Source organism: Trachurus japonicus, chromosome 21 (genome assembly GCF_045865225.1).
Source record: "Trachurus japonicus isolate A0001 chromosome 21, Traja_1.0".
Lineage (NCBI taxonomy): Eukaryota > Metazoa > Chordata > Actinopteri > Carangiformes > Carangidae > Trachurus > Trachurus japonicus.
In genome coordinates, this window is record NC_140927.1 from 30797139 (window position 1) to 31085496 (window position 288358).

Consider the following 288358-nt stretch of genomic DNA (forward strand, 5'->3'; position numbering starts at 1 on the left):
ACTTAACTTAAACGAGCACAAAGAAACCTGCTTTCACTGGCAGATTTTTCTACTTATTTCAAGTGAAAATGATCTTAAACAAGTTAATTTTTAGGCGATGAGTCTTATTTTAAGTGGAAAGAGATCAGTTTTGACTAGAAATGAGACAAATATTCTTGGAAAGATTTTGAGTTTTTGCAGTGTGCACGTTGCATCGAATTAAAAACACATTTCTGTTCCCATTATTCCCACTAACTCACTGCACATTCACTGACCGCCGCCGCCGCCACAGGAAGTGAGGTCACACCTGACATCATCATCACCATCATCATCATCATCACCACGGTCTGCTTTCACAAGGAAGCGGCAGAATCTCTGGTATGTCCACGATAACAAAACAGGAAGTACTGGTCCATTTCCCTTCTATTTCAACTCTTTCATCTGAGCCTACACTGCAAAAACTCAAAAATATTTGTCTTATTTCTAGTCAAAATGTCATTTCTAGTTAAAACAAATCTCATTATACCTAAAATATGTATATTTACACATATACATACATAGTTATACATTTAAAAAAATTAATTATTACACTTTTTACTTATTTCAAGTCTATTTTCATTTGAAAAAAGTAGAAAAATCTGATAGTGGAGCAAGTTTTTCTTTCTTATTACAAGCACAAAAAACTTCCTTTCACTGGCAGATTTTTCTACTTATTTCAAATGAAAATTAGTTCGAAACAAGTGAATATTATCTAAAAACAAGTTGATGAGGCTTATTTAAAGTGGAAAGAGATTAGTTTTGACTAGAAATGACATTTTGACAAGAAATGAGACAAATATTCTTGAGTTTTTGCAGTGTAGGCTAGACTAAAACCAGGTGTGAATGGTGATCACAGCAGCTCGTCTCTGATTGGCTCCCAAACCAAAACAAACTGCCATCATGCCCCCATAAGAAAGAGAAACAGGTATGTCAGCCATATGGATGCATCTAATCATCATTTACAAGACCCCCCACCCCCCTCTCTTCCTCCTCCTCCTCCTTCTACCTTCCTCTTATGTAATACAAAGTCTATAGCTCTGGCTGATTAGCTGTTACTTAACAGGAGGCGCTGCTGCTGCTGTGGAGATACAGCGGTGGACAGAAGAGGGGGGGGGGTGGAGGGGAGTGGGGGGAGGAGATGAGGGGGGCTGCAGCCTCACGGAAGAGACGTGCAGACGGAGAAAGTGGAGAAGGAGGAAAGGAGGAGAAGGAGAAAAAGGAGAAGGAGAGGAAACACCGCATGACAGTCTGAGCTGAGCTGAATCCACTTCCTCCGCTGCAACACACAACACAACACAACACAACGAGCGGCGGCTGCTGTGTGTACGTGCAGTGCAACCTATAGCTATATATAATAACATGTGTGTAGGCTATATATATGTGTGTGTGTGCAACAGTTGTGTGGTCACCTCACACACACACACACAGACACACACACACGGAGCATCAGCCGCTGCAGACGGACGGAGGATTCAACCACCGACTCACCGGCTCGTCTCTCTCTCTGTCGCTACAAAAACCCAATGAAATGAGAATAAAATAAAGTTTCCCACTGACCTGAGATCCCTCCGCCGATCACTATCACATCGTAGGTGTTGCCCGGTGCAGTCATGGTGCCGTGTGTGTGTGTGTGTGTCCGCCGCTGAACGCAGAGCGCACAGAGGAGCGCATCTGTATTAAAAAGCTCCCCGGCCGCCTTCCTCCTCCTCCTCCTCCTGCAGACTCCTCCCACCGATAGTAGAGCAGCACACACAGAGGAGGAGGAGGATTATTATTAGTAGGTGAAGTGAAGTGAAGTGAACCTTTTTTTGTTTTACCTGGTTTATTCTCACTCACTGCAAAAACTCTGCAAAATCTTACCAAGAATATTTGTCTTATTTCTAGTCAAAACTAATCTCATTCTACTTAAAATAAGACTCATCACATATAAAGTAGCTTGTTTTTAGACACTTTTTCCTTCTTTCAAGCATATTTTCACTTGAAATGAGTAGAAAAATCTGACATTGGAGCAAGTTTTTCTTCCTTATTACAAGCATAAAAAACCTCTCTTTCACTGGCAGATTTTTCTACTTATTTCAAATGAAAATTTGTTTGAAACAAGTGAAAATGATCTAAAAACAAGTTAATTTTTAGGCGATGAGTCTTATTTTAAGTGGAAAGAGTTTAGTTTTGACTAGAAATGAGACATTTTGACAAGAAATAAGACAAATATTCTTGGAAAGATTTTGAGTTTTTTGCAGTGTAACTCCAGATACGTTGGGGACTCCCATCAAGTTTCTGCCATTTTCAGCTCAAAATCTCCTCAAACTTGTTGCAGAAAATCCTCTTCTGCACTCGCCACTTTTGTGTGATATGGGCACAGATTTCTGTAGATGTCAGGCCTTGTTTTGCCATGTCTAAAATGATATCTGAGTTTGGCTCCAAAGACCTTTTTTTGGCCTACAGGTAGGGCTCATTGGCGCTCTTACCTTGAAAATGACAAAATCCTGTGTTTTTGGTCTGTTTTTCAATTTCTGTTGTCTAGAGATTTTATTTAGGTGATGAGTCTTATTTAAAGTGGAAAGAGATTCGTTTTGACTAGAAATGAGACATTTTGACAAGAAATAAGACAAATATTCTTGGAAATATTTTGAGTTTTTGCAGTGCAGAGTCAGACGGAGCTCAGAGTCCAGGACTCAAGGTCTGCATGGTCTTATCTTCTCCACCTGCAGCTGCATTAGAGCAGTTTGAACTCTGATCTGCAGCTGTAAATCTAAATAAATCATGATGAGTGTCCTATCAGATCGATCTCAGCTTTCTTTCTTTCCAGGAAAAGCCCCTCTATGTGTGTGTGTGTGTCCGGGCTCTGGCTCTCAGTCAGTTAACCATGCAGCAGCAGGCCTGCACTATAAAGATGGAGCAGATAAAGACTTGGAGGAGGAGGAGGAGGAAGATCTATAAGTCTGAAGCTAAAACAACTGAAACAAACAGGAGTGAATCATGTTACAGGCTCAGTCTCACACTCAATACAACCACAACAACACACTGTAGTTTAGGAAACAACATTTCTATGATCTGATGGAGGATTTCACATATAAACTCCTGTGATCAGTTCTATTAGATCCATTGATCAATATACAATAATAATACATACACTAACTCTGAGGCTCTGCACTTGACTGACATGTTATATTCTACAGAGTAATTTGCTCATGTATTCTTTAGTTTGTGTCGCCATCTTGTGGTTGCTTGGTTACAAGTTTATTTCATTCATATACTGTACTGTAGCACCTTAGGGGGATAGTTCAACATTTTGGCAAATTGGCCCATTGTCATAATCCCTATAGTCATAGCAGTAGGTTCGTTACCTTTAATTGTCGGTGTAAGGTGTTTTTAGAACGGCGGAGCAGAGCCGTGAGCTGCTCAGAGCTACGCTACGGAGGCTCATTATGGGATTTCTTGGTTTCCCTCATCAAACTCATCAAATACACAATCCAACAACTCCACAACGCTCTGGTGGACAAGTTGTGACCTGCACATTCACCACGCTATGAGATACTAACACAACGTTACCAGACAGAGTTGTTTTAGAGGGAAATTCATGCAAAACCGCTGATGCGCGTTGCCTTCAGGGACAGTTTTTCATCAAGCAGTCTCTGCATTTCCCTCTAAAACAACTCTGTCTGGTAACGTTAGTTATTATAATTTTTTATTATAAAAACAGCTTGCACCAACAATGAAAGGTAACAAACCTACTGCCATGACTATAGGGATTACTATGGCAATGGGCCAATTTGCAAAAACGTTGAGCTATCCCTTTAAAGCTCAACAAAGTTCCACGATAAAAAGTGTTGTATGTTTTCAGTCGACATAAGTGAATTCCTTTATCATACTTGTCCTTCGATTCCTGAGCTGCTTGTGTTAAGTCCCTGAATTCAACTATGTAGGCTATGATCTTATTAACTATCTTGTTGTCTAAAACAAAACGTTGATTTAAATCACCTTACCAACTCCCAGAAAATGTTAGCGAGGCTTTAATGAAATGTCACACAGCCGGGTTAGTTGTAACTTCTTGGTCCAACTGTATAAAAACCCCAAGTGCTAGAAAAAGGCAATGTTCAGTGGTAGCAGGTGTGTTTTGGTTGTGTAAAAACATGATTAATCTAACTCTTTATATATTTTTTAATTATTCATCATCCCAAACCAGATGTGTTAGGTTGTGTCCCGCTCTCCCCTACACTGTTTATACCTTTATCTATAGTATCGTTAGTTTTGTTGTAGCAGGTACAGTATATTCAAATATTGAGCAGATAATATACCTGCATATCACATAGACTAGACCACCAAAGTGCTTGTGGATTTCTGTTTACAGTCCAAACTTTTACTGTTGCCCAAATGCAATCTTTGGCTCAATCGTATAGAATTTCAGGTGGGCTGACCCTTAATTAACCCCCTACCACCACCACCACCACCACGACTCCCCCTCAGAGGGTTAATCCGATTTAATCCTAATCCTCATTTGATCTAATTTGCGGAATAAGATACTGAAGTCCCACACTAGCACATCCTCGTCTTTAGAGGGGCCGTGGGGCCGTGTGGAGTGTGGGGAGGGGGGCGGTGTAAAGTGATTAGATAGCATGAAGTACCAGTTGACACCTGTACAATCTAATGTAATCCAATACAACAGCCCTGGATTAAATGATGGCAGGTTTTTAAGCATTGCTGTTGCTAGGGGAACTTGTTCTACAGTATATGCACATGATGAGTTGCGTGTGTGTTTGTGGCAAATAATATATATATGCAAATATCATTGGTGCAGTATCAAATTAGAGCCGTAATTAAAAAGTTATCCACCCATGAGAACAAACACTGGCTCACTGACTGAACTGTTTGTACTTATCTATCAGGCTGAAGTGTATTAGAATTCACCAGGGAGTTGTTTTTATTTAAATGAGGTTCATCTGTTTTATTAATTTGTAAATTCATTAGGTTTCATTACAGACAGGCAGCCACAGATGTGAGGGCAATAATAACAACAACATTGTACTGTAGCACTGAAATGAGTCCCTGGATGTCGCACTAAACCACCAGCATCTCAGACCAAAACAAACTCTCTGTGGTCCACATCCTCCTCCAATCCTCCTGTTCTAAAAAAAAAAAAAAAAAAAAAGGGGCAATGATAAGACAAACAAATGAATTAAGTTTCCCTGTGAACACGAAAGGCAACAGAAACAACATAATATCATCAGTTAGCCAACATGTATTATCAACAGAGAGTTATGGTGCGTTCCAGGCAACCCGTAACTCGCGTTTTTCCGACCTGTTCCTATGGTTACCCGTTAGAACGTACAGTCAAACTCGTAACTTCCCACCTGTGAACTCGTACTAGATCGATCTACTCCCAGTTCCCAGTTAGTAACTCGTAACTTGCCTGGAACGCTACAAACTCGTAACTGGTGACTTGAAGTCGTGAGAGCCTGCCTGGAACGCACCATTAGCCTATGTTGTCCTGCCAACTCCGACTCTGACATGAGATACAACATTATGATCCATCACGTTAGTTGTAGCATCATTGTTTCGCAGTTGATGTTGCTCCAAAGCAATGCTAACAGTTAGCCAACAAGTCAGCCGTAACGTCATAAACAACCATACACCAACCGTTAGCCGTTGCTACGCAAAGTTAGCCGTTAGCAAACTAGCAACGGCAACATTTTAAAAAAAATATCACACCAAAGACACAAAATACAAAACATAACACAACATAACCAAAACCAAACAACACATTTATACATCTATTTATATAATTGAATTGAAAAATAGGGGTTAGGCTATCGTTCCAAATAATCATACTGACTCAGTATGATTATTTGGAACGATAGAGGTAATGTCTAATCGCTTTTCTGTGTTTGAATCAGGTTTGAATGTAACGTTAGTGGCGGACATTGGTCTTAGCAACGGCAACATTCGAATTCGAACACATTTTTCATTTCAACATGTTACCATACCGACTGTTACCAAGGGAAACCAGCTGTGTAAAGAAAAGTCAGTTCATGTATCAGCCAGTAAAAAAAAAAAAAAAAATGTATCAGCCAGTAGGCTAGATGTCGCAGTGAACCAACAGAAAGTTTCCCTGTAAACACCAAGAAGAGCCAACGCAACGGAAACATCCAATCACAGCCGCTAGCCCGACCGTTTAAGCTAGTGGTTAGGTCGTTAGCGATAGCTACCAAATACATTTATATCATACTCAGGTGTCATAGATATATATCTATGCTCAGGTGTAACCATAGATATATAAACATTTATATATCTATGGGTGTAACAGCTAGTTAGCTACTCGTTAGCATGCTACAGTAGCTGTCACAGTAATCAGGTTACTCGCTGTGTCCGGAGGAGAACAGCCGGTAAATCTCTGTAGGCTGCGTTAAATCAACAACAGTCCCTGTTCACTCAGACCGGGACAGAAACTCAGCATCGGACTTTAATATATCAGACGAAGCCGGAGAAAACTTTAAAACAATTAATGGATGTTTTCACAAAAAAACGACTGGAATTTGTGCTGCTGTATTGTTGTCTCTTCAGTGGAGGAAATTCCTGGAGCCGGGTTTCACCTGAACGCCTCATGTGCGCCATCATGTCACCTGTGGGCGGAGCTGTGTCGCCATTTCTCTCAGGTTTTTATTTTTTTCCCCTCACAATTTTTATTTGTAAACATTAGGTTTTTTTTCTCTCATGATTATGAAATATTTGATTACTGTTTCACTGCTATGATGAAAAAAACTTTTTGACTACAAATGGGTTCCCACTGATTATATTTGTGTTTTTCTGGGCCCAATTGTTTAATGATAAGTGTATGATGTTTTCTATACTATTTAAAAGATTTTCTATATTTAAAAACTGTATATTTAAAACTATATATTTAAAAGTGTATATTTAAATACTGTAAGCTGAAGGATGTGCCCCTTACCTTCAGGCTCGCCCCCCCTCACCTAATTGGACCTCACACCCATACACCTGTGACCCTATATATGGGTGTGAGCATTCCTTTGTTCTGTTGGCACCTGAAGAAGACCACGCATGGTCGAAAACGTTTGTGCAAGTGCTAAATAAATCACAGTGACCTCCTTTAAGAGTGTGCGGGCAACCCTCTCTTTTTCTACGTTATTTTTTATTGCCCTGCACCTCAATAGCCTACAGCATGATGTGCGTATAAAAACCTCCTTTTTCCTAAACATTAGGTTTAACAAACACGTGACAGAAATTCATTTAACACTGAACAGACCAGGGGATACTGCAGTTCATTGTCGGTCCTTTCAAGAGTCAAACGCATAGTTTTCAACATTTCTCCCAGGTTGCCAGCTTGGTCCACTGACCTGACAGGCTGGTTCAACCATAGGGTTCAACCCATAGACTGTATATAAAAGATGTTCAACCCATGGATCTATTATAGGACAGATCATATACAGTCATGGTTCAACCTGGACCAGGAGCAGCTGCACCATCATCCGGTCTGATCCGTCTCTGTCTGTCTGTGGTATAAATTAGAGGACCAGTCTGCAGGACCGATGTTTACCTGTCCACCATCATCACCTGTGCACCTGCAGAGGAAACACCTGCAGACTTCTCTGACCCTGGACTCAACCGGTTACTTAGCCTATCTGTCCTACAGAGCTCTGTGCACTACTTCTCATCTCAAGATTTCTCAATAAGATAACATTTTCTTTTTGCATTTAAAGCCATAAATTGATGGATCCATGTGTCTTTGGATTATAAAACACAAAAAACAATAAAAATCTTTTTTTTTTTTAAATGGGTTGCTAAGGAGTAGATGACGGCCAAATTTGTATGTCCCCGTTGACCAGAAACACACTCATTGAATAAACAAATAAAAATTGCAACTGACCTAGCCACTTTTTTTTGTCAATATAATAATATTCCTGACTACTTTAACCAATACAAAAATCTGAAAAAAATACATCAATTCTTTATGAAATAGCGGTTAGAGGTAAATACAGAGACTGCTTGCCAAAAAACTGCTCGCGCATCAGCGGTTTTGCATGTATTTCCCTCTAAAACAACTCTGTCTGGTAACGTAACGTTGTGTTATTATCTCATAGCGTGGTGAATGTGCAGGTCACAACTTGTCCACCAGAGCGTTGTGGAGTTGTTGGATTGTGTATTTGATGAGTTTTATTAAGGGAAACCAATAAATCCCAGCTCACGGCTCTGCTCTGCCGTTCTAAAAAATAGCTTGCACCGACAATTAAAGGTAACGAACCTACAGTACTGCTATGACTATAGGGATTATGGCAATGGGCCACTCTGACAAAATGTTGAACTATCCCATTAACCTTTGTTCTGCCTTTTTGTTGTTGCTGCTGCATGTACATCCTTCATGTGTATACTAACTTAAATACTGTCTTGAGTGGTGCAATGCAAACACACTGGGCCAATAAAACTGACTCTGACTTCAGGATCAAGTGTTTTCACATGTGAAGGTGGTTTCAGTTTCACTCCTCGCTCCGTGATGATGACGGGAGTGGGAGGAGGTGGAATCTGGAGTTTAGAATAGACACACAGAAACATAAAGGTGTCTGTATTCAGTTTGCTCCAAGACTCAGCAGGACACACACACACACACACACACACAACACACACACACATTATGAGTGTGTACCTGCCCTAGGATTTTGGTGGCCCCCCTAAACAAGATTTTTGTTTGTGGCCCTGCACTCTAAGCGCAAACACCAAATCACTGGTTAAAACTGAATGCAGACGTGTTTATGCCCTCTGAGGTTTGAGGCCATTTTCTCGGCTTTTACATATTTTCTTAAATTGATCTTTTTAAGATACTTGCAGACGTAGCCTAACAATACTCAAGTGTTTCATGTCTAAATATTAGAACCTCCGCTGTAAGCACACTGAGGCCAGTTTGTCCTAGAACACTAAAGAAATAATTTAGGCCAAATGCTGGAAATTTGAGGTCTGCTTTTTGAAAAATTTCAAATCCCTTGTGAAAACACTCCTTCAGTAATGAGAATGAACTGTTTTGGTGCTTGAAATAGGATATGAATACAGTAATAGATAAGTGTAGAAAACAAGTCTAAAATGAAACTTTGTAAGATTGCTTTTTGAGCACAAATGTTGTCATTCTGCCATTCTATTTTCACCAAATGTCTCAAATGTGAGATAAAAGCAGCTGAATATTGACTTCATAAAGCTCATAGCGTGCACGTGCAGACCTCAGGATGTTTAAATGACTTGATGAACCCCGGTACCTTTCTGATCATGTGGCCCCCCACCTAACGGCTGTGGCTCTAAACAACCACATACAGTGTTTATGCCAGCGGCCGGCCCTGGTCGTCAGCAGAGGGCAGCAGCAGCCTGCAGCTCTAATATTCCTCCTGATAAAACCGATTCATCTACAGGTTGAATTGAGACTTATATTGATAGCTTCTTTTTTTTTTTCAAGTCTGAAAGTTTTTAACAGTGGAAAAAGAGAAATCAGGTTAGAAGAAGGGAAACGTTGTTGTGAACGGAGGTAAAAAACGAATGAGTGAATGGTGTAAAATAAATATTTCCCTGTGGTCGCTGAGGTCCATAAAAAACACTTTCCAGCGGATTCTGTTTGCTCCCAAACATTGTCAGCAAAACACACATCATGACCTACATTTTCCTAAAACCTGACACTGGTGCATAAACAACACACACACAGAGAGAAACACACACACACACACATCAACTTCAAACCCAGTCGCTGTCGACTCATATTCCTGCAGTGAAATAACAGTCAGAGGTTTTTCCTGTGAACTGCTTCATATCTGTGTTTGTCATTGTTTTGTTTTTGTATTTCTACACTTCATTTGTTGCTAGTCTTTTATTTTGAAGGTCCCATACAGTATAAAGGTAGATGTTTGTGTTAAAGGTCCTTAAAAATAAAGGTAGATGTTTGTATTAAAGCTCCTTCAAAATAAAGGTAGATGTGTGTATTAAAGCTCCTTCAAAATAAAGGAAGATGTTTGTATTAAAGCAGAAGTAAGTGATATATTTGTGTTAATATAAGTCTTAAATAGTTATATCTTCCGACAGCAATCACTTACATAGAGTGTTTGGACTGAAACACGGGTCTGTCAGTCACTCTGCTCTGCTCTGAGCCCAGGAGAAAACATTTATCGTATCCTACAGTTTTTATCCAATGAGGAGAGAGAACGGCATGCAGGGCTGTGTGTGCAGCCAAGGGACGCCGTGAATGTGGCGATGTAGGGACGAGGACTGTTATGGTGCGTTCAAGGAAACTCGTGTTTTTCCGACTGTGAAGTCGTACCAGTTCGATCTGGTACGAGTTCACCGGTCGGAAGTTACGAGTGGCCGTTATAGTGACTTTCACCGGTAAAACAGGTCGGAGAAACACGAGTGGGTTGTCTGAAACGCTACAAAGTCGTAAGTTGTGACTTGAAGCTGTAATTTACGATTTCAAAAGCCTGCCTGGAACGCAGCATTAGCGAAAACGACCGGACCACTTACTTCTGCTTTAAAGCTCCATACAGTAGAACTTTTATCATCTCATGTATCAACAGTTCAAAATAAAAAAAGAGGAAATAATGGAGCTTTAAAAGTAATTTATCTGTCATAAAAGGTAAATAAATGTCTAATAAATGGTTTTTAAGTGACTATAATGTCGTTGTAGGACAATAAAAGTATAATTCTTCCACGCTGTGATATAAAAAGCTGTAATGAATGATGCTGTGAACAAATGCAAAAAGAGCTGCAGAGAGTTTTAGTTTAATAGAAGAGTCTTTGTTGGAGGATTATTAACTTCAGATCAGCTCCTGCAGATATTTTTCCTCATGCAGACGAGGAGGAGGAAGAGGAGGAAGAGGAAGAGGAGGAGGAAAAAACGTCTCTGATGCTCGTGTGCAGTGGCGTGCACATGGGGGGGGGGGGGATGGGCGCCCCCCCTCATGGCCCAATTGTTGAAAAACGCGTGCTAAAGTGTCCCCTGGGAGCCAAAACGCGCGTTAAAGTGCCCTCTTGGCAGCCAAAACATGTGCTAAAGTGCCCTCATGGGGGCCAAAATGTGTGCTAAAGTGCCCTCTTGGCAGCCAAAACACGTGCTAAAGTGCCCTCATGGGGGCCAAAATGTGTGCTAAAGTGCCCTCTAGGAGCCAAAACACGTGCCTAAGTGCCCTCTTGGGAGGCAAAACACGTGTTAAAGTGCCCCCTTGGAAGCCAAAACGCGTGCTAAAGTGCTCTCTAGGAGTCAAAACGTGTGCTAAAGTGCTCTCTAGGAGCCAAAACGCGTGCTAAAGTACTCTCTAGGAGCCAAAACACGTGCTAAAGTGCCCTCTAGGAGCCAAAACGTGTGCTAAAGTGCCCTCTAGGAGCCAAAACGTGTGCTAAAGTGCCCTCTAGGAGCCAAAACGTGTGCTAAAGTGCCCTCTAGGAAGCCAAAACGTGTGCTAAAGTGCCCTCTTGGGGGCCAAAACACGTGTTAAAACAGGCCAAATTGACGTTTTTTAGTCTAAGGTATCGATATTACAACAGGCCAAATCAACGTTAAAGAAGGCACCATGTCGCTACAGTCTCACTCTTGTCATTTTCTGAAACTTGGCAGCCCTGAAAGTGCCCTCTAGGAGTCAAAACATGTGCTAAAGTGGCCTCTTCAGTGGCGGGGACGCGCTATTATGTGCCCTTTTTTTTTCCTTTTTGTCCCTGCCCTTCAAAAAGTCTGTGCACGCCGCTGCTCGTGTGAACACTTGATTATTGTTGTAAGTCAGATTTGAAAAACAGCGGCGAGGCCATAACTCACGTGTGTCAGAATTCCTGCACAACACTCATCATCATCATCGTCGTCTATATTTCTCTCCCCCCCAACGTGCTGACAGCTCGGTGAACAGTCACATGGCGGCCGTCCATGTTTCACGTCTGGCATTTTAATGGGATTCTGGTTCTGAACACACAGATGTTGAGATGCTGCTTTAGGTTTTTTAATAAGGACCCAGTCAGACACCTCCAATAAAACCCACCCACTCCTGTCTATGAGTTTTATTAAACGCTTGGATGGTTGTGATTAGGATCACAGGCTGGATGGATATATTTATTTATATATTTATATGTATATGTGACAGGTTATAAAACAGAGCACATGTGCTGCTGCCTCACACCTGCAGACATGAGGAGAGCAGAGGAAAACCTGGACGATGTGAGGAGAGTTTCTGCTTCTGCTTCTCTATAATTGGGAGTCGATCTGGATTTGGAGCTCAGAGGACACACACACACACACACTCGTTATCTCCTGCTTCATGTCGCCTGAACGCACCAGTGTGTGTGTGTGTGTGTGTGTGTGAGAGAGAGAGTGTGTGTGTGTGTGTGTGTGTGTGAGAGAGAGAGAGCAGCAGAGAAAAGTCAGATTGATCTCCAGGGTCGAGGGGGAAAACCATTTTTTATTATTCGGCGCCGTGCTGTCAGTCAGTCAGTCAGAGTCCAGGATGAAAGAGCAGCAACACAACAAAGACGTTTGTACAGAGTGTGTGTGTGTTTATGTGTGTGTGTATACTGTAAATATATATACATATATGTGTGTTTGTGTGTGTGTGTGTGTGTGTGTAAGCCATAAAGAGTCTATAGGAGCTCCAGGTTTCCCTCGGTGTCCTGCTGCTGCTTCACTCCACCTCCAACTTGTTTTACATTGATTCATTTTAATGTCATTTACACCGAGCTGTGTTAAAGTGTGCGGAGTGGACACACACACACACACACACACACACACACACACACGTTGGTGAAGACATGAACGACTTCCTGTCAACAAACAGACGTCACATTTACATTAGTGGCAGCAGAAACTCAGCAGAAGCAAAGAAGCACCGACAGAAAGAACTGTTCATCTTATTATCACCTGTTGACTTTCTGTTCTGTTATTACAAGATGTAATGTATTTGAGTTTTATTCACTCTGAGTTAAAGGGATAGTTCAACATTTTGGCAAATTGGCCCATTGCCAGTAGGTTCGTTACCTTTAATTGTCGGTGCAAGCCATTTTTAGAGCGGCGGAGCAGAGCCGTGAGCTGCTCAGAGCTACGCTATGGAGGCTAATGGGATTTCTTTGGTTTCCCTCATCAAACTCATCAAATACACAATCCAACAACTCCACAACGCTCTGGTGGACAAGTTGTGACCTGCACATTCACCACGCTATGAGATAATAACACAACGTTACCAGACAGAGTTGTTTTAGAGGTAAATTCATGCAAAACCGCTGATGCACGTTGCCTTCAGGGACAGTTTTTCATCAAGCAGTCTCTGCATTTCCCTCTAAAACAACTCTGTCTGGTAACGTTGTGTTATTATCTCATAGCGTGGTGAATGTGCAGGTCACAACTTGTCCACCAGAGCGTTGTGGAGTTGTTGGATTGTGTATTTGATGAGTTTGATGATGAGGGAAACCAAGAAATCCCATGAGCCTCCGTAGCGTAGCTCTGAGCAGCTCACGGCTCTGCTCCGCCGTTCTAAAAATAGCTTGCACCGACAATTAAAGGTAACGAACCTACTGCTATGACTATAGGGATTATGGCAATGGGCCAATTTGCCAAAATGTTGAACTATCCCTTTAAAGTTCCTGCTGTTGAAACTTTTCTCTCTGTTGCTGCTGAAAACTCAGAGTCTATTTTAGCATTTTACTTTGAAAACGTATTTTTATATGGTTTGAATTACAATAGTGTGAATGTGAAGTGGTCATGTGACTGACAGGTTGAACAGTAACCTGACAGGACAAAGGTCTGATGGATGTTCGAACCTCTGGGCTCCAGATGTTCAGATGTGAACTTTTCTTTGTCTGGATTTTTAACAGCGGAGTCAAAAACAACCAGATTTTATATTTTATATTTTATATTTGATCTGACTTGATAATTGAACTGAACTCAACCGAACTCACGTATCTTTAAACATTTGAACTACTACGATCTTTTCATCTCAAACACTTTTCTTTTTACCATTTTATTTTGCTGTATATCGTTTTTATTTATTATGTTTCTTAGTGGATCAGCTCTCTTCACACTGATAGGTTCCTAAAAGATACGTAATTTGAAGTTGAATTTGTCCGAATTTATGCCCAACTCCAGTCTGTCCTTTCAAAATAAAAGACTCGACTATAACACTATAAACTCAGTGGGATTCAGGTAATTAGATGTTAATTATCACGGTGTTTCTTTGCTTCCCTGGAGTTCGTATATACGTATAGTTTTAATGAAACCACAGTTTGAACAATGGGTTGATGATGTCACAGGTGTGTAGGTACAGGTGTGTGTGTGTGTGTGTGTGAAGCTGTTGGACTGTGACACGTCGTCGTTAGCAACAAACACACGACAGAAGAGCAGAGAAGCTACAGTTTGAAGAAACACAACCACAAATACAACAGTTTAAACACATTGAGAGAGAGAGTGAACATGATGACGGCCCCCACACAGTCTATGGACAGTCACCTCCTCTTCCTCCTCCTCCTCCTCCTCCTCCTCCTCTTCCTCCATCGTCGTCGGCTGCTTCATGTTTTTTTTTGTTTGTTTTTTTACAGTTCACGTGACGACGATGAGCTTCCTGTCCTGTTACGCAGCCACATCAAAGTCTGCGGGGAGTGTGTGCACTGTAAAAGATTATGGGGGTGAATAATCGCAGCTGCAGGTGCAGAGTCGCCACATGTGTGCTGTTTAGCCCCCCCCCAACCCGCCGTTTGCCCCCTCCCCCCCTTCTGTCTGTGTGGGTGCGGTTGAAGCCGGTCCGTTCCCATGCTGCTCTTTAACGAGGCGTGTTGTTGTTGTTGCGTTGTCAGATACATGTTGTTGGGGGGTTTTTATGGAGCTGTTTGTTGTTATGAGACAGTGTGTGTTATGAGTTACAGCGAGGAGCGAGGGAGGGTATTAGAGGGGGTGGTGGGGGGTCTCTGGGAGCAGCAGCAGTTTGTGGCGCCTGTGGAGTAAATATGCTTCTTATGACTTGTTGTGCACTGCAAAAACTCTACATCTTTCCAAGAATATTTGTCTTATTTCTTGTCAAAATGTCTCATTTCTAGTCAAAACTAATCTCTTTCCACTTAAAATAAGACTCATCACCTAAAAATTAACTTGTTTTTAGATCATTTTCACTTGTTTCAAACTAATTTTCAGTTGAAATAAGTAGAAAAATCTGACAGTGGAGCAAGTTTTTCTTTCTTATTACAAGCACAAAAAACCTGCTTTCACTGGCAGATTTTTCTACTTATTTCAAGTGAAAATCTGCTTGAAAGAAGCAAAAAGTGTCTAAAAACAAGCTGCTTTTTAATGTGATGAGTCTTATTTTAAGTAAAATAAGATTTGTTTTGACTAGAAATGACATTTTGACTAGAAATAAGACAAATATTCTTGGTAAGATTTTGAGTTTTTGCAGTGTGATTAGGGATGTCACGATTATACTGTAGATCTTCTTGGTATGAGAAATAATCGCGCGGTGTTAACGATTATCACAATATTTATGCATCAATACATTTCACAACACTATGAATGTGTAAAATCAAATATGGTCAAAATATAATTACATTACTAATCTCTTAATATAGCAGCTCTGGAAAAAATAAGAGACCACTCCCAAAATGATCAGTTTCTCTGGTTTTACTATTTATAGGTATGTGTTTGAGTTTTTTGTTTTATTCTATCAACTACCGACAACATTTCTCCCAAAATTGAAATAGCAATATTGTCATTTAGAGCTTTTATTGGCTGAAAATGACTAAACTAGTCTAAATAACACAAAATATCAAGTCTTTTCAGACCTTGAATAATAATAATGCAAAGAAAACATGTTCATATTTATTCCTAAACAACACAGCAAGAATATTTTAACTCAGGAAGAGTTTATGAATCAGTTTTTATGGGATAATGTCAATGTTTAATCCCAGCAGTGGTTTTATTTTATAATCTTCCTATAGATACTTATCAGTAGGTGACGTCACGGTGCGTTCCACCTGGCCGCCGCCATGCTGGGTACCGAACACTGAGTTAACCTCTATTCAGATCAGTGCAGCCACGTCCTCTCTGACCAGAAGACTGCTGCCTGATGTAGTTTGGATATGGATATTTCTCATTTTGATGGCCTTGCCTTGAAAGCACACACCATTTCTGCTGAGACGAGCTTTGACAGCGCGGTGCGCCGCTCTCTCTCCCGTTAAAACTTAATCTAGCTCACCCAGCGGACCTCTCTCTCTCTCTCCTCGTCTCTCTCTCTCTCTCTCTCGCTCACTGTCTCTCCCCTGTTACTTATATGTGTTTAACCAAATACACGAAAAGCCAAATCAAATCAAAAATGCGTAGCCCACTTCTTTTTTCTTTTTTAACTCACAGACATTTTCATAAAGTAGCCTAATAAAATATCTGGACATTTTGCCATCGTTAACATTGAGACAAAAGGCTGCAGGAATGGAAGAAGAATTCGGCAAATCATCTTATCACGCAAAAAGGCACAACAAACAGGTTTTGCACAATGGTTTGCACAAATAAGTCTTAATATGCGCAACACCTTCTCATCACAATCCACGCCATCTACACAGCTACGTTATCAGCTCAGCTGTTATTAAAACCCAACTCATCAGGATGCGATGACCACCACTCACATTAAACAAACCGTTAACTATTAATCCACACTCAAACCGAGGCAGCAATAGTGTTGACTGTACTCAACAAGCTGTTATTACAAGGTTTACAACAGATATGACAGACAACCTGGGCCGTGTGTGTGTGTGTGTGCGCGCGTGTGCGTGTATAAGAAAGGGAGGGAGGGAGGGAGGGAGAGAGAGAAAGTAGGTAAAAGCTGCTAGCTGTTAGCTACCGTAGCTCAGGCGTCGGTCTCCCGTCAGGTAAAAGCTGCTGTTTATTCCTCAAATGAAGCTCATGAAGTTGAGCCTCTCCGGTACAGTTATCCATCACTGCTGTTGAATTAGCCGCTAAACTGCTGGACGCTAAAACCGAGGGGGCGTCTGTGTGTTTACAATTCACGAAAGCAACGTGAACGTACGTGCCGCTCACACTCAGTAGAGTGAGGCAGCCTCCCTTGGCGTACATGTCTCCCAAGCTGTTTAATGACGGTAAAAAATGAAACAGAAAGTAAATATCCTGCATAGTTTCTCTTTTCTGTGCTGCGCTGATCAGAGCGGCGTCCCTAGCAACGGTGTATTTTACTTAGCAACGATCTGTTAAACAGGAATAACAGACTGTTAAATGCAAAATCAAGATGTAAATAAATATCAGAAATATCAATAAATTATCGGAATACGAAAGTCGGTACCCAAGATGGCGCTGTGACCGGCTGCGAACGCTGTGTGACGTCACGTGATATCTATCAATAAAACCAGATGTGGTTCAGGTGATCGATGACCTCATCAGTGTCTCATTAAGTAGAATGAGTTGTGTTTGTGTTTGTGTTTAAAAAAGAAAAGAAAAGAAAAGAACAACTGTCATACATGTAGAGATGCTTTTAAGTAACATTTGTGAAAGTGGTCTCTTATTTTTTCCCAGAGCTGTAGGACCAGTTATTAATCACCCGGGGGGAGTGTTTGAAATATTTAAGTCATTAATTGTCATCTAGACCAAATGTTAAAGTTTGTTTTAATATTTTTTTTAAATTACAAATGACACACAAACATTTAAATTCCTACCAATTCAGTGTTACTTTAGTTAAATGGACCAGTATCTGTGCATTTTCCTTCACTTTGGTTCCAACATAATCTTTTTTGGAAAGTGGCGGTATTAAGGGATCTACGATCAATTGATTGTCGTGGGGTTTTTTTTGTATGATGAGGTTGTTGTTGAAATTCTTTGACCGGCGCAAGACAGACTCATGTTTTCATTCATCAAGAATTAAAGTCAGAGGTTCAAAGACGATCACATACCGTCGTAGTTCCGACCATAAACGGCGATTCGGCGGCGTTATTCTCATGACTCGCCATGAAACCGAAAGTAAAGAAACGCTGGTCGGCTCGCCCAGCATTTCCACCACCACTAATAATAACAAAATAACCATAGAGATAAAACGATATATTTATCGAAAATGGGCCCATTAACAAGTGTGGGTAGCGGAGATTCATCCACATTAACGTGAGACTTTTTTACAACCAAATAGAAACTCCTCGTTGTCCCTTTAAATTGCTCTTTGAACTGTAATTTTGTGAAGCACTTTGTGAATTTTATTTCTGTGAAAGGTGCTATACAAATACATTTATTATTATTATTATTATTATTATTATTAATACCGCGATTAATTGTGAAAACAAGTAATCGTGACATCCCTAGTTGTGATTGAATGCACATCAAAGTGTGTGTGTGTTGGAGGAGGACCACAACAACCCTGATGAGCTGCTGCAACGATCTGATCCGATCATCAACCAGGAAGAAAAAAAAAACAAAACAAAACAGCTGGAGAGTCTTGATGGGGTGGGGGTTTTGGGGGTTTTGAGGGTTTTGGGGGGTTTTGGGGGCGAGGTGAGAGCTCAGCTGCACTCCTCACAGTTGCAGGCGAGGATGTATCTGTAGGTGGCGGTGATGCGGGAGCCGCCGGCGCAGCGCAGCCGCACGGCCTTCAGCTTGGAGGTGTGCGGCCGGCAGCAGGAGCAGCTGCTCTTGAACGGCTGCTTCAGCACCGAGCTGAAGGAGATGAGCGGGTCGGAGCGCGTGGTGTGGCTGCAGTGGCCCTCGCAGCGCGCCAGCAGAACCATCTGGAAGACAGAGAGAGAGATACAGGATAAATGTATATACTTTGTTATTTTTATTCTATTTGTATATATTTGATTCTGTGAGTTGTATTTGTTTTGTTTCAGAATCAGAATCCTTTATTGTCACACTACAAAAAATCTAAATCTTTCCAAGAATATTTGTCTTATTTTTTGTCAAAATGTCTCATTTCTAGTCAAAACTAATCTCTTTCCGCTTAAAATAAGACTCATCACCTAAAAATTAACTTGTTTTTAGATCATTTTCACTTGTTTCAAACTAATTTTCACTTGAAATAAGTAGAAAAATCTGCCAGTGAAAGCAAGTTTTTTGTGCTTGTTAGAAGAAAGAAAAACTTGCTCCACTATCAGATTTTTCTACTTCTACTACTTCTAAATATGCTTGAAAGAAGTAAAAAGTGTCTAACAACAAGCTGCTTTTTAATGTGATGAGTCTTATTTTAAGTAGAATGAGATTTGTTTTGACTAGAAATGACATTTTGACTAGAAATAAGACAAATATTCTTGTTAAGATTTTGAGTTTTTGCAGTGCACTGTCAACATTGTCACCAACATTTACTGTGAAAATCTGTTTAGCAGCTCCACATGGCAGTAAAAGACAGTAGAAAAATAAAAACAATATATATAAAAGATACACAGATAACATTGTTTCATTGATTATTGATGCTTTGGCAACATAGTTCTCGTAACATTCATGCCAATAAAGAGAATTTGAATAGAATGGAGAGAGAGAGAGAGGGAGAGGGAGGGGGTGTTTGTGTTAAAGCTCCTTCAAAATAAAGGTAGATGTTTGTGTTAAAGCTCCTTCAAAATAAAGGTAGATGTTTGTGTTAAAGCTCCTTCAAAATAAAGGTAGATGTTTGTGAGAGACAGAGAGAGAGGGAGAGGAGTCATTCACAACGCCAAAGATTTTCACGACCTTCATGATCCGTCAGGGATGAAAAGAGAAACAAACCGCAGGTCTCTGGATACAATGAGACACAGTGTGTGTGTGTGTGTGTGTGTGTGTGTGTGTGTGTTGTCTCCGGGCCTCGGCCTTGCACCTGCAAACTGAGAGATAGCAACCAGAGCGCTCACACATTCCTGCACCTGCTGCAGCTCAGAGCTCAGGGTCACTGCCCCCCCCCCCAACACACACACACACACACACACACACACACACACACACACACACACACACACACCCTTCCTCCTTTTTCCATCTGGAGTGATCTACTGTTTAGTGTCTCTATAAAAACTAGAGCAGATTTCAGAATAAAACACTCAGAGAAACCACAAATCCTGCAAAGTTGTTGTTGGATGGATGGTGGGTCTCGGTGGTGGTGAGGGGGCGGGGCTTAGTTGTGACATCACAAAGTGACAGGAAGTCCTGACGGCTGGTTTTAAGGCTCAGTTTCTGAATACAGGCTGTGTGCTTTTCTCTGTGGACTGAGGCTTTGATACTTTCACAGTATTAATATAGAACCTAGAGCTGCTTTATAATCACACTACACATGGACATCTACCTTTATACTGTATGGAGCTTTAACACAAACATCTACCTTTATACTGTATGGAGCTTTAACACAAACATCTACCTTTATACTGTATGGAGCTTTAACACAAACATCTACCTTTATACCGTATGGAGCTTTAACACAAACATCTACCTTTATACTGTATGGAGCTTTAACACAAACATCTACCTTTATACTGTATATAGTCTCTCCCTCTCTCTCTTTACGTGTAAACTCTGGAGGGATCTACTGTATTGTGTCTGACTAGTCTCACACACACATACGCACACATCTTATTACTGTGTGTGTGTGTGTGTGTGTGTGTGTGTGTGTGTGTGTGTGTGTGCGTCTCCTCTGTGGGTCTCTACATTCCTGTCACCTCCCTAAACAGACTCCTGTGTCATGTCTTTCTGTCAGCTGCTGCGTGTCGCCACCCGTGTACCCACTTTGACAAAAGCCTGTCTGGGGCCGCGAGAGGGTGACACACACACACACACACACTGATACAGATACAGCACACACAGACATCAGGAGTGTTGTCGCCACTTTAAGACCATTTGTCTTTGTCCGAGCCGAGGATCAGTCTGTCAAACGCCAACAACCCCCCCTCCCCCTCTCTTCCCCCCTCCCTCTCTCTTTCCTCCTTTCATTCATGAGCAGCAGCAGCAGCTCATTCATCTCGTCCCTGGTTAGAATAAAGTTAAATAAACAAACAAATAAACAACACAGGGTGGTAAACGACATCCAAACCCTCAGATTGAAGCCGTCGCCTGTGAAACCTCGACCACATGTCTGAGAAAACGCTCCAGAAACCACAGCAATAAAGGTCTTAAAGGGGAATTGCAGTTTTATTTTTATTTTTTTACAATCTGGACCTTATTTCTAGCATAAAATACGATCATTTCCTCACCCAGATAACTTTGGTGTCATTACAAGTCGTTGTGATGAAATGAGCTCCAGCCGAGAGCCGCGTATATCCGTATAATGGAGTCTACAGGGCAGCAGAATGCAGCCTCTAAATAACACATTATCTGTAGAGAAACTCCTTCATTTCACCAATATTTAGTTCTGATAGGCTAGTGCTATTCCCCTCTGAGTCCGGGGTTAGCTGTTATCAACATCCGGGGTCTGTAGGTTGACCTACTGACCTCTGACCTGGATGATGTCATCTCTGAGCGCCGCCCGGCTCATTCTGATAATAATGATTCCTCTTCGGCATTCGGGTCCATTTTTATCTCAACTAGCCGGAGCTTTAGTGAGTCCAGGTTGAGGAGAGGAAGCCTGTGGAAGCTGAACTTCATCCAGCTGCTCATTTTGTTCTGACAGGTCGGAAACACGCAGAAACGAACCGTAGCATTAGCGGTAGCAACAAGCTCAGAGATGACATCATCCAGGTCAGAGGTCAGTAGGTCAACCTACAGACCCCGGATGTTGATAACAGCTAACCCCGGACTCAGAGGGGACTAGCACTAGCCTATCAGAACTAAATATTGGTGAAATGAAGGAGTTTCTCTGCAGATAATGTGTTATTTAGAGGCTGCATTCTGCTGCCCTGTAGACTCCATTACACGGATATACGCGCCTCTCGGCTGGAGCTCATTTCATCACAACCACTTGTAATGACACCAAAGTTATCTGGGGGAGGAAATGATCGTATTTTATGCTAGAAATAAGGTCCAGATTGTAAAAAAAACCCCGGCAATTCCCCTTTAAACTGGGTTTAGACACATCGGTTAATCATTGTTGATATTAGCGACACACACACACACACAATAAATAAATAACTTAATAAATTACACATTTGCAACTAATCAAAATACCAAAAACTGGAGGAACTGGATGAACCAGGTCCAATTAATCATCTGAGTCATTTACTGGTCTCAAATGTCAAATATTGTTGGTTTCCAGATTCTCACATGGGAGTTCAGTTCAGTTCAGAAAACTGGGAGGGATCACACCAAACGTTTAGAGCAACAGGTTCAACTGGACACGAGTCGACCAGTTATTGATCCTTACACTGAAACCGATGGATCAATAATGAGATTAATCATTAGTTGGGTTCTTAATTATTTTGAAATCAGTGTTTTATCGAGCTGTGTGTGTGTGTGTGTGAGTGTGTGTGTGTACGCGCTGAGCCTCCATCTGCTGATGAAGTCAGTCGACCTGATTAAAGAGTTTCTGTCACAAACCCAGATTTGTCAAAACTGAAGCATCAGAGGAGTTCGTGTCTCCTCTTCAAGTCAAACTCTTGGCACCAATATCCCATAATGCAACTCAATGACATCTCTCATTTTGCCCCCCCTCCACCTCCCCCTCCCACCACCCACCCCGTCTCTCCAGGGTGCAATCAGTCCAAACTGAGACAAGTCTGACGACGCAGCGGCGGGTTGATCCTCCCTTCACAACCAGACACAGAAAACATATGAATATATAAATAAATTATAAATATGTATAGTTTTGTTTTGCGAAGGTGAAAAAGTTTGTATATCGAGACAAACCGCTCTCTCTACATTGAAACCCCTTGATGCACTTTATCACTCCGCTCTTCGTTTTATTACTGGAGATCAGATGTCTTCCGAACTCATCACTGTGTTCTTTATAATAAGGTTGGATGGCCATCCTTAAGTGTAAGGAGGGAACAACATTGCATGGTTTTTATTTACAAAGCTTGGACATGTGGACTAAGGGCTGGGAGAAGTTTCAGAGTCCTCCGTGGCTTCTCTGAGTTACAGGGGGTCTCGGCGTAGCAGTGCATGTCCATATAACGGTTGCAAATGGATACCAACTGTCTTCGTAACAAAAAGACACACCAAAAAACATCCAAATACCTCCATGCTGCTCGTATGTAATGTCCGTCTTGTATTGAAGCCCCGAAATGCAAAATTGTCCCGAAAAAAATTAAATAAGTCTATATTTCAAGCTTGTTTTGTAGCGGAAGCTCCCGCTACATAATGAGATAATGAGTGAAATTTCAATTTTGGGTGAACTATCCCTTTACAGTAATATGGCCGACTGTGAGCTACGCCTGCGTGTGGTCCGATCCGCCACCCCTTCACCTCGCTCTCTCTTTCCCATCAGAGGAGGAGGAGTTCACCTCAGCCAAAAACCTGAGTGAGTCCCAGCTGAGGTGCAGAGTGCGTCTGCAGCGTGGCCCATGTCCAGCACCCCCCCCCCCCCCCCACACACACACACACACACACACACACACACAGACACACACACACGCACGTTGCACACGGTCCCTGGGAAACGGAGCGTGACTCGTCTGGATGTCGAGTGATGGAGATAAAGAGGGAGACGGAGACGCTGCAGCGACCAATAGGAGCGAGTGTGTGTGAGATAAATGAGTGTTGATATGGTGTCGGTGTGGGATCTTTTATTACAGTATTATGGTCTGTGACTGAAGGAGGGGGGGGTTGGGGGGGGTATGGGGGGTTGTGGGGGGGTTTCTTCTCTTTACGTTTGGAAGGAGCTGCTTTTTTCCTGATATTTATAATGAATGAGTTCATTTATCAGAAGCGGCTGAGGTCACCGCCAAGCTGCTCCAGACGTGTGTTAATCCTCCCGCTCTTGATTTATTTTTTGTTTTACTTGGTTTTCGCGCTTCAGAAAGAGAGAAAACAAATCAAAACCTGTGGCCGACGTTCGTCTGCTCTCAGTTCTTCACTGAGGGAAGTAGACGGACGGAGGCTTTGAGCCTTGAGCCTCGAGCCTCGAGCCCCATCCACCTCCACCTGTCGACCGCCGTCGTGTTGTTGAGAAAAGAGACGAGACGAGCGGTTTGACATTCAGGTCCTACGGCGGCCTCTCAGTGCCAAAAAGACCAATGTCTTAATAAATACGAATATGAATTAGTAATATTAATGTGATTTATTTTAGCAAGAATTGGATAGACCAGAGCGGCATCTGAGAATGACTGAGGCATCCTGGGTAATTTAGGGGCAGCGCCCGGCATCCCTCCATTGAAAAGTTCAGCCTAACTGGCTTAACAAACTAACTAACAAAAAGTTGGCTATTAACAGGCTATTTACAGACAACACTTAGCCAAAACCTCCCCGGTGATTCGACCAAATACGTGTAGATGTCTGGGTCAGACATTTCTGGCCACTTTGTGGAGTCATTGATCATTGTGGGAGGCTAAATGAGCATACCGGTAGATTAATTGTAGTTTTTCAAGATAGCGTGAACGGTCGGTGTCAAAAATAAATATGAGACATAGTGCTACAAAGGAAACAAAAAATAAAACATTAAAATTGATTGTTAGTTAGTCCACGCTCCATCAAAACACAAAAAGCTACTGAGTGCAATTTAAAAATGCCAGGCGCTGCCCCTAAATTACCCAGAATGCCTCAGTCATTCTCAGATGCCGCTCTGGTCTATGGTATATGTTTACAGTCAAACGTTTTCATGCACTGTAGGCTTAATTTTCGATAAATCAAAAATCTGTGTGGATCGTTTGTGGAGGACAGTCTGATAATGCTCTCCAGCAAGTTTGGTGTCAATCGAGCAAAAATTGTGGGAGGAGAGGAGGTTTTAAACGTTTTACAGATTTTGAAAATAACAGAGTGATAGACTCCATTATAATGAGTTTAAGTGGACAAAAGTTTCCACAGTATTGGGGCGACATTTTGGTGAAGTTTCAAAACTGTAGCATGTAAAATTGCTTTGGTAGAAAGTTTTTAAATTTAAACGCTTCATGTCCTTGGAGTTGAGTAAATCTGGCATCTCGGTGTGTGTGTGTCTCAGACGTTTGATTGACGGACGACGGATCCAATATCAGTGGCTGATAAATCGTGCGCCTGCATTATCCAATGCAGGAAAAAAATACCACACTTTCATCCCGGATTTACTGGAAAATAGAATTTTGCACAAAGTTTGGCCTACATCGTCTGATAGATGAGTTATTACACTAATTTTATGACCCAGAGTGGGCTCAAATTCACTTTTCTTTTCTGTACTGCTTGAAATGTACTGGTTTTAAATGTGGATCCCAGGAAGACTAGTGGTGCTCTAGTGGTTCCCAACCTTTTTCTTAAGGGACCCATATTTTTACCATTGAAAACTTTGGTAAATAGTAAAAACAAAATAAGGAACATCATAACTTCTTTTACATGAAATACTTTATTATATTTCAGTAATTTAATAACAGCATGGAACAAACAATCAGGAGAACCTGTGTATGATTACAACATATTTCTTCAGAACTTGTACTTTTAAAAACATAATTGTGTTTTTAAAAGTACAAGTTCTGAAGAATATGTTAATAATTTTACACAGGTTTTTTCTCATTGTTCCATGCTGTTTTTCAAATTCATTGTGACTGATATTGCCCTGCTGTATATTATGTATTTAATGTTTTAAAACTGTTGATATTCAATCATCTATTGATATACAATAGGCCTATAATTTATTTGTTTATCTATTTAAATATACGAATAAATGTTTAAAGCAGAAGTAAGCAATATTTTTGTGTTAATATGAGTCTTAAATAGTTATATCTTCCGACAGCAATCACTTACATAGAGTGTTTGGTCTGAAACACGGGTCTGTCAGTCACTCTGCTCTGCTCTGAGCCGAGGAGAAAACTTTTCTCGTATCCTACAAGTTTTATCCAATGAGGAGAGAGAACGGCATGAAGGGCTGTGTGTGCAGCCAAGGGATGCGCCTGAATGCGAGGACCAATAGATCCATGGCGAGGGCGGGGGCTGCTAACTCCATCGGCTGACAAGAAGTTATGGTGCGTTCAAGGCAACTCGTAACTCGTGTTTTTCCGACCTGTGAAGTCGTACCAGTTCGATCTGGTACGAGTTCACGGGTCGGAAGTTACGAGTGGCCGTTATAGTGACTTTCACAGGTAAAACAGGTCGGAAAAACACGAGTGGGTTGCCTGGAACGCTACAAAGTCGTAAGTTGTGACTTGAAGCTGTAATTTACGGTTTCAAAAGCCTGCCTGGAACGCAGCATTAGCCAAAACGACCGGATCGCTTACTTCTGCTTTAAATACACGAATAAATGTTTAATGTGGCCCTTGAATTTAGCTGATTTTGTCACATATATGAATTAAATGCTTAGCCTAACTCATTTATTTAACATTTTAATTACATTAAAATTATTAAACCCCTTAAAATCAAGAGGGCTTCGCGACCCCCCCTGGATCTTTGGTGCCCCCCAGGTTGGGAACCACTGCTCTAGAGCGCAGCTATTGGGGATCCGAACAAATAAAACAATAAAACAATAAAACAGTTAGAGGGTGACTGACCATAATAAAGCAGATTTACAGCTGTGTGTGTGTGAAAATGTGTGTGTGTGTGTGTGTGTGTGTGTGTCCATCCTCACCTTGGAGTTACACTTGTATATCGGGTGTGTGATGGTCTCCACAAAGTGGTGCCTCATGCATCGCTCCGGGTCCGAGTCTCCCAGGTGCGGGTGAGCGTTGCTGTCGCCGCCGCCGCCGCCGCCGCCGCCGCCGGCCTTGTTGCTGCCGCTGCTGGCCGACTGGACCAGGCCCAGCAGGGGGCAGCACATCAGCACCAGCAGCAGGCCCGAGGGCGTCGCCACGGAGACGGACAGCGGCTTCATGACGACTCCGACTCCCTCGATCTCCCTCCTCCAAGAGCAACACAACAGGTCACGTCGTCTTAGTCTCTCGTCTGGGTTTCCTTCTGGTTCCCTTTCTCACGCTTCAACTTGATGGGTGTGTGTGTAAGTGTGCGTGTGTAAGTGTGTGTAAGTGTGTGTAAGTGTGTAAATGTGTGTGTGTCTCCGTTTCTCGCTAGCACAGGGGAGGATCAAGGTCGGTGGCGAGCCGTGGGGAGAACGGTAGCAGGAGTGTTGGCTCGTCGGGCCGCTCCATCACCTGCTGTCTGGATAACACCGCAGTCTGGACGACAGAGAAGACAAACAGGAAGTCATCAGTGGAAACATGAAGAGATAAAACTATATTGTGTGTCTCTCTGTGTGTGTGTGTGTCTGTGTGTGTGTATGGACTCTATGTTTTGTCTATTAGTCATTTATGCATCCAAGGTAACGACTCCTGTAGAAAAGATCACACACACACACACACAGACACACACAATCGCTCCGTCTTTAAAAAGGAGGAAACGACCTCCAGAAAACTTCCCATAGATATTTCTGCCAGTTTTACTCCATCGACTGTTTGATGCATGAGTGTATGTGTGTGTCTGTGTGTGTGTGTGTCTCCAGACTTGGCTGCTCACTTTGCCCCTGTTCACCCACACACACACACACACACACACACACACAAAGACACACACACACACACACACACACACACACACACACACAAAGACACACACACATGTAGACACATAAGTCCTGGTGCTTTTATTACAGAGGAGGAGAAACCTAAGCCATGCACAAACAGCCTGCAGCCAGAGTCTCTCCTCCTTTTCATTAAAACAAATCGCTCTCACAACAACAACTCTGCCAGTCCCACAGAATATTTTTACATGTATTTATGTCGTTTTTTTTATTTTTGCTTTTTTTTTTAACGCGTTTCTTTTCTCTTTTTTTTTATATTTCCAGTTCGATAGTTTTATCGTCCTCCTGACGACGCTGCTTCGTGTGAAGAGGCAGCTCGGAGCTGGACGAGCCAATGTGTTGTGAATTAGCGGACATGAGGAGGTCAGGGAGCGAGGTTCATGTTCGTGTTGAATTATTATGATTGTTAACCTGCACTCTCGCCGGCCAGCAGATTTGCACCGGCCACTCGTTACTAAGTGTTTTTTTTTTAAAGGTTGATTCATGAGGAAACATCTGCAGCACTGTCCAATAAAAAGAAATGTAAATGCAAACAGGAGGTCTCTGTAGGATCACAAAGTGTAGAATAACTTATAAAAATTACAGTTTGAAGGGGTTAAAACACCAGAGGTTTCCTGTCGCTGGGGCTGCTTTTCTGCCTGCAGAACAGGGTGTGTGTGTGTGTGTGTGTGTGTGTGTGTGTGTGTGTTAGTGTTCGTGCAGGTTTGATTATTCTAACCGAACAGACGTGTTTCAGTCCGATTTGTCGTCGGTGTAAAGTTTCTTCATGTGAGTGTGTAACTCAGGTGTGTTTAACTTCTGCATCTGTCCCTGCTCTTACTGCTCCGATTAAAAGGTCATTTTTTATTTAACATCTGTTTGAATTTTAGTTTTAATTATACTGTTATGACCGTTTTTTAAAAATTATTATTATTGTTTCATTTTGATCTTTTTGTGCAGCTCTGTGTAACTTTGTAAAGAAAAGTGCAATATAAATAAAGATTATTATCATTATTATTACCTCTGTTACAACAAAGTTAAGTTAGAAAGCAAGTTGTTTATTCTAGTATTATAATTAATCTACTATTGTTATGTGTTAAAGCTGCAGTGTCTTCAATATAAAACAATACAACAGTGTCTTATTCATCTTATTAAATATTGACACACTACAACACAGTTTTAAGAGGTTTGTTCTCAACTAATAACTATCAACTGTTTAATGAAAACTTTTGTTCAGTTTTATAAATAAAACTTTTTAATATACGTACAAAACAAAAGCCTGCTGATAACAAACCTTTGGCAGCACCAGAATAACAAATATATTCAACATTACTCAGAGCGTTTAGAGTAATTTCAGAGTAAAAGGAAAAACTCTGACTGACTCTAACTTTAATACGGCTTCTATTGTTTTGTAAATATTTGGATTGTAACTTTAAGCTCAGAAAAAAACAATATTAAAAAGCTAAATCACAGTAATTCTGCACATAAAATATGATTCCAGTGAAGGCTTATTTGTTTTTATTATTCTATTACAATAATTGTTTCAGGACTCGGAGTGAGACGACGGAGCCAGAACCTTTGTGGATGTGAAGCCAGTGGCAGTTATCCCCCTCTTCCTCCCCCTCTTCCTCCCCCTCTTCCTCACCCCTCCTCCCCCTGTGAGTTAAAGCAGAAGAATTAAACTAAACTTCACATTCCTGCGAAGCCTCCACACCAACATCCATCTCCTTCTCTGTTTGACTCAACGACACTTTTCCCTCATCTGAACCAAAGAAGAGTTCCCGCACACACACACACAGCCAACTTGCAGAATTTACTGTGACGTGACGGTACTAGTCCTTTTTCAAGCAAATGTTGTTTGTGCCAACACAGGAAGCCATCTTTAAAGGGATACGCCAACTTTTTTTTCCCGAGTCCATGACCAGCAGATAGACACCATCCTTTCGACTGTGCGTGCAGTAACAAGGGAGATAGAGCCGTATCGCCCGTAATAAGCTTAGCTCAAACACTGGAAGTGTATGGGTAGTGTTAGCCTGCCTCCTACCCGAGCTGAAATCAGCAGTCAGAAGCCGGTTTCATTTTAGCTCTAAACTCTGTAAATATATCACTTATACCACATTTCAAACATGTTTAGGTGAGAAAGTAGCCGTTTAGATCAGCAGTGTGTCGTTAATTTGTCTAAATACCAGCTGTTTACAGTTTTGTTCGGACGAATTCGGCGCTGCTCAAGCTAGCCGTTGTGACCAACGCACTTCCGGTTACTTTCACAAAATAAAACACCCGTTGCCCTTTACATACAGAAAACCATGACGATAGAATTTGTGCTTTTACTTTGAAACAGGAAGCTAAGCTACCCTCGATGTAGCTAGCTTGAACCAAAATAAACCGTCTTTGCTTGAACCCTCCGTTTTGACCGATCTCGTCCCGTTAGCGGCATTTGACCGCTCAAGATGCCTTACCGGAGAGTTTTGTCAGCTCTGAGACGAAGATCGGCCCGCCGGTTTCCGTTTAGAGTTGCTGAAGAGTTTCTCTGATGACTTTAGGTGGAGGCAGGCTAACACTACCCATACACTTCCAGTGTTTGAGCTAAGCTAATTACAGCGATACGGCTCTATCTCCCTTGTTACTGCACGCACAGTCGAAAGGATGGTGTCTATCTGCTGGTCATGGATTCGGGAGTGAGGCAAGACACGAAAAAAAAAAAAGTTTGTGTATCCCTTTAAATAGGAGTGGCTGTGTGACACAAACCAATCACTTTCCCACACGTCTGAGTGTAAGGAATTCAAATATTAAATATCAACAATATCAAAATACAATCAATAGAAACAGCATCAATATACAAAAGTAAAGTGCAATGAATACATACAATAAACACTAAGCTGTCGTGACTGGATACATTAGGTCCTAATGGAAGGTAATAGCTAATGATCAATCACAGTCAGAAACGATAAATACGACAGATACCTAAATATAGGAAAATAGAAGAAAGAGGAACTTGCAACAAAAACTGTGCAAGGATACAGTAAAGATCTGAAACAGTCTGAAAAAAACCAAAATCACCGAACACATCGAGTTCACATGAAACCTTTACACGCACACACACACATACACCACCTCCACCTCAACCACTTCCCATCACCCCCACCCCCTCAAAAAAATTCCTACCCCTGTATTTTTTCTTCCTAAGGAGAATCATTTAACCTTAACATTCCTCCTGAGAGAAATAGAAGTATCATTTGGCCCGTTAAAATAAATACTCCCCGAGATGTTTCTCTGGCCCGGTCCAACATGTGCTGCAGGGTTTACATAGCACGCCGCCCGCTCTGCCTCCACGCCGCCAGCACCCATCAGCACCTCGGGCCTCGCCAGCCGGCCCGCCAGCCCGCCAGCCAGGCAGACCGCCGTTTACCTGGACCGCCATCACAGTCTCAGCTGCTGGTATCACCATCAGCATCATTAGCTGCTGCTGCTGCTGGAGGCTACGCACTCATTTAACGACCGAGTTTCACTTAAAGCAGAAGTAAGTGGAATATTTGTGTTAATATAAGTCTTAAATAGTTATATCTTCCGACGGGAATCACTTACATAGAGTGTTTGGTCTGAAACACGGGTCTGTCAGTCACTCTGCTCTGCTGTAAGCCGAGGAGAAAACTTTCCTTGTATCCTACAACCTTTATCCAATGAGGAGAGAGAACGGCATAAAGGGGCAGTCCTCTCTGTGTGTGCAGCCAAGGGATGCGCGTGAATGTGGTGACGTAGGGACGAGGGCGGGGACTGCTAACTCCATCTGCTGACAGGAAGTTAAACAAAACCACCGGATCGCTTACTTCTGCTTTAACGGATTAAAAATTAAAGGACAATTCTGGGCAAATTCAACTCAGGGCTGTATTTTCCTAACATTTTAGGTCTAAAAGAAGGAATCTGAAGATTTTCGGTTTAATTGCTTCTGTTTTCACCAGACATGGTGAAGCAGCATTTAGCTGTTATGCTGCACACAACTGGAACAAACTACCAGCAGAACTGAGATCAGCCCCAACTGTAAGCACTTTTAGGTCCAGGTTAAAAACATTTCTCTTTTCACGTGCTTATAGCTGAGCTCTTTTTAAGAACTTAAAACTTTATCTATTTTCTTTTATTTGCTCTTGCTTTTAACTCTGTTTTTTGTGTTTGTTTTTATTCTGTTTTATGCTTCTCTTTTAAAAAAAAAAAAGTTTTGTCTTTATGTAAAGCACATTGAGTTGCCTTGGTATGAAATGCGCTATATAAATAAAGATGCCTTGCCTTGCCTTGCCTTTTGCGGTAGTTGTGTCTGTCCCCGCATCGCCACGGCAGCGATGAATGGGAGCGGATTGAAGTTCCGCTGCTTAGGCTGTTTACATCCCTCAAAGCCGCAATTTTTTCCAGCGTCAGATGGCTACTCAAAGTTTATTTACGCTGTCTGTGGAAAACAATTGTGTCCAAAAAGAAGTAGATATTAATGAGTATATTAGTGAAATGCAAATTTACAATCAAATCTGCAACTAATCAAATCAACAAAACCAGTGTACATGGTGCGTTTAAAGGACAATTCCAGACAAATATAACCTGGGGCTCTAGTTTCCTAATAGTTTAGCTCTAACAGAATGAATCTGAAGATTTTCTTTTTAATGTCTCCAGTTCTGCAGTAGTTCTGTCTGTCTCTACATCGCCACAGCAGCGTAGAATGGGAGCGGACGCCGGACGGATCTGGGAGCCTGGGACGGTGAAAACATGTGAAATCAGTTCAGATCAAATGAAACTGACTGATTTTATGTCCAAAAAACAAACAAACAAAAGCCCCAGTAAACCATACACTGCAAAAACTCTCTAGTCAAAACAAATCTCATTAGTTATACATAAAAAAGTAGCTTGTTTTTAGACACTTTTTACTTATTTCAAGTCTATTTTCATTTGAAATAAGTAGAAAAATCTGATAGTGGAGCAAGTTTTTCTTTCTTATTACAAGCACAAAAAACTTCCTTTTTTCATTTGAAATAAGTAGAAAAATCTGATAGTGGAGCAAGTTTTTCTTTCTTATTACAAGCACAAAAAACTTCCTTTCACTGGCAGATTTTTCTACTTATTTCAAGTGAAAATGAGTTTGAAACAAGTGAAAATGATCTAAAAACAAGTTAATTTTTAGGTGATGAGTCTTATTTAAAGTGGAAAGAGATTAGTTTTGACCAGAAATGAGACATCTTGACAAGAAATAAGACAAATATTCTTGGAAAGATTTTGAGTTTTTGCAGTGTACAGCAGAGAGTGTCAACAATCCACCTTGCAAACACACAGGGACGAGTCAGATGAACTTTTCTCCCCCTCCACCTGTTGCTGCTCTGGTCTGCAGCCAGCTCGCTGCTCTCTGATTAACCATTAGCGGCGCTCGCCAGACACATTCCCTTCTCCACATCCTCCTTTTATGTGCAGCAAAGAGATGATTTTCTATTGATTGTCATCTGCTCGTCTGCTCGTTAAGCGGCCCCGACCCCGCCGAAAGCGTCCCATGCTGTAACTGCATTGCTATGCGACACAGGGACATCCCATCATCACATCCAGGGGAGCACACATCATAATTAGCGTCTCTGTTGGCGACCGGGGCTTAAGCTCCAAGAGCGGCTGATTCACCACGCAGCCACGAATGGCAGCTGCCGCAGATAATGGGGCTTTTAGGATAATATACAGAGATCGTATCAGTGTGAGGGAGTTCATTAGGACACTCTGTGACTGAGTGATGACTTCACCAGTGTTGGGAGGGTTACTTTTAAAGTGTATTCCCCTACAGATTACTGATTACATGTCCTAAAATGTAATATGTAATGTATTTGGATTACTCAAGTAAAGTAATGTATTCTGAATACTTCCTGGACTACTTTTAGATTACTTCAAAATCGCCTTTACAGTAACTGGGACACTGAATTTGCTTTGAATGATCTCACACATGATCAAGGCTACCGTGGCTCTTTTAAACAAAAGCATTAAAGGTATAGTGTGTAGGAATACCCGCCGTCTAGCGGTGCGGTTGCATATCGGAATGTATTCTTTACGTTGCATTCACGTGAAATCGGGCAGATGTCAGACAGACAACAGACGCTGCATGTAACAGGATAAACAAGCGTCTATGTAAACAAGTGGTCCGCCAGCACGAGGCAAAACAATACAGGCGTGACAATATGTTGTCATGGTGATGTGGTATTGTTTTACCGTCTTTCTCTGGTGCAGTAAAATGACATCCGGTGGGTTTGCCGACGGCCGTCTGCCTGACTGCACCTGAATGCAACACCAGTGCCTCCGTCCTTCCTCACACTACACAGTGGTGACAGTTTTAACAGGCCGAGCCCACAGCTCCGCTCAGTTTCTGTGGTTACCTACGGTCACGCTGCCACTCAACGTAAAAAAAATGGCGATGCAACATGGCCGCCTCGGTTCGGTGCGTCGCCCACTTATGTATTTGTAACGACTTGTAACAACTCATTCTAAGGTACCAGAAAGCTTTCATTTGTATGCGGCTGTGATTCACCTTCAGTGAAATACGTATTTATGAAAGACAGATTTGATTTTTGCTAATAAAAAGACAAATAAGTTACACACTGGGGCTTTAAATACGCCGTTACATGTAATCCGTTACTCCCCAACCCTGGCCTTCACTGACTGTCTGCTGCACCGTCGAGGGGCCGCGGCGTGGCCTCCTCTTCCCCCTCTTCACCCACACCTGCCCTGGACTCAGATTTATAGTGCCCTGGGTGTTCACAAACAGCAGCTGGATCCTCCGCCCCCGCCCCCCCATCTCGTCCAAGTATAATGACCGGCGGACAAACCCAAAACCGTTACGCTCCGTATCTTTCCTGGATCTATTGTTTGGACTCGACCCCATCGTCCACTCAAACTGAGCTATAATTACAAAAACAAATCCAACATTGTCCTCCACTTTGAAGAATAATGCCATTATTCTTCTATTGGTTTCCTTTCCTCCTTGGCTTCTACTATTTCCCCTTATCAACTTCCTGAGCGAAAGCCTTCACCTCCGTCCATCCATCCTTCAGTGGAGTTGGATCAAGACGACTCCCTCTGTCATTTTGATGTTTTCATGATTGAAATAAAAAAAGAAAGAAGCCGAGCTCTGTTGGCAGCGCAGCTCCACAACGAGTTACAACGAGTCGTTCGCTCCGAATTACCCATGAAAATTCACCTCAATTAAAGTAAACAGCTCTAAACGCTTGACGGCTGCTGGAGGAGAAACCCCGTTCGAGGCCAGCATCCGTCCGTCCGTCCAGTAAAACCTCCACCGGCAAAAAGTCAAATTTTCCATTCGACTAACAAGTGAGTGGATGTTTCTGGAAGCCAAAGTCGGCCTTATCTTGGTTAAAAACGCCTTCAGATGCATGTGAGTGTGAGGAATAGTATGCAGTCTGGGACCAGACACCGGGTGAGGTCATGTTCAAGGTTTTTTATTTATTTATTTTTTTTTACGTGCATCCAGCTCCATCATCCTGAAGCCATCAGCGAACAGCGACCCGTGTTCGGCGTAGGAGGAGGAGGAGGACGTGGGAGGAGGAGGAGGTGGAAACAGAGGCCACACTGTTCCTGCCTCAAGTGGGTGAAGAGATATTTGGTTCTGACAAGAGAAAGGAGGGGAGAGCGGGTTCGATTCTGCCCAAGAGAGGGGGGGAGAGAGGAGCGAGAGGAGATGTGATGTCCAGAATTAGTTATCGCAACCTTCGCCAAGTTTGAAGAGCGTCCAAAACAAGTAGTCTGGAGCAGAGGCTTCATTATTGGAAGTGGAAATAATGGAGGTGATAGTTCTCCTCAGATTCTTCTGCAAACAGCCCATAAATAACACAGACACAGGGGCCAAGGCAGGAGATTCATGGGCTTCATTCACTTTACATATGTATATTTATATATATACACACACAGTACAGTTTTTCAGAAGGAGTAACAAAACAAAACAAACCAGAACAGAACACAACCGAAGATAAGACTTGTCATTTACTGGGCGATGGCGGTCGACTCCACCCGCCGTCGTGACAACTGACTCTCCAGCTGACGGGTTTTAATGTCTCCAGCCAGCTGACGGGTTTTAAAAACAAGAATCTTGTAAAGGAGCTAAAACTGCAGGTAGCGGGCGAAAAGGTCAACGCTGTTAAGAGGACGTGACGCATCAGAGGCACGAAACATCAAGTTACCGGCGTTAGAAGCAGCCAGTTAGCTCGTTCCAGTTTCACAAACACAATCTTGAACGCGTAATGAAAGCAATATTTGATTTTTGCTAATAAAAAGCCAAATAAGTTACGATTATTCTGTTCAAAAGTCTGTTTTTCATTAATCAGTATTGCCCCCTATCAACAAAGTGAAGAGTTCCTTTCAGCTCTGAATGAGCCGTTCATATCATTCATATCTCCATGGAGCGGGTAAGCTCGGTGCTGCTGCCATGTGGTGTCGCCATGTTTTTACGTTCAGTGGCAGCGTGACGGTAGGAAACCACGGAAACTCAGCGGAGACACCGGAGCTGTCGGCTCAGGTCGAGGTGGCGTCTGTGAAAAGTCACCGCGGTAACGCAGTCAGGAGGAATGGAGCGTTACACTGATGCTGCATTCACCTGCAGTCGGGTGGCCCTGGAGCTCCAGCCTACTTGGCCTACCTAGCCCACCAGCCGTGCCCGTGTACCCACACTTAAGCACCCCTGCCCTGGGCTAAAACCTTCACCAACTTTGGTTCCACTTCTTGAACTGGTGTCAACAGAAAGCCCCGAGGTTCTGACAGAGCACAACATCTGAGGGAAACTGGGTTCAACATGCACCCCCCCTCTCCACCTCCACTGGCTCAGAGACAAGTCATATTCTTAATAATTCAGCCCCCCCACCGCCACAAAAAAATCTGAAGTATTCTCCCCCTCCGTCTTTAACTGCGGCGGTGTGTGGAGAAAGTTAATCAGAGCGGGCCCTCGGGCTGCAGGAATGAAACAGCAGGTATTATATGTAACTACACACTCATTAAAGCGTGCAGACGTATCTCAGCATCTGCATTTACTGCTTTATTAAAAACACAGATCGTGTGTCATAGAGAAAAAAAATCAAATTTTGTACAATTCCACCTCATTTCTGTATAAAGATCGGAGTCGAAGCAGCGTCGACCCCGAGGGAGGCAGATCATTTAAAGTCGGAGTGGTCCGGTATCAGAGTATCAGCAAGAAACACACACATACACACACACACAGAAATAAAATAAAAATCCAGCATCTGTGTGGAGCCAAAACCACAGAACCACAGCGCCGCAATCCCACAATCCCTCCGGTCTGAGGCTTTTTAGGACTCTGGGAGTTATGAGACGGTGATTCCAGCTCGGAGCCAGTGAGTGAGGAGACTGTGATGTCTCAGTTAGAGGCTGCAGGCAGGAAGAAGACGCCTCCCAGGTGGATACGCATTCCCACACACACACACACACACACACACACACACACATGGACTGACCTACCTATGATATTCAGCAGTGAAGCGTAAATAAGATCTGGTCTAGTATCTTGACTTAACCCTCCATGTTCCTCGCCGCGTTGCATCGTTTAAATCCAGTGATCTTCAAACCAGACTCTGATGTTTTGGATCTTTATTATTTGATGTGTTTTATATCTGTTGTTAAAGTTTTATTCAAGTCTTTGATTCTTACGTTTCTTGTATTTTGTTAAGTGCAGAACACACTTTTTAAAAATGTTCTTATAATTTAAAACAATGGCTACTAGACACACTGCAAAAACTCAAAATCTTACCAAGAATATTTGTCTTATTTCTTGTCAAAATGTCATTTCTAGTCAAAACAAATCTCATTATACCTAAAATATGTATATTTATACATATACATACATAGTTATACATAAAAAAGTAGCTTGTTTTTAAACACTTTTGACTTATTTCAAGTCTATTTTCATTTGAAATAAGTAGAAAAATCTGACAGTGGGGCAAGTTTTTCTTTCTTATTACAAATCTCTTTCCACTTTAAGTAAGACTCATCACCTAAAAATTAAATTAATTTTAGATCCTTTTCACTTGTTTCAAACAAATTTTCACTTGAAATAAGCAGAAAAATCTGCCAGTGAAAGGAAGTTTTTTGTGTTAATTTTGACTAGAAATTAGACATTTTGACAAGAAATAAGACAAATATTCTTGGAAAGATTTTGAGTTTTTGCAGTGTAACCAAAGTTGCCAGCACGCTTAAAAGCAGGGCACTTGTTACTCAGTCTCTTAAAAAATGTATCTTAGTTCCTCTTATCGCATTCAATGTATGTAATTATTTTTAAAATCCTGTGAAATAGGAATTTGGGAATTTTAAAATGTTTTATCGAATTTTGTATCTTGTATGACTTAACTTTTCTTTCCATTGACCATACAGGATAGGGTACACCTTTCTCAAATGTATTGCACTTGACCTGGTCTTTTTAGATGTGGAAACTGTTTCTGTATTGTCTATGTGTTGTCTATTGTCTATTTGTGTCATTCTATGTATCACCCTTGTATAGTAGTTTGTGCTCTGTGTTTTCTGTGTATTTTTTATATGTTATATGTTGGGACTGCAGATGGAAATGAGCTGTGAGCTAAATCTGGTGCAACCATCTCTTCATTTTCTGCAAATGATTAATGTCATTGCACAACTGTCCCTTAATAAACTAAACTTGTAGTTCTGTTGTTTGTTGTCGATCATTTTTATTTGCACTTGCTAAAAAAGTTTTGAGTTTCATCTCAATTTAGTATAAAATTATGTTTGACATTGATTACGATTGAATTATGTGTCATTTACTTGAGTAATTCAACTTTAATTTTAATCATATTTTTCTCGGGACGTTGGTCGATTTGATTTACCCTCTGGACCTTCAGGATTCGCTCTGTTAATCAGGTTCTGGACGGTCGTGCTGAGCATTCGTCATCGTTTCCTGGCACAAACAAACTCCCAAAAATCCATCCCATATTAATCAATAATTCATTCAAACGGCTCCACACACGCTGACACCCTGCAGGACCGGAGGTGCCAACTAGACGTCCCACTGAGAGGTAAAAGTGAAACAATGACATTGTCTCAGGGAGCCGCTCCAACTGTTCCCACCATATGTTGCTTTCTGTGTCGGAGCGACCGAAGCTCCGCGTCACCACAGTTGGTTTCTCAGCGGTGGGGAGCGCTGTGATGTATAAATACACACACACAGACACACAGACACACACACACACCTCGCTCATGAGGCTTTGTTCTTCTCACACATGCAAACCAGCACACACACACACAGTACCAGTCAAAAGCTTGGACAGTTGTCTTCTTTACGTTACATTGTAGATTCAAACTGAAGACATCAAAATGATGAAGGAACACATATGGAGTTATGTTGTAAACACAAAAGTATACCTTAAAGGAGACATATTCTGCCCCCTTTCCACAAATTATTATAGTTCCCAGGTGTCTTAAAGTCAAAATCCCCCAAGGATCAAACATCACAGCTCTTTTCATCCTCTCTAAACAGCCCTGTTCAGAACGGCTGGTTTCAGTGCCTGTCCCTTTAAATGCAAATGAACCACTGCTCACCAGGCCACGCCCCCTTTACAGGTACCAGGTAGGGGTGGTATTATGCAAATTCGAAAGATAGTTACATCACTGGAAGGGAACAACAGCTCGCAAAACCACATGAATTTCAACCTCAGGAGCCTGAAAATTACAGATTTTTTTTGTCAATTCTCATATTTTGGGGCCCAGAAGGCAAAACAAACACCCAGATATATGTTAAAGAGCCTTCAGAAAGTGATATTTACATAATATGTCCCCTTTAAAACGAAAGTGTTTTCTGTCACCTGACCTAAACCCAACTGAGTTGCTGAAGGTGAAACAGCAACAAGAGCTCAGCAGCTCCTCTGGGAACTCCTAGAGAAACAAAAACCATCCAGGTGACGGATCGACCTCATGAAGCTGACGACTGAATCAAAAGTGTGAAGAGCTGTCATCAAAGCAGACGGAGGATACTTTGAAAAATTTGAAATCTGAAACATATTCTGCTTTGTTTAACACAGGGGTGTCAAAGGTACGGCTAACAGGATGAATTTGCCAAGTGTGAAAGTTACATAGAAGAAGAGGCATAATATTGTTGAAACTGCAGATTTTTTTTTTGTTCATAACTTTTTGTAAGAAGTTAAGTTCATTAAATCAAAACAACTTAATGATGGACCTTCACTTCTTTGCACTAAATCAAAGGGATATAACATAATTTTAACTCATCTACAAGTTTCCAAACGTCATCTATGGTCAAAACCTGAAAGCCGGTTTTGCATTTCCGGTGGAATTGTACGTTTACGTTTCCATGGTTTTCAGTCGTTGTCATAGTCGCGGTAAACGCATGGATCTATGAACGCTGGCTTTTAACACGCATGTCAATTTGTGTGATATCTATTGTTAAAAGCTGGTGTGATGATCCATGCATTTACCGCGACTACCAAAATCATGGAAACGTAAACATAAAATTCCACCGAAAGAGCAAAACTTAAGGCTTACGTTTTTGACTTTCGGGAAAAATGTGGATAACATGTTATTTTACTGGTTCAGCCAACTTGAGCTTAAAGCAGAAGTAAGTGGTCCGGTCGTTTTCGCTAATGCTGCGTTCCAGGCAGGCTTTTGAAATCGTAAATTACAGCTTCAAGTCACAACTTACGACTTTGTAGCGTTTCAGGCAACCCACTCGTGTTTTTCCGACCTGTTTTACCGGTGAAAGTCACTATAACGGCCACTCGTAACTTCCGACCGGTGAACTCGTACCAGATCGAACTGGTACGACTTCACAGGTCGGAAAAACACGAGTTTCCTTGAACGCACCATAACAGTCCTCGTCGCTACTTCGCCACATTCACGGCGTTCCTTGGCTGCACACACAGCCCTGCATGCCGTTCTCTCTCCTCATTGGATAAAAACTGTAGGATACGATAAATGTTTTCTCTTCGGCTCAGAGCAGAGCAGAGTGACTGACAGACCCGTGTTTCAGTCCAAACACTCTATGTAAGTGATTGCTGTCGGAAGATATAACTATTTAAGACTTATATTAACACAAATATATCACTTACTTCTGCTTTAAACTACGCCATATGTACGTATGTGGCCCCTGAACTAAAATGAGTTTGACGCCCCTGGTTTAACACTTTTTTATGTTTACTACATAAGTCCACATGAGTTCCTTCATAGTTTTAAAACAGAAGTAAGCGGAATATTTGTTAATATAAGTCTTAAATAGTTATATCTTCCGACAGCAATCACTAGTGTTTGGTCCGAAACACGGGTCTGTCAGTCCCTCTGCTCTGCTGTAAGCCGAGGAGAAAACTTTCCTTGTATCCTACAACCTTTATCCAATGAGGAGAGAGAACGGCATAAAGGGGCGGTCCTCTCTGTGTGTGCAGCCAAGGGATGCGCGTGAATGTGGTGACGTAGGGACGAGGGCGGGGACTGCTAACTCCATCGGCTGACAGGAAGTTAGCCAAAACCACCGGATTACCGCTTACTTCTGCTTTAATATTTTCACTTTGAATCTAACAATTAAATAAAGAAAAAACACTGAATGAGAAGTTGTGTCCAAACTTCTGACTGGTAGTGAACATGTATGTGTATGTGTACACAGTTGCTGTCCAGGGATCGGGGGGTGTTGGTGTGTGCTGGCAGCGGGCAGCTTGGTTATAAACCCGCCCCGCCCCCACCACCACCTCCTCCTCCTCGCTGCCATGCATAGAAAACAGGTGCATCAAAGGATGTCGGCTGAGTGTGTGTGTCTGTGTGTCTGTGTCTGTGCGTGTGTGTGGGGGGGGGTTCTGGGAGAAGTGACAGGTAGAGTGGGGGAAGTAATTTTTTAAGCCGTCATGAATAAACCCCCCCCCTCCCTCCGTCTTTCCAACGACATCATCACTCTCCTCTCTGATTCGCTCCCGTTGCACCGAGCCCAGAGTTTACGTATGTCATGATTGTCTATCCACACACACACACACACACACACACACACACACACACAGAGACACACACCTCCACCTCCTCCTCCTCCTCTGCGACCTCACCTCCCTCCATTGTTTCACCAGCTTTTAATAAACTAAAGGGCAGATTCCTGACTGGAGCAAGAAGGGGGGGGGGCAGGGGGGGCAGACCCACAGACCTGTCCTCCAGCCACACACACACACACCCACGAACACACACACACACACACACACGAACAGAAACACACACACACACAGAGTTTGGCATGCAGCGTGCCAAGCTCTTCCACTGTCTACTGACGCCAGCTCCCGAAACACACACACACCAACTTACTCTTCCTCTCTCTCTCTCTCACACACACACACACACACACACACACACACACACACACGCACGCACACCCCCCTCCCCACGCGCCAGCCTCCTAAAAGCTAAGCTCCTCACTAAATATATCCCCCCCAGTAAAGATAAGACAAACACAGCGGATCTGAGCGCCGAACATCTGAGCCGCAGCTCAGCTCGTGTTGGCTTTTACAATTTGGCTTCTCAGAAAAATAACAAAAAAAAAAACGTTGCATAGACACAGAGGATGTGTGATGATGATGATGGTGATGAATATTATGGGATTCCTTCTTGTGTTGTTGTGTGTTGAACCTCTACATCCTCCCTTCTCTCCATCCTCTAACATCAGCGAGGAGCCGCTGCAGGCGACATGAAACCAGATCAATCCTCCGTTCAGCTCCGAGCCCGAGGAGGAAGATGAAACAAGAACCAGAGAAACAGAGAGAGAGAGAGAAGGAAGGAGTCATGGTGGTGGGCGAGTTTGTTTTATCACACCGGAGCAGCAGGTTTCTGTGGGGGGGCAGCAGAGCAGCAGCAGCAGCAGAGATGTGTCACATGTCTGGTTGGTTCAGGTTGGTGTCGACGGCCTGGCCGCGGCTTCGTGCGGAGCATCCATTTGTCAGAAACACATTCCTGCAGCGCTGACTGAGACACTGAGCTGCTGCTGATCAGAGCCTCAACACACTCCACATAAACACAACCACAATGGGCCCCTGTGTGTGTGTGTGTGAGTGTGTGTGTATGAAACCCTGAAAAGCAGAAGAAACTTTTAAAAATTTCTCTCATAATTTAAAACAATGGCTACTGGATAACCAAAGTTGCCAGCACGCTTAAAAGCAGGGCACTTGTTACTCAGTTAGTCTCTTAAAAAATGTATCTTAGTTCCTCTTAACGCATTCAATCTATGGAATTATCTTACAATCTTGTGAAATGGGAATTTGTGAATTTTAAAATGTTTTATCATATTTTGTATCATGTATGACTTAGCTTTTCTTTCCATTGATCATACAGGATAGGGTACACCTTTCTCAAATGTATTGCACTTGACCTAGTCTTTTTAGATGTGGAAACTGTTTCTGTATTGTCTATGTGTTGTCTATTGTCTATATGTGTCATTCTATGTATCACCCTTGTATAGTAGTTTGTGCTTTGTGTTTTCTGTGTATTTTTTATATGTTATATGTTGGGACTGCAGATGGAAATGAGCTGTGAGCTGAATCTGGTGCAACCACCTCTTCATTTTCTGCAAATGATTAATGTCATTCCTCCCTTCTAGCATTGCGGTTGTATATCGCAACAAGCAACTCAGTCGTATTTTTCATGCTGCATTCACGTGAAATTGGGCAGACGGGAGACGGACGACAGCCGCTGCACGTAACGGCATAAACAAGCCTCTATGTAAACAAGTGGTCCGTCAGCACGACGCAAAACAATACATGTGACAATATGTTGTCATGGCGATGTCGTATTGTTTACCTGGCCCACATTTTACCGGCTTTCTCTCGACTTCTGTGACTAAAATGACATCTGGTTTGTTAGCGACGGCCGTCTGCCCGACTGCAGGTGAATGCAGCATCAGTGTAACGCTCCATTCCTCCTCACTGCGTTACCACGGTGACTTTTCACAGACGCCACCTCGACCTCGAGACGCCGACAGCTCCGGTGTCTCCGCTGAGTTTCCGTGGTTTCCTACCGTCACGCTGCCACTGAACGTAAAAACATGGCGACACCACATGGCAGCCAGCACCGAGCTTACCCGCTCCATGGAGATATGAATGATATGAACGGCTCATTCAGAGCTGAAAGGAACACTTCACTTTGTTGATGGGGGGGATTATTGATGAATGAAAAACAGACTTTTGATTTCCGTGAATAGATAACAGGAGTAGTTACACAATGTCCCTTTAATAAACTAATAAACTAATAATAATGGGTGTGTTTGCATGGAGCATACTGTATGTGAGGATATGAAACATGACGCTCAGACACAAAACCAACCGGAGCTGCTGCTGCTGTCTGCATGCACCTGGCTGCATGTGAAACGTTTCAAACACCTCCACCTCCACCTCCTCCTCCTCTTCCTCCTCCTCTTCCTCCTCCTCCTCTTCTTCTTCCTCTTCTGCAGCAGTTCAGAGGTGAGCTTCAGTCTGAGGCGACGGCTCGGAGAGAGGGAGAGAGAGAGAGAGAGATTTTCCTCCTGTGCAAACGTTTTCTCATCTGGTGTCACTGGAGGAGGAGAGAGGACGTCTGGAGGGAAGTCTGCATCACCGCCTCAATCTCTCCTTCTCTCTCTCGCTCTCTCTTTATGTTTTTCCCTCGTTTTGCCTCTCTCTCGCTCACTCTCACCTCCTCCAACTCTCCCTCTCTCTCTCTTTCTCTCTCACACATCTCAGTTTCATTCTGTTTCTCCTATTTATTGTGGCTTCACCGCTCTCAGATGTTTTTCCTCTTCTCTCTCTCTCTCATTATCCTCCGGTCTCACCACTTCATTTTTCATTTAAACACCTTCTCTCTCTCTCGTTCTGGTAGCTCTTCTCCTCCTCCTCCTCCTCTCCTCCTCTTCTCTACCTACCACAGAGTCTATTATATCTGTCATCGTCTCCAGCAGCCTGAGGGTTCAACACACTCGGCCGAGTCAATCACACACTTACAGACGTAAACGCATGCACCTGTAAAACACATATCACACACACATACACACACACACATATCTAAACGTATCCACGCTGCTATTAACCTCCTGCTCCTGCACACACACATTCAGAAACACACACACACACACACATATACACACACACTGTAGCTCCACTATCCCTCCAGCCTCGCTGTCAGTGCCTGATTAGCGTGTCCGCCAGCGCCAACACAAACATGTTTCCTCCGATTACACATCATGTCACGCAGCGACCTAATCACAACCACTTGCGGTTTCTGGGCGCGCGAGGAGCAGAAAATACCTGCAATAAAACAGGAATGTGCACCTGAGCAAAGCTGAGCCGAGCTGAGCCGAGCGGAGTGGAGCGGAGTGGCTCGATCTGGGTCCAGACCAAGTGAGGAGAAGTTGAACTCTCCGACTCGAGAGCGCCAAAGAGAAAGAGAAAGAAAGAGAAAGAGAGAAACGCACGACATGCAGACGCAGAACGAACATGCATCTTCACCGTCCCGTTGTTTGGTTTCGTTGTGTTTCTCAATCCGTCTTAGCACAACTCCATCAAGAAACGCTGCTCTGGTCTTTGCATTGCTGCACCTCCGTCTCATCTATCCATCCCTGACACTTCATCTCACCCAAATTTTATATAACTGCACTATACATCCTGTTTTTTTTTGTTGTGTATTACTGTCTATTTGTTGCTTTACTTTTTAGTAGTATCATATAATTTAGTGTCATTGTCTGCTGGTTTCTGTTTGGATATGTTCTATTCTTGCGCAAATTTTTATGTATTATGATCCTTGTGTTCCTGTTGTATATTATTTTAATGGCTTTTTAACATCTTGCAGTTGAAAACTAGCCTCTGGTTAACACTGGCACTTTTACAGAAATGTTAATTAATGTGCACTGTCCTCTCCAAATAAAAATAAAAAATAAAATCACAACCTCTTTCTCTGGAGCTACGACAGATCTGTACAGAGACAGAGAGTGTGTGTGTGTGTGTGTGTGTGTGTGTGTGTGTGTGTGTGTGTGTGTGTGTGTGTGTGGACTCACCCCGGAGCAGCAGCAGGAGGACAACGACAGCGGGTGGAGGTTGAGTTATCCAGAGATCCTGAACTGAACACAACGCTGGGATCTGTTGTTCAACTGTTGTTTCCCGTCCAGCTCCTCTCTCCTCCTGTTCCTCCTGTTCCTCCCTCTCCTTCTATCTCTCTCTTTCTCTTTCTCTCACACTCACCGATTGTCTGAGCTGCTCTCTCCTCCCTCTGTCTCTCTCTGTCTCTCTGTCTCTCCCACTTTTCCCTCCCTGGAGCCGGGGGGAGCCAGCAGAGTGAGCGGCAGCAGCCTGGATGCTCCGTCTGTGAGGACGCTCGTCACATGTGGATCGTGACACAGCAATCGTATATCATACTCCCTCTCTCTCTCCCTCTCTCCCTCTCTCTCCTTCTCTCTCTCTCACACACACACACCAGCTGACGCACCGACACGCTCCACAGTGGCAAATGGGAATTCCAGCCCCGGACGGCTCCGCTCACCCCATCAGAAAGAGAGGGAGAGAGAGAGAGTGAGCTGACCAAACGCTGCAGCCGGTTTTACGAGGTCAGGGTTATAAAACTGTTAGCAGATTTAGTTTATTTAAAAACAACTGGCCCCCGTGGCCTTTTCCTGCTTCACGCGCTTTCTCTCCTGCCCATCACATGAGGTTAGGGAGTGTGTGTGTGTGTGTGTGTGTGTGTGTGCAGGTGGGGGGGTGTGGAAAAGGAGAGGAGGGGGTTAAACAGGAGGTTAAGTCGCTCGCCTTCACAGCCGTCAGCCTCCTGGTGGGAACGTCTCTGTTACAGCTGCATCACTGAATCAGAAATAAAGAATCAACGCATCAATCAGTCGATCGTTTAGTCGTGAGATCAATCACTCTGACTCCTAATTCACCTTTAAAGGGACATTGTGTATAACTTCTCCTGTTGTCTATTCACGAAAATCGATTATTTGGTTCTTCAGTCTGTTTTTCATTAACCAGTAATCCCCCCATCAACAAACTGAAGTGTTCCTTCCAGCTCTGAATGAGCCGTTCATATCATTCATATCTCCATGGAGCGGGTAAGCTCGGTGCTGCTGCCATGTGGTGTCGCCATGTTTTTACGTTCAGCGGCAGCGTGACGGTAGGAAACCACGGAAACTCAGCGGAGACACCAGACGGAGCTGTCGGCTCAGGTGGAGGTGGTGGCGTCTGTGAAAAGTCACCGCGGTAACGCAGTGAGGAGGAACGGAGCGTTACACTGATGCTGCATTCACCTGCAGTCGGGCAGACGGCCGTCGCTAACAAACCAGATGTCATTTTAGTCACAGAAGTCGAGAGAAAGCCGGTAAAACGTGGGTCAGGTAAACAATACCACAACATATTGTCACATGTATTGTTTTTTCTGCCGTTTCCGTCTGCCGTCTGCCCAATTTCAAGTGAATGCAGCATGAAAAATACGATTGAGTTGCTTGCGATATACAACCGCAAAGCTAGATGGGAGGAATTCCTACACAATGTACCTTTAAATGAGCAAAAACGAGACGGCCTGACAAATAAGTCACACACATACACGTGTATCAGGATGAATTCTTTCAACATGTTTCATACAGACAGAGTGGGAGAGAGGGGGGAGAGTGATAGGGGGGAGAGTGATGTGGGGGAGGGTGGGTGGGTTGGACTGGATTGGTGGGGGTGGGGGTGGGTCGGGGGTGGGGGGTGCAGAGCATGACAAACTAATGGATTTTTCATAGGCTGATTAAATAAGAGCAGGACGGCGGTCAGACAGTGTGGGAATAACAACAAGGACGATGCCAGAATAGGTGAAAAAGAATAACATGAGCTGTGTGTGTGTGTGTGAGGCTGACAGCATATGTTCAGATACTCATTGTACCACGTATACACACACACATTTAAACACACATTTACACACATTTAAACACACACACACACACACACACACACAGACACACACAGAAGTCCTGGTATGCAGAGTGAAAACTCTCGGGGGAAATAAGGGGAGCAGGCTGCGCCACACTAAGTAGGACTTAGTGGGTCAAAAGTTTAAGAAGCACAATTACCTGAAAGACCTCGGCTGACCCCCAAATTTCTCACCTTCTGTTCCCCTCACACACACACACACACACACACACACCTTCGACAGAGGCGATTTACAGCCCGGCAGCAGCAGCAGCAGCAGCAGGAGGAGGAGGAGGAGGAGGAGGAGGGTGAAAACTTATCCACCACCAACAGGCTCCTAGAGAGAGAGAGAGACCCACGTAAGCAGCAGTTTGTGTTTTGATTACACTTTCAGGCCTTGTAAATGATCACCGCTGCGAACAGTGTCAAATTAAACGGCCATAACTCACCTGGACAGAATCTGACCTCGTCTCCTTTGGCTTTACTCAGCTTGCGTCCACATGAGAGGTGGTGACAGGGAGTAAATGGCTTCAGATAATGTATCATAATATCACATTAAGAAAATGTTTCGCCGAAGCCAAATGTGAATCCCATATGTGGAGAAGGAGGAGAAGGAGGAGGAGGAGGAGGAGGAGGAGGAGGAGGAGGGTGAAGAACGAAGAAGAGGAAGAAGAAGGCCAGAGGATGGAAGATATATGGAGCTGCAGGAGGGGAGGAGGAGATGTCAGGATGACACACGGCCACAAAAAAAGAAAAGCAGCTTTCTGACAACTTGTAAAATAAAATAAGAACTAGCTTTTCCCTTCCTATAACAATCGTCGGTAAACGGCCGGCAGTAAAACAGAAAGATAATATTGTTCCAGTGTGACGGCTCCTTAAGGTTACGATAATAAACTCGTCTTTTTTAAATTTTATTTTCCTTCCTTCCTCCCGCCAGCCTGTAGGACACCAGACCTGCTGCTGCTGCTTCGTGCTGCTGGAGGACGGTGATTAAAGGCTGCAGGTCGGGTTGCGCCCCTGGTTACATCAGCGTATAAGCCAATCACTATCAAAGGGGGCGATGTGGCGGCTGTGGTGCCCCCCCCCACACCCCCACCCCGACCCCCCCACCCCCCCTCCCACCCTGGCTGCAGGCTGGACCAGCTCGAGATGTGACCTGATGGACCTGATGCGGGATGAGTCGCCTCCCCGTTCTCCTCCTTATCATCTTTATCAGGACGGGGATTAGCAGGGTCACACCCATGGGCGTAATTTATGGGGGGAGATTCAGGGGGCTATAACCCAACCCACCCACCCACCCACCCCAAAAAAAAAAAAAATCAAATCCTGCCAATATAACCCCCCTGTAGCAACCAAAAACAGAACAACTGCCAAAATGTAACAATTTTGACCATTTTAAATGTAATAAAGCCAATAACGTAACAACTTGCCAATAATGTAATAAAATGCTTGAGTCAATAACGTAATAACTTATTACGCTATTGGCCAAGTATTAAAAAACCCATTAAAACTGGTATGTAATGACTGGTTATTGCAATGTCAAAAGTTTTTGAACTTGGCCAATAATGTAATATCTTATTACATTGTTGGCAAAAAGTTATTCTGTATTGACTGTATTGAATGTTAGTACATTATTGGCAAGTTATTACGTTTTGGGTTGCTACACCTCCTAAATAAACATATAGTTGTTATAGTATGTTTTTATTGATTAAGTTTCCCTTGCAAAAATGTGAAAAAAGTGAAAAAACACTATTAGCAAAAAAGCTAATAGTGCCTCTATTTTTATTATTAGCAGATTTTACAATGAATATTAATAAATGTCTAAAATGGGAGCTCAATGGTGTGTGGATCCCTTTGTTATTTTTTGGTTAATTTCCTTTGCAAGCAACCAAAAGTTGATATTTTTAACTGGTTTCTACTAGTTTGCTGGTAGGAGGTAAAGCTAGGGCTGGTAGGATTTTGCTGATCTGAAAAGAATCTCTAGAACATTCGGTTTGTCCTTTTACCAAAGAGATCTTAAAGGGTAGGGTTGGAGAGGCCACATTTTGAAAATACACACGTCAAAAGTCCAAGCCCCTTTCCTCAGACTTCTCTCTGAAGCCTCCAGAGCTCAGGAAGACGCGTTGGGTTCACATCAAGGTGAAGCCGCGAAGGTGTCCCAATGTGCGACCCAATGTAATCCCAATGTGAGCGACGCAGCTTTCCGCGATACTGTCGTGTTTCACTGCACAGCTTCGCTGACTGTCCACCAGCTTTTTCTCATGGCTCATTCAGGTGAAAGAAAACATCACACCACTGCAACATCCAGCTCAGAGCTACATCGCCACCTACCAGACTTCAGTGTGGTCCAACACACTGGCCGGCGTTGGCTTTTTCACGGTCGTAACTCGTTGAAGACTCTGATCGCGCACATGATTAGTGCAGCTTGATTGACACGTCACAATCCAATTGACTTGAACGTGGCATTCAAGATGATTGGATGCTGTTTTTACAGGATTGTCCGTCCCACAGGTGAATGACTGTTTTCATTTTTGTGAAAAAGCATTTAATTAATTGGTTGCAATCAGAGTGTGAAGAGAATTTCAAGCATTTCAGTAAAAAAAAATGCTCCGGAATAAGATCTCCAACCCTTTAACCTTTAACCCAAAGTCACACCCTTGGTCACACCTATGGGCGTGGCGTCCCCGACTCCCTGACGCTCTGGTCCTCGACCTGAAGAGTTAAATCTCTCTCTCTCTCCCTTTCTGTGTGTCAGCTCTCATCTTAAATCTCTCTGTTCTTTCCTCACGGTGCAGGAAAGCCTGTTTCAAGCCGGTTCGTATTATGTGTGACAGGCACAAAGCTGTGGACTGATGGATGGCGCGCAGACATTTTCAGTCTTCATTTGGGAGATTGATTTCCAGCCTTATTCTAAGCAACGTGAAAAAAGAAAACGGAGGAGGGTGGAGGAGGGTGGAGTTGGGGGGTTATAATTTTGAGAGATTTATGTGGAAACCAGTGTGCAACAGAAAAACAGGCATGTTTGCCTCAAATATAGGCTCTGCTGGGAGCCAGGAGTCTAACAAAAATAGTCCCATAGTTATAATTTACAACCGGTGTAGAATAACTTTCTCTTTTTCTTGACCAGGTAAAACAATGTCGCAGCAGCTGCCAAAGACAACCGACCTGTGATGAGCGAACCAGGTCTGGGTTTTTCAAGGAGGCTTGGGGGCTAGTGTGGTGTTGGGGGGGGTTTGGGGGGTAGCAGCTACAGCTACAAGAGCTCACGACGTCTAATAATACGGCGGTATCAAAGAGACGCCGTGCTTCTCAGATGGCGATCTCTGAGTTTAATGATCTTAACACACGTTTACATTTACACATAAACACACACGGTCGTGAGCGTGATACTGCATGAGGAATGAGAAGAGCAGCCGCTGGATAGAAGAGGAGGAGGAGGAGGAGGAGGGAAGAGGAGGAGGGGGGAGGTTTATGGAGACGGAAAAGGGATGAAAGAGAGAGAAAGTGAAAAACTGAGAGAGATAGAGGCAGATATGGAACAATGAGAGAGCAGAGCGGCTCTAAGTGTTTCCCCATGTGCAACCCGGGGCGGCGGCTGACCCTGTAAAGTGGGGTCTTAAGCCTTCGCCCTCGCTCCCCTCAACCCCGCTCCCCGTGCCAATGCCCATAGGCACCGAGGAATCACTGGAATGAGGGGAGAGCGGCCAACAGCAGTCTGCTAAACTCCCTTCATCTTCATACAAGTGCCGTTGTTACCGATGGGCCTCCGCTGCGGCCCAGACGGAGGTAAGGATGGGGGGGACGACACACTTTTTTCCCGCGAACTCTCCCGAGGCAGCGACAGGCTCCAGTGATCGCCGACTCTTTTCTTTTACTTGTTTTTTTTTTCTTTTTTTGTCTGATGGGGAGCCAGCAGGTAGGAAGACACCGGCTGCTGCACCGCTGCCTGCCAAGGAAGTAATCAGGAAGTTGTTTCTACACTGACGGCATCATTTGAAAAAGTTTGTGTTCTCGGTTGCGATTGCCAAAAGAGGAAAGTCTGTAAAATATCTCAACATCCATCAGACGGATTGACATGTAAATTTGTTCAGACGTTTATTATTCTTAGACGGTGAATCACTCTCTCTCTCTCTTTTTGGTGACGTCTCCTCTGGCAACAGGAACCAGGAGGAGGAGGATATATATTTTAACTTCAAGGTGCAATTTTTGGTTTCAATGCTAATTAGACAATGTTAGCATGCCATTCATTTATTTTATTTATACCTATTGACACCTGCATTTGTATTTATGGCATATTTATATATTTTTCTACAGTTTTTCTTTTTTTTTTAAATCAGGTTAGTTTTATTATGATATTTATTTGTTTATATGGTAGCCTAATGCAAACGTTATTTTGTTCTGCAGTGGTGTAAAGTCTATCTATCCCATCCATCCATCCATCCATCCATGCTAATTATCAATTATTAACTCACTAAACATCATACTAATGGTAATGTTAGCATTTAGCTCAGAGCAAAGCTGGAGCATTCACGTGTTGCCAGAATAATCAGAAAAATTAGTTTCCAACAGGAAAAATTCACATTAAATCAGAGCAACTTGTTGAAGAGTTGGCATTTGTTTGAGAAATTGTGCAAATTTTTTTTTTTAACATTTCATTTATAATACACGTTTGCGCTGAAAGTGCTTGTTGTTGTCCATGCAGATTAGTTAGAGAGGTTGTCCACTCTTCTAACAATGTGTTTTTTAAATAAATGCTACATGTTGTTTCCACATTGGGACGTAATGCAGATGGACACAGTGAACTCAGCAGGCGGACAGTCCCACCTCAGGAAGACGGGACCACCCACACGAGCATGTGAATGAATGCAGCATTACAGTAATATAGACAATTTATCCATAAAGTTTTTTAGATTTTGTATGTGTGTAAATACAGGAAAAACCACTGTGCTCAAAGACGTTGTTTCCAAACGAAGGATTCAGATTCAGATTGTTTTGAAAAATCAGTTTGCAGCGGTGAAATTAAAACCCGAGACTTCTGCGGTGGTATCAGTTACTAGAAGTTTATTCAGAGTGAGCTGTGGGGCCAAAGAAACTGCAGCTCTGGGGGGAAACGCTTCTGAGAAAAACAACATCTGAACGCAGGTGCTCTGTAACGTGTGTGTGTGTGTGTGTTTATGTGTGTGTGTGTGTGTTTTCGTGTGCTTCCAGGTTTAGGATTTGTTGTCATGAGAAAAGAAAAGGCACGCGGCCAGTAAACAGAAATCTTTTTCCCCCCCTTGTTCTCAGATATCTGTTTAGACTTCATAGATTAGCCATGACTCCATCAGACTCGCACTAAGCCCATCATCACGCACAGGAACACGAACACGCACACGCACACGCGGATCCTCCTAACCCAGGAGACTTTTATGACCTTCCCGTATATCAATTTTTTACAGTGCGGCCGGCGATCCCGAGCAGAACAGCAGTAAAGTGGAACGAGGACAAAAACGAGAGGCTTCGTGTTCTTCTTTTGCTGCTGCTGCTGCCGAGCGGAGGCAGAGAGACAACAGAGCCACATCAACACCCAAACCACCATCAACAAAACATGGCGTGCTGAGAGGACACATCATCGTCGTCGTCGGGGGAGAGCGGGTGATTCATGCTCGGCCTTATCCTCCTGTGTTTGGTTGCAAAAAAAAAAAAAAAAAAGTTTGACGCACATGTTCGTGAACGTGGTGGTTTTAAAACGTTTTGACAAAGCGGTTTCTCCAGGAGTCTTCTGGCGCGGTACGACGAGCCAACAGGCCGCTCCTATAACGGTACGTGTACGATAAGCCGACATCACATCTCAGCTCAGCATAGCTCGGCTCAAATCAAATCTGCTTTATTTATACAGCAACGTTTTATACAAACATGTAGCTCAAAATATCAATGCTCGCCAGTAAATCCAATAAAGTCGATAAAACTGTCACGCAAATTTATGAAACCACATAAAATGTTACATATTTTTATGGCACTTTGGCCTTAAAAAAATATTCCCTGGCTAGATTTTAAGTGGGAATGTCACGGTTACTGTATCAGCCACTCTATCCACTATATTCAATACAGAAATTTATATTAAAAGCTCCATATTTTCATCTTCTACTGTGTTTTATTTGAAGTTTTTATCCATTAAAATATATATTTGTGGTTTTAAGAACCCAAAACCATCTCAGTTTAGTTTTCCATCTCCTCTCTCTTTCAGCTTCTCTCTGGAGCTCCAGTAACAACAGGTCGGTGTCAGCCAATCAGAAGAGAGGAGGAGGCTCTGAGTCTCTCCTCTGACTGGCTGACTGTTTTCTTACTGAGCCAATAAAAAAAACAGAGCAGATTTCAGAATAAAAATCCTGCAAATTGTTGTTGGATGAATGGTGGATCCAGGTGGTGAGGGGGCGGGGCTTTGTTGTGACATCACAAAGTGACAGGAAGTCCTGACGGCTGGTTTTAAGGCTCAGTTTCTGAATACAGGCTGTGTGCATTTCTCTGTGGACTGAGGCTTTGATACTTTCACAGTATTAATATAGAACCTAGAGCTACTTTATAATCACACTACACATGGACATCTACCTTTATACTGTATGGAGCTTTAACACAAACATCTACCTTTATACTGTATGGAGCTTTAACACAAACATCTACCTTTATACTGTATGGAGCTTTAACACAAACATCTACCTTTATACTGTATGGAGCTTTAACACAAACATCTACCTTTATACTGTATGGGGCTTTAACACAAACATCTACCTTTATACTCTAAGGAGTTTTAGTATTAACATCTGTGTGTTATCCTCTGTGTCACAGGCCTCCATCGCTGTCCAAAGAGTATTAAAACACACATCCGTGAGTCATCGCTGCACAGGAGACAGGAGAGTACTAGGAGACGTCCTAACGCTCATAATAATCATTGACCGATGAATAATACTTGTAATAATATTCAGTCTCAGCCTTTTCCTTTAATTAACACTACACATAAAAATCGACATCCATTCGTCTCATCTACAGGATGTTCCGTGCTTCGACCCGACGACGATGATGATGGGGATGCGGCTCATTCAGTTTGCTGTTGCTGAGTCACAGAGCATGACAAGGCAGAAAACGAGATGAGCACGGCTGCAAAAAGAGACGGAGTGGTGGACGAGGATTGGAGGCAGGGAGGGAAGGAGGGAGGGAGAGAGGGAGGGAGTTATAGTTTCCTCTGACTGTTTCTGACGTCGCGCTTTCACCGAGGCCAAAAAAAGGCCAAGTTATGCGCTCAGGAAGCTCCCGGCCACCGCTGACCGCACCGACGTCAGCTTTTGTGTTTTGGTGGTCGGGGACAAGGCGGAGGGAGGGAGGGGGGGGGGGTGGGCTAATATTTTAGTATGTGTGAAAGTAGACAGAGAGGACCTGATAATGCCTGGGCTGATGTAATGCACTGTTTCTGTGCTCAGTGTGAAGGGGGTGTGTGTGTGTGTGTGTGTCGGCTACATGCAGGGGGATTGGGTGGTTGATTACCTAATGTTTGACTTATCCCCTTACTAGAATTTGCAACGCGGGCTCTGATTACAGTGGCGCCTCGGCTTCAACAACCTGTGCCTTTTTATAGTCTTAACACTGCCACACACACACATACACACACACTGAGCCAAACTCATAATGAGAGTGTAGTTTGCTGGAAATTAAACTCTCGCAATATTCTCCTGCGTGTGTGTTAAGGGGAGACACTACAGGTGAATAGGGAAAAAAAAATTGAACTAACAGATATCACCATGAAACTTCCCAAGTTTATCATTCACATTAAGACAAATATTTTTTCTATTACATGTTTTGTCAAATTTTATGGTTAAATATGTAAATGAGGCAATATCTAATGAAATATGCACTAATTTGCATACATTTCCAGAACAGAAATTTGAACAATGTATAAAGCCACTTTCAAAAAATTCTTGTTTTATTTTGTTGACATATTAGAGTCAGAAGTTTTTACAGAGGAGGATTTTGGATATCACCAGCCCTAAAAAAAAAAATCTAATTTCTCCATGTTTTTAGTAATAAAATGTTGTATAAATCAGGCTGTGAATGATATATCAACAATCCCCTCTGTAAAAACCTTCAGAATATAGACAGGAATCAAACTGGAAGGTTTGGTGTCTGTAAGTGCTGCTGAAGTGGAGATTTCCAGCTCAGAGTCTGAGTCTGAAAAACTCTTTCTGAGAAAACGGCCTTTAAAGACTTGTACTGTAAAATTCCATAGATTGTTAATGTAAATTGTACTTTTACAATTGGTTGCGGATACGGAGGAAATTATAATTTTTGGAGCCTACAATTGTTCAGGAGAGAGAGAGCTTTACAATGAGACCTGACATGACATGACATGGGTCAGTCAGCAAGCACAGCTCAGTATGTCACAGTAGCTGTTAACTTTTGGTGAATTTAGGAGAAATCTACTGACGAAAGAGACAAAATGAAGTAAAATAAAAAGATTAATGTGAATTTTCTACCATTTATTTGGACTTTTATGAAAGAATACATGTTAAGGAAAAAAATCCCAAAATCTCAAAATTGACCAGTGCATGAAAGAACTGTGTTTTTGTAGTGTTTCTGTAGTGTCTGGCCTAATGTAAGAGAAGAAACCCCATAGCTACGAGCGAGGAGACCTGAGCCAAGGCCGACGTCTCTGAAGCACCACACTCCAGACTTCAGAGGAGAAAAGCGTTTTTAAACTCAGTGTAATTAATGATCCAGATCCAGATCTCTCCCCCCTTAAAGTTAATGGGTTCCTCCCTGGCCCGGGTCCCAGCCTCCTCCGCCAAGTTCAGCGCAAATCAGTTCAGTGCTTTGAGAGCGATATCCCGCTGACAAACAAACAGACGGTAATAACTACCATCAACACCAAGACAATGATGCTGGATGTGAAACAGGTGCCGAGGACGAGTCGTGATGGAAACCAAAGAGGACAGGAAATAAATCCACTCTGTCCTCTTTTTACTTTTCGGCTCTAAATGTGAGAACGAGTCCTGATGATAAACACATGAGACATAAACACACACACACACACACTTGTTTATAGCTCATCTACAGTGGCATGAAAAAGTATTTGCCCCCTTCTTGATTTCATATGTTTTTGCATGTATGTCATGTTCAAGATCATCAAACTAATTTTAATATTAGACAAAGATAACCCAAGTAAATGTAAATAGAATGTAGTTTTTAAATGATACCTACCTGGGTTAGCTGTTAAATCATGAACTAACGGTGATAAATGACTTGTTTTTTTCATTTTTTCTTGAATTTTCTTTAGATGGCAGCATGATGTTTTGGTTTCTGAGATCTTTTTGCCACCTTCACTTCACTCAAACAGGTTCTATTGAAGTGATTTCTTGATCCGATAGGTCTGGCAGTGATCAGGCCTGGGTGTAAAAGTACGATTTACAATAACAATCTATGGATTTTTACAGTACAAGTCCTTAAAGGCCGTTTTCTCAAAATGAGTTTTTCCTCAGACTCAGACTCAGAGCTTCAGCAGCACTTACAGACACCAAACCTTCCAGTTTGATCCCTATTTATATTCTGAAGGCTTTTACAGAGGGGATTGTTGATATATCATTCACATGGAGATTTTTTAGGACTAGTGACAGTATTTTCTCATTTACAGAGTGATAAAAAGAGATATCCAAAATCCCCTCTGTAAAAACTTCTGATTCTAATATGTCAGATGTCAGTCAAAGTAGCTTTATCCATTGTTCAGATTTTGGTTCTGGAAATGTATGCAAATTAGCGCATATTTCTTTACATATTGCCTCATTTACACATTTAAACATAAAATTTGACAAAACTTGTAATGCAAAAAATATTTGTCTTAATGTAAGTGATAAACTTGGGAAGTTTCATGGTGATATCTGTTAGTTAAAAGTTTTACCCTATTCACCTGTAGTGTTCCCCCGTAGCAATGAGGGCAATTACTTCACATAGGGTCAGGTCTTTTTTCCCTTGAAACAAATGAAATAATCATTTAAAAACTACATTTTATGTTTACTTGGGTTATCTTGATCTTATATTAAAATGTGTTTGATGATCTTAAACATTTAAGTGTGACAAATATGCAAAAACGTATGAGGAAGGGGGAAAATACTTTTTCACATCTCTGTATATTGACATTGAACACTGATGGCTTCTGTGTTGTTGGTGGATGCAGTCGATATAAAACCAAGGACGACTCGCATCTCGTTCATCATCGTCCACGGTGCGATGTGCCCTGTGATCCTTACGTGTGAGTGTATGAGTGTGTGAGTGAGTGTGTGAGCTCTCTGAGGCGGGCCGGACCTGAGACAATGTGGTTCTGCTTTGCTGCCTGCTGTCTCCGAAAGGATTTCCCACCAACTCGTGTAAACACACACAAGCAGCTCCACATCCAAAAAGCATCTGTGTTCTCGTGCTTTCGCCGAAACACGGCTGTCGCTGCCAAATTATTCATACGCAAGAAAACAAACTTCCCTAATCATTCACATGCGTTTTAGTTTTCACACGTCACACACATCATGAAAACACACACACACACACACGTGGAGGTTCTGCTGATGGATGTGCCGTGTTCTTTAATTGAAAGGGGAACGAGCAGTGTTTGCAGTGTGGGTTCAACCTCCCACCGTGTGTCTACGTCGAGGCGGCGGCGGCGGCGGTCGCTGGGTCGCCGTGGTCGGAGCGAAAGCTGAAGACTTCCTCCAGCAGAGCAGAGTAGTTGACGTTTTTCACCGCAGCCTCGCCGGCGTCCAGGCGCACGTTGACGACAAACTGGAAAATGACAGAGAAAACACAAAGTCACCGCTGCACAACATCAGTCTTTGTTTTGCTGCTTTACTTTGCTCTTTTTTAATATTCAAACCTCTGTGTTACTCTGCTGTGTTTACTCTGCACCAGTCTACTTCTCTTGATGTGCCGGGTAAACACCACGGGCTTGTTTAAAGTTTCAGAAATGATGGCTTGCCTTTAACCTCCATTAGTCTGATTAAACCTCACACGGAAAACAAAAGAACTTCTTTTCAACACTGGAGGCCAAATGTAATTTAGCTATTTCTTGAAAGCAGGAAGCAGGAACTGGTCCCAAGATTGTTAAATATAATGAAGAGAGAGAGAGAGAGAGAGAGAGAGAGAGACGGAGAGAGAAAATAATGGAGGCAATGAGAAATTTGGCAACTCGACCCAGACTTCTTCTCGGAACGAGTCGGTCCGTCGGGGTCGGTGGACGTGACGCTGCTTGTTGTTCTCTCACCATCAGACACAATACGTGACACCTTCAAAGATGCATAAAGCTCAGAGGAAGAGGAGGAGGAGGAAGAGGAAGAAGAGGAGGGAGAGAGGGAGGGAGGGAGGGAGGGGGGTCACCTTTGAGATTTTTAAGGAGGGGAGGGAGGAGGGAGAAGTAAAGACTGAGCGACTAGTTTGGGCTCAGACGAGAAACAGCTGGAAACTGACAGAGGAAAATGGAGACTGAAGTAAGTAAACACACTCTCACACACACACACACACACACACACACACACACACACACACACACACACACACACACACTCTCACACACACACACGTGTCGGTCTTTCTACAGTTGTGAGGACATTTCACTGACATAATACTCTCCCTTAACCCCGACCAGCTGGTTAATCCCAGGTCTCGGCCCGGGGACTAAAGGTGACTGGACCTTTTGCTGTGAAGCGTCTACATCTCTACTTCTCTACCTCAGACAGGACTCAGCTTTTAAACTATTGTTTATTTTTGATATCTTTAATTAACCCTGTGGGGTCTATGATCCAGGGTATCTGTATGTTTCACCAACTCAAATTTAAGACTTTTTAAGACCATTATGGATGAAATTTAAGACCTGCTGCATCACGACAAACAAAAACGTATGCAGAGTCACAAAATGACTTGCAAAGTAAATTGGCTGCAGTATATAAGTTGCGTGTTGGGCTCGTTTGTAGTTGTAGAGTTGTAGAGCACAGAGAAGTGTCGTGACGGGAGCATTTTATTGAGCATTTGCGGTAGCGTTACATGGGCATAAGAAAATTAAGACTTGAACACAATACTTCAGTGAATTTAAGACTTTTTAGACTGTTTAAGAGCCTGCAGAAACCCTGATGATCACGCCGGCATCATCAGATCATATGACGTCTTCAAAGCACCGTAAAACTAGGTGCTGTCAACTTTAGTCAAAAGTAAAACCGGAGATATTGACAGTACAACAACTGTATGTTTTTTTCCCATTTGGTCGGAAAAAAGTAGCCAAATCAGCTTATGAATAAACCAGAGACGTCTGACATGAACCAGAAATAACTATCAGATCTATAGATGAAGTTGTGCAGAAAAGAAAGATACCAAGCATTGGGCATGTTAAACATTTTTATGTGGTATTTAAAGGCAAAATAAATTAAAAGTGTTTAAAAAAACGGCCAAAATAGGCTCAGACCCCTCAGCGCTAATGTTGTCACGATTCAGACAAGTGCAACTTACTTCTGATCCACCATGAGCTTTTTAATTGGTGCTTTCTGTCTGTAAAGCACATTATGTATACATATATATATATATATACATATATATATATATATATATATATATATATATATATATACATATAAATAGATTATAAAGTGTAATATTATAATTATTACACTAACTAACCATAACAAACTAATGTTGAATCCTGACCTGGATCTAACCTGAACCATGAAACCAAATCAAACACATCAAACGTCCCTTTGAAGTCGCGGGGACCCAAAATGTCGCCACAATAATGAGAATTTGTCAACACAACCACAGAATAATAATAGACATGTACGTACACACACACACACACACACACACACACACACACACACACAGAGGTGGTCAAACAGGAAGGAAGTAGCTCCTTTGTTCTTCCCTCTTGCGTTTGTATCTTTTTCTATGTAATGCTGATTTAACATGCTTCACTGCAGCCAAATCTAAGCAGAACCAGGTGAGCAGCTGAGATACACACCGTGGCACGACAACAGAGGGGGGGTCGGGGGGGGGCTAGTGGACCGAATCGGTGTATGTGTGTGTGTGTGTGTGTGTGTGTGTGTTCCTCCTCTTCTAAGTCATTTCCCGTGCACAATAAATTGTCGTCGTGCCTGTTTGACCATTCCTTCCCACTCACTTCGTTCTGCTTTTGGCTCGTTCCTCCACTGAGTCATCACAGGTGGTGGTGGTGGAGGGGTGAGGGGGGTGAAATGTGGATTGATTTTCAATTACAACTATTTAAAAATCTGTGCACACACACACACACACACACACACACACACACACACACACACACACACACACACACTGCACTGCACTGCGAATGCACTGACTGTACTTTCCTGAGTCAGTCTCCTCTAAAAGAACAAAGTTGGGGAGTTGTATGAAATAATAAATGACTTGTCTCCCACCTTTAAGACGTCCTCGACCAGGGCCGGGGGGGCAGGGTGCTCCACCCAGTCGATGCCAGCCAGGAAGGCGTGGTAGTCAATCTGGTCTCCATCTGCAAACCTGCAGCAGACACACATTTCAATCAGAAACAGGTACGTGCTCCCGTGTGATGGATGTGGATCTGATCTGCTCTACTTCGTCCAAATACTGGTTCAACATATTTTTATAACAATGCCAAAAGAACCTGAGCCAAACTTTACAATCAAGTGAAAACGAATCATTCAAAAAAAAAAAAAAAAAAAGAATTCTGATATACACAGCGGGGCCTAGCCGAGCTGCTCTCGGACCGGACCTATGGACCGAGCAGTGATCAGTGGGTTTCTTACTTGGCGAGCAGACCTCCGAGCAGGTCCTCGGGCAGAGGGAGTCGGAAAGCTCTACAGATGGTCCGCAGCTCTGTGGTGGAGAGACGTCCGACTCTGGAGACACAGGGCCAAGAAGAGACACAGGTAGAAAAACGTTAAAGGGATAGTTCAACATGTTGGCAAATTGGCCCATTGCCATAATTCCTATAGTCATAGCAGTAGGTTCCTTACCTTTAGAGCTACGCTACGGAGACTCATGGGATTTTTCCCTCATCAAACTCATCAAATACACAATCCAACAACTCCACAACGCTCTGGTGGACAAGTTGTGACCTGCACATTCACCACGCTATGAGATAATAACACAACGTTACCAGACAGAGTTGTTTTAGAGGTAAATGCAGAGACTGCTTGATGAAAAACTGTCCCTGAAGACAACGCGCATCAGTGGTTTTGCATGAATTTCCCTCTAAAACAACTCTGTCTGGTAACGTTGTGTTATTATCTCATAGTGTGGTGAATGTGCAGCTCACAACTTGTCCACCAGAGCGTTGTGGAGTTGTTGGATTGTGTATTTGATGAGTTTGATGAGGGAAACCAAGAAATCCCATAATGAGCCTCCGTAGCGTAGCTCTGAGCAGCTCGCGGTTCTGCTCCGCCGTTCTAAAAATAACTTGCACCGACAATTAAAGGTAACGAACCTACTGCTATGACTATAGGGATTATGGCAATGGGCCAATTTGCCAAAATGTTGAACTATCCCTTTAAAGAGTTTTTTAAAAACCCACACAGCCCCAGTCATGGCGCTGTGAGTCTGGACCAACATCAGAAAACTTTAGCGTTTTGAGTTAGAGCCCCTCGGAGGCCAGAATCCAGTCTAAAGTGAAAATAATCCACATCTCAGGATGTTTGTATAAACACTGAGCAGGTTTCTCATCATTAGTCACAACTTGGACACGTCAGATGAAGGAGAATATGCTCTGAGCAGCATGAGCTGTTCTCTGTTTGTGAGTGAAGCAGCTTATTGTTGTTGTGCTTTTCTTTGTTTTCTGTTTTCATGTAACAAAGTCACATATCTGTATTACATGTGTGGCCCGTTTGAAATGATGATATAAATGTACGAGAGACCTCGGAGGCTCAGGCATCAGAGAGTTCTTGGATCTCTTTATACGATCATCAGTCAAACTACGGCTCATTCTCCCTGAAACAGTCAGTTGAGTTGTAGCAGGAGCGTTTAATGTTTTCCAGTACAGAAATAAACAAAGGTGCAGTGTTAGCTCTGATGTTTCCTGACAGGAGACCATTTCCTCTCTAATTCATAGTTTCAGCTCATTCAGGAGTGTATATACAAAAAGGGGCATATACTGTATAAAAAAAATGTATATGCAGGATTGTGACTCAGAGACTAAATCACACAATGAGCAGGTAATGGGTGTAATATTTACATTACAGAGAAATCCCACTGTAACAATTTTTGCTTTGGGTGTTTGTGTCGTTTTATGTTCTGGATCAGATTGATACGCGATCTTAAATAGACGGATTTGAGACACTGCTGTTTCCAATCAGTATTAATTACCGGTTACGTATTTTAATTGTGAACCAAGTCTGTGTCTCTAACCCTCCTCTCCTCCATGTGCATTTGTTTCCAACAACGAAGCCGGTGAGAAATCAATCCATGGAGCGGTGGATAACGTTATTTATCATCTACCATGTTACCATGTGTATATCTGTGTAGTCTTATCTGTCATAAACAAGAGATTACGGGTTACGGGTTAGCGCGTTACGTTTGTGTGGCGGTGTCGCCATGGAGACGAGAGCTGGGACACCGGGTCGGAGGCTCTGATCTTACAAGGTTTAGTTGGTTTTCAGCCAAGAGACGCTCCACTCTCCCTGGAACTAGTTACAAGTCACTGATTTAACCAGAACTAGGACTCTGGAGCTGGAGACAAGGGACACATGGAGCTGAGTTAAGGTTGAAATCCTGCATAGTTCCTCTTTAAAGGGATAGTTCAACATTTTGGCAAACTGGCCCATTGCCGTAATCCCTATAGTCATAGCAGTAGGTTCGTTACCTTTAATTGTCGGTGCAAGCTATTTTTAGAACGGCGGAGCAGAGCCGTGAGTTGCTCAGAGCTACGCTACGGAGGCTCATGGGATTTCTTGGTTTCCCTCATCAAACTCATCAAATACACAATCCAACAACTCCACAACGCTCTGGTGGACAAGTTGTGACCTGCACATTCACCACGCTATGAGATAATAACACAACGTTACCAGACAGAGTTGTTTTAGAGGGAAATACAGAGACTGTTGATGAAAAACTGTCCCTGAAGGCAACGCGCATCAGCGGTTTTGCATGAATTTACCTCGAAAACAACTCTGTCTGGTAACGTTGTGTTATTATCTCATAGCGTGGTGAATGTGCAGGTCACAACTTGTCCACGAAAGCGTTGTGGAGTTGTTGGATTGTGTATTTGATGAGTTTGATGAGGGAAACCAAGAAATCCCATGAGCCTCCGATGAAGCGTAGCTCTGGGCAGTTCACAGCTCTGCTCCACCGTTCTAAAAACAGCTTGCACCAACAATTAAAGGTAACGAAGCTACTCCTAAAACTATATGGCAATGGGCCAATTTGCCAAAATGTTGAACTATCCCTTTAAATTTGCTTTCAAAATGTCAAGAGGAGATACGATCCTCACAGACACCGTGTGTGCTGCCTGATGGCGTGAGAAGCAGCTTCCAGAGTGAACGTTTTTTGTGATGTTACCTCCGTACAGGAAACTCATGTTGCTCTAAATGCGCCTAGAACCAATTTGCTTGGTGGAGCTGTAGTAAAAAAAAAAACCCCCAAGGCCTAAGAAATGCAGCCGTATAACCGCGGTGCTCAAAGTGCAGCATCCAATACTGCAGAAGCATAAAAATGTGGCATCCAGAAGTTCAGCCAAACAGCAGAAAGAAAGAGGGTTTTTTCTTAAGGAGGCCTCGTAAAGAAACCCGAGCTAATACTGCTGGTCTCAGTTCAGTTCAGGACTTTCTTCTGAATCTGTAAATTACGCAAAGCAGCTCCAGAATCAAAAAACAGAGCTTAGAAATTAGCATAGGAGGAAAAAGCTGCCACTCTTAACATTACCGTATTATTTACAGAAAAAAAAAAAAACGCCTCGAATCGAATTTGAGTGAAGACAATGTGTGCGTGTGAAACAGAGGGATGTTTGTCGTCTCAGGCCACAGTTGTTTTCCACAGCGATGCCAGACGGTTCAGAGGCTCATTCCTGTCATGCCACCTTCATTACAGGGATGTTGATGAGCAATCTGACGCTAACTGAGGGTGTCAACACGGCTATAATAAACAGACCAAGTCAGCTTGACCTTGTGGCACTGGCGGCGGTGGGGGCGACGACCCGTTTACCAGAACGTCTTCATCTGACGGGAGGGACCGGCCCCGACATGCAGAGAACAGGCATCCCACATGTGATTTTATGTAACATGGAGAAGAGGAGCAGACAGACAGACAGACAGAAGGGCACACAGATACAGCAGCAGTGTGTGTGTGTTTGTCCTCTGGCTGCACAGCAACACGCCATACATACGGTGGCCTGGAGGTGCAAACCAACATCAACAAAATCCAAAACACTTGTACGAAAAACTAATCTCTTTCCACTTTAAATGAGACTCATCATCTAAAAATTAACTTGTTTTTAGATCATTTTCACTTGTTTCAAACAAATTTTCACTTGAGATAAGTAGAAAAATCTGCCAGTGAAAGCAAGTTTTTTGTGCTTGTAATAAGAAAGAAAAATTTGCTCCACTATCAGATTTTTCTACTTATTTCAAATGAAAATAGACTTGAAATAAGTAAAACGTGTCTAAAACCAAGCTACTTTTTATGTATAACTATGTGTATAAATATATATATTTTAGGTATAATAATATTCTTGGTAAGATTTTGAGTTTTTGCAGTGTTGAGACAAATTTACATTTTAGAAAACATTTTTACATATCATAAAACACTTTTACAAACACAGAGACGGCGGTCCCGTTGCCGGTGCCGGTAATAACAACAACTCCTCCCGTTACCACTTCCGGTTCAACCCCAGGGTTGGTACATTCCCTTTCCGGTTGATGTCATTTGTAAATTTGTTTTGGGACCTGTAATTTTGTCTCTGTGTTTGTAAAAGTGTTTTTTTTTTTCTCGTTAATTTTTTGTTTTCTGAAATGTAAATTTGTTTCGGGACTTGTAAATGTGTTACGATAATGTAATTTTGTTTTACAATATGTAAAAATGTTTTCTAAAATGTAAATTTGTCTCAACACTGCAAAAATTCAAAATCTTGCCAAGAATATTTGTCTTATTTCTAGTCAAAATGTCATTTCTAGTCAAAATAAATCTCATTATACCTAAAATATGTATAGTTATACATATACATATACATATACATACATAGTTATATATATATAAAAAAGTAGCTTGTTTTTAGACACTTTTGACTTATTTCAAGTCTATTTTCATTTGAAATAAGTAGAAAAATCTGATAGTGGAGCAAGTTTTTCTTTCTTATTACAAGCACAAAAAACTTCCTTTCACTGGCAGATTTTTCTACTTATTTCAAGTGAAAATTTGTTTGATATAACTGAAAATGATCTAAAAACAAGTACATTTTTAGGTGATGAGTCTTATTTAAAGTGGAAAGAGATTAGTTTTGACTAGAAATGAGACATTTTGACAAGAAATAAAACAAATATTCTTGGAAAGATTTTGAGTTTTTGCAGTGAAGCTTTGTAAAAAAGTGTTCTGGATTTAGTAATGTTGGTTTGCACCTCCAGGCCACCGTACATCCAGGTCTGTAGGGTTCATCTGGTTCCAATGCTCCACTCTTCACACTGCTGGAACTAATCGCTGCTCTGAGATATGGGGCCACTGGCTGCACGATTGATGTCTTGTTGTGACGCTTTCTGCCTGTGTGTGTGTGTTCTGCAACAACAACACTATTTGCTCTTTGGCTAACATCTGTATGTGTGTGTGTGTGTGTGTTGCCCACTTGTGTTGGTCGTGATAAGCGCAGGCCCTGGCCATGTCAGGGAAGTCTTCAAACTGCTTCTTCTTGAGCAGGTCCTGGGCGGCGGCCAGCATCAGGCCGGCGTCCACCTCGGCGGGCTGCTCCCGCCGCGAGAAGCTGCGGCCCAGAACCAGAACCTCGTGCTCCGACAGACTGCAGTCCAGGCCCGTCAGCAGACCCCTGTGGTGACACACACACACACACAACACAACACACAACACAACACAACACACATCACATGACCACGTCTCACAGAGTCAGAGTGTGGAGGAGATCTCTTTGCCTTTTTTTCTCACTTTCCTTTGAATTGGATTGTAATTACCTGATACTGTTTGTATCTTGTATCTCTATCTATCTACTATTTCACTTGATTTTCCTGGTCGTACATTTGTATGATTGATAAATACCAATAATATGTTCCTTTTTAATCTATTTTTAGATCATTTTTTTTAAATGATGGGCAACGCAGGTGAATAAAAAAATAAGAATACAGCAACAGGGGTCCCACTCATTTCTTAAAATCATTTTCCAGGACATTTTCAGCTGCTACACAAACACCACCAAACACTAATTCATCCCCCGTCCCATTCATGCTTTAGAGAAGTGCTCTTTTCCACAGTTGTATCTTATTTTGTACATTTAACCAGTTTGTTTCTATGTTTATTCCTCTCTCAGGTGTGCAGTCTGTGGCTCTAACTTATCTATGACATAATCTTTTACATTCTTATAATAGAATAACGCAAACATGTTGTCTTTGTTTTTAACCAGGTCCAACACTGGAAACACTCATCAACTCAAAGTCAAAAGTCAAACTTTTTCGGGGTCTGAAAAAGTCAAACAGAGCTCTGGTAGCTGATGTCATGACGTAATAAATAATTTTCCAGGACAACTCAAGCTTTTCCAGGACATTTTACTTTTTTTTTTCTCATTTCCATGCGTTTTTCATGACTGTAAAAATTGGTCCACCATTTTCCAGGTTTTCCAGGATGTATGGGAACCCTGAGCAAATAAAATATCTTAAAAATGAGAAAATAAATAGATATTTTAAGAAAATAAATAGGAAATTTAAAGAGATAATCTCCTAGTTGTCATGGATATTTAGACAGTTATCCTATTATCACATCTGCACTAAGGTTTCTCGTGGAGCTTCAGATCTCTGAAACAAACTCCAGATGATACAACCTTCACCAGGTGAGCTTCACTGTGTGTGCTGCATATTTCTAACCTCATGTCAGATATTCTTCATCTCCTGTGTATGATTTGGAAGAATCACATCCAGAAGCCAGGTCTTATCAGAAGAACTTAAACTCAAGATCTCGCCCTAACAGTGCAGACTGTCGTCAGTGTGTGTTAAAGCAGTGGCGGGGTGTGTGTGTGTGTTACTGTACCTGAAAGACTCATAGGGGATGAAGCCGGTGTGGCTGGGGTCACTGAGAGCCAGAAACTTCCTGATCTCTCTCTGTTTCTCCTCCGGGATGCAGCGTAGTTTACTAAAGATGTTTCCCACGTTGGATTTGGGAAACTTCAGACAATCACACGACAAACACAAACTCTTTACCAGAGGAAAACAAAACATGACATAACATGGCAGTATACGCAGCCAACAGGTGACCGTTTAAAGGTTAAGGACCTTCAGATCCCTTCGTACCTCCTCAGCATGCTTCTCCATGTAGTTGAGGGTGTATTCATCAGCATCCACCAGTTGGAAGTTGGTCTTGTTGAGGCAGAGAGCAGCTCCCACGTACAGGTCCTGGGCTTTAAAGTACTCGGACAGCTCGCTCTTGTACAGCTCCTGGCCCGGCTTCCTCACACGGCCGCGCTCCAGGAACTTACCACTGAGCACACCTGGTGCACAGCGAGGGAGAGGGAGATGAAAGCGTGGCCAGTTATTATCTATTTGGCTCGTTGTGGTGAAACTTTGTTTATTTGTTTGGTAACACTTTACTTGAATAGGTATTCATAAGATTGACATAAAACTGTCATAACCATGACATAACAGCTGTCATAAACATCAATGAATACTTATGACAGCTGTCGTTAAGTGTCATTCGGTAAGTTATGTCACTTTTAATGCAAAGTTGACATTATTTGAGATGTCCTTGTTATGAGAACTTGACATAATTTTTAACGTTTGGCAATTAGGTCTGCTATGACAGTTTAAATTGTCTTTATGTCAAGTTGTCAGAACAAAAACATCTCAAACAATGTCAACTTTGCATCAAAAGTGACATAACTTACCGAATGACACTTAACAACAGCTGTCATAAGTATTCATTGATGTTTATGACAGCTGTTATGTCATGGTTATGACAGTTTTATGTCAATCTTATGAATACCTATTCAAGTAAAGTGTTACCATTTGTTTATTTGCACAGAAAATAATGTAACATTTTTGACAAGATTATTAATCTCACATTTCAATATAAACTGACTTTAAATGTGTTTTACATTGAGTCAGATGTTTGGATATCTCATTTCGGAGCCAACGCTGAGGTTCTTGAACCTACCAGATATTGATTTACATTGATGGGAACGTCTTCATCCGTGAAAAAAGTAGATCTACGCACCTAATGTCATCTCTTTCATCTGATTTCAAAAGATTCTGGACGTGGGAAGTGAATCTGACAAACCTAACGTTTACCATGAGAGTCATAGATCTGTATCTCATGTCCGGGGAGCGGTTCTGGTTGGGCCGGCTTTGATCAAAAGGTTTTTTTATTTTATTTTTTTATTATTTTTTTTACCTGAGTTCTTCTGCGGCCGTTCAAACACACTGATGGAGTCATCGCAGAGGAAGAAGGAGATGATGAACACCCTCCCTCTGTCAACCGGATCCGTGGTCACCATCTTGGCTCGGAAATTCAGCACGTTGCTCTCTAGGCCACATCTAGAGGGACGCACACAGGGACACACAACACACACACACACACACACCAGGGTTGGGGTCTCCCTCACACAGACACAAATACTTCAGTGTGTAACTTGATGAAACTGTGACTACAACTCCTCCAACCTGTCTTTCTCCATGAATTTCAGGAAGTCTTTCTGTGGAGGCTTGAGCAGCAGACGCTTGCAGTTGCTCAGCGAGTCCTCCTCCGAGCCGAAGCCGTTGTAGGGGGGCACGGCCCTGGGGGGTCTGGGGGACGCGGGGGCTTTGTACTGCGCCGGGGTGAAGTCCTCTGAGAGGAAGGAGGAGACAAAACAGTCAGAGGAGGAAAGACAGGGTTCCTACAGGTTTCTTCAAGTAGAAAGAAAGAAAAATAAAGAAAAATAAAATCCTTGAATTTCAGAGCGTTTACTCTAGATTAACTGTATCATCAGACTATTTTTCTGCTCTTTGTGCTCCACTAGGGATGTAACGATACCAAATTCTCACAATATTACAATACCTCAATAACAAGCCCATGATATTTATTGCAGTATCGTAAGAAAGGCATCATGATATCAAAATCTCACTATGATACTGTAATACCACAGTAGCTCCACAGTAGCTACAATGTGTATTCCACTATCCATAAGTCAACAACAAGAACATTTTGGTCAAAAATAAAATCGTATCTGCCTTTCTCAATCACCAGCTTCTCTCCCCTTATTTTACTCAGTGACGTGTTGGGAGTATTTTCCCAGGGGCTGCGCTGCGTTTGCAATTATTAGTTCCACCGCTCTTTATTTATGCTATTTGATAAAAAATAATCATGGTTGACAATGGAAACTTTTGACGAGAAATGCAATACGGAGAAGTTAAGTACAGCACAACTTTTAAGACCCAGATATCAAAACTCAAGACTTTTTCAATTCTTTTTAAGGTATTATTTCCAAATTCATAAATTCAATGCTTTTAAGACTTTTTAAGACGCCGCAGGAACCTTGGAAAGAGCGCCGGCGGGCAGCAGGTAATCCATCTGTGCAGGAGGAAGAGCAGCAGCCGGCCTCCCACTGTAACCCCCCCTTCCCCTCCCCTCTCCGACCCCCACCCCCCCACCCTGAGCTGACCTCTGACTGCCCAGAGCCAGAAAGCCCCCCTTCATTACAGTGGCCCGTCGCTGCTTCACCCACTGTGACTAATGCTGCAGCCCCGAGGCCGGCCCAGGGTGGAGCACACGACACGACCACGAATCGGCTTGAGTTTCCCCTGCTGGGGAGCAGTGTGCCTCCCGTGGCCCCTGCTGTCTTTAACCGGGGGGGGGCTGAACTATGTCTATAGGTCAAATGCCCTTCGACTGAGAGGACCAGGATATCAGACAGAGCTCAGTCCAGTTTTATAAAGAATAAAAACAACTATTGCTGAGGTCATTTCTAGTTTAAAACCCTTCATTCTTATTTTGGTTATGACAGAAACTGAAAACATTGTGTGTTCGAAACACTTAAAGCAGAAGTAAGCGATCCGGTGGTTTTGGCTAACTTCTTGTCAGCCGATGGAGTTAACAGTCCCCGCCCTCGTCCCTACGTCACCACATTCACGCGCATCCCTTGGCTGCACACACAGAGAGGAGTAGGAGCCCCTTTATGCCGTTCTCTCTCCTCATTCAGGGTCTCTGCAGGTTTCACCAGCTCAAATTTAAGACTTTTTAAGACCTTTTTAAGACCATTATGGATGAAATTTAAGACCTGTCATGACAAATAAAAAACGAAATACGAAAAACAAAAGAAATGCGGAGTCACAAAATTAGAAATTGATTGCAATATATAAGTTGCGTGTTAGGCTTGTTTGTAGTTGAAAATACATTCAATAAAGCACAATGAAGTGTCGCAGGAGCATTTTATTGAGCATTTGCGGTAGCGAGGGCTCTACCATAACATTTTTCCCAAGGAGCACGCCTAAAGTAAACTATTTGGGGGCACAAAAAGAAATTGGGGAGTGAAATTAAAAATGTTTATGTAACACATTATTTAATTCACTGGCAACCAACAGGCAGATGGCTTTAAGCCTTGAATAATGTTAATACATTGGAGACATTGGAGAACAGTAAAAACACTTCACCTTTGGCCTGAAATGTGATGACTTCTAATGTGACCCAGAATAGACAAACATGGAAATATTTCAACTTCTTTAATCAACAGACACGAGCCACAACCTGTTCTGTATTATGACCAACACAATATTTGACACATGAAGTAAATAAATTGGCCTTTGGTCACCCCTATATATTATGGTATTAAATAATGCTTGAATAAATGTGAACTACATCTTTTTATTTAACTTATATTTTGTTTTATCTTGTTTTATCTTTCTGATATTACAGTCTCTGTTTCCGTTGTTGTTTCGCTATAAGCACAACGTTGTACTGAAAATTTGAGAAAACAGCAGATAATGTGATGAACCTGATTCTGTATGTATGATTCTGAATGAAAGTTCAAAACAAACACTTGATCCTCCTCCTGGACCACCGGTCTCAGATTAGTCTTGTTAGAGTGTGAGAGCTCTTGCTTGTGTTTGCTCTTACTGCCCCCAAGTGTTCATTTTATTACAATACAGGGGTAAACAACAGATGCCTGAAGATGCAAACGCATACAGAAGTGAGACGAAAGAAAATGTCAAACTGCTGCTGGTATTCTTTAAAAAAAAAATCACTTTGCTGTGAATCAGTTCGTGCTTTTTGATCAGTCATTTCTTTGATAGTAATATTGTATTGGTAACGTTACCTATGCCGTATTTGGTGCGGTAGTAGTCTTTGGTGAAGTCGTCACAGTCTGAGACGAGGACTGTCCTGCCAAACACGTTCAACTCAGCTCCCAGAGTCAGATCACTGTCTTTATAAAACTGGTCCTGGACGGCTCCAGTCTGTGGGAGGAAGAGGAGGAGAAGGAGGAGGAGGAGGAGTGGGCAGAGTGAGAGAACAATCAAAGAGTTTGTGTGTGTTTTGCTGTGTATATAATTATCCATGATGGGGTCAAATGTGTGTGTGACTGATTGATTTCTGTGTGCTGAGGTAGAAGCTCAACTCTGGACACAGGTTCAGCAGCACTGACTGAGCCACAGTTTTATTTAAAGGCTTTTTATAACAACTTCTAAGAGGATATTTTTATCTATTTTTATTCCTCCTATTCTTGTCCTTTCGAGTTTCTCTGCATCGTTGTGACCTTGTACTTTGACATTGCTCTCTCTTGGTCTTGATGTATCCCTTGTGTTTCTGTTTTGTTGTGGTTTACTTACTGTATGGTTTGGGGTCTTTGTGTTTTGACTTTTCAATCTTTATTCCATTTGCCTGCTCTATTTTATCTTTGTGTTTTTAAATCCTTGTTGTGAAGCACTTTCACTTTTCACTGTCACGAATTAAGTTTGTCATCATCGTTATTATAATTATATGTGAGTGTGTATCTAGTTATTTGAAAACTGTGGGTGTTATTATTCTGTTGCTGTATGGTGCTCTGCTCTTCTGGGAAAGGTTTTCCACAGGGTTTTTTTTGGTAACTTGGTTGCAGGGAGTTCATCTGATTCATCCCCAACAGCTGCATTGTTGAGGTCTGGCTCACAGTCAGTTCATGGGGGTGAGGTCAGAGCTCCGTGCAGCCACGTCAACTCCACACCAAACTCAGAAAAAACGCTCGTTTATAGATTCCTGGTTTGGTGCACGGTTTCTCAAACTGCTCTATCACACACACACACACACACACACACTGTTGTCTACTTCAACACATTATGCTGTAGCGCTGAAATTAATATTACCGGTAAGTAAACTGAAACTATAAATAAATATTACCTGGGTGTCCCCAGTGCAGCTTGTCTTAGGTTTCCCATCAGTACAACAACTGTCTCCCTCTCTTTTTGACCCCTGTTGATTTTTTATATTTCACTTGTTGTGGCGGCAGCATGTGTGTGGCTGAGACAGGACGTACTTTGAGGCTGTCCAGTAGGTAGCGTTTGCCTTGAGTCTGGGAGGCGAAGACATTGAGCACCGTGCGGTCTGTGACCTGCCCGGGCTGCTTGACCCGGGCCGACAGATCCTGCAGAGAGACAACACACAATCACAGAGAGAGAGAGAGAAAGAGGGTGTTACCGATTATCAACATTCAAAACACACTGTGGTTACATCTCAAATTCAAGCCCTGAAGACAAACTGAGATTTAAAAACCCAAGAACTGAACCTCCGGAAGATTCTTTTCTGTCAGCCGGTGAATAACAAACCAGCCCAACGCTCCGCCCGCTAATCAGAAACGACCGAATGATTTAATTAAGAAAAGATGCCTATCTGGAACACTGGACAAATCAAAGCAAACTTAATTGGTATCTGGCCCCCAAAATATAAACTGGCAGATGATCTCCTTCCTGTCAGACACAAAGCAGCACAGAGAGGACACTGCAGGGTTAATCTCAAACTCCTCTGAACCCGCTGACAATGACATCCGTGGCATTAAAACATACTGGATTGAGTGGGATTTAATTGAACTGAATTGAGAAAGCAAGAGAGAGAGATGCTGACAGAATAAAGAGGCAGAGCAAAGACGTGATCTGTCATTAAGGACGTGGTTTCTCCCCATTGGACGGTGGATCCCGGTCAACCTTTAGGGCTGACATTTAATAAAAGGCATCAGAACAAACAAAATTACTGGACTGAAAACACACACACACACGGTTGAGGCCTGGCTGTCTTTCAAGATGAATTAGACTTCAGTCAGTAACTGGAGGAGAAAGCCAAAAGGCTTGAGGGAGACTGGATGCTGCAGCGGTCCTGTCAGACTGAATGAGGTCTCGCTGAAGGGAGGGATGGATGGTGGGAGAAAGATTAAAAGAAGTCATCCAACCAGAAAGAGAGAGAGGGACTCGCCAGGTTTGGAAGAACCATCCACAAATGCAAAATTCATGCTCTCCATAAACCTTTCAGGAATTCATCCCATTTTCTGACTTTTCAGAAAAAAATATTCAGGAATTTCCGGAACCTTTCAGACCCGTGTTTTATTCCTTCCTCTCCTTGAAAATGAATATTCCTCGGTTCTCTTTGCCACGGCACCGTGACAAACAGCCCCCTGACCCAGAGGTGGCAGATTTTTCAGGTATCTGTACTTTACTTGAGTATTTATTTTTCTGACGACTTTTTACTTTTACTCCCTACATTTATACGCAAAAATATGTACTTTCTACTCCTTACATTGTAAAAACAGGCTCGTTACTTTTTTTTTTTGACACGACGTAAAAGCACCGGTAAAAGACGCGACGAACTAGAGGGGGGGGGTTTAACACTGTACAATCAGCGCAATATAGCGCATTTACCGTTTACGAGCGGCAAAGCGCAACCTGTCCATGTGCCCGTGTCTGTGTGTACGTGCGCGTGCGTGTGTGCGCGTACGTGTACGTGCGGTGCGAGAGAGCCGGCAGGTGGACTGACTGGCAGAGATGAGAGCTGATAAAACGCTGTTTAAAAATTATTATTCTTATTATTTTGTGAGAGTCTGTGGCGGCCCAGACGTTGGGAAACAATGCCTCTGGCCAGTTCAATCTTGATTATTCTGTCTGAACTTTTTTTGTTTAACAAAATTATCAAATGATGTAGGTTGTAGGTTAGATTAACGGCAAAAATTCATTTTTACTTTTTACTTTTACTTTGAAAGTACATTTCAGAGCCTGTACTTTCTTACTTTTACTTGAGTAAAGGAGTTGAATCAGTACTTATACTTTTACCAGAGTATTTTTTTACACATGTATCTGTACTTCTACTTAAAGGGACAATGAGGAGTTTTGGAAAAGCGAAGCGTTTTCACACTACATTTATGAGCCTCCGCGCACACCGTAAAATTCTTTTGACCGGCGCAAGACGGACTCATGTTTTCATTCATCAATAATTAAAGTCAGAGGTTCAAAGAGGTTCACATACCGTCGTAGTTCCGACCATAAACGGCGATTCAGCTACGTTATTCTCATGACTCGTTGCGAAACTGAAAGTAAAGAAACGCTGGTCGGCTCGACCAGCATCTCCGCCACCACTAATAGTAACAAAATAACGATAGAGACGGAATGATATATTTATCGAAAATGGGCCCATTAACAAGTGTGGGTAGCGGAGATTCATCCACATTAACGTGAGACTTTTTTATAACCGATTAGAAACTCCTCGTTGTCCCTTTAAGTACAGAATATGAGTACTTTTGCCACCTCTGCCCTGACCTCGCCTCACCTTGGGTAGTTTGATGCGGTGCAGGAACTTGGACACGTGGTCTCTCCCGGAGTTCGGGGGGATGTCCTCCAGGATCTCTATGGTGTCGTCGGCCAGGAAGTAGTGCAGCGTGAGCTCCCGCGGGTCGCCGTACGGGTTCTCCGCGTCCTCCCAGAAGCAGTAGAAGCGCAGGACTTTCCTGTCGTAGTCCAGGAACTGCTTCAGCGTGTCGCGCCTCTCGTACGGTCGGAGGGGCTTCATGTTTTTGTCGGCCTGGACAAGAGGAGGCCAAGTGCAAGAAGAACGTGAATCTGTTAATGTTATCAATTCTTTTCTCTTTTTTTAAAGGGATAGTTCACCCAAAATTGAAATTTCACTCATTATCTCTCCTCCCCCTCATGTCGACTAAGGGCTGGGAGAAGTTTCAGAGTCCTCCGTGGCTTCTCTGAGTTACAGGGGGTCTCGGCGTAGCAGTGCATGTCCATATGACGGTTGCAAATGGATACCAACTGTCTTCGTAACAAAAAGACACACCAAAAAACATCCAAATACCTCCATGCTGCTCGTATGTAATGTCCATCTTGTATTGAAGCACCGAAATGCAAAATTGTCCCAAAAAATAAGTCTATTTTTCAAGCTTGTTTGTAGCGGAAGCTCCTCTTCCCGGTTCGTCTAATTTGGACGAACCAGGAGATTCGAGAAGCTTCCGCTACAAACAAGCTTGAAATATAGACTTATTTAATTTTTTTCAGAACAATTCTGCATTTCGGGGCTTCAATACAAGACGGACATTACATACGAGCAGCATGGAGGTTATTTGGATGTTTTTTGGTGTGTCTTTTTGTTACGAAGACAGTTGGTATCCATTTGCAACCGTCATATGGACATGCACTGCTACGCCGAGACCCCCTGTAACTCAGAGAAGGCACGGAGGACTCTGAAACTTCTCCCAGCCCTTAGTCCACATGAGGGTGAGTAGATAATGAGTGAAATTTAAATTTTGGGTGGACTATCCCTTTAATTATAGATAAAATATGAGCAGAAATTAAATAAACAAACTATCTGACAACAACTTCATTTGTTTCAGTTAATGAAATGAAATCAGTTGAAAAGGTTTTTCTCCTCACATTCATTCCTTCCTGTTGTGATTATCATCATTTATAATATTTGCCTTCTTACTGTTGTGTTATATGAAGCCCTTGACTCTGCTGTGACGACGTCTTAAGAGGACAGAGACGTGGGTTTGTGTGTACCTGCTCCCGGAGGCTGCTGTAGGGGTCGTCGGGTACGGTCGTGGGCTCGTTCAGACGCACCCCGAGCTTTGTGAGGAAGTTCCTTGTGAAGGAGTCACAGTCGGTCAGAGTGAACGTGCGCGAGTACAGCACCATCTGTTGGTTGATGTTGAAATGGAGGACGCTGTAGAACTGGCCATCGTTTGGGGCAGGCAGGTGGATGCGCTGTCGACGGATGAATGTTCCTGCCACAAAGAAAAACAGCACAGCAGCGGTGACAGGTATTAGAACAGTTATCATGTCCAGTGGATGTGAAGTGGATTCTCTATTAACTTTGGTCAGCTGGAATCTTGAATGCAGGAAAAAGAGAAAGAACAATACAACATTTTTGCTTTCACGAAACATTTCCTGTTTTCTCACCTTGAGGGATGCCGCTGTTCTTGAACTCCGGCTCTACGACCTGTATGGTGTCGTCCTCTGGGAAGAAGTGGATCTGACACTTTCTGATTCGGTACGTCTCAGCCTGAGCCTGAGGCACGGCTTCCTGGAAGTAGGCATCAAAACACAACGCCTGGAGGGAAGAAGAGGGAGAGGATGAACAAAGTCCCCTGTTCACTCAGCCTTTCTGAAGACCTGAGGGCAGCTGTAGAGGTGGACATTTTTAAGAACAAACTTAGGACACACCTTTTTCGCCTGGCTTTTGGTTAGATTTTACTTAAAGGTTTTACTATTTGTCCTTGCACTTATGCTAACTTTTAGTTCCTTTTATTTATTTGGTTTTTTATCCAGTCTCTGGTGTTTCCTCATGGCAAATTGTTGAGAGTAAGATAGCGCTTCAGTTGCCTTCTTTCAAGCTCTATAAATGAGTTTGTGTGTGTGTGTAGTTGTGTGACTCTGGGTTTTATTTTTGCTTTGTTTTGTCTGCTTTTATGGTGTAAAGCACTTTGAGCTACATTTCATTTGTATGAAAAGTGCTCTATAAATAAAGTCTGATTGATTGATTCATTATAATTAAATTAGGCTAGGGTTATCATCAGCTGTTAGGGTAGGGTTGGTAAAATACAACCTAATTCAATCAGTCGGACATGTCACACAGCACATCGTAAACAAAGTGTTTGCTCAGTCCATTCCAGGTGACAGTGTTTTATAACCACTGATCCATTTCAAGACATGTCACCTGTTTGTCAAAGGCGACCCACAAGGGCACATCATGGCCTTGTCCTTTAGGGTAGATGGAGTATCTGGATTTCATCCTCTGGCCAGGTAAAAGCTCTCCTCCAATGCCTGGCTTCTCAGATCCCACCATCACAGCGACTCCATTGGTATAGTCAAAGTGTTGGGACTTGTGGAATCTCTCCTTCCCCAGCTGTGGAACAGAGGAGAGAAAACATCTGTAAATCTTTACTGTGATGAGAATGATGCTCTATATTTCACCTGAGTGAAGATCATCATAACACACAACAATGTACAGTAAGTAATATAGCATCATTTAAAGTTAGATGGCAGTGCTGTTTTGTGCAGTCTTGCTATTTGTTACTCACCGTCTCAAACAAGCATTGTTAACTACAAAATTTGTGTTGATTTTATATATTTGGAGTTAAAAAAATTATTTTGTTTGTCCTGCCATGAGTTTTTAAGGAAGGTATTTATATGGGTGTTTAGCTTCCTCATCTGACATTATGAGACTGCTGGCTGTATAAAAATAACTGGGCCGTGTTCATGTTAAAAACATGAAGAACCTAGACTAACACTACTGCTGAACCTGAGTAATGTTTTATACACTTTACTCGGGTTCAGCAGGGAACAGGATAATAACATGTAAAAATTGACCCTTTAATAATAATCATTATTATAATTATGATTATTATTATAAATAAATATGGTAACCTAATAGAATCAATAAAAATAGACACATAGTTAAACCAAGCAACAAGTAGTCACAGCAGTGCAGTTAGGCAGCACATGCAGTGGGCCCCTAGCTTAAAACTTTAGGAGCACAAACAGAAAATTTGGGGGTGAAAATCGACTTGCAAAGCAAATATTCACATTTCCTTTTCATTCATAATCCTCATACACCTTGGCCTGCCAACTGTATTGACCGATTCCAGATTCTTTTGAGTGTTAAAAAACAAAACAAAACAAAACAAAAACAGCAACTTTACTGGTTGCACATGTGCAAGTAGATGAAACATTCACACTGCACTGAAATGCCTCCATTTAGGGCCAGTCTGGACACCTGCAAAGTCTAAGCGGAATTACACAATACAATACTATACTAAGTCACATTTACGCTGATTTACTTTCAGTATTATGAAGCTCATAAAAACTTCTAAGAACCTCTCAGAGTTATCTCCACTACAGACAAACCACTGATTGCAGGTTGTTTTATGGTTTAACTACTGTCATGTGGCTGTAACGTTAACACAAGGTGGTTACGAGGTTAACTCTGGTTAACTATTATCTTTATCAAAGGGACAGCTATCTCTCAAATTGTCTGTTGTTGATGTTAATGAGCAAGGCTCCATAGGATGCTACAGTCAGTTAGTTAGCAGTTAGCTCAGCCAGCGACAGCTAACAGCAGGAGCTCTAACTTCAAGATATACATACGGTAAAGTCATGTAAGTAAAGGAAATTTGTGGGAAATAAAATTAAAAAATAGAAAACGTACCTGTTTGTTGGGTGAATTCCCGGGTAGAAACGGTAAGGCCATGACAAGTCGAGTAATTTCTCCGAGTAAAACTTACAACTCTGCTGCCTGAAAACTGTCTAGTTATCGGTTGCCATGGAAGCGTTCCGTTTGAGGTGGTCGTCTCCTAGCAACGCTCCCAACAGAAGGTGAACTACGGTCAGTAAATGTGAATCTGCCTCACAGAAACCTGTCCGTTTAAATACATTACATTTATATAAAAACTGAGCCTTTCTGTATTTCTACCATATCTGTAAATTATAGGTCAGTGACGTTATTCAACCCATGTCAAGTGGTGTATATTTTTTTCCCCATAAAAATCTGACTATATACAGGAAAATAAATCTTGAAGTGCAGTGCAGCACCATGTTTCTTGACAAATTTTACATTATTTGTTACACATTATTTAGAAAAAAACATGTGTTTTTAGTATATGTCCTGCCCAGTGTTGCTGAAATGCATTACAATTTAAATATAGAAATACAACAAAAAATCTATTTCAATTTCATGTCTTCAGAAGAAAGTATACTTTTTTATAAGTACACTTAAATCCACTGTAGGTGTATATAAAATGTAATATTTATCATTATTTTGTGGTTACACAATTTTACATTTTCAAGGAGTTCAGCCTTAAAAGGCAATGTCATTTCAAATGACGTAAAACCAACATGAATACAAAATGTACATCTACACAAATCGGATGCAAGCTTTTGAAACAGTTAAGATATTTCTGAATTTCTTGCCAACCCTTATTTGTCACTGACCCACATATACTTGGATTTAGTTTTTAATTATGGGCACAGAGACACTGAATTAAAGTAGAATAAAATTAAGTTAGTTAACACATAAAATGTGGTAAAGATATGTTTACATCATTTCTGTAATAAAATAAATGTGAATAAATCAATTTATTTTTATATTTTTTTTATTTAGCTCATCAAACATATACATAGTAGACAAACCACAGCCTTCAGAATCTAAAGCTCAACATAATGGCTAAACAAAAATATATATTTAAAAAACAGAGATGCAGGGGAGGCTAACATAACCCATCAAACATGGAGCACCTCTAAAAAGGCATAACAATCTCATCATCAATCCATCAGCACTTCAGAATGAAATTCAAGTTTTAACCCTGAACATGATTGATTATGAAGTCTGGAATTGAAAACTACAACACTCACTGGCATCGATAATTTTCCTTTGCGACACCATCTGCCGTGAGAAGGTGAATTTATATATCTGCTTGCACTTGGCTGCACTGTGTTTGGCTTCGTTTTCATTACATTTCATTTCACCCTTTCCCCCCCCAGTCTAGTGCAATGTTGGTGTGGTAGAAATAAATACAAAGAAATTACAACACTCTGATAAACTTAATTAATTTTGCATCATATGTGTCAGTATTTGGCCTGGAAAATGGAGTGGTTTACAAAGGCCATTCGGGTCAAACCAAGACATCCCATGCTCATATTTGTCACATGGAGGTACAGTATTGACGAAGTAGATGTGCAGCTTATGTCAAGACACATGGCCACAAGCTAATCTGAAATAGGTTTCCTGCTGTCAAAACACTTAAAACCATCCAGCAATGATTTATACTTTTTTTTTTTTTTTTTTACCTACAGCTCATGACATCAAAGAATAAAGAGACGCTTCTTCTGTGACAGGCCCTAAGACGCCAGGCCAAGCAGGAACCCTCCGATGAATCCACTTGTGACAACAATGTTTTTCTTCACAAACTCTGTGGACTGAAAAAGACAGAAAACCAGTTTGAGCTCCATGCCACGTCGATAACTCACGTTCAAATGTATTTTCTATAGACGCCAGGCTTCAAGGTGAATGTGTCACATGGCTTATCGTCTCTCTCACATGTTTTAATAGCTCTTTTGAATATATATTTTAACTACCTGTTGTCATGTTTGTGTTGTCTTGCTTGTTCTTGTATCTCTTGTGACATTGTTTTCGTGGTATGACAGTTTCAACAATGTTATCATCAATTGTTGTCTATGTTTTAACCAGTTTTGACGAGTTGTAGCTTACTGATGAGTTTTTTTTTTGTTTTAGATAGCTGAATATTGTTGTCATCACAATTTTCTGTTATGTTTTGTTTCATTTTAGGGAGCCTTTATGAGACCTGGCCAGGGACAACAGACGGAAACCGGCCTTTTGGATAAATCTGGTATATTTGCAGAAATGTTTGTTTTTAATATGCTTTGTCCATGTGAAAAGAAAAGATACCGAGTACTGAAGTACTGGACCACTGAATTCATCTTTGAAAAACAGTCATTTGTGCAGCAGCCTACACAGAAAATATATTCATACAAGACTGAAAGCTGTTTTTTAAATCACAATCAAAACATTTTTTTGAGGTCTCACCTTCTCAACAAATGTGTTCAGCTCTGGGCCGGCCTGATGGGTGCTCTTCTTTAACTGCTTCTTCGCTTTGTTGACATCCTTCTCTACTCTCTTCCAGTCCACTTGGATGTACCCACTATTGTTAGCTATCTGGGGAAGGAAACACACAAATGAGGAATAGATAAAAATATTTGTATTGTTATTCTGAACATGTGTTTATGCCTCATGATGCACAAAAATACCTGCAGCAGCAGAAGGCCTCCCCCTACAGCTGTAGCAGCAACCTTTCCAACCTTCTGGAAGAGATACCCTGCACACCTACAAATGGAAAGGAGATGGAGTAATATGGAGGCTGATCTGAGATGACTTCACCTGTTCTTATAATGCCAATAGCTGTTGCTATTAGTTTTTATTTTCTTTTTATTTATTTTCATGTATTTTTACCTTTTTTTTGCCCTTGTGATGGGGTTATGGGCTGATGGGGTATGGTGGGATGGGCGGGAGGGATTTGGGAGCTGTTGTGCACACTTTAAGTCTATGTTTTGTGTTGTGTATATGTGATTGTATTGTATTGTATTGATTGTTTTGATGTATAGGACCCCCTGGAAGACGAGATGATGCACCTCAAGGGGTTATCCCTTAATAAAATTTGAAATTTGAAAATATAAAGTTTGCATTGCTGCAACTGTGTACAAAAAGACCATGGGATTTGTTTTCAAAACAGATTGAATAGGGAGTTTTTGTATACATTTCATTACATAACAAGAAGACACATGAGAGACACAAGGAGACAGACACTGTAGACAAATCAAGGTCACAGGAGCCATATTTGATTTACTTAATCAGCACTGGGCTGTTCCTGAGTCATTCCAAAAGCTTCTGTGTTTCTTATATGATATTCCTAGACAGACAATAGAGTAGTGGAGTTAACGAGGGGCACCTGAAGGCAGCATGATGCATTAGAGGGTCAGAATACCTACCATCCACTCGCTCCTCCTATGGCTATCTGTGTGGCCACCGAGTATTTCTCCGCCACCGGGCCGGAGTTGCTGCCGAAGACGCGGTTCCACCATCTCTGGCGTTTGGCATATTCTGTCAGGTCTACCACTTTGTCGTAAATCTCCTCCTCCACTTCTATTTTTTACATGCACAGAAAAACAAAAACCATTCAACATCCAACAGCACCGACCGAAGTGATGGAGACTTGTCTATAAAAGGCAATACGACCATATTAGGTTTATCTGCCATAGTGCGACAACTGTTAACAAACTTAACACAGCATCGTCACTGGACATAAAACTACATATTTATGGCCAATCAGTCCAAATAATGACTGTAGAAAGAGTTTAAACACAGCAGAGGTTTCTAACGATAACTTCGCTGTCGTATGTATGTGATCGGAAGTTGTCAAAGTTGAGAGGCCCGACCGACAGTAAGTTAGCTGCAGACAAGTGAAGCTAAAGGGACAGAGGGAAAAGTTAGCAACAAACGCTGCGTCTAAGTCTGGACACAGCGAGCTGTCTTAACACACACTCACACACACACAACTGTCAGACGACTAAAAGTTACCAAACACGTCCGGTGAATGATTCGTGCGAAGAGAATCAGTCCGTGAACCGGTTTTTAGACAGAGATGCAATTAGTTTTGTAGGCCTGCTTACCCTTTTTGCGGTTCGCCATTTTGGAGCACGTCGCTTCTGTCCTCAGCTGCCTGCGCGTCTGACGTCATTTGCATAATTTCAACGGTCAAAAGTAAAAGAGAAAGCAACAACTTTTACTGTCACATGCTGGACTGAAAATGTCCCGGTACATTGACTCAGATTTCTCTCTATGCTGGAAAGGTGGTTTCCACAAAAATATATATATCTGACTCTCATGACAAAAAAAGCTGCTAGAACTTTTCATTTGTGCTCATTATTTAATATCTTTATTTGAAAACTCCCCCCTGGCTCCTGATTCATTATTTGTATTGTTTGATAACTGCACTTGTGCTTTGATGCTGTTATCAATAAAGATTGGATTACAAAAAGTAAAAAAAAAAAGAAAAAGAAACTAAAAAGTTTTTTTTGTTTTGTTTTTTTTAATAATTTCTCATTTCTGTCCATATGTGCAAATCAAATCACAGTGAAAGAAAAATCACACCTCCTGCATTACATAGGAAATCAAAAATATTTTCTATAAAAATTAATACATGAAATAAATAAAAGAAGTAATCAAAAGGGGGAAAAAAATTAAATAAAATACAAATAAAAGATACAAGGGGTTCATCACAATTGAAGAATTTCCATAAGTGTATACAGTTTCTTAGCTTGGGCATTATCTATTTTTTTCAGACATCTTTGAAACAGAGAGAGCTCATTTTTAAGAGCCGACCATGAGGGGGAGGACTTAGCAAACCGACATTTGTGTAATAAACTAAAAAGGTGAGCAGGTGTGTAGACATAATAATAGTAAAAATAATAAAACCAATAATGATTATTGATATAATAATAATAATAAGAAGAACCAGTGTCAACGAGAACAACAATTGAACAGGTGCAGCAGTTTATAAATATAAATATTGTTTATATAATGTCATGTTAATTTGTATAGCAGACATGCTGCAATACATGTACACTGTACAGCAAATAAAGTTATCACTATTACTGTTAGTATAGAGGTTCTATTCGAATCTTATTTTAGTTGTATATGTCTATACCATAGACTGTAAAAGGTCTATACATAACTGCCCTGTGTGCGTTTAATTGCCCCGATGGACAAATAAACTTTTATTGAATTGAATTAAAAGTGAGCGAATGATATCAAGTGTTAGGTGATCTGCAATAAACTCGTGTGGTGCAAAAATACATAGTTGTTTAGTAAACGTTGACATCACCTCCTGGATTTCCCCCTCTTTCTTTTACATTTGTTGTTCTTCCTTATTATTATTTTTGTATATTTGTGTAAAGGTGGATCAGAGGGTGGGTGGGCATTTGTGTAAATGACTAGTCAACATGTACGCACACACACACATGTTAAATAACTGTATTTTTATATAAATTGTAAAGGCAGCTGAGACAGTGGCGAAGAGTCAGAGAACCAGTGTTTTGTTGTTGTTATTTTCAGCAGACATATTGATGCATATGTCGTATAAGTATAGAAATACCCTCACTTTTACTGACAGCCTATTGTACTATGGTCAATTTTGTAATTGAGGGCAACATTTTATAAAATAAAATCAATGTTCTATCTATCTATCTATCTATCTATCTATCTATCTATCTATCTATCTATCTATCTATCTATCTATGATAAACTACTGTATTTGTGCAACGTTGCAACAAACATCATTGACAGCCGCCCCCCCTCATAGAAAAGTGTGACGGCTATTTTGACCAATGGCGTGCCTTAGAATACAGTTACGTAATCATAATATAGCGCCAGCAACCTATCGCGCGACTTGAGGCGGGACTTGGAAGCCCGTTCGGCGTGTGCGTGCGCGTGTTCGTCCGTGTGTGCGCTGGAGACAGTCACGTGGCCGCGGACCCTGGCCGCTGATTGGTCGGCGGCGGCCAGAGGGCGTGCCCGACGGCGGTGGCGGCGGCGGCGTGCGTTTGCCTCTGTGACACAATTACAACAACTTTGAGCCGATGGTTGGGGAAGTTTGCGATATTATCAAATAACACTCACTCCTAAATCCCAACATTTACATCAACTTCATGCATAAATTTGCACTGGAATACACGCTGTGTTTCGATGTACAATGAGGAGTGTAGAAGGTAATTTGAAGGGATCATTTCCTTGAGGATTTGGCAAGATATTACGCTACGCCCCGTTTTTTAGTCCTGGATAGGTGTGCAACACTTTCGTTGTTATTGCGTTTTTTGCCGGAGTTGCTCGGTCCCGTTGATCTCCTCCGTCTCTTTCCCATGAAATCGTGCGGAGTGTCGCTCACCACCACCGCCGCCGCCGCCGCCGCTGCCCCTGCTGCTGCTGCCGCTGCTGCCCGGACTCTCGGCGTTGCTGGTAATGACGAGGAGAAAATGGCGTCGGGAAAAGCGACTGAAATCGAAGAGGACTTTCCGAAGCTAACGGCGCAAGAGAAAGAGAGCCTGGTCGGAATTGACAGGTTAGACGACGATCTGTTTTGCTTCCCTTTTTTTTTTTTTTTTTCAATTTCAAATTTTCCTCTCGCAGTTTAAAAACATCAAATAACCAATACCCCCCTCCCCACCACCACCACCACCACTATGTTACCACTACCAAGTAATAATACGGAACCACCGCCTGTGTGTGTGTGTGTTTGTCTCTCTCTGTCCTCTACTTTGCAGTTCACTGTTTGGATTTCATAGGCTTCAAGAAGATGGCGCCAGAACGAAGGCCTTGCTGTTAAAGGTATGGAGCAGGAAAAAACACAGTCAAACAGTCGCGTCTCTCTCCCGTTATCTTCCTCCTCTGATGATTACTGCATATCCCACCTGAAATAAGTGGTACAGACCTCCTCCCAACGACACCACCAGCCAGGCTTGCCGTGGCATACACACACACAAGCCTCCCACAAAAAACTTTCAAGCTGAACCACTGACTGACTATTATTGCAAGCAGCCTTTCCAGTTAGGGACGATATTATTATCATCGTTACTGCAAACACCATCATGCATCATGCAATGACTCATAATAAAAAGGCAGAGCAAAAAGCAAAAACAAGCCAGCCTGGTAATGGTACACATTAATGTAACAGGCCCATAGTAACACACTCACACAACGTTGTGTTAAGAGTAAAAATAAATTGCAGGATACAAATCTCCACCCTGCTATCGGTTGGTTGAGAGAGAATAGCATCGGTGCTGATTGTTTGGTATTGTACGTAGGCTACACACACATATATTTACATTATTATGTCACATATGGAGAGGTTTTGCACGACATTATCGTATCCGACGGCTGTTTGTATTCGACACAACACAGTCGTTGGATTTTTTTCAGCAGCCGTTATAAACTACGGGACAGTGGGATTAACTCATCCTAACACCTTGCTACCTTGCTATTGTTTGTGTATCACTTGCTTTAAAGTCGAACAATTGTGTGCCCCCTGAAAGGTTATACATAAATAAATAAATGTTTTTTTATGTTTAATAGAGAAAAGGTTGACATAAACGTTGGTATCCCACTCAACCGTCCCCCCTCATCGTCTCCCGGTAACGGCTAACGGCCAGCGAGAGTTGAGTTTGTGTTGTGCGTCAGCTAGCTAGCTCTGTTAGCATGTAGCGGCTAATGTAGCAGCTAACCAACTGTCCAGCGGTTTTCTACCTCTCTCCGTCGCACACATCGCTGCTCCGACATGACGTAGCTGACAGTATAAGTAAATAAGAGGGGGGAAACAAACACATGGCACTGTGGTAGTGTTTTTTTTTTTTTTTAAAGGTTGCATGCATAAATAATAATGACTGGCTGCTTGATTTGGCCCCAAGATGGCGGGGATTGGAAGAAAATACCCCAGCTAACGTTTTGATAGCTAGCTAGGTAGCTAACAGTGGCTAGGCTAGGCTAATCACCATTTGCAGGAAGGGTGAAAAAAAAAGCGTTCAGTGTTTGTAGCAGGGGTGGTTCATTAAACCACTTGGATAACTGCACGGTGCTTGCTGGACACACAGCAGCCGTCCATGTTAAACTGCCTTCTTTGCCCGGTGTGTGTGTGTGTGTATGTGTGTGTCTTCAACATGTGGCTGCTGCTGCTGCTGGGTTGCTTGTTGTAGGATGAGCTGGGAACACTGGTTTGTTAGGGTGTACTTTCACTTTAGGCCCAACCAGCCAGCCATGCACCCTCTTATTGTTGCCATTGTTTGTTGTTATTGTTGTGGCTGTAGCTGTTTGCTTGATATCTGGCCAGAGAGGGAGGTCCATGATCCTCTTGTGTATGGTTAAAGGGATAGTTCAACATTTAGTCTGATCCTCCTCTCACCATAATCCCTATAGTCACAGCAGTAGGTTCATTACCTTTACTTATCGGTGCATGTTGTTTTGAGATCCATGGGGCAGAGACGTGAGCTGCTCAGTGAACACAATGGAGGTGAACGGTACAGGTCCCCTGTCCCTCATCAAATGCATCAAATACACAGTTCAACAATGCTAAAACGCTCTCGTGGACAAGTTGTGACCTGCACATTCACCACGCTATCAAATGATCATATATAATTATGTAATATTACAACACATGAAGCAAATACCCTGAACTACTTGCACTTTTGAAATCCCTCCGCTCAGCAGCCTCTAAAACAACTCTGTCTCGTAATGTTACATGATTATTTCATAGCGTGGTGAATGTGCAGGTCACAACTTGTCCACCAGAGCATTTTGGAGTTGTTGGATTGTGTATTTGACGAGTTTGATGAGGGACAGGGGATGAACCTACTCCTATAGGGTCCTGTAGGGATTATGGCAATAGGCGAATTTGCCAAAATGTAGAACTATCCCTTTAACATTAGGCTCAACCAGCCGACCGTGCTTCCTCTTATTGTTGCCGTTGTTTGTTGTTGTGGCTTTAGCTGTTTGCCTGATACCTGGCCAGACAGAGAGGGAGGGCCATGATCCACTGTGTATGGTTAATCCTATAAGGTCTGGTCGTAGTGGGGGGTCTCCCTTATGTCCCTTTACATCCTCTAGTCTCCACCATGTGAGACTGTGGGGGGAAGGGCCAGTATTAGTCCAGCATTAGGTACTGTATTAAACCAGTGTAAATCCAGCATACATTATCAGGAGGAAAATACATATTCACTGTGGTACTGTGTCCTAATGTAGGTTTTTTAGAGAATGCATGTGTACGTGCATTGTTTGCTGAATCACAGTCTCAGTCCTTAGCTAACCTCTGTGGCACACACACACATGCATAAGTAGAAGAGCAGCATAGCAGTAGGCTAACACTGCCAAAATGTGTCTGATAATGCATGGTGGTTCTGTGCATGTGTTTAATGTGGATGTGAGGAAACTGTAGCTGAGAAGTGTGAGGTTAAGTTGTTGTGTTATTCACAATCACAACAACACTTATTTCTCCAATATTGCTAAACTATTAATTTGAGCATGTACAAACTGTAGGTTGCACTACTGTCTGATTAGAATAGATGGCCTTTTCCCCCGTTGTATCGAACCATAACGTCATTGTCACTTCAGATTGCTAGCAGAATTAGCTCTTTAGCACATTTACCAAAAAAATACACGGTGGGTTTGTCCAGAGTTCTGCTCAGGAAGAGCTAGAGTCCTGTATCAAAATGTTTGCAACAAAGCTGCAAGTGAACAGTCATTAGTAGGTTTACTATGTTATTTAAATGGTCTTTCTACCAGCTTCATCCACCTGCAAGTTCCTCAAAACAACGATGCAAATACAAGCTGCTCCTTCAAGACAGATTTCCACTTCATGAATGAACGCCGTTGACTCACTATAACCGCACAACTGAACGTGGTGGCAGTGTTTACAGTTTCACATGTGTGGGAAAGACATTTATCTTCCTTTGTAAAAAAAATACTCCAGCTGATTGCATCACCCACCACGTTACTAACACAAACGTGACTGACATCCTTAACGGCACACGCTGACAAAAAGGTCTCGGTAACACCAGAATGAACTCTGCAGGAATGTGAAGTAAAAACAGACAGAATGGCACTAGATGTGTTTGTTACTGGAAGTCACTTCAGACCAGTTTCATTTCACCCAGTCCTTTGTTTTATATCCAGTCATTTTAGACAGTTATAGCTCATTTTATTTTATTTTTTGTGTCTGTAACGGTCAACCAGATTAGTAGTAATTTAAATATTTTTTCTATAATAAAATTGCAGCCAACATAATTGTTTTATTGCACATATACACACATACAGTCATTGTCTCTGTGGCTGCTGTATGAGCTGATCGAGAGTCATTTGTTTAGCCGTTGTTTAAATACTGAATGACAAGTCCATATTTGGGCCTACAGCTGGTACTATGCAAAGCAGCCTTTGAAAAAACACACGGCGTCTGTGGCGCATCAGTCAGCGGTGTCTGATCACCACCTAATAAACCTCAACTACTGGCCTGAGCACTAAGGTCAAGTTATAATTATACTGGCTTTTTTTATACCCTATATACACACACACATTTATATAGAGGTTTTATAACTTGCAGCTGTGCAGCACCACTCCTTCTAACTCTACACCATTGTTGTTGTTCCTTCTTCCAGGCCGTTAGCTGCTACGACGCCCTCATCCTGAAAGCGGAGGGGAAGGTGGACCCTGATGTTTTCTGTCAGCTGGGTCACTACAACCTTCTGCTGGAGGACTATCAGAAAGGTGAGAGGCCCAGTGTTTGAATCTTCCTGCCTGTTATATCGTCTCTCTCTTCCTCCCTCCTCCACCCAAATCTGCATCTCAATCCACTGAGTGTTGTTTTCTCTAAGATAAGTCTTTACCTTTTCTGTCCATACATGACAGTTTCTACCTGGAGGATATTACATATTACAAAAAACAGCTGAATTGAACTTGTTGAGGTTTAAACATTGTCATTAACATTCACTCCTTCTCTGTCTCCCTCTCCTTCTTTGATTCTTGTGTCCGTTTCAACAGCATTATCTGCATACCAGAGGTACTTCAGTTTACAGTCGGACTACTGGAAGGTGAGTGAAACACTACACACATGTAACACAACCAGCACTAATTCCTCTAACGTGGCACCTTTTGATCCATCTCTATTTTCTGACCTTGTAAACGGTTGTACGTGTTGTTTGCTCCGTCAAACACAGAGACTGTTCAGCCGTTGGTTTCCTCTCAGATGATTCTCGCTCTTACTTGACTTCTTACTTTTTATTTCGGGAAGTTTTGATTTTTACGTCTAGTCTTCAGCGAATGAAACAGGATCTGCATTCCGCTGCGTCGCCCACTTTGTCCGACTTACCGAAGACTTTGTGATGCCGTCTTCCGCCAGTATGAATGTCAGACGTCCTCAGACACTCTGAAACTGAAACTCGCCACTGTAACCCTAGAGTTGTTTGATTTCACACACCCATTGTGTTGATCTGTAGAGCCAAACAAAGAAAGCATGGCTCCAGACCTACTGTTTACACTGGTTGCACTTTCTCATTCAGTTGCATGGAAAAGGTTTTCAATTGCACAGTTTTAATGCCTTTAAATGTATCATACTTTACAAATACATCCCTCTATGGTTGTATCAACTTTTACAATTAGGGCAGTGCTTTAGTAGACAAGTTTGAGCTGCAATGCTTAATGTTGACAGTTTGTTGTGTGTGTGTTAGATTTCCATGCAACATGTGGAAGTACTGTACAGGTCAGTGATGCAGATCTAGAGAAATTGTGAAATATGTTAATGCAGAGCAGCAACTTCTGGTTGTAACAGCTTGTCTGACAGTTGATTGTTGATCTTTCAGACTGTGGTCACAGTCTAATGGGGATCCAGCTGGGTTTTCCCCCAGTTTTAGCCGTTTGATTAATCCAGGTTCTCGTTGTGTTGGGAAGTTTTGTAGGAAACGTGAAAGCACAACAAATGGTTTGGTTACATGTCATTTACACAGTGATGTTATTGAACAGACAGGTGAGGACAGACATAGAATAACTAACATGATATGGTGCAAAAGTCATAATGCAACTGGTTAAACAAAATCCCCAGACTCATCTTTGTCTTGTTTGGAGATTTTCTCATAAACAGAACTGTCAGTGCTACATCTACATCTGCAAAACATGAATATTGCTGATGTGTTGATGCCGAAGCTTTTTTTTTTTGCTTTCTGAATTGCTATCAGTCACTTATTGCACATTTTGTCTCGCCTCAAAATATACGTATGTCCTCTGAAAGTCTTGACAGCCTGACTGATTGCCACAAAGATTTTATTAGACCTATCTGCCACAGCGCGTGACATGAAGCGAACACGGAAGACTGATGTTATCTTAGACAACGTTTTTGGGGGGTTTTTTTTGTGCCATTGCCTGGTCTCTGTAATTAGGTAACCTCTTCACACTCCAGCACAAAGTTCAAACACACATTTAAAAAGCAGCAAAGCTCTAAAAGACGTGTTGCAGAAAAAGTGAAGTGATATTTTCTTCGCTGAAGCTGAGACTTTATTGACATGGTCGGCTCTGTAGTTTTAGGGCAACGCTTAGATCCTCCTGCTGGACTCGGTCTCTCTCTGGCACATGGGCGCACACATACACACGTACGTGCACATGGACATGTTGCGCTGGAACGTTAATAAACGCTAAATGCGCTATATCGCACTAAATGTACAGTGTTGAAATTACCCCGCAATCTTTTTTAATTTAAAATAACAAGAAAGAGCCACAAGAAACTTCACGTTGTAGACTTGCGGAATAACTTGTATAACATTTTTATTTACAAATAGCAATAGAAAACTTTGTTTTCACAATTTGAGACCCATAAAAATAGACTGCTAAGTCCAGTCGCCTTTCTGCTGTGTCTCTAACCCTCCTCTCCTCCATGTGCATTTGTTTTCAACGAAGCCGGTGAGAAATCAATCCATGGAGCGGTGGATAAGGTTATTTATCATCTACCATGTTACCATGTGTATATCTGTGTAGTCTTATCTGTCATCAACAAGAGATTACGGGTTACGGGGCGCGTTACGTTTGTGTGGCGGTGTCGCCATGGAGACGAGAGCTGGGACACCGGGTCGGAGGCTCTGATCTTACAAGGTTGGTTTTCAGCCAAGAGACGCTCCATTCTCCCTGGAACTAGTTACTAGTCACTGGTTTAACCATCAAAATGACTCCAAAGCTGTTAAATTAAGGTAAAAATGTAGCATAGTTAAACTAAAAATCCTGCAGAGTTCCTCTTTAAAACCAGCCGTTAGGACTTCCTGTGACTTTGTGATGTCACAACAAAGCTGTCACCCAAACCGTGTCCACCACCACCACCTGGAACCGCCATCCAACAACTTCACAGGATTTGGTTTCTCTGAGTGTTTTATTCTGAAATCTGCTCTGTTTTTTGTTGGATCACTCAGGAAAACAGTCAGCCAATCAGAAGAGAGCCTCCTTCCTTTCCATGTTTCCCACATTCTATGTCATAAACTATAAACTGTTTTCTTGTCTGTAACAACATCTATTGCACGTCTGTCCGTCCTGGGTGAGGGATCCCTCCTCTGTTGCTCACCCTGAGGTTTCTCAGATTTTTCCCTGTTAAAAGGGTTTTCCATGGAGTTTTTCCTCAGTCGATGTGAGGGTCTAAGGACAGAGGATGTTGTTGTGATGCCATGTAAAGCCCTTTGAGACAAACTGTTTGTAAAAACGGGCTATTAAATTGCCTTGCCTTGCCCTCCTCCTCTCTTCTGATTGGCTGACACCGACCTGTTGTTAGAAGAAGAGGAAGAGAGGAAGAGTCCAAACCTTAAACTCCTCTGATGCTGCGTCAGTCGTTCCAACAGTTTTAGTTGCAGACTGTTATTTGTTACGAGGACGAGATCTTCTCCTGTTGAATGAATGAAACAGTATTTTATTCATGGATGCAAACAGCGCGCCGAAAAGCGAAACTCGCTTTTTTCATGACCAATTAGGTGACTTGTGTGAATCGTTCAGATCCGAAGAGTTTTTGTTTTTGGAAGGGGGGGGGGTCTCAGCTGGGGTCAGTAAAATGTTGTACTAACAGGCTGACAGTGACAATCACGTGAAACTGAGGCGAACTCATTCATGGTCTCTGATTTTACTGATAACAGCCGACCTCCAATGTAGACGCGCGACATGCACGCTCATTAAAGCGGCGCGTATCCGCGTGCAGTCGGTGCGACGGCGATGCCGTTTTTTCCCCCCCGTGCGTGGTGGAGCTGTGCGCCGCGGACATGCACGGTTCCCTACGTACGTTGCTGTGTCTGGCAGGTGTTTCCACGGAGATCTGCCCCGTTTCAGAGGTGAAGGAAGCCCTAAGTGGAAAGACGTCGCCTCCGCGATGTAGAACGTGTTCAGTTCAAAAAGTGAAACTAACACATTATATAGGCCTATATGTCCATTACACACTGAATGAAACATCCCATGTCTTTATTTATTCAGTTTATTTTAATAGTAATAATTATGACTAACATTCAGTGAAGACCTAAAAATCAGTATCTCCAAAATGGAAATATTGCAAAGGAATTTTTTTTTTTAAGCATTTTTAATATAGAAATATTGGCCTTCTGAAAACTGTCCATCTATATGCACTCAATACTTGGTTGGGGTTGAACTACTGGAAATTGACTTTTCCGTGATATTGTAATGTAATCATTTGTTAATGGTGAGCTACCCCCCCCCCGGGAAATTCCTCTCTTTTTTGGTCCTGACCCGTTTGCATCCCTGTTTATTATAATTTCCAGACGACGTGTTCTCCTCCTCGGTTTAGCTGCTCGCCCACCGTCCCTAACCCACGGTCTGGTGTTAAATTGTCCAATCAGCTGTGATGTGATGGCGTCCAGCAGCAGCAGCAGCAGCCGCCCGTCCCCCTCCTCCCCACCCCCACTCCCCCGTCCTGTCAGTGTGGATGAATGGGCCTGTTTGGTTTGGTGTTTCACTGTTTGGAAAGCCCATTAGGCAGAGGTGCTGAGAGCCTGAGCGTGATCGGACCTGACAGCTCCAGGCTCCTCGGTGTGACACATCTCCACAGTGGGGTGTGTGTGTGTCTGTGTGTGTGTGTGTGTGTGTGTGTGTGATGATGATGGTGCGAGGAAGGAAGGCAGACGTCTACCTGGTAGCCGTGGTGATGTAAAAACGTCCTCGACTTTTAGAGCAGGAAAGAATATGACACGTTGACACGTCGGTGATGGAAATCCATCGATTTCTGTCCAGAGAGTCGTGTGATGTGACTGACTCGTCGTCGTTGCTCTGCTCTGGACGGAAACTGTGGAGGGAAAGTTTCTCTTCATTCACAAGTTGTTTTTATCCACCCTTTTTGTGAGTGTGTGTGTGTGTGTTGATTGGAAAGGATGCAGCGATTGATCGAGGTGTAGTCTCAGCTCCTTCTCAGTCTTCACTGGAGCGTAATGTGATTCTGATGCATGTCTATTGATCAGCCTCGTGTCTTTGTTTTGTTATGTTAAAGATCAATATACCGTTCGTTGCCTGGCTGCATCGGCCTCACTGTTGTTCTCCCACACTACAGCGAGTTTACAACAGTAACTCATGTATCTGTGGCGTTTTAAGAGTTAATTTCCACATCAGTGTCATTGTTTTTTAACATAATTATATGTAATTATGTCATTTATTTGTATTTTGCACATGTTCGCTGCAGGACGGAGAGAGATAAAGAAGATCCTTTGTATCTGCAGACATCAGGCTTTTTAATATTTCTGCAAAGAGTAGATGAGCTTCCAGACGGATGAATTTCCCTTCAGGGATTAATAAAGTTATTCTTAATCAAAGGGAACTCAGTGTTGTAAATCAATGGAAAGATCAACAAATACAACTTTACAACACGTATTATAAACACGGTGTCATCAGTGTTTCAGCCTTTAGCTTCTGTTGATGATCGTGTTACTGTATGTTTCTGTTTCTAACCAGTTTTAACCCTTTTCTCCCCAGAATGCTGCCTTTTTATACGGCCTCGGCATGGTTTACTTCCATCACAACGCATTTCAGTGGTAAGTGTCTCCTCCAACACATCACATGCACCGTGTCGTCTTCTGGTTTCATGATGATTGTCATTTTTGTGGTCGACGTGGAAACGCCTCGGTTAAACACAGCTCTGAACTACGACTTCTGACATCTTGCTTTTATATTGTGAGAGTGTGTGTTAGCCCATAGCTGGGAGCGTTGGTCGGCCGTCATGGTGCGGTGTCGTTGGTTATTCTGTAGTTTGACTGTTGGTTTAAACACGTTGAGCTTTCTTTATGACCTGTCACTAGCTGGGTTTCCATCACAGGGTTTCACAATAAAAGCGATATTTCTAAAAATTTCCAAAAAGTACAATTGCTATTTGCAGGTGTTTCCATCAAAAGATGTTTTTTGCGAATGAGCCATAATTCTGCCTAATTGTCTCATGACTGTAACAGAAGGAACTATTATTTGGTTGTTCACAGGGACGTGTTACTGTGTGACACCGCCTGAGTTACGGACCTTTATTAGAATAATCCGGTTGAGAATGAAGAACAGACATTTAACAACGACATCCCAAACTTCTTATAAAACCACGACTCCTAAGACTCAATTTTAAGGAAGATGGACAATCAAAACATGTTGCATTTAGTGATTTATCAACTGTGATTGATACTCTGATACCCAGCCCTACCAACGGGATCAGATCTAGAGCGACGTGTAAATGCGAAAGAAATGTTTCCATAACACTTTCGCGATACACTTTGATATCGACACATCTGGAAAAAACGACTTCATAAGAGCGTAAAAATGTTTTGCCGATATTTGAGAGGTTTTTTGTTTCCATGACCTGTTTTTTATCGTGATATTTAGGTTTTGTGCATTTCTAGGGAAACACAACTTGTGTCCATGCAGCGTGAATCTGAGTTTCCTGTGGATCTACTTATTATTTGTGGGATCTATTGCAGTGAGGAGCTTTGACATCACATTGCACAAGAACGGTTGAGTGTGTTTTGAGTGTGGCTTTGCTCCTTGTGTCTGATAAGAGCAGATCTTATAGTAAACACTGCACATGCTGACGTGTCCTCAGCTGAACTCTGCTGATAGAAAACACGACGTTCCTTCATGTGAAGCTGTAGCAGCTGCTGTGTCATTACCCTCCTCTTCCTCCTCCTCCTTTCAGCCTATACAACATGGTTTTAGTCCCTCCAGTGAGCGACCACAACAAAACAGGTCTGAGGTCTGAGCCGAGCGCTTTGAAGATTTTAAAACCACAACGTTTATTTTAACGTTTCTCCAACTGCTGCACGACCTGAGTCTGTTTGTGTCTTAATGCTGCGAAGACCTTTGACTGGTCGTTGAGTCCATTAGTGCTGAGTCTCTGAAACTGGCAGGAGTTTCTCCTCCTCCTCCTCCTCCTCCTCCTCCTCCTTCTTTTTGAATGACTGCCAGTGAATTTACAGCCTCTAATAAAAACATTTTAGTACGTTTTTGGTTTTAGAATAAATCACTTTTGCTTCGTTCATGCCAGCGTCCACACGACTTCAGAGTTTCAGACGCCGGTCTAAAACAGACGGAGAGACTTTAGGAAACACATTCTCCTCCTCTTTCTTCTTTTTCTTTTTCTTCTCCTCCTTTTATCAAAAATAACTCCAAACAGCATCTTATTAAAAAACAATTATTACATTAATACACAGATATGTAATATTATTATAATGATAATAATAATCCCATCGTTTCAATCACATGTGACAGGAGGAAGTACAGTTGGCATTTCAAAATAAAAGTAAATAAAGATTATTTCTAGGGCTGTCTCGATTATCATATTTTGATAATCGAATATTCGCGGACATAAAATCGATCAAAATCGGAGCTTCGACGGCCGGGGGGGTAGGCGATCGTAGCGGAAATAATGAAAGTAATGGCAAACAAACACTGGATATCTCCAAAATCAGGCAGGTTTCCAGAACCAGTGTCAAAAAAGGAAAAAAAGGAAAGGAGAAAAAAAAGTCGATCACGGACTTCATGATCGATTACCATGGCAACGAACGAAGCTTCGAAGCTTCGATCTTTTTGGGTCAGCCCTAATTATTTCATGGGGCCATGAGATCGTCCTCATCAGTAAATGTGTCTGGTTTGTCTTGAAGAGTTGTTGTTGTTGTGGTTTAAACACTTCAACTGTCTGAAGACAGTATCAATGTGGTCGTAGCCGTCGTACGTAACGTGTGTCTGATTGGCTCTGATTGACGTCTCTCTTCTCTGATTGGCTCCTTGTTTTGTCGTGTTGTTGTTGTGTTTGCGGCTGTTTGAGGCGGATCAGAGCTGAAGTTGCTGCATGAGCTCAGTTTCACAGGTTCACAGGTCAGGGTCCAGGTCTCGTTCCTCTGACCGCTGGTTCGATCCCAGGAGACTCAGGTGCATCACGCAGTTCACACCTGAGTCTCTGTACATGATGCACTGCTTCCTCCTCTTCCTCTTCCTCCTCCTCCTCCTCCTCCTCCTCCTCCTCCTCCTCCTCCTCCTCCTCCTCCTCTTCCTCCGCGGCCTTGAGGGATTCCAGGATTTTGTTCCTCTGCCAAGTTTGCATGTCAGCCCACCACCTCCACCTCCATCTCCGAGGCCTGGGAAATGTGACAGAGAGAGGAGAGGAGGAGGATGAGGGGGAGGAGAGGGGGAGGTGTGTGTGTATGTGTGTGTGTGTGTGTGTCATGCTGGGCTCTGGAGGATGGATTACGTCACCCTGAGCCGAGGGCCCAGAGGAATGCTGAGCTGTCAAACTGTGAGCGTTACTTCACAGCGCTGAAGCAGCAGCGGCGGTGGCGCTGACGGTCCAACGATCCAGTTCTGTTCGTGGCCTCACAAAATCCACATAGACCTGAAAAAAAAATTATTTACGCAATATAATCGATCTCACTTCATGCAATAGTGGTGTACATCCTCACTGGCTGCATGATTCAATTCAACTACAATTCACCGACAATTAGGGGTGTGACGAGATCTCACGAGATTAAACTCGACGATATTTCTCTTCGCGTTAAAAATCTGTCTAGCGAGACTACTTAAAAAAAATCCTAGAGGAAACACTGCACATAATATTGTTTGCACTTGATAATAAATATTAGTTTTAGTTTCAGTTTGTGGAAGAAGAAGTTTATTAAAAGCTCATGCTTACATCATGCAGGTAAAGAGTCATAATAAAACATTTCAAAATGCAACTCAGTTAAATAAAAGTCTGTTGGTCCAGTCATATATTTTGTCATTGTAGTTTTCTTAAAATCTCGTCTCGTCTCGTGAGCTGAGTGTATCGTCACACCCCTACCGACAATTCTACGATTCGATTATACGATGCATCTCGATACATTTCGATGCATCACATCCACATCCTCAATTTTCTACAGTATGTTGCCACACAGGGCTTTTTAATTAATTAACATAAATAGTCAGATAAATATCATAACTTTTTTATCTACTTCAAATTTCCACAAGACAGCAGCTTCCTTGGAGCCTGAACACACAAAGAAAAAGAAAACGGCGATCTACGTCCACTTAAAGGTGCACTTGTTAATTTCCCAAAAATACAACATAAATCTTGGCATTGTGCTTTAAAATAGAATAAATCACTGTCTCTGTGTGTGAGCAACAGAATCAAACTTGAATGAACTATTTGAATTTAAAAATCGATGATGTGACATAACTGCATCGATTCAGAATCGTCCCATTAAAAAAATCTCGATGCATCTTTGAAAGGATTATTTTCTGCGCCACTAACGACGTGCAACATCACAGAGCCAAACTGTGTTATTTGACCAATGCAAAAATAAAAGAATAAAAAAATAAAACAGTGCAGGTTCTTGCCGGTGCCTTTTCCCACAGCAGAGACTCGTCGTTCAGCGGTGCAGTTGTCGGCCTTATACGCCGTCTGTCACAACCTGTTCTGCAGAAGAGCTGCAAGTTTTCACTGTGAACGGAGCCGGAGAGGGAGGAGGGGGAGGAGGGGCCGGATAAATGAGGAGGGAGAGGGGGCAATGAGTTCAGTCCGCTGTGTGTGTGTGTGTGTGTGTGTGTGTGTGTGTGTGTGTGTGTGTGTGTGTGGTGTGTGTGTGTGTGTGTGTGTGTGTGTGTGTGTGTGTGTGTGTGTGTGTGTGTGTGTGTGTGTGTGTGTGTGTGTGTGTGTGTGTGTGTGTGTGTGTGTGTGTGTGTGTGTGTGTGTGTGTGTGTGTGTGTGTTGTGTGTGTGTGTGTGTGTGTGTGTGTGTGTGTGTGTGTGTGTGTGTGTGTGTGTGTGTGTGTGTGTGTGTGGCTCCCAGTCAGCAGTGAGCTCAGAGCTGTGCTGGTTCATGCAGCAGAGAGAGAGGGAGAGGCTTCATGCTGACATGCAGTTGCCATTGTTGTCATAGCTACACAGAGAGTGAGTTCAATTGGAAAAGTTGTGTTTGTTTTAGAGTTAATTTTGCTCTGTGTGTGCCTCTTTAATGTTGTGAAGGACGGGAGCACAGTGTTTTAGTCCGGAGGAGGAGGAGGAGGAGGAAGAGGAGGTGTTGTGTTCCTTTCTGCATCCTGGAAAACCTGGAAATCAGTTCATTAGGTTTCCAGTCGTGGAAAAAAAAAACACACAAACACACGGAAGATCAGAGGAAAAAGGGGAAAAACAAAAATACCCAGGAACATAATGTCAGTAGTCTCCAGGTTCAGGTGCGTGTTTGTAGTGGAAATAGTTAAAGTGGTGGCAAACAAACACTGCATATCTCCAAAATCAGGCAGGTTTCCAGGATGCCAAGTAGCCTATTCATTGTAATGTAACAAGTGCCGATGAGAACCGGTGTCAAAAAGGAAAAAAAGGAAGAAAAAAAAAACAATCGATCACGGACTTCATGATCGATTTTCCATGGCAACGAACGAAGCTTCGAAGCTTCGATTTTTTTGGGTCAGCACTATATGTAACGTTACGGCACACGAAGCAAATACTCAGAACTACTTGCGCTTTTGAAATCCCTCCGCCGAGCAGCCGTGTCTGGAATGCATTTACTTCTAAAACAACTCCATCTCATAATGTTACATGATTATCTCATAGTGTGGTGAATGTGCAGGTCACAACTTGTCCACCAGAGCGTTGTGGAGTTGTTGGATTGTGTATTTGATGAGTTTGATGTTCACTGAGCAGCTCACGTCTCTGCCCCGCCAATCTAAAAACAACATGCACCGATAAAGGACAATTCCAGGCGAATTCAACTCGGGCGTGTATGTTCCTATCATTTTAGGTCTAAAAGAAGGAATCTGAAGATTTTCAGTTTAATCGCTCCTGTTTTGCGGTAGTTGTGTCTGTCCCCGCATCGCCACGGCAGCGATGAATGGGAGTGGATGTAAGTTCCGCTGCTTAGGCTGTTTCCAGCCCTCAAAGCCACAGACAGCGTCAGATGGCGACTCAAACATGCACCGAGAAGTTTATTTACTTCAAGCAAGCCGACATGTTTGTAAAAGTCGATCTAATTCAAAGTCTCCCGGAGTCTCGCGCGAGACCCAGTTGCCGTGCGCGGTGTGTTCAGGCGCAGTGGGAGCTACTGCTTGTGTCATAAACACAGGAATATCAACTCTTTACTTGCTTCAAGTGTACATTTTTTTCCACAGATAGCGTCAGGTGGCTACTCAAAGATGCGCCGAGAAGTTGTTTTTTACTTGAAGCAAGTAAAGAGTTGATATTCCTGTGTTTATGACACAAACAGTAGCTTTTCCCACTGCACCTGAACACACCGCGCACGGCAACTGGGTCTCGCGCGAGACTCCGGGAGACTTTGAATTAGATCTAGTTTTACAAACATGTCGGCTTGCTTGAAGTAAATAAACTTCTCGGTGCATGTTTGAGTCGCCATCTGAAGCTGTCTGTGGAAAAAAATTGCGGCTTTGAGGGCTGGAAACAGCCTAAACAGCGGAACTTACATCCACTCCCATTCATTGCTGCCGTGGCGATGCGCGGACAGACGCAACTACCACAAAACAGGAGCGATTAAACTGAAAATCTTCAGATTCCTTCTTTTAGACCTAAAATGATAGGAACATACACGCCCGAGTTGAATTCGCCTGGAATTGTCCTTTAAAGGTAATGAACCTATTGCTATGACTATAGGGATCATGGTGAAAGGAGGATCTGACTAAATGTTGAACTGTCCCTTTACGGTAAAAATCCTGCATAGTTCCTCTTTAAAGTGGTCGCTCAAGTTTGTACTTCCAGTTACAGGTCATAAACTGTGACCTGTAGTTCCTCCACAAAGCAGATTGGTTTTATTAGAGGTCATGGGTTTCAAACGGTCTCTGTGATGTGTCGGGCGCTCGTGGTCGTTTTGTGACATCATCCCTGAACATGTTCTGCAGAACGATCCGAAGACGGCGGCGGCAGCAGATGAAGTGCAGCCACCAGCTCTAAATATCCTCACACACACACTTAAACACACACAGATTGGATCATTAGCTTCAACAAATTGAAGACAAATTTGCTCTTTTGCTGAAACGTCACTGCTCATTTTTCTCCTTCCTCCACGTTTTGCTTCCGAGGCGTCCGGGGTCGCCAGAGCGGGCGCTTTAATTAGGCCGTGACAGACGTTATTAACTGTTTAACGAGCTGTAAGAGGTGAAATCATTTGGTGACTTTATTTTCTCACCCACACACACACACACACACACACGCTCTGAGTCAGCTGTAGTGTAGTCATCCCTCTTGGCTTCTGTGTGTTTATAATGGAGCAGCCGCGGTTTTATTAAAACACAAACACCACTTTGTGTCAGACTGGGTTATAACAGAGAGAGGGAGCTGGTTCGTCTCAGTGTGTGGGTGACGGACAGCTGGTCGTCAAGGGAACGGGATGTCAGATCTTCCAGTTAAACTTCTAAGCTCGTCAGAATTAGTTTTGTTAAAAGCTTATTATCTTCAAAAGCTCTGAATCAAGACCTCAGGGATTTGGAGTCGAAGGAGGAAGCTAATGCTAGCTGCTAACAAATGACACAGAGATCCTGAATCCTGCCTCATTAAAGGGATAGTTCAACGTTTTGGCGAATTGGCCCGTTGCCATAATCCCTATAGTCGGTAGGTAAATTCATGCAAAACCGCTGATGTGCGTTGCCTTCAGGGACAGTTTTTCATCAATCAGTCTCTGTATTTCCCTCTAAAACAACTCTGTCTGGTAACGTTGTGTTATTATCTCATAGCGTGGTGAATGTGCAGGTCACAACTTGTCCACCAGAGCGTTGTGGAGTTGTTGGATTGTGTATTTGATGAGTTTGATGAGGGAAACCAAGAAATCCCATGAGCCTCCGTAGCGTAGCTCTGAGCAGCTCGCGGCTCTGCTCCGCCGTTCTAAAAATAGCTTGCACCGACAATCATAGGTAACAAACCTATTGCTATGACTATAGGGATTATGGGAATGGGGCAATTTGCCAAAATGATGAACTATCCCTTTAAACAGTGAAGTAATGGGGCAGAACTTTGACTTTGGCCTCTATAATGCTCGAAATATCACTACACATGCTTTGCAACATCCACTGGTGTATTTTGAGCATCATAGAGGCCAAAGTCACGGTTTTAAAGTTCTGCCCCCATTACTTCGCTGTTTAAAGGGATAGTTCATCATTTTGGCTCAGCTAGCAGGAGGAGAGCTCGGTCTGGGTCCGGGCTGCACATATTTTTCTCGGGTCTTTTCCTACGGCAGCACTCGGGACCTAGAGCTGCAGAGCGTTATTTAGAAAATTACCAAAATTCTCCTTTTAATTGTCGGGGCAAGGCAAGCTGTTTTTACAATCACACTGTTGTAAAGTGCATGTTTTAATCAGTAAATGCACAAAGTGGATGGTTGCTACCTTGAATTAATGAGCCAAACCGATGATCTGTCTTTAAAAAGTGTCAGTGATGAACCCAATGATACAGTGTTTAAACCCAGTAACCATCTCTGTGTAAACGTGTCATTTTGAGTCCAGTCCCTGAGATGCAGCAGCTTCGTCCTTCGTCCATCGTCCACTCACTCTGCTGCTCTGAGCCTCGTTCTGTTCAATGTGCTCTTGTTGTGTGTGTTTTTTCCCCCTATTGAAGCTGTGTTTGCACCTGTTGCCATAGTAACCACAAACATCATTTGGCTTGAAAGCTTTTCAAGTCTTCAGAAACATCTCTGATCTGATCTGATGCAGGAACAGTCACACCTGTGCTCGTCGCCACCACATCATCACTCTGCTCTGTTTGTAAAAAGTCATTTAAAAACCAGCTGCAGTTGAATGAGATTATTGTAACAGGGTTTGTTTCTATTGATATTTGCATTGAACTTCCTGTTGTTGTGTTTGTGTTTGTGTTTGTTTGTTTTTCTCCCTCCAGGGCAATCAAGGCGTTCCAGGAGGTGCTCTACATCGACCCCGGCTTCTCAAGAGCTAAAGAGATTCATCTGAGGCTGGGACTCATGTTTAAAGTCAACACAGACTACGAGTCGAGCTTAAAGGTACAAACAAAATAATAATCTAAAGCCGTCATGGAGAGATGGAGGGAAACGGTTCTGGGTTCAGTTAGTTATAGCATTGATTAATCGTAAAGTAATAGAAACCACAATACGGCCAAGAGCACCATCCGATGTCCGAGTAACGTGTGTCATCTTGTCGTGCATTGTTATTTGGACCAAACTGACCTTTCAGACTGGAATAACAGTGTCATTATCGACCGATATGGTCATAATATGATGTGTTTTCCATATGCTGCAGCCCTGGTTCTGGGTCACAGTGTTTGCTTTGGTTCAGGTCCAGTAGGACAGAAACACAGCTGGACACACAGCTGAAGACGTCACATTATGATGTAGGAAATAATGAGAGAGAGTTCATCGGTAACAATGACATAATAATAGGAATAAACTTTATTCCTGTAGCAGCTTTTCTTACAGGAAATGCACAAAACCAGGTTGAAAAACAGATAAAATAACAATAACAAGTAGGGATGTCACAATTACTTGTTTTCACAATTAATCGTGGTATTAAAAGCCACAATTAATTAATCGTAAAAATTCCTAAATACCGTCATTTTCCAAAAAAGATAATATGTCAGAACCATGTCGGCAAAGTAAAGGTAAATGCACAGATACTGGTAAATTTACATGTACGTATGTACGTATGTACCTATGTACAGTACATAACACTGAATTGGTAGGAGTTTAAATGTAACCGTGTCATTTATAATTAAAAAAAAGATTAAAGTATAGATTTGAAACATTTCCCATGGGGGATTAATAATTGGTCCTATATTAATACATATATTTTGTTTAAACAATCAGTTATGTAAGTATATTTTGGCTATATTTGATTTTACACATTCATAGTGTTTAAAAGAAATTGATTATTGCATAATAATCATCATAATCGTAATACCGTGATTATTTCTCTGACAATAATCGTACCAAGAAAATCTGTAATCGTGACATCCCTAATAACGAGACATTTTTGAGTCGAGCCATCAACAAAAGGCCGGTGGATCGTCCGTCTGTCTGTCCCGTCCGTCTGAGCTGCAGAACTCAGAGCTGCTCTGTCTCCTGACACCTGTGACTGACTGACTGACTGGCTGGCTGCAGACCTATGGATCTATTGTTCTCAGAGTCTTGGTTCCCTTCAGGGACAGACCGCTATCTGATCCCGGTGCTTTGTCCTGCTCCAGACGTTCTGTCACTCGGGCCGGCATCATGCATTTTAATGCAGGAGTAAATAACGATGGAGGCTGGTTTTAGGTTTAGAGCCCGTCGTCCACACGGATGCAGGTGAAAACTGTATTCTTTGGAGACAGGTCTAGTTTTCTAAACAGCGTTAAAGCCCCAGTGTGCAACTTATTTGGCTTTTTATTAGCAAAAATCAAATCTGTCTTTCATAAATCCGTATTTCACTGAAGTGGAATCACAGCCGCATACAAATGAAAGCTTTCTGGTTCCTTAGAATGAGTCGTTACAAGTCGTTACAAATACATAAGTGGGCGACGCGCCGAACCAAGGCGGCCATGTTGCATCGCCATTTTTTACGTTGAGTGGCAGCGTCTGTTGTCTGCCTGACATATGCCCGATTTCACGTGAATGCAACATCAAGAATACGCTCAGATATGCAACCGCACCGCTAGATGGGGGGGAATTCCTACATACTATACCTTTAAGAGTCGTTTAGAGTGTGTTTACGCAGATATTTCTTGAAACGGCGACAACGTGTTTACGGGAAACTTTTTCAAAAAGAAAAAGACAAACACCGTTTTGGGTGAAGCTGTGTTTCCGTGTGGATGAGGCCTGAGACTTAACACAGAGGTTTTTTTTGTGATTGCGGCGGGTTTTCCTAAAAAAAATGTGATGGAATATTTTGTGGATTTCTCTCTGCACCTTTTATGTGATGAAATTGCGTGAACTTGCAAAATTGGTAGGCGCTGGAAAAAAGTGTGATTCCCTTTAACGCCCTGTTCTCAGTTTTTATCTAAAACGTTTCACGCCGTTACGTTGATGGCTGCTCCCTCCTGTGTGAAGTAAACATGCGACATTTTTCAACTCTTCTGTGACGATTTATGTGGCTTTAATGCAACAGAAATGCTGGAAATCATCCGTGCTTTGCACATTTTGTGCATTTTGTCTGGAAATTGCCATTTACTGTATGCAGCAAAAGTGCAGCATCTTTGAAAAAAAATTTGATTATGCGTTGAATGATGTGATTAGATAATTGCGTTTTTCTGTAGAGACTGACATAAAGGCTTTGTTGCAAGTGGAACTACTCTTGCTTATTTATATACTGTATCTCTTCTTCTTATTATTATTATCATTGACATTACGGCTGCTCTGATGCTCTGAGAACATGACCAGCTCCATAAACAGTGTTTATGACGGGTCCTGCTCTGTCTGTGGTTTAATTAAATGCAGTGTTTGTGTAGGAGATGATGCACATCTGTGTGTGTGTGTGTGTGTGTGTTGATGCTGGAGGTGGAAACACCACCGAGCTGTGCAGAGTCAGACTGCACGTGCTGCACGTCCTCACTCCGTCTTAGATGCTCCCCTCCCTCTGTAGTCCTGGCTCATTTCCAGAGTGAAACACACACACACACACATCTACACACATGCACGCTGCTCCAGTTATCTACAGGGAGGGGTGGGCGCACGTTTAGAGGAGCAGAGATTGAATAAAGGTAGGAGAGCGAGAGAAGAGAAGAGAAGAGGGAGAAGGGAAATAGAAAGAGACAAACAGGAAATTGTTATAAAATGCTTGAGGGAGGAAGAAGAGGAGGAAGAAGAGGAGGCGTCAGGTGATGGAGGGGAGAACATCTTCTCGTTATTATATTAACTTCTCTCCATTAGCAGCTGCTGATTTCAGCCAATCAGAGGGCGAGAGTGTGTGTTCATGCACTGAGAGGTGATGAGCTGGCCGTCTGAGAGGATTTAGAGAGAGAGAGAGCTGAGAAAGGAGGTGAGATAGAGGGAGGGAGGGAGGGAGGGAGGGAGGGAGGGGGTGAGACGACAGGGAGAGGAGGTGTATGTGACTGTGTGTGTGTGTGTCTATGTGTGTGTGCCTGTTCCAGCTTTGAGGTATTGTGTGTCATCTCTCTGCACTCTCCACTGCAGCCGTCTGCTGAATAGTAATCAGTGACACCAGGATAGAAGAGAAGAGGGGGAAGGAAGGAAGGAAGCAAGGAGGGGGGAGAGAGAGAGAGACACACAGAGAGAGAGAAACGGAGAGAGAGAGAGAGAGGAAGGGAGAGGAAGGCGAGACATGGGGAGGGAGGTGGAATGCCAAGCTGACAATCCTGCTGCATTATCTGCCTGCTGCTAGAGCAAGTGTGAAAGAGAAGAGAGTAGAGGAGAAGAGAAAGAAGGGAGAGGAGACGGAGGAAGAGAAGAGAAGAGAAGAGAGCGAGAGGAAGGAAGGAAAGAAAGAAGGAAGATGCAGAGGAGCTGCTGCTGCAGGAGGAGGAGGAGGAGTGAGGTCCGCCGGCCGGCCGTCTAGGTAACGCTGCTGTTTCACTACGTCAGGACATCTGGCCACCATGAGAGAGCGTGTGTGTGTGTGTGTGTGTGTGCGTGTGTGTGTGTGTGTGTGTGTGTCTGTGTGTGTGTGTGGCCTTGGGTGAAGCAGCGTGCAGCAGCAGCAGCCGGTTGCTTCTTGATTGTTATCTGTCTGATATTGACTCTGTGTGTGTTCGTATCTCTGTACCACAGCCCCTTTAAGACATTTGTGCCTTTTTTATATTCATTCATTTATTTATTGATGTTCTTAAAGGATCCAGTCTTTTCTCCGTTTCTCCTCCTCCTTCGCTCCGTTTCCTCCTCGTGTTGCTCGGTACCTGGTTTCAGGAGGATCTCTGGAGCTCCGAGCTGCTTCACTGACCCACATAAGACTGAACTCACTCTCTCAAACCTGCGTGTGTGCGTGTGTGTGCAGGTCAGGGTGCAGCAGCTTCAGTAGTGTTGCACCTGTCACCTTGAAGCAGCTGCAAAACTCACTGCTTTAATAAATGCATGAAGGCAAAGTAGTGGTTGGAGTCAAAGGAGGGCTGTGTAGTCTAATCTCTGCAGTTGGGATGGGAATCTTTTACTATCTCACGATTCGATTCTGGTTTTTGTGGCTACGATTCGATTCAAAATGGATTTTCGATTCAAAAGGATTTGATTCCTAATGATTTCTGCTTCAGTCTGTCGGTGTTAAAGGATCCTCATGATCTACTCCAGTCTGCTTTGCAAGACAGAATGACTAAAGTGTCTTTTTCACATTTATTGAGTTTTAAACATTTATCCATGCTTAGATGGAATTGTTGAAACTGTTGTATAAAAGCAATATCACATATCGCTTAAGTTAAAAAATTAAGTGCCTCTTTATTTATTTATTTTTAAATAGTGCAGTTAAACATGCTGCCTTTTTAAATTCTAAGGAAATGGATTTTCCTTAGAATTTGTTTCATTGTTTTATATTTTAAAATGGATTTTGGGACATTTTATATCGATTCTGAATCGTATTAAATGAGAATTGCGATTTTTTGGCACACCCCTAATGATGATGGGATGGATGTAGGTGTTGGTAGTGAGCCACGCCTCTGCAGGACGGGACAGGAAGCTGCTGGAGATCAGTGTCACTGCTTTTTGTTTCTGGGGTGATTTAGTCGTCTGGTTGGAGGAGGAAGAGGAGGAGGAGGAGGAGGAGGGGTGTGTGTGTGTGTGTGTGTGTGAGATCCAGAGACAAGAATATCCTCAGTTCATTCCCACCCTCCTCCTCCTCCTCCTCCTCCTCCTCCTCTCATGTTACGGTCACTGAGGTTCATTCATGGTTCGCCGTGGATCTGCAGCAGCTCGCTCTGGGTTTTTTTTTTTTTTGTGTGTGGTTTTGTTTTATGAACGCAGATGGGACGGAGCAGATTCACACACACTCAAACACATACACACACACACATTCTGCCCAGTTTTCTTTCAAGAGCAATCAAGACTTAAAACCGATCCAGTTACTTTCTGTCCAGAGTTCGTGATTTCTATTTTTTATTCTATTAAATATTAAATGCATTGTGTGTTTCTCCCTTTATAATAAAATGCTTCTTCTTGTTTTTTCTTGTTTTTTCTCTCTGCAGCATTTTCAGCTGGCTTTGATCGACTCCAATCTCTGCACTTTGTCCAAAGCTGAAAGTAAGTAGTGTTGCTAGCTACTACTATTACAACAGTGATGTGTGTGTGTGTATGTTACTGTGTGTTACTGTGTGTGTTGTGATGCAGTATTAGCCTGGATGCAGCAGCTTGCCAGTGACAGAGAGCGCTTTGCTGCACATATTGAAAGGGCACAGGAGGAATATTTCTACCGAGCAGTGTTTTTTTTTTTTTTCCCTCTCTGCTGCCATTTTCCCTGCTGACTCTGCCCAAGACTGGGGGTTGCCTAGGAGACAGCAGAGAGAGAGAGAGAGAGAGAGAGAGAGATGCTTGCATGCACATTGCACGTACACCCTGTGATTTCAGATTACATGTCCCTCACCCCCTCCCATCTGTGCTCCATACTGTTTGCAATCTGTACACACACACACACACACACATACAGGTCCACAGGGTGACTGAGTGTGTAATATAGATGGTAAACTAATTATTCTTTCTTTCTTTCTTTCTTCCTCTCCCACAGTTCAGTTTCACATCGCTCATTTGTATGAGATCCAGGTAAGAAGTGATTTATTACCACTATAACTCTGCTGCTGCTTCAGTGTTGTAGACCAGACCAGACTCATTCTGCTGTTGTTGTTATTGTAGTAGTAGTAGTAGTAGTAGTAGTAGTAGGGCTGTCCCGATACCACTTTTTCACTGCCGATACGATACCGATATTGCAGCCTTGAATATTTTTTACTCTTAATCTGTCTTATGGATCCCCTTGGGTCTGAAATAAAGAAATGAATGAATGAATGAATGTTAGAAAAAGCTTTGTCAAGTGATATTACTCAGAGAACAATAGTCAGCAACAGTATGAGAAAAACTGACCCATTTATTTAGCGCTGCCCCCAAATAGTCGGCCAACCACTGGTCGACCAAAAAAATCATTAGCTGGCCGTCGATTGGTCGGGGGGTGGGGGGGGGGGGGGGGGGGGGGGGGGGACATTTGGAGCTGTGTCTTGTCAAAATTAAGATAAAATCAATAGGACTGAACTGTATACGAAAGGCTATAGAGCTTTTAATTTGAAGGCCCAGATACAGGAAGTCGTGACACTCACTCGCTGTCAGTTTTCTGTTGTTGTTGTTTTTTTTTTTTTTACAAGGCACGGCAGGTCTCTCTCTCTCTCTCTTTTTTTTTTTTTCAATGTTATTCCATATGTTTCTGGTTTGGAGACTCTGACGTGAAAACACATATCACTGCTGTTTTCAACGATCAGCGTCCCAAAGCGCTCACCGTCGGTCAGTCTCACAGTGTCACGGAGCACCGGTCCAGTCATGAAAAACACAGAGAAAATGAGAAAAACAAGTCCATTGTCCTGGAAAAGCTTAAAAGTTGTCCTGAAAAAATGATTTATCGCATCATGACATCAGCTACCAGAGCTCTACTTGACTTTTTCAGACCCTGCTAAGGATTTCGATACATATTTGTGCTGTTTTATGATACATTTTTCATAATTTCTTAGCATTTAAGAGATTATTTCATAAATTAGAGCCATAGACTGCACATCTTTAAATCAGACTTCTGGGAGAGAGAATGAGAGAGAGGAATAAACATAGAAACAAACTGATTAAATTAGTAGTAGTAGTAGTGTACAGATCTGGAGGTGGAGACTTATGCTGCGTTTCAATTCAAATACCTCCATGAGTACAATGTCATGTAGTACACATTTCGACGGTTAGTGTCGTCTGATATCGAATACTGCTGTTGCACACTTACCGGAAGTAACGATAGCAACGGTTGCCAATGTTTTCTTTTTCTTTTTTGGACCGTTATCGACCGTCAACAACATATCTACCAGCACGTTTTGTTTGTTATTTCAATAGAGAGCCCGAAGCAGAAGCAGAAGCGGAAGAGAAGCTCGCCATGGGACCTCAACTCAGAAAAAATCTGGGAGTCCAAATTTAGTAATTAAGTTAAAACATAGCGTTTCATGCAAAAAAAAACTGCAGTTTGTCGTAAAACGGCAATGGAAGAATTTATTTTGTGTGTGACCTCACCTACGCCACCTGGAGTCTTTCTGGTGATGGATTTTCTGAATTTTATTTTATAATAGTTTTACAACAAACTGCTGATTCCTCAGCATGAAACACAATGTTTTAAACAGGTAGAGGTCAGATATTTTCCTCACGACACAATTCAATCGGATCACGGAATAACATTTTGACTCCCATTCATTACATGGAGATTTTTTCCGAATTGAGTTCCCATGGCGACGTTACTTCCTGCTTCTGCTTAGGCTACCTATTAGTGATAATGAACACCTTACTTGTCTTTTTTTTTTTTTCATTTCTTTCTTTCTTTTTCTTCTTTTTGCTTGTGAATTGAGACGCACTTACATATTCAAATTAGTTTAGTTTAAGTATGGAAGTATTCAAATGGAGACACAGCATTAGACTTCTTATCTGAGTCTGACAAGGCTTCACACTTCACACTTTTTGTTATTTACCAGCGGAGCAGAAAGGGCGTTCCTCTCTTAGTTCTCACGGTGTCTTTCTAGGGCTTGTGGTCAAATGTCGGAGGAAATAAAAGCGGTCAGCAGCACGTAACCAAGAAACATGATGTGTGTTGAATTCACACTGTCATGCATGAGCTGGGACTGTATGTGTGTGTGTTTCTGTAGTAATATATTCCTTAAAACATGTTCAGCTCTGCTTGGGTTTTTAATGAATTTAACACTTCAGAGTACAAAGACTTGACATCATTCATAAAGGCTTAATGTTCTGCACATGTGTGTTTTCTGCTTTGACTCCCCCAGTGCTGATATGTTTTTATTTTCTGGTTGACTAATGGTCAGTCCATGTTTTCAAGCTGTGTTTGGTTTTTTCATGTCACAGACTAATAATAGCTTTGTTAAGAATGAGCGGTACATGAAGCGCTGGTGTGTGATGTTACTACGTCCACCTGTCAGAGAGGGAATTACTGGAGCTGCTTAGATAAATGTTTCTGCATCACATACTTCACTTCTGCTGCTCTGGTGTCGTTTTAACTGCTGATCTGTGACCAAGCAGAAGTTGGTTTCACTTTAAAAGCTCCATACAGTATAAAGGTAGATGTTTGTGTTAAAGCTCCATACGGTATAAAGGTAGATGTTTGTGTTAAAGCTCCATACAGTATAAAGGTAGATGTTTGTATTAAAGCTCCATACAGTATAAAGGTAGATGTTTGTGTTAAAGCTCCATACAGTATAAAGGTAGATGTCCATGTGTAGTGTGATTATAGAGCAGCTTTAGGTTCTATATTAATACTGTGAAAGTATCAAAGCCTCAGTCCACAGAGAAATGCACACAGCCTGTATTCAGAAACTGAGCCTTAAAACCAGCCGTCAGGACTTCCTGTCACTTTGTGATGTCACAACAAAGCAGTCACCCAAAGCCCCGCCCACCATCCAACCAACACTTTGTAGGATTTGGTTTATCTGAGTGTTTTATTCTGAAATCTGCTCTGTTTTTATGGCATCACTCACAGAAACCAGTCAGCCAATCAGAAGAGAGACTCAGAGCCTCCTCCTCCTCCTCCTCTCTTCTGATTGGCTGACACCGACCTGTTGTTACTAGAGCTCCAGAGAGAAGCTGAGAGAGAGAGAGAGGAGATGGAAAACTAGAAGAGGAAGAAAACAAGGAGCTTTGACAGTGAATTGTACCTAACAACAGATCACCATAGCAACAACACTGTGGTTTCTAAGGACACGATACTGCACAGGGCTGTGACATCACCCACCTGACTGACAGCTGACACACCAGTCTACATACACCTTGTGTATTTATATTCATATAACATATATATATTAAACAGCATGTATTAGATGTGATAGTTTCACCTGTTACCAGTGTTTAGGGATGCACCGATCTCATATTAGGATTGGATATATCGGATATCGGCCCCGATATTGACTAATTAACTGGATCGGATATCGGATAAATGAGGACCTATGAACTACTGCTCCCTCATTGTCTTATGTGGGTGCTGAAAATTAAAATGCTTCTTACTTGAGTCACAGATGTAAAAAGGTGTTAGCCTGCCAGGATGCTTTTAGTTTATTTTTATTTTTTATGTGTTTATTGTTGGTGTATAGAAGAACATTAAACTAATTGGGGAACCCTGGTGTGCAGTTTATTAATTAAACAGTGGTATCAGTATCAGAACTGAAAAAACCGGGTCGCTAGTTTTAATTTAAGTTAAAACACTAGGGTTTAATAATCTTAATATAAGTAGCTTATAGTCAATCATGGAGTTAGTTCAGATATGGGTGTTTAATGTTGTCCGGCTCAGGTCCGGTTCAGGTCCGGCTGTATGATAAAGATCAATGTGAGCAGGAAGGAGCCACTCAGAGCTCCTCTCCTTTATGTGACCCAAGTGTCAGAGTTTGACCAGAGGTGTCTTTATTGTGTGCAGACAGGAAGTCCACCACCAGACTGTGTGTGTGTGTGTCTGCACCCAAACACACTTATTGGAGTTTGTAGCTTGAGGGAGTGTGTGTGTGTGTGTGTGTGTGTGTGTAGAGATGGGGGTTGGTTTCTCATGAGAAGACGTTGCTGATAAGGAAACACACACACACACACACGCACCTTCCTATCGTCGTACCGGTTCAGACTCAAGGTCAATAAGGTCGCCAAGTTAAAACAAACATCAGGCTCACCTCAGACCAGCCAGCTCAGGTTTCCCTAAAATCCTGAGCCACACACACACACACACACACACACACACACACACACACACACACACACAGAGTCTTACCTAAAGTGCAGACACACTTAAAGCTTCCAGACGTGTTGAGTCTGGCCCGTCCTCTCCCACATTGACCCTCCCCCGTGTGTGTGTGTGTGTCGGTGTGGTCATTACGAGTGTGAGGAGTTTCTTCAGACTCTTTAGACTCTTTGTGTCTGTTCAGATTGAACCATAAAACACACACTGACCCTCAGTCTGTCTGTCTGACACCACCTCTCTCTGTTTCTCTCTGTGTCTCGTTGCGGCTGCAGAAGAAACACAGAGCGGCTAAAGAAGCGTATGAGACTCTGCTGCAGACGGAGAATCTTCCTGCACAGGTGAAGGCCACCACACTGCAACAACTAGGTGAGTTCTTCCTCTGCTCGTGCTCTCCGCCACCACCGTCATCGTTATCAGTTCGATTTCAATTGTTTTTATTTAGAAAAGAAGGGACAAATGCATATTTATGGACCTTTGAATGTAAATACGCCAGATTGTAGCCTCACACTGTTGTTGTCCTTCAGCAGGCTGATGTTTTTAAAGAAGAGACGTTCAGAAAGTTAAAACATTAACAACAAGACTAGGGCTGCAACTAACGATTATTTTCATTATTGATCTGTTAATTTAAACGATTAATTGTTCAAAAAATGTTGAAAAATATCAATCAGTGTTTCCCAAACCACAAGGCGACCCCCTCAAATGTCTTGTTTTGTCCACAAACCAAAGAGAGACTCAGTTTATTGTCTTAAAAAAATCGAAGAAACCAGAAATATTCACATTTAAGAAGCTGAAATCAGAGAATTTGGACTTTTTATCTTAAAAAACTACTCAAACTGATTATTCGATTATCAAAAATAGTTGACAATTAATTTAATAATAGATTATTGTTGCAGCTCTAATCAAGACAGCAGAGAAGAATCAGACAAGAGATGATATAAAAACTGAACTACTAGTCGTCTACTACTAGTGTACACTATTTAGAAAGTTCCCAGTGATAAAGTGTCAGTGCAGTTGTGGTAAGTTGAAGTATGGACCGACCGGGGTCTACAGAGTTTACAAAGTGCTTGAATAATAAAGTGCCAGTGCTGCATTTGGGAGGAGCAGAGGTGAGGTTATTGCACGTTCATCCGTTAGACATAAATCAAAGTAGATTTTTGCTGAGTAGCACAATGATCTAGGAAGGAAAAGTTAAAACTGAATGTAAAAAATATAATCATCCGTGGTTCAGACACCACATTTATTAATATTTTCCCAAATTGATTCACTATTTCCTTTTGCATTCTCTATAACAGACATAAAAAACTCTGCTTTGGCAAATCCTGAGCGAGCTTGTTTCTCTAGGTTTTTTTTTTTTTTAACAGCTGGTCTGTGCGCACCATGAGTTGTGTCATAGTTGTTGTGAGCAGCGATCTGCATCGTGATCTTCTCTGTACTCGTAGGGATGCTGTAAGCCGCTTCTTTTCTACCTGTTCCTCTAACCGCTGCCTGGGCGGCTCTGGATCAGTTGCGAGCATGTGCAAAAAAAACGATGTTACATGGAGTTGTGTGTGTTTGTGAGCATTAGAGTTAATTGAGAAAACTCATGTGCTAATAAATAAAACCTCACACAACAGAAATGTGATGTAATTGTTGCACTATTTGTTTTTGTTTTTTCCATTACACACAAGCTGAAGAAGTTTTACTGCGAATTGAAAGCATCTCTGAAACGATGTGTTGATGATGGACAGATGTGATGGAGCATGAAAGTGTTTGTCCTTCATGTTTATCTGTAACGAGTTATCCAGTTAATTATGCAGATAAATAAATCTGCAACGGTCCAGAAACACAACAAGAAAGGTTTTGTTTTAGTTTGTTGTGTTGTCACCAGTCGGCTCAGAGCTCAGCTGCTCCACAACGACGACGTCGGTGGTTCACTCATGTAGAAAAGTGTTTCCAGCTGCAGCTGCAACACAAGACGACTGTTAATAACTGGAGTAACAGAGATGAATGGTGACAAGTGCAGAGAAAGCATGAATAAGCAGGAATATTCATCTGTGTTCTAGGTTTCTCTATGAAATATGAAATTGAACTCAAAGGGATAGTTCAACATTTTGGTAAATTGGCCCATTGCCATAATCCCTATAGTCATAGCAGTAGGTTCGTTACCTTTAATTGTCGGTGCAAGCTATTTTTACAGGGTATCCGCGGGGTCTTGAAAAGTATTAAAAGGTGATAAATCAATTTTGGGAAAATTAAGACCCTTAAAAAGTATTAAAAAGTCTTTTCACGACTTTATAAAGTCTTAAATTTTGAAGGTATTTTTTTCTGAATTAGCTGTCCAAGAGTTTGAGTTGTAAAAAACATCATGAAAGTGTGTGAATTTATTCATTTTATTAAAAAACAAAGATGAACCGGTACATAAAAAAGAAAAGAAGATTGTTGTTTTTGTTTTTTGAGAGTGGAGCAATGTTTTTTTTTATTATTATTATTATAAACTTTGCCTTTTATTTATTATCCCAGCCTATTTTGAATTCTGTTGTATCATAGTGGTCTATAGTCTTTATCACTAAAACTAAAACTGTGACGTTAAAAGTGTCACTGGTGTAAATGGTTACAGCTTGAAGTGGAGGTGAGGTGTTGAAAAATATTGAGAAGGTCTTGAAAAAGTCTTAAAAAGGTTTTAGAATTAACTTCAAGATTCCTGTATATACCCTGTTTTAGAACGGTGGAGCAGAGTGGCGAGCTGCTCAGAGCTACGCTACGGAGGCTAATGGGAAACGCTCTGGTGGACAAGTTGTGACCTGCACATTCACCACGCTATGAGATAATAACACAACGTTACCAGACAGAGTTGTTTTAGAGGGAAATACAGAGACTGATGATGAAAAACTGTCCCTGAAGGCAACGTGCATCAGCGGTTTTGCATAAATTTCCCTCTAAAACAACTCTGTCTGGTAACGTTGTGTTATTATCTCATAGCGTGGTGAATGTGCAGGTCACAACTTGTCCACCAGAGCGTTGTGGAGTTGTTGGATTGTGTATTTGATGAGTTTGATGAGGGAAACCAAGAAATCCCATGAGCCTCTGTAGCGTAGCGGGACTAGATAAGCATTTGCTTCTCCCGCTTTCCCTTTCGGTCATGTGTAATTGACATGCCCGAAATGAACCAAATAAATAGCTCTGAGCAGCTCATGGCTCTGCTCCGCCGTTCTAAAAAACAGCTTGCACCGACAATTAAAGGTAATGAACCTACTGCTATGACTATAGGGATTATGGCAATAGGCCAATTTTCCAAAATGTTGAACTATCCCTTTAAAACAAGATCTTAAATATCCCAGAGTTCCTCCAGTTTCAGGCCGTGTTGTGGTTTTTCAGCGATGTAATAACTTCACCGCCTCCTGAGGCGACCGTGACCGCCATGTCTTCCTGGTCATGAAAATAATTCCCATGTCTACGCTTCTTTTTTTTTCTTTTTAACTTTACTGCTTCCTTTTATATAAACTACAATCAGCCGACATCAAAGTGCGATCGTCACGTGACTCCTGCTGCAGAGGCACCGAATCAAAGACACACACAGAAACACACACACACACACACACACATGTGTCTGTCCAGCTGTGTTTGACTCGGTGTCTCTGTGGTTTAAGAAAAAAAAGGAAAGAAAAAGACCAAACTATATTTTTTGGCGCCAAGTCATGACATGAAAAGAGAATTTGAGCAAAACATTTTTTTAAATCTGTTTCCTGAATCAACAAACGTCTTTTTTTGGGGGAGATTTCCATTTAGTAGACGGCCCACCCACCGTCCGTCCGTCCTAACTACCCACCAACCCCCACCAACCCCCCCATCCTCTCTACGCTCAACCCAGTTGTAAAAAAGAAAAAAAAAAAAGCACAACCATTCCCCGTCTCCCCGTCTGCTGCTGGCGTTGTCATGGCGACCTGTGGAGCTTGCCACAGGTGTATAACAGAGAGAGAGAGAGAGAGAGGAGGTCTGTGATCGCCTGCAGCCGTCTGCATCTCCTCTGAGATTGTTTATTTGCTGTAAATGGCCCATTTATAGACGCGGAGAGAGTGCGTTTGTGTTTGTGTGTGTGTGCATGAGTGGAAGTGTGTGTGTGTAGGTGTGTGTGTGTGTGTGTGTGCGCTTGGAGGTGGGAGTGCTTTGTGAAGCAGGGAGGAGTTGTTTGTAAAGGCTGCTTCATCTGAGACGGTCTGAAGTGTCTCTGTGAAGATTACTCTCTCCCTCCCTCCCTCCCTCTCTCCCTCCCTCCCTCCTCTTTGTCTGCCTCCCCCCTCCTCCTCCTCCTCCTCTTCCTCCCTCCCCCCTCCTCTCCTCCTGTCTCTCCCCCCTCTTCCTCCCTCCCCCTTAGAGAGCCATTTGTTTTGTTTATGAGTCTGGTCCATTTGCACATCACACACTGGTCTCACTTTCTGATTGCACTGTGTCCTTTGGACTCACAGGTACTCAACTTGGACTCAGTTTATGTGTCCAGCCCACCCCCCCCCCCCTGACTGCTGCTGTACTCTGTCTCCCCCCTCCTCCCCCCCTCCTCCAGGCTGGATGCATCACACGGTGGAGCAGCTCGGGGATAAAGGCACCAAGGACAGCTATGCCATCCAGTGTCTGCAGAAGTCTCTAGAAGCAGACCCCAACTCGGGCCAGTCCTGGTACTTTCTGGGCAGGTAAGGCAAACAAACAGAGGTGTGAGTGTGTGTGTGTGTGTGTGTGTGTGTGTGTGTGTTTTACAGGGTTGGTTCTTCTGATTAGCATGTTGGTTTGACCCAGAAGCCGCTTTGGATAATAGTTTTTTATTTGGTTTATTTACATTGGCGGTGATTATGGCTCGGTCTGGTCTTTTCTCCTGGAAGTCACTACCTATGAAACAGTAGCTGTGTTCGAAATCATCCACTCATTCACTCCCTCCCTATCCACTACATCATGTACACGATGTAGGGAACGACGGGAGGGGAATTCAGACACTACACGGTCATTTTCTGAACGTGGTTGCGTCAGCAGATGCACCAGGTGTTAGCCTACTGCTGTGACGGAAAAAAACGAGAAAAACCGGACACTTGTGGGAACATTTGAGGATGTGATTCTGTGTGGTTGTGTTTCTCGGACAATAAACTGTTGTAATATCGAAAGTTTGGTTTGGTCAACTACTGTTGTGTGTCCCGACCTGAACTGTAACGGCTCTGTGGCTATTAGCTTAGCTCGTTAGCTCGTATTTACTACATATTCTACTACAGTTTCTTCATTAGATTGATTTAATGCTGCCTGTTATTGTTGGGATGCTGCTGCCCAACTCCTGCTCCTCGGGCAAACGGAGCGAAGGCAAATACGTCTGAGGAGTTTATTGGTAAATAACCTAAAGAAATCCTAGCTAACATGCTAATTAGCTTGCGCTTCTTCTCTGGCAAAACACGACCGCATTGCATTGTGGGATACATACGGGAGTAGAAAGTAGTGTACATCGCTTGCTCACTCAATTTTGCGGTGCATTGTGTTTGTGTTTTGTGGTCCACTACATAGTGGATGAAATTAATTATGGAGAATTCGAACAACACTACAAAATGGCGAACACACTATATAGTTAGAGCACTACATCCGTGATAGGGGGTGATTTACAACACAGCTAGTGTCTGTGTTATGAACCTGTCACTGCAGCCTCAACACACCGATGTGCAGGAATCAGTCGTTTCCACTGAGCTGCATTGACCCTCCACCTTCAGACCAGGATGCTTTAAACAGCTCGGGTCACATTCAGACTAATAAAGACCATCAGAGAAGTGACCACTTGTTGTTGTTATTCCAGCTCAAGCGTTCCCATTATTCCCGTGTGGTTAGCTCTGGCGCTAACCCTGTGGTCCCGACTGATCTACAGCCTAAATTAGCATCAGTTGTTGTGTTGTGATGTTTGTGTGTGTGTGTGTGTGTGTTTGCAGCAGCAGTGGTGTGGTGCACAAGCAGTGTGTAGATTGTATGAGGTTTGTTAAAGGGATATTCAGCATCTCATGAGGCGTCTATGTATATTTATAAAACGGAAAGGTAAATCCGGCGATCTGATTGGTTGTTAACCGTGGTATAATGAGCATATACCACGGCTACTATTCTAAAGCCTTATCACAGCGTAAGCTATCACTCTGCCTCAGGCAACGCATGACTGGTGAATGGAAGTTGTTGTCATGTATCCATGACAACGGACTGTTGCAGTCCGTAGCAAAAGACAGTCTGTGTTTTTACGATGTTAAAAAACGGACTAAAGTAGTTGAATTCACATGTTTAAGGTTGCCTTTCACCTCCGGGGAGGGTTAACAATGGTAGAGGGGACTGAGCAGTGACTTTCACCTGAAAAAAAAGCGGAGGAAAAGACGAGATGCAGAGCTACTTGGAGCTAACGTCTGGAGAGGTGGGACTATTTTTTTCACAGTGAGGCTATTTTATTGGATAATATGTATTTCTGGTTGAATAAAACTACATGAAATTGATTGCGTATCCCTCTTTTATATTGCCATTATTGGTAACCGTTTTATAAAAGCAATATATCACTCCAGTCCGTGGTATATGCTCATTATACCACGGCTAAGGGGCGTTGTTCGGCCCGACGCGAAGCGGTCGTGATATATTGCTTAAATATTATGTCTATGGTTTGAGCAACTCAACTCTGTTTCTAACAATAACATAGCAAGTTGCTGACAGGGAAATGAACAGAGAGGGAAGATGGATAGAAACACTGATGCATACAGTAATCGACTCATCAGGGCTGTCTCACAATTAGCAAGCGTCTCTTTTCAGTAGAAACCAGGCAAAGCTAGCAGGTGTTTGATGCCTCATATTATGGGCTGGGGCACTATTTGTACTGCTGCAGAAATTTGGTGCCGTTCTGAGCATTATCTGTGGCTGTGTGTGGCTTTTTGATGGCGGTTTCCTGGTGGAGGAATCGACAGCAGTGTATTGTTATCGTGCAGTCTTTGCTCTAGTCGCTACAACTAGAGAAGCTAGTGGTCGGCAAACTTGATCTCTTGAGGAGAGGGGTCTTACTCAGTGTCACGGTGTGTTAGACCATGGGTTAAACTTACACTTGAATATCCCTTTAAGGACACAGTTTGAGTCTGAAAGTTTCTAAAATGGATCCAGTGTTTCCAAAAGTTAGTATTTTAAACTCAGGAACAGGAGCGATGAGGCCTGCAGCTCAGGGTTTACTGCAGGATTCAGCCTGGAGCAGCTTGAAGGAGACAGTTTTGGGTGGATTTTACCTGACATGAGGGAGTTTGTTTGATATTTCTCCAGACAGTGAGCTGCTCAGACTCAGAACCAATTGTGTGTCACAGCCTCGTGTGTTGTTGACAGCAGTGTCTGTCGGCCTGACATGAGGCTTTAACAGGCACCAGTGTTGGTGTGAGGACGGTTGTAGGCGAGTGCTGAAGCCACCAGTCATTATATTTACATGACAGTTATAAAAAAAACAACAAATTATGGTCTTAATCCGCCTGTAACTGGACGACTAAAGTGCATGTAAACGTTTCAGTCCAGATCCGACTAAAACACCCAGATGATGCGATTGGAAACAGATTTTCTTCAGCAACTAAACCGATACAACTGTTCACACACAGTAACAGTTCCAAAGTTGTAAACAAATGCCATGTGCTAACAAACTCTTTTCTTATTGGTCAGAAATTAAAAAAATTAAATAAAATCCATGGAGGAGAGGTCTCAACGGGGCTGAAAATTTAAATCCGACTCGGTCTGAACCGCAGTTGAAGCCCAGACCTGATCCAACCTGAGTCTTTTGTGACACCTATATTTTCGGCCCTAATCCGACCCAAACAGGGCAAAAAAAAAATAGAAAAAGAAAAGACCGGAGTGATCTTCAACCCGAACTCGGCCTGAATCTGCGCGTCCGGTCAGGCCAGTACGAACCAGCAGCCTGGTCGTTGAGAACCACTGAAGACCAGCAGCAAGTAGTGTGTTGTGTGTCGATTGTGTTGTCACTGCAAACGAGCCGCTCCTCGACTCGAATGGAAACGAACCGAGACCACTTCTTCAGGCGATCTCTGGCCGCTTGTTTTGTTCTGCATCTGAGCCCGATTGCTGTGTTCACATATGACCAAACGAACCAGTCTAAATCGTAAACCGCTCCCTGTTTTGGGAACGTCTCCAATCGATCCAGGTGTGAAAGCCACCCATAAATTAGCCTTATGATTTTAGAAGCACATGGGTTCTGTAGGTTTTTTTGTTATTGTTTTTTTTAATCGTGGTATCAAGTAAGTATTGTGAATTGTGGAAATTTACTGGTAATGGTATCAACTACTGAAATGCTGGTATTGTTTCAAGCCTAGTCTGAACTCCTTGTCCTCGTCTCTCCACTCAGGTGCTACTCCAGTATTGGGAAGGTGCAGGATGCCTTCATCTCTTACCGCCAGTCCATCGACAAGTCGGAGGCCAGCGCCGACACCTGGTGCTCCATAGGGTAAGAACAGAGGAGCAGAGGGTCACATCTGGAGGGGGGGGGTAAGGAGCTGGTGTGGAGCAGCTGCAGTGCAACAGAGGAGGATCTATAGACCGAATCGCCTTGTTGTTTACAACTACTTCCGGGTAGACAATAGTGACAGATGAGAGTTTCGCTATATATATCTCATTTTTCATGTCACTATATCACAGTTTAGACTAATCTGATGTTTGTAAAGTTTGTAAAACCAATGTTTGGACAAACATTACTATTTACGTGTGCACGTTTTTGTAATTAGTCATGGTTATCATAGATTAGCCGGGCTAACGGTTAGCTACCTGTTTAACTTTAATAACTCAGTGACTCAATAAGCGGTCCATGAAAAAATTATTTTCTCCAGCGGATATCTGAGTTACAACATGACTGAGCTAACTGGAGTAGTTTCATGTCGTGCCCGACAACGGGAGGGTTTTAACAGCTGACGTCCTGATGTTAGCTTAGCTACTGCCGTTAGCTTAGCTACCGTTAGCTGTCCCTGTCAGCTGCAGCCACTGATGCTTTCTAGACACTGTGATTCCCCTGAACTGAATAAATACAACACATAGCAACACAAAACACACACACACAGAAATAGTAATGTTTCTTCAATCATTTCAGATTTGTCTAAACGGTGATAGGGCGTGAAAAATATGATATATAGGCCTAGCTAAACTCTTTTTCGTTACTACTGTTTTCATTCAAATTACTTGCTGGTTTTTTACCTGGAAGTAGACATATGAGGATCGGGTTCTGTTCTGTTGGGATGGACCTACAGTGTAAATCCTGAGGTGTTGGCAGCAGACTCACCCCTTCTCTCCCCCCTCCCCCCTCCCCCCCCCCCCCCCCCCAGGGTGCTCTACCAGCAGCAGAACCAGCCTATGGACGCGCTGCAGGCCTACATCTGCGCCGTGCAGCTGGACCACAGCCACGCGGCCGCCTGGATGGACCTGGGCACGCTCTACGAGTCCTGCGGGCAGCCGCACGACGCCATCAAGTGCTACATCAACGCCACGCGCAGCCGGGCCTGCCTCAACACCGCCGCACTCACACAACGCATCAAACTGCTGCAGGTAGGCCGCTGCTCGGATGACTCCACACACACACACACACACACTCAGCCCGTGGTCGTTGTTGTGCAGTATTGTTGGTGTGTGCTGTGTTTTTTTTTTTAAGCTTTAAAAAAAAAAAAAAAAATGCAGATTGTGCTTTTTTTTGTCATTTTGATTTCTGACCACAGAGATATGAATAATACAGATTCATATTGATGTGTTTAGACACATTTCTCTCACGTGTAACTGTAAAGCATACCTTCATTTGCATTGAACATTCCTGTTGTTGTAGTTGGTGTTGTTGTTATTACTGTGTACAGTTACCTATAGAGCAACTCAAACTGTCAAACCCAACGCTCTCAACGCACTAAAAAGTCTTGTGTCTTACACAATTTCTCCTATAGGCTCAGTTGTGTAACCTACAGCCAGGTAGTCTGCAGAATAAGAGTAAAATGCTTCCTAGTATTGAGGAGGCGTGGAGCCTTCCCATTCCTGCTGAGCTCACGTCCAGGCAGGGGGCCCTGAACACTGCACAGGCACAGCAGCAGGTGAGATCCAGCTTATACCAGAACACTCCGGCCTCTTGGAGAACTCACTGTATAGAGAGCCGAAGCGGGAGCGGGAAGTAACGGTCGCCATGGGACCTCAACTCGGAAAAAGTCTCCATGTAAAGTGAACGGGAGTCAAAGTTTCATTTTGTGATCCGATTGAATTGTGCCATGAGAAAAAAATCTGACCTCCACCTGTTTAAAACATCACGTTTCATGAAGAGAAATCAGCAGTTTATCGTAAAACTATTGTAAAATCAGAGATGGACAGAGTACTCGACCCCAGTACTTGAGTAAGAGTACAAATACTACTGGTCAAAATTTACTCCGTTACAAGTAAAAGTAGCTCAGTCGACATGTTACTCGAGTAAGAGTAAAAAAAGTACTTGCTTTTAAAGGTACTTAAGTATCCAAAAGTACATGCTTTTAAATTTACTTTAAGTAAAAGTAAGAGTAAGAGTAAATTTCTTATTTTTCACATCAATGAATTACTATAATTTTTTCTAAATGAATGTAAGGAGCTTTTAACTCTTGTTTCTGAGAATGAACTCTTTGAATCCACCTGCACTGATGTGCTGCTTTTAGGGGTTAGGGGTTCCTTCTTTGACAAACACAGCTTGTGTCCAGTAGGATTTTAGAAAAAAATCTGACCTGAAAGTAACAAGTACTTTTCAGCCTTCCTAGAAATTAACTTGAGTAAAAGTAAAAATATTTGTCTAGGAAATGTATTCAAGTAAGAGTAATAAGTACCAAAGAAATCTAATACTCAAGTAAAGTACACATCCTCTGGATATGTAGTTAAGTACAGTACTAAAGTAAATTTACTCCGTTTCTGTCCACCACTGTGTAAAATAAAATTCAGAAGAGTCCATAACCAGAAAGACTACAAGTCGCGTAGGTGACGTCACCACATGCCGCCCTTTCCCGTGTCAGTTGGTGATGTATTTTTTGTGTGACACCAGATCTGTAGTCCGTAGAGCGGACGTCACACTAAATACATTCTTCCGTTGCCGTTTTACGATAAACTGCTGATTTCTCTTCATGAAACGTGATGTTTTAAACAGGTAGAGGTCATTTTCTTTTCTCATGGCACAATTCAATCGGATAACGAAATAAAACTTTGACTCCCGTTCACTTACATGGAGACTTTTTCCGAGTTGAGGTCCCATGGCGACGTTACTTCCTGCTTCCGCTTAGGCTCTCTATTCCTACCATGAACTAATTAACGAGGAGTAAAAAATTCACATTAACGCCGAGGCCTCACTCTGATGCTTTCAGATTCACCGAAAATATTATTAATGTTCTTGGAAAAAAAAAGAAAATTCAGCTCCAAAAATAAAGCTGGACCCGATCTGAGGGAATTGGAGCGAGGCCTATATTGCACTAATCTAATTACTAGAGCGTAGTTGACCTTCATAGTGCCGCTCGCTCTGTGTTGAGATGATGAAGCGACGCTGCAGGGACCTCGTTACGTCCCCACCACTCATCTCCTTTAATGCAAAGATGCATAAATCCTGGTGCAGTGGTTTGCAGCAGCAGCGTCGTGCTTCAGCGACTGGATCAACGTGCATGTGTTGATGTATATGAACCCGAACCAGTGCATGTGTTTCTCCTCTCACCTCTCTCACTCACTCACTTATACGTCTGGTTTAAACCTCGGCTGCAGGCTGCGCCCACTCCTCCTCCATCAACACATCGCTTATTTTATTTGTTTAGTTTTTTTAATGTATTTGTTTTATTAATTATAGTTATTAACAGTGACATCATCCTCTGTTTGGCCTCAATTAACATCACGTCCATCATCATCGAACACTAACGAGTGGCTTCACATGTGATTGGTTAAATGTGTCTGAATTGAAGGTTTTCATAGTTTCTTTTTTTGGTAACCCTTTAATTTCAAGTCATAATGTCAAGAAATAGCCTAGAAATAACAATTAATTGTGTAGTAATGTCTAGAGATAGCTCAGAAATAACAATTAATTGTGTAGTAATATCAAGAAATAACAATTAATTGTGTAGTAATGTCAATAAATAACAATTAATTGTGTAGTAATGTCTAGAAATAGCCTAGAAATAACTATTAATTGTGTAGTAATGTCTAGAAGTAGCCTAGAAATATTCAGAGCAATGTCACATAAAGGTTACACATGCTTTTCATGCTTTGAATTTTTTGGGAAAGGCCAGAATTTTCCTCCCACCAAGTCCTCTGCAGTTGTCAGTTACAATCAGTTATTTCTTGGCTATTTCTACACAAACAATAGTTTTTTCTTGGTTATATTTCTAGCCTATGAAATTGACCGTTATTTCTAGACATTATGATGCAATTAATTGTTATTTCTTGGCATTGTCATGTAATTAGTGGTCTGTAAATTAAGAGGTTACCTTTTTTTTTATATTTAATTCATCTAATTTGTAAAAACTAAAACTTCTGCATGTGGATCAAACCTGCGATCATCTCACTTCCTGTCCACAGCATGAAAACTGTCTATGACCTTAATCCGACCTCTGTCAGGTGGATTAATGGGCTCTCACACACACACAGACCAGTGTTAAACTGTTGTGCATGTAAATGTTCTGTTGTGTTGTGTTGAAACATCTCATTAGATCTCTGGTTTAGTTTTAATTGATGAGTGATCAGCTTCTAGTTATTGACACTGTGTGTGTGTGTGTGCTGGGTTCGTTAGGCCTGCAAGGGGGAGGGAGCTCAGTCCAGTAACCATACCGACCCACAGGCCAGTCCGGCCAAGAGGAAACGCACTGCCAGCCCAGCTAAGGTACCAACACACACACACACACACACACACACACACACACACACACAGAGCACCAACATCAACATTAAAGGGATAGTAGCATTTTTTAAAAGTGGGGTTGTATGATCTCCAAATAGCCCCTAAGTACTTTAATTGCAGTAGAAGACTCTCTGCACTCCTCCCGTTAGCAACGCCAGCCCATAATAGCCCTGCCCAGAGATTTACAACATACATTGTTGTGAATGGACCCAAAGAAACGGCCTATTTTTGTGGCCTAAAAGAGGTTTTACCTGAAAAAAAAAAAACACAGTTCCATAGTTCGCTATAATATAATTTTTTCCAGCCCCTCAAAGTGCAGGAAAAACACAGTTTTTATTTGGACCTAACCAACTGCTGATCGGCGGGCGCTAACCCTGGCCGGAGGGATACGTGAGTTGGTTAGGTCCAAACAAAAACTGCGTTTTTCCTGCACTTTGAAGGGCTGGAAAAAATTATATTTTAGCGAACAATGGAGCTGTGTATTTTTTTTTCACGTAAAACCTCTTTTAGGCCGTGAAAATAGGCCGTTTCTTTGGGTCCATTCACAACAATGTATGTTGTAAATCTCTGGGCAGGGCTATTATGGGCTGGCATTGCTAACAGGAGGAGTGCAGAGAGTCTGCTACTGCAATTAAAGTACTTAGGGGCTATTTGGAGATCATACAACCCCACTTTAAAAAAATGATACTATCCCTTTAACATGATGAGGATGATGTCACAGTTTGTCCTCTCTCTCGTCTCCGTCTGGCTCACAGAGCGTCTCAGACTCGTGGGCCAACAGCACCAGTCAGCAGCCGATCCCCAGCTGGTACCTGACGCCACAGAAGCTTCAGGTGGGAAAACGTCTCCGTCTGTAGTTTAATATGTGTGTGTGATGTGTTTAATGGTCGGTGGGGAAATGAATTATACACAAAAACTTTTGCAAATCACATCAGATTCAGGCTTTTTAATTTTCTCTGTGCTTAAAACTTGCAACTCTGAATCTTTAACTCTTACCTTTAACCTCTTATTTAGTGTTTTCATCTGAGTTTATGAGGTTTTTTTGATCACATACTTGGTTTGACCCAGATATCAGTATTCTATAACCCTATAAATAGTCTGGTACCGGTTACATAACAAATCATTAGTACCGTATTAGTAGTAGGGCCACATTGACAAATAAAAAAATCACAAACTTTGAGAATAAAGTCGTACATTTACGACTTAATTCTTGTAAATTTATGACTTTATTCTCGTAATGTTATGACTTTTTTCTCGTAGGAAATGTACGACTTTATTCTCGTAAGTTTACAACTTCATTCTCGTTAATTTACGACTTTTTTTCTCGTCGGAAATGTACGACTTATTCTCATAAATTTACGACTTTTGTCTCATAGGAAATGTACGACTTTATTCTCGTAATGTTACGACTTTTTTTCTCGTCGGAAATGTACGACTTATTCTCGTAAATTTACGACTTTTTTCTCATAGGAAATGTACGACTTATTCTCGTAAATTTACGACTTTTGTCTCATAGGAAATGTAAGACTTATTCTCGTACATTTACGACTTTTGTCTCATAGGAAATGTACGACTTTATTCTCGTAATGTTATGACTTTTGTCTCATAGGAAATGTACGACTTTATTCTCGTAATGTTATGACTTTTGTCTCATAGGAAATGTACGACTTTATTCTCGTAATGTTATGACTTTTTTCTCGTAGGAAATGTATGACTTGATCTCGTAAATGTACGACTTTATTCTCGTAAATGTACGACTTTATTCTCATAAATTTACGACTTTATTCTCGATGTCTGTTTTTTTTTTTGTTTTTTTTCTCAATGTGGCCCTAATACTCCGTCGTAACAAATGGCATTAGCGATCAGGTGGTTTGCGTGGGCGTTGCGTCATCAGGGGTGGAATCAAGTTCCCAGCCTGAATTATTATGGTTTCAGTGCAACTCAAGAGTTTAGATGATCTCATGTTTCTAGACCAGAGTGACGGTAGGAGCCTCGGATGTGATTCGTGTGATGATTTAAGGTCAAACACAGGAGTTTTTTATTCATCTTTGAATGTCAAACATGTTGTTGGAAGTCGATTATAAACATGAGAGATGAAACGTGTGTTGAAAAGTCTTATGGAGAAGTGGATGTGATGTCGTGAGCAGCTATTAAAGCCGATAAAGTTGGGGACTGTTGTGTCCGAGCTTCATTCAGCATCATGACGCGTTGTGATGTCATCGTGTCTGTCCCTGTGCAGCACCTGGAACACCTGCGGACCAACCGAGGAAACCTCAAGCCCCCACAGGTGCAGATGTTGGAGCAGCTGGAGAACCAGTTCTCTCTCATGCAGCAACATCAGCAGCAGGTTCGTTAGTTTCTGTACCGACGGGTTCACAGCAGCTGATCCAGGAACAGCCGAGTGCTCACCGACTCTTCTCTTCTCTTCTCTTCTCTTCTCTTCTCTTCTCTTCTCTCTTCTCCTTCTGCTTCTTCTTCTGTTTTTTCTTCTTCTTCCTTTTCTACTGCCTTTTCATCTTCTTCTTTTTCGTCTCCTCCTGCTTCTTCATCTGCTGCTTCTTCTTGTTCTGCTTCTTCTCCTCCTCCTCCTCCTCCCTAGCCTTATGGTTTATATATTTATCAGTTTTATTTATGTGTATGTAAACTAGCACTGTCTTTGATTGGGCTTTGACATTTGCCCAAAAGATCATATTCGAACTTCGTTTGTTTATTTATATTTGAATATTTATTGATAATATTTTGACCGATCGGACGTATAGGTTATAAGTTTCACTTTCACCGCGCACTGCTGTCATGCATGCGCGCTTCTGTGTGCGTGTGAATGCCAATAAGAAACAGCGCTATGCGGAGATGAATGAACGGAAGACATGCGTCGGTGGTGTATTTGCGACAAGGTATATTATAACTTCTCCCTCCGTGGTTGTCGCACTCGCAGCCTTTTGCTCCGCCATTGTTTTTCAGTGAAGAAGTGTGAACAGGTGTCAGGCGCTAATGACAAAAGCTAATGAGCTCGCGTTTCACAACTTCAACAGGCTGAAAAAAGCCTCGAATCTGGAATGAAAACTACGTTTTCAGGCAAACACATTTACCAAAAATAATGCTTATTACAGGTTTGAATATTTAGAGCTGCCCTAATATTCGTTCGAATATCTTTTTTTTTTTTAAATATTCAAATTATATTTGAAAGGGACAACGAGGAGTTTCTATTTGGTTATAAAAAAGTCTCACGTTAATGTGGATGAATCTCCGCTACCCACACTTGTTAATGGGCCCATTTTCGATAAATATATTATTCCGTCTCTATCGTTATTTTGTTATTATTAGTGGTGGTGGAAATGCTGGGCGAGCCGACCAGCGTTTCTTTACTTTCGGTTTTGCGGCGAGTCATGAGAATAACACCACCAAATCGCTGTTTATGGTCGGAACTACGACGGTATCTGATCGTCTTTGAACCTCTGACTTTAATTCTTGATGAATGAAAACATGAGTCTGTCTTGCGCCGGTCAAAGAATTTCACGGTGCGCGGAGGCTCATAAATGTAGTGTGAAAACGCTTTGCTTTTCCAAAACTCCTCGTTGTCCCTTTGAATAGCGAAGTTCGATGTCAAAGCCCTAGTCTTTGACCACTGCAGCACTTTAGCAAAACTGGAAAACGTATCTGATATGTAAGTAAAGTGTGTTTGAAAAATCAAAACAAATCTCCTCCTTCTTCACCTCCTCCTGTATCAGATGAGGCAGCAGGCAGCAGCCGGGGGTCCGCAGCGTCCCAACGGTCCCGTGGCCGACCACCTCCTCCCCTCCCTCCCCTCCTGCACCTCCTCCTCCTCCCTCAACCACACGGCGGCGTCGACGGCCCCGCCCCCGTGCCCGGCGGCCCCGCCCACGACCAACGGCTCCTCCTGCTCCTCCAGTCCGTCGACGGGGCCGCCGGGACACCTGGACAAGAATCACAGCCTGGGACTGGGAGGAGGAGGCGGCGGCGGCACCGCGAGCAACGGAAACGTGCCTTTTTACCCGCAGCAGAACTCTCTACCTCACACCTGCACAGCCGCCGGCCGCCCCCCCACCAGCAGCACCACCAGCAGTCCCAGCCACAGCGACGACACCTGGAGGAGCCAACCACGCAACACTACCACTCAGGTACCACACGATGAGGATGACGATGATGATGATGATGTGTCGCCATTAGGGTTGCAAAATTCCGGGAATTTTCAATGTTGGAAACTTTCCATGGGAATTAACGGGAATAAATCTGAAATTTACAAAATTGAAGGGAACAGGGAACTTAAATATAGTTGGAGAAAATATACTGTAGCATAATCTTGGCTAAAACAACCAGATTTAATGCAAGTGCACTTGAATATCTATGCTATTCCATGCACAATGCACACAGCACACTGCTTACTGCAGGGCTATAGGCCACGCCCCCTACATGCACTGTGCATTCCTCCATCACATGCACAGATGATTTCTTGAACCCTGAAGGCCACACTGTTGAACCCAAAGCACAAGAGGGGGGCTCCTTTCATTTAAAGGGACAACAAGGAGTTTTTGAAAGGGAAGTGTTTTCACACTACATTTCCCATGAGCCTCCGCGCACAGTGAAATTCTTGGACCGGCGCAAGACGGACGAAAGCAAAACATTTGCCAAGAATATTTTCATTGATCAAGAATGAAAGTCGGAGGTTGGAAGACGATCAGATACCGTCATTCCCATGACCAACAGGGCAGCACCCGCGAAACCAAAACTAGGAAATGCTGGGCGAGCCGACCACTAAATAATAACAACAAAATAACGATATATCTATCGAAAGTGGACCCATTAACAAGTGGGTAATGTAGTTCATCCACATTAATATGAGCCTTTTTTATAACCAAATAAAAACTCCTCCTTGTCCATTTAACATTTTGAATGGGATTTTTTTTTTTTTTTTTTGGGGGGGGGGATTATTTTACTCAACATTCATGTTCTTGTTGTTCAGTAAAATAATTGATTGTTCAAACAAGAATTAAAACTTGATAAAGTTCTACTCACAAATATCTGTTGAAATGTCATGTTTTTTAATTGTATTGTATTATTTTGCATGGATGTCTGCTTATGACAAAACAAAATATTTACATTTATGTTTGGACATGATACAGTTTGTTTAAATTACACCCAATTTCTAGTTAATTCCCATAAATTCCCAATAATTCCCATAAATTCCCAATAATTCCCGTGGAAAGTTTCCAATTTGGAATATTTCCAAAATTCCCCAGCTCATTTTCCCATGGAAAGTTTCCGGAAATTTTTGCAACCCTAGTCGCCATGTTCTGTCCTAATAGTTTTTATCTCTGTGTCAGTGTGACAGTCTTCTGGTTATTTACTAACATCAGCAAAAAATAGATCCATACAATAAGTTGAGCTGCAAAATAATGTGTCACCATATGCGTGTCATTTTAAAAAGAAGAAAAAAAATAAACATATGTCCAATAGATGGCGCAAGCTGAAGGTGATATTGATTGAAAGTTTGGTTTCTCATCTCCCTTATTATCTCCACATGAAGAGCCACTCCATCCACCTTTTTCCGAATGTCAAAAACGTAAGCTGGTTTTGCTCTTCTGGTGGAATTTTATGTCTACGTTTCCGTGGTTTTCGGTAGTCGCGGTAAATGCATGGATTTTTTTTTTTGTTTTCAATGAAAATCTGTAAAGCGCATGGATCATCACAGCAGCTTTTAACAATGGATATCACACAAATTGACATCCGTGTTAAAAGCCAGCGTTAATAGATCCACGCGTTTACCGCAACTATGACAACGACTGAAAACCATGGAAACGTACAAATCCACCGGAAATGACATTCGGAAACTTGTGGATTTATTTCATATATACATAATTAATTTCTTTTTTTTTAATCCCTTTTAACAATTTATAAATTTATAAAATAACACATAAACATTGCGTGTCTTTCATTATAGTAATACAAGGGAATGAATGATTACGGTAGATACAATCTCAAAAAAGAAAGAAAGACAAAAATATACGATTAGTAATGGATCGTGTCCTCCTCTCTCTCTGTCCAGGGGCTTCTCAAAGGTCCAGGTTCCCATTCGGCGGGTCCCAATGGAGAACCTCCTCCTCTCTCCTCCTCCTCCTCGTCCCCTCAGACCTCCTCCTTCTCTTCCTCTCTGAATCAGGTCGGACATTCCTGCACTGCCTCGTCCTCCGCCTCCTCGCTGTCGCCCACCTCGCCCCAGACCACGCCCAACCACCTGTCCTCGCCGCCCCACTGCTCCGCTACTACCTCAGGGGTCCACAACAACACCAAAGACACCACGCCTTCAGGGGGCAACGGCAGCAGCAACGGCCCCGCCGCCGCCATCGCCGCTCTGCCATCAGGTCCAGAGGCCGCCAACGCCGCCGCCGCCCCCGCGCCGGGATTGACTAATCACGTCCAGCCGCGGGTGACGGACGGCTCGGCGGCGGCGAGCCCGTCCCGGCCCGACTCCCCCGCCGGCGTTGTGCTCAGTTCAGACAATCCTCAGCTCTCAGCCTTGCTAAAGGGAAAAGCCAATAATAACGCCACCGGTAACAACGACAACAACAACAACCACAGTAACCACGGCAACCACGGAGGGGGGCCTCCTCCTCCCTCAGAGAAAATCAACAACGTCCACCCGGGTCTCCACAACAACAACAATGCCGCCGCTAACGCCACCGCCACCGCCGCGTCCTCCTCGCCGCACGCCGCCGCCGCCAACAACAACAGCCTCTCCTGCCTTAACAGCCCGTCCAGCAGCAGCAGCAGCAGCAGCAGCGGCGTCGTCATGGCGCCCACGCTCAACGGGAAGGGGCCCGACCACGCACAGAGCCCCGTCAAGGTGGAGCCGCCTGCAGACGTCCACAAACACAACGCCACCGCCGCCACCGGCCTGACCGCGGCCGGCCTGGCGCCCTGGTGCTCGGTCTCCATCTACCCCAGCTCCACTGACGTCCTCAAGGCCTGCAGGTAGGAACCACACACAGGTTCATCTGGTTAATTATTCTGTCTGCACTGTTAAGATTAAGATTAAGATGCTTTTATTGTCATTGTATGTCATACAACGAAATTTCCATTTGAGGCATTCCCAACTAAGTACCCGTAGCAGCATTTAAAATAATGTTAATAATAATAATAATTCATCCTAAAAGTACTGAGCTACAATCTTAATTATCTCAACTTCATTATTTTTATTTTCATTTTAATGTTTATTTAACAGGGACGATACATACAACATTGCCACAAAGAATGAAAAATGTGATGCATACAAGACGTCTAGCTTCAGCTAATTTGCAGTCTTTGTCCCTGGTCAGGCTAAAGAAGGATAAAAGATACTGAATACAATAAGTGCAATAATACAAATACAGTGAATAATACAGTGAATAGTTATCATGAATAAATAAACACAGCTACAAAATTTAGATTAAGAAATTGCACAAATTAAATACATTTCTGGTGACATAATGTCATACACATTCAGAATAATGAAAACAAATGATTTATTTATTTATTTGTTTATTTCGGGCATGTCAATTAAATCATCATCATCACACTTCATCTTAGTTCAAATAATACAATACACATGGCCGAAAGGGAAAGCGGGAGAAGCTAAAGCTTATCTAGTCCCGCCCCCATTACCCACAGAATAAAATCTTTATCATAATCTTTTCTTGTCTTTTACTTATGACATTTGGACATAACATGTTACAGCAGTAGGTAGTATACAGAGCTGAAGTTTAGCTCTAGACAGTACATACAGATTACTTGTGTGTCTGCACATGTGTCCATATTTGTCCGTCATGAGTGAACAACAGTCTCATCTTGTAGCCTGGCATGCCACAAAGTCACAAAGTGGTCCAATCGACAGAGAGCAAAGTCCAGTGTACTTGTTATTTGTTGGGATGGTGTGAGAGCCCTTTTATGCCATTTTTATTTTATTCATCCGTCTCTTCTGATTAATTGCATAATTTATTTACATGATAAACATTAGGGCTGGGACGATATGCTTTTCTCCCGATTTGATTATTCTACGATTTTTTTGGATGCCGATTCGATTTAAATTGCGATTCTACGATATTGCCGATTTTCTCGTTTTTTTTTTTTTGTCTGCGTTTTTAACACCAGTGAAACAGTTGAATGATTATTATGACACTTGTGCTCCAAGTTTGGGAGGCACGATATGGGAAACTGTTTGTCCAGATGAGGAGGAATCAATCACCTCTGGAGTTTTGACCTGGTTTGGTTTAGAGTTGCACGATACCCACGGTAGCCACGGTACCCCGCGGTGCCAAAACGTAACGGTTCCTACTATACTAGAAATTCTACACGACGGTACTACCGTGGATTACTACTACGGTGCCAGTTTCCGCTACATAGCGGCCGCCTCTCCTCTCCTCCCGGCTTCTCACTGCACGCACTCCCTTGTAAACAAAACCCACATGCACCCACTGCAACCTAACTACACAGCTGCTGAATGATTGGCTGTTTGCCTGTTACTAGTGATGTCCGGGGATATGATAGGCTGTTTCCGCACGCCGGGTCCGCCCGTCTGTTATCTGATTGGCCGTTCGTGTGTTCATGCCGGCAAGCACGGACTCCATGAAGACAGCTGAGACAGCGCCGCTTCGATAGAAATTCGCTTCAAAACAAACAACGAGCTAAAGTTCTGTCTCGCCCAGACGCGCGCACGGCTTACAGTCACAAACACGAGACAACACACTGACCACGGCAGAAGCACCGGGCGCGAGCGGCGGGTCTGCCGTGTCGTCGTCGTCAGTGGCACTTAATTAATTTAGCTCTGTTTATTTTCTCATTGGCTAATATCAGGCTATATGCTCCGTGTACAGGCTGAGGAATAAAGAGTTAAAGGATGTCCAAGTATAAAGCACCTAGAAAATGCATAAAAATATAGTTTCACAGGGAATCAGTTCCTGTTCATTGTATCTTGTCCTCTATGATTTATTATGTTGGAGAAGAAGCATTATTGTCAAATAGATTTTTTTTAAAAGACAGTGGATTTCTTTTTATCCTAAGTTGATTATTTATATTTGTTAAACATAAATGAATGTGCAAGAGACTGAATGGTTATTTATTTTCAACCATATAAATTCTAACTTCATTTATTTGTTTTTTATTGCTTATTTAAAAATATTTGTTTCAGTCTAATTCCTACTTCACTAGTATTATGTTTATAATGCATCAAACAACATTATAAGTAGCCTAATTAATAAGTATTTATAACTTGTACAAATACATTGCAGTTCATAAAAATAATTTAAAAAAGGTTGCAGTATCGTGATATTACCCGGAACCGTGATACTTTGTCTGGTATAGTACCGTGGTTACTCATTTTGGTATCGTGACAACTCTAGTTTGGTTTGTTGTTGTGTTTCCTGTCGTGGATCAGGAGCTGGTTCGTAGTTGTGGCTATATGGCTGGATCTAAAGATAATCAATATTAATACTGATAGAATGAGTTCTGCTGCTGTCGACTGGATGGATGAATGAATGAATGGATGAATGAATGAATGAATGAATGAATGAATGAATGAATGAATGAATGAATGAAGCATCATGAGTTGGTTTGTTTGCTGCTGTTTCATCGGTCAGAGACACCGACAGGTTCTTAGAGCAGAGAGCATGTGGTCTCAGTTTTCTTAAATGATAATATATAATAATTATACTTTTTTTTTGTTGATTATTTATGTGGTTTGAACCTGAACTGTCTGAGAAACTTCAGCTGCTCTGAAATGATTTAATCTGAGGAGCTGAAATCTACGAATCTGTTGCTCATGAGTTCATTTTCTGTTGCTGATCCAGGTTCAGGTTCATGTAGTTCAGTATTGATTAATAATAATAATAATAATATGGGGAGGAGTTATCGTTACCCGCTGACAGGAAGTTGTGACAGACGCAGTAAAGAATCCTGCACCTTGTCGCCCTCATTGATTCTGTATCAGATACTTTATTGATCCTCGCCTCAGGTCGAGTTACAGCCTCAGTGAAACAGAGAGGAACAAGTGGGTTCAGACATATGTAATTATATTAAAACAATGTCCTTGCATTATAATGTAGGAGGAAACGGAATAGGGATAGGAATAAGGAAGATCACACAAATTAATCCACATATTCATTGATACCTTTGATTCTTTGATCAGTGGCTGTTTTAGTTTGATCCTGTTTGGTTTTAATCTCTCTGACATGAAGTCATGAAGTTGTTTGGATGTTAATAGTTAGACTTTATATTCTGGGGCTTTGACGGGAATTTATGAATTTGGAAATGATACCTTAAAAAGTCTTGAATTTTGATATCTGGGTCTTAAAAGTTGTGCTGTATTTAACTTCTCCGTATCGCATTTCTCGTCAAAAGTTTCCATTGTCAACCACGATTATTTTTGATCAAATAACGTAAATAAAGAGCGGCGGAACTAATAATTGCGAACGCAGCGCAGCCCCGGGGAAATGCTCCCAACACGTCACTGAGTAAAGTAATGAGAGAGATTGAGAAAGGCAGATTCGATTTTATTTTTGACCAAAATGTTCTTGTTGTTGACTTATGGATAGTGGAATACACATTGTAGCTACTGTGGTATCATATCATATGCCTTACGATACTGCAATAAATATCATGGGCTTGTTATTGAGGTATTGTAATATTGTGAGAATTTGATATCGTTACATCCCTAGTGGAGCACAAAGAGCAGAAAAATAGTGGGATGATACAGTTAATCTAGAGTAAACGCGAAATTCAAGGATTTTATTTTTCTTTGCCGGTAGGGCAGTGAAATAGGCTGAGAAATAGGTATTCATTTTTTATAAAAAATGGTCTTAAAAAGACTTGAATTTAAAGCAGAAGTAAGCGATATTTTTGTTAATGTATGTCTTAAATAGTTATATCTTCCGACAACAATCACTTACATAGAGTGTTTGGTCTGAAACCCGGGTCTGTCAGTCACTCTGCTCTGCTCTGAGCCGAGGAGAAAACATTTATCGTATCCTACAAGTTTTATCCAATGAGGAGAGAGAACGGCATGAAGGGCTGTGTGTGCAGCCAAGGGATGCGCCTGAATGTGGTGATGTAGGGATGAGGACCAATAGATCCATGACGAGGGCGGGGGCTGCTAACTCCGTCGGCTGACAAGAAGTTATGGTGCGTTCAAGGAAACTCGTAACTCGTGTTTTTCCGACCTGTGAAGTCGTACCAGTTCGATCTGGTACGAGTTCACGGGTCAGAAGTTACGAGTGGCCGTTATAGTGACTTTCACAGGTAAAACAGGTCGGAGAAACACGAGTGGGTTGACTGGAACGCTACAAAGTCGTAAGTCGTGACTTGAAGCTGTAATTTACGGTTTCAAAAGCCTGCCTGGAACGCAGCATTAGCCAAAACGACCGGATCGCTTACTTCTGCTTTAATACCGCGGCTAATTGTGAAAATAAGTAGGCTAATCGTGACATCCCTACTGTTAAACAATCAATAACTTTGATTATTGGTAATGTCCTCAGTGCAGCTGTGGAGGAAACTTAGTGTGGATCAGTGGAAATAGGTGAAAGTACTCTGTTTTCCTACAGTGCTGTGTGGGTTGTGAACACAACACGGACATTACTGTATTTCTCTCTAGTCAGTGGATCGACCAATCACAGGACAGCATTCCTGCATGATGTCAGAGACAGGTCGGAGTTAATTCACCTGGACAAAAAACTGAACATCTGAACATCGATCAATACTCGATCAGGTGCTCTGGATGATGATGTCATGTTTCCCCCCCCCCCCCCTAGGAGCCTGGGGAAGAACGGCCTGTCGACCAGCAGCGTCCTCCTGGACAAGTGCCCCCCCCCTCGGCCGCCCCGCACCCCCTCCCCCACGCTGCCCAAGGACAAGCTCAACCCCCCGACGCCCAGTATCTATGTAGGTACAATGTTGTTGTCACGGTGATGATGTCACAGTGATGATGTCACAGCAGCTGGATCTAAAGCTCCTCCTCTTCTTCTTCCTCTCCTCCTCTTCTTCATCCTCTTCTTCCTTTCCCTCCTTCTCTACTTCCTCCTCCTTTTCCTCTTCTTCCTTCTCCTCTTCCTCCTGTTTCTACTTCTTCCTCTCATCTCCTTCTTCTTCTCCCTCCTCCTCTTCTTCATCCTCCTCTCCCTCCTTCTCCTCTTCTTCATCCTCCTCCTCCCCTCTTCTTCCTCCTCCTTCTCCTCCTCTTCTTGCTCCTCTGTTTCTACTTCTTCCTCTCATCTCCTCCTCCTCTTCCCCTCTTCCATCTTCTCCTCTTCCTCTCCTCCTCCCCTCTTCTTCCTCCTCTGTTTCTACTTCTTCCTCTCATCCTCCTCCTCCTCTTCCCCTCTTCCATCTTCTCCTCTTCCTCTCCTCCTCCCCTCTTCTTCCTCCTCTGTTTCTACTTCTTCCTCTCATCCTCCTCCTCCTCTTCCCCACTTCTCCTCTTCCTCTCCTCTTCCTCTTCTTCCTTCTCCTCTTCTTTTCCCTCCTCCTTCCCTCTTCCTCCTCCTCCTCCTCCTCTGTTTCTACTTCTTTCTCTCATCTCCTTCTCCCTCCTCCTCCTCTTCTTCATCCTCCTCTTCCTTTCCCTCATCCTCTCTTCCTCCTCTTCTTCTTCTTCTTCTTCTTCTTCCTCTCCCTCCTCCTCCTCCTCTTCTTCTTTCTCCTCCTCCTCCTTCTCCTCTTCTTCCTCTCCCTCCTCCTCTCTTCCTCCTCTCCTCTCCTCCTCTTCTTCTTCCTCCTCCTCCTCTGTTTCTACTTCTTCCTCTCCTCTCCTTTCCTCCTCTTCCTCTTCTTCATCCTTCTCTTCCTTTCCCTCCTTCTATACCTCCTCCTCTTCTTCTTCCTCCTCCTTCTCTTCTTCCTCCTCTGTTTCTACTTCTTAATCCTCCTCTTCTTTTCCCTCCTCCTCCTCTTCTTCCTCCTCTGTTTCTACTTCTTCCTCTCATCCTCCTCCTCCTCTTCCCCGCTTCTCCTCTTCCTCTCCTCTTTCTCTTCTTCATCCTCCTCTTCCTTTCCCTCCTTCTATACTTCCTCCTCTTCTACTTCCTCCTCCTCCTCTTCTTCCTCCTCTGTTTCTACTTCTTCCTCTCATCTCCTCCTCCTCTTCTCCTCTTCCTCTCCTCCTCCTCGTCTTCTTCATCCTCCTCTTCCTTTCCCTCCTTCTCTACTTCCTCCTCCTCTTCCTTCTCTTCTTCCTCCTCTGTTTCTACTTCTTAATCCTCCTCCTCCTCCTCTCCTCCTCCTCCTCTCCTCCTCCTCCTCTCTGTCTCCACAGCTTGAGAACAAGAGAGACGCCTTCTTCCCTCCTCTCCATCAGTTCTGCACCAACGCGACCAACCCGGTCACCGTCATCAGAGGACTGGCCGGAGCGCTCAAACTAGGTGAGAGGCTGAACCCTGCTTCACTCAATAGATTTAGTTTCTATTAGATTCTATTAGTTTCTATCACTCTCTACTGTTTCTATTGTTTCTATCAGTTTTCTATTGGTTTCTAGTGTGTGAATGAGTTTCATCCAGCTGTTTACTCAGTGTGGGACCAGACGAGCTCGTGCTCGGGAGCAGCTGGATGTTTCTGTCTCTCCAGTCTCACGTGGCTCTGTGGGTGTGTCTGTCATCAGTGTGTGTATTTGTGTGTGTGTGTGTGTGTGTGTGTGTGAGGCTCTGACACGTGTGACAACAGCACCACCTGCCAGTGGCGAGCGTTACTGCAGCCGCTGCTGCTCGTCCTCTGCCAAGAACTCCACAAACATCTGCTCTTGTATTTCGATGACCCTCTGCTGCTCCCGTTATGCAACCGTCTAATCTGAGAGACGGTTCGCAGCTCGTTTCTTAACAACTTTAAATTATTATTATTATTATTATTATTATTATTATTATTATTATTATTACAGCTCTGGAAAAAATAAAGAGACCACTCCAAAATGTTCTTAAAGCAGATATCAGTGGAATGTTTTTGTTAATATAAGTCCTAAATAGTCCTATTTTCCGTCAGCAATCACTTACATGAAGTATTTCAGCCTAAACACGAGTCTCTCCGTCACTCTGCTCTGCTGTAACCCGAGGAGAAAATTTTCCTTGTGGGATACAAGTGTTATCCAATGAGGGGAGAGAACGGCATGAAGGGCTGTGTGTGCAGCCAAGGGATGCGCGTGAATGTGGTGACGTAGCACGAGGACCAATTGATGCCTGACAAGGGCGGGGGCTGCTAACTCATGGTGCGTTCAAGGAAACTCGTACTTTGTGTTTTTCCTTCCTGTGAAGTCATACCAGTTCGATCTGGTACGAGTTCACGGGTCGGAAGTTACGAGTGGCCGTTATAGGGAACTTTCACAGACAACAGGACGGTAAAAACACGAGCTACGGGTTACCTGGAACGCTACCAAGTCGTAGTTGTAACTTGAAGCTGTAACTTACGGTTTCAAAAGCCTGCCTTGAACGCAGCATTAGCCGAAACGGCCGTGCCGCTGTTATCTGCTTTAATGAAGCAGCCTTATCTCTACATGTATGGCAGCCATCGATTCCAGTGTCTATTGAACTCCAACACAAGCACACCTCACTCTACTGAACCAAATCATATTTAATGGGGAAGAAAGATTATAAATACATTTAAAAAACACTGCTGCGATTAAAAATTGGGATTATTCCACCAATGTTGATTTCTAAACTCTTCCTAAGTTTAAAAAGTAGTGTTGTGTTGTTTTAAAATGAATATGAACTTGTTTTCTTTGCATTATACGGTAAGGTCTGAAAACACCAGAATTTTTTTTGTTATTTTGACCTGCAGATAAATAAATAAATGCTCTAAATGACAATATTTTTATTTCCAATTTGGGAGAAGTTTTGTCAGTAGGTTATAGAATGAAACAAAAGTGTTCATTTTACTCAAACACATAGCTATGAATAGTAAAACCAGAGGAACTGATCATTTTGAAGTGGTCTTTTCATTTTTTCCAGAGCTGTAAATGATGTAGAGTTGATGCAGATCATCAACATAAGACATTTATTGTCTGTTTTTCTTTTTTTCTCTCTATCTCTCTCTCTTCTTCTTCTTTTTCTCATTATCTCATTTATTATTATTGTTTTGTATTATTCATTTATGTATGTATTTTTCCTTATTTCCTAATATTTACTGTTTAATCACTTACTTTTCTATTTATTTTTCGTTATTGTTTAATTATTTCCTATGTCTATTGTTTTTCAATTGTTAACAAATTTGGTTTCTGAATATGTGGGTGAGGTTTTCATATAAGCCCTTTTTTTTGTTTTATACCTCGCCTTTGCACATCCCAGTTATAATGATTGTCCATGTTGTTTTAAATGACATTGTTCGTGCTAAATAAAGGGGGAAAAGGCTCGCACACTGATCAAAAATGGCAATGTCCACCAGAGATTAACGGATGCAACAAAGATTTAATGGTCCATCAAACAACAAAAAAGTGCAACTATGGTGATAAGATAAAATAAATAACTTATTTTTGTTTCTTCATTTTATTTTATCACCATGGTTGCACTTTTTTGTTGTTTGATGGACCATTAAATCTTTGTTGAATCCGTTAATCTCTGGTGGACTCTCAAATGTTTGTTGGCCTACGCACCTGAAAAGAGGATTTTTTTGGACAGTGAGCAAGAGCGCAAACACCTTTTCTCCTTCATGCTAAATAAATAAATTAAAAAATTTTAAAAAAAATCCTCCGCCCACTGCTCCGACCTCTGAGGGGAAACACGGAAAAAATCGATTGTGTATCTCGTTTCAGTTAAATGTCATTTTATTTTCCACTCACTGATCTTGTTACTTGGCTCCTCTCCTCCTTCTTTTTTTTTTTCCCACCGCACACACACACACACACACACACACTTGCAGACCTGGGGCTGTTCTCCACGAAGACGCTGGTGGAGGCGAACCCCGACCACCTGGTGGAGGTGCGCACGCAGCTGGCTCAGCCCACCGACGAGAACTGGGACCCGAGCGGCAGCAGGAAGATGTGGCGCTGTGAGAGCAGCCGATCGCACACCACCATCGCCAAGTACGCCCAGTACCAGGCCTCGTCCTTCCAGGAGTCGCTGAGGGTCAGTGGGACACACACACACACTTATACACACACACACACACACACACACACACACACACTCTGACACCAGCTGCTGGGGAAACTGATATGTACAACTTGACAATCTGGAGAATCTGTCGGTCAAACCCGCTGACATCAGACCGGGTCAGACCAGGGCAGGCTGCGTTCACAAGACTGTGTTCACATTTTAAAGGGATAGTTCAACATCCCTATAGTAATCCCTAATCCCTATAGTCATAGCAGTAGGTTCGTTATCTTTAATTGTCGGTGCAAGCTATTTTTAGAGCGGCGGAGCAGAGCCGTGAGCTGCTCAGAGCTACACTACGGAGGCTCATTATGGGATTTCTTGGTTTCCCTCATCAAACTCATCAAATACACAATCCAACAACTCCACAACGCTCTGGTGGACAAGTTGTGACCTGCACATTCACCACGCTATGAGATAATAACACAACGTTACCAGACAGAGTTGTTTTAGAGGGAAATTCATGCTAAACCGCTGATGCGCGTTGCCTTCAGGGACAGTTTTTCATCAAGCAGTCTCTGTATTTCCCTCTAAAACAACTCTGTCTGCTATGACTATAGGGATTATGGCAATGGGCCAATTTGCCAAAATGTTGAACTATCCCTTTAAAATGCTGTTTTCAAACAAAAACCATGACAACACACGCTGGACATGTGTGAGCTGATGTAAACAGGAAGTAGATTTTCTTCTCTGCAGCCGATCAGTTGATCAAATGATCAAGAATGGATTAATTAATGTGAAATACAGATGTGTTTGACGGGTTTGGAAGTTACTATGTGATGATGCAGAAAAATAACAGAGTCACTAGTTGATGCGGTCTAACCCTTTAATTTACAGGCCCATAATAATTAGAATAGAAGTAGCAAAGATATAACGTTAATTTCATAGTGATGTCTAAAAATACAGCCAAGAAATAATGATTGATTGCGTAGAAATAGCCCAGAAATAATTTATTGTAATTGGAAATTGCAGAGGAATCAGTGGAGAAAAACTCAAGCATGAAAAGCATGTGTAACCTTTTGCCTTTATGAAAAACATGACATTACTATGAAACTGACCATTATTTCTTGGCTATTTCTTGACATTATGACATAATTAACGGCCTGTAAATTAAAGGGTTACTGTTGATGCTTCATAATAATAATTATAATATTAAAAAAATACACAAAATGAATAAAATATTATAGAAATATTTGGAACAAAAATGCCTGCAGCCTCTTCCTCCATCTGTGTGTGTGTGTGCTCTGGAGGTGTACCTGATGACATCACTCCCTGCAGTTGTGTGTGTGTGTGTCCTCGAACTGACAGTGGAAAAGGATTCGATTATTTACTTTTATGAGCGGCTTCTAGCTGTGAACTGTGGTATAAAAGAAAAAAAAGTCAATCTGGAGCTCTGACCTTTCACCAATAGAACAAATGAGTCTTTCACGCATCCATCGCAAAACCTGGGAAATGGTCGACCAATGTTCCAGTCATGGAAAACACATAGAAATGAGAAAAAAACAAAAAAACAAGTCAAATGTTCTGGAAAATGATCTAGCGGAGCTTTTATTTGACTTTTTCAATCAGACCCCAAAGGATTTGTTTTCCAAAGAAGTGTGAGAAAACTAGAGTGTTTCCAGTGTTGGACCACGAGCATAAAGGTTTTCTCTCCATGTTTGTGTTATTGTACGATAAATCTGTCATAATTTCATGTAAGAGATTATTTCTGCCCTACAAAGGCAAAGTGCAGTATCTGTAAAACTGCTGAATTGAGAAAAACAGCTTTTTGTGTTTTTCATTGTCAGGTTTAAGCATCAAATTATGAATAACTACCAAGTCTATAATTGATTAGATAAAGGTGGACTGAATTAAATGTATTTTGTAGTTTGTCTTTCTGACCAACTTTGACCGTTGTATGGAATATTTTGTGACCAATTTTGACCGTTTTATGGCAGATATGGCACTTTTGCCTTGGTTTTGGTGCAGATACGGCACTTTGCCTTGGTTTCACAGTGCTTTTTTTTGGATGGACAGCGAAATAAAAAGCCCAATAACTCTGGAAATTTTAGCAGTAACCTACCAATATCAAATTCTACCAGATTGAAGAGAATATGCCACACTTTTGATTGGTCAAAAAAAAAGAAAAAGGAAAAAAAGCAAATACTGCACTTTGGCTCTTTAACTTATCTATGAAATCTGCTCTACAAAGGCACAGACTGCACATCTTTAGATCAGACTTCTGGGGCTGAGAGAGGAATAAACATAGAAACAAACTGGTTCAATGACTGTGAAAACTGTGGGAAAAAAGAAAAGTTCTCCATGTGGCATGAATGGGAAAATGATTTCAAGAAAACAAACATTTAGTTTTTGTGCAACGAGCTGTAGACATGAAGTTGAGTTGTTTGTGATTTCTGTGGCAGGAGGAGAACGAGAAGAAGAAGGAGATGGAGGCGGAGGCGAGTTCCTCAGACAGGTGACGATGACGACTCTTCTTCTTCTTCTCTCTGTATCTTCAAGTTTGTTTCACCTCTGTTTTTTTTTCTTTCTGTCATTAACGACTTCCTCCTTGTTTCCTCGTTAGCGCGATGCGGCGGCGGAAAGGACCTTTCAAACACCTCAAGTTCGGCACCAACATCGACCTCTCTGATGAAAAGAAGTGAGTGAATAGATCTTAGGGGTGGGAATCTTTCACTATCTCACGATTAGATTAGATTCTGGTTTTTGGGGCTACGATTCGATTCAAAATCGATTTTGGATTCAAAAGGATTTGATTCCTAATGATTTCTGCTTCAGTCTGTCGGTGTGTAAAGGATCCTCATGATCTACTCCAGTCTGCTTTGCAAGACAGAATGACTGAAGTGTCTTTTTCAGAGTTTTAAACATTTATCCATGCTTAGATGGATTTGTTGAAACTGTCGCATAAAAGCAATATCACATATTGCTTAAGTAACACAATTTAAAGTGCCTCTTTATTTAAAAAAAAAAAAACAGTGCCGTTAAAGGACAATTCCGGGCAAATTCAACTCGTGGCTGTATGTTCCTAACATTTTAGGTCTAAAAGAAGGAATCTGAAGATTTTCAGTTTAATTGCTCCTGTTTTGCGGTAGTTGTGTCTGTCTGTTGTGGCAAGTTCCGCTGTTTAGGCTGTTTACATCCCTCAAAGCCGTAATTTTTTTTTTTTTCGTCAGATGGCGACTCAAACATGCACCGAGAAGTTTATTTACTTCAAGCAAGCCAACATGTTTGTAAAACTAGATCTAATTCAAAGTCTCCCGGAGTCTCGCGTGAGACCCAGTTGACGCTCGGTGTGTTCAGGAGCAGTGGGAAAGCTACCGTTTGTGTCATAAACACAGGAATATCAACTCTTGACTTGCTTCAAGTAAAAAAAACTTCTGGGTGCATGTTTGAGTAGCCATCTGACGCTGTCTGTGGAAAAAAATTGCGGCTTTGAGGGATGTAAACAGCCTAAGCAGCGGAACTTGCATCCGCTCCCATTCATCGCTGCCGTGGCGATGCGGGGACAGACACAACCACCGCAAAACAGGAGCAATTACACTGAAAATCTTCAGATTCCTTCTTTTAGACCTAAAATGTTAGGAAAATACAGCCCCGAGTTGAATTTGCGGAATTGTCCTTTAAACATGCTGCCTTTTAAATTCTAAGGAAACAGAGGCCGACAGCCAGCAGATTTGTTCTTTTTTTCTATATATATATCGATTCTGAATCGTATTAAATGAGAATTGCGATTCTTATGTGAATCGATGTTTTGGCACAGCCCTAATAGATCTGTCTCCTCCTCCTCCTCCTCCCCCTCCCTCTCCTTTGTTTCCTCTCTGACCTTGTGTCTTTCTGCCTCAGGTGGAAGCAGCAGCTGCAGGAACTGGCCAAGCTGCCGGCGTTCGCCCGCGTGGTGTCGGCCGGGAACCTGCTGAGCCACGTGGGTCACACCATCCTGGGCATGAACACGGTGCAGCTCTACATGAAGGTGCCAGGCAGCAGGACGCCAGGTGAACACACACACACACACACACACACACACACACACACACCTGGGTTCACACCACTGGCGTCATGTTGTCTCATTCTCGTGGATGCAACATCTCAGTATCAGTCAATCATGTACAATTAAACCCCTCCCTATCATTATGTCACTAAAAATACATAGTTAAAATATTTTTATTTCATAAAATTATGATGGAAAAATAACATAACAGAGTGGACAAAACACAGTCAATACATACAGTATGTCCACTCTGTTAAAGGGATAGTTCAACATTTTGGCAAATTGGTCCATTGCCATAATCCCTATAGTCATAGCAGTAGGTTCGTTGCCTTTAATTGTCGGTGCAAGCTATTTTTAGGACGGTGGAGCAGAGCCATGAGCTGCTCAGAGTTGTTTTAGAGGTAAATACAGCAACTGCTTGATGAAAAACTGTCCCTGAAGGCAACGTGCATCAGCGGTTTTGCATGAATTTCCCTCTAAAACAACTCTGTCTGCTCCGCCGTTCTAAAAATAGCCTGCACTGACAATTAAAGGTAACGAACCTACTGCTATGACTATAGGGATTAGAGATGCGCGGTTTGCGGACACAACCGCGGAGTCCGCGGATAAACCGCGGGTCGGGCGGGTGACATGACGAAAAAATATATTTTAATTAGATTCGGGCGGGTGGCAGTTGAACCAATTAGGAAAAATATATACATAGTTAAATATTGTTACCCACATACGAAAAACGAGCAGCACTCTTTGAAACAGTCAAATTTTCATCAGGCACTGCAGTGCATGAGAGATGGCAACACCTTATTCATTTTGTGAGGAACGCACTCCTGATCTGAGGGCATTGGCAACAACAGTCAACACTTTCTTCATGGAAATGACAATACAGTGGAAACCGCTAGTGATCACGGATATAGTAGCCTAATCAACCGCTTATATAGATCAAAAGGCTTGGGACGGAATCATTTCTATACAAATGCTGTTTAAATAATTCGTTATAGTGATCAAGATCCATATTAGATATTGGCCTACAACAACGGGCGGATGGCGGGCGGGTGTGGTTTTGAAAAAACGTTGGTTCGGGTGGATGGCGGGTGGATGACGACTTTTGTGATGCGGTTGCGGATGAAATAATTGCCTATCCGCGCATCTCTAATAGGGATTATGGCAATGGGCCAATTTGCCAAAATGTTGAACTATCCCTTTTAAATGCAGGATGCAGTTAATTGGATAAAATAAATAAAAAGGGGGGGTATAGATGATACAAATAGATAAGATGAGATACAATAAGAGATGGGACAAAAGAGTTAAAACAGAGGAAGGTGTAAAGTAAAACTAAGAGCATCAGAGTAAAACTGAGATTAAATAGATTATAGGATGATGAAAGAAGATGATGACATCAGATAAAGTCTCCTCAGCACAAAACACACACAGCTTTTACCTTATGAATGTGAAGTCTCTTGAAACCAGCAGTTTTACCTGTTGAAGCAGCTCTAGTTCTCTCTCTCTCTCTCTGTTAGTAACCACATGTTGTTTTTGTTTGTTTCTCCCGCAGGTCATCAGGAGAACAACAACTTCTGCTCCGTCAACATCAACATCGGCCCCGGCGACTGTGAGTGGTTCGCCGTGCCGGAGCCGTACTGGGGCGTCATCAACGACTTCTGTGAAAGGTGAAAGGTCGCCACAAAACGAATCCTGAGTGACGTTCAGTCAGCTCATCTGATCTGATCTTCAGCGCCGACACTGACGCAACTTCCTTTCATTTATTTATTTATTTGGGACATGTTAATTGAATCAGACTTCATCACACACAATTTCAATTACCGTACTAATACAAGCACATGACTGAAAGAGAAAACGGGAGAAGCATAAAGCGTATCAGCTTCCGCCCCGATTTCCATTCAGAATACATTCATTTCACACTGTTTCTTTCTTAGCAGATGTGATACAAGAGAGGCAGTCCAGAATAACCTTAAACCCCTTTCTCTGAGTTTATTCAATTTATAATTGTCTAGAATAGAGTTTCCTATTTCTTTTTTAAAATCCCACAAGTTTCTTGATTTTTTGCCTTTATTTGATAGCACATAGACAGGAAAGGGGGAGGCAGAGAGAGGGGGAATGACACGCAGGAAAGGTCATAATCTGCAGAGTTTTGTAGTTGATTAAAGGTGCGTTCACACCGGACCTTTTGTTTTTGTCGCTGTCGCTCGTATCGCTCCGAAAAAAACACTCCGTCGCTCAGGTGCAGACGCTCGTCAATTTGGCACAGAGCCACAGACTCGCATTTTCGCTTTGATGACGTCATGCCTACTGCCATGTGTCTCTGTTTACACCGGCACCACCGGGATTACGGCAGCCAATCAGAGCTGAGCGACGAGCGACTGACGGCCGGAGAGTTGGGATTTCTCATCTCAAGCGGCGGGAGCGACTTGAGCGAAAAAACGCTCCGACGCTGTCGCTCCGAGCCCCAGCGTTTTTTCGCCTGGGCGATAAAACGCTCCATCGCTTGTTTGCATTCACTTAACATGTAAACTCGTCGCTCGTTCTAAAAACAAAAGGTCCGGTGTGAACGCAGCTTAAGTGAGGATTTTTGCATTGATGAACAGCTGGTTTGTGTGTTGTGTTGTGCTCTGTACTGGGCATTACATAGTGGAGGATTCTTACGGCTCCTTCTCCGTCTCGTTTCTCCACAGGAACAACATCAACTTCCTGATGGGCTCGTGGTGGCCCAACCTGGAGGACCTGTACGAGACCAACGTGCCCGTCTACCGCTTCATCCAGCGGCCCGGAGACCTGGTGTGGCTCAACACCGGCACCATCCACTGGGTCCAGGCCATCGGCTGGTGCAACAACATCGCCTGGAACGTCGGGCCGCTCACAGGTGAGACGACGGGTCCAGCTCTGCTGCAGGAACTAGACTGTTATGTTGTCTTTCATTTTGACAGACCGGGTCATAAAAATCCCGTCATAATCTATTGTTATTACTTAAATAATACCGTAATTTTCGGACTAGCACCTGAATATAAGATGCATCAGCTAGATTTTAGGCAAGGCAAGGCATCTTTATTTATATAGCGCGTTTCATACCAAGGCAACTCAATGTGCTTTACATAAAGAACAGCATAAAACAGCATAAAAACAAAAAACACAGTTAAAAACAGGAGCAAAGAAGAATAAAAAAGTAAAAGAAAAGAAAATAGATAAAAAGTTATTAAAGTTATTAAAAAGAGCTCAGCTATAAGCACATGAAAAGAGAAATGTTTTTAACCTGGATTTAAAGGTGCTGACAGTTGGGGCTGATCTCAGTTCTGCTGGTAGTTTCCCTCATCAAACTCATCAAATACACAATCCAACAACTCCAAAACGCTCTGGTGGACAAGTTGTGACCTGCACATTCACCACGCTATGAGATAATAACACAACGTTACCACACAGAGTTGTTTTAGAGGGAAATACAGAGACTGCTTGATGAAAAACTGTCCCTGAAGGCAACACGCATCAGTGGTTTTGCATGAATTTCCCTCTAAAACAACTCTGTGTGGTAACGTTGTGTTATTATCTCATAGCGTGGTGAATGTGCAGGTCACAACTTGTCCACCAGAGCGTTGTGGAGTTGTTGGATTGTGTATTTGATGAGTTTGATGAGGGAAACCAAGAAATCCCATGAGCCTCCGTAGCGTAGCTCTGAGCAGCTCACGGCTCTGCTCCACCGTTCTAAAAACAGCTTGCACCGACAATTAAAGGTAGCAAACCTACTGCTATGACTATAGGGATTATGGCAATGGGCCAAAAAGTTGAACTATCTCTTTAATGTGCCTTCTGCTGTGGTGATACAGATACATTCAGCTGTGTGTCTGTGTGTGTGTGTGTGTTTGCGTCTCTAGCTCATCAGTACAAACTGGCCGTGGAGCGCTACGAGTGGAACAAGCTGCAGAGCGTCAAGTCCATCGTTCCCATGATCCATCTCTCCTGGAACATGGCCCGCAACATCAAGGTGTCGGACCACCGGCTCTTTGAGATGATCAAGTGAGAACTCGTAGATCCTCAGAGAGACAGAGAGCAGCGACGTGGATGTTGTGTGTTACTCTGGACTCATTGTGTATCTGTGTGTGTGTATCTGTGTGTCAGGTATTGCTTGTTACGCACTCTGAAGCAGTGTCAGATGCAGAGGGAGCTGCTGCAGGCTGCGGGGAAGGAGCTGGTTTGGCACGGGAGGACGCAGAACGAGCCGGCGCACTACTGCAGCATCTGTGAGGTGAGGACGCCCGGGACGTCTGTCTGTCTGTCTTTTCACTGCAAGGTTCAAGTGGCACAGATCGGATCTGCAACATGAACGTGTAAACGGGGGTGGGGGTGGGGAGGGACGCATTCAATCGGATATATTATATCAGATTCAGACCGTCATGTGTGGAAATAAATCAGATAAATATCGGATATCCACCAATGTGTCTGCAGTCTGTCTAGATAGATAGATAGATGGATGGATGGATGGATGGATGGAAATGTAGAGGTCCAGCGGCAAAAAAACTTAACTAACAATGTGTAAATAACAAATAAACTGATATTCAGATTATATAGATCGGATATTCCCTGGTAATGCGAGTTCGAGTCCGTTATCAATAATGTGATCCTGCAGCTGTTTCCACCGTTACAACACCGTAACCGTTACTGGCAATAAAACGCATCGTTACTTGACTCGAGAAGTCCCGTCAGAAAATAATAATACACCTGTTGAAGTGGAGGACGTTTAGTTATATACACATTGTTTTCAGTTCATCAACTGGTCGGAAAAAGATGTTTATCTGGAACAAACAAACCAACTCTACAGAGTGAGTTGGTTTGTTCCACATAAATGGGGGTTAGGGAGGGAAGTTTGAGGAACGCAATAGTTACTTACCGTACCTTGGTAAATAATTACTTTTGTCATGTAGTTTTTGAGGAACTTAACTACTAAATCATTACTTTTTATAAGTAACGACGTGCCCAACACTGGATAATGGGTCACTTTATTAGAACATAAAAACAGATGGATGAAAAAATCGGATGTAGGTAATAAATCAGAACTGAGCATCAAGACCTGTAGTGTAAAGACAGACTGTGTGTGTGTGTCTGTGTGTGTGTGTGTGTGTTTGACCTCTGTGTGACATCATCATGACATCATCATCAGGTGGAGGTGTTCGACCTGCTGTTTGTGACGAGCGAGAGCAACAGCAGGAAGACGTACGTGGTGCACTGCCAGGACTGCGCCCGCCGGGGGAGCAGCGCCAACCTGGACAACTTCGTGGTGCTGGAGCAGTACAAGGTGGACGACCTCACGCAGGTCTACGACCAGTTCACACTCGTGAGTAACACACACACACACACACACACACACACACACATAGGCGGCCTTACCTATGTTTCAACCGTTTCAATTGAAACGGGCCCCAGCCACCAGGGGGGCCCCCAGCTGCCAGCCACCAAGTCAAAGACAGTACAATAATTCATAGGTTTCACCTTATCATACACACACACACACAGGCCTACATCCACCACACAACAAACAGCTCTGTCCACCGTGTGGTCACCCACTCGACCCCTGATCCGCTCTACAACCACTGATGCGCGTGTCATGCCACACCGCGACGGTAGCCTACTAATCGCTCCTAATTAATAATACGGCAGGAAATATCAATAACAACGTAGGCTATTACCTTTGAAAACGGCCCGCAAACTATCAATAGACCCTCGTTTTCCTTCTCCCAGTATTATTCCTTTTCTAATGTCCTTTTGTTTTTCATGTTTTCCTCCTGACGTGTGCCCAGTTGCGTAACCTGATGATCGACGTCTGTCAATCACTTTCCTCCTCTTTTCTTTTTTTCCTCGGGTTAAAATACTTCCAAACAGGCGATCTATGAGTACGTCCTAACCTAACAGAGAAATAAAACACAGCGAGAGCACAACTAAAATGTGATATTATTGGCAGCTTATTTACAGATTGTAATAATGGAGGAGACAGCTGTCTGTCTGCTGCTCCAGCACCGCAGCACCGACAGGATCAGCACCTGTAGACGTCTGTCTGTCCGCATGTCTCGTCCTTTACTTGTTGGTGCTGAAATAACGCGGAGCACTTTGCTCTCATTACTTTTGTTGCCAATTTAACCCTCAGATGACCCCTGGACATTTTTGTCCACCTGGCATTCTATCCTACCCCCCCACGGTCAAAGGTCACTGGGGGCTGATTTTTGGCAAGGAGGTGTATTTTTGGGTCACCTCTGAATGTCCCAAAATTCAGAATGATAGTCCAATTTTTGGGCTCGTAATGAAAAATAAACACGTTAATGATCCTTCGTCGGACGGAAATGTCCACCTCCGCCTATGGGATTTTCAATGTATTTTTGAAAAAAAAATTTAACTAACAGGTATCACCATGTAACGTTCCAATTTTATTACTCACATTTAGACAAACATTTTTTGTATTACAAGTTTTCTGAAATTTTATGTTTAAATAAATTAAATGAGGCAATATCTAATGAAATATGCACTGATTTATTTACATTTACATTTACATTTACAGAACTGAAATGGATAAAGCTATTTTCAAAATTCTTTTTTTATTTTGTTGACATATTTGTGTCTAAAGTTTTCCCCGAAGGAATTTTGGATATCTCTTTTTATCACTCTGTAAATGAGAAAATACTGTCAATACCGTACAAAAAATCATATTTCGCCATATGCGTATGAATTAAATGTTGTATGAATGATATATCAACAATCCACTTAGAAAAAAAACCTTCAGAATATAATGCAGACTGGAATAGAGAATAAAATTTTTTTTTTTTTTTAACTCTTTGACTGCCAGCCATTCTCACAGCAGCTTCCTCCAGCTTGCCAGGCATTTTCCAGCTTTTTGACTGATTTCCGTAGACCCACCATAATATTATGTACTGTTACTACATACACATTCAACCCATCACAGGAAAGATGAGGGTCTCTAGTTTCCAGCAAAAAAACCTGTTTGTTTCTATCTTGTTCCAGTCTTGTGAAATTGACGGTTGAATATAGGTTAGTTTAGCCCAAAATGCCATTTTGGCACCAAAATCTTGAGAAAAAGAGGTTTTTGTGTCGGCTGTCATTTTCAGGTGAACCAGTACAATTGGCTCCTTTATATTTTGCTTTAGTGACGCCTCAACATCTGTACAGTTGTTCTCTTGTAAACAACAACTAAATCAACACTGACAAATGACTTTTGATGACAAAAGACAAAATATTTAGCTACTGACACACACTTCTGCAGCCTTTTTTCTTTCTTTTCTTTGAGTTACAACTTTTTCTTTCCTTTTTTTTAGTGTGTGTGCGTACGTGACGTGTGTGTGTGTGTGTGTGTGTGTGTGTGTGTGTGTGTGTGTGTGTGTGTGTGTGTGTGTGTGTGTGTGTGTGTGTGTGTGTGTGTGTGTGTTGTGTGTGTGTGTGTGTGTGTGTGTGTGTGTGTGTGTGTGTGTGTGTGTGTGTGTGTGTGTGTGTGTGTGTGTGTGTGTGTGTGTGTGTGCGCGCGCGCGCGCGCGGATCAGTTCGACAGGTTTTTGTAGCCGAAACACGGCGCTTTAGATCAGATCCAGCTTCCTCTGGTCAGCAGGCAGCGGTCTCACTCACTCTCTGTCTCTCACACATCTACACACACACAGCCGACAGCTCTGGCTGACGCCCCCTGAACTCACAGCCACAGACATGTGCGCTCACAACAGAGTACAGACACTCCCACCACGTTTACCTCTCGTCACGTTCGCCGGCGCCGTCCGTTCCTCATCCACACTACTGTAGATCGCGGGGTTTTCAAGCTGCTATCTGAGTGATTTCTCGCAAAATCTGGCGACTTTCCAAACGCTCTTGACGACTAACGACGAGCGATCGACGGGGTTGTTGTTACTAACGTTTGTGCTTTGTATCACGGAGCTGCACGGAGCTTCGACGAGCTGCCGAGCCGCCATGAGCCCCGCCGCCGCCCCCTAAGCTCTCACCGGCGGCCAGAGTGTCACGGAGCGGCGCCGCTGCAGTCAGACACCCGCACCGCTCCGTGAGGGGGGGGGAATACGCTATATTTTTTACATCTCTCAATCCAAATGTGTTTTTCTGCACTTTATTTTGATGATACAAGTCTGATCTTCACAGAGGAGTAGGGCAAGACATTCAGCATGGCGTTGCCATTAAAAAAACGCTAAGACGAGTTATCTCGTCTTTGGCAGTGAAAGAGTTAAATGAAAATAGAGAACTCATGTGTTGTTGCTGCAACAACAACAGGCCGGGAAGGGGTTAAAAAATTTTGTAACCCATGTCAAAAGTGATTTTTATGATAGGTCAAGATCCAGCCTTATATGTATCACAAAAATTTTTGGAGTAACTGATGTCTAAATGTCTCTTACTACAAGTTGAAAATTGTGTCAAGGGGTAAAAATTGAAAAAGGCTGAAGGGGCACCTGAGGGTTAAATTCTGAATATTGTTAAAGCCTGTAGTTTGTCTGAAAATGTACATAATGATTTTGCTTTTTGATGAAAACCAACTTTAGTCCTCGTTTTTTCTGCGAAGTCCTGGTTTCTTGCCCAGATAGTGATTTTAACACTTAATGTGTTGTGCGTACCTGGGATGCATGGATAGTGCGTTTACTGCGTCCTTTCAGGGTTTAAAGCATCAGCGACACATGGGCACATAGCTGGAAAATAATGTTATGTTTAACAGGGTAGGGCCTCATATGAAATATTGAAACGGGCCCCCAGATGTCTAAGGCCGCCACTGCACACACACACACAGAAAACACCAGAACCACCAGAGCAAACAGAACCACTGATCGATAAGACCTTTTATAATTCAGGGTTAGGGGTTATGAAAAGTATTAAAAGGTGATAAATCAATTTTGGGAAAATTAAGACCCTTAAAAAGTATTAAAGGGATAGTTCACCCAAAATTGAAATTTCACTCATTATCTACTCCCCCTCATGTGGACTAAGGGCTGGGAGAAGTTTCAGAGTCCTCCGTGGCTTCTCTGAGTTACAGGGGGTCTCGGCGTAGCAACAGCGATTGCAAATGGATACCAACTGTCTTCGTAACAAAAAGACACACCAAAAAACATCCAAATACCTCCATGCTGCTCGTATGTAATGTCCGTCTTGTATTGAAGCCCCGACATGAGAAATTGTCCCGAAAAAAATTAAATAAGTCTATATTTCAAGCTTGTTTTGTAGCGGAAGCTTCTCGAAGCTTCTCGAGCTTACTTTATAAAGTCTTGAATTTTCTGAATTAGCTGTCCAAGAGTTTGAGTCCTAAAAAACATTGTGAAAGTGTGTGAATTTATTCATTTTATTGAAAACAAAGATGAACCGGTACATTAAAAAAGAAAAGAAGATTGTTGTTTTGATTTTTTGAGAGTGGAGCAATGTGTTTTTTGCAGGGGGGGGTTATAAACTTTGCCTTTGATTTATTATCCCAGCCTAGGGGGTCGGTATCCTGTCACCTTTTTTACCCCTGATGAGTTTGCACCCCTGCTGATCCAATCTGTTCCCTTCCTCCATCTTTCTTTCTTTCTTTCCTCCCTCCCTTCTTTCCCTCCATCCATCCTTCTTCCTTCCTTGACCCAATCTGTTCCATTTCTTTCTTTCTTTCTTTCTTTCTTTCTTTCTTTCTTTCTTTCTTTCTTTCTTTCCCTCCATCCATCCTTCCTTCTTCTTCCTTCCTTGACCCAATCTGTTCCCTTTCTTTCTTTCTTTCTTTCTTTCTTTCTTTCTTTCTTTCTTTCTTTCTTTCTTTCTTTCTTTCTTTCTTTCTTTCTTTCTTTCTTTCCTCCCTCCCTTCTTTACCTCCATCCTTCCTTCTTCTCCCTCCCTTGACCCAATCTGTTCCCTGTCTTTCTTTCTTTCTTTCTTTCTTTCCCTCCATCCTTCCTTCTTCTTCCTTCCTTGACCCAATCTGTTCTCTTTGCCCATCCTTCTTCTTTCCTTCCTTTCTCCCTTCCTTCTTCCCACCATCCTTTTCACTTCCTTTCTCCCTTCTTTCTCTTCGTTCTTCTTCTTCCTTCCCTGATCCAGTCTGTTCCCTTCCTCCATCTTTCTTTCTTTCTTTCTTTCTTTCTTTCTTTCTTTCTTTCTTTCTTTCTTTCTTTCTTTCTTTCTTTCTTTCTTTCTTTCCTCTCTCCCTTCTTTCCCTCCATCCATCCTTCTTCTCCCTTCCTTGACCCAATCTGTCCCCTTTCTTTCTTTCTTTCCTCCCTCCCTTCTTTACCTCCATCCTTCCTTCCTTCTTCCTTCTTTGACCCAATCTGTTCCCTTTCTTTCTTTCCCTCCATCCTTCCTTCTTCTTCGTTCCTTGACCCAATCTGTTCCCTTTTCCCACCATCCTTTTCACTTCCTTCCTCCCTTCTTCTCCTCCGTTCTTCTTCCTTCCCTGATCCAATCTGTTCCCTTCCTCAATCTTTCTTTCTTTCTTTCTTTCCTCTCTCCCTTCTTTCCCTCCATCCATCCTTCTTCCTTCCTTGACCCAATCTGTTCCATTTCTTTCTTTCTTTCTTTCTTTCTTTCTTTCTTTCTTTCTTTCCCTCCATCCATCCTTCCTTCTTCTTCCTTCCTTGACCCAATCTGTTCCCTTTCTTTCTTTCTTTCTTTCTTTCTTTCTTTCTTTCTTTCTTTCTTTCTTTCTTTCTTTCTTTCTTTCCTCCCTCCCTTCTTTACCTCCATCCTTCCTTCTTCTCCCTCCCTTGACCCAATCTGTTCCCTGTCTTTCTTTCTTTCTTTCTTTCCCTCCATCCTTCCTTCTTCTTCCTTCCTTGACCCAATCTGTTCCCTTTGCCCATCCTTCTTCTTTCCTTCCTTTCTCCCTTCCTTCTTCCCACCATCCTTTTCACTTCCTTTCTCCCTTCTTTCTCTTCGTTCTTCTTCTTCCTTCCCTGATCCAGTCTGTTCCCTTCCTCCATCTTTCTTTCTTTCTTTCTTTCTTTCTTTCTTTCTTTCTTTCTTTCTTTCTTTCTTTCTTTCTTTCTTTCTTTCTTTCCTCTCTCCCTTCTTTCCCTCCATCCATCCTTCTTCTCCCTTCCTTGACCCAATCTGTCCCCTTTCTTTCTTTCTTTCCTCCCTCCCTTCTTTACCTCCATCCTTCCTTCTTTGACCCAATCTGTTCCCTTTCTTTCTTTCTTTCTTTCTTTCTTTCTTTCTTTCTTTCTTTCTTTCTTTCCTTCCTCCCTCCCTCCCTCCCTCCTTTCCCTCCATCCTTCCTTCTTCTTCCTTCCTTTACCCAATCTGTTCCCTTTGCCCATCCTTCTTCTTTCCTTCCTTTCTCCCTTCCTTCTTCCCACCATCCTTTTCACTTCCTTTCTCCCTTCTTTCTCTTCGTTCTTCTTCTTCCTTCCCTGATCCAATCTGTTCCCTTCCTCAATCTTTCTTTCTTTCTTTCCTTCCTCCCTCCCTCCCTCCCTCCTTTCCCTCCATCCTTCCTTCTTCTTCCTTCCTTTACCCAATCTGTTCCCTTTGCCCATCCTTCTTCTTTCCTTCCTTTCTCCCTTCCTTCTTCCCACCATCCTTTTCACTTTCTTCCTCCCTTCTTTCCCTTCGTTCTTCTTTCTTCCCTGATCCAATCTGTTCCCTTCCTCCATCTTTCTTTCTTTCCTCCCTCTCTTCTTTCCCTCATCCTTCTTTCTTTATCCTTCCTTGACCCAATCTGTTCATTTTCTTAATTTCTTTCTTTCTTTCTTTCTTTCTTTCCTCCTTCCCTTCTTCCCTCCATCCTTCCTTGACCTAATCTGTTCCCTTCCTCCATCTTTCTTTCTTTCCTTCCTTTCTTCCTTGCCCCAGGAGGACGACAACAGAAGAGTTTTAATCATTTATCAGTAAAAGACTCTTATTGTGAAATCTCTCTCTCTCTCTCCTCCTCTTCCTCTTCAGGCGAGTCCTCTCCCCTCCTCCTCCTCCTCCTCCTGATGCCGATCGACGCTCCGTTCGTTCTGAGGACGGTCCGGACCTGGAACCACGACGACGGGACTCGAACTTGAACTCAAACACAAACATGGACGGACTCGAACACAAACAGAACCAGACCCGTTGTCGTCGTCGTTGTGTCTTTAGTTTCTGATATTCAGGAAGTGAAGCTGTAGCTCTCCACAAGGCAGCTGCCTCCAAGCTGTGTGTGTCTATGCAACCTGCCCACACTGGTTTGTTACCCCCCAACCCCTCCTCACCCCTCACCCCTCCCTCCCTCCTCCCTTCCTCCCCCAGGCGGGGCGACTCCTCCTGTCTTCATCATCTTCATCTTCATCTTCATCTTCATCATTATGACCAGACTGTTCTACTGCTGGCCCAGCTGGACTTCACTAGAAAACACAATCACACTGCAAAAACTCAAAATCTTACCAAGAATATTTGTCTTATTTCTAGTCAAAATGTCAAAACAAATCTCATTCTACTTAAAATAAGACTCATCGCATTAAAAAGTAGCTTGTTTTTAGACACTTTTGACTTAATTTCAAGCATATTTTCATTTGAAATAAGTAGAAAAATCTGATAGTGGAGCAAGTTTTTCTTTCTTATTACAAGCACAAAAAAAACTTGCTTTCACTGGCAGATTTTTCTACTTATTTCAAGTGAAAATTAGTTTGAAACAAGTGAAAATAAGTTATGAATTAACTAATAAATGATCTAAAATCAAGTTGATTTTTAGGTGATAAGTCTTATTTAAAGTGGAAAGAGATTAGTTTTGACTAGAAATGAGACATTTTGACTATAAGACAAATATTCTTGGAAAGATTTTGAGTTTTTGCAGTGCACACAGACCCCCCCCCCCCCACCCTCTCTCTCCTCCCTCCCTCCCACACATTGAAATGGTGAAATAAAGTTTTGTACATATTAAGTTTTAACAGACATCGTCACACAGAGAGAAAGAGAGAGAGAGAGAGAGACTACTGATTTGATAGTTTTCTTTTCCTTTATTTTTTTTATTTTTATTGTTTGTGGGTTGACACCTTCACCTCCCTCCCTCCTCTTCCTCCTCCCTCCTCCTCTTCCTCACCCCTCCCTCCTCCATGAGATGCGATGAGTCATTAGCCTAGCCGGTCTTTTTGTACGTTAGCCTCCTCTTCCTCCTCCTCAGTCAGGAAAAACCACAGAAAACCTGTTTCGTTTTTGGTTTTTTTGTAATGTGAAAAAGTTGAGTGACACTTTTTTTTTTTTGAAAGACCTCCCCCACTCTCTCCCCCTTTTTTTTTTCCCCTCTAAATCAATTTAATGTTTAACAACGAGTCTTTTTGGTTCGTTTCGAGGGAGGAAGTAATGTAGTAGACAAACAGCCAAGTCACAGAGAAAAAGGGTTGCACATAGACGAAAAGAGTGAACTTTAATTTGTGTTTTTTTTTTCTTTCTTTTTTATTATTTTGATGTAAATTTACACTATTTATAAAAACGCATATTTATTGCTTGAAAATATTTGTTGATGGAATGCTGTAATTTTTTTTTCCAGAGTACCTGCCATTAAATTTGAAGGAGCCGTGTGATTTTAAACTCGGCCCCTCATACGTTTTCTATATAAATAAAAACTGCTTAGTAAGCGTTGTACAGAGACCTTGAGATGGGTTTATTGTTTGAAGGATGTTTTATGCGTCAATAAACAAAAACTGTCTTTATTTACATCTGCAGCCTCGGCACTGCTTTTATTTATTTATTTATCTATCATTTGTTATTTGTGCACGAAGACCCGGGCAGCCGGTACGGTACGGTGGCCCTGAGGGCTCAACTCACTGCAGCGGAATAACACACATGCAAATGAAGCAAAAACACACAAGATATGTAGGAAAACATCTTCATCGGCTTAACAACAGGAGCTGCAAATACTCAACAACAACAACAAGGTCTCATTCTTTACTGTCCTTCAAAATAAAAGTCAGCAGCTCCTGAGGGGTATTGCACAAAAGTAGAATAAAGTTATCCAGGATAAGTGGAAAAGCCAGGTTGGACAGTCTCCTAAGTCCATCCTGGTTTAGTTGGTTGTTGAAACGCTGAGTCAGGCTGAGGAGCAGCGGCTTGGTCAAACCATGTGGAACTTATTCTCTGGTCAGTAGACCACAGAGATTGATCACAGATTCACCGATGAGAGGACAGGTGTGGCTACTTTCCTCCAATCAACAGCGGATCTTAATGCTGATGTCAGGTGACTCACCTCTTAAAAAAAAGAAGGAAAAAAAAGCACCGCTGCTGTCGTAAAGCTCAGAGAGAGCGCAGCGGACAACTGCGGACTGATTGAATAATCCAAAACTATAATCACAACTCAAGTTCCTTTCACAAACCAACAGTTGTGCACTTTGCCTAAATGATGAGCACAAGTAATACAAGTTCATACAGCAAAAGTGGCCAAAAGTGCAACAGGTGAAAATGAATTACCGGTAAATATAAAAACATTATGCAGTCTGCTGCTTCAATAAATTGCTGATAACAATGTTCACATGAGGTGTATAAATTATTTGGAAGGTGGTTGCTCACAGTCACTCAATTTTATTCTCATTTTCTTACCTCAACCAATATTTAGCCCAATATATTTACATTTTATTAAAAATAAATCTATATGCCATTTTTGCTCCATTGCTTTTTATGAGAAGCCAGTGATGTATAGCTACTAGTGGTCATAGAAAATATCATAGATGGACACAGATTTGTAAATGTTTTTAGTTTGTTTAGAAATCAGGCCAATATGTACATAAGAACATGGAATAACTGTATGAAACACATTGATTTCTGATCAGAGTGACTGCTGACTTCACAGATAAAGACAACAGAATCAACTAAGCCTGGCTGTTAGCCTGGTCTGGAGCAGGCTAGCTGCAGAGAATAAATCACCATAGTAACTTGACTCCTAACTACTGCATGACTCCTTATAAAATTATACTTTTAAAGGAAGTGTATGTCCCTCACTTAAGTCAGACAGTTTATTTTACAATTAAGTTAGCTTTTATTTAGAAAAACAGTGCGTATTATGATCATGGGATATATTCCTCCAGTTAATTTCCAAAGAAAAGTGAATTATGATGCAAATTTACAATCAATCATGTACAATCAAACGCCTCCCTATCATTATGTCACTACAAATACATAGTTAAAATATTTTTATTTCATGAAATTATGATGGAAAAATATCATAACAGAGTGGACGAAACACAGTCAATACATTACATACAGTATGTCCACTCTGTTAAAGGGATAGTTCAACATTTTGGCAAATTGGCCCATTGCCATAATCCCTAGAGCCGCGAGCTGCTCAGAGCTACGCTACTGAGGCTCATTATGGGATTTCTTGGTTTCCTTCATCAAACTCATCAAATACACAATCCAACAACTCCACAACGCTCTGGTGGACAAGTTGTGACCTGCACATTCACCACGCTATGAGATAATAACACAACGTTACCACACAGAGTTGTTTTAGAGGGAAATGCAGAGACTGCTTGATGAAAAACTGTCCCTGAAGGCAACGCGCATCAGCGGTTTTGCATGAATTTCCCTCTAAAACAACTCTGTCTGGTAACGTTGTGTTATTATCTCGTAGCGTGGTGAATGTGCAGGTTACAACTTGTCCACCAGAGCGTTGTGGAGTTGTTGGATTGTGTAGGCTAGTTGATGAGTTTGATGAGGGAAACCAAGAAATCCCATTAGCCTCCGTAGCGTAGCTCTGAGCAGCTCACGGCTCTGCTCCGCCGTTCTAAAAACAGTTTACACCAACAATTAAAGGTAACGAACCTACTGCTATGACTATAGGGATTATGGCAATGGGCCAATTTGCCAAAATGTTGAACTATCCCTTTAAGTTTGTGTCCAAATCTGATTACCTTTTGGACTTACTGGGCCTTCAGATCTTCTTCCCTGATGGCGTTTCAGACAGGAAGTGACTTTTCCAGCTTCATCTTAGACAGAAGTGTCGTCTCGACCTTGTCCCAGGTGGGTCGGTGCAGCTGCTCTGCTCTGCCTCTTCATGCTGTTGCTTAGTAACACAGATGCTGTGACGCTGGGACCAGACACAATCATCATCATCATCATCATCATCATCTCACTGCTTTTCATCCTGCTCCTAAGTGGAAATGTGTTTTAATTTTCTATAATCACATCTATTAGCACGACAGGCTAAAGTAAGTAAGAGCTGCAGACAGTTCCCAGTCCAGTGGATTAACCCTTTACCTTCCTTCCTTTCATTTTCCAACCTCTCACGCCTCAGATCTTCATGTGCACTGCAAAAACTCAAAATCTTTCCAAGAATATTTGTCTTATTTGTTGTCAAAATGTCTAATTTCTAGTCAAAACAATCCCTTTCCACTTAAAATAAGACTCATCACCTAAACATTTACTTGTTTTTAGATCATTTTCACTTGTTTCAAACACATTTTCACTTGAAATAAGAAGAAAAATCTGCCAGTGAAAGCAAGTTTTTTGTGCTTGTAACAAGGAAGAAAAACTGGCTCCACTATCAGATTATTCTAAGTGAAAATCTGCTTGAAAGAATGATGAGTCTTATTTTAAGTATAATGAGATTTGTTTTGACTAGAAATGAGACATTTTGACTAAAAATAAGACAAATATTCTTGGTAAGATATTTGATTTTTTGCAGTGTGGATCCAGTGTCAGAGTCGGAACAAACTTAACGATGAACATTAAAGGAATAGTTCACCAAAAAAAATGAAATTCAGTCATTAGTGACTCACCCTCATGCTGATGAATACTCCCAAGTAGTTTTTTATTCCTCAAAGTGCATCTGGAGACCCGGAGGCCGGTTCCTAGTCCAACCAAAACTTTATATGAGAGTCAATAGCGCCCGACACAAAAACGTCCATAAAACTACACAAAAACCATTTAATATTCCTCCACACTGCTCGTCCACTGCAATCCAAGTGTCCTGAAGAGAGATAGTCCAGAGTTTACTGGAAACAACGTCATTTAGGACATTTTTACAGCCTAAACAAACCAAGCAAAGACGGTTTATTTTGGTTCAAGCTAGCTACATCGAGGGTAGGTTAGCTTCCTATTTCAAAGTAAAAGCACAAATTCTATCGTCATGGTTTTCTGTTTGTAAAGGGCAACGGGTGTTTTATTTTGTGAAAGTAACCGGAAGTGCGTTGGTCACAACGGCTAGCTTGAGTAGCGCCGAATTTGTCCGAACAAAATTGTAAACAGCTGGTGTTTAGACAAATTAACGACACACTGCTGATCTAAACAGCTACTTTCTCACCTAAACATGTTTGAAATGTGGATAAAGTGATATATTTACAGAGTTTAGAGCTAAAATTAAATGATTTTGGCTCGGGTAGGAGGCAGGCTAACACTACCCATACACTTCCAGTGTTTGAGCTAAGCTAATTACAGGCGATACGGCTCTATCTCCCTTGTTACTGCACGCACAGTGGAAAGGATGGTGTCTATCTGCTGGTCATGGACTTGGGAGTGAGGCAAGGCACGAAAAAAAAAATGTTGGCGTCTCCCTTTAAGAACTTCCTGATATGTATTGTTCCAGGTCGTCTCCACACAAAAAAGACATGTGAAACAGCCAATGAGAGCGAGAGCGAATGAAATACATTTTTCTTTTCGCTGGCTCTTTAAGATGCCAAAAAACAAACAAAAAAAAAACACAGGATGTATTGTGATGAAATTTTGTTCCAGAGGAAACAAACAAACTTGTTTTTTTCATTTTTATTTCTTGTTTCGTGTATTTACAACAGTAGATTCAGAGCTAGAGACGCTGGCGAGTCGACAGCTGCCATTTGTTCTGCCAGGAGAAGAGTCCAACTGTGCCAAGTGGATCACCAGGAGAACCATTAACACTTAAACCACAGTGATGAACGCCTTGGCCAACGTATATAGCCTATCTAAAGTGTAAAGTAGAAGCTTAAACATACGACACGACAGGTCCAGAACGAGGCAGGCGAGTTTGTTTGATTGAAGCCAAAGAAGAAAAAGAAAGAAGGAGAGGAGAGGAGAGGAAAAAAAGAAGAAGTGTAAAATGAAAGCTGCTCTGCTTTGGAGCCGAACCAGCAGCTGATGGAAGAACAGAACAGTTCTGGGCGACGGAGCGAAGTGAGAACGATGCAGATGGTCGATACGAGGTCCAAAGCAGAGAGAGACGTGGTCGCTGGAGACCGGTTTGGAGTTAATAATAAACAGCAGAAACACAGCGTTGTCATGGATGTGCATCAGTGTTAGTTAGGAATATTAAAGGGATGGTTCACCCAAAATTCAAATTTCATTAGCTTTCTTAATTGTCTAGTGCTGTGTTATGGCTTGTCTTGTCTTTATGTTTGCTTTATGTTTATCACTTGTATTGCACAAATAAAAAAGAATCAAATTTCACTCATTATCTACTCACCCTCATGTCGACTAAGGGCTGTGAGAATTTTCAGAGTCCTCCGTGCCTTCTCTGAGTTACGGGGGGATCTGTGCAGCAGTATTTGTCCATATAATGGTTGTTAATGGATACCGACTTTCTTCGTAACAAAAAGACACACCAAAAAACATCCAAATACCTCCATGCTGCTCGTCTGTAATGTCCCTCTTGTATTGAAGCCCCAACATGAGAAATTGTTCCGAAAAAAAAAATTAAATAAGTCTATATTTTAAGCTTGTTTTGTAGTGGAAGCTCCCAGTGTCTCGGTTCACTGCTTTTCCTGTGTCAGTGCAAATCTCGTGTGATTTGCACTGACCGGCGGAACAATTTCTCATGTCAGGGCTTTAATACAAGAGGGACAGTACAGATGAGGTATTTGGATGTTTTTTGGTGTGTCTCTTTGGACGAAGAAAGTTGGTATCCATTGACAACCATTATATGGACAAATACTGCTGCGCGGACCCTCGGAAAGCAGAAAACCACACGATTCAGATACAGTTTACAGCTCATCTCTATCATAAACGGTTCAGAAGTTGTTTAATGTTTTGTAAAACATTCGTCTTTCAACGTTCTAGTTGAGGCCATTTTTCTGCACTTTTCAGTTTTTTGGTCATAATAGATTTAGATCTGAAAGGGCTATCTCAGTTATTCAAACAGTTATGAATGGCTGAAAACTTCTAGTTTATGGAAATATCAAAAAAATGAAAATGTCAAAATCCCACCATGTGAAGGGGTTTTCCCGGGCCACCACACACAATAATGAGTGAAATTTGAATTTTGGGTGAACTATCCCTTTAAGGAGTAGTTTTGAATTCAAAGGACGCTGAGACACTTGGTGGTGTCTCCTTCTTCCTCTGGTGTCCATCCTGAGCCACAGGGCCGTGCAGCCTCATTAAATGTCCCCGCGGCGTCCAGTCGGCCGGCGGGGAACTGGTTTTTTTATCTGAGGGAGAAAATAATGAAAGTGAAACAAAGCAGCAGCAGAGAGAAATCAAAAGGTCCTCTGATGTTTCTGTCTGTCTCCCCCCGTCTCCCCCGGCCCCAGTAGCTATGGTTGTAGGTAATTAAACCGTTTGCCTCCTAAAGAAGAAGCTGGTTCACAGGAGGCGAGAGGAGGAAGTCGGACAGTGACAGTCGTTGGTTTGTAAAAGAGGAAGTGAAGCTGTTTTCTTCCTCCATTGAATTTTGAAAAGGCGAGACAATACATGCAGGCAAAAAGATACAGTTCTTTCATGCACTGATCAATTTTTGAGATTTTGGGCTATTTTTCTTCCTTTAACATGTATTCTTTAAGAAAAGTTGAAAGAAATGGTAGAAAAAAATCCACATTAAGTTTTTTATTTTTACTTCATTTTGTCTCTTTCGGCCATAGATTTATCCTAAATTCACCAAAATTTGGTGTGACCCATGTCATGTCAGGTGTCATTGCAAAGCTCTCTCTCTCCTGAACAATGATGGAGGATCTAAAAATGATCAATTTCTCCGTATCCGCAACCAATCGTAAAAGTGCGATTTACATTAACAATCTATGGAATTTAAAGTACAAGTCTTTAAAGGCTCAAAAATTGTTTTTCAGACTCAGACTCTGAGCTAGAAACCTCCACTTCAGCAGCACTTACAGACACCAAACCTTCCAGTTTGATCCCTGTCTATATTCTGAAGGTTTTTACAGAGGGGATTGTTGATATATCATTCACAGCCTGATTTATACAACATTTTATTCCTAAAAACATGGAGAAATAAGATTTTTTTTTAGGGCTGGTGACAGTATTTTCTCATTTACAGAGTGATAAAAAGAGATATCCAAAATCCTCCTCTGTAAAAACTTCTGACTCTAATATGTCAACAAAATAAAACAAGAATTTTGAAAGTGGCTTTCACCATTGTTCAGATTTCTGTTCTGGAAATGTATGCAGATTAACGCATATTTAATTAGATATAATCTAATTTACATGTTTAAACAAAATTGGGCAAAAATACAAAAATATTTGTCTTAATGTAAGTGATAAATTTGGGAGGTTTCGTGGTGATATCTTTTAGTTAATTATTTATTTTTTTAACCTATTCACCTGTAGTGTCCCCCCTTAACTAATCAGAACAGTAATGTGATTACTTTTGAAAGGAGTAATCAGTAATTTAATTTGACCAACGCTGCCAGTTTCTACCATAAATGTTAAAAACACCAGATATTAAATAATAAATCCAATTCTATATAGATCATTATTATTCTCTGCACCATATTCAGATTTTATTACCACCAATGTTTTTACAGTTTCACTTAATTGATAAACTCCTCTTCAGACCAACAACTACTTACATGTGATGTGTCCAAAAAAATATTAAACGATTCCTTTAAAGGTCCCATGTTGCATTTAAAATTAGATTTTTGTACAATACATTTACATCTCTAACGGAAAGATTAGTCATTTATTTTCCCCATATAAACACATTTATAATAACTGGTCTGTACTGATCCTGATGATGAAGAGCCAAACATCTTTTTGGATCATTTTCTGGTCAATGTGCAGATGTTTTTTTTATAAATATAAATATACTTTTTGTTATTATATTCTTGATGCTTCATCTGTTTCATGCGTCACATAAATCATGTTTCTCAGAGACGACGGCGGGACCGGAGCTCGTTTCTCTTAATGCAAATTGAAACAGGTTTATTTTAACAGCTCTATCAGCGCCCTGCAGTTCTTTTACCTCCCACCCGTCATGATGTGCTAATGCACTGATATAACGACGGTGACTCAGTGTGCGCTCTGCTGATTGGTCTCTAATCACTGCTAATACTCCTCAGCGCTGCCCCGATGTAACCTGCACTTTACATAACGGCACAACTCGCCTCACAGCAGGAGCAGCCGGGAAATGTGTGAATGAAACCAGAAGAAAGGAAATAAAATATATCACACAGTTCAAACAGAAACATACTCAGTAAAAGTCTTTTTACCCTTTCTTTCATGCATGAATTATGAACTAACAAAGTCATATTTTTCTTTTTAAATGTTTGTTCTTATTTTAAAACAAGTAAAACATCATGGCAATTTCTTTTTCTTTTCCAATACATGTCGTTTTGAAGGAGTTGTGTATCTGTCATGCACTTACGGCATAAAAGTTATTTTAATGAAACTCAATAGTACAACAAAAAGATATACTTTGATATGTATGAACACACATAACATTTCCATCGCTGCCCCCTCCCTCTGGAACTCACTCCCCAATACAAACCCATCCATGCTCCAAACTCACCTTTTTAAATTAGCTTTTAATATATCATTTGTGTGTTATATACAGTTTTATTGCTGTTTTTAATTTTATTTCATTCTGACTTTGTTTTATTTTATGATTTTTAAAGTGTAAAGTGTCTTTGAGCATTTGTAAAAGCGCTTATAAATAAAAAAATTGTAACAACAATAGAGAGGACATTTAAAAAAAACAACCTACTAAGATACTACAACCTAAATAGTTGAAAATATCTTCCAAATGTCTGTGCACTGTAGTGGACGGACACCAATCAGCGTTCACCACGCCACCAATCACAGTTTAGCGTTTACTAATTACCAAAGCTGCACAATAAATCACAAGGTAAAAGCTCGTTCAGCCTTCTGCTTCGTTGTTGAGCCTGTTGAGACTTTTATTTTGGTGAGATTTACACAGGAAGTTGCGTCCACAGTGTCTGGTACCTGTGGAGGTTTTGGTTCAGTGTGTCGACATGTTCTCCACCTGTTCAACATTAAAACACTGAGCTCAGAGAAAAGTATTTAAATGACTCATATTTATCTCCACATGTGTAAAGTCTGTTTTTTTTTCCATTAGAGCCATTAACGTGTCTCACCTGTCAATCAACCAGCACCTGACAGCAGGAAGTCGCTGTTTTCTACCTCAGACTGTTCATTTGTATTCACATGTTGATTCTCACTCGTCTGTCAACTTGATTTATTTGTTTTTTCATCCACAGTTTTTTTTTTTTTGCTACAGATGAAGTTTCACTTTTTTCTTTTTTTTCAAAGTTTTTTTATTCAGCTCCATTTGAGCTAAAACAATTAACTGATCCAAGTAACAAGAGGTGATTTTATTTAATCACATCGCAACTTTTATTTCCATATTTCCTTCTCCTCCTTTGTTTTATTTTGAAGGGCTGATCCATGAGAAGTTCTAAACCCCATCTCAGTGTAGTTTTCCATCTCCTCTCTCTTTCAGCTTCTCTCTGGAGCGACAGTGACAACAGGTCGGTGTCAGCCAATCAGAAGAGAGGAGGAAGCTCTGAGCCTCTCTTCTGATTGGCTGACTGTTTTCTAAAGTGATCCAATAAAAAAACAGAGCAGATTTCAGAATAAAACACTCAGAGAAACCAAATCCTGCAAAGTTTTTGGATGGATGGATGGTGTGTCCAGGTGGTGAGGGGGCGGGGCTTAGTTGTGACATCACAAAGTGACAGGAAGTCCTGACGGCTGGTTTTAAGGCTCAGTTTCTGAATACAGGCTGTGTGCATTTCTCTGTGGACTGAGGCTTTGATACTTTCACAGTATTAATATAGAACCTAGAGCTGCTTTATAATCACACTACACATGGACATCTACCTTTATACTGTATGGAGCTTTAATACAAACATCTACCTTTATACTGTATGGAGCTTTAACACAAACATCTACCTTTATACCGTATGGAGCTTTAACACAAACATCTACCTTTATACCGTATGGAGCTTTAACACAAACATCTACCTTTATACTGTATATATGTCTGTAATATATGTCTACCACTGAATATATTATATGTAAATGTTGAGGTGGATCATGTGACTTTGTCCACCTGTAATTTACTGTACAGAAATCACTGTCTAGTGTCAAAAAGGAGGGAAAAACAATAAAGAAAGTGAAAGCTTTATAGTTTCAGCTTTGATCATTTCTAAATGTCAACCACCACCTCCCTGTTCTCACTTTTGAAGCTAAGTGGAAAACGAAAGGGGAAAAAAAGCAGCCTGTCAGTAAAAATATATAATAAGGAAAAAGAAAAACATACAAAATTGAGGCCGGATCATGAATAAATTAAAGGTGCAGTGATTGAAGTGGTGTCAGTCCATTGGTCCAACGCAGCCACCTGTGGTTGTGATAATGAATGAACTGTCAGGCTCAGAGCCCACAGGCCTCGCTGCAGACGAATGATCCCACAGTTTATTTTTTACAGTCGCACAATGAATGTCATCCAGAGAGAACAATGAACGTCGGCCGTCGCACCTGCACTTCAGCTTCAGGTGAGAGACCCATTGTTAGAGCCGCTCGGTTTTCACATATTCACACTTTGTTCGCTATAAAGTGCTCCTGATGAAGGTTGTCGTGTCCATCGTCCTGGATAGAAAACATCTGTCCTCCTGTATCCAGAGGTTGAAACACTTGGACACAGGTGAGGTGCAACACAGCAAACTGAGATGTCTTTCTTTATATATTATATGCTTTTCTACGGTGGCCCTAAAGGGTCAAAGCACCGCAGCTAAAGACACAAACATGCTACAGATTCAGATCAGTTTAACAAAAAAGGAGCTGCAAACAACAACAACAAAAAAACTCTCAACACAACAGGAAGTGTTTCTGGGGGACACAATGAAGAGAGGGACCAGGCTAAAGGCTAATGCTAAGCTAACATGATCAATATGATCAATACCATGTGAATCATGTGATATTGACGTTCTAATAAATCATCTAATCTAATAAATCCCCAGACTGGTCCCTCACTTTATTGTGTCTGGTCCCTCACTTTATTGTGTCCCTTGACTGGTCCCTCGCTTTATTGTGACCGGTCCCTCGCTTTATTGTGACCCCTGACTGGTCCCTCGCTTTATACACCGCACGCAGCATTTTAAACCTTTGTCTAAGGCTTGTCCGCTGTCGTGTCTTAGTTTGAATCACTTGTATCTGCTGACAAAGAGCTACATATTAAAAAACTCATCAAAAAAAAGGTCGATTGTTGTCCGTACATTTTAAAATATTGGGTCTTTCACAGTCAGTCACATCCGTCTGTCTATGGAGGAACTGTTTGTCTTCCCCCACGGCTCTGACGTTTAGCTGGGCGTTGCCTTGGTCACCGCCGGCGGCTCTAGACCGAGACAATGCCTAAGAGTTGTTGTGTACCATTTTGCACCGCAAATAAATTGAAAAACCGCAACCTGAACTTTACCAGATTACTATAGCACTTTATTCTACCTCTTGGTGTCTGTGCTCTGTCTTGTAAGTCAGGTTTTTGTTCTTGTTGCCTGTCTCTTTGTACCTCTGATTCCTGTGTTTTGCTCTGTCGAGTTCTTATTGAACTGTCTTATTTCACCTGTCAATATTGTGTCTATATATTATGTATAATATTTATGTCTGTCCTGTTATACATGTGTCTGTCTAATTGTTATGAAGTTTTCCTTATGTAAACTGCCAGAGGACTGCGGGTGAAAATTAGCTACTTGCTAATCCCGGTGCATTTACGTTGGGCTTCCTCTTTTCTCTTCCTTAAAAAGAGAAAAGAACTGATGTTATTAAAGTACATTGTCCTTTTTAAATAAATAAATTACATTAAATTAAACCGTGTAACAGCTCTGATCGGAAGTGATGTTTCCTTGGTTGCCGACTCGGTGCAGGCTATACTGTATGTGACTAACTGTGAAAATAGCCTATTTTAAAATGTACAGACAACAATCGACCCGGATCGTGATGAGTTTTTTTAATATATAGCTCTTTGTCAGCAGATACAAGTGATTCAAACTAAGACATGAGAGTGGACAAGCGTTAGACAAAGGTTTAAAATGCCGCGTTTTCACACGTACAGTATGTCTATGGGGGAATCGGTTTGTTTTCCCCCACGGCTCTGACCAGAAGTGACGTTTCCTTGGTCGCCGACCGCTGCCGACTCGGTGTATTGTGACCGGTCCCTCGCTTTATTGTGTCCCTGGAAACACTTCCTGTTGTGTTGAGAGTTTTTGCAGCTCATGTTTTTTCTTTAGCTGCAGTGGTTTGAGCCTTCAGGGCCACCGTAGCAGGGCCGGCTCTACGCAGGGGCAAGAGGGGGCAGTGCCCCCTCAAATAAATGTCTTTAGTTTAGTTTAGTTTATTAATACAGGACAGTGTACAATACCATTAATCACTTTTAGAACAGAGAAGAGATGGTTGTACCAGATTTAGCCACTAGGGCTAATTTCCATCTGAGTTTTGCCCCCTCAAATCCAAATTTTAGAAGTTGAGAAAGCACATTTTAATGTACTCAAAAAATGTGTATATTACAAGTTGTCAAAATTGTCTGCAGTAGCACAAAAATCCACCTACTGACTACCTTTCAGTTTTGTAAATCTTGACCATAGTAGACCCCCCTACAGGGATTTAGCTAATCACCTTTTTCACCCCCTCTGGGTTTGCAATGCATCTTCAGGTATATGTACCCCTAACCCCCCATTTAATGTGGCTCTTTGCATTACGACAGTAACAAATCTGGCCTCTAAGACCCTGGTTGGCCCCCCGGCCCCTAGTTGGACAGGTCTGAAGGTAGAGGCCTGACAAAGTGCAATCCACTTCTCCAGGTTGGGGTTGGACACATAGTCAACAACCCTCTCTCTGCAGAAGCTTTGACCTGCAGCTCCGTGTAAAGACACATTGGCGAGTGTCTGTGCACTTTGTTTTTTATCATTAAAGCTGAATATTAAACATGAAGCAGCGATAAGAGTTCGTGTCCTTGTGACCTCTGACCTACACTGACTCTATGAGTGTGTGTGTGTTGTTGTGTGAGTGTGTGTGCGAGGCTCGATAACAACAACACGAAACCTCGGTCTGAGAAGGAAGACGAGGAGTCTGAGAAGTTTCCGTTCACAGACACTGAAACTAAAACCAGTGAAACCTGGAGCCAGCAGATGTCACTGTAGTTATGAAAGAGATGGATGCAAACGTATATCTGTAACACACACACACACACACACACACACACACACACACACACACACACACACACACACAGACTGACACACACACTATTAAATGGGATCAAAGCTGCTCCTAAATCCTGAAGGTGTATTCCAGATGTCTTAGTCACTGGTGACTCAGCTTGTATTTGTTCCGCTCCTATTTGTTTTTACTCTTAACCCCAGTGAGTCACCGCTCAGCCTGACACACAAAACATATGCAAGTGTTTTAGAGCAGGAAGTCGACGTACAGAAGAGAAGAGGTAACTTAGGAACTATATTTCTTGGACCGTGCGCCGAGGCTCGAGTGCTTTCAGCGGCCAAGAGGAAATCATAGTCATTTGTGTAAAGTGCTGGGTTTGAGAGGAATGTGTGTCTGTGAGAGTTAATGCACCGAGCCGAGTGCATGACGGACCTACATATTTTATTTCTTTATTTCTATTTGTAGATTTATTTATTTCAAAGAAAAATGCAAATTTCCAGTTTGCATCTCAAAATCTCCACATGTTCAGAATATTATCTCCTATAAACTCCTAAATAGAAACTTGGTTATTTATATTTATCAAACAGTCAATGAATCAAAATCACAACACAGATTTAATTAACTAAAACAAGGAATATAGAATAGAATAGAACAGAATAGAACAGAATAGAATAGAATAGAATAGAGCTTTATTTATCCCAGAGGGGAATTCAGTTTGCAGCTACCGAGTCATTGATTCAGTTCATGAACCCCCGATCATACCAGCATGTACAGTACAGTATGCACTAGTTGTGCATTCAGTTAAAAGTTATTTAGTTAAATTAACAGAACAGTCAATGAAATCATGCTGGCATTTTTTTTTTTAAGAAAGGGAAAAGAAGAAATAAAAAAGATACGAAACTGTTGAGATCAGGAGAAGAGAATAAAGTTGTGAATAAAAATGTAAATATAATGAAAAGGTATCAAGTGTATTGTAAGTTTCATGGCTTTATTCATTTCAATGTTTCATTTGGAGGTATTTTATTTATTTTTTATTGAAGTTTTTGTTTTTATAATGCTACAGTTTGTGCTGTTTTCTTAAATTCTTACATTGAATTTCTTATCTTTTGTAGATTTTATTCCCCTTATTCTTTTACAAATTTCTGCTTATTTCTCTGCCTTTAAGAGATTTGTAGCATTTGTTTTTTATTTCCCTTTAATTCTCTAATAAAGTTTTTTTTAATCATAACCAGTTCACATATCATCATATTATTATTTTCTCACATTAAATCATTGAACAATCTGAATAAATGTTTTTAATTATTTTATTTATTTATTTTAATGCTCCATCTCGTGCTGCAGCTCCAGCAGCACCATCGCTCCTCCGACTTTCTTGCTTCTGTTCCGCTGCTTTTATACACAGCCCATAATAGTCCGAGCAGCAGCAGCAGCAGCAGCAGCAGCAGCAGGTGACTCAGACGCGACTCAGCAGCGGGTCGCGTGCGTATCGCGAGGGGCGCGCGGGGAACAGAACAGGCTGCAGCAGTTTATTGTCGGTGGATGAATGAATCAAAAAACCGCAAAAACGTTCAGACTCGGTGAGAAGCGGAAACTGAACCGTAAACACGGAGCGCTGATGTAAACAGAGGGATGACTGTGTGTGTGTGTGTGTGTGTGTGTGTGTGTGTTCACGTCCATTCATAAAATTATTAAAGTGAGGAAGAAGAAAAAGTCCCCACATTACCAGCAAACCAAAATAATGAGTAACGTCCTGTGGAGGATGGGGAAAAAAACAGAGAGAAGAAACAGGAAGTGAAGTGAAGTGAAGTGACGTGAAGGGTTAAAGGGATAGTTCACCCAAAATTGAAATTTCATTATCATTATCTACTCACCCCCTCATGTGGACTAAGGGCTGGGAGAAGTTTCAGAGTCCTCCGTGGCTTCTCTGAGTTACAGGGGGTCTCGGCGTAGCAGTGCATGTCCATATGACGGTGGCAAATGGATACCAACTGTCTTCGTAACAAAAAGACACACCAAAAATCATCCAAATACCTCCATGCTGCTCGTATGTAATGTCCGTCTTGTATTGAAGCCCCGAAATGCGAAATTGTCCCGAAAAAAATTAAATAAGTCTATATTTCAAGCTTGTTTTATAGTGGAAGCTTCTCGAAGCTCCTCTTCCCAGTTCGTCCAAATTTGACGAACCAGGAAGTCTCTAAGACTCATCACATTAAAAGCAGCTTGTTTTTAGACACTTTTTTACTTCTTTCAAGCAGATTTTCACTTGAAATAAGTAGAAAAATCTGATAGTGGATCGAGTTTTTCTTTCACTGGCAGATTTTTCTACTTATTTCAAGTGAAAATACGTTTGAAACAAATGAAAATGATCTAAAATCAAGTTAATTTTTTAAAGTTTTAAAGTGAAAAGAGATTAGTTTTGACTAGAAATGAGACATTTTGACAAGAAAGAAGACAAATATTCTTGGAAAGATTTTGAGTTTTTGCAGTGTGTGACACATACATAGTTGGCCACATTGTTTGGTTGTTAATGTGCAGAAGCTGCAGGGTGTACGTGTGGAACTGCAGCAACACACACACACACACATGTGGAGACCAACAGGTGAACAACTGATCCACATCGTGTGTGTGTGTGTGTGTGTGAGCAGCTCTCCTCTCAGGTCTCCGTGTGCAGAAGTCCCCTGCATTCCTCCGGGATGAGTGTCTGGGTTCTGGAGCCGTGAGTCACAGGAAGCATCGGGTTAAATTCAAGTGTTCATTATGAAGCATCATATGCTCCACATACCCTGAGGTGCTGCTTCATCACACTAGATGCTCTGTACTGATATAAAACTGTGTGTTTGCTCCTCTGCATCACGGACGTGGAACATTTTATTCATAAAAATCAACTTCAATCATCACAGAAAAGTTCCTTTTAAATCCCAACTTTTTTTTTTTAGTTCTGGTGCACTGCAAAAAATCTAATATCTTACCAAGAATATTTGTCTTGTTTTTAGTCAAAATGTCATTTCTAGTCAAAACAAATCTCATTATGCTTAAAATAAGACTTATCAAATTAAAAAGTAGCTTGTTTTTAGACACTTTTTTACTTTTTTCAAGCAGATTTTCACTTGAAATAAGTAGAAAAATCTGACAGTGGAGCAAGTTTTTCTTTCTTATTACAAGCACAAAAAACTTTCTTTTTTCACTGGCAGATTTTTCTACTTATTTCAAGTGAAAATTAGTTTGAAACAAGTAAAAAATATCTAAAAACAAGTTAATTTTTAGGTGATGAGTCTTATTTTAAATGGAAAGAGGTTAGTTTTGACTAAAATTGAGACATTTTGACAAGAAATAAGACAAATATTCTTGGAAAGACTTTGAGTTTTTGCAGTGTAGATGCTCTGTACTGATATAAAACTGTGTGTTTGCTCCTCTGCATCACAGACGTGGAACATTTTATTCATAAAAAATCAACTTCATCATCACAGAAAAGTTCCTTTAAATCTTTAAATCTTAATTTTTTTTAGTTCTGGTGTCGATGTGAACTGTGTTTTTATCAGCGGAGCTTCTCTCTGACCCGACAGGAAAAGGTCCATGTTATAAAAATGATATTACAAGGGAGATGACACGTTTCCTCACTTCCACTGAAAACACAAGATGGATAAATCTTTTCCAAGGTGAATGAATCATTAGAAAAAAAACAAGAACCTGTTTATTCACCGCTCAGAAAAACTGTGAATGTGTTCTTTAAAAAAATGCGTGTGAGATTAATCACCTGCATCCAGACATTACTCCATGCAAAGGTGCAAACAAACTGTCATTTCTTTGCTGTTTTTAAAGGAGCGTCTCATGTTTTAGGTCATTACATCATCATTACGTTTAAATCCAGGTGTTTTTGTCTTTGATTCGTTCGTTTCTGCAGAAAATGAAACAGAGACAACACAGTTTTATAGAATCTCTTTATATTTCAATTCATAAATACAAACATAAAGTTCAATAAGCTATTAAGCAATAAGCTACCTAGCTATTTGAAAAGATTAGAAAGCCTTCAAAAAGAGATCATTCGAGCTGTGTCATGGTCCGAGTTCAATGCCCCCACAAGACCTCTATTTCATCGCTTCAGTCTCCTCTGGTTAACTGAGATTAATGTATTTCACAATGCCTGTGTGATGCATCAAATTATCCATAAAACCAACCACAGATTGTGTGAGCTTGTTCCGGTCTGCGGTCCTCCCTCGGCATGCGTATGATACCAGGAAAAAACACCTAATTACTGGGAAAAAAAGAAGATTAAAAAGAACGAGACTGTCTCTTGCATGCAGGGGGCCGCAGATCTGGAACGAGCTAGATGAGAGCTTGAAGGTGGAGACGTCCATCTCCATTTTCAGGAAAAAGCTAAAAATTAAATTACTTAGTTTATATATATAAGATGCAACCATTGAACATCTGAACCATAGTAAATTGAATGTAAATGTAATTATCATCTGCTTTTTTATCTACTACATGTTATGAAAAGCTTCTGTTACGCTTGGGGTCCACGTTGTCTAATGTCTGTTAATGTTTCATGTATTGTATTGTTAGTTTTGTACGTGCTTTATTGTTGTGTGTGTGTGTGTGTGTGTGTGTGTGTGTGTGTGTATTCATACTGTTAATGTTTCATGTGTATTGTAGTCTTGTATATGCTGTATTGTTTTGTGTTATAGCTACGTATCCAGGCTCCCGCAATAAGCTTTTGGTAGCTTCAATGGGAGACCTGATTCACACAAAATGTGTTGTATATAAACTGCCCCCTTGGGACTAATGATCTATAAATGTAAAATAAGGTGCAGCTCCATGTCGTACTGTAAAGAAGTTGAGTTTGTGTTGTTTAATAGTTAATAAAGACCGATATGATGATCTGAGCTTCCTCTAATCTGCAGACAGGGAAACACCTACTTCAAAAATCCAAACAATTTCCAGTTGAAACATGAATTCATGTTTTACTGTGAGACGGCTGCTGGAGTCGTGCTGGCGTGAAGACAAACTCGCATTATTAACCCCGTCCTGTCCATGTCAGCTTCACCTCCGACTTGTTTCACATCACACAGACTAATTATTCATGTGTTTTTATAAGAGGAAGAGGAAGTGAAGAGGATTTGTCATCCTGCTGGGTGGCAGACATGACGGTGCCACTCCGCCTCATCATGTTACTGCATGGTGCTTTTTTTTTTTTTTTTTTTTTAATGTTTTTTCCTGTTATAAATTAATAACCATTAGAACAGGAGGTTGAATCAGTGGGTGTGGAGCTCAGCGCTGAATCATAGCTACAAAATGTACAGAGGGAAATTATGAAACAGCTCCTTCACACAGATGTGGTTTGTGTTACCATAGAGAGCAGCATGGCATAGCATAGCATGGCACGGTATATTATGGTATATAATAGTATAGTGAAGTGTAGTAAAGTGTAATGTAGTACAGTAGGCTACAGCATAGTATAACGTAGCATAGTAGAATAAAGTATAGTATAGTGTGGTACACTGCAAAAACTCAAAATCTAACCATGAATATTTGTCTTATTTCTAATCAAAATGTCATTTCTAGTCAAAACAAATTTCATTATACGTAAAATATATACATATACTGTACATACATAGTTATACATAAAAAAGTAGTTTTTCTTTCTTATTACAAGCACAAAAAACTTCCTTTCACTGGCAGATTTTTCTACTTATTTCAAGTGAAAATTATCTAAAAACAAGTTAATTTCTAGGTGATAGTCTTATTTAAAGTGTAAAGAGATTAGTTTTGACTAGAAATGAGACATTTTGACAAGAAATAAGACAAATATTCTTGGAAAGATTTTGAGTTTTTGCAGTGTAGCTATAGCATAGCATAACGTAGTACAGTATAGTAAAGTAGCCTATAGTAAAACACAGGGGCAATTGCAAGACATGCTTAAAACGATAAAATATCATTTTACTGACTGACCTTTACAGACATTTTATCATTTTACTAAAACAGTGACGGGAGCCATCATTGCCTCAGAAGATAAACTAAACACAGGCGTTTTCCCCCCAATCCCATATGTTTTAATGGGTCATATTGCTCATATGTCAAAGGAAAGCCACATTTTCATGGTTTTGAGTCACTCTCATTTGTCTTTTTTTAAATTTACTGCATTATGCTGACGCCGTACTTCCTGTGTTCTTCTTAAATCAGAAGACACCTCCAGCCCAACTCTAGCATTTCAGTGGACGGACGATGGTCTCCATCAATGACTTAATTGTGCTTTTATTGTGAAATATAGCACAGGAAGATTGTGTAAAACTCACAAAAAAAGTGCAATGTTCAGTGAGCAGCGGCTTTTGAAATCGCATATTTGCCTTCAGAACCGTTGATGAATACGCAATGATGCAATTAAAAAGGCTGCTTCTATTCCTGCCAAAGTAGGTTTGGGACTTGTTGTTTTTTTTCTCAGGGTTGCTAAAAAAATATATGCAGGGGGTCCAATGCTCCGAAAAGGTTGAGAACAGCTGGAATAGTATCGTAACATAGTAGAGTATAGCCTAACCTAAATACCAATAGCATAGGATAACATAAAACAGAATTAACTGTTGCATATCATACTATAAGATAGAATACCATTCTTCACCATAACATGTCCTATAATATCACATAGCATTGCATAACACACTACAATATATATGTAATAGTATTAATACTGTAGAGTAGCATAATATACCATAGTAGAGCCACATAGGAAACCATATCATGTTTTTGGCCATAACATCATTTATCCACCATGTGTTTCCTGTCACAGCTCTGACTCTCATCTATATATGCAGTTTTATATTTGATTGATTTAAAACCTTAATCTCAGTTCATCATTTGTGATTTATTTTATTTTATTTAAATTCCACCTGATACAGTTTAATCTAATTGATTTTTATTGATTAGGTGATGGTGAGAAGGAGCTGGAGGCTGGAGTGGAGCCACATGGTGGCAGTGTCCACAAATCCTGTCAGAGCTTCTCCTCCACATCCACATGACAAGACGCTGCTGCCACATCCAAGGTAACTCACCCCTCCTCCCCTCCCTCCCCTCCCTCTCTCTATCCTCCCCTCCCCTCCCCCCTCCTCCCCAACTAACAGGACTGTGTGTGTGTGTGTGTGAGTGCTGTGAATTTGTTCTCATGTCGCCAGAAGTCTCTGCAAAATGCAGATGGTCGCCCAACTGGCACTCTGGGCGACTGTCCAAAAAATCTTTAAATTCTTCCTGGTGTTGTGTTTGAGTCACTGTCGACCATCAATCAGCTCAGAGGTCCAACCCACCGACGGCCGGCCACCGACAGGCTTCCTCTGGTTTCTGTCACATTTTGTTGCCATGATGAATATGTGACGGAAACTGAACACATAAGAAAGTGATGCATGATGAGTCACGACCACTTCAGAAAAAAAAAAATATATAAAAAAAACTGACATATAGTGTAGGAGAGAACGAACGGGGATGGTCGTAACATTTTTGACATTTCTGTCTGTATTTTGGAGATCTTTTAAGTTAGTGCGTTCAAAATGTGAGACAAACTAGTTCCATGTGTCTTCTGTTAAACGCCGTAGCTGTTATTTCTGCAGCATGACCAGAAAATGCATGGTTTTAGTCTCAAACACAAGGAGTGAAATGTTACAATACACCCCATAGTCTGGGTTAGTTGTAAAATGTAACATTATGAAATAAGTATTATGACAAAAACTTGATTATTCAACACTTAAATTACCTTTTAACATGAATGATGATCTTAGTTACTGTCAGCTGTAGTCTGATCCTAACTTTAACCTTAACCCTTTCGTCTTCGTCTTTCAAGACCAAGACAAACTCAAATTCAAAGAATGCAATTAAAATAGTAGATTAACATGCTAAATTAGCTACTGCTGTTACAATAACCCAGACTCTTGTAGCCATGAACCTGCTTACCTTGCAGCTAAAACTAAAACATTAACACTAACAAATTGTATAAAAGATATCGACATGGACACACAATAATGTGATGTAAGTTTGATGAGGTTAAAGGGATAGTTCAACATTTTGGCAAATTGGCCCATTGCCATAATCCCTATAGTCATAGCAGTAGGTTCGTTACCTTTAATTGTCGGTGCAAGCTATTTTTAGAACGGCGGAGCAGAGCCGTGAGCTGCTCAGAGCTACGCTACGGAGGCTCATGGGATTTCTTGGTTTCCCTCATCAAACTCATCAAATACACAATCCAACAACTCCACAACGCTCTGGTGGACAAGTTGTGACCTGCACATTCACCACGCTATGAGATAATAACACAACGTTACCACACAGAGTTGTTTTAGAGGGAAATGCAGAGACTGCTTGATGAAAAACTGTCCCTGAAGGCAACGTGCATCAGAGGTTTTGCATGAATTTCCCTCTAAAACAACTCTGTGTGGTAACGTTGTGTTATTATCTCATAGTGTGGTGAATGTGCAGGTCATAACTTGTCCACCAGAGCGTTGTGGAGTTGTTGGATTGTGTATTTAATGAGTTTGATGAGGGAAACCAAGAAGTTCCACTAGCCTTTGTAGCGTAGCTCTGAGCAGCTCACGGCTCTGCTCCGCCGTTCTAAAAAATATCTTGCACCGACAATTAAAGGTAACGAACCTACTGCTATGACTATAGCAATGGGCCAATTTGCCAAAATGTTGAACTATCCCTACAAAGCAGATGATGCTATAGGGGAAAAAATACTTTCATGCCTCAAAATTATTTTTTTCCTTGTAAAACTGTCTGTGTCTGCTACAGGATGTTACTTCTACATATGGAAGAAGGACTAAACTGAGCATAATCAGATGATTCATTCCTGATTGGAGAAATTGGAACTGTTGCAACTGAACCCGGGTCTCCCCTACTGTATATTTAGTGAACAGGTGAAGTTGTGTTTGTTGAAGTTGTAAAGCGACGTACGTTCTTCCTGACAGGTGCTGCTGCGAACACGGGGGGGAACTCCAAGGTGACACGACCTCCTCATCGTGGTGTCACCTGTCCCGTCTGACACCCTGAGGTCGGTCGGTCGGTCCGCTCCCCGTCTCCACCTCGTCCTCCTGACGGTGACTCACTCACGAGACACCGAACTGTTTCCACTCCAACTGGACCGGACAGAACTGACTGAGCATTGTCTCCGTCTAAGTACTGTAGGATGAGTGTGAGTGTGTGAGTGTGTTAGTGTGACAAGCAGATACAGGAAAGCCAGCTGAATTTGGGGTTGTGTTACTTCCCTCTACAAACATACCACAATATTTGGTCATCTGAAGTGGCTCTACTATAACAGTCATCAGATTATCTGGCTCTGCTGGATAGTCCGGTGCTTTCCACCTACAGTAACTGATGCAGCGAGCGTCACCCACTGGCCCTTGACTTGACTTGACTAAACCAGCAGCACACTGCAAAAACTCAAAATCTTACCAATAATATTTGTCTTATTTCTAGTCAAAATGTCATTTCTAGTCAAAACAAATCTCATTATACTTTAAAATAAGATTCATCACATTAAAAAGCAGCTTGTTTTTAGACACATTTTACTTTTTTCAAGCATATTTTCACTTGAAATACGTAGAAAAATCTGACAATTTAGGTGATGAGTCTTATTTTAAGTGGAAAGAGATTAGTTTCGATTAGAAATGAGACATTTTGACAAGAAATAAGACAAATATTCTTGGTAAGATTTTGAGTTTTTGCAGTGCAGCAGCTCGTCTCTTACCTCCACATGACAGATGTTGTTTAGAGGTTGAGCGGCTTCGACCTGCTGTTGTCCCGGCTGCAGGATGACGCAGGTATTGCGCAACATTTTCCTTGGTTATGACTGAGTGACATCACCGGCTCCTCTTTAGCGCGCATTCCCCCTGATGCGTGATGCACACACTCTTAACGATTGCACTGTGTTATGTGTAAACACTGCAAACAACTCAACGAGCGCATGCACACACACACACACACACTCATATGCGCTTACACTTACACTTACACACACCTTTGCTGCCTCAGGTCTCTGCTGTGTCCACGGAGGCACCTGTCACATGTGACGTCACCACGTATGAGTCAGGTGTAAATGCATGCATGCATGTGTGTGTGTGTGTGTGTGTACGGGCTGCGGGATGTTTGCATAATCAGCACCGCAGCAGCACACCTCGGTCACAAGGTAAACTTTCCACTGTGCTCAGAGAAAAGACGTCCGCTTCACAGTCGAGTAGCCCGGGAATGGCCTACTTTCACTGATAGGGCTGATGGCCGCGGGAGCTGAGAGGCCGCGCAGTCACGGTTCTTCCTGCACACACACACACATACATGCAAACACACGCACACACACACCGGGTCAAGGTTCTTCTCTCACAGCTCTGTGGCTTTAACTTCTTCTTTCACCTCCTCCTTCTGTCTATAAAACCAATAGGCTAATTATTCTAACTGTAAATTCAGAAACTTTTCCTTTTCCTTTTCTCACACCTCAGCATTATAGGAGATATTTAGTCCAAATTTCCTTTTCTATTTGCAGTTTTATGCTGATGAAACCTCTCTCTTATAGCTTATTAGCATCAAGATGGAAACAGGAGGAAGCGGCTTGTTACAGATTTCAGAATCTCAAAAGACCTTTTCTGTCCCTTCAACAACCAAACAACTTTAGGCTAACTCAGGATAACAAGACAAACCGCAACATACTTTTCAGAAGTATCTGGTGATGCCTCTCTCCTGCTGTCTTATTTAGGTTATTTATCAACTTTATTGTCTTTAGCCCATCTTTTTAAGACTGTCTTCTGCCTCTCCTTTTAACTGTTGCTGTTTTGGATATCTGAATCTCCCTGCTGCGGGGATAAATAAATGATTCAGTCAATCAATAGCTAAAACCACAGCCTGTTGTGAAATAAACAGGAAAACAACAGGTTAGAAGTTCTGTTGTCTGTGAACGGAGCTAAGCTAGCTGTTTCCAGTGTTAGATAACTTTATTAGGTGAAGCGTTGTTTTACAGTAGCCTGTGTACGATTTGCTTTAACGCTAACATTAGCTGTTACCTAAAAGTCTTAAAGAACCTAACATAGGCCAAGTTGTCCAGGTGGAAAACAACGTCACTTGTCTTCTGCTGTAGTTAGCATGCTAATTAGCTTGTCATTAGCGAGTCACTAGTTCAATTCTGTCCTAAAGATGTAAAAGTTTTTGGTCTATGTAATCTTAACTAAGTTAACTTTATACGGGCTGGTGTTAATTTTCCCATAATTTTCTACAATGTTTATCTGTGTAGGCCAAAGTGCCGTTTTACTGAGCAGAGAAGCTAGTTAGCATTAGCTTATCCACTGGTCTTGTAGCCTACAATTTTATCAGATAGCATTTACAACTGGCATTTATAAGCATCTCCAGTGTCCAAATTGAGATCTGAGACATATAAATTGAAAAAGAAAAAAGAAAAAAGAAAAAATAGCCTATAGTTGTTGCGTAGGCTTGTTGTTATACAGGATTACACCGTTTACACTTGTGTTCAAAGTGGTCACAGTGCGTCCCTCTACTTTCATGTGGTCAAGCTCTATCCGATTGCAACCCTATCACTGAAAACACATGTTAATGCCAGGTAAAACTTTATTTATTACAGCTTCTTTTGTAGTTAGCATGCTAATCATTTTCCGATAGTGACTCACTGCCTACAAACTACCGCTGTCGAGACAAAGATAGGCTACAAAGACAAATTAAGATGTTGAAAGTGTCTTTTCTGTTTTCTGTTCACTTATTAAGTGTGTGAGGGGGCATTTCTGTTTCTCTTCCTGTTCACACCTAATAATAACAGCTAAAATTTATAATTTACTGTATAGCCTAACGGTATCAGCCTGACGGTGCTAATTTCACTATGACACTCTGAGGTTAGAAACGTGTTTTATTCTGTCGTTTGCAGTCGTTTCACTTTGTTCTCGAGGAACAAAATGTCGATGTGAGGAATAATCAGACCTTCAATAAAACACGTCTGGTGTGAATGTTAAAAACAACAGGTAGCCTATTAGAAATTGAAATTCAATAATCAAAACATGAACATGGTGAAACTGCAAATCAGCAGAATGAAGTTTCAGAGTTGTGTGATTTTTTTGTGAATGAGGAACATAGCCTAATATTTTTCTCTTGTGTTCCCCTGTGTGCTGCTCTTTGGAGCTTGTTTTGCTAAAAAAAAAAAAAAAATTGTTAATCAGTGACTCTGACCTGAATGTGTTAACATGAAAATCCTCCAAACACCATTAATTTCTGACATCTCAAAGTTTCAAGGGCAAAAACACACACACAGACAGAGAACTTAATGAGAGCTGCACTGCTACACTGCCACGACTCCACGCCTTTTATTAAAACTAAAGGGTCAGTTCACAGGAGGAATGAAAATAAAAAGTGGCGTTTCTGTTTATGGAGATGAGTTTTGGTTTAACTGAGTGAATGGAGGTTTGTATGTGGTGGTTGAAAGTGTGAAATATTAGATTTCATAAATTATTTGTCTGCTGTTTTTTTCTTCTTCAGGAAAACAGCAAAAAATAAGGTCAAGGTCAAAGTTTATTTATAAAGCCGCATTAGCTTAAAATTCAACATTAAACAATATAAAACAACAAATATGAAATAAAACACTTCAACACAATAAGTGCTGAAATATACACTGTCATAAATAATAGCCTAATAATAATATAAAAAGTGAAAATCAAGCTCAACTTAGCAACAATAAAAATGAAATGTTATGATAGCATCCTACATTTCACACATATGAAATAGCCTATCATAAAAAAACAATCTATATCTGACTTAATACAGGTCTTGATTTTTCATAATCGTTGACATACATAATATTTGATTAATCACAGATTTGTCATCAATTTGCATCATGGAATTACAGCATCAGCTGTGACGAGTCCTCCGTCTGTGTCATAATCTGCTTTTAAGACTCTTATTGTTCCTTTTTCTTTTCTGAAATGTCAAACATGTAACACACAGGAAACCTGGACTTGTGATTAATTATTGAATCATAAAACTACACTATCTTTTTTTTTGGAGAAATGTTTAAAGGGATAGTTCACCCAAAATTCAAATTTCACTCATTATCTACTCACCCTCATATCAACTAACTCAAGGGCTGGGAGAAGTTTCAGAGTCCTCCGTGGCTTCTCTGAGTTACAGGGGGTCTCGGCGTAGCAGTGCATGTCCATATAACGGTTGCAAATGGATACCAACTGTCTTCGTAACAAAAAGACACACCAAAAAACAGCCAAATACCTCCATGCTGCTTGTATGCAATGTCCCTCTTGTATTGAAGCCCCGACATGAGAAATTGTTAAATAAGTCTATATTTCAAGCTTGTTCTGTAGCGGAATTTCCTCTTCCTGGTTCGTCCAAATTTGACAAACCGGGGAGAGAAGCTTCCGCTACAAAACAAGCTTAAAATATAAACTTATTTAATTTTTTTCGGAACAATTTTGCATTTCGGGGCTTCAATACAAAAGGGGCATTACAGAGCAGTATGGAAGTATTTGGATGTTTTTTGGTGTGTCTTTTTGGACGAAGAAAAGGGAGCACCATTCACAACCATTATATGGACAAATACTGCTACGCCGAGACCCCCCGTAACTCAGAGAAGGCACGGAGGACTCTGAAAATTCTCACAGCTCTTAGTCGACATGAGGGTGAGTAGATAATGAGTGCAATTTGAATTTTGGGTGAACTATCCCTTTAACAACTATTTTCTCTGTTTGTCTCTGTTTTCTCTCTTCTTGTGTTTCCAGTTGTTATTCCCTGTCAGGTTGAACTGACCCATTACTCACTTTCACACTCACCTACTGTGTAATAAAGTTTCAATTAATACTCTCTCTCCTTTATAATCAGATTGATTTATAGGTCGACTCGTGTGTGTTAACTGCTGCTGAGAGGAGCTGAACTCCACTTCACCTGCCCATGCACCAGCTGATGTAAAGGCTGAACGATGCAACAGGGACCCTTCTGTCCTGCTGCCACCACCACCGCCGCTGCTGTGAATGATCATAAGGCCGGACCGAGGCGTCTAAATATAGAGCGGACAAATTAAATTCAAGTGACTCAGATGCTCGATGACTGAGACGACGAGTGAGTGAGTGAGCGATCCTCCTCGGCTTCGTTTCGGACTCACTCACTTCTTCCACTGTTCTGGATCAGACCCTCAACTGTCAAGAGGAAGGAGGAGGAGGAGGAGGAGGAGGAGGTGGTGGTTGTGAGGGGGTGGAGGGGGCTGAGAGGAAGATGGGTGGAGGGAGAGAGAGGGAGGGAGAGGAGAGGGAGAGAGAAAGAAGGCTAAATCAGTTGGCGGAGGAGAGGAAGCTCTGTCATATCCAGGAGGAAGTGTGAGTCAGTCACTCGTACATTCTTGGAGGCTGATTCAGCGCCGCACAGGAAGTGGGAAACGCTTACTGCTGAGCTTTAACACCGGGAGGGGAAAGAACCTCCTCGTCTGGGGCGGTGTAACTGTAAAAAGAGTCCCCCACCCCCCCACCTCACCACCACAACCCCCCACCACCACCACAACCCCCCACCACCACCACAGATGGACAGTACAAATACTGGTCAAAATTTACTCCGTTACAAGTAAAAGTAGCTCAGTCGACATGTTACTTAAGTATCCAAAAGTACATGCTTTTAAATTTACTTTAGGTAAAAGTAAGAGTAAGAGTAAATCTCTTATTTTTCACATCAATGAATTACTATATTTTTTTCTAAATGAATTTAAGGAGCTTTTAACTCTTGTTTCTGAGAATGAACTCTTTGAAACCACCTGCACTGATGTGCTGCTTTTAGAACCACAATGTTATACTATAAAGCTGCAGAAACACCTAGAAAAACAAAGAAAATGAATGGGATCATAACTAACACTAACTATCACTGTGATAGGTTTCCTTCTTTGACAAACACAGCTTGTATTTATTATTGTATTGTATTGTATTATACTATTGTATAATAGTAGGCTATTTTAGGGGGGAAAAAAAGAGCAGACCTGAAAGTAACCAGTACTTTTCAGCCTTCCTATAAATTAACTCGAGTAAAAGTAAAAAATATTTGTCGTGGAAATGTATTCAAGTAAGAGTAATAAGTACCAAAGAAATCTAATACTCAAGTAAAGTACAAATCCTCTGGATATGTACTTAAGTACAGTACTCAAAGTAAATTTACTCCATTACTGTCCACCACTGCCCCCCACCCCACCCAGAAAAACACAAAACAAAACCAGAAAAAACCTCTAGCCTACATTCACACAGGTGTTGGTTGGAGAGACGAGGCTGCAGCTCAGAGAGTGACGAGACGGAGAAAACAGGAAGAAGAAAAAAAGAAGAAAGACGGTGCCACCGGAGAGAGGGAGAGCTGTCAGAGAGGAGGAGGAGGAGGGCAAAGGGTATAGCGCTCTGTGTCTTCCTCTTTCTTTTTCTCTCTTGGTCCCCAGAAATCTCCCCTTCCTTCTCCCTCTCTCTCTCTCCCGTCACTTCTCAGATTTCACAGTCGAGGCTATCGCTGCTTTAACCCCTTCCTCCCCCATGCAGCAAAGACACAGCTAGAGAGACAGAGAGAGGAGGAAGTGATCTCACTGCACTGGAGAGATGGTACTGTACTGTATGTTCAACATCACACTGCAAAAACTTTCCAAGAACATTTGTCTTATTTCTTGTCAAAATGTCTCATTTCTAGTCAAAACTAATCTCTTTCCACTTTAAATAAGACTCATCACCTAAAAATTAACGTGTTTTCAGATCATTTTCACTTGTTTCAAACTAATTTTCACTTAAAATAAGTAGAAAAATCTGACAGTGAAAGGAAGTTTTTTGTGCTTGTAAAGGTGCGTTCACACCGGACCTTTTATTTTTGTCGCTGTCGCGCATGTCGCTCCAAAAAAATCGCTCTGTCACTCGGCTGCATCACTCGTCAGTTTGGAGTCAGTTTTACTCAAAATAAGACTCATCACATTAAAAAGCAGCTTGTTTTTAGACACTTTTTACTTCTTTCAAGCATATTTTCACTTGAAATAAGTAGAAAAATCTGACAGTGGAGCAATTTTTTTCTTCCTTATTACAAAGCACAAAAAAACCTGCTTTCACTGGCAGATTTTTCTACTTATTTCAAGTGAAAATTTGATTGAAACAAGTGAAAATTATCAAGAAACAAGTTAATTTTTAGGTGATGAGTAAGTGGAAAGAGATTAGTTTTGACTAAAATTGAGACATTTTGACAAGAAAGAAGACAAATATTTTGAGGTTTTGCAGTGTGTCTCTCGGAGCCCCAGCGATTTTTCGCCTAAGTGATTAAACGCTCAATCGCTCGTTTGCATTGACTTAACATGTAAACTCGTCGCCAGCGAGAAAAACAAAAGGTCCGGTTTGAACGCAGCTTAATAAGAAAGAAAAACTTGCTCCACTATCAGATTTTTCTACTTATTTCAAATGACAATAGACCTGAAATAAGTCAAAAAGTGTCTAAAAACAAACTAACTATGTATGTATATGTATAAATATGACATATTTTAGGTAGAATGAGATTTGTTTTGACTAGAAATGACATTTTGACTAGAAATAAGACAAATATTCTTGGTGAGATTTTGAGTTTTTGCAGTGCAGCCCACCACATCTGGCCCTGGCACGGCTGCAGCTCGGTGTCACAGCAGGAGGAGGAAGAGGAGGAGGAGGAGGAGGAAGAGGAGGGTTTCCAGGTGTATGTTGGTTAAACAGAAGGAGGAGGGAGGGAAAATGGGGAGAAGAAGATGTTGTCCCCCATTTCTAAACCCACGTCCGTCCGTCCGTCCAGTCCGTCCCACCCAGCAGACGCTCATGGTCGCTGCCTCTGTCCTCGTGATGAAACACCAGCTTATCACCAGTTTCCATTCAGCTTCTCTTAGCGCTTATGTAACGTCAACCCGGGGAGGAAGTAGTGCTGTCCGCTGTGAATGAAGAATGTATCTGTGTGTGTGTGTGTGTGTTCATGTGTGTGTGTGTGTGTGTGTGTGTGTGAGAGACGACGCCACTGCTGCGTTGAGTGAAACAGGTTTCCACATGAGAGTAAAAAACCCACCAAACATGTAGGACAGTGGAAAAAGTGTGCTCAGCTGATTAGTGCATGGGCACACACACACACACACACACACACACACACACTAGGCTACACTACACACAGATCAACCCGTTCTCACACTTCTTACACACACATACACACACACACACACACACACACACACACACACACACACACACACACACACACACACACACACACATCACTCTCACACTGTGTCTCTGTCTCACACAAAACCATGTTGTATTGTACGGGCTGTTGCTAGGAGACAAACTAATTCCAAACCTCTTGAAACAGAGAGACTTTACTCCTCATTTCTAAGCTGGTAGCTACGTCGCAGAGAGAGAGAGAGAGAGAGAGAGAAAGGGAGAGTGAAGAGGAGAGAGGAGGGATGGAGGGAAGGGGGAGGGGGGAGAGGAGGAGGAAATGGAGGAGGGGGGGGAGACAAGAAAGCAACTCTCCCACACAGAAAAAAAAAAAAAAAAGCTTTTGGTAGAAAACCAGCACGAGATCAATAGTAACGAACGAGAGTTTAGCTATATCATATTTTTCACGCCCTATCACCGTTTAGACAAATCTGAAATGACTGAAGAAACATTACTATTTCTCTGTGTGTGTTTCGTGTTGCTATGTGTTGTATTTATTCAGTTTTGGGGAATCATGGTGTCTAGAAAGCATCAGTGGCTGCAGCTGACAGGGACAGCTAACGGCGGTAGCTAAGCTAACGGTGGTAGCTAAGCTAACACCAGGACGTCAGCTGTTAAAACCCTCCCGTTGTGGGACACGACATGAAACTACTCCAGTTAGCTCAGTCATGTTGTAACTCAGATATCCGCTGGAGAAAATATTTTTTCATGGACCGTTTGAGTCACTGAGTTATTAGTTAAACAGGTAGCTAGCCGTTAGCCCGGCTAATCTATGATAACCATGACTAATTACAAAAATGTGCAGACATAAATAGTAATGTTTGTCCAATCATTGGTTTTATAGACTTTACAAACATCAGATTAGTCTAAACGGCGATATAGTAGGCCTAACATGAAAAGTTAGATATAGCGAAACTCTCGTCCGTCACTATTGTTCGAATGCTGGTTTTCTACCCGGAAGTAGTTGTAAACAACAAGGCGATTCGTCCTATGGATGTCACGATTAGCCTACTTGTTTTCACAATTAATCGCAGTAGGTTATTAGACGCCACGATTGATGAATCGTAAAGATTCATAAATACTCTCACTTTCCAAAAAAGATTATGTTGGAATCGTTTCGGCAGATCAGCACTAAAGTAGGCTAAAGGTAAATGCACAGATACCGGTCCATTTACTGTAACATAACATTGAATTGGTAGGAATTTATCTAGGCTATTTAAAGGGACATTGTGTAACTTCTCCTGTTCTCTATTCACGGAAATCGATTATTTGGTTCAAAAGTCTGTTTTTCATTAACCAGTAATCCCTCCATCAACAAACTGAAGTGTTCCTTTCAGCTCTGAATGAGCCGTTCATATCATTCATATCTCCATGGAGCGGGTAAGCTCGGTGCTGCTGCCATCTGGTGTCGCCATGTTTTTATACGTTCAGTGGCAGCGTGATGGTAGGAAACCACGGAAACTCAGCGGAGACACCAGACGGAGCTGTCGGCTCAGGTCGAGGTGGCGTCTGTGAAAAGTCACCGCGGTAACGCAGTGAGGAGGAATGGAGCGTTACACTGATGCTGCATTCACCTGCAGTCGGGCAGACAGCCGTCGCTAACAAACCAGATGTCATTTTAGTCACAGAAGTCCAGAGAAAGCCGGTAAAACAATACGACATCGCCATGACAACATATTGTCACGTGTATTGTTTTGCCTCGTGCTGACGGACCACTTGTTTACATAGAGGCTTGTTTATGCCGTTACGTGCAGCGGCTGTCGTCCGTCTGCCGTCTGCCCAATTTCATGTGAATGCAGCATGAAAAATACGACTGAGTTGCTTGTGATATACAACCACAACACTAGATGGGAGGAATTTCTACACAATGTACCTTTAACTATTAAAATAAAGTTAAACATTTGGTATATACAGTAGCCTAGATGACAATTAATGACTTGAATGCTTCAAACACCTCCTCTTGAGGATTAATAATCAGTCCTACATTAATAGATACTTAAGTATTTTGTGTAAATATTTTTGACTATTTGATTTTACATACAGTATTACAGTAAGAGTGTTGTGAAATTAATTAATGCATACTGTAATAATCATAATACCGTGATTATTTCTCTGACAATAGTTGTACAGAGAAAATCTGTAATCGTGACATCCCTGTAGTCTCAGCAGCAGGAGCAGCGTCCACAGACTCGTCCGTCTCTGAGCTCGACGTCCATGCAGCATCACATGGACGGCTGCTCTTCAACTCAGGGAGGAGGAGGAGGAGGAGGAGGAGGAGGGAGGAACATGAGAGTGACAGCTGCGGCCAAAAAGACTTTTAGGGGATCCATGTGTAGGGAAAATGTAATTGTGATGTATTAAAGTGTTTGGAAGCGACGCCTCGGGGGCAGCGCTGTCTGTCTGTCTGTCTGTCTGTCTGTCTAACCGAGTCTGAACCTTTACAGAACGGGGGGGAGGGGGAAGACCATGCTGTTTGGCTGAAAGGCTCTCACTGGGTTTGACACAGTGAAGGAGGAGAAGGAGGAGGAGGAAGAGGAAGAGGAGCTGTCAATCACATGACACAGGTTGTAATTTAAAGAGAGAAGAGTTTAGTAGACAGGAAGCTCATGTAGCGACCGACCGTCTCTACAGGTCTTTGAGCGCAATGAATGAATAAATAGATTGAATTTATGTTTGATTTTCTTTCTTTTCTTTATTATTGTATCCCTCCGCTACGCAAACTAGTTACATTTATCCAGAGTCACACACTGCAAAAACTCAAAATCTTAGAATATTTGTCTTATTTCTCGTCAAAACAAATCTCATTCTACTTAAAATAAGACTCATCAAATTAAAAAGTAGCTTGTTTTTAGACACTTTTAACTTCCTTGAAGCATATTTTCACTTGAAATAAGTAGAAAAATCTGACAGTGGAGGAAGTTTTTCTTCCTTATTACAAGCACAAAAAACTGCTTTCACTGTCAGATTTTTCTACTTATTTCAAGTGAAAATTAGTTTGAAACAAAATTTATCTAAAAACAAGTTAATTTTTAGGTGATGAGTCTTATTTTAAGTGAAAAGAGATTAGTTTTGACTAGAAATGAGACATTTTGACAAGAAATAAGACAAATATTCTTGGAAAGATTTTGAGTTTTTGCAGTGCAGAAAAGAAAAAACGAAAAATCTGATCAGTTTCCACTTGATTTTGAAGGGATGATCCACGAGAAGATCTCTTCTCTCTGGAGCTCTATAGTAACAACAACATTTCGGTGTCAGCCAATCAGAAGAGAGGAGGAGGTTCCGAGCCTCTCTTCTGATTGGCTGACTGTTTGCTGACTGATCCAATGAAAAACAAGAGCAAAAAACAGAATAAAATAGAGCAGATTTCATAAATAAAACACTCAGAGAAACCAAATCCTGCAAATTGTTGGATGGTGGGTCCAGGTGGTTAGGGGGTGGGGCTTAGTTGTGACATCACAAAGTGACAGGAAGTCCTGACGGCTGGTTTTAAGGCTCAGTTTCTGAATACAGGCTGTGTGCATTTCTCTGTGGACTGAGGCTTTGATACTTTCACAGTATTAATATAGAACCTAGAGCTGCTTTATAATCACACTACACATGGACATCTACCTTTATACTGTATGGAGCTTTAACACAAACATCTACCTTTATACTGTATGGAGCTTTAATACAAACATCTACCTTTATACTGTATGGAGCTTTAATACAAACATCTACCTTTATACTGTATGGAGCTTTAACACAAACATCTACCTTTATACTGTATGGAGCTTTAACACAAACATCTACCTTTATACTGTATGGAGCTTTAATACAAACATCTACCTTTATACTATATGGAGCTTTAACACAAACATCTACCTTTATACACAAACATCTACCTTTATATTGTATGGAGCTTTAATACAAACATCTACCTTTATACTATATGGAGCTTTAACACAAACATCTACCTTTATATTGTATGGAGCTTTAGTATTAACATCTACCTTTATACTGTATGGAGCTTTAACACAAACATCTACCTTTATACTGTATGGAGCTTTAATACAAACATCTACCTTTATACTGTATGGAGCTTTAACACAAACATCTACCTTTATACTGTATGGAGCTTTAGTATTAACATCTACCTTTATACTGTATGGAGCTTTAACGCAAACATCTACCTTTATACTGTATGGAGCTTTAACACAAACATCTACCTTTATACTGTATGGAGCTTTAACACAAACATCTACCTTTATACTGTATGGAGCTTTAACACAAACATCTACCTTTATACCGTATGGAGCTTTAACACAGACATCTACCTTTATACCGTATGGAGCTTTAATACAAACATCTACCTTTATACCATATGGAGCTTTAACACAAACATCTACCTTTATACTATATGGAGCTTTAACACAAACATCTACCTTTATACTATATGGAGCTTTAACACAAACATCTACCTTTATACTATATGGAGCTTTAACACAAACATCTACCTTTACACTGTATGGAGCTTTAACACAAACATCTACCTTTACACTGTATGGAGCTTTAACACAAACATCTACCTTTATACTGTATGGAGCTGTATTGTGTCACATAATCTCACCCTGTATTTGTATTAGTAAGGAAAAGTAAATGCAGTGTGTGCGGTTGTGTGTTTAAATGTGTCACAGGTCAAATGATGTTGGAGGATCACAACACACACACACATACACACACACACATACACACACTCCTCTCTGGCGTGAAGTCGGCCACTACGTGTCAATCACCGTGGCAGTCAGGTGCTTGTAATGTCATTACCAAGGTAAATGGAGGCCTCAGCATTCTTCAGCACGGAGGCATGCAGACACACACACACACACATGCACGCACACACAGAACAAATGGAGCAGAGAGACATTTCCAACCTCCTGTCATGTGCTCCTCATTTCCATCATGCCATCTCTGCTATTCTCTGCCGGTCTCTCTCTCTCTCCTTCAGCCCATTTGCATCCTCTCTGTGAAGTAGCCTGCTCGGCCTTATGAGAGGATCTCACCCTTTATTTTTTACAATGCAGTCCCCTCGACGCGGGGCCATCCCTGACATCGGCCACCGTGTCACATGCGGGGCGGTGGCGTGAGGTCAGCCGCCTGTCTGTCCATCTGTCGGCCATGACACTTTTTTTTCTGCCTGCTCAGGGTTTCCTGCTGAGAGAGATCCGAGCAGAATACCAACTCTCGTTGTTTCTCTCCTCGCGCCGAGGAGCTAAACTTAGGGAGTGGTGGTGATGGTGGTGGTGGTGATGTGAGAGCAGATACAGTGGTGGACAGTAACGGAGTAAATTTACTTGAGTACTGTACTCCAGAGGATTTGTACTTTATTTGAGTAGATCCGATTTCTTTGGTAGCCTACTTACTACTCTTACTTGAATACATTTCCAAGACAAATATTTTTACTTTTACTCGAGTTAATTTCTAGGAAGGCTGAAAAGTACTCGTTTCAGGTCTGCTCTTTTTTTTTTTTCTTTTTTTGTCTAAAATCCTATTGGACACAAGCTGTGTTTGTCAAAGAAGGAAACCCTAACCCCTAAAAGCAGCACATCAGTGCAGCTGGTTTCAAAGAGTTAATTCTCAGAAACAAGAGTTAAAAGGTCCTTAAATTCATTTAGAAAAAAAATATAATTCATTGATGTGAAAAATAAGAAATGTACTCTTACTCTTACTTTTACTTAAAGTAAATTTAAAAGCATGTACTTTTGGATACTTAAGTACCTTTAAAAGCAAGTACTTTTTTTACTCTTACTCAAGTAACATGTCGACTGAGATACTTTTACTTCAAAATTTTGACCAGTAGTATTTGTACTCTTACTCAAGTACTGGGGTCGAGTACTCTGTCCATCTCTGGCTAGATACAGTAAAGACTTGAAGACTTTGACCTTTGACCCTGAACAGAAATACACCACAGGTCATCTGGCTGTACAGTACAGTACGTATGTACGTATGTCTTCCCCCTGTGTGTCACCTGCGGCGGGATGAAGAGGTGACTATATTTAGGACGGTATCAGTGAACCAAGGTTGATGCGGTCATCAGCAGCGCACATGACTGACTTATTCCATTCAGGCTGCAGAGGTAGCAGTGTGCGTGTGCGTGTGCGTGTGTGTGTAGAGAGAGAGAGAGAGAGAGAGCAGTGTGGGGCTGTCCCATACAGCTTCCCACGAAAAACTTACATGATATTCAATGTGAAATGATTCTGAAAAACAAAAGGTAGACGTTTGTGTTAAAGAGACGGTTGTGTTAAAGCTCCATACAGTATAAAGGTAGATGTTTGTATTAAAGCTCCATACAGTATAAAGGTAGATGTTTGTGTTAAAGCTCCATACAGTATAAAGGTAGATGTTTGTGTTAAAGCTCCATACAGTATAAAGGTAGATGTTTGTGTTAAAGCTCCATACAGTATAAAGGTAGATGTTAATACTAAAGCTCCATACAGTATAAAGGTAGATGTTTGTATTAAAGCTCCATACAGTATAAAGGTAGATGTTAATACTAAAGCTCCATACAGTATAAAGGTAGATGTTTGTATTAAAGCTCCATACAGTATAAAGGTAGATGTCCATGTGTAGTGTGATTATAAAGCAGCTCTAGGTTCTATATTAATACTGTGAAAGTATCAAAGCCTCAGTCCACAGAGAAATGCACACAGCCTGTATTCACAAATTGAGTCTTAAAACCAGCCGTCAGGACTTCCTGTCACTTTGTGATGTCACAGCTAAGCCCCGCCCCCTCACCACCACTTGGACCCACCGACCTACACTTTGCAGGATTTGTTTTCTCTGAGTGTTTTAACAGTTTAGTTAGTGTATCTGTATCAGTCAGTTTCCTCTCACTCTGTGCTCAGACACTCATTCTCTGTTCTGCTACAATCTGGGGAAAAAAAAAAAAATCAATAATCAGATTGGATTCGGTTTTCAGATAATCACTTAAAGTCTGACTGGGATCAGGGGCAAAACGAAAACACAATTAGGACATCTCTATTTTTAACTGAGCCCTGAGGCTTTACTACTAGAGGAAGACGCTCTGCTTGGAGCCAGTTCAGTAAAACCAGGCTGTGTTTAAAACTACGGCCACTGCATGAAAATAAATCAGTGTTTTCTACCTTCAGAATAAAAGCATCAGATCATATTAGTGGATTGCAGCCGTACGTGATAATATCACCACCACCACCAAACACCACGAGTCCCAAGATACAAAATATTTTTTGGCTCCAACTTATTATTTGTACATCAGGAAATCTCATATTACATTGTGTGTTATTTCTTTCTTTTTATTAAAGCGCAGTGGAGCCTGTCGTACAGGTAAAATAAAGACAGAAACTCACCTGTTTCTCCAGTTATTCCTTCACCTAACTCATTTTGAAAGACGGTGAATCTGATGATCAGAGGCGTCGTTACAGGAGGAGGTTTGTTCAGACAGAACACACAGGACTTAATGTTCAAACACTTTCACTTAATTTAACGTTTAAACACATGGTCTCATGTTTTTAGAGCATGAAAACAGAGCGCTGTGGAAATGAAAAACGCTGTTGTCTGGTCAGGCCAATGCTGAGACGTAGACGGCAACGGCTGCTCTCTGATTGGCTCATCATCAGCCTCGAATACATGCAGCGACAAGAGTCATTGATTTAACCAGCACTACTAGACTAGACTCTGAAGCTGTTAGAGTTAAGGTAGAAATGGAGCAGAGTTAAGGTGGAAATCCTGCAGAGTTCCTCTTTAAATACTGTGTTTTTGTAACATTTTCTGAACGGAAACCGGCGGGCCGATCTTCGTCTCAGAGCTGACAAAACTCTCCGGTAAGGCATCTTGAGCGGTCAAATGCCGCTAACGGGACGAGATCGGTCAAAACGGAGGGTTCAAGCAAAGACGGTTTATTTTGGTTCAAGCTAGCTACATCGAGGGTAGGTTAGCTTCCTATTTCAAAGTAAAAGCACAAATTCTATCGTCATGGTTTTCTGTATGTAAAGGGCAACGGGTGTTTTATTTTGTGAAAGTAACCGAAGTGCGTTGGTCACAACGGCTAGCTTGAGTAGCGCCGAATTCTTCCTAACAAAATTGTAAACAGCTGGTATTTAGACAAATTAACGACACACTGCTGATCTAAACGGCTACTTTCTCGCCTAAACATGTTTGAAATGTGGATAAAGTGATATATTTACAGAGTTTAGAGCTAAAATGAAATCAGCTTCTGGAGGCAGGCTAACACTAACGTCAAGCGTTTGAGCTAAGCTAATTACGGGCGATACGGCTCTATCTCCCTTGTTACTGCACGCACAGTCGAAAGAATGGTGTCTATCTGCTGGTCATGGACTCGGGAGTGAGGCAAGACACGTAAAAAAAAAAAAAAAAAAAAAAATGTTAGCGTATCCCTTTAAACATGCTCCTAATAACAGCCAGGACCGTCTGAGAAGCACCTGAACAAACGCAGCACAGCTCAGTGTGGTCGTGTAACTAGACCTTTCATGATGAGCCTCGGTTGTCTTAATTGTCTCTGAAGCCGAGACCCACTCAGACCCACTCAGATCTGGGTCTGAATCCGGTTAGATCTGGTTCCTGCTGGTTCTGGTCTGGTCTGGGCTGCTGAGACGCCTTCACACCAGCCTGCAGACTCTGTGGTAGGTTGGTTGGTTGGTTCCTCCTCTGCCCGCTGACTCACCAGGTTTGGTATGAGATAATGGAGCGGGCTGCGATCCGCCTCGCCTCGCCAACCGCTTGACAACAGTGTGGTCAAGGAGACCGAGCCTCCTCCTCCTCTTCCTCCTCCTCTTCCTCCTTCTTCTCCTCCGTACATCTGAGGTTTCATCTTCCACCTCATGTTTAGTCACCGGCTCGGATTTTAAAGGTTTCTACCAAACTGTTGATGGTGATTCAGCGTGCGTCATCGCTCGGCATCAAACACCCGTTCACGCTCGGCCCCGTGTGTTATTCAGACGCGGATGTGGTCGGCCATGTTTGTTTACCTCCAAACCTTTTTTTTTTTCTTCTTTTTTTTTGCTGCATCATCAACTTTGGTTCTTTGAGTTTGCGAAACAGAGACAGAAAGGAAGAAGATGATAAGTTATGTTTCCTTCTCCCTTTTATCATTTTATTTGCTTTTTTTTTTATTATTGATTGACTGACACAATTGTTTTTATTCATGTTTTTGTTTTTACAGCCCACATTTTATTTTATTTTTTACACTTTGTAGGCTACTATCAATTTATTTGGTGGATTGGAGAGAATAAGTTGGCATCCATCATTTCCTGTTTATTGATTATTATTATCATTCATAAATAGATATTATTCTTGAATTTTAAATTCTAAGAATATTTCTCTGTCATTGTACCGTGTTTAGTTTTTTCTTCTTTTTCTTTTTTAGTTATCTCAATTTCATGGGTCTTGTGGCTATTCTTCTTGTCAAATTTATTTTTGCTTTGATCCATGTTTCACTTTTATCCTGTCACTAAAACATCTGAAGAAGCTTCATGATCAACACTGTGTGTGTGTGTGCGTGTGTGTGTGTGCCTGTACTGTATTTATATTCAATAAAAACAAGGAATATCTAAAGTATTACAAACATGCGCCTTATGACAAGCTTAGTTAACTTGTACATTTTCTATAACTGTCACTTTTTTTGCTTTGTTTTGTTGTTTATTGCAAATTCTCTTGTAACTTTTGATTCTATGGATCCAAACTTTCAGCACATTTGTCCTCAATATATGAGAAACAGTTAATTAATTGACAATTTAACCTAAAATAAAATATGAAATTTGTTTGCACGGATTAAATTCGACATTTTATCGTCTCAAGCAAACATTGTTTTCTCTGTAATTACAAATTAGAAAAGATTCAGCAGACTTTCAAAATAAAGTTCCTTCCTGGTAACACAATATTTTTTGATGCACAAGGTAATAAAATAGGCTATATCAACATATAAATGTGTGCACATAAAGGAATGAACCTATGAATCTCTATTTAAAACTACAATAGGGTTCACACCTTCACCTTTGCTCCACAGGCCACGCCCCCTTTAGGTGTGTCTCCACCTGCACTGTGGGAACAGAGCAGAGGATCCAGACTTGAGCTTTTAACACAGACTGTGAGAAGTGAGAGTTTGTTCTTTAATCTTTTCTTTCTTTATTAAAACTGGATAAAGAGAGAGAGAGAAGTCTGAATGAGACTCTGTGGAACATTTAAAAGGAAACTGAGCTGTAAAGTGTGAGTCATTGGACCTTGAAGGATGTGACACAGACTCAGAGACTTTTTTTTTACTGGGACTTTACTGAGAATCAGACCTCCACTTGACAAAACGCTGCTGTCTGTGCTCTCAGAAATATGAAATTATAACAAAATAAAATAAAACAAAACAAAACAAGACAGAAAGACATATTTTTGAAGGTTTATTAATATATAATGTTACATCTGCAGCATGTTTACATCCTGGTACAGAAACAGCTTCGGTCTCTACAGATTATTTCCTGTTTATAGGACTTTTTCTCTTTTATTAAAGGGATAGTTCAACATTTTGGCAAATTGACCCATTGCCATAATCCCTATAGTCATAGCAGTAGGTTCGTTACCTTTAATTGTCAGTGCAAACTGTTTTTAGAACGGCGGAGCAGAATGGCGAGCTGCTCAGAGCTACGCTACAGAGGCTCATGGGATTTCTTGGTTTCCCTCATCAAACTCATCAAATACACAATCCAACAACTCCACAACGCTCTGGTGGACAAGTTGTGACCTGCACATTCACCACACTATGAGATAATAACACAACGTTGAACCAGACAGAGTTGTTTGTTGTAATCTCTTTATTTATGACAGATAAGACTACACAGATATCACCATGGTAACATGGTAGATGATAAATAACGTTACCGCTCCATGGATTGATTTCTCACCAGCTTCGTTGTTGAAAACAGATGCACATGGAGGAGAGGAGGGTTAGAGACACAGAGGAGGAGAGAACAAACCTGGAGAGTTCAGATTTAACTACTTGAATAACCGTGCATGTGTGAAACGAAGTAAGACACCTGCAGAACTTGAGACGCCGTGTGAGACTGACAATATTTTGGGGAATCTAGATGATCACCGTGAGAGAAATCACAACTATTATTGCTCAATATCTGTGTCTGCTGCAGTTTTCTTTTCCTCGATGCCAGACTCCCTGTCGTCTCTTCAAGTTTGTTTTTCCATTAACACAAGATATTAAAACATGATTATGACATTTATTTTGCTGTGGAATATATCTGGTTTCAAGATATAAGACACCTCTGAGTTTTGGTGTTTTGTTTGCACAGCTCTATGTACCTTTTAATATTTAGTTTTGTCTTTTATAATATGTTTGTTTGCTGTTGTATTTTTGATTGGAGAATTTAACCCATCTGTTCCCTTCCTCCATCCTTCCTTCTTTCCTTCCTTTCTCCCTTTCTTCTTTCCACAATCATTTTTCCTTTCCTTCTTCTTCCTTCCTCCTTTGATCCAATTGACCTGATCTGTTCCTTCCCTCCATCTTTCTTTCCTTCCTTTTCCCCTTCCTTCTGCCCTCCCTTCTTTCCCTTCCTCCTTCCTTCCTTGAATGAATCTGTTCCCTCCCTGCATCTTTCCTTCCTTCTTTCCACAATCCTTTTTGACCCAATTGACCCAATCCCTCCCTCCTTCTATCTTTCCTTCCTTTTCCCCTTCCTTCTTTCCCTTTGTCCTTCCTTCCTTGAATGAATCTGTTCCCTCCCTCCATCTTTCCTTCCTTTTTCCCTTCCTTCTTTCCACAATCCTTTCCCCTCCCTTCCTTCTTTCCCTTCTTCCTTCTTCCTTGAATGAATCTATTCCCTCTTTCTATCTTTCCTTCCCTTTTCCCTTCCTTCTGTCCTCCCTTCTTTCTCTTCTTCCTTCCTTCTTCTTCCTTCCTTGAATGAATCTGTTCCCTCCCTGCATCTTTCCTTCCTTCTGTCCACAATCCTTTCCCCCTCCCTTCCTTTTTGACCCAACTGACCCAATCCCTCCCTCCTTCTATCTTTCCTTCCCTTTCCCCTTCCTCCTTTCCCTTTGTCCTTCCTTCCTTCTTTCCCTTCTTCCTTCCTTCCTTGAATGAATCTGTTCCCTCCCTGCATTTTTCCTTCCTATTTCCCTTCCTTCTTTCCACAATCTTTTTCCCTCCCTTCCTTCTTTCCACAATCCTTTTCCCTCCCTTCCTTCTTTCCCTTCTTCCTTCCTTCTTCTTTCTTTCTTGAATGAATCTGTTCCCTCCCTGCATCTTTCCTTCCTATTTCCCTTCCTTCTTTCCACAATCCTTTTCCCCTCCCTTCCTTTTTGACCTAATCCCTCCCTCCTTCTATCTTTCCTTCCTTTTCCCCTTCCTTCCTTCCTTCCTTCCTTCCTTCCTTCCTTCCTTCCTTCCTTCCTTCCTTCCTTCCTTCCTTCCTTCCTTCCTTCCTTCCTTGACCCAGGAGGACAACAGGAGGATTAAATGTGAACAGGACGGGAGTGAGAATCCAAGATTCAAGATTCAAGATTCAAGATTCAAGATTCAAGACAACTTTATTGATCCCTTAAAGGGCAATTCCATTTGGTGGCTCGCACACCATGCTCATAGCACAAACACATAACAGCACAAACACACACATAACATAACATAACATAACATAACATAACATAACATAACATAACATAACATAACATAACATAACATAACATAACATAACATAACATAACATAACATAACATAACAGAGAAACCAGGAAAGAAAGAGAGTTGGCAGCTGTGTGCAAAGTCTGCTAGTTGCATGTAAGAAAATGAATAAATACATCATTAAAAATGGGAATTCTAAGAAATATCACCATTAAAAAGTACATCAACAAACCCCGTCCACCTGTTTGTGGTTGAGGAAACAAACTTGTCACCGCAGGTTGTTGGATGTTGGATGCTGCTGCAGCAGGACGACAGAACAAACACTCACACGTTCGTATCTAAATATTTAATAATAACAGGTCCTCATTAAGTTCACCACTCCACAGGTCTCAGATCAGTTTTCTGAACCTGGTTGAACTCTGGTTTCCCTCCATGTTTGCTGACGGAGGCGACGCTCGGCTGCAGAGAGAGAGAGAGGTCACTCTAATGACTTATTACAGCGGTGACGCAGGTGAGACAGGGAGTGTGTGTGTCTATGTGTGTGTCTGTGTGTGTGTGTGTGTGTGTGTGTGTGTGTGTGTTTGTAGCTGCGGGGCGATGACGTCACTCCTGCACGGCAGCACCTTCACCTCCTGACCCGTCCTCCTTGACAGCGTTTACATACGTGTGACAGAGGAGGACGCTCTGCTCGTCTCACTCTCTCTTTTCTTTTCCACTCTAATCATCATCTTCATCATCATCATCATCTCTCTCTCTCTCTCTCTCTCTCTCTCTGGCGTTGTGCGACTGGCTGCGTCATCCTCGGCTTATCACAGCAACAATAAACCGCCCACACGCCCATTACAGCCCATTAGCAGCCACTCGCATTGTTGGGATTCTCACAGAGGAGGAACTCGCTGTCCGACCGACCGACCGGAGCAGGAGCAGCTTTTTATTCTCTATGTGTGTGTGTGTGTGTGTGTGTGTGTGTGTGTGTGTGTGTGTGTGTGTGATTCAGGACGAGACCTGAGTTCATGTTCAGTGCAGTAAATTCATAATAAATGTGAATCCATCAGTTTCTAAAGCCACTGCACTAAAATGAATTCATGCAACATGGGTTATTTGTGTATTTACTTTTATATACACAATAACTATACACTATAACTAATATGAAGCATTAGTAAAACATGATTAAATACTTTATTCATTAATTAAAAACAAAATTTAGTCTGTAATATATAAACACAATTCTGAATGTTTAATATGAACTCACTGTGTGTATCTGAGCAGCATCTAAACAGTTTGTTCATCATTCACTGACGCTTTATAAATGATTATTACACACTTAAACACATTAAAAATCAGATTATTGATCCAGATTTAAACATGTAGACCAGACTGACACAGACAGACAGAATAAATTAAGGAAGAATGATTTATAGATGATTAATAATGCTCTATAGTGTTATACTGTAGTTTTCATAAGGTTTTTTTTTTTTTATACTGTTTACTGTTTGTTTCCACAGTGAAATGTCACTGATCTTTACTAGATTAATATAATGATGTGTTTCTATCATTTCAGTTCTTCCATTTCTCCACAAGAAATGTGAAAAATAAATCTTGACCTCATTGATTTAAGTTTTTTTCTGTTATTTTATAATTTTTATTCAATCTTATTTTTGTATTTAATGTTTTTAGCATTTTTTCATGTTCATTTCATGGGCCCTAGTTTGCTGGCGCAGCGCAGGTGGCGCAAGGTAGCGCAGCCGGTCTAATGCAAGTTTCGACCAGCGCAGCCTAGCGCAAAGTCAGATTGGAAGATTGGCAGATCGCGCTGCGCTGAGATAGGCGTGGCCGCGCAGCAGGGGGAGGCGTCACAGATTCAGCTTGGTGCAGTGGAAGTTTTGTCCGAAAATGTCCCGCCGAGGTTGCGCTGAAAGCTCGCCACCTCCAACCAGGTCTAGTCTCAGCGCAGCGCGAAGCGCAGCAGGTGCAGTGGAAGTTTGGCTGACTGACCTGCAGTGCACACACGTCACCAAGACCTCACAGGCAGATCTCCACAGTTCCAGGCACATTTCAATGCAATAAATATCCACAATAACCACTATTTAATGCAACTAACGGAATCAACACGTGAATTTATATCTATATAGATTGTCCCGTCACATCTGACGTCAGATCAAAGCAGAGATCAAAGGCTGTGGCACGCGCAATGGAAACTCCACCTGAATTAACACAGCAGGGACGAACTGGCACTGAAAAGCAGCTGTGGATGTCCCAAGCAGGACTGAGGGTGGATGACTGCATGTCGCTGCCGTGTTGAGATACCACACGTTGTGATGATCCCCTTTATTTATTTATTTACTTATTAATTCATTAGCGGAGAGCGACCGCATCACGCAGCCGTAATGAAAAACAAACACAAATCTTCATCTCTCTTAGTCCACCACAACAGCCTCGGTATCAGATAGTCAGTATATAGCCTACTACAGTATACTCAGCATCTCTATCACAGAAAAAAAAAAGAGAAAAAAAGAGACGGACAGAGAGAGAGAGAGAGAGAGAGAGAGAGAGAGAGGAGGACAGAGAGAGAGAGAGAGAGAGAGGGAGAGAGAGAGAGCGCGAGTCCTTTACGCTGATTTAATCCACATGGTCTGTGTTTATGTTGTGATTAGTGTACACCTGTCATCTTGCTTACATAGGGTTTGAATAAATGTGAGTTTCTTTATTAGTGTATTAGTTGATTCTTAGATTGGGTAGGGGTTCTCAGTGTATCAGATCAAACCTGGTTAAGTATATTAGTAAACTCATTATTCGGTCACTCTGAGCTCGGACCTCCGGACCAAAACAGCTGTTTCCTCCTGGGAGAGGTTCGGCCTCTGGCGTCGCTGTTTCCTCCGTCCATGTCCAAGTATAAAATGACAAACTTGCAGCGCGCATCACCCGCCGCGCAGTTAAAGGTGAGGAGAGGAGCTCCTTTGATTGGTGAAGATCTGACTCGGCTGTGTCAAACCCACTCCACGCCTTTCTCTCCTCCTCCTGTCTCCCTCCCGCCCTCTCTCCTCCCTCTTCACCGTTTGCGCCGGTGGGAGGGACGAGGGGAGGGGCTGCGCTAGTCTAAGTCTGACTGCGCGGCCCAGCAAACTTGCGAAATGGACCTGGGCCACACCCCGTTGGCGTGGCGAAGCTGCGCTGATGCTAGACTTCACCTGGTCGACGAAACTAGGGCCCATGTCTTTTCGTAATGCAGCTGTAATTTCTCTGTAGTGAAGTGAGGGTGTGGATCCAGTTAATTGTCTTGTCTCGTTTTTCCTAACTACCATTTATTCCTTCACTGTGTCCCTATGAAAGCTTCTGTAGTTTATTGCTATCATGATAACTGCTGGAAAAGAGATCCTGTGACACTATTTGATCATTTTGAGCATGTTTTTCTTTCTTTTTTTTCCTTTTTAAAATTTGATTTCTGTAAATTCCAGTTGATAAGTTGTAGCAGGAGCCGTGTTTTCATTTTATATCACATGACACTGTATTTAAAAGGTCTGATGATCACTGATCGCTGGCTCTTTGTTCACATCCACCTTTTTTTTTTCTGAGCATCAGTGTGAACGTTCTCCCTCTGAACATTTCATCATATTTATTGAACATCTTCCAGTTTTCTGACAACAACATGTTCCTCTCACCATCTCTTGTTCTTGTCTTCGTCTGTCATCTCATATCGTCTTAAACGTTACCAGACAGAGTTGTTTTAGAGGGAAATGCAGAGACTGATGATGAAAAACTGTCCCTGAAGGCAACGCGCATCAGCAGTTTTGCATGAATTTCCCTCTAAAACAACTCTGTCTGGTAACGTTGTGTTATTATCTCATAGTGTGGTGAATGTGCAGGTCACAACTTGTCCACCAGAGCGTTTTGGAGTTGTTGGATTGTGTATTTGATGAGTTTGATGAGGGAAACCAAGAAATCCCATGAGCCTCCGTAGCGTAGCTCTGAGCAGCTCACGGCTCTGCTCCGCCGTTCTAAAAATAGCTTGCACCGACAATTAAAGGTAACTAACCTACTGCTATGACTATAGGGATTATGGCAATGGGCCAATTTGCCAAAATGTTGAACTATCCCTTTAAAAACTGTCAGCGTGGAGGATAAAAACCAAGAGAAGCTTCATTCGTACAGTTAAAACTGAAATCAAAGATTATTTCTGGATTTTCAGTTCAGCTCAAACCTCTGATCGATCAATCGCTCCGGCTTCATTCATAAGAATGAGGTCAGCGGTGGATTAAAGGCTTCCCACAGAGGAGCCGATACACTCACCGATAACCTATCAATAATTTACTATATGTATTTGATTTTCTGATAGAAGAGTAAAGGAGAGAGAGCTGCAGCTTCTCTTCTCTCCCTCTGCTGCAGCTCAGACACTCATTATAGTTTCACCTGCAGTCGCTTCACCTGTTTCTGCTGCTGCTGCTTCATTTGTGCGTTCTCTGTGTGTGTGTCTGTGTGTGTATACAGTATGTATGTGTGTGTGTGTGTGGCAAGGAATTGCAGATCAAGGCACCAAATTACAGTTTAATTGTGTGTATCTCTGTAAACATCTGGTTCAGCTTCCTTCAGAGGAGGAAAAAAACAAACTCCTGACGTACAAGTTGTTGTTGTTTTTCATTTGTGTGTGTGTGTGGGGGGGATCTATACAGTAAGGTGTCAGAAAGTGTGTGTGACTGTCACAAAGCTGCACACACACACACATACGGGTACACTGCAAAAACTGGCTGGATCTGGAGCTCTACATTGCAAAAACTCAATATCTTTCCAAGAATATTTGTCTTATTTCTTGTCAAAATGTCTCATCTCTAGTCAAAACTAATCTCTTTCCACTTTAAATAAGACTCATCACCTAAAAATTAACTTGTTTTTAGATCAATTTCACTTGAAATAAGTAGAAAAATCTGCCAGTGAAAGCAAGTTTTTTGTGCTTTTGTGCTTTGTGCGTAATAAGGAAGAAAAACTTGCTCCACTATCAGATTTTTCTACTTATTTCAATTGAAAATAGACTTGAAATAAGTCAAAAGTGTCTAAAAACAAGCTTTTTATGTATTACTATGTATGTATATGCATAAATATACATATTTTAGGTATAATGAGATTTGTTTTGACTAGAAATAAGACAAATATTCTTGGTAAGATTTTGAGTTTTTGCAGTGTAGAGATGCCAAATGTCCTCGGAGAAGGTGTTGTTAGTTTGTTTGAGGCTCTGGTACAGTGTGATCCTACAGTAGGTGTGTGTGTCTCTCTCTGTGTGTGTGTCTGTGTGTGTGTGTGTGTGTGTGTGTTGGCTGCAGGGGGAAGTCGGTGCGGCTGTCCCACTAACAAGGAGCTGGTCTGACAGCAGCAGCCTGACAACCTCCTGACAGACAACGACCTGGTTTTGTGCTGAGTTACCAGAATAATTCCCGGCATCTGCAGCTCCGACACAGCAGCAGCAGAGTTTTATTATTATTTTTCATTTTTATTTTTATTTGCAGATTCTTTCTTTCGTTTTCTTTCTTTCTCTTTTCAAATGTGATTTTCTTTTGCGACAAACAACAGCCACTCAGTCGTCTCAGCGTGAATGTTTTCTCTTTATTGAATGTTCAGGGTCATAGACACTTTCTTACCTTCTGCACCTTCTCTTCTTACACACACACATATAAATAAATATATATATATTTATTTATTTACACAAAGAGCTGCTGCTTCAGTCTCCGGCCTGAAACCCAGCAGACAATGTAGCTGTAGAATTGAACCACACAGAAATCTACATTGTATGCCAGGTTCAGGACAAAGCAACAGGTACCGACGCCGCATTCATCATCACCTCACAAACCCACGCACACATAAATGAAGTGCTTTTTCCTTTGTCTTTTTCTTCTTTTTTTCTTCTTTTTTCTCCATAAGATTTAGAGGTTTGAGCCGCAGATGCATTGACAGTTTCACTTCAGCGGCTCAAACCAAGGACACTTCACACAAAGAGGAGCTCACACAGAGAGAGAGAAGAGAGAGAGAGAGAATTAAAAAGAAGAATGGCGGAAGAGGAAGGAGTGAGAAAAAAAAAAAAACCTTGACAAGGGCCCCTTGTGGAGTTGTGACACAGAGAACATCCTGTCTGTATAGGGGAGGGAGGGGGTCACAGGATGACATCGCAGCCAATCGGTGGTGGGGTGGGGGGGGTGGGGGAGACAATGTGGCAGCAGCCAATGGGAGAAGGGGGAAAAGCCGCCGGTCGGTCGGCCGCCGGTTGGAAACCAGGAAGTACTGTAGGCCGAGCCGTGGGAGACCCAGTAGCCAGATGTAGCTGCTGATTGCTACACAGGATCTACACTGCCTACTGAGCAACACACAGCGGCCAGAGAGACGACCGAAACGACCGACACGACCGACACCGACACGACCGACGGGCCCTGAACGCCTCATCCTCCTCCTCCTCCTCCTCGTGCCACCAGGCGACAGGAAGGAAGTGGCTTCTGTAGACACAGCTGAGTCCACCTGAGGAGAGAGAGAGGGGGAAGAATTAGTGATGTCACGATTAAAGATTTTCTTTGTACGATTATTGTCAGAGAAATAATCCCAGTATTTTACGATTATCATGATAATTATGCATTAATTAATTTAGACTAGACTTAGACTTTAGACCTTTATTGTCCCTCTAGGGAAATTCTTTTCCACAAGACCATTTCTTCACATTTTGTTTCACCAGACACATACAAACACACACAAATTACAACACATTGCCACACATTTTTACACTCTGGTCAGGTTATCTTGGCATCTTGTTAAGGGTCGCTATGACGGCCGGTATTACAGTTTTTCTCAATTGCTAAAACACTAAACCCTGTTGTCTGAACCAAATTCTCAGTTGCTCGAACCCACTGATTGAATCAGTCACTCTTTTGGCAAAACCATCAGCACTTTTCACCTGTTTAGACACATCTTACCAACACATTTTCATTGTGATGCACCTGTGTTGCAAAATGCTGAGCACAGGTGGCAAAAGTCAAACACAAGTAAAGCACAAGTTTCACCGGTTGAACACAACAACTCAAAATTGATAACACTTGTGTCCAATGATGTGAGGGCACATATACTGTAAGCCAGTTCAGGATGAAGTCCTGTGGCCTGACCCAGTACAGAGAAATTACGCTGTGGCTGAGTTGTGCACTTCTCATTTCTATATTTTTGTACTTTATTTTTACGTAGGCTTACTGTATACAAGTGCTAAATGCACAAGATTTCTGTTTTTCTTTGTACTGTAAGTGCTACGTGTAAATGCACAAGATTTCTGTTTTTTGTACTCCTTTTTTTTTTACTATGTACAAGTGCTAAATGCACAAGTTTTTTGTTTTGCAAGAGGAGAAGATGAGAGGCGACAGGGTGAAGAAAGAAAGGATGAGGGAGGGAGGGAGGGATGAACTGGGCAGAAAAAAAGAAGGAAGGAAAAGGGGATGAAATGGATGTGGAGAGGTAAGGAGGAGGGTGAAAGAAAGGGAAGGAGAGAAGTGCTACAGTGTAAATGCACAGGTTTTTTGTTTTGCAACATGCATTTAGCTACAGTGAACAATAAACATTTATTTCTACAGCTTCATGTGCTGAGCATTGTGTTTTCTATTTTTCTATGTAGTGTTTAGTGACTGCTCAGTAGTGTTTTTAATTTTGATTGACTCGGGGCACGATTTGGCAACAAAGTTCAGTTTTGGGCACAGATTGAACTGTTTTGAGGTGAAAGTTTGGTTTTGCAAGAAGAGTCTGAGGTTTTGTGAATGTAGCTTGAAAATTGGGGTTTGTGTTCACAGTTTAGAGAAAATGAGAGAAGCTTTCGAGAAATGTGTCTTAGCAATCGAGAAAAACTGTAAGCTTCTGCCGAAGCGAGTCCTTCTTACATCATATGAATGTGTAAAATCAAATATAGTATAAACATTTTAAGTCTCTACTATTAATATATAACCATTAACCAATTATTAATCCCACAGGGGAAGTGTTCAGAAGGTGTTCAGAAATGACCATTTGTCCTGTTTGTCGCGCCGAGTTTCCACGAGTTGCCGCACGAGTTTATCGGAGAAAGGAAAACGGATTTGATTGGTCGTTATCGAGCGGGCGGGATATTCAATGTTTGTGTGTCTCAGACGTTTGATTGACGGATGACGGATCCAATATCAGTGGCTGATGAATCGTGTACAGGCTGACGTATAATCCGTGCGCCTGCGTTATCCAATGCGGAAAAAAAACTACCACACTTCCATCCCGGATTTACTCAAAAATAAATAATAAGTCCATGTGCAGAGAGGAGGAGGAAACGAGCAGAGCAAATAAAGAGGAAAGGAAAAAACTGTGAAGAAAGTGAAGGTGTCAGTGGCGGAGATGGGGTGATGCAAGGATAGAGGAGAGGAGGAGGGAGAGGAGGGATGGGAAGGGAAGGAGAGGAGAGGAGGGCAGAGGAGGGAAGGGAAGGAGAGGAGAAGAGAGGAGGGAAGGGAAGGGAAGGAGAGGAGAGGAGAGGAGGGAAGGGAAGGGAAGGGGAGGAGAGGAGGGAAGAGGAGGGAAGGAGAGGAGGGAAAGGGAGTAGAGGAAGAGGAGGAGGAGGAAGAGCAGGAAGAGGAGGGAAAGGAAGGAGAAGAGGGAAGGTAAGGGAAGGGAGGAGAGGAGGGAAGGAGAGGAGTGGAGGGAAGGGAAGGGAAGGTAAGGGAAGGAGAGGAGAGGAGAGGAGGGAAGAGGAGGGAAGGGAAGGAGAGGAGAAGAGAGGAGGGAAGGTAAGGGAAGGAGAGGAGGGAAGGGAAGGAGAGGAGAAGAGAGGAGGGAAGGGAAGGGAAGGAGAGGAGAGGAGGGAAGGTAAGGGAAGGAGAGGAGAGGAGGGAAGGGAAGGTAAGGTAAGGGAAAGAGAGGAGAGGAGGGTAGGGAAGGGAAGGGAAGGGAGGAGAGGAGGAGAGGAGGGAAGGTAAGGGAAGGAGAGGAGAGGAGGGAAGGGAAGGTAAGGGAAGGTAAGGGAAAGAGAGGAGGGAAGAGGAGGGAAGGGAAGAAGAGGAGGGAAGGTAAGGAGAGGAGAAGAGAGGAGGGAAGGTAAGGGAAGGAGAGGAGAGGAGGGAAGAGGAGGGAAGGGAAGGAGAGGAGAGGAGGGTAGGGAAGGGAAGGGAAGGTAAGGGAAAGAGAGGAGGGAAGAGGAGGGAAGGGAAGAAGAGGAGGGAAGGTAAGGAGAGGAGAAGAGAGGAGGGAAGGTAAGGGAAGGAGAGGAGAGGAGGGAAGAGGAGGGAAGGGAAGGAGAGGAGAAGAGAGGAGGGAAGGTAAGGGAAGGAGAGGAGAGGAGGGAAGAGGAGGGAAGGGAAGGAGAGGAGAAGAGAGGAGGGAAGGTAAGGGAAGGAGAGGAGAGGAGGGAAGAGGAGGGAAGGGAAGGGAAGGAGAGGAGAAGAGAGTAGGGAAGGGAAGGGAAGGGAAGGGAAGGGAAGGAGAGGAGGGTAGGGAAGGGAAGGGAAGGTGAGGAGAGGAGGGAAGGGAAGGGAAGGGAAGGAGGGAAGGTAAGGGAGGAGAGGAGGAGAGGAGGGAAGGGAAGGGAAGGGAAGGGAGGAGAGGAGGGAAGGGAAGGGAAGGAGAGGAGAGGAGGGAAGGGAAGGTAAGGGGAGGAGAGGAGAGGAGAGGAGGGAAGGTAAGGGAAGGAGAGGAGAGGAGGGAAGAGGAGCGAAGGTAAGGGGAGGAGAGGAGAGGAGGGAAGAGGAGGGAAGGGAAGGAGAGGAGAGGAGGGAAGGTAAGGAGAGGAGAAGAGAGGAGGGAAGGAGAGGAGAAGAGAGGAGGGAAGGTAAGGGAAGGAGAGGAGAGGAGGGAAGGTAAGGGAAGGAGAGGAGAGGAGGGAAGGTAAGGGAAGGAGAGGAGAGGAGGGAAGGGAAGGAGAGGAGAAGAGAGGAGGGAAGGTAAGGGAAGGAGAGGAGAGGAGGGAAGGTAAGGGAAGGAGAGGAGAGGAGGGAAGGGAAGGAGAGGAGAAGAGAGGAGGGAAGGTAAGGGAAGGAGAGGAGAGGAGGGAAGAGGAGGGAAGGTAAGGGAAGGAGAGGAGAGAAGGGAAGGGAAGGGAAGGAGAGGAGGGAAGAGGAGGTAAGGAAAGGAGAGGAGAAGAGAGGAGGGAAGGTAAGGGAAGGAGAGGAGGGAAGAGGAGGGAAGGGAAGGGAAGGGAGGAGAGGAGGGAAGGGAAGGGAAGGAGAGGAGGGAAGGTAAGGGAAGGTAAGGGAAGGAGAGGAGAGGAGGGAAGGGAAGGGAAGGTAAGGGAAGGAGAGGAGAGGAGGGAAGGTAAGGGGAGGAGAGGAGAGGACGGAAGGTAAGGGAAGGAGAGGAGAGGAGAGGAGAGGAGGGAAGGGAAGGAGAGGAGAGGAGAGGAGAGGAGGGAAGGGAAGGGAGGAGAGGAGGAGAGGAGGGAAGGGAAGGGAAGGAGAGGAGAGGAGAGGAGAGGAGAGGAGGGAAGGGAAGGTAATGGAAGGAGAGGAGAGGAGGGAAGGTAAGGGAAGGTAATGGAAGGAGAGGAGAGGAGGGTAGGGAAGGTAAGGGAAGGTAAGGGAAGGAGAGGAGAGGAGGGAAGAGGAGGGAAGGGAAGGGAAGGAGAGGAGAGAAGAGGAGGGTAGGGAAGGGAAGGGAGGAAGGGAGGAGGAGAGGAGGGTGGTGTCGGACGGAGATCAAGCGAAAGAGAAGAAGCCTGAGGGAGGGAGGGAGGGAGGGGAAGGATATGGGAGATTATCTGCTGACGAACATCTCCAAGCGTGGCATTATCAGTTGCAGATTCCTGTCATTCTTTCCCATTAGCCCCGAGGCGACAGACAGGCAGCGGCCACCGCCATGCCGGCTCTAACGCTCCGCCTGCTCCAACGCTCGGCACAATGGGAGCGCTGACCCCGTCCCAACGCATTACCACCTAGATACAGGTGATGGGAGGAGGAGGAGGAGGAGGAGGAGAGGAGGAGGAGAAGAGGAGGAGATCTCTCTCTCTTTCTCTCTCCTCCTCCTCTCCTCTTCGTCGTCCCTCGCTCCACATACCTGAGGCCTCATGACCGTATTGATCAAACACACTCGGACCAGCTGATGGTCACTTGACTCCAATTTCTCTTTATTAAGGGAAATGTGCTGGCTACTCTCTCTCTCTCTCTCCCTCCCTCTTCTCCTCCCCCCTTCACATTCCTTCTCCCTCTTTCTCTTTCTCTCTCTTCGTCTTCTTCTATCGCTCTCTGTCTCTGTTTCGACACTCGTGCACTTGTGTAACACGTCGATGACAAAGGTTTATATATAAATAAATACAGCTCTGGAAAAAAAATCAAGCGACCACTCCCATAATGATCAGTTTCTCTGGTTTTTACTATTTATAGGTTTGTGTTTGAGTTTTTTGTTTTATTCTACACTGCAAAAAATCAAATATCTTACCAAGAATATTTTCTAGTCAAAATGTCTCGTTTCTAGTCAAAACTTATCTCATTCTACTTAAAATAAGACTCATCACATAAAAAGTAGCTTGTTTTTAGACAGGTTTTATTTATTTCAAGTCTATTTTCATTTGAAATAAGTAGAAAAATCTGACAGTGGATCAAGTTTTTCTTCCTTATTACAAGCACAAAAAACTTGCTTTCACTGGCAGATTTTTCTACTTATTTCAAGTGAAAATTTGTTTGAAACAAATGAAAATGATCTAAAAACAAGTTGATTTTTAGGTGATGAGCCTTATTTAAAGTGGAAAGAGATTAGTTTTGACTAGAAATGAGACATTTTGACAAGAAAGAAGACAAATATTCTTGGAAAGATTTTGAGTTTTTCTAGTGTATCAACTACTGACACCATTTCTCCCAAAATTGAAATAGAAATATTGTCATTTAGAGCTTTTATTGGCTGAAAATGACTAAACTAGTCTAAATAACACAAAATATCAAGTCTTTTCAGACCTTGAATAATAAGAATGCAAAGAAAACATGCTCATATTTATTCCTAAACAACACAGCAAGAATATTTTAACTCAGGAAGAGTTTATAAATCAAGTTTTTGTGGGATAATGTCAATGTTTAATCCCAGCAGTGTTTTTTATTTATAATCTTCCTATAAAACCAGATGTGGTTCAGGTGATATTTTGTTTTGTTTTCTTGTCATTACTATGTTTCATCATTCTTAATATTTTGAAACAGAGAATCAATATTGGTGTTGAAGTAAGCCAATGTAACTGTAACAACAGAAAGGGGCAGGTACTATAAGTTTTCTTCATCCTGCTCCTTTTCATTCATGGTGAAAATGTGTACATTATGTAAATATGTGCAACCATGTGAGAATGTATACCATGAATGAAATAAATCGAAATGAAATGGCCTCATCAGTGTCTCATTAAGGAGAATGAGTTGTGTTTGTGTTGGTGTTTAAAAAAGAAAAGAAAAGAAAGACTGTCATACATGTAGAGATGCTTTTAAGAAACATTTGTGAAAGTGGTCTCTTATTTTTATTTCTAGAGCTGTAAATATATATATATATGTATGTATATATGAGTTGCATCATGCATTTGTCTCTTTTCTCTTTTCTCGTCTCTCCCTGCACCAGCAGCAGCAGCCATCGCCATGACAACTCAATGACTGGTTTGTTTCCACCTGTAAAAAGAGAGATTTCTCCAGTTTTACACTACACCGAGGGGACGAGGGGGATGGGATGGGAATGGGGAGAGGGGATGGAGGTGTAGAGGGGGATGTGGCCTCGGGGCTCTGCTGAGGATGAGGATGAGGAGGAGTGGGTGAGGAGGGAGGAGGAAGATGAAGATGAAGATGCATAGATGTAGAGATGTAGAGATGTGTTGTTACCTCCTGTGGGATCGGCAGCTCGCTGACGTATGATCGAGTCTCTGCAGGATTCACCCACCTGTGAACACAGAGGAGGAGAAAGAGAGGTCAGGAGGAGGAGGAGGAGTGTGTGTCTGTGTGTGTGTGTGTGTGTGTGTGTGTGTGTTAACACTGTGAGTACAAGTGTGAGATTAACAGGTCCAGAGCTCAGTGCTGCAGATAAGCTGATAAACTCTTCTATGTCTTATCTCTGTCTCTTGCTTGTTCGCTCTCTTTCTTCTTTTTTTTTTCCATGCTTTGGTGATGCTGCTGCTACAAGAGGTCAAACATACACACACACACACACACACACACACACACACACACACACACACACACACACACACACACACAGAGACACTTTTTCCACTTCGGTTTACGTGAGATAAAACGCCGGACGAGGTCAGAGGGCTAGAGAGGAACCGAAACTCTCTCACAGCTGAGCCCCCCCTCCACCTCCACCCCCCCTATTAATTTCAATGAAGTGATACCAACCAACTTGTGTATTTTTAAACACACACGTCTCACGGCAACAGAAGGCGGAGCAGCGGAGGAGGAAGAGGTGGAGGAGGTGGAGGAGGAAAAAAAGAGAAATCAAATAAAACAGGACTGAGTGGAGGAGATAAGTCGTCGAGGTTAAATTATAGGTGGTGGGAAGCCAGTGAGGGATCATCATCGGGACAACTGAGGGTTTTTTTTGGTCGTCGTGGACACATGGAGGAGGAGGAGGAGGAGGAGGAGGATGAAGGGATGGAGGGAGGAGGAGGAGGGGGAGGGTGTGAGTTGTGCATGTGATGCCCTCCCTGTAAACTCAACAACACGTGCTGCACAGGAAGTACAGTTCTGTCTGTGGCCTTCCTCAATGTCAGCACCCGCAAGAAGCAGAGAGCATCATGGGAAAGAAAAAAAAGAGGAAGTTACAGCAACACTTAACAAAAAAAGCATGAATGAACCACGGAGTGAATGAACGAAAGAATGAATGAATGAATGAATGGGTTGAAGAGTCGGGGTGGGAATCTTTTACTATCTCACGATTTGCTTCGATTCTGGTTTTTGGGGCTACGATTCGATTCAAAATCGATTTTCGATTCAAAACGATTTGATTCCTAATGATTTCTGCTTCAGTCTGTCGGTGTGTAAAGGATCCTCATGATCTACTCCAGTCTGCTTTACAAGACAGAATGACTGAAGTGTCTTTTTCACATTTATTGAGTTTTAAACATTTATCCATGCTTAGATGGAATTGTTGAAACTGTTGCATAAAAGCAATAACACATATCGCTTAAGAAAATTAAAAGTGCCTCTTTATTTAAAAAAATAGTGCAGTTAAAAATGCTGCCTTTTAAATTCTAAGGAGATGGAGGCCGACATTTTATATTGATTCTGAATTGTATTAAATGAGAATTGCGATTCTTATGCACTGCAAAAACTCAAATATCTTACCAAGAATATTTGTCTTATTTCTAGTCAAAATGTCATTTCTAGTCAAAACTAATCTCATTCTACTTAAAATAAGACTCATCACATTAAAAAGTAGCTTGTTTTTAGACACTTTTTACTTCTTTTCACTTGAAATAAGTAGAAAAATCTGATAGTGGAGCAAGTTTTTCTTTTTTATTACAAGCACAAAAAACGTATGTGCTTCTCTTTTAATGATTTTTCTACTTATTTCAAGTGAAAATTATCTAAAAACAAGTTAATTTTTAGGTGATGAGTCTTATTTTAAGTGGAAAGAGATTAGTTTTGACTAGAAATGAGACATTTTGACAAGAAATAAGACAAATATTCTTGGAAAGATTTTGAGTTTTCAGACAATGTGTGAATCGATTTTTTTTTGGCACACCCCTATAGTGAAGAGGGTGAGCGCTTGAGGATGGACGGAGGGAGGGGTGAAGGGGTGAGGGTGGAGGGGTGAGGCCAGGCGTGCCATTCCATTCCTGCCTGCAGCCGGCCGGTCTATTCCTAGAGTCGTGGTGAATGGCAGTTGATGTGGCTTTCCTCTGAGCTGCCTGGAAGATGACTGGGCCTGACCACATCCACATTCACACACACACACACACACACACTGAAACACACACTAACATACACACAAAGTGACAACTGTGCACACATATAGAACAAATATACACACAGTAACACACACACATACACACACATTCTGAGGGAAGCAAAGAGGAACTGAATCATTACCCTGCCTTCGCCTCAAAGTAGGGGGTGACCACTCTACAAGTATGTGTGTGTCTGTGTGTGTGTGTGTGTGTGTGTGTGTGTGTTGCACTTCTGCAGTATTGGTTCACTGGTTTATGTGCATGTGCTGTTTGTTGCTCAAGTATGTGTGGGCATGTGTGTGTGTGTGTGTGGGTGGGTGTGTAGGATGTGTGAGCTGGGTGTGGATGCATTCCCTCTGCCTCCATGTCTCCTCCATCTTTAAAGTTCAGCTCTGAGCTCGTTATCTACTGGTTTTTTGTTTTTTTCTTTACAAAAAAAAAAAACAATACAAAAAAAACCCCAAAACACCATCATCAGTGTTTATTTTATTTTGGAGAAGAATCGGATAAAAACACTGAGACGCATTTTCTGCTCCGACGCTCCGGCTGCAAAAACCAGCTCTGCAAAACGAAACCAGCTCAGTTGCATCAGATAGAAATGTGCATTAATTTTGTTTAAATTCAGCACGCAAACACCTCAACGCGATTTCATTAAAGGGACATTGTGTATAACTTCTCCTGCTATCTATTCACGAAAATCGATTATTTCATTCAGAAGTCTGTTTTTCATTAATCAGTAATCCCCCCCATCAACAAACTGAAGTGTTCCTTTCAGCTCTGAATGAGCCGTTCATATCATTCATATCTCCATGGAGCGGGTAAGCTCGGTGCTGCTGCCATGTGGTGTCGCCATGTTTTTACGTTCAGTGGCAGCGTGACGGTAGGAAACCACGGAAACTCAGCGGAGACACCGGAGCTGTCGGCTCAGGTGTGAAAAGTCACCGCGGTAACGCAGTGAGGAGGAACGGAGCGTTACACTGATGCTGCATTCACCTGCAGTCGGGCAGACGGCCGTCGCTAACAAACCAGATGTCATTTTAGTCACAGAAGTCCAGAGAAAGCCGGTAAAACAATACGACATCGCCATGACAACATATTGTCACGTGTATTGTTTTGCCTCGTGCTGACGGACCACTTGTTTACATAGAGGCTTGTTTATGCCGTTACCTGCAGCGGCTGTCGTCCGTCTGCCGTCTGCCCAATTTCACGTGAATGCAGCATGAAAAATACGACTGAGTTGCTTGTGATCTACAACCACAACGCCAGATGGGAGGAATTCCTACACAATGTACCTTAAAATTCAGCATGTGAACACAACGCAATTTCATTAAATTACAGTTTTTAAAAAAAATGGACAATCAAGAGTTTGGACCAATCAGTGACGAGACGAGACGAGCCCAGTGAGAAGCAGCAGCAGCAGCAGCCGCTCTCATTGCCACCAAATTTTAAAGCAGCAGCGGTCGTTCCATGAGGGGGCCGACAGCCAATCAGCTATCAGTTCTGGTTCTCAGCCCCCCCCCCGAGCCGGAGAGTCTGATTGGTTGTGATGGGAGCGGGTGGAAGCGTCCAACCAGAGCGAGAAAGAGGACGAGAGAGAGAGAAGCCAAACGCTCAGATTCCGCAGAGACAGAGGTTATGGAAGCTCGGTCTTCCCTGCCACCACCTCTGTTCGCCATCCAACACCACTCCCCCCCCTTCATCTCTCACTTTCTATCCTCATTATAACCCCAAGGAGATGGAACAGGCTGTAATAAGGCACAGAGAAAAATCCCAAATGCTGCTGCTGCGTTCGGAGCGTTAAGACTGAATCCAGGCCGGTGGAGGCTGAGGAGGGACACACTGCAAAAACTCAAAATCTTACCAAGAATATTTGTCTTATTTCTAGTCAAAATGTCATTTCTAGTCAAAACTAATCTCATTATACCTAAAATATGTATATTTATACATATATACATAGTTATACATAAAAAAGCAGCTTGTTTTAGACACTTTTTTTTTTACTTATTTCAAGTCTATTTTCATTTGAAATAAGTAGAAAAATCTGATAGTGGAGCAAGTTTTTCTTTCTTATTAAGCTGTGTTCACACCAGAACTTTTGTTTGTCTCGCTGGCGATGAGTTTACATGTTAAGTCAATGCAAAGGAGCGATTGAGCGTTTAATCGCTCTGGCTCCGAGAGACAGTGATGGAGCGACGGAGCGATTTTTCGCCCTGTCGCTCGAGATGAGAAATCCCAACTCTCCAGCCGTCAGTCGCTCGTCGCTCAGCGCTGTTTTTCTTTCTTATTACAAGCACAAAAAACTTCCTTTCACTAACTTGCAGATTTTTCTACTTATTTCAAGTTTGAAACAAGTGAAAATGATCTAAAAACAAGTTAATTTTTAGGTGATGAGTCTTATTTAAAGTGGAAAGAGATTAGTTTTGACTAGAAATGAGACATTTTGACGAGAAATAAGACAAATATTCTTGGTTTTTGCAGTGCAGGAGCTCCAGATCCAGCTCCAGCTCCAGCCGCAGAGCCCCCGTACCCCAGCCCCCGGCTCAGGCTCTCAGCCCCCGGCCTAGAAAGAGAGAGGGATATAGAGAGAGAGGGAGAGAAGGAGAGAGAGAGAGGGGTGTCTGCAGGCTCTTCCAGGGGGCTGGACTGATGGGAAAGAGCTGGCAAGATGACCAAGGAAAGCTAACTCCCTCCTCGAGCTGCTGCTGCTGCTGCTGCTGCTTTATGAAGGCCTGGCAGACGGCACGGAGCGGAGAGAGGCAGCGGGAGAGGGAGGAAGAAGACGAAGAAGACGAAGAAGAAATAGAAATATAAAGTAAGAGGAGGGTTTGGAGAGATCCTCCTCCTCCTCCCTTCTCTCTCTTTTCTCTCTCTGTGTCTTTGTGGGGGTCACAGGGTTTGAGCAGAACTAGCGCTGCACCCTCCACCACCGGCAAACAGCCATAAATCAGCTTCATTAGTCCCAAACACAAGGCGACGTGGAGGCCGCGGTGTTATAATGTCAGCTCTGTCTGATACCTGAACGACGACTATGGCCTCCACCCTGAAGGCTAACACACTCATTGATAAATAGAAGGAAGGAGGGAAGGAAGGAGGGAAGGAAGGAGGGAGAGGAAGGTTTCGGCACCAGATGTGAAAATGGCTGAATATATATTGTTTCTGGTTTGGAGCATCACAGCCTTTAATCAAGAGCTCGATCCTTGATTTAATAATCCGGCTGATCCGCAAAGGAATCACAGGGATTTCGACGAGCGGGACTTGTGTAACAGCTCAGTTCCTTATTGACGTCTTCCTCCTCCTCCTTCCTCCTCCTCTTCTTTGCTGCTTCAGCCACTTTGAATAATCAGCCAGAGCCCTGAGTCATTGTGTTAACTGATTACCTTTGGAAAACAAAAGGAACACCTTAAAACACGCTGCTGCTGCTGCTGCTGCTGCTGCTGCTCCGCTGGCCGTGCCCATTGATCCTGGTTTTCCATGACGTGCATCCGTCTCTACAGCCTCTTCCTTCTCTCTCTCTCTCTACACACACACACACACACACATAGTACATACACACACACACACACACACACACACACACACACACATAGTACACACACACACACACACATACACACACTGCCACTTATTGGAATTCAGAGTGGGGCCCAGGTAGGGGAAGTTCTGCCCATATATGAGCAGGGGAGGAAACAGGCCAGGTGTGTGTGGTTAGTACACCGTTGGAACGAGCGCTCTTGAGTACACAGACAAAAAAAAAAAGACTCTAACGGGTTCTCCTCCTCCTCCTCCTCCTCCTCCTCCTCTGTGACGCCGCCGAACTCTTAACTACGACACGATCGACCTGCGTGAGTGAGTGAGTGACAACTTGTTGCTGTATAAACAAAGACGAGTCATGTGAGAAAGAAAGTGCAGAGGAGAAAGAAACGGAGAATGAATGAGTCCAGAGATAGTTGAGATAGTTGAGATTGTTCTCGACGCTGCAGCTTTAACACCAGTTTAAAAAAGTTGCACAACTCTGACGATGTCGGAACGACGACGACGACGTGTCACAACGTCTTACCTACTGACACCAAACTGTGTTAGTGCAAAAAACTCTGCTGACTCTCTTCACTGAATCATCTGCATCTGTCACTCACCTCCCATCATGCAACATCTCAACCTGACGACTCAGTTAAGACACTAAACACATCACTAAGTTCACAAGTTTATGTTTGTGTTAAAGCTCCATACAGTATAAAGGTAGATGTTTGTGTTAAAGCTCCATACAGTATAAAGGTAGATGTTTGTATTAAAGCTCCATACAGTATAAAGGTAGATGTTTGTGTTAAAGCTCCATACAGTATAAAGGTAGATGTTTGTGTTAAAGCTCCATACAGTATAAAGGTAGATGTTTGTGTTAAAGCTCCATACAGTATAAAGGTAGATGTTTGTATTAAAGCTCCATACAGTATAAAGGTAGATGTTTGTATTAAAGCTCCATACAATATAAAGGTAGATGTTTGTGTTAAAGCTCCATACGGTATAAAGGTAGATGTTTGTGTTAAAGCTCCATACAGTATAAAGGTAGATGTCCATGTGTAGTGTGATTATAAAGCAGCTCTAGGTTCTATATTAATACTGTGAAAGTATCAAAGCCTCAGTCCACAGAGAAATACACACAGCCTGTATTCAGAAACTGAGCCTTAAAACCAGCCGTCAGGACTTCCTGTCACTTTGTGATGTCACAACAAAGCCCCGCCCCCTCACCACCTGCACCCACCACCCATCCAACGAACAATTTGCAAGATTTGTGGTTTCTCTGAGTGTTTTATTCTGAAATCTGCTATATTCCTTAATTGGATCACTTTAGACAACAGCCAATCAGAAGAGAGGCTCTGAGCCTCCTCCTCTCTTCTGATTGGCTGACACCGACCTGTTGTTACTATAGAGCTCCAGAGAGAAGCTGAAAGAGAGAGGAGATATATGTCAACAATGAGATGGTTTTGTTAGATCTGACATCTACTTTTTTTTATATGAAAATAAAACCTAACATTTCTCTAACGGGTGGCGTTTGGCGGCAGCAGCAGCATTGCAAAAACCCAAAATCTTTCCAAGAATATTTGTCTTATTTCTTGTCAAAATGTCTCATTTCTACTCAATACTAATCTCTTTCCACTTTAAATAAGACTCATCACCTAAAAATTATCTTGTTTTGGATCATTTTCACTTAAAATAAGTAGAAAAATCTGCCAGTGAAAGCAAGTTTTTTGTGCTTAATGCGTAATAAGAAAAAAAAACTTGCTCCACTATCAGACTTTTCTACTTATTCCAAGTGAAAATATGCTTGAAAGAAGTAAAAAGTGTCTAAAAACAAGCTACTTCTAATGTGATGAGTCTTATTTTAAGTATAATGAGATTAGTTTTGACTAGAAATAAGACAAATGTTCTTGGTAAGAGTTTGAGTTTTTGCAGCAGCGTGGTTGGTCGGTCGGCCGGGGGGGCAGGGTTCACTCTGTCGACAGGCTGATAAGACAGAGGCCAGATTCCACGCTAATCTCCCACCCAGGAATGTAACGCAATCTCCACTCTCATCAAGATACCTGGGACGCATCTCGCCGACAATCGTCCCGCTATCACGCTCTCCGGCCGGAAACGTCGGCGAAGCTCACAGATCCACCGCCGCCAAACGGGACGGTTTACGGCTTCCTTATCACCACCACTCCTCACTCTCTCTCTCTCTCTCTGTCGTTGTGTTGCAGTAAAACAAAGAGATAGAGCAGGGTGTGTGTGTGTGTGTGTCTGTGACCACACACACACACACATGGCAAAAACTCCAAATCTTTCCAAGAATATTTGTCTTATTTCTGGTCAAAATGTCAGTTCTAGTCAAAACTAATCTCATTATACCTGAAATATGTATATTTATACATATACATACATAGTTATACATAAAAAGTAGCTTGTTTTTAGACACTTTTGACTCTATTTTAATTTGAAATAAGTAGGAAAATCTGATAGTGGAGCAAGTTTTTCTCCGATTCCTCCATGTATGTGGGCAAACACCACATAAGAAATTAAGGAATTAAAGGTCCAGTGTGTAAAATGCATAAACTCAAATATCTTACCAAGAATATTTGTCTTATTTCTAGTCATAATGTAATTTCTAGTCAAAACAAACCTCATTATACCTAAAAAATGAGAAAAAGCAGCTTGTTTTTAGACACTTTTTACTTATTTCAAGCATATTTTCGATAGAAAAATCTGATAGTGGGGCAAGTTTATTTTCTTCCTTATTAGTACAAGTACAAAAAACTTCCTTTCACTGGCAGATTTTTCTACTTATTTCAAGTGAAAATTAGTTTGAAACAAGTAAAAATGATCTAAAAACAAGATACTTTTTAAGGTGATGAGTCTTATTTAAAGTGGAAAGAGATTAGTTTTGACTAGAAATGAGACATTTTGACAAGAAATAAAAGAAATATTCTTGGAAAGATTTGGAGTTTTTGCAGTGCACACACACACACACACACAGACACACACATACACACACACACACACACACACACACACACACACACACACACACACACACACACACACACACACACACACACACACACACAGACTGCTGAGCCACTTCACCTGTTGTTAAAACATCTCACACAGTCACTTCCTGTTGCATGAGATTTAAATGGTTTAGGAGGAAAAGTGAGTGTGAGGAGTGATTCAGCTGTTAGTGAGAGAGACGTCTTAGTCAGAGAGAGTGGGAGATAATTTGAAGAGCAACAGCTGGGCCACAACTTTTAAAAGTCCACACAAACACACACACACACACAAACACACAAACACACAAACACACACACACACAGTTCAGCTGGTGACTAACACATGTAACCCCGAAGAACCGCACACACTGACTCACACAAATACACACCGACACACACACACCCACGGATACACACACACACAGCGGCGGCAGATCTAAACCTCCCGCCGCTCATCATCATCATCATCATCATCATCATCAGTCGTCACTCCGCTCTCGGCCAATCGCATCGGCCGCCTGCCATGTCCATTCATAAAGAAGAAGTAGAAGGAAGAAGTCACACTGCTGCTGCTGTTGTATGATACACACACCCTACACACACACACACACACACAGACACACACACACATACACACCCATACGCCGAGTTCATTCATGTCTTCTGCAGACGCACTGCAAAAACTCAAACTCTCACCAACAACATTTGTCTTATTTCTAGTCGAAACAACCTCATTATACCTAAAATAAGACTCATCGCATTAAAAGTAGCTTGTTTTTAGACGATTTTTAATTCTTTCAAGCAGATTTTCGCTTGAAATAAATAGAAAAATCTTTCACTGGCAGATTTTTCTACTTATTTTAAGTGAAAACTAGTTTGAAACAAGTGGAAATGGTCTAAAAACAAGATCATTTTTAGTAGAAATGAGACATTTTGACAAGAAATAAGACAAATGTTCTCTCGATGTTGGTGGACGCTGTGACATGTGTGTGTCACAATGAAAGGAGGAGGAGGAGAGGAAGTGAAGACGTAGAACTACAAAGATCTATTTTAATCACATGACACCACAGCTCAGGTAGCTACAACTACACAGCTACGACCGACACACACTACGTTTCCTCGACATCATCTTCTTCCTCACACTCACACATTTACATTCACATTCAGGCATTTCCTCTGAAAACCTCCACTCTCTCTCTCTCTCTCTCTCTCTATCAGAGACCGGTCTTCCTCCTCCTCCTCCTCCTCCTCCTCCTCCTCCTCCTCCTCCTCCTCCTCCTCCTCCTCCTCTCTGCTCGGCCTATTAAGGATCTGGGAGCAGTTTCTCAACCTTAACTTGTAACATATGATATCCATCAACAGCAGCAGCATCAGCGGCGGCTCTACTTTCTCTCTCTTCCTCCTCCTCCTCCTCTTTCTTTTTTCACTTACCCGTCTGAGGGGGTGAGAGTAGTGTTTCCTCCCGGCACCGACTCTGGAATGAGGGAACCCCCCTACACCTTCCTCCTCCTCCTCTTCTTCCTCTTCCTCTTCCTCCTCTTCTTAAAAAGTTTCTCCTCCTCCATGTCGGCTGCTTTTGGTTTCATGGTTTTGTCCTTTAAAGCCGCGTGTGTGTGTGTGTCCTTCGGTTCGGTCGTTTCTCCTCCAACTTTTTCTTCTTTTTTCAGTTTTTTTTTTTAGCTCTGTTCGAGAGAAGGAGACAGAGAGAGAGAAGCTATTGGGTAACAACCCCGTCACTGTCCTCCACCTCCTTCACCTCCAAACCGTGAGGCCGAGTCCCACAGAAACTAGTCGAAGAGCTGAGCTGAACTCCAAACTGAAGCGGTTTCATCCTTACATGTCTGTCTGTCTCCTCCTCATCTCCTCTCCTCTCCTCTCCTCTCCTCTCCTCTCCTCTCCTCTCTTCTCTTCTCTTCTCTTCTCTTCTCTTCTCTTCTCTTCTCTTCTCTTCTCTTCTCTTCTCTTCTCTTCTCTTCCTCCTCCCGTCCCGTTCAGCATTCTTCTGAGTGTAATCAGTAACAGGCTTAAAGTGACAGCAGCAGCACTGCACTCTTACGCTCTCTTACTCTTACTCTCTCTCCGTTACACACACTTTCACACACACACACACACACACACACACACACCCAGACAGTGTGTATGTGTGTGTGTGTGTGTGTGTATGAGGCTCCCTCTGGGCTAAAGGTGCTTTCCCAGCGCCGTGGAGAGACACTAAACTCCCTATAAGCCTCACGAACGACCGAACCAACGAACGAACGAACCAACGCAGCGCTGTCACATGTTTCCACAGCGAGTCTCTCCCTCCTCCTCCTCCTCCTCTTTCTCTCTCTTCTCTCTCTCTCTCCTCTCACACACACACACACCACCACCACCACTACTCGGCACCCGACCGACGCGGCGGCGGCAGCGACTCTCTTATACTGTGGCAGTTGGAGGAAGAAGGGGGCCGAGCCGGGAGGGGAGGGGAGGGAAGGGCAGTGTCCTGTTACACCGCTCTCAATCGAGGTTAGGGAGAGGACATCCATTCAGAAAAAAGAGAGGAGGGGAAGAGGGAGGGGGGAGAGGGAGGAGGGAGGAGAGAGGAGGAGGAGGGGCAGCCTCTCTCTCTCTCTCTCTCTCTCTCTCTGAATGTGTGTGTGTGTGTGTGTGTGTGTGTGTGTGTGTGTGTGTGTGTGGCCGGGTCTTCAAAAGCAGGAAACTCCCCGGCCCGAGAGTCTGAAGCATACAGTAGAAAAGGAAAAAGGGGCCGACTCTAAATAAGGGGAAAGGAGGCAAGGACGTACACCGGCCACAGTAGAGTGGTCTTTATGACTTCCACACACACACACACACACACACACACACACACACACACGCACAAACACATACACATATAAACACACAGACGCTGTACGAGCATCATCAGCTGCTTCTTCGATTTCACCTCCACCACCACACTGCAAAAACTCAAAATTTGTCTTATTTCTTGTCAAAATGTCTCATTTCTAGTCAAAACTAATCTCTTTCCACTTTAAATAAGACTCATCACCTAAAAATTCACTTGTTTTTAGATCATTTTCACTTGTTTCAAACTAAAATTCACTTGAAATAAGTAGAAAAATCTGCCAGTGAAAGCAAAGTTTTTTGCACTTGTAATAAGGAAGAAAAACTTGCTCCACTGTCAGATTTTTCTACTTATTTCAAATGAAAATAGACTTGAAATAAGTCAAAAGTGTCTAAAAACAAGCTACTTTTTATGTATAACTATGTATGTATATGTATAAATATACATATTTTAGGTAGAATGGGATTAGTTTTGACTAGAAATGACATTTTGACCAGAAATAAGACAAATATTCTTGGAAAGATTTTGAGTTTTTGCAGTGGCACTGATTATCTCATGTTCAAAAACAAAACAAAAACAACAAGGAATCATTGTTGTGTGTGTGTGTTAGTGTGTGTGTGTGTGTTTACAGGACGTGCGTGATGACAAACACAGATCTGACCACGAAGAGAAAGTACCAGAGTTTTTACGGCGGCGACGACAAAACGACGACGCGGTGACCACAGCTCCCTAAAACAGAAAGTACCTGAGTTCACAGCTAATAACACACACACACACACACACACACACACACACACACACACACTCTCTAGGGATGTCTCGATTACTTGTTTTCACAATTAATTGCGGTATTAAACGCCACAATTAATTAATCGTAAAGATTTCCAAATACCGTCACAATGTAAGAAATACTGCTCCATTTACCTCACGTAACATACGATTGGTAGGAATTTAGCTTACGAGCGCCTTATTAGTAATTATTAAGCACGTATTAACACCTTATTCTACAGTACATAGCCTTATTCTATACTCTATTAGCCTACAGCATGAATTAAGATTTTTCCTGATATTAACTCCTAATTATGGCTTATTCATTGTTCATTAATACATTGTTGTTTCCGAATAATGATGTGAATAACCAGTGGGTTATTTATTGGGGCAGTATAGCACAAGAACAGTAACTCTTCCTTTATCACTCTGAATTAGTATACTGTAGCATTAATGCATTAATTTACAACGAATAAGCGATAATTAGGAATTAATACCAGGAAACATCCTAATTCATGGCGTAACAGAGGTAGAATAAGGGGTTAATACAGTATGTGCTTAATAATTACTAATAAGGAGCTAGTAAGCTACTTATATGCACCTAGTTGAAGGTGAATATGTGTTCCCTAATCTAAAGTGTTACATCACTAATACACACACACCTCCATCAGTCTGTGTGTGTGCACTGCAAAAAATCAAATATCTTACCAAGAATATTTGTCTTATTTCTAGTCAAAACAAATCTCATTCTACTTAAAATAAGACTCATCACATTAAAAAGCAGCTTGTTTTTAGACACTTTTTTCCTTCTTTCAAGCAGATTTTCATTTAAAATAATCTGATAGTGGAGCAAGTTTTTCTTCCTTATTACAAGCACAAAAAAACTTCCTTTCACTGGCAGATTTTTCTACTCATTTCAAACGAAAATTAGTTCGTTTTTTAGGTGATGAGTCTTATTTTAAGTGGAAAGAGATTAGAAATGAGACATTTTGACAAGAAAGAAGACACATATCTAAAGATTTTGAGTTTTTGCAGTGTGTGTGTGTGTATAAATGTGTGTGTGCCCCCCCCTCACCTCCCCCCTCCCATCCTGACCTGACGCTGCCCCCCTCCTCGCCCTCACCTACATCCTGCTATTTTACCCCACGTTGTCGTCGTCGTCGTCTCCTCCTCGCCTCTACCGCCACCGCCGCCACCGCCCGCCATCGTCACTAGCAACCACACCTATCAACGGCCACACCCCTCCTCCTCCCAGCCCCCCCCCCCTTCCCTCACCCCAAACACCAGCAGGGAGGAGGAGGAGGAGGAGGAGGAGAGTCAGGAGTCACATAGTTGGTCTGTTACTCACTCAGGAAGGTCATGTGACTCATCATCAGAGCGCCATGCTGCACCCATGATACGCCACCAACACCACACACACACATGTATGACGTGCACATACAGTACACACACACACGCACACACACACACGGCCCCGCCCTCCCCAGCCTCCCTCCTTTCATTCATTCATTCATTTATTCATTCATGACTATTTAAATAACAACAGTGACTCATGTCGTTGAGGAGCTGCCGGGTTAAGTAATAACTGACCTATATACACACTTACACACACACATATACACACTGTACTCTGCATTGTTACCTCTGGTCCACACCTTTCAGACCCCCCCTCACCCCCTCACCCATCCATCACCCCCTCCCTCCCTCCCTCCCTGCTGTGAAGCAACAGCCAGGTTTTCCATGTGGACGGACGGAGCGTCTCCTGGTCTCGCTCCAGTATTTCTTAGTGAGTCATGTCATGTGGAGGTGAAACTGTCTTGAGTTTCACAAGGAGCAGAAGAAACAAGCCAACTAGTTGCTTTTTCTTTTTTTTTTCCTTGTTCACAACCTCAGGAATGAGCTCACTCACTCACTCACGTCCAGTCGGTCCAGTTACGACCAATAAGGTGCTCCCCACTACTACCGCTGCTGCTGCTGCTGCTGCTGCTCCACCTACACCGCTACGATTCCCTCCAATTAATTGCTATAACACCACATAAGTGAATTAATTAAAGGTCCAGTGTGTAAAATGGGGGGTAAAACCATGCAAAAACTCAAATATCTTACCAAGAATATTTGTCTTATTTCTAGTCAAAATGTCATTTCTAGTCAAAACTAATCTCATTATACTTAAAATAAGCACACATCACATTATAAAGTAGCTTGTTTTTAGACACTTTTTACTTATTTCAAGCACATTTTCACTTGAAATAAGTAGAAAAATCTGATAGTGGAGCAAGTTGCACAAAAAACCTGCTTTCACTGGCAGATTTTTCTACTTATAGCAAGTGAATATTTGTTTGAAACAAGTGAAAATGATCTAAAAACAAGTACATTTTTAGGTGATGAGTCTTATTTAAAGTGGAAAGAGGTTAGTTTTGACTAGAAATGAGACATTTTGACAAGAAATATGACAAATATTCTTGGAAAGAGTTTTTGCAGTGCAGTGTTCAGATTCTGGTCTATTCTAGTCTCGCTCGCCAGAAACGTGAAACTCATGAAACGTGCTCCAAGATGGCGACACTCTCTAAAGCAAGACCCTTGCTATATGTTCATACTGTAAAAAAGAATAATTATAAGGCTACGAAAACCAAACCGCGCTCACACCCCCTGTCGGCAAAATGACGGTGGCCTGTGAGGACAAAAAACCTGTGAAGATCTAAAGATGGTTTATTTATGAACGTGAAACTCTTGAAACACGCTCTCTGACTGGCTGGATTTTCCATTCAGGCTGCCTATATGTACTGTATATAAAAGAATAATTATAAGGCTTCGGAAACCAAACAAAGCGATTATACACTTACACAAATATATATTCATGGGTAGTAGATTCAGATTTTGCCAATAAACCTTGTCAGTTATTATTACAGACTGGACCTTTAATCAACAGACGCAGCTCCTCACGTCTCCAAAATGAACTCTCCGGAGCTGCTCCTGAACGCCTCTTGTCTGGTCTGGTGTCACAACAACAACAACAACCACCACGTTTTCCATCCACTACCACCGACTCAGCGCTTCAACCACAAAGCCCTGGTCCTGCATGTGTGTGTGTGTGTGTGTCTGTCTGTGTGTGTGTGTGTGTGTGTGTGTGTGTGTGTGTGTGTGTGTGTGTGGGTGAATCACAGCCTTTGTCGTGTGTCGTGTGTTTCTCGTTGTGTTGAATCGACAGCGAGCCACGAGAGGATGACTCAAGGAGCGAGGGCGGATAACTGACTCCAGACCTGCCCGACCGACCGAGCAACCGACCGACCGACACACGGCGGCCGCACAACATCATCATCATCATCATCATCATCACACTGCAAAAACTCAAAATCTTACCAAGAATATTTGTCTTATTTCTAGTCAAAATGTCATTTCTAGTCAAAACAAATCTCATTATACTTAAAATAAGACTCATCACATTAAAAAGCTTGTTTTTAGACACTTTTTACTTATTTCAAGTCTATTTTCAATTGAAATAAGTAGAAAAATCTGATAGTGGAGCAAGTTGCACAAAAAACTTGGTTTCACTGGCAGATTTTTCTACTTATTTCAAGTGAAAATGTGTTTGAAACAAGTGAAAATGATCTAAAAACAAGTTAATTTTTAGGTGATGAGTCTTATTTAAAGTGGAAAGAGATTAGTTTTGACTAGAAATGAGACATTTTGACAAGAAATAAGACATATTCTTGGAAAGAATTTGAGTTTTTGCAGTGCATCATCATCATCATCATCATTAACCTGCAGGAGCCTCAGAGAGGATGAGCGGTGCATTCAAGCCTCTACTCCAACAACAACACAATCCTGCGTCTCATTTTCTTTCAGGTCGTTCCGACTGAAAACAAAACAACTAAAACCTTCTTTCTTTCCCGCGTGGAGCTACTATTCCGGTCGGAGCGTTTCATTCGACGCTGCCAAAAGCAAAAGCAGCAATCTGACAGATTATTCCTGATCTGGTTATTCAGACAGAGACGATGAGTCACTGGGACAGACAGGATGTAGATTTTTATTCATTTTTTAAAAAATTTCTTTCTTCTTAAAGGTGTTCAGAAATGGCCATTTGTCCTGTTTGTTGCGCCGAGTTTGAGGAAAACGGATTTGATTGGTCGTTATCGAGCGGGCGGGATATTCAATGCTTGGGGTGAAAAAAAATACCACACTTTCATCCCGGATTTACCCGAAAATAGAATTTTGCACAAAGTTTGGGCTACATCGTCTGATAGATGAGTTATTACACTGATGTTAAGACCCACAGTGGAATCAAATTCAATTTTCTTTTCTGTACAGCTTTAACAAGGAGGTAATTTCATGTTGGAGTGAAGCTGCAGCTGAGTGTTTGATCGACTAGTTCTCCTCCAGGAAAAAAAAAACTATTTCAAATATGAAAATCAGGAGTATAATAGAAAAACAACAAACTGGTTGTGAAGCTACAGGACTGAAGAACGATGATGCCTTCACTGTCATAGCCTACAGATAAAACCAGATTTCACTTACTTACATGGTTTTATCTGATGCTTCAGATGTAAACCAGTGATAAAAAAAAAGAAAAAAAGAAAAATGCATTGTGACTCAGTTTTGACATTAAAGTCTCACTTTTTTTTTTTGCCTTTTTAGACTGTGACTCAGTCCATTGTGGCACAAACCGAGCTCCGCCTGCTGCCTGCTCACTTTCTCTGGGTGGATGCAAAGGGCGGAGATGTGTTTCAACACACACAAGCACAGGCGGGGGCCCTTTTCCTTCACGCACACACACATACACACACACACACACACACAAAACTACGCACACACACACACACAATAGAGATTGCGGTGGAAAGGAAGCTGGGGATTCCTGAGATTCCTGTGGAAAAAAAAAAAGGTGTGAACTCAGGCAGCAGCAGAGCAGCCTGGGAAATCTGCTGGGTCGGCGTGAGAGAGAGGCGGTTTAATGGCTGACCAGATCTACCGGTGACACACACACACACACACACACACACACACACTAATACACACACATATAAAGATGCTGCTGATTGAATGTTTAAAGTTTTTAAATGTAAAGATTTCAGTGTGTGTTTGTGTTTTAATGGTGTGTGCTGATGCTGCTGCTTTAACCGCATTAACAACTGCATTAGTTCTGCCCAAGTAAACACGGTCAGAGAGATAGTGAAGGAGGGAGGGGGGGAGGAGAGGGTAGAAGGGGGGAGGAGGAGGGGTGAGGAAGGGGGGAGGGAGAGTTAAGTTAGTTGCAGTAAAATGCAGATGCAGCAGATTTTATTTTCTCTGCGCTGAAGAGAACGAGTCGTTTCCCTGAAGGTGAAATGAAATATATAAAGATATATATTTAATACACTGTGAGAGAGAAGGTGTTAAAGGGATAGTTCAACATTTTAGCAAATTGGCCCATTGCCATAATCCCTATAGTCATAGCAGTAGGTTCGTTACCTTTTAATTGTCGGTGCAAGCTATTTTTAGAACGGCGGAGCAGAGCCGTGAGCTGCTCAGAGCTACGCTACGGAGGCTCATGGGATTTCTTGGTTTCCCTTCAATCAAACTCATCAAATACACAATCCAACAACTCCACAACGCTCTGGTGGACAAGTTGTGACCTGCACATTCACCACGCTATGAGATAATAACACAACGTTACCAGACAGAGTTGTTTTAGAGGGAAATACAGAGACTGATGATGAAAAACTGTCCCTGAAGGCGACAACGCGCATCAGAGGCTTTGCATGAATTTACCTCTAAAGGTAACAAACCTACTGCTATGTAGGATGTTGAACTATCCCTTTAATGAGATCAGCTGTGGACAGATGTTTCTATAATTTCTTTTTATAAATACCGGTAATGAGGAAGTTCTTCAAATGTTGGGACTTACACATGCACACACACACAGATGCACCTGTCTCAGTCAGTGATGGACAAGAACAGACGTAACACTGACGTCATTTCATTCACTAAAATGGCACACACACACACACACACACACACACACACAAAGACACACACACACACACACACACAAAGACACACACCCATATACGCACACACACAGACACACACACACCTCTAAAGAAACACATGCTTATAACCAACCAAGGACAGAGGATGGAAATATGGCCGACAGACAGACAGACACTCCTCCTCCTCCTCCTCCTCCTCCTCCTGCTGCCCCGCGAGGAAGTGTATGTACTTAGTGTGTGTGCGTATGTGTGCGTCTGTGTGTGTGCGTATGTGTGTGTGTGTGTGCATATGTGTGTGTGTGTCTGTGTGTGTGTGTGCCTATATTAGGGCAGCAGCCTGTTTGGAGCACGGGGACAGTGAGCACACAGATACAACTGTGATGTCACAGTCACGCTGCAGCGGCATGACTCCACGTCTTATCTGCTGCTCCGGCCACTGTACCGCTGTGTGTGTGTGTGTGTGTGTGTGTGTGTGTGTTTCTGTGTGTGTGTGTGTGCGTCTATTACCCTGTGATAACCCTAGACACACACACACACACACACAGGGATGCCTCAGCAGCTCTGCTGACAGACACACACTCCTCTGAGCTCAGTTACATTTCTGTGACGATGCTCCAATTCTCTCTTCCTTATGCAAGCGTCTAATTACATCACACACACTCACACACACACATACACAGCGCACACACACACACACACACACACACACACACACACACATACACCGCGCGCACATGCCTCCATTGTGACGCAACTCTGAACCAGCAGGTCAAGCTATATAAAGCAGCAGTCGTCATTCCAGTAGTTTTTAGTTGCAGCAGAAAAAGGATTAAAGCTGAATTCCTGTTGATCACAACCTCAACTTCATTTTTATGTTTTTCTCTTTTGTTTTTAAATAAAAATTATAAATATAAGTTTTTTTTTTTTTACCTGAATACCTTTAATTTTCTCTCACAAATTAGTTTCTCTGCTCATTTTAACAATAAATACAAATATAACAAGATAAAACATCATTTAAAGAAGATGCACTAATGTAGAAATAATATAACGACTCATTCACAATAAATTAATTCATAAATTACAGGAGTTTAATTAAGAGTAAAATGTATTTTTTTGTAAGTTTATATTATTTAAATTATTATTATTTGAGTCCTCCACTGAACTTTATTTATATTCAGTTAAAACAGATGTGATTATTTTAATTAATGTAGGTATAATTATTATTTTTATAATAATAATAATAATATTTCCATTATTATTATTATTTGTATGTGTGTGTTTGTTTGTCTTTTTTAAATGGACCTGGAGTCTAATAATAAAAGTTTATCTATCTATTAAGATTGTTGTTGTCAAATCAATCAAATATAATTAAACAAAATCCAAATGAGATTTTAAAGTGTTAAAACTCTTATTAAAGAAGATTCAGGATGTTTAACAGACTCATCAAAAACCACATATTTATAATTTCATAGTTTTTAAATGAACAGCAGCAGTTTAATACACAGTCGCCCGTAAAGTCTGAATAATTTAGTTTTCAGACACGTTCCTCTTTTTATTCCGATTAAGGTTTAATGTGGTTTCATTTCCACAGTGATGTGTTTGTAAGAGACTGAGATCAATAAAGTTTTGAGAAGATTTATACTTTATCTATAACGAATGAATCACAATCATTTCATGAGTACAGAGGTAAAATAAATGTAATTACAACAGTGTGTTTAATTATTAAACTACTTTTAAAAAGAAATGTTGAAATATAACATGTAACTTTTCTATCAGATATTTCACTTTTATATCATTTAATATTTATATTTCAATATCTCATCTATATAATATTCTACAGTTGATTTTATTTCGTTTTTTAAAAATTATTATTACAGTTGATTTTCAGTTTTATTCTAATGTTTCTCTTTTTGTCTCATGTGCTGTATAAATAAATATAATAGTTACTTTCCACAGCTGATTATTAACAATAAAAATGATATATTAATAATATTAAAGGGACAACGAGGAGTTTCTATTTGGTTATAAAAAAGTCTCATATTAATGTCTCTATGGTTATTTTGTTATTATTAGTGGTGGTGGAAATGCTGGGCGAGCCGACCAGCGTTTCTTTACTTTCGGTTTTGCGGCGAGTCATGAGAATAACGCCGCCGAATCGCCGTTTATGGTCTGGACTACGACGGTAGCTATGTGATCGTCTTCCAACCTCTGACTTTAATTCTTGATGAATGAAAACATGAGTCTGTCTTGCGCCGGTCAAAGAATTTCACGGTGCGGAGGCTCATAAATGTAGTGTGGAAACACTTCGCTTTTCCAAAACTCCTCGTTGTCCCTTTAATAACACTAATATAATATCACGGCTAATAATAATAATTATTATTATAATGATGATGCATTGCGTATACGTGTCTGCGCTCTAACACTTTGCATGACAGCACAGTGACTCCTTTAAAGGAACCCACCGGTGTTCAGCTCCATCCTGTCATCCCTCCTTTCCTCTCCTCCTCCCCCAACCCCTCCCTCCCTCCCTCCCTCCCTCTCCTCCCCCCTTTCCTCTTCCTCTTCCCTTCAGAGGTGTCAGAGGAAAAACAGCCACACTGCCTCTCTCTCTCTCTCTCTCTGTCTGTCTCTCTGTCTCTCTGTGTGTGAGTCGTGCCAAGCCGGTGAGGGGTCACACACTCTGGAGAATGTGTGTGTGTGTGTGTAATAAGAAGACGCAGCATCTGTGTGTGTGTCTGTGTGTGTCTGTGTGTGTGTCATCACGCCGCCACACCACCGCCGTCGCCACCAGCAGACGCCCTGGTCGTCCTGAGTGACGCTACATGGGCGGAGTGGGAGTGGGCAATACAGCGTCTTGTGAAACATTCCTCCTCCTCCTCCTCCTCCTCCTCCGCCACTTCCTGTTCTCACTTCCGTCCCACCTCCACCTCGCCTCCGCACGCCAACGCTGCTATAATACCCCTCCAGCGTTTCCCCCCCACCCCCACCCACTCCCCCACCCCCCCACCAAAACAACGCCCCCCACGCCCCAGACTGGTGGACTCCCTCTGGGCTTCCTGGAGAAAACACCTTCCATTATCAGAGCGAACGAGCGAACAAACCAACCAACCCAGCCCAGAAGCACCGGGTCAGGGTGTCCTCTGAGGACAGAGTCACGCTGACCTGACTGCAGCACAACAACAATCAGGCTGATATTGATCCCATATTGATTGACTGATCAGTATCTGTGACTGACACCTGCTGCTCAACAACAGCAACAACAACAACTTCACTTCCTTCTCTTTTCATGCAGTTTTTCCGTCACATCACACTGCAAAAACTCAAATTCTTACCAAGAACATTTGTCTTATTTCTAGTCAAAACAAATCTCATTCATTAAAATAAGACTCATCACATCAAAAGCCGCTTATTTTTTAGACACTTTTTGTCTATTTTCACTTGAAATAAGTAGAAAAATCTGACAGTGGAGCAAGTTTTTCTTTCTTACTACAAGCACAAAAAAATAGCTTTCACTGGCAGATTTTTCTACTTATTTCAAGTGAAAATGAGTTTGAAACAAGTGAAAATGATCTAAAAATAAGATTATTTTTAGGTGATGAGTGGAAAGAGGTTAGTATTGAGTAGAAATGAGACATTTTGACAAGAAATAAGACAAATATTCTTGGAAAGATTTGGGGTTTTTGCTGCTGCTGCTGCTGCTGCTGCTGTCGCTTCTACCTGATATAAACTGAATATTTTCTGTTACAAAACAGAAAGGTGAAATCTGGCGATCTGATTGGTTGTTAAAGGGATATGCCAACATTTTTTTCCCTTCATGTCTTGCCTCACTCCCGAGTCCATGACCAGCAGATAGACACCATCCTTTCGACTGTGCGTGCAGTAACAAGGGAGATAGAGCCGTATCGCCCGTAATTAGCTTAGCTCAAACACTGGAAGTGTATGGGTAGTGTTAGCCTGCCTCCACCTAAAGTCCCTAATTAGCTTAGCTCAAACACTGGAAGTGTATGGGTAGTGTTAGCCTGCCTCCACCTAAAGTCATCAGAGAAACTCTTCAGCAACTCTAAACGGAAACCGGCGGGCCGATCTTGGTCTCAGAGCTGACAAAACTGTCCGGTAAGGCATCTTGAGCGGTCAAATGCCGGTAACGGGATGAGATCGGTCAAAACGGAGGGTTCAAGCAAAGACGGTTTATTTTGGTTCAAGCTAGCTACATCGAGGGTAGGTTAGCTTCCTATTTCAAAGTAAAAGCACAAATTCTATCATCATGGTTTTCTGTATGTAAAGGGCTACGGGTGTTTTATTTTGTGAAGGTAACCAGAAGTGCGTTGGTCACAACGGCTAGCTTGAGTAGCGCCGAATTCGTCCGAACAAAATTGTAAACAGCTGGTATTTAGACAAATTAACGACACACTGCTGATCTAAACGGCTACTTTCTCACCTAAACATGTTTGAAATGTGGATAAAGTGATATATTTACAGAGTTTAGAGCTAAAATGAAATCAGCTTCTGACTGCTGATTTCGGCTCGGGTAGGAGGCATTATTGATCATTCAAGATCAGACGAGAGCTGATGTTCAGACCCGTTTGTTGAGTCTTCAAACGCCTTCAAACTGTGTGGTTTCCTGTAGAGATGACGCCCTCTCATTGGTCGATCCACCCACCAGAGAAACACAATGTGTGAGTGTTGTGGTTTGATCTCATTTCTACAGGTTTGATCCACACAAACATATCGATCAGAGCGTTTTCACCTGTTGCTACTGATTAACACCGTGTTTATTCAGAGTTTACTGCAACAATCAAAGTTATTGATTGTTGAAGCTCAAGTGCAGGTTTGTGTGTTAATGTAAACAAGAGGAGGAACAGCTGATCATTGGTTATTGGATTTTTTTTTGGACAGGCTTCAGGACAGACGACACTATTCAAACTTTTTTATCAGTGGAGACAGAGCAGCTGGGAATCGAACCTGCAGCTCAGGGCTCATTAACCGCTGTGCTGCCTTCAAGACGTCCTCTAGGCCTACAGGAGGTACTGTCCTGTACAGAAGAGACAACTGAGACGGAGACAGAGCGTCCACATCAGGTCTCAGAGCGACACAGTGAAGAGGAGCAGAGCGTCTCACCTCCGACATTCATCATCATCATTAATATTATTATTATTAACGACGTTCATCACTGGCGATGACTGACAGGGCGGCTGCGTACGCATGTGTCGCATCATGCACAAGAGAGGAATGTGAGTGTGAGCGTATCATTCACAGGGACGTGGACGTGTGTCCTTCAGAGACAAACAGTACGTTTACATGCAGAGCTTAATCAGGCTTTGCTCAAAATTCAATTTCGGTCCTTGTCCCAGTTTACATGCAACAGAGAAAATCAAATAACTGAGGGAAACGTGTTCCTCCTCCTCAACGCCAGGTGGCGATACGCGTCGTTTCAGCGGGTTCATACGGCCCCTTCTCCGGTTGACCTATTAGCCAGGCAGCAGACTGGCATCTTCGAATCGTACAGCTTTGTTCATCTGGTACGTAATGTGTGTAACGTTACTTATTGTGCAGATAAGGTGCACGCCATCCCCCGTGGTCATGGTGCTTTCTAGAGGCAGACAAGAACGCTGTAACGCTACAACAACAGCTTCTGCAACCGGCTTTCTTGGATGTTTCTGTGTGTGGAGCAGCACACATATGTAGTCCAGTTAAACTCAGATTAAGGCGAATACATGACGGAGAAAGTCCAATTCCAATTGCATCATCTGGGTGTCTTAATCGGAGTTGGAGAACTTTGATATTAGTCGGACTAACCCTTTACATGAACTCAGTTGTCCAGTTAGAGTCAGATTAAGGCGATAATTCAGTTTTCTCAAGCGTCATGTAAACGTACGGACTGACTCTCCAGCAGATGAAGTCTGAGTCTGATCTGAGTCTCAGCTCTGGACCCTCAGGAGCGTCTGAACAAGTGATGATGAACCGTCAGTGTCCTCCTCTTCCTCCTCCACCACCACCACCATCATCATCATCACTGTCTCTACAGCATCGTGACACTTCCTGCGTCTCGTCTCCTGTCTGCACCTTCAGCAGCCACTTCCTCCTCCTCATCTCTCTCTTTCTCAAGCTCGAACTCCTGCACTGCAAAAACTCAAAATCTTTCCAAGAATATTTGTCTTATTTCTTGTCAAAATGTCTCATTTCTAGTCAAAACTAATCTCTTTCCACTTTAAATAAGACTCGTCACCTAAAAATTAACTTGTTTTTAGATCATTTTCACTTGTTTCAAACTATTTTTCACTTGAAATAAGTAGAAAAATCTGCCAGTGAAAGGAAGTTTTTTGCGCTTGTAATAAGAAAGAAAAACTTGCTCCACTATCAGATTTTTCTACTTATTTCAAATGAAAATAGACTTGAAATAAGTCAAAAGTGTCTAAAAAAAAAGCTACTTTATAATGTATAACTATGTATGTATATGCATAAATATACATATTTTAGGTATAATGACATTAGTTTTGACTAGAAATAAGACAAATATTCTTGGTAAGATGTTGAGTTTTTGCAGTGTGTTAACAGACTTTCCTCTTGTCTGGGGGGTTAGCTCCTCCACAGCAGCAGCAGCAGCAGCAGCAGCAGCAGCAGCAGACTGACTCACTCACAGCCCCGGCCCACTCCTCCCTCCCACTCAGCCCCAGCCGTACCCCAGCGTGGGAGGCAGCGCAGCCCAGGACCAGAGCCTCCGGCTGGGCACACACACACACACACACACACATGTACACACACACACACAGCCAGCACGGGCCCACGGCTCTGGAGCTTTTTGGCTTTCATTCCCTCCCTCACCCACACAGAAACAAAAACACACACTCTCTCTGCCCACATGCGGTGCCCACACTGATTTTCAGAGCACCTCTTTAATGATGTCATGTGCCTCACATCTGAGGAGGAGCAGAGGCCGGGGAAACACGTGGGAGTGTGTGGGATGTTCATGCTGTTTGTGTACATGTGTATGTGAGGGAAATATGCTGCCAGTTTACATGAAGTACAAATGTAAAATGTTTCATGCACACATGAGCTGCTGGCTACTGTACGTTCAGTTAAAGCCCCAGTGTGTAACTTATTTGTCTTTTTATTAGCAGAAATCAAATCTGTCTTTCATAAATCTGTATTTCACTGAAGTGGAATCACAGCCGCATACAAATGAAAGCTTTCTGGTTCCTTAGAATGAGTTGTTACAAGTTGTTACAAGTGTGAGGAAGGACGGAGGCACTGGTGTTGCATTCAGGTGCAGTCAGGCAAACGGCCGTCGGCAAACCAACCGGATGTCATTTTACTCCACCAGAGAAAGACGGTAAAACAATACCACATCACCATGACAACATATTGTCACATTGCCTGTATTGTTTTGCCTCGTGCTGGCGGACCACTTGTTTACATAGAGGCTTGTTTATCCTGTTACATGCAGCGTCTGTTGTCTGTCTGACGTCTGCCCCATTTCACGTGAATGCAACGTCAAGAATACGTTCAGATATGCAACCGCACCGCTAGATGGGGGAATTCCTACGCATTATACCTTTAGGTTAAGAGCTTTTAACACTGGTGGGGCTGCAGGTAAAGTATTACTACAGGGAAGGAGAGGTTTGGACCAATGAGAGGACAGAGGAGGAGGAGGACGATGATGATGAAGAGCTGCACCAGCGACTGTTGGGTTGTTTTATTCTAAGCATCCTGGTGAAGTTTCTCCAGATGTTCATAAACGTTTGTCGCGCCTCCTTCCACGAGTTTACCCGAGTGAGGAAAACGAATTTGATTGGTCGTTATCGAGCGGGCGGGATATTCAATGTTTGGGGCGAGGCCGAGCTTGGTGTGTGTGTGTGTGTGTGTGTGTCTCAGACGTTTGATTGACGGATGACAGATCCAACATCAATGGCTGATGAATCGTGAGCAGCGTGACGTATAATCCGTGCGCCTGCATTATCCAATGCGGAAAAAAAACACACACTTTCACCCTGGATTTACTCGAAAATAGATTTTTGCACAAAGTTTGGGCTCCATCGCCTGATAGATGAGTTATTACACTAATGCTAGGACTCACAGTGGGCTCAAATTCTATTTTCTTTTCTGAACACCTTTAACTTTCACTAACTCACGTCATGAAAAGCAAAAAAACCAGCGTCTGAGAAGAAACATCTGAGAAACAAGCAAACGAGTGTGCGTGCGTGGATTGTGTGCAGCAGATCAAATCAATGATGATAATGTGTAGTTCTTCTTACCAGCAGGACTGGAGTCTGCCACCGCCTCTGCTGCCATCATCACCATCACCGTCACCATCATCATCGCCGCTCTGAGCCGCTGCTGAAGCCTTTTCACTGCTGAGCATCGCGAGGAGTCGAGGCTGTGAAGACACACACAGGAGGAAGAGGGGATGTTACTCACAGGGGACAACCTGCACCCAGAGACACCCAGAGAGTCTCTCCTTCTCCTTCTCCTCCTGCAGCAGAGACTGATAGACGTGGGATGGCGGTGGCGGCGGCTGCTGCTGCTGCGGCACCGACAGGGACGATGATATTCAGAGAGAGAGCGGCCAGATTGCTCATTAGAATATCTCACATTTTGTTTGTGTGTGTGGGCGAGTTTTTTCAGCAGTGCCCAGAAACACTGAGCTGCGTCCAACCAACCAACCAACCAACCGCCACCGCCACCCGGGATCCCGACGACCTCAGTCTGTCCCAGACACACGGGGAAAAGAAAAAACAGAAAAAAGAAAAAGTAAAATCCAAACGCCAACTTCTGTCCAAGTTTCAGACACACACTCAGCTACACACACACACCAGCTGCTCCAAAAACCTGCAAGAGGCTCAGACTGTCCCTCTCTGATCATGATATTGATCATTAATATAATATGAAACCACGTATTCATGCATCCACAACCTGAACCACTCTGAGGTCACAGGTCAACCATTACTGTGACAATCAATAATCATTTCTCATCAAAGCCAAATGAAAAAAACCAATAGAAGTTCAGTCAGTCGGTAAATTCAAACTCCATTCAAACTGTGTGGACTTGATTTATTCATAATACTGTAATGATAAAGAGCAAGTTCTGATAAATGTACATTAATGTACTGTATATAAGAGTTCATGATCGGTTACTTAGGAATGACATTATTATAATAAAATAAATGTAAAAAAGAAATATTAAATTGACATTAATGGTGCGAGTCAGCAGTTGAATCCATGTGTCACAGCTGCCCCCTGTTGGAAACAGCCTCACTGCCTCAGACTGAGGAGCAGCATGGCTGACAGCAGGGAAACAAGCAGCATCATTATCATAATATTCATAATAATAATAATAAATCAATAATAATAATAATAATAGTAACTAATTAATAACTCTTTCTAATGATGTTATTGCCACTTGAGTTGAAAATAACTCCCATCATCCTTTGCAATTAGCAGCCGATAAGTTGCATTACCCAGCGCCACATCACTGGTTTCTTAGAAAGTCAATGCAATCACAATAGTTCAGTCACTCACAGCTCTCTCTCCTTCTCTCCCCCCTCCCTCCCTCTCTCCCCCTCTATCTCCCCCTCCCTCTCTCCTCTCCTCCTCTCTCTCTCTCTGCTCCCCTTGTCTCTCCCGGAGTCACGGGGTCTCCCCCCGGGGTAAACGCATTCCAAAACACAAGAATTTCCTCCAGCCCAACTCACATACCACCTCTCTGCTCTCTCTCTCTCCCCCCTTTCTCTCCCTCTCCCTCTCCCCCTCTCTCTCTCTCACACACACGCACGCACGTGCACTGGCTAACATGCACACACACACTATACGCACACACACATGCAGGCTACACGAAGTGCACAATGGTCTTGCCAGAGCCAGAGAGAGAGAGAGAAAGAGACCACACACTGTTGCAATGCCATGTTCAACAGTCTCACCACATTTCTGCACGACCACACAAACATACGCAGGCGCACGCACACACACACACACACACACACACACACACACACACACACACACACACACACACACATGAACTCACACATTATTACCTAATAATAAAGTTTGCATATTGATCATAATAAAAAACTTAACAAGTCCTCTTCTCCTCATTAGTTTGGATCAACAGTATTGTACTAAGCTCCGGTGCAGAAGCTGCAGCAGATGAAACAACATTGATCGTTAGTTAGTAGCTTCTACCTGCTGCTGCTGCTGTGTTGTTGTTGTTAATGTTGTTGCTGCTGCAGCGGTGCAACTGTTTAGTTGCAGCGGGACACACCGACACCCTCCTCGACAGCAGCAGCAAGGATCGACGGCTTCGACACCACCGACAGGACCGACAGGACCGACAGACAGACCGACAGCTCCGCGGAGAAGAGTCCGCGGAAGACGCCTGATAAAGGCGGTGGAGCGGAGGAGGAGGAGGAGGAGGAGAAGGAGGAGGAGGAGGAGGTTCATCACGTCTCTCGCAATTTGCTGCTGTGAGATTCTGCTCTATTATTACTCATCTGAGAGTCTGAAGTCTCTCCTTCCTCCTCCTCTCCTTCTCTCTTTCTCTCGGGTCTTTTCAGCGGATCGCTCTGCACCGTTTCCCCGGCTGACTGACTTCACTCCGCGGTGGAGTGGAGGAGGACAAACACCTCGGTGGTTAGTTACCCAGCAAACTCCCATCAGCCCCGCGGCCGCAGCTCTCCCTCTCTCCCCTCCTCTCCTCTCCTCCTCCCCTCCTCTCATCTCCTCTGAAAGTCGACCTCAGCCCGCAGAAATCCCCCTCCGCCGCCGCCGCCGCCCTCTCGGTGCACCGGGGACCGTCCCTACCAGAGCCCCGGAGCCCCGGTGCAGCCGCAGCCGCTGGAGGTGAAGATGATGATGATGATGATGATGATGAGACAGTGAGAGACAGAGAGAACGGTCTGCACCAGAACCAGAACCAGGACCAGGACCAGAACCACCCCCAACACCAACACCAACACCAACACCAGAACCAATAACATCATCAACACCAGCGCCAGAACCAGAACAAACACCATTAACATCACCAATACCAGAACCAACACCAATACCCACACCAGAACCAATAAAATCACTAAAACCAACACCAGAACCAACGCCAACAACATAACCAGAACCAGAACCAACACCAACGCCAAAACTAACACCAACACCATTAACAACACCACCAACACCAGAACCAATAAAATCACCAAAACCAACACCAGAACCAACAGCAACAGCAGAACTAACACCAGAACCAACACCAACACCAGAACCAACACCAGAACCAACACCAGAACCAATAAATTCACCAGAACCAACACCAACACCAGAACCAACACCAGAACCAATAAATTCACCAGAACCAACACCAGAACCAATAAATTCACCAGAACCAACACCAACACCACATAACCAGAACCAACACCAGAACCAGAACCAACACCAGAACCAATAAAATCACCAAAACCAACACCAGAACCAATAAATTCACCAGAACCAACAGCAACACCACATAACCAGAACCAACACCAGAACTAACGCCAACACCATTAACATAACCAACACCAATAAATTCACCAGAACCAACACCAACATCAGAACCAATAAAATCACCAAAACCAAAACCATTAACATCACCAGAACCAACGCCAACACCAATGCAATTAACAGAACCAACACCAACACCAGAACCATTTGCATCACCAGAACCAACACAATTAATATCACCAACACCAGAACCAATAAAATCACCAGAACCAACACCAGAACCAGAACCAACACCATTAACACCAGAACCAACACCAATGAAATCACCAAAACCAACACCATTAACACCAGAACCAACACCAATATAACCAAAACCAACACCAGAACCAACACCATTAACACCAGAACCAACCAGAACCAACACCAATGAAATCACCAGAACCAACACCATTAACACCAGAACCAACACCAATGAAATCATCAGAACCAACACCATTAGCATCACCAGAACCAACCCTTTCAAAGGAGTTTTAAATGGAGAGCAACTGGACTTGGTGGTTATTTGTCTATAGGAAGACGTTTCACCTCTCGTCTCATCCAAGAGGCTTCATCAGTTCATGTAGCATCTGACCAGGCGGGGACCGGCCCCAACACCAACACCAACACCAGAACCAGAACCAATACAATCACCAGAACCAGAACCAGAACCAGAACCACTAAAATCACCAGAACCACCACCATTAACATCAACCAACACCAGAACCAAAACCAAACCACATTTACCTTCACACCTGGAGGAACCAGTTGTATCTCAGTCCATCAGCTCTTTACACATTTACACATCAGAGCAGCTTTATAAAACACAACTCTTCCTCCTCCTCCTCCTCCTCCTCCTCTTCCTCCTGACCACCACAGCTTCACCTCCACTCGCTCTACTCTGCACACACACACACGCACACTTCTGAAAGCTTTTAACAAAAAAGGCAGAAATGTCACAATCTGACATTATCACAAAAGCTTCTGTTCTTTTCTCTCCTCCTCCTTCAATCATGATTACTCACTCACTCACTCACTCACACAAACTCACTGCACAATTACACTCAACAAAGCTCCAACAACACACTAATTATGTTAAAACACGACGATGATGATGAAGACACAAACCTTGTTGTTGTGTTTTTCAGTCGATTTAACAAAAAGAAAAAAGACAGAAAAGAAAAAGAAAAGAAAAAAGAAAAGAAAAGAAAAACAGTAAATGTGAAACGCCGACTTCTCTCCGTCCCTGTGGGGAAATACACCTGCAGTGGGAGTGTACCTGCTCTGCGTCTGCATTTGTATAAATTTCCAGTGAAATGTGCAAAAAAAAAGATGATGTTATTGCTCACCTGCTCCTTCCCCCTCCCCCTCCTCCTCCTCCTCCTCCCTCCATCTCTCTCTCCATCTCTCTCTGTCTCTCTCGCTCATCTGCTCTGCCACTGTGAGAGTGAGAGTTGATTTGCTACAGCGATCTGGGAAATTAACAAATGTTTTCACTGCCTCCACTGGCGCAGCAGGTTGAAGTGAGGAGGGATGAAGTCTCTAAACCACACTGACAATATCACCAACACACACACACACACGCTACCATGACGATGATGATGATGATGATGATGATGGTGATGACTGGGCTTCATATTGTGAAATTCCCTGAATAAATTACTGTGCCCACTCTTTCTCTTATCTGGTTATGAGTGCAGTTATGACCTCAGTTTCTGGTATTCAGGATGGGTTTTTTTTTTCTTCAGCAATGTAAACTTTCCCAGTATTTGTATTTCTGTAAATAACCCCGAAAATTAATTTAACCCTTTGCTGGGCAGCGTGTGGCGTGCATGGTCTGCTGCTGTGATTTCACCCTCACTGCCGTCTGACAGGAAGGAACACGGTTAGTTAGTTAGTAAGTTCAAACTCACACTAATTGCAGTAAATCACCTGAACTCTGTGCTGCTTGAATTTCATAATATGACCTTTAAATTTTAATGTCAATACAGATGCACAGCTTTACCTCCAATGTGTGTTTTCTATAATGAAATCTTTACAGTAAATCAATGGAAAGTTATAGGCTAAAAAATCTAAGATAAACCGCTAATAAATTGATCTTTTATGGTAAATTATAGGCAAAAATGAGATAAACTGCTAATAAATTGATATTTTATAGCAAATTATAGGCAAAAAAATGAGACAAACTGCTAATAAATCTAACTTTTATATCAAATTATAGGCAAAAAAATTAGATAAACTGCTTATAAATTGATATTTTATGGTGATATATTGGCAACAATTAGATAAACTGCTAATAAATCTATATTTTATAGGAAATAATAGGCAAAAAATTTGATAAACTGCTAATAAATGTAACTTTTATATCAAATTATAGGCAAAAATGAGATGCACTGTTAATAAATTGAACTTTTATATCAAATTATAGGCAAAAAATGATATAAACTGCTTATAAATTTACCTTTTATGGTAAATTATTGGCAAAAATTATATAAACTGCTAATAAATTTATATTTTATGGTAAATTATTGTGAAAAAATTAAGATAATTGGTATTTTTAGTGCAATAAAAGATAGTAATGAAGTCATCAGAGTGAAAGACAATGTGCCACAGCAGCGATTGTGTTTGTGTTTGGGGATAATCCCACAGTTTCCCCTCGGTGCTTCTCAGCACAGCGGCTGCGTTGTCGTCTCTGCGGCCGTATTGATCTGACTGGTGACTGAGCAATATCGATTCCGGGTCAACACAAGACGAGCAGCGAGCGGTGGCGTGCGGCGTTCGGCGGGACATCAGAGGGGGAAGAGAAAAAAAAAAACCAAAGAGAGGTCGACCCCTGAGCAACGTCCGTCCAGTAAGTCAGTGAACTGAACTCCAACCGGCAGCAGCAGCAGCAGCAGCAGCAGCAGCAGCAGCAGCAGCAGCAGCAGCAGCAGCAGCAGCAGCAGCAGCAGCAGCAGCAGCTTTGACAATGACGACAACGACGACAAACACCAGATGAAACCTCCAGGGCCGCGGCGGGTTAAGGGAGATAGCAGCTACGGCGCCGGCTTTGAAGTCACAGAGATACAGACAGACGTTGGTCACGTGCTTTTTCTTTTTTTTTTTTGCGTCACAGTGTTTGATAATGTGTTTTGTGTCTCGTGAAGGTCAAACCACAGAGCCGGTTTACTACAGTCAGGTCAGCTTTTTTTGGTAAACGGCTGAAACGCGTTGTTTCAGCTCTTTGGCCGGTTTATCTTTTTACGACTTCTTTTCTTTTCTTGACAGCTCAGCTCTGGTCGATGTTTCGCACATGAAGCAACGCCGCTCTGTCATGTCATTCTCAGACAATGTGTCACCCCCATGTAACTCCCCCCCAACCCTCCAACCTCGTCTCTCCAACATGAAGCCAGTGGCGGTTCGACGACTCACTGGTTTACCAATCGGAGTCACTGGTGAACCGCAGTGGTAATAGGTACGGCACAGACGTTCGTTCACCTCCAAACCTCCACCAGACTCAGCTACGGTGCTGCTGACTGCTGGGCTGGTATGTGTATATGTGTGTGTACGGCTCCCAGGCCCAGTGTGTATGTGTGTGTATGTGTGTGTGTATGCTATATGAAGGTGTAGTGTAGTGTGTGTTTTCACTGTCTCCTCCCTGGGAATTCCCCCTCTGTTCCAGCCTCTAACAGCCGCAGCTGTATGCATGCACATATGTATACACACTTACTTTTAGAGAGTTCGGTTATTCGCATTTCAGTTTCAGTGCGCGTGCGTGCATGAAGGAGGCATGCATTAATGTAAGCGTGTGCATGTGTGTGTGTGTTTCCTCCCTGATTCCCAGGGTTGTGCGGAGTTAAACCCTCTTAAATGTCCCTCTGGCTTTTGTCCTCACGTTTCAGCTGAATTTCCCCGCATTCATCCCCCCATTCAGACTCTGTGTGTTCCAGCGCTCAGGAATGCACTGGGTTTGACAGGCGCCTGAACCGTGTGTGTGTGTGTGTGTGTGTGTGCATGTACATGCGTGTAAATGAGCATACAAAGACAGAAAGCTTTAGGAGGAGGAGGAGGAAGAGGAGGGGGTGGATTTTTTTTTTTTCCAGTTTTTCTTTTTTCCCCCCCTCCACCTCCTTTTGATGCCAAGGTGCTCGGACTCGGAAACACACAATCACCTCACCTTTGCACACACATACTTTTCACCTTTCTATACACACACACACACAGACACACAGACACACACACATACACTCAACACCCACACACACTCGGAGTCACATGTGCTCTCACTCAAAGAGCTCTGCACCCACTCACCCTGACACCCACACAACCACCCACACACTCACGTGCACTGCCAAATAACTCTCACTCTTTACCCTCCCACCCCCTCTCCACCCACCAGCACCGAGCGCACACATGTACACACACACACACACACACACACACACAGACACACACTCACACTAAGTGCCGGGCATGCGCGCGGTCTGGTTTCCTCTCTGCTTTGCGACCCGCAGTGATAAAATGAACACAAATACGTGATAATCACATTCCAGACATTTCTCTGCTGCAGGTGGGAAGTTTCAACTGGTTTTCTGCACAAGTTTGGTTTGACTTGCATGTGTGTGTGTGTGTGTGTGCGCGCATGTGTGTGTGTGTGTGCATGTGTGCATGTGTGTGTGTGTGCGAAAAACCCCGGAGAGAAAAAAAAAAGGAGAAAGAAAATGAGAGAGAGAGAGAGAGAAAGAGGGAACAAAGAGATCTGGGGCGAAGTCTCACACATTCCTCAGTCCTGCCAATATCCTACCAGTATACTAGACCGTCACAACTCAACACACACACACACACACACACACACATAGACACACATGCACATACACACGCATACACAGCTAGATCTGAATAAATTCTCCTCCTCATTTGCACTACCAGCTACATCTGTGGCATCAATCTGCTCAACGTCAACAATTCTCCACTTTAAAAAAAAATAAAAAAAAATAAAAATAAAAATTGTGCACAAAATCAATAAATCACATCATGGAACATTTAGACACAAAAAAAAGCAGCAGAAACTTCCACTGACAAGTAACAGCAACGACATCATTATCATCATTAAAAAGGAAAAACAACACGACTGCTGTTTGCACGACTGGAAAAAAGGTGAGAAGAGAAGAGAAAAGGAAGCAACACACATGTACGTATGTTGTTGAAGCATATGCAGCGGTGGTCCTACCTCGTCTCATAGCTGACGGACTTTGTGGTGGACGTGGACGAGGACGGAGAAGGAGACGAAGACGCGGTGAGTGGAGCTGCATGGGACCTACCTGAGCACATGGCCCGCATGGCATGCACACTTCCTCAGTCAACACGCTTTGTTTCTCCTCCTCCTCCTCCTCTACCTCTTCCTCCTCCTCCTCCTCCTCTCTGCTGCTCGCTGCATGCCTCTCCTCCATCTGTCTGTCTCTCTGCGTCTCTCTTCTTGTCTTTCTCACCCCCCTCCCCTCCTCTTTCTCTCTCTCCTCCCCTCTCTCCTCCTCTATCTCTCTCTCTCTCTCGATCTGCTGCTCTCTTCAAACTTATCCACTTTTTTTTCTCTTTCTGTAAAACAAAACAAAACACAACACGACACTACATTACACCTCGTCCCCTCTTCTTCTTTTTCCTCTTCCTCTTCACTCCGTAAACTTGTCCCCTCTGTGTGCGAGTGAGAGTGATCCAACTGCAACCTCTCTCCTCCCCCCACACCGCATGGCATGTGTGAGTGTGTGTGTGTGTTTCTACAACATACATGTGTGTTGCTTCCTCGCCAGTCATTCACCTCCACACACACACACACACACACACACACACACACACACACGTCTTTAAACAGCTTTCTCACTTTCTTTCCTCCAACTTTCTCCTCAAACGTCGCCTATATATGTCAATGTTGTTGTCATTGTCGTTGATTTATAATGAAGTCCAACCTTCTCTTGTGTGTGTCTGTCAAAGGATATAATAAATAAATGAATAAATAGACAAATAAATAAATAAATAAAAAAACCTGCACTGAGCCGAGAGGAGAGGCTGAAGAGAGCGAGGGATGGGATGTGGAGAGCGGATAAACGGAGGATGAAGGACGACGGCGACAAAGAGAATCGGTGGTGGAAGCTGAGCGGCCTGGAGAAAAAATATAATTATTAATATTAATATAATAATACTGTAATAATAATAGAAAAATACCAAGTGTGGAAATTGTAAATTATTCAGTCCAGCCGTCCATGTGTTTGTTACTGTAGAGCTGAAGCTGAAAACACATTGAGACTCTACAAACTGGTTCTGAGAACATTAGTTAAAAGATGAAGAGGTAAATAAAAACCTGACATATCGACTCACCTGATGAACTCTGTCCACTCACCTGAAGAAAAACCAGGAGGATGACGTTCAGAAAACAAATGAAACACGTCAGAGAAGACGTCCATCATCATCATCATCACCAGTCTGTCACATACAGAGACAGATTCACACCTGTGGTCACTGACGAGTTGTTAATTAACCTAATGTTCATTTGTCTTGATCCGTGGGAGGAGGAAGCTGATAGGCTACGTTCATTCACGAAAAGTCGACTGTAAGATCTTTGATTTAGCTCTGAGATCTTACAAAACAAGTAAAGACACAAATGTGCTATACAGTAAATTCAGAAAACAAAAACTCACACAACACAAGCTGGCTAAAGGCTAATGCTAAGCTAACAACAGATGACAGCAGTACAGTAATATGAGAATCATGTGAAATTGATGTTATACAGTAATAAATGAAACAAACTCACCTTATTTTCTGCACAACTTCCTTCTACAGCCTGGTCAACGCCGACATCAATGTTACGCAAAAAATCTCTGGGACAAGAACGCATTTCGCGTTTCGCATCAGCTCATAGGAAAAAAAAAAACCCCAACAGTTTCCACCTGAACCACAAAAGATCTGATAGGATAAATAAACCTGTTCATCTTTGTGTAAAAAAAAAAAGCTTTTAAGACGTTACGATTCATATATTATCAATGTGTTCAGCCAATGTGGATGTGAAATAGTGCATTCTTTCCCTAAAGTGTACAATTATACGGTAATACGGTAACTTCTACCGAAGAGCAGATTTAGATCATCATATTTTTTATGTAGAAATTGTGAATGTGTCTGATTTAACAAGAGTTGAGCATGAAGTCGTTGTTTGACTTAGATCACATTTTGACTCGATCTCCTGCTCTACATTTTGATTTACTGAAACAAAAACAAAAAAACCGTTGTGCCACTTTTTCAGTGGTGTGAGACACCTCTGATATTCTTTCCGATCAGTACCAAGGAAAAAAAAAAATCAAAGGTGGTGTTACTGATACTGTTATGGTGGAAAAGCAAAAGGTTAATGGAAATAAAAATGTTTCCTGTTCGCATTCCAGCGCCACACAACCTCATCACGTTCTTCTGCTCTGTGATCAGATCTCCAATGTTCGCAAAACTCTGCAATGTCGCCTCAAGAAGTTCTACGACAGATTTCGCATCTGGCTTTATTGCTGATTTCTTGAATAAAAGAAAAAAAAATCCATCCAAAATTTTGCATCTTATAGTGGAACTATGGTGCATTTACACAGCCGCAGTTCGCATTAGTAGTTTGTTGCGAAACTGCGCGGAATAGCTAAACATTGTTATTCCGTAAAAAATAAAGAACTTTATAGTGCTATGAAAAATAAAAAAAAACATGCAAGTATTGATCCTTTTAAGAATCAATCATGAAACAGACACGTTTGGAATTGGAATTATCGATTATCGATTGGGAATCAATCCGCAAACTACTGGTCTGTTGAAATAGGCTATTCAGTATTCAGAGTACGATGATCACGTTTCCTATCAGAGCTCCTTCACTGCACATAAATATAATTCTATACATTCAGGGTTGAAGCATCTTCATGTTCACACTACGGACTAAAAATAAACCCCGTCATCATCAGCCGACTGACACACCTGAAGCTTCACCTGCACAGAAAGAAACCGCACATTAACAATCAAGCTGGACGTCGTTTAAAATAACATAATTACAAGCTGCTGTGATTGGCTGATTGTCGCTCTGTTATCTTTCATCTTCCCCTTTATTCTGAAGGTCACGACGAAGGTCAGGATATTACCCAGAATTCACCCTTCCAGTTGTGTGTCAGTGTAGTAAACCGGTGTGGATCTCTCATTAAAGGGATAGTTCAACATTTGGGCAAATTGGCCCATTGCCATAATCCCTATAGTCATAGCAGTAGGTTCATTACCTTTAATTGTCGGTGCAAGCTATTTTTAGAACGGCGGAGCAGAGCCGTGAGCTGCTCAGAGCTACGCTATGGAGACTCATGGGATTTCTTGGTTTCCCTCATCAAACTCATCAAATACACAATCCAACAACTCCACAACGCTCTGGTAGACAAGTTGTGACCTGCACATTCACCACGCTATGAGATAATAACACAACGTTACCAGACAGAGTTGTTTTAGAGGGAAATTCATGCAAAACCGCTGATGCACGTTGCCTTCAGGGACAGTTTTTCATCAAGCAGTCTCTGAATTTCCCTCTAAAACAACTCTGTCTGGTAACGTTGTGTTATTATCTCATAGCGTGGTGAATGTGCAGGTCACAACTTGTCCACCAGAGCGTTGTGGAGTTGTTGGATTGTGTATTTGATGAGTTTGATGAAGGGAAACTAAGAAATCCCATGAGCCTCCGTAGCGTAGCTCTGAGCAGCTCACGGCTCTGCTCCGCTGTTCTAAAAATAGCTTGCACCGACAATTAAAGGTAACGAACCTACTGCTATGACTATAGGGATTATGGCAATGGGCCAATTTGCCAAAATGTTGAACTATCCCCATAAATAAGCGACAACTTTTACTCAGATTTTCCCTGTGACTTGAACGCCTTGTGTGTGTTTCCCCCCTGGAGAAAAAAATAACTCGTGTATATCGTTGTGTTGACGTTGCAATCAGAAATTCCTCTCGTGGTTTTTAGCAGCTCGGGGGGGTGAATGTCGTCCATGATCTGATCTGCCGTTGTCTTTTCCATTCCCATTCCTCCAAATATTATCCCATGTTTCCACCCGGCTGCATAATATTTTGGAAGGGAAGTGGAGGATTGGTGCCTGTGAAAGGGGGGCAATTGATGTTGTGATGTTGTTTTTTACCCTCAACACAAATTACGTAGAGGGAACTTCCTCCCTAATGTCAGATAATGACACTGGGAGAGGAAGGAAGAGGAGAGAGACAGAAAGAAAAGAGGAAGGAGTGTGAGGCTTGGGCAGGTTGTGAGTCGTTGTTGTTGCGAATGTTTTTAATTTACCCACGAGGCAACGCTGCGGCCCACGCCCACCTTTTTACCCGACCATCGAGCCTCCACAAGTGATTTCATCTCTCTGCTTTCTGCTTTTGTGCGGCCGAACAGAATAGAAACACTTCGGGAACAGCCTTTTTTATATATATATATATATTTTTTTTTATTTGCTGCTGAATGACCATCCTGCGTGCCCACCTCCTCCTCTTCTTCCTATCCGCCCCTTCTTCTCCTTCTTCTTCACCCAGCCAGCTGTGTATATGTGTATATCTGTGTGTGTGTGTGTGTGTGTGTGTGTATAAGTGTAAAGTGTGTGTATATGTGCGTGGGAGTGTGAGGGTGAAGGAGGACCACTCTGCGTGGGCTGAACAGTGCTCGGGCTTTCTCTGCTGTGGTGTTAATAGGCCTTTTTCTCCCCTCAGCGGGACACAGAGAGCTGTCATTTACATGGAGGTAATGGAGTGATGGAGAAGTGGATGGAATATGTGTGGGCGAATAATGATGAGGGCCTTGCACCTCTCTCTCTCTCTCTTTCTCTTTCTCTCATTTTTTCCCCTACTCTTGCTTTTTCTTTAGTCTCTCTCTTTCTCTTCTTTTCTGCCTCCATCCTTCTCTCTCTCTCTCACATTACTCATCACCAGGACTCAGGAGCTCGTTGTGATCGCTGCCAAAGTAAACACAGAAAAATAAAAAGTTAATAATATATTAATGAATTTGAGACTTAAATGTTATTTTTTTCCACACTAAGCTTCAAAAAATCAAGCAATTTTCCAAACATTTCATTCAAAATCAACAACCTTCTTCTTTTCTCACCTATTTCAGACCAAGCTCACCAAGGCTGAAGTCTATTTGAGTATAGTTCAGCCTTTCAATTTCTTCATACTAATCTTCAACAATTCAACTAATGGCCAATCATTTCATACAGCCTCCTTCTTACATGTTTTACTTTTACTCTTCAGATATTGTTTCATCTTTTCAAGATTGCTTCAGCAGTTTCTTCACAATGTTTCAACAATTTATTCAGCTCATTCAGCTTCCAGCTTTCAGCATTCACCCGTATTTCCTTCAGTGAATGCATTCTCTAGTCTTTTCCCTACTCTTGCTTTTTCTTTAGTCTCTCTCTTTCTCTTCTTTTCTGCCTCCATCCTTCTCTCTCTCTCTCTCTCTCTCTCTCTCTCTCTCTCTCTCTCTCTCACACATTACTCATCATCAGGACTCAGGAGCTCGTTGTGATCGCTGCCAAAGTAAACACAGAAAAAGAAACAGGTAATAATATATTAATTCATTTGAGACTTAAATGTTAATTTCACACTAATCTTCAAAAATTCAAGCAATTTTCCAAACATTTCATACAAAATCAACAACCTTCTTATAATCTTTTCTCACCTATTTCAGATTTCAACCCTTCAATTGCCCACAGACCAAGCTCACCAAGGCTGAAGTCTATTTGAGTCTAGTTCAGCCTTTCAATTTCTTCAATTCAACTAATGTCCAATAATTTTTCCTTCTTACATAGGGTTACTTTTACTCTTCAGATATTGTTTCATCTTTTCAAGATTGCTTCAGCAGTTTCTTCACTCAATTCAGCAATGTTTCAACAATTTATTCAGCTCATTCAGCTTCCAGCTTTCAGCATCAACCGTATTTCCTTCAGGAAATGCATTCTCTAGTTTTTTCCCTACTCTTGCTTTTTCTTTAGTCTCTCTCTTTCTCTTCTTTTCTGCCTCCATCCTTCTCTCTCTCTCTCACATTACTCATCATCAGGACTCAGAAACTCGTTGTGATTGCTGCCAAAGTAAACACAGAAAAATAAAAAGTCCTGCCGACAATGTTCAGATGATCGGAACATTTTGGAGTTAATAGAATTAAAAACCCTTGCATACTAAAGTGGATATTCTTTCATAACATATTAACAATCATTGTTGTGTGTGTGTAATTGTGTGTGTGTGTGTTGCTTGGCGGCGGCATCCTGTCAGCCTCTGAGCTTGAGCTCCATCCAAACACATTGGAGAATGAATTCACTCTGTGGGAGAGTAAAATAGTCTTTGTGGAAGAGAAGGCAATCATCCAGCCAAGCTGCTACCACCAGTTTAGCTGCTAAATGACACCAAATTTCACTGAAAGGGTCTAATCGCCTTTTCTTTTTCTTTCTTTTCTTCTTCTTTTTCGTTTTTTCTTCTTGCAGTGGTGTCAGCACTTACACTGAAATTGAATAATCAATTGAAAAGTTGAATCCTCTCCCTGTTTCTGCTGCATCTGAAAACACAGAGGCAGAAGAAAAAAACCATCATGATGTGTCTCAGTGGAAAAACAGAAAATATGTAAAACCGATTCTTCTTGTTCTTCTTCCTCCATGTCATCGGTTTATGTAACAGCTGCTCTGGAGCTTTCAGTCACATCACATGGTCTTGATACTGATTCTTACACCTAAAGACTGCGGTTACCATGGCAACGTGGTAACGACACTCATCGTTAGCATCCAACAAACAAAAAAAAACCCCACAAAGAAAACATCATGGCTCATCATGATGTTGTGGTTTTACTGACAAAGAGAAAAAAGAGACTGAAGCTGTTTTTTTTATTATTATTTCCAAATCAGATTTAATTGATAAATGTTTGGTTTTGTTATTGATTTAGTATCATCAAATTGTAGAAGTTGAACTCTTAAAAAGAAAAAGTCGAGCTATTGCTTTTTTCTGGATCTAGTTCGACCATTTTGTTTTAATATTCTTTATGTTTTAAAAAATGTATTAGGCTACTTTACCCAGAATTCATTTCACCTCAGACAGTCAAGAACTATAAACAGCTTGATTTTAATTACTTTTAAAGATAAAGTTAAAAGTATCCGGTATTAATTTCTATCTATTGTATTTTATTGTTCCACAGTTATTTAAACTTCCTGTTGACTGTGGAATATTTTGTAAGAATATGAAACAATGTGAAACAGGTAAAAGAAAAAGAAAAAACTGTGGAAGGACAGAAAAATGATACTGAAAATTAACTTAATATTAAACAAATCTTTATTTCTAAACATCATTTTTTCTCCTGTGATGATCGATCATGTCACATTTTCAAAATAAAAGAGATTAAAGAGTCCTTTATGAAAAAAATGCAGTGAAGTAATTTGTCCTTAAATTGTTTGTGAGTAAAAAGTCAGAAGAAATTAAACTCAAATAAAATATAAATAAAAGAAAAATGTACTGAAGTGAATGTACTTCACTGCTGTCTGGCCTTGTTTCAGTGTTTGCATTTTATTTATTTTTTTATTTGGCACCAGAACAGTTTGTGTTTGTCTGAAAGTCTATTTACTCTGAATATTCTTCATAAACTAAACTATTGAACTAGACAAAAACCAAACAGGGACATGAATTCATGTCGTTGACAGAAATCTGCATCATTGTGGGAGATGATTATCTTCAACTCTGTCAGCTCAAACAATAAAACAAAAACAAAAAAAAACTGACCTCGAGCAAAACAGCTGAGAGGAAACAAAGCAATCTTCATCTTTTTTCTTTTTTGTTCTTGCAGAGAAATCAGATATTTAGTTTTAGACGCTCGAGAGACGACGTGTTGTGAAAGTCGGGGTTTCTCTGCCAAGTGAAGGTACTTTTAACGCCGAGGCGTCGAGCAGCTGAGAGCTTTGAAGAAGGGATTGTCCATGGGAAAGTTTGGGATGACAGTAAATGACACAAGAACAGTTTGTGCGTACGTGTGTGTGTGTGTGTGTGCGCCTCCTCAGGTTTTATTGTCATCATTTAGACTCTGATTAAACTGAGGAAATAAAATAATAAAGCTGAGAATTCCCCACAAATGAAACATAAACAAGAGATAAGAAGCTAATTAAACTTATATACAGTATTTTATTTCTGCAGCTCCTCATTTGAAGCTTTTAAAGCAGAAGTAAGCGGAATATTTGTGTTAATATAAGTCTTAAATAGTTATATCTTCAGACAGCAATCACTTATATAGAGTGTTTGGTCCGAAACACGGGTCTGTCAGTCACTCTGCTCTGCTGTAAGCCGAGGAGAAAACTTTCCTTGTATCCTACAACCTTTATCCAATGAGGAGAGAGAACGGCATAAAGGGGCGGTCCTCTCTGTGTGTGCAGCCAAGGGATGCGCGTGAATGTGGTGACGTAGGGACGAGGGCAGGGACTGCTAACTCCATCGGCTGACAGGAAGTTAGCCAAAACCACCGGATCGCTTACTTCTGCATTAAACTGAGAAAATAAAATAATAAAGCTAAGAATTCCCCACAAATGAAACCTAAACAAGAGATAGGAAGCTCATTAACCTTATATTATATTTGATTTCTGCAGCTCGTTTGCTCATTTGAAGCTTTAAACTTAAAGCTTATTTAACGTTGCTTTTGCAGCTTTGCACTATTGATTCGGACACAAATATGGCGGCGCAGAAACACAGTGACGTCATATGAATCTAATGAATAGATTAAATATTTGTATGTTGTGTTGTGCATCATTATTGAAAAAAAAAAGTGAAAGAAAAGTTTCCATATTTGATGTTTGGAAACTTTGAGTCCGTCCAAAATAAGAAAGAAAATTAAAATAAGTTTGTGTGGGTTTGAACAAAGTTTGGCTGCACGACAGAGACACAGAATCTGTGTTAATGACAATAATCAAATACTTTTGGAGGTAAAGATGCCACATGGACATGGTGGGGGTGATGGGGGGGTTGAGTTGAGTATCAGGAGACACACATGGAGGATCAGGGTGGTGCTGGTGGCGGTGGGGGGAGGGGAGGGGAAGGGAGGGGGGGACGAGGGGGTTCTCCCCTCCTCTTCCGAGAGAAGGGTGGTCCCATCAACTCACTGCCAGTGACAGGAAACAGTCAACCACAAACCAACGTCTTCTCCCACCCAGAGCACGCACACACACACACACACACACACACACACACACACACACAAATACACACACAAATACACCACACACACACACACACAATACACCATACACATGCATAGACAAATACACACATGCATACACACATACACACCTTAAATACACTATATCTGCCTGAGTGGCTTTGACAGTGACGGGGAAAAAACAAAATAACATTTGGGTGTGCACATGTATGCACGTATGCGTATGTGTGTGTAAATGTGTGTGCGTGTGTGTGTGTAAATGTGTGTGTGTGTGATTTCCCTTCACCTTGCACAGGGACTCCCCCCCCCCTCCCCCCCTCTGCTCAGGGACTCTGTGCTCGTGTCCCGGCACCGTGAACTCCTCTCACTCTGAGCCGCCGCCGCCGCCGCTGGAAACTTTTTTTTTTTTTTTCGGAGCTTCTGTTCTCTCAAACAAACCTCCGACTCATCATCATCATCATCATCATCCTTCAGCTTTGATGTCTCATCGTCATGACGATAGCTCCGGCTCCCCTCCCCTCCCCCATCACTAAAACTCTGCCTTTCATCTCAGGCGCTCAATGACATAATCACCTGACTGACAGTGACAGTCAGTCAGTCAGGGTGCGACGGTTATCATTAGGGCTGCAACTAACGATTATTTTCATTATCAATTAATCTGTTGGTTATTTAAATGATTAATCGATTAGTTGTTTGGTTGATAAAATGCTAAAAAATGTTGAAATGTGTCAGTCAGCGTTTCCCAAATCACAATATGACGTTGTCGAATGTCTTGTTTTGTCCCCAAACCAAAGAGAGACTCAGTTTATTGTCATAAAGGAACAAAGAAACCAGAAATATTCACATTTAAGAAGCTGAAATCAGAGAATCTGGACTTTTTTTCTTTAAAAAAAACTACTCAAACCGATTATTAGATTATCAAAATAGTTGACGATTCATTCAATAATCGATTATTGTGCGATTAATCGGTTAATTGTTGCAGCTCTAGTTATCATCACCCTGTGCAGATTATTTACATGATGTGGAGTTACCGAAGAACATCTCACTGTCAGAAAAACCAACACACACACACATGGGCTTGAAGGGAAAAGTGAAAACTGAGACCACATGAAATGGAAAATATCCAGAAATATAATGAAGTAAAATGAAAATAGTAAAGATGCAGCTTTGTTCCTCCAAACTCAACAGGATGCTGAGCAGCTGATTCAGACTAATTAGACTTTCAACTGTTCTCCTGCTCTACTCCGGGTCTTTGTGTCCTTTATCGATGATTTTATAAATTGTGGTATATTGATGTGTTGATGAAAAGAAGTGATCACCGCCGACACGTCTTCACTTGCATTCAAAAAGGACTTTATTACAAGAAAAAGAACAGTGTCAAAAGAATGCCGAATCTTGGAGCATCTCTGGTGCCAATGTGAGATCGCTCTCTCTCGGGCTCGGTCCAAAGCTCTAACCTTTATATACGTTTTCTAATTCTAAAACTCCACCTTCTCCAACAGAAGGATGTACTGTAGTCTTGACCAAGATGGTCAGACAAAGACAGGATCTAAAAACAGAATCTACACACTAAAAACAGTTGGGTTAAAAAATAACCCAATTTTAACCCAACTGCTGGTTCAAATAAGGACGAACCGATTTTTTAACGGGTTGGGTTAATCTTTTTGATCCAACTTTTGGGTTGAATATTCAACCCAAGAGTTGGGTTATGCTAACTACAACGTTTGGGTTATTTTTAACCCAACTATTGGGTCATGTATAAAGCACTTGCTCGACCCAATAGTTGGGTTAAAAATAACCCAATGTTGTAGTGCGCGGACAGCATTTTTCAAATGAACCGGCCGGTTAAGTCACAGAATTACCCAACCCTTAACCCAAAAAATGGGTTACTCACTGAAAAATAACCCAATTACTTACACAACCCAGGAATTGGGTTAAATTCATAGCCCTATAACACTGAAAATGGGTTACACTCTGGAAAAATAACCCAAAAATTTAACTCAACACCAATAACTCAGAAATTGGGTTACAGAGATAACCCAACATTTTTTAGTGTGTAACCTATACCTTCTGACATTTAACCTCTTGACCAAGCTAACTTAAATGTAGATAAGAAGGTGTCCAGCATCCACAGAAACAATGACCCACAAGAAGGTGAATGACAAGGAACACATTTCTAAGGATACATTCCACAAGAATCACTTATTACCTCATCTATTAGACTACTATAGACACCTAATCCAAACATCTTTATATATGCTGTAAATGTACGTATGTGCCTTTCTCTCTTGTATGATCTATACATTAAATTATATTTATTCTATTTGAATATAAACTGTTACTTATCACAAATGAAGTTCCTATCCAAATGGTGAATGACCTCTGACATATCCCTTAACCTTTAGGCTAAGAAAACACCTTGAAGAACATAAGATAATTCAAGATATTAAAGCAAAAAAGTTCAGGTGGATAGTACACTACAAGATCTTCATGTCACAGATTCTCTCATTTTAAATCCTCTACAGCAGCTCATGTTAGAAACAAAACCAAGGAAGTCGCCTTTACCCATCATGCACCTCAAATATGGAAGCTCAGTAGTAACCAAGAAGTTGGCGCTCCAACTCTGAAATGTCTTGATGTCTGACCTCACAGCTTCACGCTACAGGTTTGTCACACTGTCACACACAATGTTCAAGTTTAAACAAATTCAGAAACCCCTGACATTATAAAAGACACAAGTTTCAAATCTTTTATTAAATACCATTCATTCAGAATCTACCAACTTTATTCATTTGACCTGCAGATTTTTATTCTCATAAAGTTGTGAGTTTTAGAGTCAGAGTTTTATTTCTTTCCTCTTAGCATTTTTTAATTTTTTTTAATTTTTTTTTTTACAAATTCTTTATCCTTTTGTATCTGTCGACACACTTTGAGCAGTTTTTATAGTATTTTTTTATTGCCACTTTACTGGACCTGAGACCATGTACCATGCAACAGAATGACAAATAAAGTCCTTGAATTATTATTATTATTATTAATAGTTAGAGGCAACATCTGCACCCATTATGAAGTTGAGGTCTGTTCACAGCTGAGTCCTGATTGGATCGTTACGGTGTGAGAAGTCTCTCCTGTTAACAAGAACCTCGACACGTCTTCACAGCTTTATGACATATTTCCTTGCGGGTTAATAAACACATTATTATTATTTTTATTATTATTATTAGGCCACTGCGTTTAGCCAGGAACTCTCCTCGTTAACAACGTGTCACTTTGCCGAATAGCTGTTAATGCTGTTAATTAACAAACTCATTAAAAGGAGAAACTTGGCTCGTTAACACACGGTTGCTGTCAAAACCAGTGTTGGAACAAATAAAAGCTCCGGTTAGGGGAGAGTGGGGTAAGATGAGCCAGTGGGTAAGTTGACCCACCCCTTGTTTTTAGGAAACTACAGGAAAAAGTTAGCATGTGACCAAATATTTGGGAGGCAGGCATCATTTCATGGAGTCTGTGAAGGTTAGAACCACGTGAGTGAAGTGGTTTAACATTTATGACCAAAAAATCATTTTTCACTCTCGAGAGTGAATTTAGTCGATCATAAGTTTCATGAGAAATGTGTTTAGACCAAAAGAGATGATTGCAAATTTGTTTTATACATGGGTTGTGGTATCTATGAGCTACAACATGAGGTAGTAAACCTAGCATGAAACTGCACCATTTTAGCTGTGCGAGTAATAAACCCAAGCTAAGGTAGCTGTGGGGTAAGTTGAGCCACCTATCCTATACACTTAGTGGATGTATTTTGGCTGTATATGTCCAAATGATTAAATCAAGATTCTGTATGTTTGTGATTACAGTAAGTATGTTCCTATAAACAGGAAAAGTTGTTTATAGTGTGTCAAACTTTACTTTCAAAGAAAAATATCTGGGATTCTTCCCAAGATGCGATGTAATTGAAAAACTCCCCAAATCTCAGTGAGTTGGTGGCTCAGCAGGAAGTCCCTGCAGTTTGTGTTCACCTGTAGCCTGGACAGATGAAATATTAAGTAAAGGGGGAGGTACAGTAGGAGATGGATGGAAGGAAAGAAGGGGGGGTTGATCAATTTACCCCACTCCTATGCTCAATTTACCCCATTCATGGAGTAAGTTGAGTCACAAGACCACTTTTTTTGAACATGCTATATTTTAAAAACAGTTATATTTACACTCATTCTGTTAATTTGTAGGGATGCAAAACATCCTGAAATATATGCAGATGTGTTAGTTAGCAACAAAACTATAATTGTCTTGATGTAGTGATCCTGAATACAAAAAGTGGCTCAACTTACCCCACTCTCCCCTAACAGTTAAAGAGACGACGTCACATCCTGCACAGTGTTGAGATCCTCATCTAAGCAGCTGGTATCGATCAAACAGGAGATAATTCACTATTTCAATCAGTCAATAACAACTTGTAACCTTTTATATTTGCTGTTTTCAGAGTTTCACTCCAGTTGTGACAGATTTTGTTTTTCCATTTTTGTGTGTATGTGTGTGTGCACTTTGTCACAGAGTCTGGAGAGTCCTTGTCTCTGCTGCTGCTGCTGCTGATGATGCAGCTAGTTGAACCGTCACCGCTCTGATGGAGGAGGACGGGGTGGACGGAGGGGCACTAGAGAAAAGTCAATGAGATGTTCTCCCATTTTAGGGCAGGACACGGGGGCATTAGAGGAGCTGAGTGACGTTTTGATGGAGCTGAGTGGCGGTGGAGGAGGAGCAGACCTGGGACTCTTCACTGACTCTGTAAAGATTTATTTTTATAGACCGAATAATCTCCTTGTTGTTTACAAATACTTCTGGGTAGAAAACCAGCACGTAATTTGAATGAGATCAATAGAAACGAACAAGAGTTTAGCTAGCCTATATATCATATTTTTCACGCCCCAATCACTGTTTAGACAAATCTGAAATGATTGAAGAAACATTACTATTTCTGTGTGTGTGTTTTGTGTTGCTACTGTATGTGTGGTATTTATGGTGCGTTCATTACAACTCGGAGGTCGGGATTCCCAACTCGGAAATTTCCGACTTCCGACATCATTGCGTTCACGCTGCAGGAACTCGGAAGAAAAAAAAAACATGGATACCTGAAGGAAGTTTGGCATATTGTGGCTCATCGCTGAATATGAAAAATCAATGCAGCAGTAAATTATGTTTATTTTAGAGGAGAAAAGACGCCGCAGATGAGTGCACATAATGTTACAGCCTTGATAACAGTTAAACGTTATTGCCGTCATTTCACACCATACAACAATCACAGCTTATTTCATATAGGCTACTGCAATAATACACAAAAATATGCATTCAAACCTCAACAAATAAATTAAAATGTCTAAATTCTAACCGTTTAAGACGAGGGCTGCCATGTTTTGATGTTGTCGTGACGGAAAGTTGGAGCTCTGATATGATACCCGAGTTTCCGACCTGTAATTTCCGAGTTCGATGCCGTTCAATTCATTTTTTACAACTCGGAGCTCGTTTTTTTTCGACTTCCGAGTTGTCTTGAACGCAGCATTATTCAGTTTGGGGGAATCACAGTGTCTAGAAAGCATCAGTGGCTCAGCTGACAGGGACAGCTAACGGTAGCTAAGCTAACGGTGGTAGCTAAGCTAACTGCAGTAGCTAGGCTAACGACGGCAGCTAAGCTAACATCAGGACGTCAGCTGTTAAAACCGTCCCTCCCTACCCATTCATTTGCACCGTAAGAGGAGACCAGAGATGGAATATGGAGTCAGAAATATAATTTTGTTTCTTTAATTATCAATATAATATATTTTTCATAAACAAGGGCATTGAGTTGCACAAATGATAGAAGAAGAAATGAAGGAATAACACTTAACCTCATCTGGTAGAAAGAGCACTGGCTGGTTTCAGTAGCCTAAAATTCTGGGATAGCTATAGAGAAGACTTTTGGCCACAGCAAGTGCAGCGTTTGAGATAGAAAGGCTATCTTGGACTCAAATGGAAGCTTATGAATTAAGGAAGTTTTCTATATACATGTTAGGCATAGATATTCTCCATAAAGTGCTGAAAAACTGTAATTTTCATGAGAATTTGTCAGACGAACAGTACTTTTTTTGGGTCTTTTTTGGGATGTTGAGGGTGATATCTTAAAATAGAGTTGCACCAAGCCCCAGAATCTTTTTCTCCTGCCTTCCCCTATGTGTCAAGATACTCTCTGCCAAATTTTATAGTTGTATGACTATTCAAGCCATTGTAGTACCTAAATATTTGCATTTACATAATTTCGCCAGATAATTTGTCCCCAAAAGGGTTTTTTTGCCCCCCTGTAGCTTTCCAGCAGCTAGTTGACCGGGTTGTCCACCCAGGTTTTAATCCTTGAAGGTCCTAGATATCATTTCTGGTGTCAAACCTTTTACAACGCTTTTCCAAAAAAAAAAACTGGGGTTTTGCCCCATGGGTAATTTGTCAAACATTATTTGTTCCCCCATTTCAATCATTTCTTTTTAGATGTGAATCTAAAATGTGAAGAATGTGAAGTCTGAAAATACATTTGATTTATTAGAATAATTTGGGGTATTTTTATTGGGGGGGGGGGTCATGTTTTCAGAAATTGGGGGGGGACATGTCTCTGCACCCATGAGTCGCTGCAGCAACCAGTGTTTTCTATTTTTCCTGCAGCTCCACCAGGTCTTTCCTTCCACCAGCCTCATTAAAGGGGGGGCCCACCTGTCCCATTACGTTACCCATCACAGCCCCTCTGTGTGTGTGTGTCTGTGTGTGACCATCAGTGTGCGTCAAACAAATAAATAAATGCATGTGCGTGTGTGTGTGTGCAGGTGGACAGGTGTGTGTGTGTTACCGTTGTTGGAATTCCCCGACCTGAGTCCTGACAGCTGCCCATGTGTCAACTGTTCTCGCCTCAAGCCAGCACGTGTGTGTGTGTGTCTGTGTGTGTGTGTGTCTGTGTGTGTGTGTGTGTGTGTGTGTGTGAGGTGTTTACCTGCAGCAGAATCAGGTCGATACACACTCAGTTTACAGCAGCAGCAGCAGCAGAGTGAGGAGCTGCAGAAGGAAAAAAAAACACGAGTTAGCCACCACAGAAAATCAAACCTTAATATAAAACTATAGAAATGATGATTTTTTGTGTTTTGTGTAATTATATTTGTGACTTTGGTTGGATGTGATGTGTTTTTTGTGTATCTGATTAAGCCAAAATACAGTATTTCCAATTTCTAAATTCATACTAGGAAATATATTTCATCTGGTTGTACTGTTAGACGACTGAGAGGATGAGATATCAGAGATTATCAGGTATTGATTGATATTGATTTGACTTCAGCGGTCTCGATCACGACTCCGCCCCCTCCGCTGAGATCACAGACTGTTTCACTGAAGCTCAGAAGTGTAGATGTGAAAACATGAATTTAACCCTCTATGGTACGCATTACGATGCCCTTGGGGGAGGAAATGTGTTTTTATGTCTCAAAATAGACTAAATAAACATAATCTAAAGAAAATTTTTAGAAATTATTATTTTTTGGAGATTTTGGGGATTTGTTGCCATTTGTTACCATAACAGTACATAAGTGAAAGTGTACCAATGTGAAACAACCCATTGAAATGAATGACTCAAAGAGTCTAAGCGTATTTCTTTGAAGAATAATTATTTATAATTGCATTTTACAGTAAATTCTATCTTATACTGTTCTAGAAATACCAGTCTCTGTAAACTTTCACCTCCACCGGCCTCATCTTCATCTCACTTGTCACTGTAATCTCCCTCATCATCATAATAATAACCTGAAGTTTAAATTACTGCAACCAAAATCAAATTTATTCTAAGGATCAAAACAAAATTATGATGAATTATTATATTTACACCTAAACACACACTGCCATAATCTCATGCTTTAAACTGAGATAAAAGTGTTTAAGAAAACTGTCACTGCTATAATCACTGATCTGATTTTGGAGGGAAAACGTAAAGTGTTATTAGACTGATATGAAGATCTTACTGTAACATGAACAAACGCCCACGACCAGACTGATCTGTGATCTGTGCTCGGACTCAGGATGAGCTGATAACACGTTGGTTGGTAAAGGTCAAAGGTGAAGGTCACAGTGACCTCACAGAACTTGATGTTGGTCACATCGTGTCTGGAGAAGTTGTTCAGGGGAATCCCTTCAGATACTCAACCCACAAAATTTTTTTGTGGTTAAAACTCAAAGGTCGAGGTCTGGTCTATTTTTATCTGCTGCTCTGAGGCTTCATGCAGCAGTGATGAAATAACAACCGGTGAATATTTAATGACTCTGTGTAAACAGGGCCGTTGCTGGGAATTCTGCATGCGCCCCCTGACTCTTCATCACCACCGTGCATTATCATTTTTTTTGTTTATTTTTCTGTTACTCTTTGTTCTTCATAGTGCCTAATGCAACATACTGTACCCAATTATTACGTTTAGTTTACAGCGGGCCACTGTTGCTCCACTGAATACAGGTGGGATGATGCTGCATTCAAGACAACTTGGAAATACGGGACAAAGCACTATTTAATTTTTTAAATACAAGACGATCCTGTATTTTAACAAGAGCAATGGGGTTTTTCTTTTGAACATGCTGAAAAAAGTGGGCAGACAGCTGGTGTATTCCCCCCTGCATCCCCCTCACTGTACCGGTAACACTTTACAATAAGGTACACAGAAATAGAGTAGTTACTGAGAAACTAATTAGAATGGGGTACTAATAAGGAACAAATGAGTAGTTACTGAGGAACAAAGTTGCACAAAAATTAGAGAAGTTACTGAGGAACTAATAGGAAGTAATGAGTAGTTACTGTGGAACTAATGAGAAACAAATGAGTAGTTACTGAGGAACTAATAGGAAGTAATGAGTAGTTACTGAGGAACTAATGAGAAACAAATGAGTAGTTACTGAGGAACTAACAAGGAACGAATGAGTAGTTACTGAGGAACTAATGAGGAACAAATGAGTAGTTACTAAGGAACTAATGACAAACAAATGAGTAGTTACTAAGGAACTAATGACAAACAAATGAGTAGTTACTAAGGAACTAGTGAGGAACAAATGAGTAGTTACTGAGGAACTAATAGGAAGTAATGAGTAGTTACTAAGGAACTAATGAGAAACAAATGAGTAGTTACTAAGGAACTAATAGGAAGTAATGAGTAGTTACTAAGGAACTATTCATTCATTCATTTTCTATACCGCTTATCCTGTAATGGGTCACGGGTGAGCTGGTGCCTATCTCAGCTGACTTCGGGCGAGAGGCTAAGGAACTAATGAGAAACAAATGAGTAGTTACTGAGGAACTAATAAGGAACTAATGAGAATGAGTAGTTACTGAGGAACTAATAAGGAACTAATGAGTAGTTACTGAGGAACTAATAAGGAACTAATGAGAATGAGTAGTTACTGAGGAACTAATAAGGAACTAATGAGTAGTTACTGAGGAACTAATAAGGAACTAATGAGTAGTTACTGAGGAACTAATAAGGAACTAATGAGTAGTTACTAAAGAACTAATAAGGAACTAATGAGTAGTTACTAAAGAACTAATAAGGAACTAATGAGTAGTTACTGAGGAACTAATAAGGAACTAATGAGAATGAGTAGTTACTGAGGAACTAATAAGGAACTAATGAGTAGTTACTGAGGAACTAATAAGGAACTAATGAGTAGTTACTGAGGAACTAATAAGGAACTAATGAGTAGTTACTGAGGAACTAATAAGGAACTAATGAGTAGTTACTAAAGAACTAATAAGGAACTAATGAGTAGTTACTAAAGAACTAATAAGGAACTAATGAGTAGTTACTGAGGAACTAATAAGGAACTAATGAGAAACAAATGAGTAGTTACTGAGGAACTAATAAGGAACTAATGAGAAACAAATGAGTAGTTACTGAGGAACCAAGTTACACAAAATTAGAGAAGTTACTGGGGAACTAATGAGGAAAAAATGAGGAACTAATGAGGAACAAATGAGTAGTTACTGAGGAACTAATAAAGAACTAATGAGGAACAAATGAGTAGTTACTGAGGAACTAAGTTTCACAAAAATTAGAGAAGTTACTGAGGAACTAATGAGGAAAAAATCTGGAATTAATGAAGGACAGATTACTAGTTACTGAGGAACTAATGAGGAACAAATGAGTAATTAATGAGGAACTAAGGTACACAAAATTAGAGTAGTTAGTCATTTTGATGTCTCACTTTACTTTAGGGTACACAAAAAGGGTAACTAATGATAAAGTAATAGTTATAGTTCCTCATTAGTTCCTCAATAATTTGATTAGGAGTTACAGAAGAACTGACCATTAACTAATAGTTAGTTCCTCAGTAACTACTCTAACTGTGTGTACCTTATTGTAAAGTGTTACCTTGTATGAATATTAGTCATGGTTATTATACAGAATAGTTTAGTCAGTGGGGCTACTGGGGGGGTTTGTGGCCCCTACTTTCTCCCCCCCTCCCTCCCTCCCTCCCTCCCTGACTGGAACTATAAAATAAAGCAGCAGATAAAAACAATCATCTGTTGATTCAGACACAAACTGAGGTGCAGTCATGTGACCTGCTGCGCGGTGGCGACGCTGTGACGCCGGTCGGTTTGACTGACCGTAATCAACAGTTTTAAAGTTTACAAAAATTGTAGGCTGTAACCAGAAACCCAGCCGCTCGGCTCCTGGTGGTTAGTTATAGTAATCATGACTAATGTGACAAAGCTAATTAGGCTCATGAGTAATTCCTGAATAACTGTGAATAAAGAAAGACACTGATAATAATGTAGATAATCAGGATTTGTCAGATGACAGCAGGCGGGTGGCTAAGTATCATGTTTAATGAATCAGTCTCAAATTATTGTTCCTGGATCAAAGAAAAAATAAGAAATTAAAAAAAAAAAAAAAAAAGATGTTGGAAATTACAATAATTTACATAAATGAGCCAATCACGAGTCATTGTGTTCTTATCACAGGAAACAGTTTCAGTTTTTGTGGACCCTGCAGTGAAGTGGCACGTCACAACCTCATCTCCACTTCTAGTAGAAAGTCCCTCAACAGCCTCAACACACCGAGCTTTAATTGGGAAATCACCATCAAATCATCACTGACTCAAGCCAGAGAGAAAAGAATACAACAACACATACTGTACAGTACGACTCACTGTTTATATTGTTTTCATGTATAGCCTATTATAGTCCTGTACTGTATGTCAGAAAGACAATTAGCAGAAGCTCACAACACGTTTAGCCTGCTAGATAATAATAGATCTGTGAAATGACTCCACTGACAGTGTTATTTCAGCTTTGAAGATAAAACTATATGAATATAAATGTTCTTTAATTAAAAAAAAAAGAAAAAAAGAACTTAAAGACGCCGTGAAATGTACAATAATCCTGTACTGTAGTTCCCAATGCCGATACAATAGGATATGATACGATTTCAGGCCATTAGACTCCTGAACCACTTCCCCCCACCCCTGGAACTTACACATTAGATTATATTTAATTACATTATCATATTCGTTTTATTTTATTCATATTTATCTCATTTATTCTATTTAACTGTAAGCACTTTTAAATCCAGGTTAAAAACATTTCTCTGTTCATGTGCTTATGGCTGAGCTCTTAAGAACTTTAAACTTTATCTATTTTCTTTTCTTCTACTTTTTTAAAATTCTTCTTTGCTCTTGGTTTTAACTGTTTAATGTTTACAATTTTTTTTTAAATTGTTTGTTTGTCCACCACATGCTCTATTATTAGATCATTGGTGGCACCTCCTGATAGATATTCTACAACTAGAGCTTTCTGTTGCACGGTCTCATGGGGCAAAAGATAAAACACTAAAATCTTGATCTTTTGAACATACAGTCAATAGTATATTGTTTGCCAACAGGGAATACACTTGAATTGTCTGTATGTTCTTATTAAAAAGAAAAATTCTATTAAAATGTTTTGTCTTCAAGTGAAGCACATTGAGCTGCCTTGGTATGAAATGCGCTCTATAAATAAAGACGCCTTGCCTCGCCTATAAGGCCAGTTTAGACATTTCACTACTTGTTACTCTGTGATTTATGTACTCTATGTAACAAATAAAGTAATCTTGTAACTTGTATCTTGATAGACTACCTGGTCTAGAAGACAGTGAAGGCATCAGGGCTTGACTTTACTTTTTACTTTCCTATAACTTTGTAAAACGTTGCTGCTGACGCATCACAAACTTCCAGTTGAAGTGAATAGATTGTCGTCATGGATCAGCTCCATTATCCGATAGCTTCCCGATCCAGCTATTTAGTCAATATCTGGACCGATATCCGATCTTAATATGGGATTGGTGCAGAATGTAGCCTATAGTTTGAAGAGAAACGTAAACATTTGCCAAACTGAATTTAATTGGATGCCACATTAGGACGAGTGCAGGATGAGTCATCAAACGTCTGAATTTGATTACAGGAAGAGAAAATACATCGACTCAGATTTTAAAACATCTAATTTTGGTTTCAACCAAGAAAGAAATGATACAGGATATTATAAACTGGGAAACGCTTTTTTCATTTCATGGGGTCTTTAAGATTTTCAGGATTCATTCATCAGCTTGTGCCTGTTAGAGCTAAAAGAGTTAATTTGCTGTTTAAGTTGTTTTATGAATTCATTAAAAGACTCAATGCATATGAGAAAGCAGGAGCCTTTTGTGCCGATGCAGTGGAGAATAAAAATTCAGTTTTAGTCTGTTTTACCAGAACCGGAACCAAAATGCTGAACAGCCTGAGCAGTGAGTGAGTGCATTACAGTACATCTACAACAAGCCTCAAGGGGAAAACTAGATTTTACCTTCCACTGCTTTAAGCTGAACGCTGCCACTCAGCACTCAGACGTGTTTGTGAGACCATTTAGAGTTGTAATGCCTCATTTATGTGTCTGCCAGTTGCTTTGGTAAAAGCTGAGTGGGCGGGAGGAGGCGATGGCTTTTGTCATGCTGGACTTAAGAGAGCAGCATATATGGCTGCTTTCTGGATACAGTGTGTAACGCTGCAGACTCACACTGAACACACAAAAAAGAAAAAGAAAAAAAAAAGCACTAGGACAGTTCATTTCTGTCCTGTACGGCTGCAAAATGAAGTGTTGGTTATTTACCTCCATTATGGATCTACACTAAACTACAGCACGGTGAGGTTGGCTCCAACAAGTACATAGATAAAACTAATTTAAACTGAACTAGTCCCATTTTGATCATGCTGATCCAAATCTCATTTAAAGGGATAGTTCAACATTTTGGCAAATTGGCCCATTGCCATAATCCCTATAGTCACAGCAGTAGGTTTGTTACCTTTAATTGTCGGTGCAAGCTATTTTTAGAACGGCGGAGCAGAGCCGTGAGCTGCTCAGAGCTACGCTACCGAGGTTAATGGGATTTCTTGGTTTCCCTCATCAAACTCATCAAATACACAATCCAACAACTCCAAAACGCTCTGGTGGACAAGTTGTGACCTGCACATTCACCACGCTATGAGATAATAACACAACGTTACCAGACAGAGTTGTTTTAGAGGGAAATGCAGAGACTGCTTGATGAAAAACTGTTCTCGACAGGAACGCGCATCAGTGGTTTTGCATGTATTTCCCTCTAAAACAACTCTGTCTGGTAACGTTGTGTTATTATCTCATAGCGTGGTGAATGTGCAAGTCACCAGAGCGTTGTGGAGTTGTTGGATTGTGTATTTGATGAGTTTGATGAGGGAAATCAAGAAATCCCATGAGCCTCCGTAGCGTAGCTCTGAGCAGCTCACGGCTCTGCTCCGCCGTTCTAAAAATAGCTTGCACCGACAATTAAAAATGTTGAACTATCCCTTTAGCATTGATTTCTATCTGACCCAAATCTCATTTAACTATTTACTACAGAGGAAAATTTTCATTCTCAGATACACAGGAGGCAGTGAGAAGGATTTTAGAGACACAGCTGAGACTGTTACTCTGAGGAAGTCCTCTGACCGAACGCTTGGTGAATTAAAGATTCTTGCATTGATCCAAGTCTGTTTCCAGACACAGCTGAGATGAAACATTTAACAGTGGTTCAGTTTCTAGATCCTGTTTTCGTAATAATGTGATTGGACTTCTTGACTGCACGATTACTGCCATTCACTAACGACGCAGAGCTCAGACCTGAGACAAGTGGATGTAGGTAGAATAAGGAGAAGAAGGTGTATTGCGAGTACCTTTCTTCTTGAATGATGCAACTGATCTCTGCTCCTGTGTAAAGACGTCAATGTGCTTCAAACAAAGTACTTGTCAGATCGTCAAACATTTTCCAACCCCACACACAGACACATATGCAACGTTGGGTTGAGTGAGAGGGAGGGGGTGGTTGTTGCTGCGCCCCACAATTTTTGTCACTTTCCGAAAGTGACAATCAGACAATCGCAGCCTCTTCAAGCAGCGACTGTCCAGGTGAGACGGCCCCCGTTTTCCTTTGACGTGTCACAGCAGTGATGGAGTCGTCAACGACGGCTTCGTTTAATGTCGATGTTCCAGTCGGAGGGTTCCTGCCTGGTTTCCCCGGGACAGAGCCGTCAGTCATCGTCTCCGTGACGACTCGGCTCAAATCTAAAATGTCTGTGTGCTGTGACAGAACAGCTGTGGAAAAATCACGACTGTCAGACTTCACCACTTTATTCTTGCAGCTGCAGTCGTCACTCGTCGCTCATGCAAAGACCATTAAGGTTCAGTCCGACTATCAGCGGTCCAGGTTTGATCCCCTCAATTAAAGTAAGTAGAAATATATCACTTTATCCACATTTCAAACATGTTTAGGCGAGAAAGTAGCCGTTTAGATCAGCAGTGTGTCGTTAATTTGTCTAAATACCAGCTGTTTACAATTTTGTTCGGACGAATTCGGCGCTACTCAAGCTAGCCGCTGTGACCAACGCACTTCCGGTTACTTTAACAAAATAAAACACCCGTTGCCCTTTACATACAGAAAACCATGAGGATAGAATTAGTGCTTTTACTTTGAAATAGGAAGCTAACCTACCCTCGATGTAGCTAGCTTGAACCAAAATAAAGCGTCTTTGCTTGAACCCTCCGTTTTGACCGATCTCGTCCCGTTAGCGGCATTTGACCGCTCAAGATGCCTTACCGGAGAGTTTTGTCAGCTCTGAGACCAAGATCGGCCCGCCGGTTTCCGTTTAGAGTTGCTGAAGAGTTTCTCTGATGACTTTAGGTGGAGGCAGGCTAACACTACCCATACACTTCCAGTGTTTGAGCTAAGCTAATTACGGGCGATACGGCTCTATCTCCCTTGTTACTGCACGCACAGTCGAAAGGATGGTGTCTATCTGCTGGTCATGGACTCGGGAGTGAGGCAAGACACAAAGAAAAAATGTTGCGTAACCCTTTAAAAGTGTTTTGATTGATTTCCTAACATCAATCTTGCAAGAAAACATCCCACACTAATGCTGCGTTCGAGACAAGTCAGAACTCGGATCTTTCCGAACTCCTACTACTGCAATCGAACGCCACCTCAAGTCTGAGCTCCTACTCCGCGAAGTCGGAGAAAGAAATCTACCCCGACTTCTCAGAGAATCAGTTGTCGGACATCACACAACAATCAACACCCGTGCAATACCACACCATCAACATAAAAATATCAACTGAAATGTATTTATACCAAAATACATTAAAATGTTCTTTTTTTAAATAGTTTTTGGTGAAGTACTGTAAGTGCAACCTTTGTCCCGGTCCACCATGTTTTTGGTTTTTCATACGTGGTTGGGTTTTGACCGTTTTGAAGTCCAAACTCAGAGTTTTCAATTGGGAGATTTAGAGTTACAAGTTGTCTCAAACGCAGCATAATCCACCCATTAGCTGCCAGTAGCCTCTGTGCTACAAAGAGAGCTAAATAATCAGTTACAGCAAAGATAAAACGACAGAGAACATCCTGTCATTCATCATCACTCTTCTGACAGTTTTTTTTTTCCGTCATGAATTAATGCAGAAACACAACAAGGTCAATCTGCTCCACCTGGACAAGCTCCTGCTGCCGGAAATAACCAGTTTAGCCATGTTTTAGCCTAGCCCCCGCTATGTTTGTGTAACCTGTAACATCTTTGCAGCCTCGCCTGTTATCTTCAGTAGGCTACATTCATAACCTAGATTAGATTAGATGATTAGATTAGATCTAGCCTCTTTGTTGAGCAGGAATGCAAACGGGTAAGTACCAAAAACTGGGAGTGTATCAGAATGCAGTAATTAGCTACTGCATACATCTTGACAGCTTCAGCTCCCACATGCTTGAGCTTTACACTGCTGACTTGTATAATCACAACAGACATGTCCTTTGATTTTCAGCCTTCTGAGATTATGTTCTTCTGGTCTGATGATGAGTGTTGATACAAGTCAGCGGTCCTGAAATGCATGTTTCAACAGCTCCATGGACGTGCACGAAAAAACAAGCGTGTCGCACTGAATACGCACAGCTACTGCGCCGCTTTGGGATGCGTGTCTACATTGGAAGCTAATAGGTATTATCAGTACAATCAGACTGAACCACAAGTAAGTTTGCTTCAGTTTCACATGATTCAGCCTGCTGGAGAAACATTTTAACCCCGCCAAAAATAAATAAAATGAAATAAAATTCTCATCGGATCTACACTAATCTTGTAAATGACCCATTTTAAAATTAAAACGGCACGTTTCGCTACTTGTTTTCTAGCCTGTCCCTTTAGCGGGCGCATGACGTCTGTCTGACTACCCATTTCTTTATTTTTGCGTCCATTAGTCCGACCTCCCACTTCTCCGACTTTAACCTTACCCTAAACCTAACCTTAACACTGTAGAATGGGTAGTCGGAGAAATGAGCCGTCGGACTTTTGGGCAGTCGGACTGATGTATGCTCCCCCCCTTTAGCCACATTTTATTTCATAGCCTGGCCTGTTAGCTTAGCTTAGCTCGGCCTCTGCCTGCACTCTACATTTCCAACGTGGCTTCAAGTGCGCAACAGAAGTTATGCAAACAAACCAATTTGAAACACAAATGACAAATTGTTATTCATTAACCAATGCTACATGCTGCTATGCTAATTACAACCTGCTGCATCTCTGGTATTCTGCACCGCACCACCACAACCCAACTGATGTTTGGAGCGAGTGCTGTGTCATATTCTTGGCGCGATCATTGTTGTGATCATCATTGTTGACGCATCAAATACTTGTTACAGAATAAAGAGTGGTTACACAACCTTCAAAAACACATTACCTAACTCTAACTCTAACTCCATAACCATATAACCACAATCTGATTTTAACTCTGACACCGGGTCGACCTCCACTACTCGCTCACCTGTTGTTGTACATGTGATGTTGTGGAGCTACAACACCAACACGAAGCATCTGAGTCGGCGTTTAGTTCTTTTTTTCTCTTTCTCTCAATCTCTCCTCCACCTTCTCTTGGTGTAACTACATGATTGTGTAATGAGATGTAAGCGCGGCGCTGTCAGAAAAAGCTTCTGTGGTGCTTTCGGCTAAACAACAGCAGACTCTTTCCACACCGTGTTGAATAGCCCTCATTTTTCTAACACACTGATGATGGTGATGATGATGATGGTTTGGGGGACGTGAATGCAGCAGAACGGCCTCATGTTGCTCACATCTCTTTTATTATTATTTTTGCACCTTTTCATCTCTCGAAATATAATAAAAGACACAAAATCTCTCTCTCGTACACTGCAAAAACTCAAAACTTACCAAGAATATTTGTCTTATTTGTCTTAGAAGTTTTTCTTTCTTATTACAAGCACAAAAAAACTTGCTACACTGGCAGATTTTTCTACTTATTTTGAGTGAAAATTTGTTTGAAATGAGTGAAAATGATCTAAAAACAAGTTAATTTTTGTGTGGAAGTGGAAAGAGATTAGTTTTGACTAGAAATTAAACATTTTGACAAGAAATAAGACAAATATTCTTGGAAAGATTTTGAGTTTTTGCAGTGTACATGTCGAAAATTGATGCGAAATTTGATTTTTTTTTAGGGCTGGTGACAGTATTTTCTCATTTACAGAGTGATAAAAAGAGATATCCAAAATCCTCCTCTGTAAAAACTTCTGATTATAATATGTCAACAAAATAAAACAAGAATTTTTGAAAGGGGCTTTATCCATTGTTCAGATTTCAGTTCTGGAAATGTATGCAAAAGAGCGCATATTTCTTTACATATTGCTTCATTTACATATTTAAACATATAATCTGACAAAACTTGTAATACAAAAAATATTTGTCTTAATGTAAGTGATAAACTTGGGAAGTTTCATGGTGATATCCGTTAGTTAAAATCTTTACCCTATTCACCTACAGTGAAATAATATGTGAAATGGTTGAAAAACAGTATAATACTGTATGGAACCTTTAAGCTAACATGAACAGCGATTCATCAACAGTTAATGTCAACCTGACCTCACTATGGTTCATCCTGCGGGACCATGAACATTCACGTGGTTCAACAGTTTGACAAGAAATAAGACAAATATTCTTGGAAAGATTTTGAGTTTTTGCAGTGTAGGCTACATGTCCTGTTGGTCCCTCCAGGTGAACACACCTCTGATGTTTGGAGTTGAGTTGTTGGGATTCGGTACCACACTCCTCCTCCTCCTCCTCCTCCTCCTCCTCCACCATAACCACCAAGCTACTTCCCTAGGGTTATATATTACTCAGTATATGATGCTGCATGGATTCTTCTCCTCCTCCTCCCCATGTACTTAACCCTGTGTCTCACCTGTGTTGTTTTTTAGTGAGTCAACAACTAAGAAAGCAGCCGGAGAAATCCCAGATGCTGCAGGGTTCATCATCATCATCCGCTCCGTGGATGTGGATGTGGATGCGTATACGAAGGAGGAGGAGGAGGAGGAGGCGGACGGAGGACACATGGGACGACTTCTCCCTGGAAATGAAGCATCGTCCACCTTTGTGTGTCAGCTCTGCCTCTTTCCTCTCTCCCCCCCAGCTGCTTTCACACCTACGTCGTCCTCCACCCTCGTCCTTCCCCTTGTCCCATTGCTCTTCTCCTCCTCCTCCTCCTCCTGCTTCTCCACCACTTCACATCAAAGAGAGTGGATGTGTGTGTCTTTTTTAGATGTTGTGCAAATTTGTGCAAACAGAGCGAGTTGGAGGGTCGTAGTTTTTTCAAAATCCCCTTTCGATTTTTCGATTACGTAACGTTGCGTAATTCCATCTGTAACTGTGAGGGAGAATATTCGGGAGGCGGTGACCTTACAAGCTCGCTGTGTAATATTCCTCGACAAAACTTTCGATTTCAGTTCAGCTCCCCTGACGTTCCACCAATAAAAACGGCATTAAGCATCACAACATCACCGCGTCCGGGGATTCAAACACTGAGATTGACACAAAATTGAATCCTTTTTTTTCGTTTGTTTTTTTGTTCGGTGCAGGTAAAACACGGCGTGACATGCATGAGGATGTTTGGACAAGGTTTCGAGACGACGACAGATTGAATGTGTAGTTTTGTGAGAAAAAGAATGGTGGGATGAATATTTCTGGGATTTCTATTGTGTTTTTTAGAGATGGGGAGGAATCCCCCAGCTTTCACATCTATTTATCTATCCCCCTACTTCTCCGTTTTTTGTCCTTATCTTTATGTATTTATCTCTTTTCTGCTGCTCACACACTCACACTCACACTCACACATGCACACACTCATAACACTGTCGTCTGCCAACCACACCCAGTGTTTTAGCCCAGTAATCCTCCACAAAGTGTTCCACAATCAGAACATGATTGTTGGGAGTGCACGACGCTGCCGTGGATACCTGAATATCATCGGTATATAAAAAAAATTAAAAAAAACCCACACCTCCAGAGTTCAACAGCGCTCTTCTCTTAACAGCAAATCATAATGAAAATTGTAGGTTTTAGGAGCAGGAAAGGAGAGAAAGAAAGAAAGAAAGAAAGGAGAGGAAGAAAGACAAGAGAGGAAAAGAGTAGAGGAGCGCTGTTTGGTTTCCAAGCAACAGTTAACGCCGGGCGCAGTGAGAGCTGCAGGGTGGGTTCCTGAGTTCCCATGTTTCTGCCTTCGTCTCCACATTCTCTTCCTGAGGAATTTGACCCGCCTGACCTCTCTGAATACGTCTGGATTTACCCTCCCCTCCGACACACAATCACAGCGCACTGTAATCGAAAGCCTTTATGAGAGCAAATCTCACTCACTCCCTCCTTTTTTTTTTTTTTTGCCTCTTCATCGCTGGCTGAGGTATAGCCTTGGCCACAGAGCCGTGTGTGTGTGTGTATATTGTGTCTGACTGTGTTGAGTTGACTTAAATGTTGGGATGAAATTTCATGTCCAGTGTTTCCTGCTGTGCGCTGGCCTGATTAGCTGCTACATGTAAGGAAAATAAAAAATAAAAAGTGTAATAAGTCGTGCAGGTGCAGTTTCTGCTGCAAGAAAAAAAAAAACTCAACCCACTTAAAAACAGCTAGAAGCCGTCACCGCGCTCCGGCGGCGGCGGCGGAGAGATGGTAATTGAGACGAGAGACATTCAGAGAACTATAATTAAATAACAAAAAACATTCAAAGGGAAAAAAAAGTGCCAATTTTAAGACTTGTTTTCACACCATAAATGCAAATGACCAGTCAACTGATTGAATTCAGCAGGAAAAAGAATTAACACACATTATTATTATCGTCGTCATCGAAACACGACTCTTTGTGAAGCCGCCGCCGTGCATCAACCTGCAAAAGATTCAGCAGAGACTGATGGAAGAATAAGACTCAAGTGTTTTGCTGTTAGAAAGAGAGAGATGGTGTGTGTCGTTTTGTGTGTGTGTGTTTGCTCGCGCATGCCTGCAGTGGGGTGAAACATGGAGGTGTATGGGGGATGATCAGACAGAAGGCCATCTGAGAGCACGGTACACACTCCATCTGGACACACATTCACTGTGAAAAAGAGTGTGAAAGAAGAAGAAGAAGAAAGAGAGAGAGAAGGAGAGGGAGATAGAGAAGGTGAGATTATAATCTTTGAATTTTAAAAAGCAACCTGTACATTTTCTACACCACATTTTATCCAGCGCTTAAAGAAAAGTGACACCGACACTTAGAGATAAACAGGCTCCAAATCAAAACAGAATCAAATGTTAAAGAGAAACGACAATGGTCTTCTTGGCTCTGTAGGAATAATAATAATAATAATAATAAAAAACCTGAGGAATAACTCATAAAACACTAAATAAAGGAAGAAACATTGGAGCAGATTGATGAAAAATATTCCACACAAGTAAACAGACAGGATTTTTGGGAGTGAACTCTATGTTCCAACACAGTTTGTGAGTTAAATAAATAAAACTGTAATTGAGATTTTTCATCCTGTTGCTATGGAGCCGATCTCGTTGTCATTTTTTTTTCTGTGTCTGCGAGTGTGTGTGTGTGTGTGTGTGTTTCTTTCTGCTATTTCTATTTCTTTAAATCAATTTTCAGTTTTATTAATGTCAGACAGAAATGCAACAGAAAATCTGATGCAAATGTAAAAGTAGATTTCAGGGCAGAGCTGCTGGATGTTACTAATAAGTAAAATAATGAAATTCTTGAATCAGCCCAATGAAAGCATCATCAAAATCCACCTTAAAGGGATAGTTCAACATTTTGGCAAATTCGCCTATCTCTAGGTTCATTGCCTTTAATTGCTGGTGCAAGCTGTTTTTAGATCGGCGGGGGAGAGACGTGAGCTGCACGGTATTTCCATGTTCCCCAGACTAAATACACAATCCAACAACTCCACAACACTCTGGTGGACCTGCACATTCACCACTATGAGATAATAACGTTTAATTTTGTAACATTTCGACACATGAAATACTCTCAACGACTTGCACCTTACCGTAGATTGATTTGGGGCAATGCACTCCCAATGCAATGTGGTTGGACCACTTAGACCAGGCATGTCCAAACTACTCCACAAAGGGCCAAGTTTTAGTTCCAACCAATCAAAAGCGCACAGTCTGACCAATCAACTGAAGACTGAGATCAGTTGATTTAATGAGTCAAGTCTGGTGCTGCTGCTGCTTGGTTGGAAAGAAACCCTGCAGCCACATGGACCTAGTTTGGACATGGCTGACTTTAGGCAAGACACTACAGGCAAAAACACAGTTCTTTCATGCACTGATCAATTTTGAGATTTTGGGCTATTTTTCCTTAACATGTACTGTATTCTTTCGTCAGTAGATTTCTCCTAAATTCACCAAAAATTAGTCTGACACATGTCATGTCAGGTATTATTGTAAAGCTCTCTCTCTCCTGAACAATGATGTAGGCTCCAAAAACTGTCATCTCATCCGTATCAGCAACCAATTGTAAAAGTATGATTTACATTAACAATCTATGGAATTTTACAGTACAAGTCTTTAAAGGTTGTTTTCTCAAAATGAGTTTTTCCTCAGACTCTGAGCTTCAGCAGCACTTACAGTCACCAAACCTTCCAGTTTGATCCCTGTCTATATTCTGAAGGTTTTTACAGAGGGGATTGTTGATATATCATTAACAGCCTGATTTATACAACATTTTATTCCTAAAAACATGGAGAAATTTGATTTTTTTCTAGGGCTGGTGACAGTATTTTCTCATTTACAGAGTGATAAAAAGAGATACAGTATCCAAAATCCCCTCTGTAAAAACTTCTGACTCTAATGTGTCAACAAATTTTTGAAAGGGGCTTTATCCATTGTTCAAATTTCAGTTCTGGAAATGTATGCAAATTAGCGCATATTTCTTTACATATTGCCTCATTTACATATTTAAACACATAATTTGACAAAACTTGTAATACAAAAAATATTTGTCTTAATGTAAGTGATAAACTTGGGAAGTTTCATGGTGGTATGTGTTAGTTAAAATCTTTACCCTATTCACCTACAGTGTCCCCCAGTATAATATGGAGCCTTTAAGCCAACATGAACAGCGATTCATCAACAGTTCACGTCAACCTGACCTCACTATGGTTCATCCTGTGGGACCATGAACATCCACGTGGTTCAACAGACCAACCAACCAACCAACCAACACTATACCGTCCTTATCTGCAGCTCTGAGCGCCAAAGAGCTCAACAACACTGATCAAGAGCGAGGAACATCTGGAGGATCAACTCTGTCTTCACCCCGACCTTCATCCTGGTCTTGAGCTCCTCCAGAGCTTCCTAAAGCCTGAGGTGAAGGATTCAGTCTCTGTTCCCAGGGAGACTTATTGAGCCTCTCCACTGGGCAAAATAAAGTTTCAAAAAAATTGAACTCGAACACACCGTTAGAAAGCAGAAGCTGATGATGCATTCAGTGTCTCTGCTGCATCCTGTTCCAGTTCACAATGTCACAAACTGTATATGATCAATATCATCATCACAAAACGCCTCGCTGAGAGATTATATTTACATTTATTCATTGTTTCTGTGGAGGACGGACGCTGCAGACACACACATAACAAACCACTTTGTGCATGAGCATCCAACAAGTTTGGGTGATGAATGAGCAAAAAAAAACACAAAAAAAACTGAAAACTTAAGAAAAATTAGGTAAACATATTTTTAATCATCTTAATTTCAGCTGTACATACGTATAAACACAGTCCACATATTTCACAGCTGTTTGTTTAAAAACTAACTACGCCCACGCTAAAATCGTATAACCTAAAATCTTGCAAACTCACACACACACACACATGCACATGCACATTGCACACACACACATCATTGCAGAGGTGTTGAGAGAGTTGACCTGTGGCCTTATAATCAGCGCTCAGTGTGCTCCACGGTGTTATATAAGGGAGCAGCGAGCGCTAGTCAGATCCTCCTACAGATGCCTGAGCAGTCACGACTAACGCGGATGTTCTCCATCCATCCACTCAGCCTGGCGAACACAGACTTCACCTTAGCCTCTTGCTCCTCAGTCCCACACACACACACACACACACACACACTCACACACACACACAACAGTAAGCACTTACGCATAGAAATCCATATAGTTTACATACAAATGTGTAGAATTGCGTCAAAGCCTTCAAGGTTGAGAGGTGGAAACATGTTAGAGGAAGTGATTGTACTGTAGCTTCACTGTGTGTTCAAATATGTTAAAGGGATAGTTCAACATTTTGGCAAATTGCCATAATCCCTATAGTCATAGCAGTAGGTTCGTTACCTTTAATTGTCGGTGCAAGCTAGTTTTAGAACGGCGGAGCAGAGCCGTGAGCTGCTCAGAGCTACGCTTTCCCTCATCATCAAACTCATCAAATACACAATCCAACAACCCCAAAATGCTCTGGTGGACAAGTTGTGACCTGCACATTCACCACGCTATGAGATAATAACACAACGTTACCAGACAGAGTTGTTTTAGAGGTAAATGCAGAGACTGCTTGATGAAAAACTGTCCCTGAAGGCAACGCGCATCAGCGGTTTTGCATGAATTTCCTTCTAAAACAACTCTGTCTGGTAACGTTGTGTTATTATCTCATAGCGTGGTGAATGTGCAGGTCACAACTTGTCCACCAGAGCGTTGTGGAGTTGTTGGATTGTGTGTTTGATGAGTTTGATGAGGGAAACCAAGAAATCCCACTGGCCTCCGTAGCGTAGCTCTGAGCAGCTCGCCGCTTGGCTCGGCGATTCTTTAACCAACAATTAAAGGTAACTAACCTACTGCTAAAACTATAGGGATTATGGCAATGGACCAATTTGCCAAAATGTTGAACTATCCCTTTAAAGACAAATCTCACTAATAATGTGAAGTATTTATACAGTAATGTGAGATTTTTGGAGCTCAAAAAATCCAATCGCTGGTCCACATCGACGCTACAGCGGACGGAGACCTTACGGTGCTAAATGTTTCTGCTTTGTGATATACGCGATGCGATCGACTCCGGCTCATTCTACAAATCCCCACAGGTCCCACTTCCTTTCAGATGTGTTTTTCCGGTCTCAAGGAAAAAGGGTTATTTCACCGTGGATCTGAAGCGGCCTCTGGGACCTCGGTATACCTCGGGCTCCGAGAAAAAGCCTGTAGCTGAGAATAGCAGGCAGATCCTGCCCACCATCTGATGTTCTCATGCAGTGCAGTCTGCAGGGACAGAGATGAACCTTGATGAATAAATATGAAGATAACCTGCACCTCTGCTGCACTTTTTCTCTTCCCATTCCCCATATGGTTCTACTGAAGTAAAGGATAGGAGAGGAGGGAAAAAAAACCTCTGATTTTCAAAAGAAGCCTCTGGGCCATTGTGTTTGTCGATGTGCTCGTGCATGTGCTGGCTGTGTGTGTGTGTGTATCTCGCTATCTTTCTTTGTGTGCCACCATCTGAATGTGTGCATGCACATTATTGTGTAGTAGCTGTGTATATGTGTGTGTGTGTGTGCATGTGTGGGCGGCTCTGTGTAGGAGTGTGCAGTAGCTTTTTGACAGAGCCTCCAGTAGCATGTATTTGTGAATCTTTTGTTTTATTCTCCAGCCCCTGTTCAGCTCTGCAGCAATCACACCTAGCAGCGCCGCTCAAGTGCTGCTGCCCTTGAATGAGAAAGAGAAATAAAAGAGAAGCCCTTTAAAGACTCATTTTCACGGGTCGTCAAAGCCCAACACCGACAGCACGGCTCAGCAGAGGACATTGATAATTAAAAAAATATACATATAAGGACAAACAGCACAAACAGTCTGGGGAATCAGTGCAACAGTTTGGAGGATGAAACCAGACCCTGTTGCACATGAATTTTTTTTAAAAATCTGTCCGAATATAAAAATACTTTGATAACAGCAGTGGCTTCCTGGGCAGGGACTCACACTCCGGCTGATAGGAAAGAGGAGTGGGTGGGGGAACCGAGCGTTCAGGGCCAAGTTGGACCTATGAGCAGGTTCAGAGTGACGGAGGGGGCTGGGGGCTGGGGGCTGAGGGGGGGGGGGGGTCGAGGCAGAACACAGCACCACAGAGAGTTTCACAGGAAGACAGAGAAAGAGACGAGCTAGTGCAACATGATCAACTCACAACTCAAATACTGTCCTCTGGAAATATTCATTTTGTTTTAGAAACAAACTAACACAACTCATTTTGTGTTATTTCTTCTAATAAACACAATTAATGCAACATATTTTTTATAGTAGACAAACTATACCCTTTAAAATATGTAAAATATAAATTTCACTTAATAAATAAAAATGTTAAATATACTGTATAAAAAGATGGTTTACATTTTGGAAACCTTACATTGTTACTGTGAATGGGTTTGTGCAATTTGCAATAGATATATGTATACATGTAATTATATTTGCACTGTACTTTTACCTTTTACTACATCCATGTTATTATTATCATTGAACCATGTGACTGAATGAGAAATAAAGTCCTTGAATCCATGAATATATTTAAGTTGAAATGAATGTGCTCTAACACTGTTAAATTAAAACATAGATCATTTACATTCAGGGGAAATATTTCATCTTTATTACATTATATTAGCCTATATATTTCTATATTTTTTTTCTTTATCAACTATTTCTGACTGTTTCTTTGTAAATGAAACTCGAGTCTGTCTCGTGTTCTGAAGTCACAGCTTGATTCCCGTCCATCGGCGCGCCGGGTCATGCATCATTTCCTGTTGATACATAAAAAAAAAATGCTTTTGCTTTTTGTGTTTCACTCACATTCACTGATGAAGTCTGTGCAGTTATTTTAGGAGATGAAACCCCACATATCATGAGCCGCTAGCAGCAGAGCTCGAGTGCTGCCATGCATGTCTCCATCGTCTCTAACTGGATGGATTTCTCTTCCTGATGGATTTTATTTTCCTCCTCAAATGCGTCTCCACGCTGAGACCCTCGAACGCTTGATGAATAGACGACAACATGAGAGCACAGACACAGAACTGTGTTTTTGAGAAACAGTGTAAAAAATAATGTCAAAGCTAAATTAGCAAAAAAGGAAACACATTTGCATGAGATCTGTGCAGGATGGTTGGGTTTATTTTTTTTTGCATCAGTGGATCATCATGGTTCAGTCCAGGTCAGAGGTTTGATAGTGTGAATACAAGAACCAACCAGGTGGTGTTGAATCTGACACCTGAGTCTCATTTAGTTTTAGTCATGTGTTAAAAAAAAATGTGTTCGTTTTAGTCAAAATTTGATGTTGGTTTAGTTTAGTTTTGGTCGACAACCACTTAAGATATTTTAGTCTTTGGTTTTGTCTCAGTCTTAAAGAATAGTTCACCCAAAATTCAAATTGCTCATTATCTCCTCCCCCTCATGTGGACTAAGGGCTGGGAGAAGTTTCAGAGTCCTCCGTGGCTTCTCTGAGTTACAGGGGGTCTCGGCGTAGCAGTGCATGTCCATATAACGGTTGCAAATGGATACCAACTGTCTTTGTAACAAAAAGACACACCACAAAACATCCAAATACCTCCATGCTGCTCGTATGTAATGTCCCTCTTGTATTGAACCCCCGAAATGCGAAATTGTCCCGAAAAAAATTAAATAAGTCTATATTTCAAGCTTGTTTGTAGCGGAAACTCCCCTTCCTGGTCCGTCCAAATCGCGCAAGATTTAGACAATTTTGCATTTCGGGGCTTCAATACAAGACGGACATTACATACGAGCAGCATGGAGGTATTTGGATGTTTTTTGGTGTGTCTTTTTGTTACGAAGACAGTTGGTATCCATTTGCAACCGTTATATGGACATGCACTGCTACGCCGAGACCCCCTGTAACTCAGAGAAGCCACGGAGGACTCTGAAACTCCTCCCAGCCCTTAGTCCACATGAGGGGGAGTAGATAATGAGTTAAATTTCAATTTTGAGTGAACTATCCCTTTAGTCTTAGAGCCCGTCCACATGGATACGGGTTTCAGTGAATCTGCATACATTTTTATTATCGTTTCGCCGTTTTGTCCAGACGGAAAGACCGTTTTGGGGTGAGGGGTGAAACCAGTATTTTTTGGAAGCAGGTCCCAGAGTGGGAAAATCTCAAAACACCGCCCGAGTGTTTTCATGTAGACACCTACAGTAAAACAAATCTCCTGTGAAACAATGATGTCATAACCCCCACTACTGTCGGTCCCTCGGACACTGCGGCTGAATCTCACCCGTTAAATCGTCATCATCATCGTCATATTTGCTCTGACACGATTTCCAGTCGACATTTAATCCACTTCTAATGTTTGGAGTTTGAATCCATCGGGGGAACTTTCCGTCTTCTTCTCTGTTTGTGGTGTTGATGTGTGGCAGCGTTACAGCGCCACACACAGGCCTGGTGGATGTAGGGTACTACAGCGTTTAGAGTCGTTTTAAGTGGATCTGTGTGTATGCAGGTATTTCTTGAAACTATATGCCGTGTTTAGTGTTTTTCAAAACAAACAAGAAAAAGATTGTTTTGGGAGAAGCTCCGTTTCCGTGTGGACAAGGCTTTAAAGACGTCCTACACACTTCCAGGTGATGGATATGTACTTTCGGTAAAAACACAAAGCTTGATTGGTAGCCACGATGAATTCCCGACCTTTGACGAGAAAACTCATCAAAATCTCTTTCTTAGAGATTATGATGACAGACACTCTCAGGTACCCTGTGTGTGAATATGGTAGTTTTTATAAAATGTGTGATCTTGGTTTTCTCTGAGTAAGGATATAGCTTTGGTCGACTTGCATGATGACCATGGCTGCTAGGAGGACAGATATGACCAGTGTAGCGTGCCGCACACGCGCAGCTTCGCCTAACTATACATCTCAAAGCCCCATCAATATCCGACCTCAGATCAGAGAATAGATTTATGCTTCGTTCACATGAAGACCAGCAGACGGCAAAAACAAACAAATGGGATTAAGGGATACGGGATTGGATGAAAGGGTTAGGTTACATCTGACCCATAGCTCCCCTCACTGGATTTAGATAAATCTATACAAATACTTCTTTACGTCCACAGTGTTCATTGAAAATGCCGCTCTGGACGCTTTTGGTGTGAACACACAGTCAGGGCTGCAGTGACTCGGTATCGGAAAATGATGAGACTGACCAATTGGGCCGCAGCTAGCTGGTTAGCATTGCTAGCTGGTTAGCATTGCTAGCTTCAGCAGAAGAAACAATGTGTGTTGTGTCTTAATTGGAATACTTTCATGAGTACACTGTAATGTAGT

General features: G+C 41.9%; 5 protein-coding genes across 6 annotated transcripts in view; 1 reads left to right on the forward strand and 4 right to left on the reverse strand.

The window, feature by feature from the left end:
• Positions 1–1700, reverse strand: part of maoa (monoamine oxidase a) — a 60417-nt gene extending 58717 nt beyond the window's left edge. The window contains exon 1 of the mRNA XM_085766090.1: positions 1576–1700. Coding sequence (XP_085622216.1) covers positions 1576–1630 — 55 coding nt within the window. The 5' untranslated portion in view covers positions 1631–1700. The remainder of the gene's footprint in view (positions 1–1575) is intronic.
• A 16793-nt stretch (positions 1701–18493) lies between these two features.
• Positions 18494–27133, reverse strand: ndp (norrin cystine knot growth factor NDP). The gene is made up of 2 exons (XM_085765034.1): positions 26577–27133; positions 18494–18729 (listed from the first exon to the last, which is right to left on the reverse strand). The coding sequence occupies exons 1-2, from the start codon at positions 26817–26819 to the stop codon at positions 18505–18507; spliced, it is 468 nt and encodes a 155-aa protein (XP_085621160.1). The 5' UTR covers positions 26820–27133; the 3' UTR covers positions 18494–18504.
• A 30858-nt stretch (positions 27134–57991) lies between these two features.
• Positions 57992–86154, reverse strand: efhc2 (EF-hand domain (C-terminal) containing 2). 2 transcript variants are annotated; one of them, XM_085766088.1, is made up of 15 exons: positions 86080–86154; positions 77759–77947; positions 77002–77152; positions 76603–76826; positions 75371–75622; positions 73098–73205; positions 71904–72042; positions 69274–69439; positions 69005–69147; positions 67909–68105; positions 67649–67782; positions 66243–66440; positions 61225–61317; positions 60859–60958; positions 57992–58207 (listed from the first exon to the last, which is right to left on the reverse strand). In XM_085766088.1, the coding sequence occupies exons 1-15, from the start codon at positions 86137–86139 to the stop codon at positions 58070–58072; spliced, it is 2292 nt and encodes a 763-aa protein (XP_085622214.1). In that variant the 5' UTR covers positions 86140–86154; the 3' UTR covers positions 57992–58069. The 2 variants fall into 2 exon arrangements, with proteins under 2 accessions (XP_085622214.1, XP_085622215.1); XM_085766089.1 differs by lacking the exon at positions 86080–86154 and adding an exon at positions 79250–79399.
• Positions 80576–83327, reverse strand: fundc1 (FUN14 domain containing 1). The gene is made up of 5 exons (XM_085765173.1): positions 83284–83327; positions 82603–82756; positions 81865–81940; positions 81644–81772; positions 80576–81015 (listed from the first exon to the last, which is right to left on the reverse strand). The coding sequence occupies exons 1-5, from the start codon at positions 83300–83302 to the stop codon at positions 80938–80940; spliced, it is 456 nt and encodes a 151-aa protein (XP_085621299.1). The 5' UTR covers positions 83303–83327; the 3' UTR covers positions 80576–80937.
• On the forward strand, positions 85226–158790 carry kdm6a (lysine (K)-specific demethylase 6A). Its single transcript, XM_085766069.1, has 30 exons — positions 85226–85730; positions 85933–85996; positions 89809–89917; positions 90191–90240; positions 95141–95199; positions 103502–103622; positions 108734–108788; positions 109270–109304; positions 113769–113862; positions 118034–118160; positions 121850–121948; positions 122817–123036; positions 123420–123563; positions 126248–126337; positions 127111–127188; positions 128595–128702; positions 130084–130494; positions 132420–133345; positions 138151–138280; positions 139650–139755; positions 142235–142440; positions 144870–144922; positions 145031–145105; positions 146308–146456; positions 148002–148116; positions 149140–149327; positions 150331–150472; positions 150575–150701; positions 151614–151787; positions 158348–158790. The coding sequence occupies exons 1-30, from the start codon at positions 85531–85533 to the stop codon at positions 158381–158383; spliced, it is 4491 nt and encodes a 1496-aa protein (XP_085622195.1). The 5' UTR covers positions 85226–85530; the 3' UTR covers positions 158384–158790.
• The last annotated feature ends 129568 nt before the right edge of the window (positions 158791–288358 follow it).

Coding starts and splice junctions, on each gene's coding strand:
- ndp (XM_085765034.1), bottom strand. CDS start 26,819: ATGAAGCCGCTGTCCGTCTCCGTGGCGACGCCCTCGGGCCTGCTGCTG. Junction 18,730..26,576: donor TATACAAGTGTAACTCCAAG/GTGAGGATGGAC, acceptor TCTGTCTTCCAG/ATGGTTCTGCTGGCGCGCTG.
- fundc1 (XM_085765173.1), bottom strand. Junction 81,941..82,602: donor ATAGGAGGAGCGAGTGGATG/GTAGGTATTCTG, acceptor TTCCATTTGTAG/GTGTGCAGGGTATCTCTTCC. Junction 81,016..81,643: donor TGAACACATTTGTTGAGAAG/GTGAGACCTCAA, acceptor TGTCTTTTTCAG/TCCACAGAGTTTGTGAAGAA.
- kdm6a (XM_085766069.1), top strand. CDS start 85,531: ATGAAATCGTGCGGAGTGTCGCTCACCACCACCGCCGCCGCCGCCGCC. Junction 142,441..144,869: donor CCTTCCAGGAGTCGCTGAGG/GTCAGTGGGACA, acceptor TTTCTGTGGCAG/GAGGAGAACGAGAAGAAGAA. Junction 144,923..145,030: donor GAGGCGAGTTCCTCAGACAG/GTGACGATGACG, acceptor TTTCCTCGTTAG/CGCGATGCGGCGGCGGAAAG.
- efhc2 (XM_085766088.1), bottom strand. CDS start 86,139: ATGCCACGGCAAGCCTGGCTGGTGGTGTCGTTGGGAGGAGGTCTGTAC. Junction 72,043..73,097: donor ACCTACTGGACAGCCTCAAA/GTACGTCCTGTC, acceptor TTCCTCCCACAG/ACTGGAGCCGTCCAGGACCA. Junction 66,441..67,648: donor ATCCCCTATGAGTCTTTCAG/GTACAGTAACAC, acceptor GTGTCACCACAG/GGGTCTGCTGACGGGCCTGG.